This window comes from Artibeus jamaicensis, unplaced genomic scaffold, assembly GCF_021234435.1.
Source record: "Artibeus jamaicensis isolate MK-2021 breed Jamaican fruit bat unplaced genomic scaffold, CSHL_Jam_final contig_548, whole genome shotgun sequence".
Lineage (NCBI taxonomy): Eukaryota > Metazoa > Chordata > Mammalia > Chiroptera > Phyllostomidae > Artibeus > Artibeus jamaicensis.
The window spans coordinates 18,848,499-19,136,358 of record NW_026521883.1 but is presented as its reverse complement, the minus strand read 5'-3'; the positions used below and the strand labels follow the sequence as shown (position 1 = coordinate 19,136,358).

The 287,860-nt window shown below is 41.8% G+C and overlaps 2 protein-coding genes, 1 long non-coding RNA gene and 1 pseudogene across 7 annotated transcripts; 1 reads left to right on the top strand and 3 right to left on the bottom strand.

Moving 5' to 3' along the window:
* Positions 1-57,071: 57,071 nt before the first annotated feature.
* On the bottom strand, positions 57,072-100,194 carry ONECUT1 (one cut homeobox 1). Of its 5 annotated transcripts, XM_053670070.1 has the most exons (4): positions 98,824-100,194; positions 93,189-93,215; positions 78,732-78,848; positions 62,759-67,361 (listed from the first exon to the last, which is right to left on the bottom strand). In XM_053670070.1, the coding sequence occupies exons 1-4, from the start codon at positions 99,926-99,928 to the stop codon at positions 67,069-67,071; spliced, it is 1,542 nt and encodes a 513-aa protein (XP_053526045.1). In that variant the 5' UTR covers positions 99,929-100,194; the 3' UTR covers positions 62,759-67,068. The 5 variants fall into 5 exon arrangements, with proteins under 5 accessions (XP_053526047.1, XP_053526045.1, XP_037023501.1 ...); XM_037167606.2 differs by lacking the exon at positions 93,189-93,215; XM_053670072.1 differs by lacking the exons at positions 62,759-67,361; positions 78,732-78,848; positions 93,189-93,215 and adding an exon at positions 57,072-57,973.
* Positions 96,016-168,984, top strand: LOC128628137 (uncharacterized). The gene is made up of 3 exons (XR_008392462.1): positions 96,016-96,204; positions 147,123-147,256; positions 168,915-168,984. It is a non-coding gene; the product is annotated as an uncharacterized LOC128628137 (long non-coding RNA).
* On the bottom strand, positions 114,724-116,485 carry LOC128628136 (basic proline-rich protein-like). Its single transcript, XM_053670073.1, has 2 exons — positions 115,715-116,485; positions 114,724-115,043 (listed from the first exon to the last, which is right to left on the bottom strand). The coding sequence occupies exon 1, from the start codon at positions 116,327-116,329 to the stop codon at positions 115,850-115,852; it is 480 nt and encodes a 159-aa protein (XP_053526048.1). The 5' UTR covers positions 116,330-116,485; the 3' UTR covers positions 114,724-115,043; positions 115,715-115,849.
* Positions 168,985-241,356: 72,372 nt separating the features above from the next.
* On the bottom strand, positions 241,357-241,883 carry LOC119065528 (ferritin light chain-like; annotated as a pseudogene).
* Positions 241,884-287,860: the final 45,977 nt, after the last annotated feature.

Genomic DNA, 287,860 nt, shown 5'->3' with positions numbered 1-287,860 from the left:
GTCTAACGTGGTCAGGACAGGAGAGTGGGCAGCCATGCACATCAGGGATTAGGGAGTTTAAGAACAAACCCCCGCACCCTAGATTTTCCCCAATCACTAGGGATTTCAGTAGGATTCGGAACCCAAGCTCCCGAGGCACTCACTGCGCCTAAAATAACTTTTACAACATCTAAAACACTGACTCATGCCAGGAAGACACTTTTGACACCGTGTTATTGTTAGAGAGCTGTAATTTTCTTGTTGTGCTGTAACAATGTGACATTACATTTCGTGTTGTGTTGTTGTGTCATCACTCAAACACAAACAGATGACAAGGATCTGCTGTAATTTAAAAAAGCAATCCTCACAAGCACGGAAACTATTAGCTACTCAGTTAATAGACAAAGTACGTATATGGGTTGTGAGCTCAAAACAGGCAAGGAAGGTACAAAGTTTGCCAAGCTCTTGGTTTCGTTAGAAAAAAATTTTTTAAAGAAATAATGTGCATACAAGAATCACAACAGGAAAGGTGTACGGGTGATATACTTTTGTCTTTGTACTCACTGTTTTACAGTATTTTTACACTGGAAAAAAATTTGTAAAGTACAAATTGGATATTATAATTTTTTAGCTTCAGATCTATGAAATACATGAAATTTCTTCTATGAAAAATTAGTAATATGTTCTAGATGTGTTGCTAAGTACTGTAAAATTACATTCACAACTGCAATTAGCAGCCTTAACTCTAAGATTGTATGTAATCAAAACAGGGCAGAACCTACAGGAAGGCAACATTTTGTTTTCAAGGAAATGTTCTGATGAAGATGAACTTCTGACAAATGCAACAGTTCCTTAATATGTGTAATGACTACAAATACTAACTCCCAGTGGATTTGACTCTGATATTATTGATTATATAGTTTCTTTTATGAACCTAAGTTTCACTTGTTCTACAATCACTTCTCAATGAATCTTGGTAATGGGAGACAGAACAGTTACAGATAATCCAAAATCCTAAATTTAGCACAACAGCTGGGAACAGCTAACAGCTATTGTAAAAGGCTTACCGGATGATAAGGCAGTAAGATCTGTGATTGAGTTCCTTTTTCTCTGCTCAATTTTCAAAAGGTAGAAAGACCAGGGAGAAAATGGTGAGAGTAAAAGCTAAGAATATTGGATAATCTGGAACACAAACTAACAAATTTTCTTTTAAATAATTAAGTTAACAGCACATGAATAAATGATGCTGTCTAAACATTTGTTAGACTATCTTGAAACTTTGTTGGGAATCTCCAGTCAGTTTAAAAATTGGAGATCATTATGGCAGTACAAAACCAGTATTCAATAGAGTTGTATTTTTTTTTTTTGCTATTTAAAAAAATGTTTTATTTACTTATTTTTAGAAAGAGGGGAAGGGAGGAAGAAAGAAAGGGAGAGAAACATCAATGTGTGGTTGCCTCTCATGCATCCCCTACTGGGGACCTGGCCCACAAACTAGGCATGTGCCTTGTCTGGGAATTGAACCAGTGACCTTTTGCTTTGCAGTCCAGTGTGCAATCCACTGAGCCACACCAGCCAAGGCTAGAGTTGTATTTTTGACTAATTCATTCATTATTCAAATTATTATTTCATGCACTCAGCACACATTTACTGAGCACTCACTATTTGCTAGGCACATGCTAATCTCTGAGAATACAAAGGTCACCAAAAACAGGGTCTCCAAAAACTATTCTCACGGAGCTTCCACTACTGACTACTGAAGTGGTTACACAGCCTTGGTCAAGTCACATTCTTCAGCCTTCTTTCTTCTATAAAAATGAAGTATTTGGGCTCTAACAATAAACAATCTCTTTTCTTTCTAATTCTAAACCAATCTTGTAATTACATAAAACTTGCCCAATAGTGTTTGAAATAAGGACCTACCTACGATAGCAACTCTAAGTGTTGACATAAGTGTGTTTGCATCTTGGGGCACCCAAGCAAAACAAACATCTCTGGTTCATACCTGGTGAGGGGTATGGGTGGGTGGAGTAAGAAAGTCAAAACAACTGGCAGGACCATAATCTTTTACTATCCGGTTTGTTCTCCATTTTGCTTTCCCCTCAAGTTCCAAAGAATTACAAGTACTTAACTTCAAAAAAGTTAACTCATTTTCAGCCATGAGGTAATCCCCTCAAGTTTTACAGGTCTGTTGAAATTCGCAGTTTCTAACTGCGAGTTTAATCGAGTCTCTTTAAATTCTCTTATTAAGGTGATTAGGATAGCTAATTTTTGCACTTTGTTAATGTAAGACTGTCAACCATAATGACGGTCATGAAGGCAGTCCAGGCTCCAATAATGAGCTCCATCCAAGTAGGGACTGGAACCTTCTTTTTTTTTCCTTGCCTCTCTAGCACCAAGCAAAGGACCTGGCACAGAATAGGAACCCAACACATGTCAACCTTTATAATGACCAGTACAATTTTCTTGTACATGCCCACAAACTGTGCCCTTTATACCAACTAGCATTTCTCCCTACTGGGTTAAAACTCAAGAGCTGGGAAGTCAGCCCACTGACCAGGTAGCTCAGTTGGTTAGAGTGTCACCCAGATGTGCCCCATCAGGGCGCATACTAGAATCAACCAACGAATGCATAAAAATTGTAGAACAACAAATCAATGTTTCTCTCTCTCCCTGCCCCTCGCTTTTTTCTTTATAAAATCAATAAAACAATTATTTTTAAGAGTTGGGAAATCAGTGGGTGGCACAAACTTCATAGGAAGGATACATTTTCATTGCAGTTTTGGTGTTGTCTCTTAATAATAAGAGACAACTACTATTGTGTTGTGGGTTGACTTGTGCCCTCCAAAATATGTTGAAATCCCAACCCCTCTACCTGTGAATGTGACCTTATTTGGAAATAGGGCCTCTGCAGATATAATAAAGTTAAGATGAAGTCCCACTGGATTGGGATGGGTGCCAAATCCAATTACCATCATCCTTACAAAATGAAAGAGATATAAAGACAAAAGACACACTGGGAAGACAGTCATGTGACAAGACAACAGAGATTGGAATGCTACAGCCACAGGCTAAGAATGCAAAAGATTGCCCAGAGCCACCAGAATCTACTAAGAGGCAAAAAAAGACTTCTCCAGAGATGTAAGAGGGAGAATGGCCCTACGAATACATACCTTGATTTCTTCTTTTCTCCTTCAGAACTGTGAGAACAAATTTCTGTCATTTCCAGCCACTGAAGTTTGTTGTCTTTTGCCACTGTAGCCCTGGGAACTCTGGCAAAGAATATTGTCATAATTTTTTTCTTGGCCTGTATGTTGTGTTGCCAATATTGCAAATTTTCTAAATGTTCCAGGTTTGGAATGGTCACCAAACCATGGTGATCTTTACTTTTGTAAAAAGTAAAATTGAAGCTGTTGCAAATGTGAAGGAATCTCTCAAGTGTAACAAAGGAAGAACCTTATGACCTATAGCTAAGAAATAATCTTGAATAAGTGATTGAAAATCTTCATATGAAAATAAATTTTTCAATATGGGGATTGGTAGATCTGTTTATCATAAAGTGTTATAAGTAAAGGATTAATAGTAGCAGTAATTAAAATGTGTAGGTAAATGTAGTCTTGTTTAGTAAGTAAAAAAAAAAATCAAATTGTGTACTTTTAGTTCTTGAAGCAACAAAAGGAAAGACAAGCTATCCTTTCCATAGCTAAATTGTTTCCAGTGGTTCTCTTACATTCACTACAGCTTATTTTTCCTAAAGTGAAAAAAATATGGACCCATTGCTAAGGTACTGGTTCATGTAAACAACCCTCCACCTTCCCTTAAATTGGTTGGCTGGTTCAGCCTTGTTTAAGGCTCCTGTTTGTTTACCTTCTGTAACCACAAGTACAAGGAAGTGAAAAATGATTCTGGTTCCTACCTGCATAAGTGACTGTAGTATGGACTTAGAAATGTACAAAAGTCTGTTAACTTCAAGCCATGGAAAATTTTCTTCTGAAGATTTGCTGAGCTGCTGACAGCAAATCCCAGACTGTCTCAGTCTCTGAGACATCAAGGGTTAAGATCATTTCAAAAATTAATAATATCTCAGGACAGTGTTGTTCAATTGGTTGGGCATCATCCTGCATACCAAAAGGTTGATTTGATTCTCCATTGGGGTGCATGCCTGGACCAGTGGGGGCTCATGCAAGAAGCTACTGATTGATGTTCCTCTCTTGCATTCAGTGTTTCTCTCTCTCTCTTTCTCCTTCCCTTCCCCTCACTCTAGAATCAAAAAAAGAAAGAAAAATTTAAGATTTTATTTATTTTATTTTTAGAGAAGGGGAGGGGAAAGAGAAAGAGAGGGAGAGAAACATCAGTGTGGGTTTGCCCCTTGCACGGCCCCTTCTGGGGACCTGGCCTGCAACCCAGGCATGTGCCCTGACTGGGAATTGAACCAGTCACCATTTGCTTTGCAGGCCCCCGCTCAATCCACTGAGCCATACCAGCCAGGGTGAAAAAAAAATTTCATTCAATTAATTATCGCTCATTTTTGTGACAATAAATGTCACATGTACACTGTGGCATTTCTCCTGTGCACTTGATCATAATATCACTCTATCATCTTGTGGATTAGGAAATGGAGACTCAGAGAAGAGAGTAACTTTCCCAAGGCTACAGTTAACAATGGCAGGAGCCCTGGCTGAGTAGCTCAGTTGGTTAGAAAGTCATTCCACTACACCAAGGTTGTGGGTTTCATCCTGGTCAGGGCACATACAAAAATCAACAGATGGATACATAAATAAGTGGAAGAGCAAACTGATGTTTCTCTCTCTCTCTTTCTCTAAAACCAGTAATTTTTTTTAAAAGCAGTGGAATGACACTGCTTCCTAAATGGAGTCATTTTCTTTTCCATTACAACATTACAAAGGTTAACTTATTCCAAAATTTTCAAATTGGGACACTAAGGCTCAGAAACAGTGAGAACAGTTGCACATTTAGAATGTAGCTTGATTTATTAAACCTAGGCTCAATGCTTTGAGATACAAGTTCTAAATAGAATGGCTCTGCCCTAACTGGCATGGCTCAGTGAGTTGAATATTGTCCCACAAACTGAAAGGTTGCCAGTTCAATTCCTGGTCAGACACGTGCTTGCACTGTGGGCAGGTCCCCAGCTGAGGTTGCATGAGAGGCAACCAATTGATGTTTCTCTCCCTGTCTTTCTCCCTCCCTTCCCCTTTATCTAAAAATAAATACAATCTTTTTTTAATGGCTCTGCTTTAGTATATGTAAACTCCAAACAGCAAATAGTCACATTTAGTGAATAACAGAAGCTCACGTTTCTGCAGCACTTAAGCAGTAAGCCCTATGCTGAGCCCTTCATAGGTATTAGTTCATTTAATCCTCACAACATCCCTAAGAAGTATTTTTATCCCTATTTGATAGCTGAAGAAACAGGAAAATGGAAGTAACTAACATGCCCAAAGTCAAGCAATTAGGAAGTGGCAGAGCTGGATTCATATCCCAAGAGCATTACTGTGGAGCATACATTCTTAACCACTGCCTGGTACTGGTCCCATTTCGTTTGTATCCTCTGCCCTACCCCCACCCCACCTTGAAACCCTGCACCCTCCTGCCGCTGGGCTTTTGCCATTTCCCTCATGTGATATCCCTCCCCAATTCCTGTATAAACCGTACTGGACTCTCAGGCCCCGAAGCCTTACCTCACAGTGCCTTCTAGGATCTACACTCACACCCACCCACCTGTTTTTTTTTTCTCTGAACACATATTTTATTTGTGATCTTAAAACCACATATTCATTTTGTCTTTTAAGGTCAGAGATGAACTGTAGCTTCAAGTTCCCTTCTATTTCTTTTGTTGAGTGGCACCAGCCTGGGCACAAAGACCCAGGTAATTACTAAGGACCCGAGGCCAGTACTATTCTCTCCAACTGCAATAGCCATGATAGTAGCTACTAGTCACTGGTGGCTGTTGAGCATGTAAAATGTGACCGGTGAAATGGAAAAACGGAATGTTTAATTTTAATTAATTTTAATATAAATTTAATGGCTGGTCCTTGATTACATTATTAGAAAAATAGGTATGTTTGAATATATGAATCTGCTTTTTCCAACAGCAAATTTTAGGAAATCAAAATATTAATGAATAATTTGAAATACAAATCTCTTATGCCACTTGAAATGTGCTATAAGTGTAAAATGTACACCAGGTTTCAAAGACTTAGTGTGAAAAAAGAATGTAAAATATCTGTTACCATTTTTGAAATTTGATTACCTGTGAAATTATCGTATTTTAGATATGTTTAGGTTTAAAAAATTCTTTTAATGTAGCAACGATAATGGAAAGTTATACACGTGGCTCACTTAGCATTTCTATTAGATAGTCCTGCTCTAGGACTTAGTGGCTTAGCAGCAACAACACAAAAGACATTTGATTTTTTTTTAAAGACATTTGAAAATCAGCTATGCTCCTCAACCAAGTGATGCCTTCTAGCAGTGCAAATTTTGGGCTAAGAGAACTGACTGTTTTCCTAATTCTATTAAGAGTGCCATATATTCTAATGAGACTTGAATACACCACAGCCATGAAGAACGCTTCAAAACATATACATTAAATCCAGTAGAGTTTTCATAAAAATTATTTTTGTCTTCATGCCTGTTAGAGAATAACACACAGAACTACCTACTTTACCCCACACACTGAACTATTTTCAGATGCAGTGATGGATGGATTTCATGAAACAGTTAAACTCTCCATGACCTGATAGATAGATACATTAAGTCTAATATAAATCAAGTTACTGATCCTTTAAATCTTTTCATCAGAATGTATCAGTTCATTGCATCCTAATGAGAATTCTATGATAGTGCTTTACATGGTAAAAAAAAAAAATCCATATCATTTGACTTGAAAAGTAGGTACAAACAACAGTAGTGATTTCTGTTTCAAAATGTACATGATATACTAAATGATCAGGTATTTCAGTAAAAACGTTTGTAAGAAGAATCTTTTCTTAGGTTATTACATTGCTATTATCTTACATTTTTAAGGAAGAAATCAAAGGTTGGTGAGATTGCACAAAGATAATGCAAAATATCTCCAACTCCTTTTCACAGAGGGAAATGCTCATAATTGACACTAAATTCTTCGCATGTACTCAGTAGAGCAATATAAAGTAATCTAGAATATTTTAAAATAAATCAAGTTTCTGCTGCTTCTGCTTTTGGGTAATCAGAACCCAAAAGCTCAGTGCAGCCTAAAGAGAATTCTAGAAGTAGTTCCTTTATTTGTTTGTTATGTGTATCTCAATAATCTCATAATGTCATGCTTTAGAGAGAACAGAACATTAGCTACCTTCATATCCCAAATTGCACAGGCAATATCCGGTATTTGCAACTCAATGTAATCGGTTTTTATTTCTTTTTTTTTTAAAGATTTTATTTATTTACCTTGTGAGAGAGGGGAAGGGAAGGAGAGAAACATCAACGTGCAAGAGATGCATTGATCAGCTGCCTCTCACATGCCCCCAGATGGGGACCTCACCCACAACCCAGGCATATGCTGTGATTGGGAATTGAACCAGTGACCTTTCTGTGAACAGGTTGTCACTCAATCCACTGAACTACACCAAAAATGGGCTCCAAAAATGTCATTTCTGTCTAACGTAAGTTTAATTCAATTTAACACTCATTAACTTTGTATGCCAACTACTTTGCTGGGCTCTAGAGAGACAGACACAAGAAAAATAGTACCAACCCTCAAAAATTTCATTAATCTAAAAGGATGAGCTAGAGCCAAGATGGCAGCAGGGCAGGTAGAAGCTACACTCTCGACCTCCCAGGATGAAACTGGGATTATAGCTAAATTCTGGAATAATCATCCTGAATAACCAACTGAAGACCACCTGAGGAGAAGTCTTATAACCAATGATTTACAGAACAAGTGACATGAAGACTGGTAGGAAAGGGTGGAGACGTGAAAAAGGTTAGCCTTACTCCTATGGGCAGCAGCTGATGTCCTGGAGGGATATCTCAGCTGCAGGGGGTTCCCCCTGAAAAATTTAAGGTCTAAACCCCAACCGGGGCTCCCCAGTCAGGAGTACCAAAGACAGGAAGAGGTACCCGCCTAACATCGGGCTCTGTAGAGCTGTGAGGTTTCTGTCCTCCAGGGAGAGGAAGGAGTCAATTCTCTAGTGGACCCTTATAAAGGGTCAAAGCACAACTTTTTTTCTTGCACCAACTCACTCTGAACTCGCAAGGAGGGAGGGTGGAGCAGACTAAAGTTGCATGAGGCAAATTGGGTTTGTGGCTTTGGGGAGGCAGTTGGAGGGTCAGCCATCAGGATCCCAGTGCTGAGTCGTTTCCCATGCTACAGACACTGTCTTGCTTGGTTGGAGGACTCCTCTCCATGCCATATCAGCCTGGAGAAAAGCAACCACCTCACCCTCTGCACTTCTTCTCACCCCACCCAGTGGAGCTTATGCCCTATCGAGGAGTGCAGACAAAGGCTCTTTCAGTGACTGACTAACAGGCACTAATGATGAGAGAAAGTCAAGTTAAAATCACAATGAGATATCATGTCACACCTGTCAGAATGGCTATCATCAATAAGTTAACAAACAAGCGCTGGCAAAGATGAGGAAAAAAGGGAACCTTATGTACTGTTGGTGGGAATGCAGACTGGTGCAGCTGCTGTGAAAAGCAGTATAGAGTTACCTCAAAAAATTAAAAATGGAACTGCCTTATGACCCAGCAATTCCACTTCTGGGAATTCATCCAAAGAAATATGAAACACTAATCTGAAGATTTTATGTAACCTTATGTTCATTGCAGTGTTATTTACAATAGCCAAGATATGGATGTGGACCAAGTGCACATCAGTAGATGAGTGGACAAAAATGCTGTGGTACACTTACACAGTGGAATGGTACATGCAGATGCCATAAAAGAGAAGAAAATCTTACCCTTTGTGATGTTTCTTGTTCCTTGAGGTAGGCCTGTAATGCTGTGAATTTCCCTCATAGGACTGCTTTGGCTATGTCCCATAGATTTTGGTTTGCTATGTTCTTATATTCATTTGTTTCATGGTATCCTTTGATTTCTTCCTTGATTTCATTGTTAACCCATTCATTTTTTAGTACCATGTTATTTAGCCTCCAGGTTTTTGTGTCTTTCTCAGGTTTTTTTCTTGTGGTTAATTTCTACTTTCATACAATTATGGTCAGAGAAAATGCTTGATATAATTTCAATCTTCTTAAATTTATTGAGACTTGTTTTGTGTCCTAACAGAGGACTAGGGTAGGGGTGGAGTACAGAATATGGAGTATAAGATATTTAGTTTTACACCTTAAGTTTGAAAAACCTGTAAGTATCTAGACAGACATTCTGAAAGCAGAGAAAGATTCTACACTGTAGCTTAGAGATGAGGCCCATCTAGATATATATAGATATTACTGAGAAACCATCAGCATGCAAGTGTTGGTCATTCTGTGGGGGTACACAAAGATGCCATAGGACACAAGAAGAAAATGTCCTCAGAAATGTTGGCTGTTGTGGAGAAGTCAAATGACTTAAGGACTGAGAAAGTCTTCTATTTTGGCAACCATGTCACTAATAAGAGAAAACAATTTTGAAACCTTTTTACAAATGCATAGCAGTAGCCTGGGCCCAATTGAATTCACTGTGTATTCAGAAAATAATCCACAATTGGGAAATTCACAGTACCATTGCTTTGAATTAGATCATTACTTCACATGAGGTCAGTATGGCAGAATCTTGAGAATAGTCAATAGATTTTCCCTGAGCACGTATTTTGGGAATTCAACGCCATTTGTGGTATAGCCCAGAAAGACCATTACCATGACTTCATGAAGTAGTCTGGCTAAATCTAACATGCAGAGATTTCACGGAAATTGTTTTTCTGAGATTAATGTACTTCAAAAATGTTTTCCGATTGATAGGAATGTCACATATGGAAAAAACCCTCTCCAGCGCTTATTCGTGATTGCCCATGTATTAAATTTCTCTTCAGTATGCTACAATACATAAAATTTTCCTCTCAATAAATCATGGCTCATTCATGGCTCTCCATCAGGACATGCTGTGATGATTCTAGGAAATATGACTGGATGTCGATGGCTTGTCTAGCAGATGAAATATACACAGCAAACCTTATGGCAACATGAATATGAAAGAAAACAGTATAGCTGTTTTGAATTATTAGGTATTGACACAGGACACACCCTGGTTATAGTTTTTAATATTCAGTAAGGTCGTACTGAGCCATGCAAGGTGCCTCAGAGCACCTGCCTCATTAGTAGCCTCCATTTTGCCATGTGACCCTACTCCCCTGGTTGAAAGTGACTGAACCAAGGCTGCATCTTTTACCTAAAGGCCACCCCCTAGAGGCTGGCATTCTCTTAAACCAAGAGCTGCAATTAGGCCGCTGGAGGTGCTGCCAGTTCTAAATGGTAGGAATGATGGTCCATTTTTCTGCAAAGCCTGGCTCTACATCTGTTGAGATGTTTTTGTCTTCCCTTTGTGGCTCCATAAATCCTTCCAATAAGCTCCTAGAACAAAGGCAACCTTAACAGTTCTGATACTTGAAACTTGAAAATATCTAACACAATTTTACATTGCTTTCAAATCATGAGTGAAAATATTAAGATACGGTATAGAATTAGATTCTTTACATAAGTCAATTAATTATTCTGTCAACAATGTGTATTGATTATCTACAATGGGCCAGACATGTACTAGCATTGGGAATTCAGTAGTGAACAAAACTGATCTGACTCCTGCCTGTAAGGTGCTGTGGTCTATCCTGCAATACTTAGATCACTTGGGTCTTATCATGCACTAAACTTAGTATGTCTCAGAGGCGTGTGACCTACATTGGTTTTCTTTTGTATCAAATATTAATGGTTTTCCAAATGTATTGCACTGATATGGTTTAGCATTAAAACCCATGTATTAGTACTTTACTCTAATGATACCTACACTTAGGCCAGAATAAAGTTTAGTTCAGAGTTTTCTAAGATTTACCACATGTGAAACAAAGCAAACAATGGGATTAACAAAACTATAAACTATTAACTAGAACGTGTTCCTGAGAAGAGCCAGGAGCAAAGTAACAAGATGAGGCTTGCACAAATCAATGGTAGAAGAAAATAAATAGATGACATTTATATGCCAGTGTTTTTGCAACAGTGGTAATATGCCACCTCTGAGTGAAAGTGAGTCCTGAAGTAGGAAGGCTGAACATTTTTCTTCACCCTAAGCAAAAGATAAACTGAAAATTAATGGTGTGGTTTGCCCAAGATAACAAGGTCGAAAATAAAGATATAGGTGATTCATTAAACCAGATTGAAGAAAAATAGAGAAGATGGAATCTGGTGCTTGGTGAAATTGAAATGTCAAGAAATTGACATTGATGCATCCTGCTAGTAACTCAATAGTCAAGCAAAAAAATTTTAATGCTATATTTCTTAGACTGACTGAAATTAAGAGTGAGTGTCTTTCTTGGTGGAGATAAGATGGTTCTGTGAAAGTAGAGAGTTGGGAGAACACTGTTAAGCTTTTCAGAATATCTCAGACTCCCTAGCTGTTTTATCTGAGCATCAAGGGACTGAAATGCTCTTACTTATATTCTACCACTCAGTTTTTTTCCCTTCCCCAATACCCAAATCCCTAAACACCCAAATTTCTAATTGCTGGGTTAAACTTAGTCTGGTTGCTATAGTACTGCTATAGAAATTATCTCTCGTTGTCTTCAAATCAATAGGTTGCAGTTTAAATGTCTGCAGCTCTCTAAGCAGAAAACATGGACAACATTGGAAATTAGAGAGAGAATGTAACTATGGCTACAGAAGGTAATTTTAATTACAAAAATGTTAGATAATTTTATACAAATATGAGAATTAATACGAAGTGGGTAATTTCATTGAAAATATAAACCATAGAATGGAACCAAGAATAGACAGAAAATTTGCCTAGATCAATAATCACCTAAGAAATAGAAAAGTTAGTCAAAGGTCTACTCCTCAAAGATACCAGGCCCAGAAAAGTTTATGAGGGAATTCTAACAAACCACAAAAGAACAGATCATTCTTTTCTTATATAAACTGTTCAGAGCAAAGAAAAAGGATAAAAGCTTCCTGTTTCATTCTGAGACCAACATAATCCTAATAGCAAAACATAATGGAAGTACTTGTCCTCCCAAAACTATGAGAAACAAATTTCATTTCTGATCATAGAAGTAAAAATCCTCCATAGAGCATTAGCAGGGAACCTGGCAGTTTATTAAAGAAATATTACATTGTGCCAAGAAATTTTATTCTAGGAATACAGGACTCTTCCAGATTATGAAGTCTGATAATACAAATTGCCATACTACCTGGTTAAAGGAAATAGAAACCAAGTGATCATCTTATGCTGAAAAACACTTACGCTTGACAAAATGTAATATGGTTCCTATTCAAATGCCTTAGAGAGCTAAGAAGGGAGGAAACCTTCCTCAGAGACAATTACCACAACCTTCTAGCAGCATCATTACCTAATAGAGAAACATTTGAAGCAAGCATTCCCTTGAAAGTCAAGACTATGAGAATAGCTACTTCCACCACTATCATTTGCTATGATATCTGAGGTTTTACTTGACTCACTGAACCAGGAAAAGAGCCAGAAGACACAAGTAAATGGAGGCTGAGACAAAACCACTCCAGCAGTTAGAGTTAAACTAGTAAGACTAGTAAGGAAATTCAGTACCCTAGTCGAATGATCAACATTGGACAAATGTATAGCTTCTCATACTTCAACAATAACCAGGATGAAAATGTTAGGGAAAGGGATCCATTCACAATAGTGACAAAGCCATTACTTCAGCTAGAAATAAAACTAATGAAAAGTGTTTGAGACTTTCAGAAAAAAAAAATAAATAAATATCTGGAATAAGCTTTAAATAACTAGAAAAACAGATGATGTTCCTGAATAGAAAGACTCAATGTTTTAAAGATAAGCTTTCTCCATCTATAAGTTTAATGCAACCTCCGTCAAACTCTCCAAAGAAATTTTTTATTGAATTTATTGGGGTGACATTGGTTAATAAAGTTATAAAGGTTCCAGGTGTACAATTCTAGAATGCATCAACTGTATATTGTATTGTGCATTCACCATTCTTTAAAAACGATTTTAGTGAAATTGATAAGCTGATTACAAAAGTATATATGAAACACTAGAATTATACTTAGCACAGTGGAATACTTACAATACCAGCACGTAAAAACTAATACCAATTAATGGAATTATCTCTTTACTCCTTGCTTCTCAGTTCACAAAGAATCAGGTATTAAGCTGAGGTAAATGGCAGATATGAGTGCCTGCACTATTTAAACTGTTCTTTCCTCTCTACCCCTAAATCTTTTTTCTTTTGTTCAACCAATACAGGTGAATTCTCTGAATTAAGTGCACTATCCGATGTGACTGCTTTGCTCTTTGATACATTCCTCTCAAATATACAACCTGGAATTTTGCAAGTTTTCAAATCAGTCTTTTTGTACTTCACACTTAAACTCCTGAGTACATTTTAATATATAATTACTTGGAATTGAAGCAGATAATTACCATTTCTCCTTTGAGTCTCAAAAAGCCATAGATAGAAATCTAACCTGGTGCCTTTGTGTTAAGTCAGTTAGACAATACCAACAATGCTGAAACAAAACATTTGTAACACAGAAAAAACCCACTGTTTTATAAGAGCACTGTTGCCAAAATGAGAAGAACTAAGCATCTGCTTTATGCCAATCACTATTTTTAAAAAAAGATTTTATTTGTTTACTTTTAAAGAGGGGGAGAGGGAGGGAGAAAGAGAGGGAGAGAAACGTTGATGTGAGAAACACTGACTGGTTGCCTCTCATAAACACCTGACTGCAGGGACTGAACCTGCAACCCAGGTATGTGCCCTGACCAGAAATCAAACTGGTGACCTTTTGCTTTGTGGGTCAACACCCAACACTGATTAGGGCCAAATTAATGTCCTTGATGTTTGGAACTACAGTGACCAAAACAAAGATCCCTGTCCTCATGGGCTTCCATTCTGGAGGGAGGAGATAGGCAATAAAATGAATAAGTGATATGGTATATACCATACAAGAGAGGGAAAAATCGAGTAGAGTAAGTGGGACTTGAGGAGAGGTTATTTTAAACAGGGCTGTCAGGGTACGCCTCATTTTTGTGATTTGAAGGGTTAAGGGAACAAAGACTTGAAGAGGTTTGAGTAAAAGACTTGACAGAGTTAAAAAAGTTAGCACCGTGGCTATCCCTGCTCCAGACTGAGGGAGGAGTCAGTGCAAAGGCCCAAGGCAGGAGCATTATCTTGTATGTTTGACAAGAGCAACCTTGTCTGGCGTACAGTGAATGGGGGATCAAGAGGATGGGCAGGGATGGAGATAACGGGAAATGAGATCAGAGAAAAGACGGAGGTCCAGATCTCTTGGGGCGTTAAGGACTATTGTAAGGTCTTTGGCCCCTGAGGGGCCAAAATGCAGGGCCTTGAGCAGAGACATTATGTAATCTTGTTTATGTTTTTAAAGTCCACTCTGACTGCTCCATTGAAATTGGACTATAGTGGGGCAAGAGCAGACACTACTAGCCAGCTATTAGGCTACTACTGCAATCCAGGTAAGAGCTTGGACTGCCATCCTCTCCCTTACCCAACTCGTGACCTCAGTGAACTCCACTCATTCTTCTCCCCCTGGTCCCCGGCCATTCTCCTGCCTACTCCCAACACACGCACACACGCACGCGCGCGCACACACACACACACACACACACACACACTCTCCTTGATTCTAGTTTTAAATCCCAGGCACTGCCGTCCAACTCAGACCACCACCTCCATTCAGGTTTAGCTGGCCCACTGCCCTGGCCTCTTGCCTCATTTATCCCTTGTATCTACCCTATTATCGGGGGTGGGACTGTGACCTTAGTGAGAAGAGTACACTTTTATCTTCACTAACATCTCATAGAAATTTAGTATTTCTTTTAGTTATGAATGTAAGCAACAAACCATAGAATTAGCAGAACCCATGACTGTCATCAACATAAATTATAGATATTTTTGTATCACAGTGTAGTTAAACATATCTCAAGACATCATTTACAGTCATTATTACTTTGGAAGTATATTGTTATTAAATCTACCGCTACATATTTTTTTAAATGTGCTAATAATGGAGGAGATATCATAATTAAGAAATATCTTGTATTTTCCACAGTATTGGATTCCTTTTAATTCCTATGTATCTTAATTTATACACTTAAAATGATTATTCTCAGGAATTCACAGTCTTTACCAGACTTCCAAAGGGGTTCAAGGCCAGAAAAAATTAAAACTCCTGTTTTAGTCATGTCTAATCTGTTTAGACCTAACCTTGTCACCTGCATACCTTCGAAATCCTCAGGTGGCTTGGCAGCACGCAGGATAAAGTTCCAAATATTAACAGTGCTGACAAGGTTCCCCACATCTTTGCTGGGGTGACTTTTCTGCTTTATTTCAATCACTCCTCATCTCCCTCACTCTGCATTCTGCCACCCTTGCCCCGAGCTGCTCCTTGGCTCTTTCATTCTTCTAGGCATTTGTTGTTTACATTCCCTTTTCCTGCAAAGCCTATTCAACCACGGAAAACTCCTGTTCCATTTTCAAGACCCACCCTTTTCCAGTACTGACTCCTCTCAGGCCAAATTAATTTCTCCTTCATTCATACTCCTGCTGCACATCATACTGCCTTTTCATCTGATGGTGGTCTTGGTGGATTTGTTTGCCTTTTGTTCAGCAGTAATACCTCATGGGAAGAGAGTATCTTACACCCCTTGGAATCCCTAAAAGTCATTAATAGATGATTAATAAATGACTAGTTGAACTCAACTACCTAAGTATCTTTTTAGAAAATTGATCTGATAGTATGATTTACTTCTTTAATTCATAAGAATGTGATAAAATATGTCTCAGAGTTTTTTCCTTCAGTCTTCTTATAATCTTTAATGTTAGAACATAAAATTCTATTAGCTTAAAAAATAAATTTGCTACCAAGTCACAGACTAGGAGGGGACATTTGCAATACATACATCGGACAAAAGATTCAGAATCATTATTTAAAAAGATTCATACAAATCCATAAGAAAAAGACAACCAATCTAATAACAAATTGGCCAAAAGACTTGAAAAAGAACTTGGAAAAAGAGGACATTCAAATAGTCAATAAACATATGAAGCAAAGCTTGGTAGGGCTTCATATGACTCATCAGGGAAATACAAATTGAAACCACAATGAGAGACCACAATTTCCATTCCAGAAAGTCTAAGATTTAGAAGACTGACCATATCAAGTGTTTTCAAGGTTGTAGAGCTCATGTATTGTTGGTGGGGTTGGGGTGCGAAATGATAGTCTCTTTGGAAAACCATTGCTAGTTTTTACTAAAGTTAAATATGTATTTGCTTCATTATATAACAATTTCATTTTTTATCTCCAAGAGAAATGAGTATACATTTTCTCTCTTTGTACATTATATTCTTAACAACTTTATTCATAATATGCAAAAGATGAAACAATCCAATTGTTCATCAACAAACAGATAAATTTGTGATGTACTTATATAATGGAACACTACCCATCAATTAAAAAAAGAAATAATTGACAATAAATACTAAATTAAAAACAGAAATAATTGGTTCTAGCAAGAAAATGGAGAAATCTCACAGACACTACGTTAGCTTAAGAACAAGCAAAACTGAAAGATGTTTCTAGAAGTCAGAAAAAAGATGAACCTTTCAGGGAACAGAATGAAAAGTACACAAGAGAATCTTATAGGACACAAAATATTTTAGTTTTATCTTAATGGCAGGTATCCAGATGTATACATATGTAAAAATAGAAACTATATGATTAAGATTAGTGCACTTTATGCATTTCATTATATGTGTGTTATTATTCACTATGTAAGATAAAGTTGGTCAAGTCTGCAGAAGTGGTAGTGTTTTGGAAACTCAAACCATGGCAAAACCATTTAGTCCAAAACAAACCACCAAGGGACCTAGTGGAAAGAATAAGAAAGTTATTCTTGGATGAGTAAAAAGGAGAATGAAAATAGAAGTATTTTGAAAGCAAAAGCACAAGACACAAATGTACCATGTTCGCCCAAGCATGCTTTAGCCCATAACAACCTGGCTTTAGCCAATGGCTCAGAAATCATTGAACACAGTGACAATGTTGGCTTCCTAACCATCAATACATGTCTTGTTTTTTAAAGTTTATTTTTATTGAGATAAAACCAACATCTAACACCGTGTAAGTTTAAGGTGTAAAGCGAGAGGCTATGATACTTTCAATACAGCTCAATCTGATTACCGTGGTGTCAGCTAACCTCTCTATCATGCCTACTTCCTATTTCCTCTCTTTCTCGTCTGTGTCTTCACACTGGTAGCACTTTGGACTGAAGAACATTTTATGCTTTTTGCAGTCAGGCATGAGATGGGAAAATGACTTTTAGCGAGATCGTTTGGCTAGGGAGAAAGGGATACACGGTGCGATCTCCAAGGCTGACACTCCCACATCCTTGTCAGTGTACCCCGTCATCCTGGAGAGGTTCTTCTAATGCAACCCCGGACCTCTTCAGTCTTGCCTTGTCCCTTCCACTGCATTTGATACAGTCTCCTAAGTAGTTTCCTTGCCTCAGATGTCCTCTCCACCCCCAATTCCACTCTCCAGCAGCCAGAGTGATTCACCCAAAAAGTAGGCAGGTCTGATCTTATCTTTCCACTTAAATGGGTTCCCATTGTCTCAGCAAAAAAAATCCAAAGTGTACAGTGGTAAATAGGCCATGTAGGATCTGTGGGTGCATATCTCCCTCTCCAGCCTTATCTCCTCAGCAGGCGATCTGTGCATGTCCGTAGAACATGCTACCGATGTCCCCATGTTGGCCTTCAGAGGATCACTATGACCCAGAGTTCTAGTGGTGTCTCATTCTTGCTGCCTACTATGGCGTATGGATTTAGTATTTGTGAGAATCTGAAGAAGATTAGTGACATCAGCAGCAATTCTGTCATTTGCTTTCTTGCTTTTGTCTCCTAGAATTGTCATTTCTCGAGTAAGATTTCCAGAGCAAAAGTAGATTAAACACTAGATATGGGGCTTTCTGGAGCATACATTCTCTTCCTTAATGCTCAGAATATGTATGGCAATGGCATCAAGTACTTTATTCTCAATGTATAAATCCTTTAGACTCTAATGTCTAAATTCTTAGTACGGAACTAGATTAACAGTGTGATCTTGGTGGGACTTTACATGCCAAATTAAAATTTAATCAGAACCAAATTATATTGAATTACATATCTCTCAGAAGCAATATGAAGGCATAAACAATATGTATTAATGTCAGTGGGTAAAGTGAGCAAATCTGGATCTTGCCTATGCATCTGCAGTGCAGGGGTTCAAAACTAGCATTTGGAGAATTAGCTTTAGGGAGTCCCTGTTCCCTCCTCCCATATGAAAGATATCGTGAGCACATGTATTTTAGGAGCGAGGGAGCCTGTAGGTTTCAGATTCTCAAAGGGATCTAAGATGCTTTAAAAAAGACAAAATGAAACAAAAAATCTCTATAGTGATTTGGCTTATTCTTTCCCAGAAACAACTACCCTTCATGCTTACCCAAAACACACTGAGAGAAGTGATATCTAGCAGACTTGAATGCTACACACCAAACTGCTTACAATTCCTGAACACAATTAGAGATAAGCAGTATGTTAGCATTGTTGTAAAATTGCTGCTTTCCTTTAGTGGAAAGAAAGCAAGACAGACTTGTTTTTTACCTGTCTCGTGAAAGTTATCACTGGTTCAGTTTTTAAATATTCTTACCTCAAACATATCTTTGCTTTACAAAATAGAACTTTAACAGAAAGACAAACCTTGCTTGTGATTAGAACATTTAATCATCGAGTCATTCATTTTCCCTAAGTTAACTTACAAATTTAATATGATCCCAATAAGTTTTTTTCTGGGCTAGACACGTTGACACTCTATGATTCAAACAATGTGGTGGCAGCACATAAATCAGAGTGACCAAAGGAATGGGATGGAAAATCTAGAATAGTGCCAAGTACATATGGAAAGAGAGGATACGATAAAGGTAATTTTTTAAAATCACTGAGGCTAAAAAAAATATAGACACCGATATCTCAATACAACTGAATAGCTATATAGAAAAAATAAATTAGTTGTTTTCTCCATGCCACAAGCAAGAATAAACTTTAAATGGATAAGGGATGTAAAAAAAATGAAACCATGGTAAATACTATATAAAAAACATAAATTACTTTCTTTATAACACAGGTACAGGGAAAGAATTCTAACTGTGATTCAAAATCCAGATGCAATAATGGAAAAACACTATATTTGACTATATAAAAATGTTAAATTTTGCATAAAAATTTCCTAGAAAAATTAATATACAAATGACAAGTTGAAAGAGAATATTTACAACATGTAAAAAAGGTCTAATATTTCTAACATAATATTTAAAGAATTTAAAGATAGATAAAAAAATCTTACAAAAAATGGGCAAAAACATAAGTGGACAATTAACAAAAAATAGAAAAATTTCATTTAAAAGATACTTAACTTTACCCATAGCTCTTTTTTTCCCAGATGTTTACCCAAGGCTAGTAGAAAATGTATGTCCATACAAATACTTATACAAAAATATTCATAATAACATTAATTGTGGTAGTTCCAATATAGAAAAAATTGGTTATTGTCATATGAATAAACAGGTTTTCTTTTTGTTACTTATTTCTAACTTCATTCCACTTATAGGCAGAGAAGACACTTTATATGATACCTAAATTTTTAAATATATTGAGATAGGTTATGGCCAAACATGTAGTCAGTCCTTGAAAATGTCCCATGTGCACTTGAGAAGAATGTGTATGCTGTTGCCTTTGGGCAGAGTGCTCTGTTTACGTCTGCTAGATCTAGTCGATTTACTGTGCTATTTAAGCCTTTTGTTTCCTTAAGGAAGAGAGGGAAGAGTACTGAATGAAGAGCTAGAAATGGAAGAGAGATGGAAGGAATGTGACTGGAGGAAAAGGTAGATGGAGGGGGCGTGACTGGGGGCAGATGGAGGGGGATGGAGGGGGCAGATTTAGAGAAAAGGGAGTAATCTATGGCTTGTTGTGATTAATTTTTTACTTGGGGTTGTTACTACTAATCACAATTATTAATAATCATAATGCATTTAGCAAAAGTTTGGTCCATAGTAAAAACCTGACAAATATTGTTAGCCTTTTCTTTTAAATTGGTGTGATGACTTCTCTACACAGTGAACGAGCTCGTTCACTGGTTCCTCCATTTTCACAAGGTGCTCAGTGATGCTGAGGAAACAGTGGGGACAGAGACAGCCCAGGCTGCTCCCTTACGGGCTTCACCCTCCAGCTGGGAGACAGACCTGTCCCGGAACAGTGATGACGCAAAATACACAGGGCTGGGAAGGGGGAGCCCAGAAGGGTGAAACAGAAAATCAAAACAAAACACAAAAATAGAGAGCACAATGGATACTCATTTTCCTGTTGGCCAGATTCAGAACTTGCAAGATTTTGCCTCCCTTGCTTCATCCAATGGGGAAGTACTTAATTTCCTAGTATATCTAACATATACAAAAATTAATGCAAAATAGATCAAGGACCTAAATGTAAGACCTAAAACAATAAAACTTTTAAGAGAAAACCATAGAATAAAAGCTTTCCAATATTGGATTTGGCAATAACTTCTTGGATATGACACAAAAAACACGGTAAAAAAAGGAAAAACTAGACAAATCTGACTTCATGAAAATTTTAAAAATTTGTGCATCAAAAAACATTATTGTTGCTCTGGTTGGTGTGGCTCAATGGATTGAGTGCTGGCCTGTGAACCAGGACGTTGCCAGTTCAGTTCCCAGGCAGGGCACATGCCTGAGTTGCAGACCAGGTCCCCAGTTGGAGGCGTGTGAGAGGCCCCTGATTGATGTGTTTCTCACACATCCATGTTTCTCTCCCTCTTAAAAAAAATACCCCACTATCCTTATGAAAACACACTTCACCTTCCTAATTGGTTATATAGAGCACATTTTTAAAACAATATGGTGCTTTTCTCTACTAGACTGATAAAATTTTTAAAAATACACTATCCAGATAAGGACTTAGGTGTGCATATACACTGTCAGTGGTACTGTATTTCAGTAGAGCCACTTGGGAGAAAATTTATATTTATCCAGATTCATATTGTATATTCCCAGCACTGAACCAGCATTTTCGAAACTAGGAATCATTTTATAGATACACTCATAAAAGAAAACACTATCCACATAGTAAAAAGGTAACTCACAGAAAGGGAGAAAATATTTGCAAATCATATATAGGATAAGAGATTAGTACCTAAATATAGAAAACTCCTAAATCTCAACAAGAAAAAGACCAAAAAACCCAATTCAAAAATGGGCGAGCCCTGACCTGTGTGGCTCATTTGGTTGGGTGTCACCCTGCAAAGCAAAAGGTCACCGTTTCCATTCCTAGTCAGGGCACATGCCTGGGTTGTGAGTCTGGTCTAGTCCCCAGTTGGGTGCATGTGAGAGGCAACCAATCAATGTCTCTTTCTGTCTCTTTCTCCTTCCCTTCCTCTCTCTCTAAAGTAAATCAACCAATCAATAAATTAATTAATTAAATCTTTTTAAAAAATGGGCAAAGGACCCGAATGGACATTTTTCCAAACAAGATATACAAATAGGCCATAATCACATGAAAATATGCTAAACATCACTAATCATTAGGGAAATACAAATCAAAGAGAATGAGATATTACTTCTTACCCATTAGAATGGCTAATTCCCCAAAACAGAAAAAAACTGCAAGTGTTGGTGAGGATATAAAGAAATTGGAATCCTTGAGCACTACTGGTGAGAAAGTAAAATAGCTTAGCAGCTATGGAAAACAGTATGGCATTTCCTCAAAAAGTTTAAAATAGAATTACTATGTGATTACAGCAGCATTATTCACAGTAGCTAAAACTTGGCAGCAACCCAAGTGTTCATCAATGGGTAAATGTATAAGCAAAATGTGGTATATACATACAAAGGAATATTTCAGCCTTAAAAAGAATAGAAATTCTGGAATATGCTACAACATCGATGAACCTTGAGGATATTATACTGAGTGAAATAAGCTGGTCTCAAAAAGACAAATACTTTGATTCCACTGAGAGTAGTCAAAGATGAAGGGGATAGTGGTGGTTGCCAGCAGCTGGAGAACGGGGAGAAGGGGGCGTTATTGTTTAACAAGTACAGAGCTTCAGTTTTACAAAGTGAAAGCGTTATGGGGAGGGACAATGGTAATGGTTGCACAACGTCAATGTATTTAGTACCACTGAACCATGTCGTTAAAAGTGGTTAAGACGCTGAATTTTATATTGTATATTTTGTTATAATAAAGAGAGAAAAACCACCGAATTGTACACTTGGAAAGAATGAATTAATTACATGGTATGTGAATTGTGTCACTGTGTTACTGGAAAGGGGACCAGGCCCTGAGCACGTCCACCTAGAGCCACCAGCTCATGGGTTCTTTGTGCAGGAAAGATTTCACAACGCGAGTCCAGGTGATTTTTACAGGACATTTATCAAAGTTGGGGCCAGCAACACGAGGAAGGGCCTAGGACAGAAGAAGCAACAGTAGGGAGCCTATGCAGGGTTGCTTTGCTTCTCTAACACTGTCATAGGAAAGAAATGAGCCTACGCGAGGCTGCGTTGGCTCACTGCTCACTGGGAAGTCAGAGAAAGAGGGCCTTGGAGACAGGTTCAGGGGGTAAGCCTGGCCACGATGATCTGCTGCTGCCCATTGCTCCCTGGTTCGCAAGTCACGTGGGTTTCTTTAGGGTTTAGAAGATGCACGCTTTTGCGGGAAGGAAAGCAGGGAGGGGCAGAGCACTCGCTGGATTCTGTTTTGAAGGTTTTTAAAGGCTGGGAGTTTAGGGGAGGTCTTAGAGGAGGATCTCAATAGACTATTCATCACTTTTATGTTGATGTGTCAAAATGAGATTTATTTCCTTGATTTCATCTGTCCTTGGGTGCGGTTGGCACAGATGGCACTAATTGGATTTCTATTACTGTATTTTGCCATGTATAATGTGTACTTTTTGCCTACATTTTTAAAGGAAAATAAGGATGCGCATGATACAAAGATAGTACCTGAAATACCTTGTATCTGTTCTTGTGTTTTGTAATTATTTGTTACATAAATGTTTTTGTACCATAATATGTTCAAAAATAAATGGTAAAATTGCTTTATAGTAGAAAAACGAGTACTTAAATATAAATAAATAAATATTTGTACTGAAAAATTAAAATGAAAGATTTTCTTCCTGAAAGTTGGGGCCGAAATGTGGGTGCACATTACACACAAACATGAGGTATTTGTGTACAGGGCAAACTATGGGGTATCTGTCTTCTCCCTCAGTAGGGTGATTTAACCTATTTACCTTCTGGTCGGGGAGAGGAAGCATAAACCCTTTACTACATGCCTTAAACTGCTTGGTGGTGGTTAACCGCCTCAGTTTCCCTATCACAGTTGCCAAGGAATTTTCTAGCTCCTTACTATCCTGCCTCAACTGAAGCAGTAAACAAACAAAAAACACCTCAAAAAGGAAGCCTCCTTACAACAAACGTCATTTGTTAAATATGGTGGCAATGATGGTATAATAGGAAAACTGATTTTGCAACTATCCTGGAAAAGATTGACTTGAACAAGAATGAATGCTAAATCAAGAAGGAAAACTTGAATGAGGAGCAGGGTATTTGCATAGCCTTGTTTCCTTTCCAATGATTGTTTCTTGGTTGTAAGTGTTCAGTAATACATAAACAGTAAAGAAAAAAACAACAAAGGGTGGTTAAAACTAACATCACCCAAGAGATGTGTTAGGTAAAATAGATAGCAAACCAAAGCAGGGAGGAGGAGGGATATATGTCCCACCTACTGACTCAGCAGTCTGGAATTCTATGTATCTTTTCCACTATTTGGGAAAGAAAGCCTTTGAAATTGTGCTTTCATCCCAAGGCCTGAAAGGCCGGAACGGGCCCACAGTACCTAAAAGAAGAGACATATCGACACCTTTGGGTATTCACACCCCAGAGGAGAAAGCTAGCACCACCTTTACCTGTTGATTTGTAACTTCTTCACCCTCCCCCATCCTGCCAACTATGTAAGTCCTCAGAAAAAGGATCTCTCTCACTCTCGCCGCCTCTGCCCATGCCACCTTTGCTCTCGCCTTTCTCCCCATCTCGGCAAGGCCCATACTCTCCCATGAGAATGTGTCACCAGTAAACCCTGCTTGCAAGATAATAGACTCGCCGATCTGTAATTCTTTACTGGGCGAGAAGAACTGAGTTTCTGGGAGTTTTTCCCATAACAGATCCATGAGGATATCATGTGTCTCCAGATGTGATAATCTGGGAGAGCACAAAATCACTATGGAATAATCCAGCCAGAGATGTAGAATCTGAAACTAATTATGAGAAAACACCATATAAACCAATTGAAGAAAATGTAAAATAATTGTTCTACATTCTTCAAAAATGTCAAGGTCGTGAAATACTAAGAAAGACACAGGAACTATATCAAATTACAAGAGACCAAAGACACATGATATAATCATATAGCAGGCTGAAAATGTTCATTTGGACAATTGATAATATGGTATCGACATTAAATTTTGGGGATTTGTTAATATATTATGGTTATATAAACAAATATTCTTGTTTTCAGGAAATGCATACACTGAAGGAGCACCTACCTATTCTCAAATGGATCAGAAAAAAAATAGGGAAATGCCTGTTCAGCAGAGGTTGGGGGAGGAGGCCTTGGCCCGTCCTCTCATTTGGTTAGACTGCAGGAAGGTCAAACTCATTTTCACCGTGGCCCCATCAGCCTTGCCTTTGCCCTCACAAGGCTAATTTTGGGACTGTATAAATGTAACTACTCCTTAACTAGGGGTAAGGAGCTTGGTGTTGCTGCTGGGTAGAACAAGGTAGAGGGCCAGCCCGTGGGCCCTGTGTTTGCCACCTGTTGGGTCAGAGCACTGTCCTGACACACTAAGGATGTGAGTTCCATCCTCGGTACGAGAGTATACAATAGTCAACTAATGGATGCATAAATAAGTGGAACAGGAAATCGATGTTTCTCTACCTCTCCCTTTTCTCTCTAAAATCAGTAAATAAAAAAAAAATTTTTTTGAGCTTTAAAAAAATGGCATGGGGCAAGGGAAAGATGGAGAGAGAATGACAAAGCAAATGTGGCAAATGAAAAACTGGCGAATCTGGGTACACTGTACACAGAAGCTCTCTGTACTCTTCTTACAACATTACAATTAAAGAAAATTTAATAGAAGTATGTTTGTAAGAAATGTCCGTTAAGGTCACAAAATGATATTGTTAAACTCATTTGCCTTTCACGCATGAGCCCTTGAGGGCAGTTTTGTTTAATCCAGCTATGATAAACCAGAACAATCCTAGGCCCAAAGACACACTGCCTCTGTTCCCAGGACCCTGTCACCAGACAGTGGAGCCCCAGGAGGCCTAGGGGCTGTTTTCTGGGACTTTGAGGAAAGGGTGGAGTTAACCAGGGAAAAGCACAGTGAATACTACATAAGAATAGTAGAATATAGAGCTGTTGAAGGAGAAAAACTCAACTGAGTCGATTTAAAGATTTAATTGGCTTTATTGAACATTCATGTATTAAGCAGCACCCCATTCTATAAAACAGAAAGGTGCTCTGAGGAACTGTGTGAAAGGGAAGGATTTTATAGCCAGAGACGGCTGGACAAAAAAGTTAAAAGAACAAGGACACCTTCCCTTCGACGAAGGCAGAGGATCTTATCGGGCAGATGACCTCACTAGAATAGACCGGGAAATTCCAGACTAATTGGTTTAAAATTCCATTCCTGGGAGTGGTTGAAACTGCAATTAGGTTAGCTATTAAGTCTTAGTGGGGCTTACCACAAGTGACTCCATTTTGGGCCTGCGGCTTCCTTTTAAGAGGACTCAGTGAAAAATGAACAAAATGAAAGGAAGGTCAACCCCTCTGACTGAAGCTGGGGTCAATCCCGCTTCCGGCAGTCTGGGGGACTACAATTCCACAACCATAACAGCTGATCCCCTCCGGAACTTTCTTCTCCTCTCTCTCATGTGCTCCAACTCCCCTCTTCCTCTACAGAAAAGGAAGGGAAGGGTGAAAGAGGACTTCCCTTCAAGTTCCAAAAGGTGAATCAGGTATATTTTCTAGCCTTCCTGATTCCCACTCCCCACCTAAAATTAACTCTTCACTTGAGTCTTAATCCTTTAACAGAGAGCAGTGTTAGACTGTTCCCTGTGTCATACTGTCTGGAAATGTAAATAACAGTCCCCAGTATCCCACATGGAAATGCATTTAGGCTAAGGTGCAATCAGCTAACCACTGCATTTTGGACCATAAGACGCACCTAGGTTTTAGAGGAGGAAAATAGAAAAAAGAATGTTGAAGCAAAAAATGTGGTAAAATATTTAATAACATAATATTTCACCAGTGTAAGCCCTGGCTGGTGTAGCTCAGTGGATTGAGTGCTGGCCTGTGAACCAAAGGATTGTGGTTCGATTCCCAGTCAGGGCACATGCCTGGGTTGTAGGCCAGTTCCCAGCAAGGGACATATGAGAGGCAACCATATATTGATGTTTCTCTCACTTTCTCCTTCCCTTTCCTTCTCCTCCAAAGACAAATAAAATCTTAAAAAAACAAATTTCACCAATGTAAATGTAAACAGAACTCAACAGCAGCATTAACAACCATTATTCCTCCCAAATTTTGGGTGGTGGTGGGGAGTGTGTCTTATAGTCTGAAAAATACTAATCAGTAAAACCCGCAATTGTAAAGGACTAAGAAAAAACTAGAAATAGATTTCCTCATTTTGGAAAAGAGAGGCATTGAGAAAAGGAAAAAGAAAAATTCCTGACATGCAGAGAGAGAAGAAAGAAAGAGGAATGGGAAAAACTAAAACTAAAACTAATAATAAAATAATAATAACAATAATAACAGAATAATGATAATATTATTTAAAATAATAATAACAACAAAATTTTCAAGAAGAGAAAAAATGAAGAGGAAAGTAGAGGTCCCTCCTACCTTTATAATTTGCTAGACAGCTAATCCTAGGATTCCTGGCGAGCCACTTAATGAGATCATTGCTGCAAAATTGTAGAACACAAACTCTCCTGCTCCCATGGTTTATGAACGGTGTTTACCAGGCTAACTTAATAACAGAGCTTGGGTTTTGGAGGATTTTTTTAAATGGAGGAATAGACGTCAAATTAAGTCACTTTCTTTGTCTCCGTTTCTTCACTCACCCCAATATTACCAAATTATTTACAGATAGCTCATTGTTTCATTAACAATTTCCTTACAGGAATCTTCCCCTTCCTCCCTGGTAAAATGAGGTTTCTTAGTTGACCAGGGGTCACAACCTCATTTCCTCCAGGGAGTAACAAGATAACACAATTCTGTGTAGCTGGCTGATGTGAGGTGAGCATTAGGGAGTGGTGAGGACTGGGCCAGTGGAGATGACGTTTACACCCTGCCTGAAAGCCTTCACATACAAAACCTATCCAGGTAAGTGGATCAGTTTTGCACTCTCTACATTGGAGGATGTCTAAATTCCCTTTTCTCTCCCCAATCCTGTGATTGATTATTTTGAAACTTCACATTTGGCATGTTAGCTATCCTATAGCCTTTTCTCCAGTATTTATTAACCTGCCTGGCTCTTGCTGGTCACATATCATTGCAAAATCTCTGGCCTTTACTTGGTAGAGTGGTTACTATTGAAGGAGGAGTTCACATGAAATGTTGCGTGTCCAGTTAACCCTTGAACGATGTGGAGGGTTAGGGGTACCAACCCCCAGCACTGTTGAAAATCCACATATAATTTTGACTCCCCCAAAACTTTACTAATAACCTACTGTTCACTGGAAGCCTTACTGATAACAGAGTCAATGAACACATATATTGTACATTATATGTATTATATACTGCATTCTTATAATAAAATAAGCTAGAGAAAAGAAAAATGTTAAGAAAATCACAAAGAAGAGAAAATACATTTACAGTACTGTATTTATTTACTGAGAAAAATCTGCCTATAAGTGGACTCACACCGTTCAAACTCCTGTTGTTCAAGGGCCAACTGCATTTGCAGAACTTTGCCCCAAAGCTCGAATTCTGTTTTTCCTAAAGGACCAAGCTACTGGTTACAAAACAACAAGTTACAGATTATTTTTCACATTGACCTTTACAGGTTCCTTTCACCCCTGCCAAGAGGCACCCAATTTTCATCTACCCACCCTGAACGCTCCAAGTAACAATCCTACCTCATCTGATCACAAAGCTCTCTGAGCCCCTGATCTCGCCTAGTCCCTTGAACATCATCACCTCTACCGTGTACCTCCCCCCACACACCCCTTTCCCACTTTTTAGCTCCTTACCCCCAACCTCCCTTTCAACTTCCCCATCCAGACACCTACTAGGTCTTGTCTGCAGGAGCTGGAAGCATCCCCTGCCGCAGAAGATAAGACAACAGACTAAGTTGCTGTTTCAGCTGTACTGGGTAAAATCTGTGGGACGAGAAGCACCAAAGACGTTCTTGAGAGAGAGAGAGAGAGGCAAAGAGCCCCATTTGCTGGAGGGATTCCCTGGGCCGTCACAGCCTGGCTAACCCAAGTAGGGAATGGTTGGTTGTTAAGGCCAGGTTCCCAATACTGCAGTCCGATCCTGCAGTCTGACTGTGAAGCAGCTCGGGGTGTTTTTAGGGTCACAGCGGTAACAATGTTGAACCAGGTTCACATCTGCCCCACAAGAGCTCAGAATTGCTAGGGCTAATGGGTTGTTGACCAGATCCTAGTGTGTGCTGTATGGCTGGCAGCTGATCCAAAAAAAAGGGAGCATGAGGCCAGGTGCCCTGAAGTTCAGAGGCCTGGTGCGAGAGTGAGCACCTGAAAGGCTGCAGCTGTAACTAGTAGTTTCTGTTCCTCTTGTCTGTGTATTTATATGTTATTTTCCATCTATGAGAGACAGGCCTGGGCCTACCAGCTCCTTTGCTCTTGTTACAACTTACTGCTTCGCTCCCCCTAGAATCGGTCTCTATCATGATTCTGCCCCTTGCTGCTCTGCCCTACCAACAGCTCAACTTTATCTCCTACCATGTGACCCTCTTCTACTCTGCTCCAACTACACTGTGTTCTCAATGTCCCATGCCCCTTAAATTAGTTGAACAAGTTCTGCCTCAGGGCCTTTGTACTGGCTATTTCTGCAATTGGAACATTCATAATGCTCCCCCCTTTACATAAACATCTGGCTCCCCAACATTCGTTAGCCACTTCATCGAGTAACGGTCTTTCTAAGGGTTTCCCTCAAAGATTGTTCATAGGTTGGAAGGGTATAGTAACAAAAGGTACAGGAAGTGTTTGTTTTCTATATTGCTATTAACACAACCTGAGATTATTATTTTTTTCTTTTTCCTTTTGTGATCAATTTTTTTGTCATTGTTATTGTTGTTTCTTTCTTTTTTCTTTTTGTTTGTTTCCTTTATTGGTACTGCCTAAAATTATTGAGTTTACTTACTTCCTTGGGTATTTGTCCAGTCCCTTCCCCTAATTAGATTGTGAGTGCCATGAAAGCAGATTTGGGCCTATATTGCTCATAACATTATCCCTACCTCTGATATCGATACCTGACACATAGGTGGTGTCTAATGTATGTGCATGGACTGAATGAATGGGACACCGTTCACTCATTGACTAAATACTGCTGGATGTTGGTGTGTACCAGGCTCTGTGCTGAGTGCAGGAGATACAACCGTAAACAAGATATGCAGAGGATCCCCCAAGGAGGCTTTCTGTGTAAAACGGAAGGCAACCATTAAATAGTAATCAATTAATTAAAATGCTGTCTTACAAAAACATGAAACAACTAAGAAACTGCTTGCTTGTTCACAGATTGCTATGACTACACATCGGCAGACGGTTGGAGGGGTGGGAAAACTGTTGGTCATAGAGCTCAGAATTCTCAACCCTCCGAACCACATTTATGAACTGATAAAAGCATTTTATTCCTGAAAACTTTACGGGATCCGATGGGGCAAATGACTGTGTTTCTAGTTCTTAGACTAATGTTCTGCTGAGGAGTCTAACCAAGAGTGTCCTACGGCACCAGCATATTTATTCAGCAGGCTCAGTGAGTATGAGAATAGCTTTTGAATTCATGTTTCAACATGCAAAGGATTCCTATCTGGGGGATGTCTCAGGGCTCTGAGTTCCTTCGGAGCATGTAAAAGAGGCTGGCATGAGGCGGAGATTGCAGTAGGTCAACAGGGCTTCCTAAAAGTTTCAGAAGGGAAGGTGGGACAGGTCACCTTTACCTAGGAGGAGTCACACACCAGTGCTGTGGGCGGAACCTTCTAATTTTCCCCCAAGCCCCTGAATCTCTACTTGGTTAATTTCTTCTACCTGTCAGCCCCCTGAAAGCATTTGATTCTGTGAGTCTCTAAACTTTTAGACATTGGGCTGGACATGTGGAGAGTTTGGTAGGTTTCTGAAATCCTTAGAAAATTTTTGTTAAACAAATAAACTATGATTTGGGGAAACTCAAATGCTAAAATGGTAGTGATTTGGGTGCCAAATCCAAAATAATCTTCAATACAAAAAGATCCAAGAGGTTAGAGTTATAAATCTCAAATCTTAAAGATTCCTAAAATAAAACTTTTTTTTTGGCACATTAAAAAATATTTCCTCGGCAGAAACAAACTTTATCTTTTGGTGGTTGTTTAGTTACCTACTGCCTAACAAACCACCCTGAAACTTAGGGACATAAAAATAACAATTTTATTATGCTCATGACTTCTGTGGGCTGGGAGTTCTGGCAGAGCAGAGAGGGTGGTCTCTGCTCTGTCTCTGGGCCCTCATCTGGGAAGAAGGCTGGGGGACCCCACGGCTGAAAGTTGGAGGCAGAGGGAGACCCCATCACTCGTGTGTCCAGCAGGGGTGTGCGCCATTGTTGAGGCACATCTGCATATGTTCTCTCACTGTGGTCCCCGCACGGGCCTGTTTGGACCTCACCACAGCATGGTAGCTGCATTCGGAGGATGAGTGTCCCACACGAGAAAGGCAGAGGTGCGTGACACTTTTATGGTGGGCTTGAGGTCTCATTGTAAGAAGAGCGTGGGGGATGAGATTCTTGCAGCCATCTTTGGAAAATGCAGTGTGACAAAGCGGTAGATTTGACTTTCAAAAATAGCTCAAGATCATTAGGAGTTAAGTTGGATGAAAAAATATAGAGGAGTAGAGCTGTTTTGGGATTCACAAAATGAAGAGTGTAACTGTTAAATATTAAGACCATTTCCTTCTGTGGATTATACACAGTCCAGAATTTATTTTCAAAAGCCACTTCCGGCACTCCCATAACAACCAACATTGAAAATACCTCGGAGGAAAAAAGAAAACAATCTGCCTCATTCCACCAGTTCCCATGGCGGACTTCAATGGGCATTGCATTACAGGCGTATATCATTTTCCAGCGGAGAGTGTGAAGAACTGCCACACAGACGGACAGGTTCCTTCTGGCACTTGGGTTTGTTGGAAAACAAACAAATAGCCTCATCATCTTATGTCCTAACTTGTATCACATTGCTTTACCTCACAGCCGTCACCAAAAGCTACACTAGTTCCTGGAGATGAGAAATCTTCCTCCTGGAGATCAATAATTAAAATCCATATAAGCATGAAAAGCGCTCCACACACAAAAATACCTGTTTGACTTTGCTTAACCCAATGACCAAAAAACTCCCTTTCCAAGGAGATCCTATTAATATATCTTGGAACTGGTTTACTGTGGAAAATATTGCCCTGTGGTCTTGTCCCTGAAAATATCTGGAAATAGCAACAAAAAAAGTACTGTTGGTTTGCCATTTTGTCCCCAATATTTATTTTTAACTTCTGATTAAGCTGGTGCCAGTTGATCTGATTAACCGGAGGGGATGGAGGGCATCTGGGGCTGTTTGCTAAAGACCCATTAATACGACACGGCCATGTTCCCGGGTTTCAGGGCCACTTTCACAAACGTGAAAAGCAATCTGGGGTATAGACTGTAAGAGAGCCACAGAGCTGGAAGAAACCCTAGCGATTATCTACTTCAGCTCCTTTATCTTGAAGATGGAAACTGAGGCCTGCCTCTGTTGGACAACGCCCCCAAGAAGCATTAGTCCGTGCCAAGTCAGAACTGGAAGCCAAATATATCTTCCTAGGGTAGTTCTTCCAATATAAAAAATGCATCTGTATGTCTTAGAGTAAGTCTGGATTCTGTACCCCTTAGAAGCAAGAAGTTGAAATCAGGCCTTAGGAGACTCTGCCATTTATTAGCTGTGTAACTTCTGGCAATTCACTCCTTCCAATCCTCCCAACCTGTTTTCTCACCGATGCGTGGGACAGAGGCGGCACCCTCGCCGCCTGGCGGGGGCGCTTGTCAGGGTGAAACGAGGTGAGGGACTACCGTGTGGGGGCTTCGGTCTAGGCAGGCGGCTGGTTGCTTGGCTCGCTCTCTGCCAGTGTGCGTGTAGCTCTCTCAGGTCACAGAAATGCGACTCTGGACTCCTTGATGATTCCACTGGCGGGAGATGCTGATGGGCTCCCCGAAGCAGCTAGTCGTTTTAACAGCTGCTTTTTAAAAATCTCTCTGTAAATGACACAAAATGAATAATTGAGGACAAAACCTTATAAGCACATTTCCAAAGATTCTTGGAGCTAAAACCTAACACACCACTGGTTTCTCCTCATTGTGCTTAGGAGCTGGAGGAGCTACTGTTCATCTTGAAGACTTCTGGGTGTAGAGAGGCCAGGTAGGCAGGCCTTCCGCTAACGCTAGTAGGGCTCAGGCAACAGTACAAACAGAAGCCCACACGCCCTGTGTCTAAATATTTAAAAGTTGTAAATAAAGCCGACCAATTGCTAAATAAAATATGTTTTATCCTCCTACCTTCAAAACAACCTGGAGAGCCAGGCTGGAATTTTAAATTCTCAGAAACTCGTATCAAATGCTGCATCACAGAGTGAGCCGAACCTGGCTGCCAGCCCCCATCCCAGAGTCCGCCCCCTTCTCTTCCCCGGCCACCATCCAGCTCTGTGCAGGCGTCTCCCACGTGCGAACTGCGCGTCCATACTCCCTTCAAACAGCTGCGCCTGGGCCACCCATGAGACGCGGGGATCTAACACTCGCTGCTGGGAGGACAGACTCCAGAAAGAGCCTGCAGTTGCGGGAGGCAGGCTCAGGACTATTTTGGACAAGAGATTCCAGGATCCGAATGAACTAAACAGTATTCTGGTAGTGGTGGAAAAGTGACATGTCCCTCAGCTCTGCAGTGCCCTTTTGTGGAGAAGCCTCAGCCAGAGCAGGACCAGGGCTCGCTTGGGGCCTGGAGCAGCACTGCGTGTGGTTACAAGGCTCTTGCAAAAGTCCTAGGGAAGGGTGACAAGGCTGCAATCACAGAGTGACAAAGAGTTAGCAGTCTGGAAGGTCATACAGGGAAGATTTCGTGTGACAGAGATGTGGGGAACAAAAAAGAACAGAGGCCACAGACAATGCCAAATTTTCAGTCCTGGGTTATTGATAGGGTTGGGGGGTGGGGGGTAGCATCTCACGTAGGAAATCTCAGGTTTCCGTTCGTATGTTATGATTTTCTGTGACTGAGAAACAGCGTTTCTGAAATATTTTCAAACAATTGTCCCCCATTCATGTATATTCAGGATAATGCAGGTACATAAGTATTTGTCCCAAGCATCAGATATAAGAACACCTCCACTTAGAAATGTGTATTAACAGTAATATCTAACAGCAACATACTTTAGGAAAAAGTGTGATTTCTATTTAAATATTATGTTACCTGAGCCATGCACATAAACTTCATTTTGCAGCCTTTATGGCTAAGAATTTGATAGGCTGAAAAATGGAGCTATTGAAATTGCTTTATCACTAATTTTGAAAGCCCACTTCCAGGGTGGAGTGGGGAGAGATTTTACTAAACCCGAGTCTTCAAATGTCTGATACATGACTTTTCCTATTAGAGGTCAATCCAGCTGAATTGTAGGTGAAAAATATATAGACAGAATATAATTATCCCAGTTGGAATAGGGCCATGACAGCCAGCCAAGCCAACATTCCAGACATAAAAACAATGTTCAATTTTGTATTTCATTGCTTTTTATGAGGCATTGCAATAATGGTTTGTGCCAGATAGCTCTGACAATGTAGTACTGTAACTGAACTCTAGAGTTATTGTTTAAACCCCTTTGTAACATGAGAAACAAAAATGTAGCTTTCTTTACAAGTAATACATCAAATGTTTGCTTGAAAGATAAAAATATTTAGTCAATAAAATATCCAATTGAGAAACATAGATTACAGTATTCCCACAGTGGTTTTTCATAAATAGTAATTCATGATTTCAAAAATATTCTACTCTTTCTCTTAATACTGATAACTGTGCAGGAAAACCACATACACTTAAGCGTACCCTGGGCTGAGCGTCCTTAGAAGATTCCAAACACCCTGCTGCCGCATAGTGCGCCCCAAACCAGACCCTGCAGGACACTGAAATGGTGTGAATCAGGATATAATTTGTGGGTGCCTGGGTCCTTGTCTTCAATTTTGGTGGTTCTCTCACCCACAGAATACACTTGACAAATTCCAGGTCTCAGATGCGGCTGGGAAAGGTGAGTGCTAGAGGTGGAGGTGAGGTTAGGGGCAAGATCTCTAAGAAACAGATCAGAATTGATTCTTGCTCTTCAGAAGGCACTGAGAAGCAAGGCAGCAGAAATCTCCGCTAAGCAACCTTCCCCAGGTCATTGTTGACCTCTTAGGGGTGCCGGTCAATCATCTTCCTCCCTTCTGGTTCTGCATTAGGGAAAGCGCATACAAAGCTGATGAGAGTAAAACCGCATCTTCGTTCATGATGAAGCTGGACTAGAGGACACAGCTTGCACCTGCGGCCTAGGTGGGATCTTCGGTTCTACCTGTGGAAGGTGAGAGCTGTTCTGCAGAGCACGCTTGACCTGCTTCTGCAGCAAAGGCAGCTTCTGCCCTCACTCCCCACAGGATTCAGAGAGGACGCCTACACCCGAGAGCAGGCCTTCAGCCCCGGCCCAGCTCTGCTTGCCTCATGGGCGACCGCATATAGGTCTTAGCCAGAGAGAGTGAGCAGGTGGTGTGACCTTGATCACCATGCGCCCAGTCACGTCAGGTCATGTCAGTCACTCCTCCAAACAGGGCAGAGCAGGGAGCAGCTTTCTTGCTACACTGACAGGACAAATGTCAGCAGAGATGACTATTTTAGGGTCAGTGATGGAACATGAGGATAAGGAGGGAAGTGTTCCCTAGTTGTCTCCCTCTCAGAACATTCCAGAACTGGTCCTAGAAGTTGTATTTTTAAGTGAGCTCGTGTTTTAATCAGGGCAGAGCTGGGTAACATTCACTCCCTCTTGCTCATGGTGGGCGACCAGGGGCATGTGGAAGTGAAACTCTGAGATGAGTCCAGAAAAGAGGCCAGGACTCCCTCCTGAGAACCCCACAGGACTTGTCTGAAGGGAAGAGAGTAATTTGTATTTACTTTTACTTGAAGCTGTCCTGAGAATGAAAGGTGTCTGTCAGGGGAAGACAAGCCCAGAGTGGGGGCGAGAAGCTTGAAGGGGAAACCTAGATATATGTACACAGGGGCAAGGCTGGGTTTTGAAAGTGTTTGAAAATGAGGTTCCTCTGTGGTGTCCTCATTCTGCTCTTCATTTCACCAAAGCCCACATTTCCCTCATCTTGTAGCTGACCTTTCCTCCGTGTAAACTTGTCAAAACAAGCATTTCTTCATTCCTTCAAGTGGTGACAGTTCATAGGTAGATAGTAGCAGGAAAGTAAATGAATTAAAATAATTAACAACAGCTCCTGCCGGTGTGGCTCAGTTGGTTGGAGCATTGTCCTGTGCACTGAAAGGTTGCAGGTTTGATTCCTGGTCAGGGCAGTAGGCTGTGGGTTAGACCCCTGGACCGGCTGCACGTGGAAGGCAACAAATCAATGTTTCTCTCTTGTGCTGATATTCCTCTCTCGCTAAAAGCAATGGAAAAAAACATCCTTGGGTGAGGATAAGAAATCATCATTATAATGTTTAAGAACAAATTGCAAAACTTAGCCCTCTTTAGCCACCTTGGAGGCATTTGTATTTTAAAAGCAAACATGGGTTTACAGGTATGAATATCTCTGTGGTTTTAAATTTCAGGCTGGATTCTGAAGCTGTTTGCCTGGGAATCGGGGATAGAATTGTTCCCAGCACAGAGCAGACAATACAGCCTTCTGTGAAAAGGTGGAACGAGTGGGCCAGGCAGAGTCAGCAGAGGTCAAGAAGGATGAAGACAAAGAAATGACCAGCGATCAGCATAGAATGAAGTCATTGGTAATTAACTTAAAGGAACTGGGAGCAACAGTAGCAGCGATAAGGAAAGAGGAAAGATAATACGGGTGGTATGGATTCAGTTCAGCCGGCAGCTTCAGGGCACTTCTCAGCTGAGCCCTGTGCTGGATACAACAAAAGTCATAGGAAAAGAATACACTCACTGGGGAGAATGGGGCAGTACTTGGGGAGTGTAGTACAAGCAAACATTTTACAGTTGGCCCTTGAACAATGTGGGGGTCCGGGTGGGGGCTTGGCACCCGCCCACCTCCAGCCCCTCCAGCCCCCATGCAGCTCAAAATTTGCATATAACTTTTGACTCCACCATTGGCTGGCGCTTCCTATTCTCAGATTTAACCAGCCACAGATCAAAAATGGTATTTTCCATGTGTGGTTGGGAATCCACAATCGGGAATGTGAAAATACTGTTTTCCATCTGTGGTTGGTTGAATCCATGGATGCAAAACCCATAGATATGATGCCCCAACTGTATTTTTTTGGAAAAAAAAAATCTGGTAAATAAGCCCTTGCTGTTCAAACTTGTGTTGTTCAAGGATCAACTGTAATTCTCTGGATATGTGAACTAGTAAGTACAGTTGTGTTTTTCTAAGCAAGCCCTAGTCTTGAACGAAGGAAATGCCAGTGGCCTTCTGCAGAACTGACAAGACGGCAGAAGGGGGAGCAGAAGGAGTGGACCCTCTGCAAGTTCTCCCCTCTCTGCTCTCCTCCCCCCTGTCTCCCTTAAGCCTGGGCTGTTCCTGCCCCTCTGAATCCCACACATCTTTCAAAACTGGCTCAGATTTTGAGATACTTCCTTCTCTGGACATACTTCCCTGAGTACCAGGATCCCCGATACAATATAATTATATTAATAATCACCATGGCAACGATCATAGCAAAAATAATAATGTTTTACATTTGAATAGTGCTAACGATTTTTCAAAGTGCTCACGTGTATTTTGTTACATTTGTGCATCACAGGATTATTCAAAAGATAGTCAATGACTAATATTATTCTTACCTAAAAACAAAACCAAAAATCAGCAAGAAAAGTGAATTCCAGAAAGAGTAAATGCTTCTCCCAAGGCTGCATACCCCAGGATACAAAATGGCATTGTATCTGCCATTTTGGCCATTCTGATGTAAGTTTCCCGATGAAATGTTATCCTGCACTGTTTTCATATTATTTCCTGTTGCTATTCTTGGCTCTCTCATAAGATTATACATACTTTTCTTTGGGGCAGGAAAAACCTTATATGTGTTTTGGTGTCAGCACTTCAAGTTACGCTGAGTTGTACAATTTTGGCGCAGAAAATCCCGCACTGATGAAGCGGAGGCTCACGCATCTCTCTTCCTGCACATCGTGTGAGTTTGGACATTTGAGTTGTTGGAAGGCATCCCAGCCTATGAGTCCATTTGCCCTTATTGTGAGTGTCGGAGGTCCTGGGTGCACAGAGGCTGAGGAGTAGCTTTCTGAGATGGTGGCTAACATCACTAATCTACACCAATAAAAGGACTTCAGTAAAGGACTTATGTAAAGATGGGAAGGAATAAAACAGCTCTACTTAATGGGTCACCTCCATAGCCCTATAATACTAAGGTTAATTTGAAAACAGGCACCCTGCCCTTTTGAACCATCTGATTTGAAATTCCCTGCCTCCCTCTCTGCCATCGATAGTGGCACGTGACCTGTCCCAGGTTCAGTGGGGGAGAAGCAAAGCCTTGACCCTGTGATTGATAGACACAGTTATTGTTCTGGCCAAGAGAGCCAGCTGGGAGGGGTAGCAGTTGTACTGGCAGCTTGGCCGTGTGAGAGGCAGGCGGGGACACACACGCCGGCTTTCTCTCTCCTGGGCTTTGGGAGGAAGGGTGACCAGTGGGTTACTGCTCTGGCTCAGTAGTTGACCCCTGAGGGAGTGGAGAGAGAGGAGATCTGCACAGGCTCCAAACCAGATTCCTCGAAGGTGAAGCTACTGAAGGTCATTGTGGTGGTGGGAGAAGGATGGTTTGGGGTTCAGTTCTGGGAGAGGATGACCCCGTATCCTAGGAGTGATGGATCCACTGGTTGATATATGGACTGGCTTGTTGCCATGTGGATTTATGGTCCACAGTTAGGATGTGCCATCTCAAATATGACATCTTTGAAGATTTGCTTTAAGTTACATCTGTAAATATAGTGGAACATTACAGTTTCAATGCTAGGAGCAAATCCTACGGACAATTGACCATTTACAGAAGGTTAATTTAAACCAGCTTTCAAATTCAAGTGTGTAAGCAGGCCAGCAAGATTATTGAGGCAAAAAATATCAGCGTCTCCTGGTTTCTGAATCACTCTCGTGGATCACTTTTAATAAACATGCAACACCTACTTCATCTCTAAATAATGACATCAAATGTTCCAGGGAAATTGATCTTCTCCAGAGGGAAATCAATCAAACTATGACAAAATAACATCCTGGAACCAACATAAGAGCGGGGGAAATAAAAAGATATTTATTTGGATAAGAATTATTTCCAAGAAGTGGCTGTGAAATAAAAACAAAGAAAGCCATTTTAAAATTCTAAGTCTGAAAATATTTATTTTATACAGAGTAAAGTATAAATCTTATTTAAAAGCCAAAAGTAGCAAGAGAAAATAATTTGAAATACTTAATCAGAAACCAAGCTTAGATCCGAGAGACTAAAGTGGCAGATATAATGCATGAATGCTGATATACGGTTGGAGTTTAACTCATGATTGAAAATAAAGTAGCAAATAGTCATGTAGTACTCCTTATATGCCAGGCACTGTTCACAGGGATTTAAATATACTGATCATATTAACTGATTTAATTCTCATAACAACCCAATGAGATAGGTTTTATTGCACTCATTTTACAGACGAGGACACTGTGGCACAGAGCAGTTAAGTAATTTGCACAAGATCACACAGCCACTAAATGAGATATGACCACAGGCAGTGTAGTTCCAGAGTCTGCAATCTTAACTACTTGGCATCTTATAAATCTTCTGTTAGTAGTAGTAATAACAACTTTTTGTTATTTCCTATGTCAGTACCCAAAGTAAAGATTCAGGTAGTCAGTGAAATATATGCATGCATGTCACTGGCCTTTGTTGTAAAATAAGCCACATCCAGAATATCCCACCTTCCTACCTCCCAGATGATAATGGACAGACTATATTAGGCAACCTGCTCATTCCCCTGCTCACTTATTCAGAGCTTCAAAGTGTTTGCAAGCTCCCAGCCCATTCTGAGGAGTTCCTTGTACATAGGTGGTTGTAATGTGGGCCACAGAGACATGACCCGCCACCCCAGGCACACACATGTGCTCCAAAGGCAGCCATCTAAAGTCTGGCCAGTGAATGGCTTGGGCTCGCCCGAAACCCTTGGCCAACATTGTGTGGTCTGGGGATCGGTTAGCCCCTCTGCCTTTGAGACTTCCCATGTGACGCAGAGAGGAGATGCTGAATGAGTGGAGTGGGGTTGAACTGGAGGGAAACACAGAGAAAGCCACAAAGAGGAGTCAGAAGGCAGTGGAAACCGTGAGAAAAACAGAAGAGCAGGATCTGCAGAACTGAGTCACAGACCCAGCCGTGGATGGGGATAGCGGTGGAGCCCGGAGTTGAGACTGGATAACCAGAGCCACGTGCTGTCTTGAAATGGCATTAGTGGCATTTTCATGAAGCCAGCAATGCAGTTACAAAGATAGTTCTTTGTCTCCTTTAGGTCTGCATGGGTCCTTAAGATACCCTCCCATTCATGGAGGTATTTTGAACATAGTTTTGCATCTTGCAACTTGAAAAACCTGACTAACCCAGGGACTTACTTGGTCCTCACCTTCTCCTTCCACGTGCCATCACCAAATTTGTCCAAAGTCACCCCCTACCCTCCTTTCCGCCTGCCTCGTGACTGGAGGCCCCAACCCTCCTGTCCACATAGCTGCAGCGGCCTCCTTGCAGGGCCTGCTGAAAAAACACACGATCACAAGTTTAAAATTTGTTTAAAAAGTATTCTGATGAGGAATTTCAATGAGGCTTGGACTCATCTGTTTAAAAATATGTCAATTAGCCCCTTCTGATTAGTGCGCTATTACCACTGATTGAAATCAGAGAACATGGAAAGTTCCTAGAGGAATTTCAACAAAAATGCTTGCATAATAGGTATGTGGGACTAAAAAAAATAATAAGTTTCATGATTCATAAGGACACTTCTTCCTTTGGGTCTCCTTTACTTTGGTGAGATATCTTTTATCGGCCATGACAGCCACTAACACCCGATGTCAAAATATACCCATCTTTTGTAAGTCAAGATTTCCAAAATAATAAATGAATGATAGCCAAGCTTAATGCTCACACCTAAATTAATATTGCATTTAAGAAGAACAAATATTAAAAAGCATATGATAAGTAATTGATCTCATTTTAAAAATTCCTTTTGAGTATATGTTTTATAATGTATGTATTACATTACAAATACAGTACAACTGTTATGTATAAAGGTACAAGCTCCAAACATATTAATGGGCCCTGGCTGGGTGGCTGAGTTCGTTAGAGGTTGCGCGTTCTGGTCAGGCAGGGCACATACAAGAAGCAACCAATGAGTGCCGGGATAAGTGGAGCAACAAATCAATGTTTCCCTCTCTCTATTTCCTTTCCTCTGTCTAGTCAAGCTCGTCATTTCCAGAAGCCTGTGCTACTGCACAGTCCCCTCCAAACTTCCCTTCTATCAGGTAACCTCAAGGACACATCCTATCCTCCTTCCACCAATCTGAATGGTCAAATTTTATTCTTAAAAAAAGAAGTCCTTAATAGTGATGCAGACTCTAATTTAAAATATGCTAGTTTCCAATATTTTAGTGGTGCTCTGTTTTGATTTGTGTTGGATTACAAATTGGATACTAACATTATACTTTTATGCTAACAGCGTTTGTTTAGATGTACCTACAGAGTCGCCAATGTATCGACTCCTTGCTCACAGCACACCAGGCCTTCCCTTTCCACGATCCTTTTGCAGATTTCCTGCAGTACGAGGGTGGTAGGCTTTGCCGGCGGCCTTCCACACCCCATCGGCACTTAGACCATTTGCAAGTTCAGCTGGCCACCCTCCAACTCTCAGCACCTGCAACTGCACCTGAGTTTTCTGATGGCTGCCGCAGCCCCTTGCTCCCGCCAGCTGCAGGCAAAAAATGTCACAGGAGGAACACTTCCTGGGAGGAATGCTCAGGAGGAGCGTCCTCAACCAGGGGATGAAGGGACTCTGTGGACACCCAGCCGTCTTGCCCCGGGCGGGAAAACTCTGAGGCATTCTCTACACTGGCCCAGGTGGGCTTCTCAGTGGGATGAAGCTCCGCTTGCCCATGGTGGTGACTTGCTTGATAACAGGCCTTTTCTGGCCTCCTCTCCTCTCCACTGCCCACTGGGAACTTCTGGCCTCTGCCAGGGCCCTTGGCTTAACCTGGAGACTGAGATTCAGCTTCCTCACTTTGCTGCTGACCCGAGGCTTAGTTAGGCTCTGCTATGCGCTGAGTTGTGTCCACCCCCAGTTCATTTGTCCAGGTCCCTCAGAGTGTAGCCTGTTAGACGGTAAGGCCTTTAAAGATGATGTTAAAACGAGGCTGTTAGGGTGGGCCTTGATCCACTTCGACGAGTGTCCTTATAGAAGGAAGCCGCCAGGGAGGCTTGACCCCAGGGTGACCCTGTGCGGAGGTGGTAAGAGGGAGACAACCTTCGGGTTGAGGAGAGGGACCTCAGAGGAACCCAGCCCTGTTGGCATCTTCATCCCGGACTTGTAGCCCCCAGAAATGCGAGGAAATAAATTTCTGTGTGAGCTCACTTGTCTGTGCCATTTTGCTACTGCAGCCCCAGGGGACTAATGTAGGCTCTCGGCTGTCCCTCGGGACTTGCCCTCAGGGTGGCTGCAGCTTCCACCCCCTCCCCACTCTGTACTTTTTATTCACCATTGTGCCTTACCCTCATATTTTGTTCTGCCTCTGGGAGATTTCCCTTCCTATGAGCTCACTGATGCCAAGGAAAGCAAGTTGCAGATCCAGTTGTTTTGTTGGGGTATCTCTTCCAAACATCTGGTCTGCTGTGCTGCCAAAGGGCCTCCAATTCTACTGCCGACTTAAGTGCTCATTTCACTCTTGTTCTCCCTTCTTGGGTCTTCCTGAGTCATCTTCCCTGCTAACCTTTCTTCTCCTAAACTCTTAGCATTTACACATCAATTATTGATTGCCATTTAGGCTACCTCTGGGCTTGCATTTCCTTGAAAACAGAGGCCAAATCATACACCTCCCTCTCTCACAGCTCAGAAGGCCGTCCTCAACACAGCAGGTGGATTTCACACCTACGGAGTGAATGAACATCAAATGAAGAACAAAGGGCCGTAAGTCTGTTAGCTACCAATACTGCACTGAACACAGTGCGTGGCTGTGGGGCGGACGTGCTCCAGATATGAGTTAACAACGTGAAGATCGTGGCTGAGGCCTGACTCACAGGGAGCCCTTGAGGTGTTAACGCAAAGGCCTTCCACGGCTGGCCAGAAATACCCCTGAAGGAAATACAAACTGCTGTGAATCAGAGCAGTAATCCTAGCTTATTTTGCAAGTCCTGCTCTTTCTGAAAAGCAACAAAAATAATGGAACTAAATTTGTCTCGCACGGCCGCACACCAGAAAGGAAGACGCAGTCACCTGTTGTGACTCATGCAGTTCATTTGGCAACAATCTCCAGATTCTTCTTCTGATTGCTTAGTTAAGTCTGTGTGGCAATAGATATTGGACCAAAGCTACACAAAGTCACTTACAGTATGGAGACTCAGTCTGAAATGAATTCTGATTTTGAAAATCTCTGAGACTTCAGGGTTTTTCCACCATGTCTAAAGAAATAGAAAGGGATTAAGTAAAAAATAAAGATTGAATAGTTAGTTTTAGAGTCCATGGTCAGAATCATTTTATTATTTTAGAGTTTAAAGAAGAGGGATGAATATCTGGGTGAGAGGAATGGAGGTGTGAGATGCCATAGAGAAGGAACTTTGGTACCAAGCCTCCCTGTGTGAGGTGAGTCAGGCATCTGGAAGCAGCCCTCCTCCTTCTAGCCCCGAGGGGCGCCTTGAGGTTCCACACAAGCACTGGGAATCTGGAACGAGACAGACAGCTGTGAACTACATATTGCCCCATCCATCCTGCCTGGTGCCCAGAAGCAGTCTACGTCAGTGGTGCAAGGGGAGCCAGTTCTTCATTTACCCTGACGAGACACTGCTAGGAGTGAGCTCACGCTTATACTGGTGTGCGCCCTGAAGATTTGGGCTGAGTTTGATTTATAGCTTCCAGCGGGCTTTATTTTATGAAGGGCCATGGGATCCAAGGATAGCACAGCCTCATCATCAGATCTTTTGATGTCTCTACAGACTTATCTCCCTATTGTGTTTCTCTTTTGAAACAAACTCACTACCTGATTATCTTTTCACTCTTATCTCTTAAGGGAAGGGACAGTTCTCCCCCAATGGGCCGCGACTTGTTACTTTGTAGCCCAGCTCTTTTGTCCCTGGTGTTTTGCAGGCTTTATATATTTACTTAAATGAAATGTTTGTATCCTTCTTTTGTTAACGAATCTGCAAGTCAGCATTCCTTCATTCTCTCCTTTAGTGAGAAGAGAAAAACCCATGCTCTCCGCACCCCCCTAGGAATCTGTGTAGCACACACTCTTCAGTTTGTGTCCTCTCCCAGACGACGGGATCTGTTTCCTGTTGACTGGATTTGTCTCCTGCACGTGCCAGTGGGTCTTATGACTAATGCATGCCACCTTGTGAAGAGGACCTATGTAACCTACCTGTCATTCTGGTTCTTTTGTAATAGACCCACATCTGGTTTCTCTTCCTGGTCTAGTGAGGCAGGTGATATGGGCATCATTCTTCTATCCCAGCGATTTCCAACCCGTGTGCTACACTTTAAGTCTTAAAGCCTGCAATACCTGACTAGTCAGGGGAACTGACCTCTTTCCCCTTAGATTGTCAAATTAAAAAATGACGAAACCCAACACAACAACAGCCATTTGGTATGAATGAATCAAAATTATACCTATTTTTTGTAAGGTTGGCAAAATACATATATTTTTGGTGTGCCATGGGATTTTAGTACTTAGTCGATATGTGCCATGAGATGAAAAAAGTTAAAAATCGCTGTTCTATTCTCTTTTCTATGGAGGGAGGGGTGTGGGCTTAGCTGCCCCTCCCTGCAATGCACTTCTGTGACAGAAACAAAAGAAAGATGATATCCAAAGGGTTTCTAGGGAAGTATAATAAATAGCTTTCACTTATTACAGCTTTTATAGTCCAATTCTCCAAGGTGCATAAAACCAGCACACTGAGGTAGGGCAAATGAGTCTGAGCATCAGATCTCGGCTTTCCTGTCTCATAGTACACCCCAGAGAATACCTGAACCTCCGTGTGAGCCAACACCACGGTTAAAAATATCTCTCTGTGTTCTGGCTGGGGAGACAGGGCCCCACCATGGAGAGGGGCGTTAAGGCCACAGCCACGCCTGCCTGTCCAGAGCGCCCTGTTGCTGCCCGAGTATGAGCTCAGCCCACCACACACTTCCCCAGAAGCATGATGGGGACAGTCTTGAGCTGTCATCATAATTTCAGAAGACCAGGGAAAAGCTTTCTCTTGGGTAAAATTCCTTCTCTCTCCTGACAACCAGGCACCTGTAATTTCCTCACTGACAGATGCCTTTATTTTAAATTTATTGCCTTTAGAGAGAGAGGAAGGGAGAGAGAGAGATTTGTCATTCCACTTATTTATGCATTCATTGGTTGATGCTTGTATGTGTCCTGACTGGGGATTGAACCTATAACTTTGGTTTACTGGGACAATGCTCTAGCCAACTGAGCTATCAGGCCAGGGCCTGACGGATGCCTTGAACTGAAGATATGTGAAAGGGCAGATCTTTTCCGGAAGGGTAACATTACAGATCAGTGTATTAAACAACAACAAAAACTTGTGGTTGTTGAAAAAGTCATACATGCACATGGTAAAAAAAGTTCACAGTAGTATGAAAAGTTATACATTAGCCCTGACTGGGTGGCTCAGTGGGTCGAGTGCTAGCTTGCAAACCAAAATCACTCTAGGCCCTGACTGGTGTAGCTCAATGGATTGAGCATGGGCTGCAAAACAAAGGGTTGCCGGTTCGATTCCCAGTCAGGGCACATCCCTGGGTTGCGGGCCAGGTTCCCAGTTGGGGATGCGTAAGAGGCAACCACACATTGATGTTTTTCTCCTTCTCTTTCTCCCTCCCTCTCCCTCTTTCTAAAAATGAAATAAATGAAATCTTAAAAAAAGAGTAATAGAAAAAAGATTATATGTTAATATTAATTTTCCTCCCACCCCAGACCTTTGGTGCCCGCCAGAGGTTATACTCATCAGACTCTTGCATATCCTTCCACAAATACCTCGTACACGTACGCAGGTGTATGAAAGGTCGCTGTCCCTTTATGGCCTCCTTCTTTCTGTTTTTACCTGCATGTAAAAAAACAGTTATGGCTCCTTGTTCCCCGACTCCCACTCCAGCCTCGTTTTTTTGCAGACCGACTTACCCTGAGGGTAACTTAGCACTTGGAGATGGAGCTCATCCTCTGGGCCCCTGCCCAGTGTGCCCTGGTCACCCTCCCAGAGTGTGGAGCCGACCTGTGCAAGGATGGGCCCCAGGTTCCACATTTCTTCAACAGAAAAAGTGGCCGAAATTACTTAGGGTGGCTTCTCTGAGTAAGACCCAAACTCAAATAGGAAGGACACAGGGACGAGAACTAAGGGGGGTGGAAATGGGAGGGAGGTGGGGAGCAAGGGGCAGGGGAGGCTGGGATGGGAAAAATAGACAAAAAACTGTACTTGAAAAATAACTAAATAAAATTATTAAAAAAAAAAAAGACCCAAACTCATAGAACCAATTATAGGGCCCTGAATCCAAAAATGGGAACAGATCTGTTTTCCAAGAGGAAAGAGGAGTGTTGCATGTAGAAGGTTTAAGTGTTATGATTTCTTTTGTGTCATTTTGTTCCAAGCCCTCGCAGACCACGTTTGTGACTTATGAGATTCTAAAGGGAGGATGACAAGGAGACTCCTGTCCGTGTGATCAGGATAGGAGCAGGCTTTGCGTTTCACAACATCAAGGTAAATGTGGTCGGATTGAGCAATACCAATGGATACATATGTGATACTTTCTGTAGTGTATGTCATTGTCGTTTAAGTCATCCAGCTTTTCTGTGGGATGCTGTCTCCTTTCTGTAAAATACGCTTGGGAATCTGGCATGTTAAAACATTTAGCCTGCATCTCACGTCTGGGTTACAGGACACTCAAGGAACAGAGAAACAAGCTCTGCCACACCTGGAAGTGGCCATCAGACACACCCAGGCACTCGACAAGCCAACTGGCCCGTGACACCAAGGAGCCAGCAGCACGAGAAAAGGTCACTGTTGTAGCTCAGGAGATGAAGGGACATGGAAATTGGGTGCAGTATACCATTCTGTTACTGAATGCTAGTTTAGACAAACCAACTATAAAGGACTTTTTTAAAGGAAACTTGGTAAATTTTCTAAAATTTTATTTTGTTCATTATACTACTACAGTTGTCCTGATTTTTCTCCCTTTGTCCCCCTTCCCCCAGGAACACCCTGTCCCTCAGGCAATCCCCCATCATTGTTCATGTCCATGGGTCATGCATATAAGTTCTTTGGCTACTCTGTTTCCTGTAGTGTACTTTACATCCCCCTGGCTATTCTGTAACTATCTATTTGTACTTCTTAATCCCCTCACCTCTTCACCCATTCCACTCCCCCACCCCCACCCATCTGGTAACCATCAAAACACTCTATTGACAGTGTTTTGTCTCTGTTCTTGTTTGCTTAGTTTGTTTTTCAGATTCAATTGTTGAAAGATATGTATTTTTGCCATTTTATTGTTCATAGTTTTGATCTACTTTTTCTTAAATAAGCCCCTTTAAAATTTCATATAGTAATGGTTTGGTGATGATGAACTCTTAGTTTTATTTTTTGTCTGGAAAGCTCTTTACCTGTCCTTTGACTCTAAATGATAGCTTTGCTTGGTTGAGCAGTCTTGGCTCCAGGTTTCTGCTTTTCATGACTTCGAATATTTCTTGCCAGTCACATTTAAGTCTGCAAAGTTTCTTTTGAGAAATCAGCTGACAGTCTTATGAGACTCCATTGTAGGTAACTAACTTCTTTTCTCTGGCTGCTTTTAAGATTCTCCCTTTGTCTTTAAACTTTGGCATTTTAATTATACTGTGTCTTGGAGTGGATCTCTTTGCATTCACGTTGTTTGAGACTCTTTGTGCTTCCTGAACTTGCATGTCTATTTTTTTCACCAAATTAGGGAAGTTTTCTTTCATTATTTTTTAAAATCCTCCTTCTGGCACCCCTATTATGTGAATGTTGGACACCTTGATGTTGTCTCAGAGGCTGCTTCCACTATCCTAATTTTTTTGGATTCTTTTTTTTCTTATTGTTGTTTTGTGTGGTTGTTTTTTGGTTCCTGATGTTCCAAATCATTGATATGATTCTTGGCTTCATCCACTCTATTGTTGTTTCCTTATGAATTGTTCTTTATTTCCCTTAGAGTATCCTTATTTCTGACTGGATCTCTTTTATGCTGTTGAGGTTCTCACTAAGTATCTGGAACATCCTTATAACTAGTGTTTTGAACTCTGCATCTGATGGATTGCTTATCTCCATTTTGTTTAGTTCTTTCTCTAGAGTTTTGTTTTGTTCTTTCTTTGGGCCATGTTTTTTTGTCTCCTCATTTTGTCAGCCTCCCTGTGTTTGTTTCTATGTACTAGGTAGAGCTGTTTTGACTCCATGTCTTGGTAGTGTGGCCTCATGTAGTAGGTGTCCTGTGGGGTCCTGTGGCACAGCCTCCCCTATCACCTAAGCTGGGTACTCAAGGTGCGCCCTTCATGTGGGCTGAGCACACCCTCCTCTTGTAGTTGAGCCTTGATTGCTGTTGGCAGGTCAATGGGAGAGATTTACCCAGGGCCAGTCAGTAGCAAGGACTGGCTGTGACCACTGACCACCACCCTCTGTCCTCTGATCAGTTGTGCGGGTGCAGGGTGGTGGTGCTCCATTATGGTCTGTAGCTATCCACTGGGTATGTTGGCCCCAGGGTTTCCTGGGTGGTGCAAGCCCAGGTAAGCCCCCAGCTGTGTTTTGTCTGGGGCCATCCTGCCTGAACTATAAAGCAATCTGAAATGGCTGCTACTTGTTCTGGGCTTGGAGATTCCCAGGTGAAGCCAAACTGTGAATCTGTGCTGGCTGCTGCTAGTGCTGGGCCTGCGGCTCCCTGAGTTAAGCTGTTGTTTGTTTGAGGGAATTTAGGAAGTTGTGAAGCATGAGCCAAGGCCAGCCGTCCATGTGGAAAAGGCACTTGGATGGGCACGAGTCTCTGGAGATCTCCAAGGTGGGTCAAGCAGTGTTAGGCAGGTTGATGGAGTCTCAGATATGGCATCAGCTTGCCAGCTCTGTGGGGGGAGGGTTTAGAAAAGGGACAATGGCCTTACCTTTCCTTGATGCTAGACACTTTGATTTCTCCCTCTATGTCCCTGGTGCCTTTCAAGCTGCTACCCCAGTGCTGGAGCTCAGAGGGAGTGAATGTGAGTAGGTCAGTCCATTGTAGGTTCTTTAAGAGAAGATGCTTAGGGCTTCAGAAGTTCCTTCCACCAACTCAATCCCTGCTGGTTTTTGCAGCCAGAAGTTGTGCAGACTTATCTTCCTGGCCCTGGAATCCTCAGATGGGGGTGGGGGGTGGGGCTGGCGTGGGGCTGGGACTCCTCGCTCCTGATATATCCCTCCTGAGTTCTTATTCACTGCACCAGGGTGTGAGAACAGCCTGTTCCACCTCTGGGCCCCTCCTACCAGTCTGGATGGATGTGGTTTCTTTAATTCCGCAGTTGTCACACTTCCATCCAACTCGATTCCTGACATTTCTGAGTGATGGTCGTCCTACGTTTTAGTTGTAATTTTGATGTGGTTGTGTGAAGAGCCAAGCCATGTCTGCCTACATCACTGTCTTGATCCCAACCATGGTAAATATGAATTTAACTGGGAATTATTTATATCAAGGAATATAATTATATAGTTTAATTCAGTTAAGTGTGAAACGTTATTTTGGCTATTAAAAGAAACTCCCAAAATTCTGAATTTAAAAAGAGGTACATTGAAGCTAAATAACAAACAGCACCCCCACCCCCTCCCCACCAGGGGAACTTTGAGTCCTTAAAATGAAAGTTTACCAGATCAAGGTGGGGTAACAGGGCTGTGCTACACTTTTTTTTTTATTCTGGTTAAAAACAAGTGTCATCACTGGCAACTGGGTGTGGGGCGTGTGGGGAGGAAATGACAGCAACTCCGAATGTTTGCAGTCACGCATGGCTGTCTTTCCTGAGCTGCCTCTTTGTGGGTATTGAGTTCTTGTGCCGAGTTCTGCACTGTCAGCAGAGCGGGCCACGTGTTATCTAAAGCCATGGATTCTTGCGTCACAGTATTCAAGGCCTCTTACCACATCCTGTCACATTCAGCTGCAGATGTGGCAAGAAGCTCCAAAGCAGTACAAATGGCCCGTTCCCAAGACTGCAGCCCGTGCTCCGGGCCTCTGCGTATCTGTCGTGGGTCAAAGGGAACTGCAGGCACTCGGGTGGGGAGGGAGGGCCGATGGGCGTCACGTGGGGCTTCAGTGCCCCCCCTTAAGCAAACAGACTTCAGAATCACGTCTGTGCCTCTACATTCTAAGGCGTAGCCATTGAGAAGAACCACCTATGATCTGGGCCGCCTGCCTCCCTGGTTTGGACCAGACCCCAAGACTCCCACAGCGATACCTTCCCTCAGTGGCCCCAGCCTGGACCTGGACCAGAAACTGAAGAACAACTCCTGCAGAAACTGATTCCTGCAGCTCATCCCTGTCAGTCCTAATATCTCTCAAGCCTAGGCCCCAGGGATCCCCGCTGCTTCTGCCTGGCCCTGCAGGCCCTGTGCTTCCACACAGCCTTCCAACCCACTGCCTGGCAGAATGAGCCGTGAGGGGGTGGGGGGAGTTTCAGGATGCCAGGCAGTGAGCGTTAATTGAGTATTTTAATACTGGTGGGGAGCTCTCTGCGCTGGCACCGCAGTGCCCATCTGCCCATTAGCAGAAGGCTATGGATTAGGACTGGTAGAAAGGATATCTTTAAATAGCGTTCTTTTTTTGTTTGTTTGGTTTCAGGCCTAGTGATTGAGGTCATGCTGGGAGAAGCTTCAGGAGCAGCAGGAAGCTGGATCAGAAGCTTGGGTTTTATGTTTCATGACCATTATCCTCCCACTTCAGTGGGAAAGAAAAGGTTAGAAAGAAAAGGTGGGGTTGTGGAGTGAGGAACAAAAGTTTTCAGTCCAGGAAAATCGGAGAATAAAACATTAAAATACATATATATATATATATATATATATATATATATATATAATCTTATTTATTTATCTTTAGAGGGGAAGGGAAGGAGAGAGGGAGAGAAATATCAGTGTATGATTGCCTCTCTTGTTCTCCCTGCTGGGAACTGGCCTGCAACGCAGGCATGTGCCCTGACTGGGAATCAAACCGTGATCCTTTGGTTCACAGGCCCGCACTCAATCCACTGAGCTACACCAGCCAGGGCTAAAATACATATTTGATATGTCTTAACCATTGCAGAAGGGTTCAGCTTAGCGCAACGCAACTTCATCAGGGAGTCTTTGGTGCCCACTGTGGGAAAACAATCCAGGTTCCTGGGCCCTGGAGCCTAGTCCTTCGCAGATACGAGTGGAGACTGCAAAAAATGAAACTTATTTATTAAAAAATTGTGTATGTATTCTTACATGTTTAAAGTCCAGTCATCTTCAAAGCACTCTCCATTTGATGCAATACACTTATCAAGACATTTTTCCACTGCTCAAAACAGTTTTTGAACTTGTTTATTTTGATGCCTTATAGTGCTTCTCCTGTTTTTTGTTTCACCTCTTCGACACTGGCAAAATGTTTCCCTCTGAGGCCTTTTTTCATTGGGGGAAACAAACAAAAAAACTCACTTGGGGTAAGACTGGGTGAATAGGGAGGTGGGGCATGGGAATTGTGCAGTTTTGGTAAAAAACTGCTGAACACTCAGCACAGTGCAGGCAGGTGAGCTCATCTGTCAGCCATCATGAAATGAGAAATGTGTTGCAAGAGTCTTTTTAAAAAATTCACTGAAGGACAGCCTCTCACAACAACGCCAGCTGGTACACTGATACAGAGGGCTCCTAGAACACTCACCTATTGGGGGAAGCCTGTACTACGAGGGGCTGGCCCTCTAGAAGCTAATTCCATTGTGTTTTTTGGGGGTGGGGGGATTCTCCCTTGTAGGAGACAGGAGTTTAGAATGGATTTAAGCTATGTGGAAGGCATTGAGGGAGGATTGGACTCACCCAAAGTCTGACTTTAAGTCCTAGTTCCGGCACTTCCTGGTTGTGGTGTTTTAAACAAAGCCTCTTGACTGGCCTGGGGCTCAGCTGTGACTAAAGATAGCTGAGATAACTCCAGTATTAGACTTTGATGGGAGCAGTTCCGGGTTTGAGGAGGAAGACCAAGAGAAGAGACAGAGAATTGAGGGAGGTTCCTTTCAGGCTACAATTCTAAGAAAAAACAACTAAAAAATTGGTAATAGTTTTATTTTTTAAATTTTATTTGAGTTTATTGATTATGTCACTACAGTTGTTCTATTCCCCCCCTTTATTCCCCTCCACCCTGCACCCCCCCACCCCCAACTTCCCCCCTTTAGTTTATGACCACATGTCTCAAGTTCTTTAGATTCTATATTTCCCCTACTATTCTTGCCCTCCCTGCTATCTATTTTCTATCTACCATCTATGCTACTTATTTTCTGTACCTTCTCCCCCCTTCTCCTTCTCCCACTGCCCTGTTGCGAACCCTCCATGAGATCTTCATTTCTATGTTTCCACTCCTGATCTAGCTGTCCTCTTAGTTTGCTTTTGTTTTAGGTGTGGTTTTAATAACTGTGAGTTTGCTGTCCTTTCACTGTCCATCTTTTTTATCTTCTTTTTCTTAGCTAAGTCCCTTTAACATTTCTTATAATAAGGGCTTGGTGATGATGAACTCCTTGAATTTGATCTTATCTGAGAAGCACTTTATCTGTCCTTCCATTCTAAACGAAAGCTTTGCTGGATAGAGCAATCTTGGTTGTAGGTCTTTGGATTTCATGACTCGGAATACTTCTTTCTAGTCCCTTCTTGCCTGGAAGGTGTCTTTTGAGAAATCCACTGACAGTCTGATGGGAACTCCTTTGTAGGTGACTGTCCCCTTAGCTCTTGCTGCTTCTAGGATTCTCTCCTTCATTTTAATCTTGGCTAATGTAATGATGATGTGCCTTGTGTGTTCCTTCTTGGGTCCAACTTCTTTGGGACTCTCTGAGCTTCCTGGATTTCCTGGAAGTCTATTGCCTTTGCCAGCTTGGGGAAATTCTCCTTTATTATTTGTGCAAGTAAGTTTTCCACTGGTGGCTGTTCCTCTTCCCCTTCTGATACCCCTATAATTTGGATGTTGGAGCGTTTAAAGATGTCCTGGAGGTTCCTAAGTCTCTCCTCATTTTTTTGAATTCTTGTTTCTTCATCCTTTTCTGTTTGGTCATTTTTCTCTTCCTTCTGGTCCACTCCCTTGATTTGAGTCCCAGTTTCCTTTCCATCACTATTGGTTTCCTGTGCAATTCCCTTCATTTCAATTAGTTTAGCCTTTATATGTTCCTCTAATTTGTGACTAAAAGCAACCAGTTCTGTGAGCATCCTGATCACCAGTGTTTTGAACTGTGCATCTGAAAGTTTTGCTATTTCTTGTTTGCTTAGAGTTATGGGCTCTGGGGCTTTGAGATCTTCTTGAGCCATTTTTGGTCTGTTTGCACCCGTTAATTATGAGGAGCGGAGCCTTAGGTGTTCATCAGGGCGGGGCGGCCCAGGTCACTGGGTTTGTGATGCTGTATGTGGGGGTGGGGTCAGAGTGGGGCAATAGTGGCCCCCTCTGCTGCTTCCTGCCACTGGGGCCTGCTTGGTCTGTCTCACTTCTCACTCCTTCATATATCTGTGCTGGAATGTGTGACCGTGTTCAGCCTGCTGCCCTGCGCCCTCACTGGGTCCGCCCATTGCAACCCATGCCTGCGATCCGCGCACCTGAGTCCATCTGACCGAGTTTTCCTGTGCAACCCTGCTCCTCCAGCTGCTGGCTTCACCCCTCTTACTGGTCAGGCTGAAGAATTCATTGTTATCAGACTTCCGAAAAGTTCAATTTTCTGTCTTTTGGCTGTGCTTTCTGTTGCTAAAACTTTGTTGTCTCTAAACTTGGTTGTGTGAAAAGGTACAGTATCTCCACCTATGCCCCCATCTTGGCAGAAGTCTGGTAATAGTCTTATTTAAAAATTATTAAAGTTCTATGTACTATTAATGATTTATTATTTCTTTGTAATTCATTCTCTGAAAGTTTTTAGTAATTTGCAAGTCACCTTTTTTTATTCTTTAACAGTGTGGCATTAGCCCGTCAGCGTAGGTGTTGCCTTGGGCTCTTCCTGAGGCCCCAGGCTGGGGTGGAGGCAGCGTGGGGAGGATAATTTTGCCTCCAAGCTTGACATCATTGTTTACAAGTTCTTTCCTCCATGCCTCATCACTTAAGTGCCCATAAAAATGGATGTCCCTGTAGTGATTGTACATTGTCACCTTCAGCTCGCTTGTCCAGGGTGTCTCATTGTTTTACCTCCCACTGTTAAACCTCAGCTCCTTTTCTCCACCCAGGGTTTTTCCGATGAGAAACTGGTTGAATGCTGCCACCTACTGGTCACAATATATACAACTAAGGAGCTGTGGCACGGAAAATGTTGAACAGGTTTCCAAGACAACATGCTGTGTTGCTTCTTTTCACATTATTGTGTTAGCAACCTATAAAACAAAGAAGGGGTCCTCAGCTGTACTTTTAGAGAAAAATGCATCTGAACACAGTTGTTTAAATCAAAGGCTTTAAATATTTGTATGTTGAAATAATGGTAGACACAGAGAAGTTGTACAAATAATATAGAGTTCCATTTACCTTTTCCCCAGTCCCCTAATATTGATGTCTTACATAACCATAGTGCAACTATTGAAACCAGAAAATGGACATTGATATAATGCAAACAATACAAAGCATCTGATCAGAGCTCCTCCTGCTCTACAGGCTAGACTTGGATGTTGACTGCTTCCCCACTGATGGCTTTTCCTTGTCCAGGATCCAGTCCTGAAGCTCACATTGCCATCTTTTTAGTCTCTCCAAAAGGTGGCAGTTTCCTAGGCTGTCTTGACCTTTACACTTTTGAAGAGCGCTGGTCAGTTACTGTGTGTGATGCCCCGCAGTGTGTTTGATACTTTCCCGTGATTACATTGAAAACATATATTTTTGGCAGTGCATCATATTCAAAAGTACACTCTTGGAGTGAAGAGGGCTTCTTTCACTTATCATAATCCTTTAAGGTTCATTCATGTTGTAATGTGTCAGTTCTTTTTATAGCTGAGTAATAGTCCAGTATGTGGACATACCACATTTTGTTTATCCATTAACTAGTTAATGAACACTTGACTCATTCCCATTTTTTGGCATTATGACTAATGATGCTATGAACATTGGTGTACAGGTTTTTGTGTGAGCGTATGTTTTTAGTTATTTTGGTTATATACCTACAGGTTGAATTGCTGGATCAAATTGTAACTCTATGACCAACTTTTTGAGGAACTGCCAGGTGGTTTTCTAAAGCAGCTGGACTTTTTTATACCTCCACCAGCAATGTTTGAGGATTCCAATTTCTCTACATCCTTGTCAACACTTGTTATTGCCCTTTAAAAATTATTATAGCTCTCCTAGTGGGTATGAAGTAGCAGTTCCTTGTGGTCTAGATGTGCATTTTCCTAATGATGAGAGATGCTGAGCATTATTTCACATGCTTATATGCTGTTTGCATATCTTGATTTCCTTAGATTGTTTTAAATTTCTTGCCGTGATGGGTAACAGTTTTCAATGTACAAGTCTTGCATTTCTCTTGTTAAATTTACTCCCATTTTATTCTTTTTGATGTTAATGTGAATAGATTTTTTTAAAGATTTTATTTATTTTTAGACAGAGGGGCAGGGAGGGAGAAAGACAGGAAGAGAAACATCAATGTGTGGCTGCCTCTTGTACTGCCCACACCGGGGAACCTGGCCTGCAACCCAGGCATATGCCCTGACTGGGAATCAAACCAGCAACCCTCTGCTTTGTATTCTGGTGCTCAATCCACTGAGCCACACCAGCCAGGGCTGGATTTTTTCCTTAATTTTATTTCCAGATCGTTCATTGCCAGTGTGTGGGAATATAATTACTTTTGTATAATGATCTTTTGGCCTCCCACCTGGCTGAATGTATTAGTGTTTTTGTAGACCCCTTAGAATTTTCTGTATACAAGATATAGTTCTACTTCTTACTGTCTAGTCTGGATGAGTCTTTAGTTCTTTTTCTTGCCTAATGGCCCCAGCTAGAACTTGCAGTGCAGTTTTGGATAGAAGTAGTGATACTGGACTTGTGTCCAGTCTTAGGAGGAAAACATTCAGTCTTTGGCCATTAGGTATGATGTTAGCTGTGAATTTTCTTACCTAAAGGAACCCATGGTGGGGGAGAGCCCAGATCCTGTTACTGAAACGAGCCCCTCCCCCGGGGTCTCTCCGCACTAGGTTCCTCTTCTCAGCCACCAGGTGTTAGGAATTGTGGCTGTCCGTGCCAGAGTTTGGTGAAAAGGAAAGGAACTATTTATTCAAAAGTTAAACAGCTTTAGAGTAATGGCAGAAAGTCGCCATTAAAATCCCAAAGTCCCTTTAAAACACACACACACACAGAGTCCTGCCTAACCCCCTCTGTCCAACCAAGCCAGTCATGGTTGGACATACGGTTGGACCGTATCTCAGGAAAAGGAAGTAGAAGCCCATAGCTCGGCTAGACTCCGGGTTCCTCCCAGTAATCTGTGTTGGGCTGGGCAGGTCTCCTGCAGCTCCCAGCACCATCAACTGCATCACCGCCACGATCTCCGATCTCCGGTTCTTAATCCAAAACCACATGGCACCCCCTCCTGTCCCACCAGCGAGAGTCCTTTCACTCCCTTCCTTCCCTCACGGCCTCGCATTGTCCTCATCCACAGTCCTTCATCCTCTCTCATCGTTGTCTCCCGGCCCCACAAGCGCAGCAGCCTCTAGTTTACATCCCAGCCTGGAACCTGCTCCTTAACCAACCCCATTTCTGACTCCTCCCACAATGGGCTACACCTGCCAGCACTCCTGCACTCTCTGCCTTCCTGGGCTGCCATTGTCAGTCTGAGCAGGTGTAGCCCTGTGAGATGGAGCAAACCGTCTCCAAGATCTCACACAGGTACTGCAACCAGGGGAGCTGCCTCCCAGCTACATCCTGGGTCAAAGTTACGCACACCTTCTGGCTCCATTCAGGCTGGAAGCTGGCCTGCTGTTATTGATATCCAAAGTAACTCTCAGTGTCCCTGCTCTATGTCTCCCTTCCCCAGCCAGGCCTATTGGGGAATATCCTATATTCCTGAACACCCCGAGTTCTAGACCCCATTACAAGTGCCCCCTGTGGGGGGTCCTGGGGCCTCCCAGCCTACATCCCATTACAAACTTTTCATAGATGTGTTTTTATCAAGTTGAGGAACTTCCCTTCTATTTCTAGTCTGTTGAGAGTTTTAATGATGAATAAACACTGAATTTTGTCAAATGCTTTTCCTCCATCTCTTCAGATGATGATGTGGATTCTGCCCCTTATTGTATTAATACAGTATATTACATTAACTGATATTCAGATGTTTAACCAACCTTGCATTCTTAGGATGAGTGTATTATTTCAGGCAAGGACACCTTCCCCAAGGGGTAGGCAGTGGGGATCTTACCAGGCACATCACCTTGCTAGTGCAGACCAGGGAATTTCTAGACTGATTGGTTTAAAATTCCACCCCTGGGAGAGGCTGAAATTTCATGTAGGGTATGGATTAAATCTTGGTAGGATTTAGGAAAAGTGATTCCATTTCCTGTCTGTTGTTTTCTTTCAACAGCATATGCCCTGTGAGATGGTTCCTCACACACTACCTCACCATCACCCTGCTTTCCTGTTGCTTAGGTTTTGTTTGCAAGTATGCATTTCACAGGGCCTGCCCTAAAGACAGAGTTGACATGTCTAGTGGCTTTGTCAGGAGCCCCAGATAACAGACCATGGAGCTCTCGGTGTGTGAACTCGGGAGAGGGCATGTGAAGAAGTCCTCCTCTCTGATCAGGATTCCCCGGTCCCATCCAGGCCCTCAGGGCCTTCGTAGTTTACCCTGTGGAGAAACAAACTTGGCATGACAAAAAGAAGAAGCACAGAGAAGTTACAAAGGCTGAAAAAAAATCTAGGTGTTCTGACGACTGTTACCAGTGCCTTGCAGTTGCCAGCTGCCTTGCTGAGGGGCCTGGCCGTCAGCCCTGCACTTTCCCCCGCAGGGCAGGGGGTGGCGGAGCAAGGACCTTCAGGAGGCCAGTTTCTCCACAAAACCAGCGACAACACTGGCAAATTATCAAAATCATCTTTTTAAGAACTCTGGAAAGAACCAAAGGCTTGTGACATTGTGAGCAATATTTATTTAAGAAAAACAGCTGAATCTCAGTAAACACAGCTAGTCTTGTGTTGTTTTAGTCTGTGCTGTAACAGCCCTGAACTCAGGGTGAAAACCAACAGCTTAGCAGCCACCGCACGGGCCGGATGGGGCTGGAGCCCTCCCAACACACCACTCTCAGAGGGCCATCACTGTCCATCCACCTGGAAGTTCCCTGGAAACCTCCATTCGCAGGACTTATTTTTTATTTATTGACTCCTTAACGTTGACCCGAGTTGGAGCTTGCTCAATTCTGAAAACCTTGCCACTGGGGCATTTGACAAAAGCAATTGGGGACAACTGCTTAGCCTGTCACTGCCTGAGACAGTGGCAACAGTGGGGGGCAAACAAGACACTTACCGAAAATCTTAAAAGGAAAAGCTGGGGAATGAGATACCCATTAAGGACTTAGATAAGCTCTGACATATGTCTGGGAATCGAGACATCTTTATGCACCTGTGTGGGATAGGCTCCTCTCCTTGCAGTCAACTAACTATGCACAATAATAGCACCCACGTAATGCCGCCACCACAGCACCTAGATTAGTGTTTGATTGAATGACTGGGGACTCAGCACTGGCCAAGCTGACACATAAAACTGACCATCACAGGAGGAGAGAGCAGAACTACAGTGGAGCAAGGTTTTTCTATCCTATTGGAATAAAGTCAGTATTAATGGTCCGCAGGGCCGAGCTCAGGCATAGCTGCCACCCTCTTGCGGCGGCCCAAGGTCAGTCACACAGCACGCACTCAGCACAACAGGAGTTCTAACCCTGGTTTCCCTCTTCCCTAAACCAGGCCTCTTGATCAACCACTGCCCTCTATCAAATAGAAGAGGATCTAACTTCCCAGATGCTCCCCTCAGCGTCCGAGACAGACAGACTGACAGGTAGATAGACACCCCCTCTCCGTATACATTACTTAGCTGGAGAGGACTTTTAAAGGACATCTTCTCATAATAACTGTATGTCTTCTGAGAGTTAATCAGCTTAATCTAAATGGTTAACATCCACAAACAGAATGCCCACTTGCACTTAAAAACAGCCTCCTGCTCCACTCGAGAACACCTGCTCTCCGCCCCCCTCAGTTAATCTCTCTTTAAAACAGGCCCGGCTTGGCCAGCTCTCCCTGCGGGGAGCACCCCCCCACCTGCCCCCTCCTTCCCCCCAGGGGTGTGACCTTCGCCCTCCCCTCCTAAGCTCCAAGAGTCCTTCTTTTGCTTCTGTGACTTGTTTCCCGAGCCTCTGTAGCCCGGCTGGCTCACTTCTACTAACTCTGAAACTTTCTAAATAAACTTTCCCTTGTATTTTAAAAAAAATCAGAAAACAAAGCAAAAAACCGAGGCCCTGGCTTTGGCCTGTTGTCCTCTCAGCTTCACCGAAAGAAAATCCACGAGCTACTCGCTGAGGTTTGCAAAGAGAATAAAAACAAAAGAAGCGAGAATTGTCTAAATTTAAAGTGCTGGAAAATCCAACATTTTATTTACTACATTTTGGTGACTACATAAATGCTGAAACATTTTAACACTGAAAAGCATGATGGCATCATCACTTGCTTTTTTTTCTTTTTTTCTTTTTTGCTCAGCAAACACAGCAGATGATATTGCACGGCATAAAGTGAGAACAGGAGCGAAGCTTAAAAAAGAGAGAAAGAAACCTGAACGCAGTACAGGAAACACGCATAAACAAACCGGAATAATGCCTAATGCATTACACTCTTTGTTGCTACACACGAAAATACAGAAGAAGCATTGGACAGAGAAAGAGACAAAATATTAGCAAACCACCATAACTGGGTACAATAATCATTTTGTCTGAAATGTAGATGCAACGTAGAAGCTACCACTGCTTTCTAATTGACAAAGAAAATGACAGCAACATTTTTCGTTTATCAAAAATCTTCTAAGCCCCTCATGGTTAGGTTTTTAAATTAATTCATTATTTAATTATGTATTTACCTTTTATTTTTTCCCCCCTATTGCTAAGGAAGAACTCCCTCTGCTCTTGGAAGATTTTCTACTCTACTGATCTTTTTTTTTTTCATTTTATTTTATTTTTTTTTGTTTTTACCTGATGATTGTCTTAGGCACCCTCCTTACATAATAAACCATCAAGCTAACTTGAACAGGGAAACTGCGTCATACTCAAACAACAGCGCAGAAGGGGCAGTCTAACCCACAGACAGGTGGGCAGACTTCAAAAGGGACAAGAAACACAGGGAGGATGAAGACGACCACCAAAGCAAGTGGAAGACAATGTTTTAAAGTTTATTTTGTTAAAAAATACTTGTCACTTGGTTCAGACGGCATATCTAAAATGAGCCCATAAAGATTATGCAATAAATGCAGAACATACCATGAAAAATCCAGACTAACAGAGAAACAGGAACTGTGACCTCACGAACACAACTCTGTTCAGCGGTCCCCGGCTGACGGACCGTCTTCTCCCTCCACCATCCTCCGGGGCTTTCTGTGACTCACCGCACAGTGACCGTATTAAAAACGAATCCGCCCATGCTCACCAGCAGAGCACGGAATGGTCCTGCAACTCAGAGCAGACTTATTGCCCGACTAAAACACATAATGAGTATAAAAATCCTTCTAAGAAAATGTAACCTTTGACCCAAAGTCTAAGCCCTCCCTTTCCTTCCCCGCCCCAAAACACCCCTGCCAAAGAAAATCATAAAAATTTCTTGTATTGAGAGGAAAAGTATTTACATTTATGGATTGATGCCATGTAGTTGAAGCAACTTATTTCAGGAAAATAAAACAAAGTCATGGGCACCGGGTCTTCTGAGGCGCCACGAATGGGTGGAGAATTCTGGGTGTGCAGATTCAAAGTAAAGCAGGGCCAAGTACCCACCCGCACAGCCTCGGTGGCCAAGGGGGCCTGAGGCAGGGACCATCTGCGCTGTGTGTGTAAAGAGAACTAGTGGTAAGATGCGTGAGAGGAGACAAACTCAAACCGGCCTGGGATACATTCACCAGGGGACTCGGACACCGGAGGAGAGTCCTTCCAGATGGGCAGGCGCATGAGACGGGGGTGGGAACTGTGAGTAGCACATTCCCAGAGACAGATGTGGGGGCGGAGCGTGTCGCCCTGAAACACTGCCCTTAACCCTGACTGATCGCTGGGGCTGAGCAATCATGGTTTGCGTTTTCCATGGGCTGACCAGAGGGGCAGGGGCCCGGGCAGCTGCCCCTCGGCCTCGGCTTCCTCTGGAAGGGCACGAAGCCATTCTACACTCCTCTTGGCTCTGCTGAAGGAACTGTGTCCCCAGGACCTGCCCCCTGCCTTGAAGCAATTCAGAGGCTTGGTGAAACTTAGGAGGATTTCCAAATTCAAGTTAGCTTGTCTTTTTGAGTTTTCACACTCTTTACTTCTCATACCCGTGTGAATGGCTTAAAAAAAAAAGTAGCAAAGTCTCTCACAGATGCCGGTGCTTTGGAACATTAAACAAGTCTTAAATTCTTTGGAATTTCAGGTCTAACCTGCAAAGGAATCTTTTCTTTAAAAAATTAATAAGTTAAAGGAAGAACATGAATAATGCCTTTCTTCTTTCTAAGTGACAAAAAGGACTACCTTCAAACACTCACTTTGGCATGTACAGGTTTCTGGGGAGGGGGGGCTGGCAGTGTTCACAACACGTGTGGAAGTGCCTGCTAAGAAAAAGCTAAAGATACACCCTGCAGTTAAGAGAAGCTCTTGCCTTCAGCTCATCTTAGCATCGAGAACAAAAAGATTGTGTAACATAAAGCTTTGGCCATTTGGATTCTACTATATACATTTTAAAAACTACACAGTCATAAATTAAAGCAGTGATTAAATAAGCTCATATAAAATGTAATTAAATTAAAAAATCACAGCACATTATAGAGAAAATAGGAAACAGTTTCACAAAAAAGAGATTATATATATATATATATATATACTTTTTTTTTTTACCCTGTGGAAACAAATTTACTACGAAACACAAAAACTTCATAAGTAACCATCAAAGTGAAAAGCATTTCTTATTCCATTCTTGCATTTTTACACAACTCTTAACCCACGTGGGGAATGTCTCCAGAAATTAAGTCTTCCTTGAGCAACAGAGCAGTTCTGCCAAGAAAATAAACCCCAAACCGAAGCAGGGAGGGGGCGGACATCCCAAACGTACAAGCTACAAAATAAATAAGAATTATAAAGTTTCTTTTAAAAGTAACCTTAACAATCATCAAACTAGTAAGTTCTGCCGCATCACATAAACTCTCTATACAACGTAACCCTAAAACGTCATCACTATGAGGTATTTGGAGGAATTGGTAAAAGTGGTGCACGGCCTGCCTGGGGAAGGGACTCCGTGAGGTGGGGGCCTCAGAGGGGACTAGGAGGAGGAGCTTTGGTTTATCAGCAAGAAACTGGGGGGAAAAAGTCATCCTTTGGTATCAAAGAAAGTTTCATTGCATGGTTGCACGGAAAAAGCACCACGGTGAATAATTATTCCTTCTTTTTTTTTTTTTTTCATTAGTGGCCTTTCTAAGAGGCTGAGGTATTCAAAGAGTATAAGGTGAGAGAGGTCAACAGCGGTTTAACACTTTGGTTCAAGCAAGGCACTCGTCCTAGGAGTTTACAAAGTTTGCAACATGTTTGCCTAGAGATTTACAAGTAGAACTAGCAGTAGTAAGAGTAGTATTTCCTAATGTTGTTGTTGTCGTCGTATCATTATCATTAAGAATGAAGACAAGTTTACACACTGAGTGAAGAGTGAGGAGGGGCAAGGAGGTGGGAGAAGGGACGGGGCGGAGTTCCCTCTGCAGACTGAGGCCGTGCATGAAAATATCTTTGGTATCATATCAATGTGATTAAAATCACCAATGGAAATCGAGTGAGGTAGCGTCTTTGGTTCACACTATAAATAGTAGATCTTTACACTTTTTTTTTTTACACGTGGAAGTAGCTATTTCTTACCTTCTGCTTCTTTGTCCTTCGTACTTAGGAAATAGTTACCAAATGCACTGTAAAGCTAACCACACCACAAGCATAATCCAGAAGGGCCAGTGGCATCTCAGAATGGCCTCTGGTGTTTGAATGCACCCTAAACAACTAGATCGGAAAGGGAGAAGTGCTTTCTCTTTGTTTGCTAAATGCATAGTTTTCATGCTTTATGTACAAAGAAGGGAGAACCTTTTTTAGGGAAAACGTCTTTATAGCTCATGAGAAAATGTCCTAGGACTCTTTGGTATAGCAAAGTTTGCATTTAATCTGCAAAGATGGGTCATTCATCAGGGGGTAGCAATGGGAAGGGGATGAGTCCAAATGTAGTGTAGTGCTTTTACTTTTTCTCCTGGAAACTTAATATTATGCTTTTTGGGGGCAGGAGGGAGAGTGAGTGACATGTTCAGTTAGAACTTCTGAATTTCCCCACACATTTTCTCTGGTTTGGGGGGTTTATTCCCGCTACAGCCAGGACTGGAACACTCAGCTCCTGACGTTCAGAATTGTTTTACCTGAACATTTACTGAGCTTTTGGGATGTCCAGACTTCCTCCTCTTTCTCTTGGCTCCCTTTCAGGGAAGCTTCTAGTTGTGACAGTCCATAAACGATCTATGGCCCCAAACGGTCTAACTTCCATTAAAAAAAAACAACAAAAGAAAACACAACAACAAAACAAAACCCAAAATGTATAATTTGAAGTGCAGTTTTGGAATAAACAAACATATGAATAAAAGAATGAGATATCTTTTTAGGTGAATTCTGTTCAAGGACCGAGAAATGATGGGTGACTAAATGGCACGTGACCTGCTTGGTTGTGGAGGGTTTAGAATCTGAACCATAAATCAATGCTATATGAAGTGGGAATGGAAGCATTTTCTATGTGACAAGTCAGATGCAAAACAGAATCAGTCATATATGATGGAATAAGCGTATTGCTTGAGAGAAGCTGAGTTTGTCCATTATGATTTCTAAGAAGCAGAGGTTGGGAGGATGCTTAAATAGTCAAGTAAAAAAATTGCTTTTCAGGCTCGGATTTGTGCATCTGTTTATGAGAAAATATATCTCTATGCCCTGAAATTACATAATGGGTGCACATTCAATGCTGGTATGAAAATTATCTTTGGTGTTAGCAAATAGAATCACTGGTTATTTTTCAAAAAATCATTATGGTGAGAATATTTAAAATGTAATAATATTCTTTGAGATTGTGTCTACATAGTACTAAAATAACTGGTTGAAAAATTAAAAGGCAATCAGATTAATTTGAGAGGGTTACGTGTACAAACAAAGCAAAAAAAAAAACATGGTTGTCTGAATTCAACTTTTGTTTTTCCTGGGGTATTGAATTTGGTAAGATTAGGTGTAGACACAGCTTGAATTTCCCTGCATTTAAAATTCTCATGTTTTAAATAAATAAGGCTTTCCTCCCTCCTAAATAGAAATACACTATGTAGCTGTACTCCTGGCCCCCTCTATTCCTGGAGAGAGAAAAAAAAGTAAATCAGTTTTTTCCTTTTAGTTTATGTCATTGACAAGATTAAATTTTCAGCAAATCTGGAGGGTGACCATTTAAATTGTCTCTTTTAATAGCTCAATTGTAATTGTGCCATATTTAGAAGGAAAAATTTTAAGCTGGAATGTAGGGCAAGATAAAGAAAGTAGAATGTGTCAAGGTAAAGGCTCTGTTTCATTGAAGGGGAAGTATGTGCCGATTTCCTGTCCTCCTGCTGCAGCAGACACACAGATGGCTCGTTGGTTTTGCCGCATCTCTCCAGGTCCTGCCTCTTCTAGACCTAGACAAGGTGCTGGGATTTGATCCTAAGGAGTTAGATTTCATTTCAAGATGGTTCAATTTTTCTTGTTAGCAGGTTAATGAATCTCAGTAAACAACTTATGGTTGAGATAATATTTAGTTTTATATTTCTAGTTAGATATGCTAACTAACCAAGAATACCCAGTTCTTCACCTAATAGTACAAAAGACTTCCACTTATATGAGTGACCATTCAATGGAATTCAGATAGAATTTGGGGTCACAATCAAGTGATTCATTCAGGTACTACTAGTACCATAGTATTAGCTTATCTTTTGGTGGTTTTTGTTTCTTGCTTTGATTTCTTTGGCCCTGGTTAAGTGATTTGGGAAAACAGAAATTTAAATTTTTATATTTGGAGGTTGAAGTCTAGTTTTTATCTGTCCCTGTTAGAAAGTAGAATCTATGTTATAAAATTTCCAGCTTAATGCAGTACCAAGAATGAGTGTAGTATGCTTTGGGGGCTATGCTACATTAAACCTACATTTGGAGGCTAAAATAAACAGCTAAGACCCCTGGAACCCAAAGTTTTGTCTCCCACTGGGACTCTGGTTTGTCTACCTTCCACCACTTCTTGGTCGTACCTGCTATTTTTATGGATGCCCAAGTCTTTTTAAAATGTCTGGTATTAGCAATAAAAATGGTTTGATTATATTTTTAGAATGATCACAGATACTGAATCGTTCATTTTAATAATAATGTTGTTCTGCTCATGTTGAGTGTCTGTAAAGTATTTTAAAAGGTATTTGGTGTCAAATGCGTAAAGCACATTTGTCAAATATCTAAGTAGGCAGTCCTGTATTTCATGGTCTTTTTACTAAAAAAAAGCATTTCTTTGAACAAGTTTTCTAATTTATTAACCTACTGTGTGAAACTTCGTTCTCTAGTTTACAAGTGGGGTCCTACTTTGGAAGAACCCCCAGGTTTTCTCAGCTATAAACAGATTCTGGAATCATGTTATATGTCTACTGAAGTGACACTTACGGCTCCTGAAAGGGAGTCTGCCATCTGGGTGCACATGTTATGCTGCATCAACCTCTTTGTTACGGTATTAATTGCTTCCCTGAAGCTACATTCTTTCTTGCCAGTTCTGAAAACGAATATTTCAAATGCTTCAAGAGTCATAAATAATAGTCATGATTCTATGTGGCATGTGTATTACAGCTAGATCAGTTCATACGTATAACTTTACATAGTATCTTGTGTAAAAATAGCTTTGGTTATTAAAATCATTGCAATAAAATACCTGCACTTTAATATTCAGTGTGTTCTTTGGTACCTAGGTGATTTTTTTTTAATGGATGGACTCTTGTTTCATTTCTTAAAAAACATTTGAACATTCCTTAACAAACAAAGAGAATGCACTAGTTTAGGTGTCATTCAAATTTCTTTGCTGGGTTTGAATCTGCATTTAGGTTGCGGGCCTGGCAGGTTCAAACAACAGGCTAGACGAGCAAAATCCCACTCCAAACCCAATGAACTCAGACAACCCCACACTGCTGGTTGCACTCCTACAGTACAACCCTTCCTCAAGACCAGCCCTGCCTAAGTCCCTAACCACTGGTGGTGTGTACGGGTGCACACGCACGCACCCATACACACAAGTACTGAGACACCAGACACCTTCGTGGCATGGCGGAACCGATGAGAAGGTCCGATCCTGGAAGATGTCCACTCGATGGCTCAATACCGCTGTGCTCCAAACCACAGAACAGCCAAGCACAGCGAGAATGACCATGGATTGAAGGTGTAAGATCCAGTGGTGTTTTCCTGCTCATAATTCTTGTTGCCAAGTCGTCGCCCCGCTGAAGTGTGTGTCTCTGAACAAAGTTAGAACGCAGGTGAGCTAAGTCTTTGGTTTCTTTGGACTATAAATAACAATTTTTTTCTTCTTCAAATATTTCTAAGTATAAACCTGCTATGTTGAGGTCCTGGTCTTTTAAAAATTTTTTTCTTTAAAGCTTTTCCACCGAGGTTTTAGTTTGTGGTTATTCCTTCATGCTTTGGTACAAGTGCTTGATGAAGAGGATGAGTTGCCGGAGTTGGAGCTGCCCTCGTCCTGCCACTTGTCCAGGCTCCGCCTCCGGGCGTTCATGAAGAAGTTGCTGACGGTGCTCAGCTCCAGCCCCAGCTGCTGGGAAATGGTGATTTGCAATTCTTTGGATGGACGCTTGTTTTCCTTGAATATTGCATGTAGAGTTCGACGCTGAACATCTGTGAAGACCAATCTGGGCTTTTTGGGTGTGTTGCCTCTATCCTTCCCATGTTCTTGCTCTTTCCTTTTGCATGCTGTAAAGAAACACAGGAGTTGTTAGAACCAACTGCCTGGGAGAATCAAAAGTGGAAAGGCAGAGCCAATAAAATGTGTTAGCCATTCCTCATGTCCACTCTCTGTCTGCTGGTCTCTGATTTTAGCATTATGGTGGGCTGGGGGGAATGTAAAAAGAGGATGCAGAATCGGGAGAAGGTGGAGTTCTGCGAGTCCTGCCTTTGAGGCTTTAACAGTATCTGCATTTTGTCTGTGGTGGATCAGTGAACCTCCTGGGTCTCAGACTCCTCTTCTGCAGGACACGGGGTTTGGGCTAGACACTCATTATCTGAATTTTTTTAAATTACCAACTGCCAAATGGAGATAAGAATACCTGCCTCTCTGGGTTGTAGTAAGGATATAGGGAATAGTATATGAAAAGTTAATGTTAACTGAAGTGATTTACGAATGCAAAGTCTGATCAGCTGAAGTGGTCACAGCCCTTGCAGGGTGCACAGTCTGCTGCTGGTAGTGCACTAAGAGCCTAATCAAGAGTCTGAAAATAAAAAGAAATTGCACTGGGTTCTGACCTTTGCTTTCCAGGAAACACTGTACGTAAGAAAACTGCACATAATGTCCTCCCATGCCTAGCCAACAGCCACTGGCTGTCGGTCCATGAAGAGTCCACCAACTCCTTATGGAACTTGCAAAGGAGGCTGCTTCTTTGCCATCCAGATGAAACTTGTCAGGTTCGTTAAGCATATTTACGTTTGGGGTGTCTCTGTGCCTCCTTTTTGCCCTTTGTGAAGATTTCCTCTCGGAATGCCTCTCTGCTCTTAACCCATCTCCCACTGAGAAAAGGTCTGTAACAGGTGTGGAACAAGGTCCAGAATTTGGGGTGTTTGGACTAGGGGTCTCCCTGAACCAGAGAACCCTCTGCTCCCAAATATAGAAAAAGAAAAAAAATCCCAAAGCTTCCACAACCTGGCTGGGGGAAGGGGAAGTAAAGTAGAGTCCTTGAGAGTTACTTTGCATATTTAAAGGACGTGGCCAGTGTTTTAGTGGTGTTACGTAGCTGTGCCAGCCACACTGGAGGCCAGGGACATGGGCGTGACTCTGACCTGGGATGCAGCTGGGAGGTGGTCCCCCAGTTGCTGCACCTGAAAAAGAGGCTTGGAGGTGGTTCCACCAAGCCTGCCTGGACTAACAGTGGTAGCTGAAAAGGCCAGGCTACTGGCCCATGTAACCCAGTGTGGGAGGAGTCAGAAATGGGGTTATGGAGGAAGATCCACACCCGGTTTTAAACCCAGGTGTGGCAGCCATGGGAGGGCTTAACCATACAGCTCTGAAAGGAGCAGAAAAGCAGGATGTAGGAGCTGTGAGGGGTCTTGGCCGCACAGTTTGAAAGGATGCAGAAGGACTCCCGCTGGCCCAACATGAGGATTTGGTTTTGGATTAAGAGCAGGAACCCAGCCAAGCACAGACGACTGGAAGAAGCTGGAATACGGCCGGGAATCTGCCCAGCTAAGCTAGAGATGTCTATTTCTTTTCCTGAGAGATGATGGTACCTCTCTCTGACTGGCCTGGTTTGGCAAGAGAGGCAGGACTCTGTGTTTGTGGGTGGTTTTTTTTTGTTTGTTTGTTTCTAAAGGGTATGAAATTTAACGGTAGAATTTCACCATCATTCCAAACCAGTGTAACTTTTCAATGAATAGTTCCTTTTCTCTTCATAAGACTCCGGCATTGGGAGCCACAGTTCTTACTGATAGCAGGCAATAGAACCCAGAATAATAGAACACAGTGGTCTGTTACAGGTCCCCTCCCTGATCATGTAACAGGGTGCAGCCGAGGCGGGGGGTGGGGCAAATAGGAATTTGTAATGGGGTCTGGAACTCCAGGTGTCCAGGAAATATTAGAAAAATATATAGGATGTCCTCCCTGTCCCTGCTCCCCCCCCCCCAGGTTTGAGTTGGGGGAAAGGACACATGGAGCAGGACCATGGAACAGGATGGTGCTGGGAGCACAAATCATGGACTTCTACTTCTTTTCCTGAGATATGGTACCCAGATTAGGGCAGAGGGAGAAGGAAAAACTGTGTGTGTGTGTGTCTGTGGGTATCCTAAAGGACTTTAATATTTTAATGAAGACATTAAGTCCCTACTCTAAGTCTGTATAGTTTTACATAAATATTTCCCTTTCACAAATCTCTGGCGTTAAGAGATGTCTTTCCTTTGGCGGCGGGCATAGCGAACTTGGTGGGGTGTCCTTTTGGTAACAGTATATCGTATACCCACCTTGGGTCTGTTCTGCAATAATCATGCCTCTTGGTCCTATATCATCAACTGCTTCCTGGCTGCTAGAGCTAATCCAGAGCATCATCTCCATGTGTCCCTTGGCCCCAGGTTTGGTGCTGGAGCAGGGTCCCTCCTCCTCTCTTGATGCCACACTCTTCTTTCTAGCTTAATGTGGCTCACTGGCTGCCGTCTGCCTAAAGGGCACTATAGGTTGCAATGCTAACAACACCCTCCCCTCTACTCCTCATTTCGACCATCAATCAATGTTGCAACCTCAAATAACCGTACAACCCAGATGAAAACAGTGCTCTGATTATGCTAATGCAACTTTAAGACCAGGCTGCTGTGCCCTGACTCCAATCAGATTGCTGTCTCTCAGCCCCCCTCCCTACGCCTTCTGGAGCATTTTGGAGCATGCCTGCCGAAGCCACCACTATCTCTGTATCTGGTGGCTACACTCTGACATGAGTTCCAATCACAGTGAGAGGCAGGTGGGGCATCTGCCTGTGCAGCAGGTGGACTATTGCCCTGTCATATCCCCTCAGACCTCCTGTTGGCTCCCTGGCCCATTGCTGCCGTCTGCTCCGCCTCCTGGCTCTTTGTATTCCAGGTTCTCAATTCCTTAGGAGATGGTTCACCAGCTCTGGCAGGCTGCAGCCTCTGTGATCATTCTAAAAATATCAAGTATACTTCAGTGTATACTTTGTAATACTATTTATTTATAAATTATATACTTGTGTTATTGTGCTACTTACTATATTATGCACATGGTAAAGCATACACAAAATACAGAAATTTTTAAACAGGTAAAATAAAGAGATGTAGAAATTCTCTTCTATAGGTGGATCAGCTAGCCTAGGCCTTAGAGTGCATTCACCCCACTGAAGGAACCACTGATCCAGTCACAGAAAATACAGGGTAAGAGTTTCAGAATGAACATGAGGGGAGAGCTCAGTCACAAAAAATAGATCTGGGGGCAAGTCAGATCACATGGCACCTTTGAGACCACATACCATAGATCAGGGGTCCTCAACCTCTGGGCCGCGGACTGGTACCAGTCCAGGCCTATTAGGCACTGAGCCACAGAGCAGGGAGTGAGCTTGAATGTAATGCACTTGAATCATCTGAAGCCATCCCTGCCCCGCAATCCCTGGGTTGGTGGAAAAACTCTTCCACAAAACCAGTCCCTGGTGCCAAAAGGTCAGGGACCACTGCCTTAGGGCACTGGCTACATCATTTTCCCAATATGAGGGAGCAGCATCAACATAATAGGAAGAATTGATGAAGCCACAGAGCACTGAGCTGTGTATACCAAACCAGCTGAATTTCCCCAAGTAGAATCCCTCCCCACAGGGACCTACAGCCCTCATTGGACAACTTGATGAAATCCCTGAAGAAAAACAGCTGATTAGACCAAAAACTCTAGTTAGTTTGAGTCAGTCTATTTAGACACAGCTTTATACAGTACTGATGCACATGGCTGATCTATTCATTCACATTCAAAAATGAATATAACACAGACTTTGCTCTTAAAGAGGTTGTTCTTGTGGTCATGTAAACAAATAACTGCAAGAGTGGAAAAAGAGTATATAGGATACCTCTGCTTGAGGATATTAAGGAAGGTTTCACAGAGGAGGAGGTGCTTATGCTGGGCTATGAAGGATGAATGAGAGTTTGCTGGTGAGTGAGGTGGGACAGAGTCATACTCAGCAGGAGGAGCAACATGCATGAAAGACTGATAAGTATCGGTAGGTGGGGATTAGTGGGGCAAGAGTGCATGCGGGAGGAAAGTCATGGGCAACAAGCCTTTACAGGTAGACAAACCAGAATTGAATGATCTTGTAGATAATGAGGAGCTATTGAAAGGTTACGAGTAAGGATGTAGTGTGATTAAACCTGGGGCTAGAAAAACTCCTCTGGTGGTGTCCTGGGAGACATATTGGAAAGCGACATGATTAGGGACAAGGAGGCTGTGGTATGCCACCCTGATCTGCCTCAGGACTAGGGTGCCCCTTCTCCCACCTGCTGGAGGAGTTGGTGGCTGGTGGCTCTCAGCTGAGGTCCATTCTGGGAATTGCCCTTGGACAAAGGTTATACCACCCTGGGGTGAGGGGGGCTGCCCATATCCAGGGCGGGCTGGGGGAAGGGAGGTTGCTATGGATAGTAGAGGCTGAAAAGAGTGGGAATGTGCTGGTTTAAGGTCTCCCAACTCCAGTCCCTTGCATCAAGTCCAGACAGCTCCGAAGGGTCATCTAGTTCCAGAGCTCCTATAGGACTGATTGAGGCTATTATTGCAACTCCATCAAAGTTTAACATCTCTCTCTGCCCAGTCTTACCTCCTCCATCCCCACCCCCTACAGGTGTTCTTCCCCATAGTTTTCTCTGGTAATCTTCTGCATGCAGGTTGCAGAAATCCAGAGTCTTTTCCCCAGAAAACCTAACCTAAGATAGAAGTCATTAGTAAACCACTGTAGTGAGACCCCAAATTAGACAATGGCCGTTGAGGATGAAATATATGGAGCAAATTCCAGAGCTTTTTGGAAGGTAGAAAGAACCAAGAGGACTTACTGCCAATTTGGCTGGGAGGATGGTATTCAGAAGGTCTTCCAGGTTTCTGGTTGGATGGTAGTAATGGGGCCATTAGGACATTCGGATGGAGAAATGAACTTTACCAGGGCAGTAATCACTTCTATGTGGGGCAAACTGCATTTGATGTGCTCGTTGGACATTTTGTTAAAGAGCTCCGATAGGTGATTGTTCAGCAGATGGCAGGATGTACGTGGTTTGTAGCTCAGGGGAGAGGTCTGGGCTAGGATACAGACTGGGGAGTCATCAGGGCTCTAGGTGGTAAATAACACAGAACATATGCTCGTGGAAAAGCAAATAACCGAGCTTTGGGTGCAGACTCAACCTATTTATCATTCAAAAGGCAGAGAGAAGGGATATCACAAAGATATCCATTTCCTACCTAAGGATGCATATTTGAGTAACTTCCATCTGGTCCTCAGCGTTTGGCAGGACTGAGGGGGCCGAAGCTACCCCAAGCCAGCATTTCCCAAATACTATCAGAGGAATACTGTCTTAAACATGGTTCCTTGAAAAGATGTTTTGCAGGTCAAGTACATTTACAAAAATCTACTATATATAGCCTTCCCCTGAAAACTCATAATATGCGTTAGCACATGTAATTCTATTTCCCAAATTTTCTTAACCCCTTTTTGGTGGGGTCTGTCTATTCATGTCTCATATAATACCGATGTTGGACGTTCCTGCCCCAAGCTCTCAAGCACTGTAGACACCACAGTGTCCAAATCTGGGAAGTAAGATTCTCCCAGAGCAGAGAGCTTGGCTGACTGGTGCTGTATCTCAACACCTCTTAGCATAGTGCCTGGCTCTACGGCAGGGGTGTCAAACTCATTTTCACTGGGGGCCACATCAGCTTCATTGTTGCCTTTAAAGGGCCGAATGTAATTTTAGGAATGTATAAACGTAACTACTCCTTAACTAGGGGCAAGGAGCTCGGTGCTGCTGTTGGGTAGAAACAAGGTTTCTGCCATATTAAACAAGGTGGGGGGCGGGATTCAGCCTGTGGGCCTTGTGTTTGCCACCTGTGCTTGAAGGGGAACTCAGTCCCCACGGGCTATTGAAATAAACCAAATAAAAAACAAGCAGAACAGAGACAGAATCATAGATACAGAGAACATTTTGATGGTTGCCAGATGGTTTGAAGGATGTCAGGGAAAGGGCAAAAAAGGTGAGGGGAGTAAGAAGCACAAACAGGTAGTACAGAACAGTCATGGGGATGTGAAGTACACATAGGAAATGCAGTAGCCATAGAACACACACGCACTGACCCACAGAACAGTCATGGGGATGTGAAGTACACATAGGAAATGCAGTAGCCATAGAACACACACGCACTGACCCACGGAACAGTCATGGGGATGTGAAGTACACATAGGAAATGCAGTAGCCATAGAACACACACGCGCTGACCCACGGAAATGGACAACAATGCGGAAATTGCCTGAGGGAAAGGGGACTGGGTGCAGAAGGGCAAAGGGGAAAAATTCAGGACAAACATCATAGCATAAACAATAAAAAAGAGAGAATGTGAATGACAGCAGTGATCTAGAATTTCTGTGGAATTTGTTTCCGGGTCCAGATGACCTGAGGGAAGGTGCGAAACCTCCAGCTGGGAGTCCCAGGAGTCCACAGTGTGCAAGGCAGAGAGAGTAAGAAAGTACAGGAGGAGCGTGATAAGAAGCACTGCTGCTCGGGGAACAGCAGTGTGTGTGTTTTTGGTGAAAGTTGCACTTTTTCTGTGGGTATACAGTTTCCGTGAAAAATGGACAAGCATTTATCACAGCACTGGGTTGATGGGAAGAGGGTCCCTCCGGTTTGTGAAAGGTAATGCTGAAGAGGAAGATGGCCTGTCATGAGCCATGTCAGTGAAGGTGGGCAAGCAAAAACATTTTCAAGATGCAGTGGCCAAGCGTAGTGGGGCTGTTGCAGACAGGAGACTGTGACCCTCTTTATAGGTGACATTACCCACAGCGAGTCCCATTAGGGAGGCAGAAGTGGGCATGGAGGTTGGTAAAAGGCAAAGCATGACTTTGTGCACTACAAAACAAAAGATTATAAAGACTTTTTAAAAAAGACAGAACTTGAAGACATGAACAAAGGACAGAAACTTTCATTTCAGGCCTACCTGGGGCCTGTGCTTTACCCATAATTGGCAAGACAGAGCCAAGGCTATTTCAGGAAATATGAATTCTGCAGGATCTTGAAAGGTATTTCATGAACAATGAGTTTTTGAGGTTAGTCAGTTTGGGAAAGGCTGAGTTAACTGATGATTAAACAAGCTATTTTTTTAAAAGATTTTATTTATTATGAGCGAGGGGGAGGGAGAGAGAAAGAGACGGAGAGAAACATCAATGTGTAAGAGATATATTGATCAGTTGCCTCTCGCATGCCCACAACTGGGAACATGGCCTACAACCCAGGCACATGCCCTGACCGCAAATTGAACTGGTGACCTCTTGGTTCACGGGCCAGCACTCCATCCACTGAGCCACGGGCAACAAGCTTCTTCAGTGTAGGACTCAGAGCTTCAATATGCTAGCGTGCACTGATACTTTCCAGCTTGTGGAGTCTCCTAAATTTATTTGATTAAGGAACTCTTTATTGAGAGAATTTTTCTCGGGAACGGCATTGCTTAGAACAGTGTTTTTATCAACATGTTGGCACACCCATGCTGGTCTGTGAACTGTTACTGACCTGAAGCAAGATCAGCACAGAAAACTGGGAATTAGCAATTAGAAATTTCTGTGGCAGTTTGACATTACTGCAACATTCAAGCATGGGATTGTTGCTCTAGTAATAGATTTTTTAATGTGTTATCAGAATTTGGTCCAGGACAGATGGCAATTAGAAATAAACTACTAGTCCTTCATGACCTAGACTATAAGACAGCTTTGTCTTAGAACACGTGTTATAACACAAGGCAGACAGTACCACCCTAGAATCTGCTATCCGCCTAGCGTTCATGTGACCAACTTATATCCATTTACCTGATTTAATGACACAAAAGACATTATAACATCTAAAGTGCTGATCGAGCTATACAAAAGTCTGCCAAGAACTTGTCTGGGAATATGTGGGCACAGACGTATTGGCCTGGAAGATGTTTAGAAAGCCCAGTAGATTGATAACACAACTTCTCAGGTGAACCTGGACTCGGACGACGCAAACTTGAGCCCCAGCTCCGTGGGCACTGGCAGGTGTGTGGTATCAGGCAAGTCCTTCATCGTCTTTGAGCCGCAGTTTACTCAGCTGCAAAATAGAGGACAATGGCCTTCTTTCCTCACAGGATTGTAATAAGCATTAAGTAAAATAATACATGATGAAGTCATTGTTAAAAGTATAAATCCTTAGGACTATTCTAGATGTTTATAAATGAACTTTCTGATGCTTTTTTTTCTTTAGTCGAGGTGTGGTATAAATATTGAATTGACACAGCAGGCTGGCATCTTTGCTTTGTCTCCAGCCCGTGGAATGAACTTGGACCATCACTTGTTCTCTTTCTCTGCACCCTTTAAATGAGCAGGGTGTGTTCTGAGGTCCCTGTGGGTGTGAAAGCCTGCGAGTCAATGAATGCATGGCTGCAGTGTATGCTGGTTCCCAAAGCCTATTAAAAGACTTCCAACGTAGGCGTAGTTTTCCGTTGCATCTTCTCCATCCTTCTGGCTTCTCAAAAAGAGCAGGGACTGGCTCTGCAGGGCCTCAGCTAGTCCTCAGATAATCCAGATCCACATTCATCTGAATGAATGTGATAAAACATAAACTCACAGTCCTCACAGCTGCTTGCACTTTTGGAATTTATGAGCTTTCTGGATGAAAACAGTTACAACCCCTACTCCCACAGGCTCTGAGAACAGTTAAGCATTTGCTTTCCTAGGACTCTGAGCCATTAAATAATAGGTAATTTGTGTGTTTCTACTTTTTAATTAAAATTGTAGGATAATTTGCCCTGGTTGGTACGGCTCAGTGGTTTGAGTGACAGCAGTGAACCAAAGGGTTGCTGGTTCGATTCCCAGTCTAGAGCACATGCCTGAGTTGCAGGTCAGTTCCCCACTAGGGGGCTCACGAGAGGCAACCACGCACTGATGTTTCTCTTCCTTTCTCCCTCCCCCTCTCTAAAAATAAACAAATAAGTAAATAAATAAATAAAATCTTAAAAATAATTGTAAGACTATTTAATTTGCTTCCTGACGTTAGTCTGTTTGTCCCAGAGTTGGCTGTTTTTCACAGAATCATGCCTTAGAGTAAGGCTGACCACTGGGGTACAGAATCAGCGTGTACTTACTAAAGTACATGGAACGTCCAGGTACAGTCAGGGCGATCTCCATACTCATAGTCTATGAGTGAGGAAGCGTCTGTGGAAACCATTGCACTAGTGGTTTGAAAGTTTAGGTTCTGGCCCTGGCTGGGTAGCTCAGTTGGTTAGGGCATTGTCTCCATGCACCAAGGTTGTGGGTTCAGTTCCCCGTCAGGGCACATAAAAGAACCAATGAATACATAAATAAATGAAACAACAAGGACATATTTCTCTCTCTCTCCCTTCTTCTCTCTCTAGAATCACTTTTTAAAAGTGAAGTATTTCCTTTAAATAAAGACAGAGAGAATGTTTGGGTTCTGGTTTTGGCCCTGTCATTAATTAGCTGAATGACCACATTAAATCCATGAATCAAACTGAGTCCCAGTTCCTTAACTGCGTAATGAAGGGATGGGACCAAACAACTCAGAGTCCCTTCTGGGTTCAGCTCTGTGACTAGATGTGTGTAAATGCTTTCTGGTCCAGGAGAAAGAGCAGGCAGTGCAGACCCTGCCCAGGACTATGGGTTTCTAAATTGTAAATGGGCACCCAGAAAAGTATGATGGTTAAACTGCTCATTCTAGGGATGGCTGGGCCACCCTTCCAGTCCATGGCCCCTCTTCTGTCAGACTGTCCATGTACCACTGCCTCGACCTCACGCCTGGCAGGAGCGATGGGGGTGGACTGGGGAATGAGGGCGTTTGGGGCAGAACACCTGCAAATGAGGCAGGAAGGGGAATAAGACCTCTGTGCTTAGTAAACAGTATTATCAGAAAACTGGGCTTCATAAATTGAGTTATTCTTAGACAGAATTTGTAAATATCCTTTAGAAAACTCAAGCTTATGTTGGTTACACGACAGAGGAATAGACGTGTATGTTTTTTTGGAAGGGGGTAGATACACACAGACAAGTGATCTTTAGTGGTCGGCACACTTCTAGGAAGCTGTGGTGTCTGACAGAATAAGATGGAAACGGAGCCAAATGAGCAGCGTGTCTATTGAGCCTCCAAAGACCCTCTCTTGACAGCTGGAGCTGCTTTTCAAAGTAAACTCTACAGGGCAATATAAATGAAAGAGCAACCATGCAAATAAGACAAGACAGATTTCAGTAAGACAGATAGGGGTCTGGCCCTGGGCCTGTTTTACAGAGCAGTCCCCACAATGGGGAGAGCAAAGAGCCAGTGGGTAGGCTGCGACATGTTCAGGATTAGAGCTCAGACTCTCAGAGTCCAGGGTCACAATGTTATCTGATCTGCCTTCAGTTATGTGGCTGTACTATGCATAATTTTATAAGATGGAGCTCTTAATAGGTTTTGGAATCAGGCAGCTGTTAAGTAGCAAATTTAGAGGGCACAGCACCATGTGTAATTTGAAAAGCAACTCCAGTGAGTTCTAAATGACATGGCCAAGGGCAGCCTTTGCACAGAAAATGAACTCCTGCACGGATTGTCTGGAGCCATGCTGCCTGGCAGAGGGAGGTGAAGCCGATGGATGGAGCACCTGTGGAAACTCCTCTGGGCGTGCACATGGAAGGCCTTACTAAACCCAACAAGAGCAGACATTCCCAGTCAAGAATGATCATAAAGACCTAGCCCTGCGTCTTGCTGTCCAGTGCTTAAAACACCTCTGTCTGCCCTGGCCTGGGGGCTTGGTTGGTTGAAGCGTTGCCCCATACACCAAAGGTTGCAAGTTTGATCCCCGACTGGGGGCAACCAATCGATGTTTCTCTGTTACATCAATGTTTCTTTCTCTCTCTCCCCCTTCTCTCTCTCAAATCAAAAAATATATCTTTGGGCGAGGATTTTAAAAATTTAAAACACCTCTGTTAACTCTTTCTCTTGGAGCCCCAGTAAACTCAGTTGAGGAAGACATGGGTATTACTTCTTTTAATGCAGATGAAGAAACACTACCAGAGAGGACAGACAGCTTGCCTATGGGCACACAGCAGGTTAGTGGGGGACCTCCAAACCATGCCCTGGAGGCGGATGTCAGCAGAGTGGACACATGAAAACTTTGCCCAGGATGGAGAAGTGGGTATGAGCACGGGTGACGGGAGCCTGGGGAGCCCACAGCCATGCAGAGCAGGTGGGCACAGCTGGCTCACTGGGCTGCAGGCTGCTTGTTGGCCAGACCTGCCTTGCTGTGGCGGAAAGAACTGCAGTTGGCCCATCCAGGAAAGCGTGCTGCATGGAAGGAAGCCGAGATGGGTGTTCAGGCAGTGCAGGGGACAGCACACTCACTTTCGCCTGGGAGAGGGGCGGGAGTGAATCCGGTTTCCAGTAGCAGAGCAGAAGAGCATGAGATAGGTGCTCCATACAGGTATCGGCTTTGAGAGGAAGCTGATGGGAACTGCTGACCTAATGGAAAAGGAAAGATGGGGAGCAGTGGGCTAAAGCCAGGACACGTCTGCTCCATCCAATTCAGGTTGGAAAAGTCATCCAAGCCTCTCAGCACTCCACCTATTTGCTTTTTTAACAGAGCTGTCTGGGACAGAGACCTGCCTTCCCACACACCTGCTGCCTGGAGTCCTTCTGGAATCAGCATATAAAGTAACTCTGTCAACCTCTCCTCTCTAGGTAAAACTCCGTGGCTGTAGTCCAGGAAAAGAGAATCCAGTGAACCTTGAGATCAAAGACTGGCGGAGGCTGCAAGGGCCTGGGAAGGGTGGAACAGGATCAGCGGAAACTTGTGGCTGCTTTTCCTGTGCTAAGCCCACATGTGTTGTCTTATTACCTTACAGAGCCTCTTATTACCTCCCAGAGCAACTACAGGAGGTCTGGACTATTCTTATCTCTAGTTTACAAATGAGTGGCTTGTGACTTAGAGGTCAAGGGACTGGTCCAAAGTTACCTGAGAGTAAATGGTGGGGCTGGGCAATGTGGGGCTCAGCAATAGTACTGGAGACCAGGTATGACCCAGGTAGTCCTTAGGCACAGGTGGGTGGAAAAATCAGAGAATCATACAGTAAGTTCTAACTTAACTTCATCCATAGCTTCTGTGACTTTAAGTGAAATGACTTACAACAAAACCAATTTTACCGTGGTCTAATTGATAGAAATAGGAATTAAGTTCCTAAACATCTCATCAACATTATAATGAAACTACGTATTAGAGGACTTGCTGTACCAGCTTTCACTTGGCATGGCCCCCTTAAATAGCCCTTTTTGTATGATTCTAGACTACCCCAGTTCTTCTCACAAATTCTGTGTTCATTCTTTTGCTCTGTGTTCTCTCTGGGACAGGCTGACCCTGAGACAGAAAGATGAGCTGGGACTCCTCAATGAATGAATGCATTTTCATACTCCTGTGATACATGCATTGTTGTCTTGCTGACCATTCACGCTCACAGCCACACATCTTCCTAAGCACAGGGTCAAGCTTTCTGATACTCACAGGAAAAGATGCTCACTGCCTTGCCCTTCCACCCACCAAGTTTCTTCCCTGCATTGCAGCTTCAAAGGAACCAGTGGGAAGAGAAGCTGCCACCTGGCACCTGCTTGTCTGGTCAGTAACGAGAGGTCGTACAACTGTTTTCTGAAAGTTTGGCTCAGAAATTCTGATTTTTAAATTCCTAAACTTCTGTTAGTGCCTGATCCATCGGAATTTTATTACAACAGTATCCCTCATCTTGCAGAGCCCCTCAGTAGTTTGGATCCCAATAACTGGAAATATGTCTTATTGATGCCCTAGTTATAATGTTGATTCTATAAGACAAATGGCACACTGATAAATTACATGCTTATTATGCATTAATATCTCAGATAAGCCTATTGTAAATTGTAAGTCTCAGTTTCACGATCCCATTTCTTTAATTAAAAGCTGTATGTAATACCTTATAATATTCACAGCAATTGAAAGTTATAATATGGAATTCCTTAACAAATAACCTATAATTTTGACTTTGCACTAAGTCATCAGACATTTCCCACAAGTAATTTCAAATTAGTGGTTTGCATTTCTGGAAACTCGTCTGTAAAGACCAATTCTAAACGCTATTCTCCCAATGACATGTATTACACAATTAGTTTTACATGGGTCTCCCAAAAGCTTGAGAAGAAAGCCCTAGGTGGGTGGTCCACCATGATAGTCAAGAATCTTGACACTGACCCCAACTACCTTTTCCATCTCATTCCTCACTACTGCCCACCAACCACCCACAGTGAGGCACACTGCTCAGAAGTCAGTCCTTAATACGCAGGAAATTTCATGCCCCATTCCTTTGCCCAAGCTGTTCCTTCCACCAAGATGTCCTTCCTTCTCTTTCTTTTCCATATGAAAAGTTTGCTATGTAATCAAGACCCAGCTTGAGCTTCTCATTTTCTGCTGACCCTTCTCTAACCCGTCTCCTATCCAGGGAGAACTGCTGTCTCCTGAGCTCACAGAGCCCCCTGGATAATTAGTTGTTTACCTACCTGTCTCTCTCCTAGATCACAAGATCCATAAGAGTATACCATGGCCCTGGCTGGGGTGGCTCAGTGGATCGAGTGCCAGCTTGCAAACCAAAAATTTGCTAGTTTGGTTCCCAGTCAGGGCACATGCCTCGAGGGGTTACAGGCCAGGTCCACAGTTGGGGGCGTGCAAAAGAAACCAATAACTGTATCCCTCACACATTGATGTCTTTCTCCCTGTCTCCCTCCCTTTCCCCCCTCTCTAAAAATAAATGAATAAATCTTAAAAAAAAAAAGAGTACACCATGGATTATTTCTTTGGCATACTCAGCATCTTTGCTGTGTAAATAGGCTGGATGTGGCCCCATAGGTAAATGGAGACACCCAAGATACAAATCTATATCTTTTGAAAATGTGTACATAGAATGCAGTTCTATGAGATCACCTTAATCCTTTACAGGATAATTATTTTGAAGCTCTTTGATGGCACTATGGGGGATATTTCTGAATTGTCATTGACAAGTTAGTGAAAGGGGGCTGACCCCTGGTGAGGGAAGCAGGTTTGGTCAGAAGGTGTTCAGGCTAGGGAGGGAGGAGGCTGGAGTAACAGAGCTGGAAGAGCAGGAGGTTTGGAGGGGCTGAATTTGGGCTGCGGCATTTAAGTGAGCTGGGAATAGGGCAACTTGCCGTCCCACATGAGGTGCCCAGCTCAGGGTCACTGGCTCCCAGAAGACAGAGGGATGCTGTCTATATCTGTTCCTGATAACTCTAGGTGATGACTGGTCCATATATACCTTAGTCAAATATAGAGTTGGTAAGGATCCGATTTGTGGATAAAGTCAGCAAACAGCCACACAGAGTCTGTGTGGTGGAAACCGTAGAATAAATTAATGGACGACCCTAGTGGAATAGTCTTAGAGAAATTAAAAGTTAAGGGTTGAAGCATGTAGATAAAAATGCTTATAAATAAGGTGAAATGACATACCGTTTTGTCTCTTTTTCTTTTAGCACCTGCCGGGTCATTGGAATTTTTGAGTTGGTGCCCTGGGTCCAGGGGTGAGGGTGCCATGCTCCCCGCACCCCCCCCCGGAATTCCTGGCTGGCCTGAACCCTGCAGTTGGAGAGCGGGAAGGACGCTCACAGTTCTGAGCCTTGGCTGTAAACTGGAATCGCCTGAGATTTTTGAAAGCTCCGCAAGTGATTCTAAGCCATATCCCAGTCTGAGAACCACTGTTCTGAATCAGTGCTTCTCAAACTTGAATGTGCAAACTTGAACCACGTGGACATCTTGTTAAGATGCAGATTCCTCCCCAGCTGGTGTAGCTCAGTGGATTGAGCGTGGGCCTGCGAACCAGACATTCGTGGTTCAATTCCCAGTCAGGGTACATGCCTAGGTTGCAGGCTGGTTCCCTGTAGGCCAGTTCCCAGCAGGGGATGAATGAGAGGCAACCATACATTGATGTTTCTCTCCCTCTCTCCTTCCCTTCCCCTCTAAAGACAAATAAATAAAATCTTAAAAAAAAAGATGCAGATTCTGATCCAGCAGGTTTGGGCAGGGCCTGAGATTCTGAACATCTAACAAGCTCCCAGGTGACGCCCAGAGGCTGGTCCAGCATCACTCTCTGAGTAACCCGGGTGCAGAGTGTTCAAAATGCACATACCGTATTTTCGGACTATAAGATGAACCCCCTTTCCTCCCCAAATTTTTTTTGGGACGTGCATCTTATAGTAAAAAAATACAGTAACTCCCTCCTATCCCTACCGAATTAGACTCTCTGAGGGGGGGATTCACAAACATACATTTTAAACCAGCTTCCCACCCAGGTAATTTGATGGAGCCACTTGCTCTTAGGCTAACATTTCAAAACTTGCCAAGATCCAAAGAATCATGTCCCACACTTGTCGGAAATACAGAAGGACTGAATCAGAATTCTAGAAGTGGCCAGACAATCTGCACACTAAGCAGGGAACCAGGTAATCCCTCTGATTTCAGGTCTAGAAAGGCTGCCTGGTGGGATCTTTTGGTGGAGTTGGGGAAGGCCCAGGGACCTTTCCTCCCTCTCTCCACAGGGAAGCTGTCATTGTACAATGCAGTGCCAGCAACTGTCACAGACAGTCTGCAGAGAAAAAGTGGGTGTGTGGGGTGCAGGCAGGCGAGGCCCGAAGGTGGGGAGTGTGCAGTGTTTTCAGTGCAGGAGGCAGAGGGTTTTGTCTGGTGATTCTGAAGAGAGGAAGCTGGGTGGGAACAGGGGGGAAGTTTCAGATTAGTGCTGTGAGCTTTTCAACACAAGCAGACCTTGCTCCATCTTGAGTTTACTGTGCATTTACAGGGAGGTGGGGGAGCTGGGGACTGGGAGAGCACCCCTGACACCAGTGTGGTCCCTGCCACGACCACCCATCCCTCTTCTTCCTGGCTGGTACCAGGAAGATGAATAAAGAACGAGGAATGGAGGGTTTGTTTACTTTTATATCCCCACTTCCACACTCATGCTGTGACAATAAGACCCCTGTTAGTCGGCACTGGACTTGTTGTATAGCTGTTTGCACTTGTTGAATATGTTGAAAGTATTGTTTTACATAATAACATGCAGGCGCATGGGCACACACATATACCCACGTCATAAGCCCATGTTGTGTATTTCAGGCCGTTCTTCTCAAACTCGGTCATGCTTTAGAATCACTTCAAGGGCTTGCTGAAACACAGATGCCTGGGTTTTGTCTCAAAGTTTCCAAATTGGTAGGATTTCTAACAAGGTCTCAAGTGACACCTGGATGGATACGTGTGGCAAGAACTGCAGATAAATCCCACCTAAAAATATTTTAGTGGGCTTGTATATTTTATGGATTTGAGCAAAGCAGTTTTGGAAATAGTTTAGATTCTCTTACTGGAATGAGTAAATAATGCGTGTTATAAGGTAGACAGCGATGTCATTAGGTGCCAGGTTCTAGTGTAGAGGAAGGCAAGAAAAAATCCAGTGGGGACATATTACAATAGACTGTAGAGGTATTGGTCTGAACTCATGATTTTTAAAATATATACGGAAGCACATTTTTGTGTATGTGTGTATTATCTATGCACGATGTGTACATTTGTGTGTGCGTGTGTGTAAATATGCATGCTCACTTTTCCTGGACTGGTCTGAGAAGGCCCTGCACAAAGTTACACTGGCCGCCATGAGCACACCTAGCTGCCCGGGTTTTCCTGGTCTCCAATACCGTTCCCCACCAACATAAACCAGGGCTCATCAGGGAAGGGGCAGAGTCTGGGGCTGGAGCAACAGATGAGCTTGAGATCTTTTATGATGATGCCAGAGAATTTTTTTAAAGTTGGAAAAGCACAGGATCTGTGGTTGAGAGGACTGCCATTGGTCAAATCTGGGACAACTCGAGCACTGAAATAGTGATGTATAGTAATGTACTATAAATTCTTCATAAAGAAAGCAATGTGGTGATTGCTGGGGGTTGTAAGAGGACTAAATAATAATGGAAAAAATACAATAAAGAGTAAATTAAAAAGAAATGCATGAGTCTACACATACAGTAAATGGTTAAGTGAATGAGAGGGAAGGGGCTCTCACTCACAGTAGAAAGAGAGCTGCCTGTTAAATATGGCAGGAGTACTGGAGATGGAAAATCATTAAAAAAAGATTTTATGTATTTATTTTTTTAGAGAGGGGAAGGGAGGGGAAAAGAGAGGGAGATAAACATCAATGTGTGGTTGACTCTTGTGCACCCCCTATTGGGGGCCTGGCCCAAAACCCAGGCTTGTGCTCCGACTGGGAATCCAACCTGTGACCCTTTGGTTTGCAGGTTGGTGCTCAATCCACTGAGCTACACCAGCCAAGGTTGGAAAATCATTTAGAAACCATTGTGATAAAGGCTAGATCAGGCAAAAATCAATAGCTGCTAAATCAATGGGGAATTCTGATGGTGAGAAGGATATTTGCACGGCTTTAAAATGAATCCCCACAGACTGCTTATTAGTTGTAAGGGAGGTAAAAAAGGCCCCCAGTGGTAATACAGTGGAGAAATTAGATAACACGGTGACTGGGTGATCAGGATGAACTTTCCCGATAAGCGAGGGACAGACAGACTTCCTGGGTCTCCAAATGAGATCCCCTGGGAAGGACACACCACACCACGCAGCTTTGTGGGCGAGAAAGCATCGCCTCGACCTAACCATCAGGAACAGCAGCTAAATGCAAAATTTACAAGAGAAGTATCTTCTTTAAAAAGTGGGGCCCGTATTCTTTAAACATGTCAATGTTATAAAATAGAAATGGAAATGTTTCAGATTAAAGAAAAAAGATACATGACAAGCTAGAGTGACTGATGGAGGATAACAATGCCACTGACGACAGGGACCTGAGGTGTACAAGGGTAAATTAAAAAGAAGTGCATGAGTCTACACGTGTAATAAGGGAATGTCTCCACTCTTGGAAACACAGTCAAGTATTTAGGGATAAGGGCCATGATGCTTGTAATTTATCCCCCCTCAGTGCACGAAAAGATTCCGGGAGAGGGGGCGCGTGTGAACAGGCAAATGATAAAACAAGTATGGCAAGTGCTAACATCTGGTCAGTGGGTCGTACTGACAGTTGGATAGAGTATATAGATGTTCTTTCAACTATTTTATTTTTGTACCATTAAAAACTTCGAAATAATTTCCAAATAAAAATTACTTAAAAATCATGCTTTTGAATAATGTAAATTCGCTATGAGCTCAATTTTGTGAAAAATAAGAGTTGACAATGTGTCTTACTTACATACTTTTAAAAAGCTGGAAGGAAAAAAATCAACATGTGAAAAGGTGTGACCTCTATTGTATTGTTTGTTGTCCTGTTAATAATGTTTCCTATCTCCCAAAGTTCTACATTGAGCAGGCATTACCCTAATAATTAGAGAAAAATTACTTCTGAAAGAGGAAAACAACATTTCAGTGAAGTTTTACATATAATGTTGCTGACTGCAGTCATTCATTAGTAAGAGAAAAAAACAAATCAAACAGAAACCCTGAAATCCCCGTGATGTCCAAGTTGTTGGGGAGGCTGCATAAATCACGGCACTTCTGAAATACTGTACAGTCATGAATATTTATGTCTACCCAGTCGCTTTGTGGGCCACCTTAAGCATTCAAAAACAGGGGACTGATTCAACTACAGCATTTCTACAGAACATAAAGTCTGAGGGTTTCCTGACGCGGAGGGCTCCGGAGCAGAGGGGCGGCTTTGACCTATTCTCTGCTGCCTTGCCGGTTGTGAGACCCCATCTCTGCGTGTCTGTCCAACGAAGGGATGCTACGATGAGGTGTCTGGGAGGGGCGGAGATGGTGGAATTACCAGGGGTTTTTATTGTCTCCATGATTCCTTTAGGTATTTTAAAATATAATGACACGGGATTCTCGATTGTTTTTTAATAATGTGGAATCGTAAGCAGTTACAAAACTGTGCATGTGTCATTGGAAGGATATTTGCAACAAAAAGGGGGTTATCTTTGTGTGAGGGGGTCATGATGCTTGTCTCCTTTTTTCTTGACTGGCATATTGCACTTTTAAAAAAAGAAGATTTATTTGTTTATTTTTAGAGGGGGGGAGGGAGGGAGAGAGAAAGGGAGAGAAACATCAATGTGTGGTTGCCTCTCATGCCCCCTACTGGGGACCTGGCCTGCAATTCAGGCATGTGCTCCAACTGGGAATAGAACTGGAGACTCTTTGGTTTGCAGGCCAGCACTCAATCCACTGAGCCACACCAGCCAGGGTAGTAATAATTTTTTAGATGGAGGAGAGTATGGAAGCAATTATTCCTATAGGAATCTTGAATATTTGAGTAAACTTTTGATAAAAGGAATAAAAAGAGGTCCTAGCTGGGTAGCTCAGTTGGTTAGAGTGCTGTCCTGATATGCCAAGGTTGCAGGCTCAATTCCTGTCAGGGCTCATACAAAAATTAACCAGTGAATGAATAAATAAGTGGAACAAGTTAGTGTTTCCTCTTTTTCCTTTCTTCTCTCTCCTTTCCTCTCTCTCTCTCTAAAAGCAATAAATATGCCCTGGCTTGTGTGGCTCAGTGAATTGAACACCAGCCTGCAAACCAAAGGGTCACTGGTCCGATTCCCAGTCAGGGCACACACCTGGGTTGTGGGCCAGGTCCCCAGCTGGGGACATGTGAGAGGCAACCACACATCGATGTTTCTCTCCCTCTCTCCCTTCCTTCCTCTCTTTCTAAAAATAATAAATAAAATATTTAAAATCAATAAATAAAACCAAAAATTAAAGAAAAAAGTGAAATATTATATAATGATATATAACATATATTATGTAATAATATTACACAGAGTGAGCCACAGCTTATTCTTGTATTATGTATTAACTGTTGTATTATTTTCCATATGAACAAACATAAACCTACTTTTGTCAACCCCTACATTTAAGCTATGGAACTATAGGTTATTTTAGAAAAAGGGTAAAATAAAAAAGGGGCAGAAAATAAAAGTCATTTGTTCTTAAATTCCCAGTGTCAATATTCTAATTCTCAACTTGGAGTTATATTAGAATCACGTGGTAGGCTTTTTACCCAATGGACTGGTCCTGGCACAAATAATGTCCCTCTTTATTAGTGAAAGATTTTATAAATATCTTTCATTACAGAATCATAAGCATGTAATTCTGTAACATAACAATATCACACTCAAGCACAGCATGTGACATTTTAGGTGAAATGTTCAAAATGCTATCCATCTCCTGTAAGACACGTTCCCTACCAACCACATTCAATGGCATTACTTCTGCCAGACCCTGTGTATTCTCCCCACTTCTCCTCCACCGATCTGATTTGCTCCCCTAGAGGGGTGGGCAGTTCTTTGCCCACTCCTCCCCACCACCAAAAACCGCAGCCTTGGAGAAGGCTTCTGTTGTCAGTGCGAAGGTATTGTGTCGCTCAGCTGTGCCAGGGAAGAGTCAGGCCTCCAGATCCGTGATAATCCAGACACAAGACTCGGCAAAGGGGTTTCAGCCCCCACACGTGCGATTGGTCCCTCTGCCCGAGGAAGGCCTCTTCCCCCGTTTCTGACCGAACTCACCCTCCAGGTCTTCAAAAATGTCACTTCATCACATTGTACCTGAACCTCTTCTTGGCACAGAAAAAACAACCAAGAAAAAGGATATTAACTATTATTTGTCTTTCTTCCCCACTGGACCGTGCGTTGCAAGGGACTAGCACAGTCCATCCCCAGGACCGAGTGCAGCACGGCGGTAGCCGCTACTCAGATGACATTTCCTCTTTCGCTTTGGTCTGAAATTGGCTGCACATAACTCCTAAGAGGCTGATAATTAGTACAGCGCTAGAAACTGCGTAAATGACAATACAAATGTCGTGGGGACTGTTTGGTAAAAATTGTTTGGATTGGGGAACCAGATAAAAACAATCTTTCTTCTTCCAATGTTAAAATTACATAACATTTACTGCCTACAAAACAATATGTATCATGTGTTTAAGATAGGAAGCACAGTAACAAAAAAATATCTGCGAAGGCAGCATCCAAAAAAAGAAGAACTAGAACATCAGCTGCCTTGTGAGCTTAAAACGTGTTTTCTCCTCCGATCACCTGGGTTTCCCCCACCAGATGTAACCACTCTCCTGAATTTGTAATTATTATTCATTTGTTTTTTAAAACAATACTTATGCATCTCCCAGCAATAAGTTATTTAGCATTGCTTTTTTTTTTTGAGCTTTGTGAAAGTGGTATTGTTTTGGTATGATCTTCTACAGCTTGTCCTTTTTTTTGTAAAACAAAAAAGCAAAAAAAAAAAGCAATGTTATACCTAAGACTCAGCTAAGCCGTGTGTATAGCTGTGGCCCATTCATTTTCATCACAGCATAATACTGCATTGTATGAATACATAACAATTTATTTATGCATTCCTTCTCAGTTTCTGGTTTTTTCCCCCCTCTGCTGCTACAAATAGGTTTTCACACATCTCCAGGAACCTCTGTAAATGTATCTTGAGTATATACCTAAGAGTTAGAGCTGCTGGTAGGCATAGGTTCAGGTTTATAAGATAATGCCAAATTATCCTTTGAAGTGACAGTGCCAGTTACATTCCCTGCACTGTATGTATGACTTACTGATGATCCATAGCCTTGCAAAAGTTGGTACTGTTAGGATACAGGCCTTGTGATCAAACTGCAGCACATTTGTGCCAGGCAGCAGCATTCTGACCGGATTGACTGTTTCTTCCTGGCCATATGACCAGGGAGCCTGGCCCTGAGACTGTCCAAGAGATGGTCCCCTGGGCCTTACCTTGTTGAATCCTGACTTTGGGACAGAGCACTGAGTTGAGATGACAGACTCTGCTGTGGATAGACAGTCACCATACCATAGATGGCAATCAATTGTAGTATGTGGCACCTGGGAGGACCCTAAGGCCAGATCCTTCACTGTACATTCAAGGAGGCTGAGGCCCAGAGAGGTTCCATGACTTGACAAGTTCTCAGAGCCAATCAGTGCAAGAACCTGTCTCTGGGGCTCTTGATTCTCACTCCAGGGCTTGAAAATTTTTGTTTTGTATGTTTTAGTCATTTAAGGTGGCATAACATGATCTGTTAAATTAATGAGTCTGTAAATATTTAAATAACTGCCAATTTATTTTTAAAAGGTGATTGTTTGACTTAAGCAACTGATAAATTTGATAACTTTAGCTTCTTCGCTTATGCACTAAATAGGGGTAATAATGAATTTAAATGAGATAAGTAGGGGAAAGATGCAATCTCCGCAATTATGGTTTTTGGTACGCAAAGTTACCAGTATTAAAAGACATTCATCCTGGGGAAAATGATCCCCAAGTTTCTGACTGACCACGTTTGTCTCTGGATCGCTCCCCTCCCCCCTCCCTCCTCCCCCAGGCAAATGCTAGGCACTGCCTTAAGAAGCCATTTTGTTAGGAAGGCAAACCTCAGGGAGTTTCAATTCATTCTACTCTTTGAGCACTCGTAATCAGCCACTGCAAGCAGCTGGGAACTATATGCACGTTATGGCAAAACAGCTTCTGTAACCTGATGGCATATAATCTCACATGGCTTTACATGTGAATGTAGAAAAACACTGAAAAGAGACCAGCTGGCAGCTGAGGTACTTAACCCTCTTCAGAGTGTACCCAGCAATGAAACGGGGCGTGATCCTGTGCACGGAATCTGTCTCCACGCATCAAAGGCAGTAAAAGCAGAGCTAGGGATGGGGAGGGCCGCCTAATAGCGGGGGTGGTCGTGGGAGGAATGTGTTTCCCGAGGCCCGGAACCTCCCCCCAACACACACAGCACCTCCCCATCACTACCCCAAGAATTTACTTACCGTTAAAAAATATCTTTTGGTTTAACAATGTCTGTAGGCTGGTAATAAAAGATTTCCGTGAGCTCACGCCTATTTTAACATCAGGGTAGAACTCAGGAGCATTAATTACTGTGGAGTGGGAAAGAACACCAAGTGATTGCGCTAGGAATGCTGAGCAAACGATACTGAGGTACTCCTGGTTCAGGTTTTCCTCCGAGCAGTCATTTTAATCAGCACTTCCCCTATTTAATGAGCTTGTAATGCCATTACATAATCACCCAGCTCATTGGATTAATGATGAAAAGAGGAACTGATTTCTCCAGTTGCATCATTTGAAGTAAATGTTAACTTTCTTTCTGAGTCCTTAGTTAACCACATTAGTGTGACAAATATGTCTTTGTCTAGCATAAGTAATTAGAATTTAATCACTTTAACTGCATCTTAATTATCCCAAATGAATTGAAAGGACATTTAATAGCAAAGATTAAATTGCCTTAATGAACGATTTTTGTGACTCCATCAATATTCGAAGCGCGTTAGCCACTCCTCTCACGCACTTCACCTACAGTGATCACGGGTGTCACTAGGTGGCGCACTTCGCTAGGTTACTTATTCAATTTTCGCCATTGATCTGTTTTGGAAGACAACAGGAAAGGAAGAGAAAAGGCACATAGTACTGTGTTCCTTTGATAACCTCTCTTTGGGACTATGAGATCATCTCCAGATTCGAAAACGAAAGCAGTGATTTCAGAAAGTGTTGATTCCGAGTGCCCTATGGCATATGCAAAGCAGGATGAGAAACACACAGATAACTGGAAACATATGGTGTTTGATGGAAATTGTAAGTTGCCCTTTGGATGATCGCCAACACATATACTGAGTTTTAGTCAATTTGTTATTTTTTAGTGCAGAGTCCTAAAATATGAATAATAGGCAAGCTTCGGAATAGCAAGTCAGGAGCTGATGTGAAGCCAAGAAATGTAATTGCTGTGCAAGTGCAGATCAGAAGGCCAGTCTCTGAAAGCACGGCAGGTCTGGGCCTTTGGGCCTCCTCCAGGCCTGGGTCCCAGTGGACTAGTCGTACCCACAGAACACGTCTAACGAGATGGGTCTTGCCCATCAATAACTGTTTAAGTGAACAAATGGATGGGGAGACTTTGGTTCCACATCCAGCGCTTTTACTGCCTTACACTCTCCCTGGCTGCTTCTTTAAAAGAGAATGATAAAAAGTCTCTGTTATAAGTCTTGAGTAAAAAGGAAGTAAGTTTCCATAGGTAACTCTCTTTGAGAGTCCCAGAGGGAAGACGCACCTCCCTAATGTCAAGACCTTTACTACGCAGAGATGTTCTAGATTGGGTGTCCCTGACAAAGAATCAGACATTTCCACATTTGGGGCTCACTGACCTGGCAGACCTGTTCTAGTGACAGAGGGACAGGGAGGAAGGTCAGAGGGTTCTGGGCTGTGACCTGAAGAACCCGAGTCCCAGGCATCAGTGATTTCCAGCTGTGCTATCATGGTTAAGTTATTTAGCCTCGTTGTACAGAGAAACAGGGGAAATAAGGATAATTACCATATAAACTAGAGGTTCCCAAATTTTCCTGAACATTAAAATCACCTCAAGCTCTTAAAAATCCCAATGCCCAGGACATATTCTATATCAGTTATAGTGGAATATCTAGGGGTATAGCCAGGAATCATTTTTACAGTTGATCTTAGCCAAAAGGCAGAGAGGAGAGGGAAGGAATCATTTTTTTAAAAAAGATCCCCAAGTGATTCTACTATGTATCAAAATTTGGGAGCCACTGGTATAGACAGTGCATATTAAATGAGAACATCTATGTGCCTAGCATGTACCTGACTAATAGAAAGTGCACAGCAGACATAAAGTCCTTCCCATATCAATTGCTATAAAAATCTGATGGGTGGTACTCTAGGGTCTGGTTCTGTTCAGCTGTTGTCTTTTTAAAGATTTTATTCATTTATTTTTAGAGAGAAGGGAATGGAGGGAGAAAGAGAGGAAGAGAAACAGCAATGTTTGGTTGCCTCTCATGTGCCCCCTACTGGGGATTTGGCTTGCAACCCAGGCATGTGCCCTGACTGGGAATCAAACCTGTGACCCTTTGGTTTGCAGGCCCTTGCTCAATCCACAGAGCTACATCAGCTGGGACCAGCTGTTGTCTTATCAAATTGTCTCACCAAGATAAGAAAAAAACCTCTAGAAGCTAATTTGATCCAACTTTATGATAATATATTTTAAAGAACATAATGTGATGACTTCAGAGCAAGACCATATGATAAAACATAAAACCATATGTGTGTATTAAAATAATCAGATTGTCTTCTGATTGGCCTGGTCATTAAACCCAATCCTATCATTTCAGGAGGACATAAAGCTTCATTAGTATCAACACACTTGTGTTAAAATAAAAACCTGTACAAATCTATAGACAGAAAACAGGAACTTATGGTTGTGCCCTAAATTCATTCACATTATAAATACATTTTTTTCTTTTTACTGAACTCTCTGAGGCTGATGCTTTCCATGTGGAAATAACAGTTTTTCCCTCCCAAATGTGCTTATTCATCTTTTTTAGACACATAATGAAAAAAGTATTTAATGAATATTTGTTGAATGCTTTTATCCAAAGTTGTAAGATATCTACCCTCCAACTACCATGACTTCAGCAAGACCCCCCCCCCTTCTGTTGCTACCCGAGGGGACCATTCGATTTTACCGAGAGTGTGGGAATCCTGCTGTTTTCAGAGACTGAAATAAAACTATTTCAGTCTGGAATAACTCATCAGTTGGATGAGTTATTTCTCATCCAACCTGACAAGGTTCCTTGGTTAATTTAAATATTAAGTCGGTGTTTATTCCAATATGTGGAGTTTACAAAGAACATTGAGCACTGTTACTTAAAGGACAAGGCTTTTAACTGTGAATTCTCTGGAGTAAAACACCAAGAACCTCCTTGTAAATTACTCACCCTCATTAGATTTCAGGATTTTCTTTCCTACAAGAAAATCAACAACAAAATTTACCGATACATTCTGTGAGAACTATTTCCTTTGAGAACTTTGGGTAGCAGCGTCTGTTTGATTAGCTGAATTCGCCATGAATGTGGAAATGATGACATCAAAACAGCCCGTGTAACAAGCTCCTTAAAGACCTCGTAGATTAGAGATGACTATAGATTTTCCCCAGCACGGATCAAAGGGACTGAATCGAACGTTTTAGCTTAATGATCCAACCCCTGTCACACCCACAGGGACTCGAATTCCGATTTTATAAGCAGGTGTGCACATGCACTCAGATGCGCACGGAAAGCTGCCAGAGAGGGTGGAAAAGATCAGCCACCTAACTGACGAGAATAGGTTTGATCTTTTTGATTACTTGGCTGTGGCGATGTATATTCCTGGCGGGCTCTTACCATTTCTCACAAATTTCTGAATATTAGACGTGAGTTTTCATTTTCTCACTACGACTCTTCAGAGACATCCCAGCCACCTTCCAGGGGCGAAGAGAAACTGGAACAGGCCGCAAGCTGCCGGGGCCCTGTCCAGGGTCCTGACGCTGCCCGAGGGCTCCAAGCCGGTGGGCCCCTGAATGCCCTTTCGCCCACTTCACAAGGAAGGAAACAAAGACCTCCAAGCTCAAGGCCTCAGAGCAGCCTCCTAACTCTAGTCAATAGCTGGAAGGGGAAACAACAAAACAAAGGAACCACTAATCCGTCCTCCCAGTCCTACTTCAGGCAGCCAGAGTCACCGTTTCTACTCTGATCCTGCTTTTCTCAAATAAAAGCATGCCAGCAAAAGTATAATTCAGATAGAAAATCCCAACGCGCATTTTGTTTGGATAGGTTAGTTTGGGGTGTACTTTGAGGGGATGGCAATTTTGTCTTATCACTGGGATAACACTAAGGCATTGTTGGGGACCAAGACAGATCCAGTAAGTATTCTTGTCTCCCTCCTCCACGGACTCTTCCTATCAAAATAGTTATCGTTTTGAAATTCCTGGGACAATTCTGCAGAAAGTTGAAAACCACAGAGGCTTGCGGGGGGGGGGGGGGGGGGGGGGGGCAGGCCCGCAGGCCGGCAGGGGGCGCGCGCACAGCTATCGCAGCACAGAAGCGCTCACAGGGAGAGGGTGAGCCCAAATGCGGGGCAGGAGTCTGGCTCCCCACCGAGCGCTAACAGCTCGAAGCTTGAAGATAAGAAAGCGTGCCTTGGGCTTTTAGTCACTCTGCTGCTACAACACTTCTTGCTATTGAACGGCGCAGTGCATCCCAGTTGTCAGTTGCAAAACAGCAAGGGCAGGGCTGGGTCTCCAGTGACCACAGGCAGCCCTGGGCCAGGACGGTCTCCTTCCGGGCACTTCCAAGGGGCTTGGGTCTGCCGGCAGGACAGCCTGTGGCCCTTTGCAGAGGCCAGTGCGTAAAGATCTCCAGCAGCTGTCCTCCTCCATATGCTTACACCAGAGTCGCCACACAATAGCCAACAAGCCTCCTCAAGCCCCAGATGTGGGTCTTCTCCACCCTGGTCTAACCACGTGCACACATCCTCCTACCCCCAACGCACTCCTTTCTCTCCTGACGAGGGTTTATGCTCCCTAGTGGGGATGGCAAGAGGAAACTTCTGTGTCATAACCTTGATGAGTCAGACATGGACCGTAAGAAAGTCTTATGCAGAACCTTCTGATTAATTTTCCCCAGAAGTGAGGCCTTTTGGTTTCCTGCTGAGCTGGTGTGTGTGGGGTCCCCAGCCAACTCCCGAGGTATATGGCCACCATTTGGCCTGGGTGTGTGTGTGAGGAGAATCTGGGAGCCTTAGGTCTTTGCCCGACAACTGGCCTGTTCCTCAAGCACGCTAGAAAGAGGCCATCCCAGGCCTTTGGAGGAAGCCCTCCTTACCGGATTGGAGACCTGAGCAGTTGGCCGCGCCCTGCCTGCCCTTTGTTTGAGCAACCGGCTGGGAGCAGCTGCACTGCGAGAGACCTGCCTGGTGCCTTCTCCTCCTCTCTAGGGCCCAGGCACTTTTCCAGTTCTCATGTCCCACACACCTAGTCCTGGCTTTTCTCCCAGCCCAGCACAGGAGTCTTCGAGGATTAGAGAAGTGGGGTTCCCAGGGCCAGCACTGCACTCCTGCTCGGCTCCCGTGGCCCCAAAAAGCAAGGAGACAGTTGGAATGTCGCTGGCTGGGATAAATATTAACAAAAAGCAAATGAACTTGCGAGGGGGCCTGTTATCAATCAACCCAGCCACAAGGCCACTTAGGGCAAACACAGTCCAGGTTGGCCGGGGTGAGACTTTCTCATGGTCACCTCCTGGCCTGATATTCCCCCCACTCCCACCCCCACCTTTCTAAAAGTTGTTCTGGAGCAAATCCTGGTCAGAAAAACAGCGCGGTCTGGGTACAGGAGATCTGGTTGGCTCCTTGGCACCCCTTTGAAAGTTTCCTTGCCTCCAGGTATCAGAGTCCCAGTGGCCCAGCATGCAACCCTACCTGAACCCAGGGCTCTTGGGCCTCATCTCCTCCTAGGTCCCTGTTGCTTGGTGCTTCTCCAGCTGGTGGGTGAGGGTTGCAGCCTCTTCCTAAGCTGGCAGCTCCCCTAGCGTGTTGGACATCTTCTGGAATCTTTAATTGGAAACTAATCTCCTCGAGTCTTAATAGGCGCCCGTGACAGAGAGGGGGGCACCCACCCACCCTCATAGCCCAGCCCACCCATGCCACCTGGGACGAGATGGGGCAGCACCAAGTATTGCACTCAGGGAACAGATTGATTTTTAAAGGTAGCTAATTTAGTGAGAATTTCCTCCCATCTCCTGTCTTCCACCAGCGGAGGTAATTTCGTAAGAAGGCGCCTCCCCAAACCTGCTGCCACACGTGGAGGGCTTGACTCTCCACAGCAAAGCTGCGAGAAACCAGAGGTACAGGAAGGAGCATAAAGAAGCCACTCTCCCGCCACCGATGGGACTGACCATGGTGGACCCGGACTGGCATGGGGTAGGCACTAGGTTGACAGGTTGTGACTGCAACACCAAGCAGAGCTGTAAGGAGCCTCTCGGTGCATGGGAGGTGGCGGTCAGCGGGGAGGAGGTGGTGTTTCACAGCTGCAGCCAACGTGCCCTGCAATCTGTTTTACGTCTCCAGAAAAGCCCAGTAGAGATCATTGAGAGGGTTCAGGAAATGGCTTCGTTCTTACTTATTTTTCTAAATGACAATGTTAACAGAATGGGTCGTTGTTCTTCGGTGGCTTAAAATAGGTCCTGGCTTTTGCAGCTAAATGGTATTGCTCCCGGTTTGCTCGGCCAGTGCCCACATTCCAGCCCTCGCCACCCCTTTGATTAACCTAAAGAAAGGAAAATGAAAGGGGTGACGCTCCATCCGGGTTTTGGCATTCGGAGTCCGTTTGGGATTAGGGGCCGAACATGTGTCCCACAAGAGTCTCTGACTTCCCCCACCTCTGGAAAAGGCCACAGGCCTTGGGCCGTGATGACACACACGGGCTGCTGGGTACCAGGCAGGTGCCCATTCACAGCCTCCTGGGCCCCGCTCTGTCTCTTTTGTGCGGGAGGCAGTACTCGGGCTCCCGCTCAGCAGCACTGCTGCACCCACGCGTGGGGGTCAGAGGGCTCTCCCACATGGCAGGGCTCTAGGCTGGGTTTCCAGGGCCCGGGGTAGTCTCTGAACAGAACCTGTCAGTCTGTTTGTCCAGTGGAGGGGGGTGGGGGAGGAGGTAGTGAGGGAGGACGAGTCACTTCAGTCAGGAGCAAGCGCCTTCAAGGGGGGCAGGTGGGGAACGGGCTTCCCTGGGGGCACCCCTCCATTTCCACTACACACCCCTCTCCAATCCCCGCGGGCCTGTGCAGGCGCTGCCCTCGTCAAAGGTCCTGAGGCCGGGCTCCAGTCTGGTGTAGGAGTGTGAAACGGCACTGCTCGCCTTGGGCACCGGCAGAAACGGAGCAGTCAGGGAGAGGAGTGGCCGTTTCTCCCACCCCGAAGGAGTTTCGGCTGCCCTCAGGTCTCGGTCGGCCGGGCCCGCGGGGGAGGGAGGGCTGCGACCCAGCGACAAGGCTAGAGAGTGGAATCTCGGAAGCCCCGAGGACACCAGGTCAACCCTCTCCCTTCCGGTGCCCCTGCCCCCGGCTTCCCTGTGTGGGGCAAATGAGCGCGGCGCTGGGGCCAGGAGGCCCCGGGCGCCCAGACCCGAAGACAGGGTTGGGTCGCGCCCGCTCGAGTCGCAGGCTCGGGGCGCGCAGCACCTGCCTCCCTCCAGCTTCCCATTGGCCCGCACCGGGTGGGGGAGGGGGCTCCGGCCTCCGGCTTTGATTTTAGTCTGTGAAACTGCTCAGAGCCCCCGGCTCTGAGAGGATTGACTGTCTCTGGTTCTCCAGGGACGAATTAATGGAGAACGATCAGTTAATTAACAAACCCGCATACCGGCTTTTACCTTTCTCTTCGCCAGGACTCAGGCTGGGGCGCGGGGCTGAGGGGGTAGGGGGAGGGAATGGACCCCGGAGTCAATCGGCTCAGCCCCAGTCTCATCAAAACCGAGTCCGCCCTCCGCTACCCCTGGCTCTGTCCCCTCTCGTGGCTTCTGAGAGGAGGTCACGGAATCTAAACGGAATCCATCTGTGCCATTCAGGCTGGGCTCAGCTGTTCGTTCCCTCGGCTATTCGGCGGCCGGAGCCTCGTGCGCACCTCGGCCTAGAGAGGCGGGGGAGCTAGGCGCTGTTTCCGTGCAGCGCCGCCTAGACCTTCCTGCTAAACTTCGAAACTCCTGGGCTTCGGGGTTTCGGTCCCGGGAGACCTCTGCTCGAACTCTTGGGGGCTATTTCCACGCTCCCACTCTCCACGCATTGGAATTCAAATGAAAAAAAAAACATGCAAAGAAATAAAATGAAAATGTGAAGTCCTAAGCGAGTGGGCAGCGAAGACTATCCCTGCGCTGGAAGTTCCCCTGTGGTTCCGTCGCCCTCACTCGGACCTCCGCACGGTCTGTCTCCCTCTCCTTTCCGCAGCCGGCTGCGAGCGCAGAGTGTGTGCTGACCCTCGCACGGACACACGCCCACACGCACACAGCTCCTAGGCTTCCGAAGCTTTTGCGTGAACTCTGACTGCACTCCCCATCCCCGTCCCACCCCGAGCCGACAGTTAGGCGGGAGGGGGTCACCACAGCGAATTGTGCCCGACACTGGCAGGCAGCTCCAGCCTAGCCCCGGGCATATGCCAGGCGCGTAGTTTCACGGACGCTTTGCCTCCCTCTCCCCAAACCTGAGTGCCCAACCGAGAAGCGACGCACGGACGGTGTCTGGCCAGGTGCGGGGTCTTTTCTCCGCCTCCGGCAGTGCGAGCTTCCTGCGCTGTCTTCCAGAATGTGTGCGCCCGGGCGGTCGCAGAGACCGCACCACTCAGCTCCGGGAGCTTTGCGCAGACCGACACACTAAGTCCTGGAGGAGGCTGTCTGCTGCCTGGAGCCGCGTGCTGGCTATTCCATGCACAAGGACCCCCTTTCAGGAAAAGAAGGACGGGGTGAAGCGGTTCCAGCCCTCTCTCCTTTCCTCTCTTTTTCGGTCCCTAGTCTTTCCCATTCATTCGCGCCCAACTCCTCGAACCGCTCACCTGCTAAGCGGAGCGCAGACATGCGCTGGAATTCCGGCTCCTGCAGCCACTTCCACATTCTCCGGAAGGTCTCCCGGCCGGACTTGAGTTTGCTCCAAGGTTTGGGGTTGCGCAGCAGGTCCGAGAGGGTCCCTTGGGAGCGGCAGAGCACCCTCTGCGCGAAGATGGCCTGTGGGATGCTGTAGCGCTTGAGCTCGGTGGTGATACGCTGCGCCACCTCTTTGGTATTGATCTCTTCCATCTGCCCTGAATTACTTCCATTGCTGACCTGCGTACCCGTCACGGAAGGGTTGGGCTCCCGGGCCGTGCCCAGGAGCTGCCCGTGGCTCTGGGCGTTCAGGTGGGCGTGGGGGTGGTGCGGAGGAAGGCCGTTGATGGGTACCATGCCGGCCGAGGTGGGCGTGAGGTGCTGCTCCCCGTGACGGCCGAGCATGGCCGGGTGGTGGGCTTCAAAGCCGTTGGGGGTGAGCATCTTGTCAGTGGGCATGGCTGCACCCGGGTGAGCATAGTGGGGGAGCCCTTGCTGAGAGTTGTGGATACCGCCCAGACCGGAACCGGAGAGGGGCGAGAGGCTCTGGCCCATGCCAGCCACGTCCTTGTGGTACGGGGTATAGAGGTTATTCATGGAGGCCAGCCCGCGCTCGTCCCGCATGAGCGTGAAGCTACCGCTCACATTGCCCGCCAGGCGCTGGTGGTGGTGCGGGTGGTGGTGGTGATGGTGGTGGTGGTGATGGTGGGGGAACTTGTCCGACACGGTGGAGATGGGCGGCAGCGGCTGCAGGGGGGTTAAAGTGGTGTAGGTCGTGGGCATGCTCATACCTGGGGGAGTCTCGCAGGCCATGGTCATCGTAGGGTGCAGGGGGCCGGCTAGGCTGTGTTCGGGGGCCCGGTGGTGGTGGTGGTAATCGCCGCTGCCGCCGCCGCCGTCCAGCAGCGACGCCATGCCCATGGAGCGCGGGTGCGCGGGGGGCAGGTGGCTGCCGCGGTGCGCCACGGAGCTTCGCGCGTGGGGGCTGCTGCCCAGCAGGTCGGCAGGAGCGGGCACCGGCTCATGGCTCACCCCGTGCAGCTCGCCGATCGCCTCCATAGTCAGCTGTGCATTCATCGTGATCCGTGCGAGCGGGCGGCGGACACAACATCGATGAGGCCGGACAGAGGCGGCAAAGGGCGCGCGGAGTCCGGTCTTTACATCGGCTGCCGGCGACTGTTGCCTTCTTTCCTTCCGCTCACTGTGGGGCTCTGTCTCCCTCTCTGAGTGTCTCGCCTTCCCTCTTGCCCCCACCTTCCCCTCTGCGTCCTCGGCTCCTTTTTTTTTTTTTTTTAATATTAATTTCCAAAAAGGATCAGCGCAGTTAGGTGAGCGCCGTGTCCCCAGCCCCCTGGCCCCCAGCCCCCTCTCGCCCCTCTCCTCCTTAGAATCGTGAGGTCCCCGGCGCCCCTGACGCAGCCGGCGCGCCTGCCGCGGCTGCTGCCTGCCCGCGCCGCTGGCCAGCTCGAGCCATGGCCCGGTTAGTGTTGCAGACTCCGCGGCCGCGGTGCCGCTGCCGCCGCCGCCGCCGCCGCCGCCGCCGCGGCCCGCCCTCCCGCCCGCTGGGCGCTGCGCGCAGGCGCGGGCTCGGCCCCGCCCCCCGGCCCCCGCGCGCGGCCCGGGGCGTCCGCGTACAAACGCGGGAGGGGGGCCCGCGCCTCACCAGCAGCGGGGGCGGCGGGGTTGGCGGCGCGCACGTGGGAAGGCCCAGCCTGCCGGGCGACCTGGGGCCGCCGCCGCAGCCCCGGGAGACCGGGGCCTGTCTCCGCTCGGGTCCGGACGGGCTCTGCTCCCAGGCCTGGCTGCGCCTGCCGGGCTTTCCGGCCGGGCGGTGCGCGGAGCCCGCGGAGCCCTCGGCCCTCCCTCCAGCTGCCGCCCCTCGGCGCAGGTTGCCCGGGAGGCTGATCCGGAGTCACGGCTCCTTCCACCCCAGCCTACCAAGCTTCATTTCCCGGAGGGCTTCTAGGAGTCCGCATTCTCCCCATCCTCACGGAACAAATATCTTAAAGGCCTCGGTCAGTTTGGTGGCTCTTGACCCAGAAATCTCTGACCTCCCTGATAATCCTCTGCCCACCTCTCGCTCCCCTTCCTTGGTCTGGGGACAGGAGCAATCGGTGCCAAGAGTCGGGGCCGTACCTCGCCGTCTCCTGCTGCCTGGGTCCTTCTCTGGCTCAGGTGACAATTAAGGCGGCGCTCTGCTTTGCTAATGACTGTGTGTGTGTGTGTGTGTGTGTGTGTGTGTGTGTGTGTGTGTGTGTGTTGCTCTGGTGGGCTCCCATGCTAACTTCTGGGTGCTACTGGGGCCACCGAGTCTCCGGCCGTTCCCGCAGTTTCTCCATGGCCCCCCTGGCCAAGCACCCAGAAGCCACTGCTGGCGGGAAGGACTGCCACCGGCATGGTGGACCAGGCGCGCCTGTCTCCGTTTGGCCCGTAGGGACGCCCTCTTCCCGGCGTCCCCGCGAGAAGCCTCCAGATTTGAAAATCAATTCAGCTTCTGGCGTAATTGTCCGCTTCTCACAATCACGCTTCAGTCCGGAATCGAACCTGGTCCTTGGGCCTGGTGGGGACGCGTAGGGAGGCCCCCAGTGTGGGACGTACTCCGGCCGCCACATGCCACGACTTTTATTTCATTTACAAAAGAAAGAAAAAAAAATCTGTAACAAAAGGCAGACCCGTGTCCGCTTAGGTGCTTTCATCCCTCAGAGAAAGGACAGATGTGTCTATTGTCAGGCCCTTGGCAGTTACGACCGGGTCAGCGCCAAGCCTCGGCCTCAGGCGAACGGTGCTCACAATGGGGCGTCTCTGAGCCTGGGTATCGGGGACCGGATATGGAACAAAGTGTTTGTGGCCTGTACTGCTCCAAACCCAAACTGAACGTTCCGTTGCTGGGACACCCGGTCCGAGCCCACCAGTGGTGTCTCTGCTGAAAATGCTCCCAGACCCGAGGAGAGACCAGTAGTAGTCGTGGTGGCTGAGTCACCTAGGCAAAAGCTTGGGCAGGCCCATTCTTGGGGGAAACTTCCCACCAGCTAAGGCATGAGCAGGCCCATCTCTTTGCCCAGGTTCCTGCCACCACCAGGGCAACACCGTGATCCAGGTGGGTACAGTCAACCTGACATCCTGGAAAGTGGTCCTGTCCCGGGAGTGGTTAATCTTGCTGGTTTTATCATCAGAGACATTCCTATCTTGTTCAAACAAAGCCTGGAAAGGCCCTGGAAATGGGAATCTATCGGAGGGGATTAGCATCTACTTGCACAGTGAACATTTAGGAATTTAAGGCCCCCAGAGAGGAAAGATCTTTGGGAAAAAAACACTGACATTAAAAAAAAAACAAAACCCTCAGGAAACAAAATTATTTAACTCGTTAGAAAAATAACATGTATTTTCTACCTAGTAGATTATAGTGTGTTGCTGGGAAGTTGAATTCTTATTTCCTTATTGCTTCTGTTTTGTTTTCTTTTGTTGTTGCTGTTGCCACACACTGAGTGTGTGGCTCTCATATGAGACCCACAATGGGTTAAAGTAGTGGACAGCCTTTAAGCTAAACTGTTGTCTCTCCACACACCCATATTTTAATCCCTCGGAAATGATTGATTTGCCCTTACGACAACTCTCTTCCCAAAAGGCAGTTTGTTAAAAGAAAAAAGTAAATACCACCAAGTGCACAAATTGTTCATGGTTTTCTCTTTGTGTAGCTAATTAGGGACTTGATCCTGGTAACCCTCCTTCATGTGAGGCTTCTGGCTGAGCCCCTGGAGGGGGCTGGAATCAGGTGAGCTCAAGTCCCCTACTCCCCTCATTAAAAGGTGTCAGTGTTGGTCCCAAAAGGAGAAGTCAAAGAAAAGATCTGCGTGGACATTATATATGTTGTACTCATACATGTGTAGCACTTGCTTTGGTTTGCAAATCTCCCTAATCTTTCTTGTCTATTCATGCTGTTACAATTAACCATTATTTTTCTGTAGTTGACTGAATAGCAGAGATTTCTCAGAAACATTTTATCCTGACTGGACTTCTTGGAAAATTTTACTATAGTAAAAAAAGGGAAGAATTATTTTAGGCTTAGTTAAAGTGAATGCGTGTGTGTGTGTGTGTGTGTGTGTGTGTGTGAATAGACAGATTGCCAACTGCTATCTGGGTTGAAGTGGCTTTTTGTCATGTTGTCCTTCTCCTCCTTTCACCCTCCCCCCCCATCCAGTGCCCAGCACAATGTCTGGCACCCATCAGGTGCACTGTGGGGGAATTAAACAATGAAAGCCCAAGGAGGAGTTCCTTGAAACTACTTGTTTGATCAAGTGTATGACAGGATGCTGCACAATTCTTTATAACAGCCAAGAAGTTTAAGAGGGGTGCTTAATAACAGCTAGTTAGATTTTGAGTAGCTACAGGGAACTTAAAAAATAGTATCAATCATCACCATAAAATCACATACATGTATATATATTTAAGAAAAAGGGAAATAAGACTATTGACTGGATGCTGTTCCTGGTCATATTCTTCGTGTGGAATCAAGGATTTCAGACTGCTTATTTTGTAAGTATTGGGGTGGCAGTCATGCAGGTACAATCTTTCCTGTGCTGAGTGGGCTAGAGCTTTCCAGGTGACCCCACTAAGCTTAGAAAGGAGAACAAGTCCATCCCTCCAAACGCTGGACACACAAGCTTTTCTGAGACTCTTCGTGGGGTTTCAGAGTTATTGCTTTAGTTTTCTTTGTGATAATAGAGAAGTAACATAGAGCCTAGCCCCAGTTTTCAGGGCTATTCCAGAGGAATATTTCTGGCCCCTTTGAGACATGAAATATTTACTTCACATTTGTTGACCACACAAACAGCAAGCCTGGGTATCAGGGCAGATTCCCTCAGCCAGGGTCCAGTGGGAGGCTGACTCCTTTGCCGCAGCCTCGGAAGGTAGCTCACCAATGTTTCTGATGCTTACAGCAATTCTAGAATTAAACTCCTGGTGAGGAACCGTTTCTTTGGCATCTGGAAACAGTGTACTGGTCACAACTTGATAAACTGTGGGGTGATGGATTCGGTGGTGTTTCCTGCCAGCCTCTCCTGTCTTCCTTCCACCTCTGGAGACATTTAATTCAGAAAATTGCTGTTGGCTTGCAATGGAACACCAAGAAATTCAGAAAGGGGTGGTCTGACAACTCACTATTGAAGCCATTTAAAAAATTTAATCAATGACTTTCTCCACATGCCTCAAGGAAAGGATAACCAATTATTTTAGCCCGCTTTGTCAATCTTTGATCTTCTAGTTAGCATATAATTTTTAATCCACCTGTTCAATCGTTTTTTCTTTTTTAACCTAAATTATGGTTCTTGCCCATGACAGTGTGTATGTACTTTTTACTTTTTAAAGAAGATTTTATTATTTTAGAGAGAGGGAAGGAAGGGAGAAAGAGAGGAAGGAAAACATCACCACACGAGAGGAACATTCATCAGCCGGCCCCCCTTTGTGTGTTGACCAGGGACAGAACTGCAACCCAGGGGTGTGTCCCAACCAGGAATCCTTCACTTCCCCAAAAGACACCCCCCCCCAATCAACTGAGCCACACCAGTTAGGGCTGCTTAATTACTTTTCAATAAGTTTAAGTCCTTGAGGGGTACAGCATTACACAGATTTTGTGTCCAGTGGCCTTAGCAGGAAGGTTGCTTTGGAGTTTAGCATGGACCCTGCCACTGTTCCCACTACCATGAGTGACCTTCCCCCAGGTGACTCTGGTTTTGTTCAGTTTGCCACCAGGAGTCACTGTGTTGATCTTTGCTTTGTACACAGAGCACGTCTCTTGCCTAAACAGAAGTCAGTTTCATCCCCAACATAAAAACCTTCAATTTTAAGAGGAACTCCATCTGGTTCTGGAGACCCTGCTTATACCCTGCAAAGATGGCTGGGGACCACAGCCTTCCAGACGTATTTGTCCGTATTTGTCCTTACAGAAGTCCTGTTCCAGGCAGGCCTGCACAGGCTCCAAGGTTGGGGGGGGGCGGGGGGCGGGGAAGGCCCGTGGCAACACGTATATTTTTTTACTCTGTAGTTTTGCACTCTCCTTTGTCCAGTCGCCTACCCACTTCCTCCAAACGCACAGAGAAGATGCTCTGGTGAAGGGCTCTGCACAGCTAATGCCAACTCCAGCAGACTCCAGATTCAAGGAGAGGCGGAGAGTGGCCAGGACTGAGGTGCCTGGACGTCGGACACCCCTCCGTGAGCACCTCCGGCCACCTCCTCTTCTGGGCCATCCGATAAACTAGAAGTGGCTCTCTTGGGTTTAAGTCTGTTTCTGCGGCCCCCAGTTTTCAACGAGCACTTTTCAAGGCCTCAGGCCCAGCGCGCCAAAGGGAGAAGGGGTGTAATATTGTGGCGCTGCTGCGGGTTCTGAGGCTCCCTTCTGGCGCTTTAGCTCCAGAACCTCGCGCGGGGTCCTTAGCCAGTTCGATTGTGGGGGAGGTGGTCTTCTCTCATCCAGCTTTCAGTGGATTTTGTTTTTGGTCCTACCTTTATATCGTTGAAGTTTATTACAAATGAATCCAGTCTGGACCGTGGCGGGAGACACATTTTCCAGATTCGGGGTGGTAGTTAAGGTTCCTCTTCCTGTGCCTAGAATCTGGAGCTCTGCTCCGGATTAGGGGGCGCCAGAGCAGAGCGCCAGGGCTTGGAGCATAGGGCGAGGCATGAGGGACCCTCAGGCTGGTGCAGTTCGACGCGACTCGAGGTGGGGAAAACTCAAATAAGGCGGGTGCAGGTCGAAGTCGGCTCAAGAAGGTCTCTAGGTGCACAGTTTTCCGGCCCAGGGGGACAGGAAGGGAGGAAGTCGCTGGTCGCAAGCAGTCCAGACCCGAGCCACGGGCTGGCGGGGGCGGACTGGTTACACTGCCTCCACCCCCACCCTGGGGGATTGCCGGCTGTGCAGCACCGCGCGAGGCCCACTTGGCGAGCTCCCCTGCAGCCTCGCAGGATAACACCCACCGGGGCCAAGAGCAGCTGCACTTGAGAAGGAAAACTCTTTAAACAAATCATTTTGGTGTCTAATCAATTAGTGTTTGCGCAGTCAAGTACCATAGATTGAATAGAGTAATCGTTATCGCCCTTGTCTTTATTTGACACTCAGACACCTAGAAGATTTAAAAATGAAACGCCGGTGTTCTGAGCTCCCCAGTCCCTGCCTGCGCTTTCCTTCCGGCCTGCTGGGCCCCGCCAGCCCTTCGTTTCCTCCAGTCGGAGCCCCCTCTTTCCTTCCTTCCACCTTTCCTTTCCTCTATATACTCTGCACTCGTTGACTTCTTTTCTTGCCCATCCGGCCCTGTTTACCTTGCATGCCTCGACCTCTTCATCCCTTCAACTCAGTGGCTGGTAGCCCCCGGGCGTCGGACCCTTTGGGCTCTGGGGGAGTGCGCCCGCCCGCTCGCCCTTTGGCCCCAGTGCCACCCCCCGCGCAGTATTATGCAGTGGTCTAGCGCCCAGAAGCCTTTGCTCGTGACTCTCGCCCTCTAACCCTGAAGCACACCCTCTCGCATCCCCCTGAACCATCCAAAACCTAAGGGGTCCGTGTGCGCTCATTAGCTTCGGTGGAACTCGGAAAAGACCTTTACCTGAGCGTTAGGGTGACGGACCTTGCCCCATTAATGCGGTGACTCAGAGGGTCTTGTGCTATTAATGCGGTGACCCAGGGCACAGGACTAGGGCTGAGAAAAGAAGCTGAGAGTGCCGGCCTTGGTGCCCAATCTCCAAACGCTGGGTGGAGAGGCCGCGCCTTTGGGACCCATGGTTGGGGGATGTGTGTTGCCTCTGAGGTACATTTCTCTGGATTGGGCTAGCGCTCAAGGTCCAGGGGTCGGGGTCGGGATCGGGAGGGTCCCCAGGCGCTTGTAAATAGATGCTCCTGTGTTTCCTTCCCCACCTACTGCTCTTCTTCAGGGGTAGGCGCACGCTTATGGGTGCGCGCAAGTATTTGTGCAGAAGCACCGGCTGCGCGCCCCGCCAGGCCTCAGGCCGCCAGGGCTTGAATGTAGTAGCCCCAAGAGGGCTGTAGTGATGGTCACTAGGCCCGAGAGACCTGGAGACCGGGCTAGGAGGCTGCGGGGATGATGGGTGGGCACAGTGAGGAATTTGGGGGAACCTGCTTGGCTAAGAACACCTCCACTTATCAATTTCTCTAATCATCATTTATCCTGGCGGAGGGGTCGAGCCCGACCCACCTGGGTAGGGGGTTGGTTAAACACAGGCTGTAATTCTAAAAGTAGGAAGGAAGATTGAGCTGCAAGTGGAGCCCTCTCCTGTCTCCACGCTGCCAGCCCCCCCCGGGTGGGGGGGCTCGGGCTGTCTTGACCTGAACCTGGAACTGCCCCACAGTCCCAAGACTCAGGCACTCACCTGAGAAACTTCTCTCTCAACAATAGATGATTATGATGTATTTGACTAATGCCTGTATTTTTCTGTTTAACATACATTCATCCAAAGTAACAAAAAAATCAATGTTGCTAACAATATTGCAAACAAATCCTAGTCTCTCTCATACAAAAACCTTGTCAAATTTTCAGCCACTTCTACCCACTTGAATTTTGTTATTTCTCCTAGCCCACTGGGAGCTCCTGGATAGTCTGGAATACAGTCCTGGCTTTAAATAGCTTTTCTCTAAAAATCCTCCTTTATTTATTTATTTTGTCATCGAAGGGAACTTGGGACCTTCCAAATCCCAGCCCCCTCTGTCTGCTCAAGGCCCTTCGAGGACCCCAGGGGTTCACCTCAAACTCTGTCCCTTTCTGCACTATCGAATGCCCCCAAATCTCTGCTTAGTGCCTTTGGATTTTGTTTTCTCTCTCTAAGAAAACCCCCTAGATGACAGCCCCCACCCGCTCCCAGAGCTGGAGACCCCATACTCGCTCTCCTGGCCAATACTCCTCACCCTTGCAGCCTGGAGCTTATTGCATATGGGGGTTCTTGTTGGGAGTTTATTATGATTCTTATAATAATAATACTTTTTTAAAAAAAATTGTAGTTTTCCACCTGGAAAGAACAAACCAGAGGGGCTAGCTAATGAAGGAACTTAGGTTTGCAAAACAGTGTAAATAATTTAGTATTGTATTTCAAGGAAAAAAAATAGCTTTCTTAAATCATCCCCACAATATAAATTGCAGACTTACAGTATGGTCCTGGTAAGTCTAAATTTTTAAAGGAGCAATATTCAAAGAGACATAGATGTCTGTATTAATTATTTATTCGCTGGTGCCTTCCTTCGTTTCTAACTTATTATTAATTAGGCGCCTCTAGTCTTTCGCAGAGCGCTCCACCGAGCCGGTTGCAGCTTTAAATATGAATTAAAAGCAAATCCAAGCTACTGTAATGCGAAAATTATTCCGTGTCTTGCATGGCAGAGATGAATAGCTGCGTGGATCAATACCGTGAAACTCGGCTCCGAACGACAGGGTTATTGATAGCTTATATTAATGATGTTAATGATGGAAAAAGGAAAACAACGGCCCACCCGACTTAGAAAGTTTTTGCCGCTGAAACCCCGCAATAAAAACGGGAAGGGGGCAGGACTCGGGCTTAAGTGTAATAAGAAAATTATTTATGAAACCGGATAAATGACTTCAGAGCCTTGATGCATTTGAACCTAACGCTCTCGGCTCCTGGCGGCCCCGGCTCCAGCTGGGGAGACCGCGAAAACCCCAAGCCGCTGGGAGGTGGGGGGCAGGGAGGGGGCGCTTCCCCCTCAACCTTGTGAGCCTCCAGTTTACTACCGCATTCCCTAATCCCCTGCGGGGGAGCCCTCTGGGGCGACGGTTGCAGGGCTTTTGGGAGTTAGTGGGATGGGGCCGGCGCGAGGCTAGTCCTTGCTGTCCTGGCCGGGACAGTGAGGCTGCCGGCGGGGCTTGGCAGCCTGGACTTTGGCCCGATTTCTTCGCTGGTTCTCTTGGCACCTACTCCCGGAGAGGAGCCAAATGCTTCGGGCTTGAGAGAGGCACAGGTCTGTCTCTACACTCTCGTCTCCCGCCCGTTTGGCCCAGCCTCTCTCGATCCCCCAAATGCAAACGGGTAGCTGGTTTTGGGAGGTGGGAGAGCTTTGGATGAAGAGAAACTGCTCTAAACTGGGCAGAGAAACTGGGAAAGATGCCAACTTTTCTCCTCTGTTTCTCAGCAGGGTCTTTACCAGGGTCGAAATGGGCCTTGCGGTCCAGCGCCCGGCAAGGGCTCTATCCTGGAGACTCGGCTTCCGCCGCCTGTGGAGGGAAAGGTGCGCGCTGGTTTGTGCAGCATCGGTGCCCAATTCTGCCTAGGCGCCGCCCCTCCCCTATTTGTTCCAAATATCGACCCACTCCTCTTTTCTCACTAGCCGAGGGCCACTGAGTGGCGGTGGTGGGGGTGGGGGGTAGGGGGGAGCTAAAGGTTAAATACCGACCCTAGAGGACGGCGGGAAAGGTCAGAGCCCCAGGGTTACTCGCAGGCCCAAGGTTACAACCTCCTCTGGCAGGCGCAGACTGCCGACCCCCTCCCCCAGCCAGGGTCCTCGGCCCTTGGAGGCGAGGAGTTGGGGGAAGGTGGTGCTAGGGTAGCGGGTGGGATCCCCGCCAGACATCGAGGTCAGGTGACCTGAGTCTAGTCTCTGGAATTGGAGTAGGAAGTTGGGGGGCTTTTAATTTATGTTTGGGACTGTCTTTTGTTCTGCGTTTTGGGAGGGAGAATAAGCTGCCCGGGGCTGTAGTAAAAGGTGCAGGTAGTCTATCGGGGCAATCACAGTTTTCCTCCAGAGGATGAGTTTTGAATATTTTTTAAATAAAATCTGCTTGTCCTCCTTCTTTTCCCACCTCTTCTTCATCATTCTGTTCACTTCTCTTTTTCTTTTTTTCCTCCTTTCTTCCATTTGTTCTTTCCGCCACTCCCTTCTTAATATTTCTTTCCTCTCTTCCTCCCTTTTTTCCTCCACCTCCTTTGTTTCCAGCATGTCCCCCCCCCCATTCCCTTCCTCCCCTCTCCCTCCTTCTCTTCCTTCTGTAGGTAGATGGAGGCCTGGCCCATGTCTCAGCTCCTCGAGACTATCAAATAAAAAGTGCCAACTCCATTTGGCACGGGCATCAAATAATCTTGTTTTAAAAAAGGAAAGAGGAAGTGAGCGCCAGACGAGGAGGGAGCACTGGAGCCTCTGGGCCCGTGGCTGTAACCGACGTCTTCTAACTCGACTCTGTTGGGCCTTTTCTCGTCCCAGGGCTCAGAGTTGGCCCCTTTCTGGGCCTTGGGGCTTGGTGAACCCAGAGAGTATGCTCCTCCTGCTAAGGGTCTCCATGGTGCTATCTGGTACCTCATATTACCAAGATTTTTGTTATTTTATTTTTGACTTATTTGGTTTTATTTTGAAAAAAACAATTTAAACAAAGTGAATCTCTGAGGCCAAAAATCCTAAAAATGCCAGCCGAGCCTTACATCTATTCCAGGGCACCAGAGGCAGCCCAGTTGAAACCGTTATCTAGATAGACAAAAACCAAATTCCCTGCCATCCAGCAAGAGGCCTCTGTCTGCTCTCCAGCCTCAAAGTCTACAATCCAGCACAGTACACATTTGAGATAAGCGCTGCTGTAGACACGGCCTTGGAGCTGGCTACACCATGTACCAGCTAAGGCCCTTCCTCCAGAAGGAAACACAACAGACACTGTGCAAAATCACTTGATTCTGGACAAAAATCAATATCGAAATTAGGTTTATTGTCTGCTTATATGATTAAAAATGACAAAGTGTTGTCTTTTATTTTCATAAAAAGACAGAAGGCTGAACAAAATAATTTACTATTGAGTTCTGCTCGTTTCATTTGCCTGGCAAACCTGGAGGGGGCCAAAAGGGCGGTTGGAAAGCGTAGTGGCCAGTCAGGAGCCTCCCTTCCCCCAAACTGCCCCCAGTGCAGGGGTGAGCTTGCCCTGCGGAGGAGACGTGTGCTGCTGTGCGTCAGAACACGTTTCCTCACCCCCGGTCTGCAGCCAAGCCGGGCCAGCTGGGTAGTTCTCAGTTTACCACTTCCAAAGAAATGCTTGCGATCTGTCCCTAGCCCCTTCTTTAACTTACACCCAGGTCACAGGTCTTGTTCCCCCCAATAATTCTGAGGATGAAGCTGCTTTAGTGGTTTCACAACTCTGGCTGGGCCAGAGCCCTCCTGGCTCGCTCAGGCGTGGGCTCCCAGACCCCCACCCAGCCACCCTGGATCTTCCACCCCAGGAAGCGCTGCCTCCATTCGTGTGTCGCGGTGCTTGACGGGGGTCAAAGGGTTCTGAAACCTCCGTGGGCTGGATTCTTGCGATGGTCGGTGAGCCACGTTCAGGGGATAAGTGTGCATTTTGGGGTATGCAGTTGGTTACAGCAGCGTGGGTGTGGGGGGGATTATTCTGTCTATGTTAAAGATAAAAAAGAGAACAACAACAACAAAAAACATCCACCATGTGAATCTCTTCATAAACTCCCCTTCCCTACCCCACAAAGGTGAGTTAGAATCTATCTTCATCTTTCCACTGCTGCTCCTCCGTGAGATCTTAGTGCGCGCAGATAACTGTTCACTGCCTTGTTCTAGAACAAAGTGGTTTCCAAATGCTCGCGGGTTCGCGGAGCTTGGCTCCAGAGAGGGTGCGGAAAAACTTCACTCACCCTTAAAAGCCCCTTAAAGGAAAATAGCTAACAAGCTATGTCCTTTGGAGCCCCTACATGCGCTCCCGCCTTTGGAACCGGCTTAGATTTGCCCATGCACACGCCACGGACTCATTGCACAAGTCGTTAATGGGTCCCCTTTCCATTCTGGACGACTCTCCTGGTGGTTGCGAAATGAATCCAAACGAACCATCTCTCCACGGAGTTCCTGGGGCATGGCTCGTCCTGGCCTTCTCCCGGGGGGCTCGTCCTGGCCTTCTCTCGGGGCGGAGGGCTTAGGAGAAGCAGACGTGGGTGCCTTATTACTTGAGAGTCTGACAGGCCGCGACGCCAGGCTCACAGTGGTCCAGCGCCACCAGCTCAGCCGTCCACTGTCGGCTCGACGTCTCTCTCTTCGCCTTTGTCGTGCGGGCTAGCGCACTATCGGTGCAACTTTCCCGGAGGCCGAAGGGAGGCGGCGAGGGCTCGTGGTTCCTGAGGAGCAGGCATGAGGAGGTCTTCTTGAGAGAAGGAAGGCGGGCAGTGGGCTGGGGCCTTAGGTGGCCCCTCTTCTCGGGGAGGGGGCAGCTGGGGCTGCTTTCTGCTCCAAGGCAGATTCAGCCAGCAGTTTCTGGGGGAACAAACCCGGCCTCTCCTTTCCTTTCTGGTCCCTCGCTGCAGCCTCTATTCCCCTCCTCCCGCCTTTACCAACTTTCGCCCCAAGGAGCCAGCCCCAGGGTAAAAGGTGAGATGTTCCCTAGTCCCAGGCTTCCCGCCCCGTCCCTCCATGGGCGCCGGAGTCGCCCAGCCTCTTATTTCGCGATAGACGCCCACGGCCAACCAAAGAGAACACAACTGCTCCTCTCAGAGTTCCCTCCTTCTCTACGCAGACCTTCCCGAAGACACGGGGTCTTGCGGGCCGGAAGGTGGGGGGGCAGGTTAATTTAGGAAACTGTGTTGAGACTAAAACTCACTGGTGCTTATTTGAGGGTTTTTTTTTGGGGGGGGGCGTTTAATGATTCCTATAAGTATCCAAATTGGTATGGTTATCATTTCTGTTGAGGAAACCCTGGCCAGAGCTGGAAAGAAGTTGCCAGGAAGGATCTAGAAGAGACAAATAAAGCCCAACCCTCCAAGTAGGCCGATCTCTTCCAAAGGGGCCGACCTTCCTCGTGAGTGGGGGCAAGGCAGTCAGAGTAAAAAGCAGATTTCTATGCATGTCCACGTGGCCCAATGTAATGAACACATCTCCATCAATTCCTGGAGGCAGAGGGCTCCATTTATTTTGGCTTTAGCTGGGAACATCCTCAGCCTCAGCTCTGACTACAGAACAGCCGAATAGTTAGAATTCTCTCTCCAGCGAATGTGATGGTCAATAGAATTCTTGGTATCAAATGAGCGATAATTTGCTGTGGCTACATGCTGGATAATGAAAGATGTTAGTGGGATCAATAAAAAATGAAAACACTTTTACTTACATCTGAGTTACAGTTTTAAGAACGAGAGGGATGCAACGGACCCAAAGCTGGACCCGGAGCCTCTCCATGCTCTCCTCGGACCCAGAAAGCTCTGCACCTGCAGGCCAGCTTCTCGCTGCCAGGGCCTCTACCCTTCTTCCTCCCTGCTCTAAGGGGAGTAGGTTATTTCATCAAAATTAACCCCTTAGAAACCAGAGATAATTTAACTAAGAGGATTTAAAATTTGTTTCTTTTCTTTCCCTACAGCCAGAAATATATTTGAAATATTTTTTCATTAGAACTAAAGGTCACCTAACTGGTCATTGTCTACCAAAAAAGGAGGAAAGCATCCCAAAGCTGAATTTGAAATGCCTCTAAATATGTACTGGACCAAGACACTCAGAAAGGCCTGTGTTTGCAGATTGTGTGTGCACAGTCAAAGGAATAGATTTAATTCATTTTGATGTGTCATATTTGGTTATTACATTAAAAATTCAGGCCTTAAACTTGCTCTTTCCGGATTAATTAAATCCATCTTCTTTCATAATCACTTCATCTGTTGGATTTGTTTTCAATTTTCATTGGGTTTATTTGTACCTTCCTGTCGGCTTTTGTCATCATTCAATTCCAAACCCTCCCCATTCTGATCTGGTCCCTAAAAAACCTACTGTAAAACGACTGAAGAATCATTTTATAGGTAAATTATAGGATACCAAGACTTAAAGAAACGAGAAGCTATCCCCAGTTCTCTGCATAGAACCGTGGCAGTGTTTTATGAAATAAAACGCTAACGGCCAGAGCTGTTAACGGCCAGACAGCTTCCAGCACCCGAACCAAATAAGCAAAGGACACTGGGAAATGTGTTTGGCTGCTTGTGCAGGTTTAAGAAGCCTACATTTTCTCACCACTTAACAAAACAAAAACACTACAAAACAAAAAGACACGAATTTAGCCGCCGCTTTATGTCATCTGACCAGTCCTGCCACCAAGATAACGGTCAGTGCTGCAAGGACAGCGGACTGTGATCGTCTTTGGCATGTTTGGGCTGGGTTCGGAGAGACAGCCCAGCAACCTGGGAGGTTTAGAAAGCCGGAACCAGCCTGGGAAAACGTAGACGAGTCCCAGTTGAGAGATTTCCCCGGGCGAATGAATCTGTCTGGCTCCATTTTTACAATGCGCTGGAACACAGGTGCTGGTCCACCGCGAACGAAACCTGTCCACGCGCTCTGGCATCCGCCGGCCGGCGTGGCGCACGCGGATATGTACACCCTGTTCGGGAGGCCTTTCCCCCTGCCCTCATTTGCTACTTTAAACTCGTCACGAGGACCTGTTAGTGGCCTTGGCCGGGAGGGCAGGCTGGGAGGGGGCGCCCCCACTTGGCTCTGCTGTGACGCGGCCGCTGCCCTTTGCCCTCCGTTTCCCACCCCGTGTGCGTGGCCGCCAGCTCAGCAGCGGACCAGCGTGGCCGGGCCCGCGGAGCCCCTTCCCTGGCTAACGACCCCCGCGCTGCGCCCCACCCCGCCCCCGCCTGCGCCTGTGAGGCTGGCTTACCCTAGTGGGCGAGTCGCAGCGCATTAGCGGATTTCATGGCAAGTTGCTTCCGTGACAAGCGGACGGGTTCCCGTTTGAGGATTTGCCCCTAGGAGGGAGGGAAAGGAGAGTCAATCTGCATAATTTCAAATGAGACAGAAACCATACACGGGGACCCTAATTTCAAGCCCCCTAACACCCCCTTCCCCTAACGTGTAGCGCCCCCCCCCCCACGCGCAAGGCACAGTAAAAGTAATCCGCACACGTCGCAGGTGATACCTTTTATTGCGCTCATTTTAAAGACAGACAGGATGGCCCCCTCCACGAAGCCTTTCTCGGTAGCTCGGCCCGGGGCAGGTGGGTCAGCCAGGCCGCTCCTGAGCCCGCGGATTCCTGCAGGGTCGCGAGGTGAGGGTTGCGTGGAAGAAAGATCTCGGGCTCTTTGCCAAGCGGCCCCCTTCGGCGCCCAGGGTCTGAGCTAGACGCACACACCCACGTTCCCTCTAGCGCCTTCGGCTCCATCTTTAAGTCCAAGCAAAGATCAATTCTCCCTCTCTCTTGCTCAAACACATTTGCAGCCATAAATAAACAGCTCCCAGCTAAATCAGGAACGAGAGAAGAAAAAGAGAGAAGAAAGGAGGAAAGAGAAGGATGAGAACCGGAGCACGGGTCTCGCTTCTCCCGGGAGCCGAATGGCTCTTTTTGGTTAGGCCAGCCTTGCATTTGGGGTTGCAACTTGCATTTGAATAGCTGCCTGGGCTTGTTATGGACCCGGGAAAGCTCTGAAAGGGAATCACTATGCAAATTGTCCCAGTTACAATCGAAAGGTTCGATCTCTGGGAGCTGCCTGACGGAAGTTGATGTCAGCTATCTGTGCATTAGGGTTGCATTACCGTCCTCGCCGCCCTCCTCGCCGCCCCCCGCTCGCTCGCGCCTGCCGGGGAGGCTTTTTTCCCCCTTTTTTTCTTTCTTTTGCTTATGTGTATATTTTCCCTCAGTAATTAAAAAAGTGGGGGGGAAAAAGGCTGAAGGTGGCGGCGTAGCTGACTCGGGCCTGGAAGGCCGAGGGGAGGAGGGGGGAGGTACAGCCCTTCGGCCGGGGGTGGGGGCGTCATTCTTTGCAGCAGGTGTTCATGGTGTGTCTGAAATCAGACATTTAGAAACGGTTTTTTAGCGTTTTTGCAGGACAAGGCGGCGGCGAAGGGTGGGGGCGGCGATGTCAGCCCCCGCCCGCCTGCTTGATCCTACAATGCCCGCTGCGGATCAATACCCGCTCGCTGTCATCCCAGTAATTGTAGGGCTCGCGGCTTTTATTTTAAAGAATGGGACGCGGTGCGCGGGCGGGCGGCCGAGGCAGCGAAGCCGGGCCGCGACGTCTCCGAGCGCGGTTTGGGGCGCCTGCCTTTCACCCCCGAGCCCTGACAGCGGCCCCAGCGGGGTGGCTGTGCGATCCCAGGGCGCGGGCCTCAGCCGCGGGGGGCCCGACCCGGGGCCCCGCGCGGCTGCTGGGGACTCCGCCGGGGACGGAGCTCCGGCCTCTCGGCGGCCCCGGGCAGGCGGCGTGCGGCGGGCGCGCCACGCCCGGGGCCGGGCACTCGGCCTCGGACGGCGGCCTGCCGGCCGTGGGCCTCGCGGGCTTCAGCTGTCGACGCTCGGGGCCGCCCAGGCTCGGGGTTCCTCTGGCAGCGCCGGGCTGCGCGTTTGGCCGAGGCCCGCGGAGCCCGCCACGCCCGCGGGCCGGGCGCGTCCCGGCGGCCGCCCGCTGCCTCTGCCGCCCGCCCCTCGCTGGCAGAGTCGGGCCGGGACCGCTGGGGCCTGGGGCCGCGGCCCCCGCGCGGCGGGCGGCCTGCAGCTTCTGGCGCCCCTGAAGATGACCATCTGTCATTCAATTAAGGTTTCAGGGCGGCTGAAGGGGGAGCCAGGGTCAGCGACCCCAGGACAAAACGGCCTGCTGCCTCGGATAGGAGAAGTTCAAATGTTAAATGCAGAACATCGAGCCCTCTCCCAGGCCCGGCCCCCACCCGGCCGCAGGTCTGGCCGGTGGACAGCCGTGGGGTGAAGGGCAGCGGTCATTAGCACTTAGATTTCAGCTCTGGGCCGGGCTCCTTCTGTTGGGTCATTTTGACCGGAGAACCTTTAACCCTTTCAAGCCAGCCTTCCCCTTAGGGAAGACCAGCTTTTCCGAAGGTGGAAAGATAGAGGAAGATCAGATGTACCCATGTAAAGAGGGATCAAACTGTATTTCCGGGCCCTTCTCCATAGAAGAAAACTTACAAGAGAGGAGAGAACCGCTCATTACAGCCCAAACAAACTAAAAGGTCTTTTAAAAGTTTTATTTTTTAAAAATTTTTAGTTTTGGGGAAGAACTATATTACTAAATATGATCATGAAACTGACTAATGAACCAATGTAGTAGAAGTGAGTTTGTAAAAAAGTCCAGATTTTCCTCCCACAATTAAGTGTGTTTGCCCAAATGCGCCCCAGTGGTGATGAGCATCCAGCTGTAGACACCTCCATTTAAAGTGCTGGTGAGGAAAAGGCTCCCTTGCAGCCAGAAACATGTGCACTTGAACATGGGTTGGACAGTTGGTCTTCCCCTTCTGGGATTTTTCCATAGTAAAATGGGGTAAAAATAACTTTAACCAATGGAATTCATAAAATACATTTATTGAGTATCTACAGGTTGTGGACGTTTAGATGGTAACATCCTTGGCTTTCCTACACTAGACAGAGGGAGAAGCAGCCACAGTCCTAACAGTTTTTGGTAGAAGATCCTACTATTCCTGTGAATCGTAACCATGAAGCTTGGAAACAACTCTAGTAGTAAAGATATATTTCATGTCTTAGAGAACTGGGTCCTTCAACAGGCTAGTTAGTAAGAGAAGAAGGACCCACGGCTTCTGGCTTCCAGCCCCAATTCTCAACATTAAACCTAGTCCCTATTTTTTGGAAGTAACTATCAAATCAATGAATCAATCCGACATTCCGCATTGAAGCACCTTAGCAAATTCTTCACTGGATAACAATGAATAATGCATGGCCCTCCAGTATATTGACTGTGGTAAATGATCTTTAAAGTAAGGTGCTGCAACAAGTACCTTTAAATAAAATCAAAATAAAAGTTTACCACAATCATAATAAATTGTTCAGTCATCTTCCTATTGACTCACATAGCATCTTTCAGAGGCATTTGGAGTTATTTTTCCCCCTTACAAACAGACCAGAACAAATTGATGAATTGAGCTTTCACTATGCTAATTTAGACATTATAAATATTTAATTAACATCCCTAATAGCCAGTCATAGAAAGCCCCTCTCTACTTTACACTGTTCTTAATCTAAAGTAAATGCTTTTCCCATTAATAGCCTGATGCCATATTAGCAGCTTCCTCCATAAAAGGGCCCCATTTAGTTCAAAAGGAGGGGGTACTGAGTAGTCTGCATTTGATAGGATCCTGGGAACAGCATGGAGCCTCTACAAATTCTCCCTTTTCCAGTTCTTGCTCAAGTGAGGCTATTCTAAGAATAGGGGCAACCTCTTAGTTTCATTTTTCTAGACAGGGTAATTTTGGGGGGTTGTACTAGAATACATGTATTTATTTTAGTAAAGACTGCATTAAAAAGTGATCCATAGATAAGGGGTTACAAATTTCCAGCCATGAATTATACTAGTCTTTTCAAAAGAGTGGTGTAGCGAAAAGAACTCCGAACCAGGAGTCAAAGGACCTCAGTTCAGAATCTGTGGCACTCACTAGCAGTGGGATTCTCCAGCAAGGGATTTAGCCCGCTCTGAGCCTCTTTTTTTCCTCTTTTGATGTGGAGATAATTAATGTCTATGCTACAGGTTACTTTAAAGATTAAATGCAATCTGTGAAGTTGCTTGGTATATTCAATTAATATTGGTTCAGACCCAAAATGATAGCCAAATATTTGTAAATTCTTTTCCCCCTATGTGTATTTTTGTCCTCTCTAAAATTATCTTGTTATAGTCTAACATTATATTTGCAAACGTTGTCTCATCAATTCTTGGAAGTGGGGAGAAACTCGAGAGCTTAAATCCTGACCAGGAGGCAATGTAAGAACATATGCTGAAATTTAGACTTTCAAAAGCTCTGAGTCATAAACTCTGATCACTGAAATGTCCTTACACAAGAGTCCTTGTGTGGGTTAGAAAGATTCCAGGAGCAGCATTATATTTCCTAGGAGGCAGGAATCAGTCCAGAATTGAGAGTTTAAGAAATTAGAAACTCTCCAGGCTGATCTAACTCTAAGACTAGAATCTGCAGATGCTAAACATCAAAGGAAACAGCCAAAGAAAGGAAAAGAAGCTTCAGACACCTTACATTAAAGTGTAAGATGGAAATAAACCATCTTATTCTGAGAATATTTTCAAAGAATTTGAGGAAAAAACGAAATTGACTTGTTGGATATTGCTGGCTACAGAGACAATAGAAACTCTGAATTATTATTCTTACTTGCAAGAAAAAAGCAAATACTACTTAATGTAATATAGGCATTGATATTGACAAGACAGATGTTTATCTAGATACAGTAAATATTTTAGTAAAATCACATCATTTTGATTTTGGGGTTTAACAAAATTTTCCTTTTTATTTTTGGTTGGTAGGGGAAAGACCCAGATGGAAAGATCAATGGGAAAGGGCAAAGGATTGGCTGGGATGGTTTCCAAGTAGCAGTGGATAGTAGCGGGCAGACAGTGGGTATGGGCAGACAGCAGCAGAATCTGGCATTGGGTAGCTCACTCTCTCTTTCTTGCTTTGCTCTTCCTCTCTTATTCCCTCTCTCTAATCTGTGATGATCCATTAAATAGAAAGATAAACATTTTTGCACTCCTTGCCCTCAACATTTTGTTTTGAGGCACCCGTGGGGAATACTTTTGACAAGTGGCTCCTAGGGATGTGTCCTGGAGTGTTACCTCCTAAGGATACCAGTTTGTTCTATGAGCATGCATAGGGTGGACTGATAGAACTTTTATTTTCCATTTCTTGGTCCTCCTGAGTGAGGGCAATGGGCCTCCTTAGAGTTAAACTGTGGGGGGTTGCCCCGAAGCTCTTAGAATCACAGTGGAAAGCAATTTGCAGCATGGAGAACTTCATGTTTGCTTAGCTATCTACTGTTCACTGTGTGTCAGGCGCCTTGCTGGGCATGGGCTTAAGAGGAAATAGAATGGCCCCAGTTCCTCACCTGAGGGCAGTGACAGGTATTTAGACGCTATTTCAGAGACTGGAAGAAAGCTGTGAGAGTAGACAGTGTGGGTAGCCGTCCTGGGCTGGGAGTTTGTCACTGAAGGCTTTACTCAAGGAGACAACCCCTCAAACTCAGGGTAGATGGGACTGGGCAGGTGAAGATGAGGATGGGGAAAGAACATAGAGGCAAAGAGAATGAATAATATGTGCAAAGGTGTTACAGTCTAAATGTTCAACCCAGCGGGTGTGAGGGTGTACAGCTCAGAAGAAAGTCAGCTGGGGCTTGTGAAGGGCCCTGTTGCAAGCTGGGTTTGGATTTTACCATTTACTCAACAGGGAACCAAAGAAGTTTTTAAACAGGCAAGTGAGATGACTAGATTCTCTGCTGAGGAAAGCAACTGTTGGTAGAATGAGGACACTGGAGACAGGAAGGCCAGTATAAAATTGAGAAAAATAGCAAGCCAAAATAAAACTGGTGTCCACACGAGTCTACCCAAAGCCCTAATTCATGAAATAGTTTTTCAAATCTCCATTTTTCAAGTTTAATCACAGATAAATCATGGTATGAAATTTATGTGAGAAGAATAAGGGTGATTTTTTTTCCTGTTCATTATTACTTCCGGTTAATTTCCCCTTCCATTAAAATAAGTACATCATTAGTTTTGCCTTTCAATCAGTTCTTATTCTCTGTAACTTAATTTGCATATTTTGGGTGGACAACCATTGTCTCTGGACTTGTCTTCACTGGCAGTATGAGTTGATCATACTTAAATAAAACACAAAGCAACTCAAAAAGCCTTAAGAATAAAGTGGAATGTCAGTCTCTTCTTGAAAGAGTCCTAACACCTGCAATTTCTTATAAAGCAATGTACATATTAAACTCTCTAATGTTCACCCTTTGTCATCTCTTTATCCCCTGTCAAGTTCCCCTCTTATTCCATACTAATGAATTTTCTATATTGTTGGTTTAGCCCAGATATACAACTGTATCTCCCAATCTCTTTTGCAGAAAAGTTTACTGGTCCAAGAGAAATAAGCAGGTGTGTTGTGGTGAGACTTTCAGAAAAGTATTTTATTATTTTTTTAAAGATTTTATTTATTTATTTTTAGAGAGAAGGGAAGGGAGGGAGAAGAGAGGGACAGAAACATCAGTGTGTGGTTGCCCCTCCCACACCCCATCCAGGGGACCTGGCCCGTAACCCAGGCATGTTCCCTGACTAAGAATTGAATTGGTGGCCTTTTGGTTCACAGGCTTGTGCTCAGTCCACTGAACTACACCAGCTGGGGCCAGAAAAGTACTTTAAAGGAGGATGAATTAGCCAGGGTGTGTGACCTTTGGTCCTTTCCTGCTTATTTTTTCTGATGTCTGGATCGTAGACTTGATGGTTGGAGCTGCAGTGATCATCTTGCAACTATGAGGGAATTTCAACGATAAAGATAGTTTTAAAGATGGTGCAGCAAAGCCCGGACTGTTGTGGCTCATTTGGTTAGGTGCTATCCTGCAAAACAAAGGGTGGCTGTTTTGATTCCAGGTCAGAGTGCATGCCTGGGTTGCTGGTTTGGCCCTGGCCCGGGCACATGCCAGAGGCTACCAGTGGTTTCTTACATTGATGCTTCTTTCCCTCCCTTTCTCCCTTCCTTCCCCTCTTTCTAAAAAACAAATAAATAAAATCTTTAAAAAATATAAAGAAAAAAATAAAGATGGTGCAGCAGAAAGATAACAGGAGCCTGATCCCTAAAGATGATGGAGTTATGATTTCAGCACTTAATTGTGTTCCTTTGGATTTCTTTAAACGAGAAATAGGTCTTTATCATATTAAATATCATATTTAAGTCAAGGTTACTTCAGATGTGATACTAGACACTGAATGTATTTCTAAGTGATACCACCTCCACAGACTTTGAAACGAGATTCTAAAATCTGGCAATCCTGGCAGGGTGTAGTGACATTATTAATCAATCCAAAAATATATCAATTTCCTAATTTTCTTCACTTTTACAGTTTGTAACTTGTCATGGCATGTTGGTTATTTCCGTTTTTGTCTTATTGCACACAGGTACATTTTGATTTCCTGTGATGCATCCTAACACGAGTTTATCTTAGCACTATTTACCTCTGACTCTCACATGCAATGGCTTTGGATTAACTTGTATTTCTTAAACCAAACTTATTCATTATTAATAGTTGTAAGCATTCAGTTACTTTTTTAGATCTTCAATGAACTCATGTCTGAGTATTTACATTTCAAAATATTTATTTTTAAGTGATATATTGCTTAATTCTTATTTGTTCTTTACATCACTATTAGAACCTTGTTAAATATGTGCATTAGTAGGTTATATTATTAATTTTGCTGTAGAATAGTAAAAGAGATACAACAAAATATTTGTTAATAAAGGGGAAATTGGTTCTGATTGGCTTGACTGCTACATAAAATACCTACCTACCCAGGTTGATGTGGGCTGGTCTTTGAGGCGGGCCTGCATCCAGGTAGGGCTTACAGTGATGAACACTATTATGCATCTACTGCAAAAAATGAAATATTGGTTAGTGAGAAGCTGTCCTAAATGACCTTGTCCATAAGACATGCAATTAAGGGCTTCTCTTGTGCTTGAGTTTGATTTATCTATTCCTGTCTTCTTTGAAACTTATAGCATTATTTTTTTCTGTTGTGATATACACTCTTCCATTCAGATTTATTGCTACAAGTGGCAAAATCCCCAAATCTATAGCAATCTGCGTTCATATGCCTTTTTATGTTATTGTTTTTATTTCAGCACCAGAGCATTTAGCTTCAAACTACTGACTTTTATTGTTATTACTGAGCATGGTACCCAGGTACACATTACAATGGCTAGTGTCTTATGTCTCACTTGATCTAAAGTTCCTAAAACACAATACTGAAACTTGAAAATGCCGAATCTGTTTCCTGAAATATATTTTCCTTTCACTTTGCATTTTAGAAATTTAAAACTCATAGTCACTGTAAATGTTTTGTCTGGAAACAGAATAAAAACAGAGTCAATCCTTTAAGGAGAAAGTAATAGGCATTGAAATAGAGATAGAAATAGCAGTATTTTAAGTCAAAAGCAAAATGTTTCTTAAATTTGTGTGATAAGATCTATCATTTTCATTAGGACCGAAAGTAAATTTCCAGCACCATTTGTGGATTATAAGGCAGTAATCTTATAAATGGTAGGTTCTTCATAAGGACACTGGGATGAAGGTATGGCTGTGCAGGTTTTTATCTTCACTCAAACCAGAGTAATTCCATTTTATAAAATATTTTGGGTGAGAATTAGTTTGAATAAAGTATTTATCTCCAAATGCAATGGGGTAACATTGTTTAATACTCATTTTGTTGACCTGAAATAGCATAAATAATCAGCATTTTCAGTAATTTTGGGTAATTGACTTCTCCTCATTCTTAGAAAAATCTGTGATTACCAACAAATGAGAAAATACAATAAAATTCTCTTTTTAAAATGAATTTTAGGATTTAAATAAAAATAAAACTTGACCAATACTGATAACAATATTCCACTTGTTTTTTTAGCTTTGTTTTGAAACATCAAAGATTCTCAACTGCATTACAGATATTGGAAAATTAATTATAAGTTCCTTATTAATATGGGTAGTTTTATGTATTTGAAGATTTTATTTTACCATAATGACCATATAAATGCATTTTGCTCAACAGAGATAATCTGAATTGGAATGATATCACAATTTTCAGAGACAGACAACAATGCAGATATTTAAAACATAATTCTTTAAAAATGAATGTAAGAGACGCAGAAAAGACTTTTTTTTGGTAATATAGGCCATATGTTTGTTGCCGGCAATATTACTCTGAAGGATAAATTATAGTCAGAAGTTCCAATAACATTTAATTTATGTTTAAGTTGAACTAGATGTGGCTAGTTCATGCATGTTTCAGTTTTCAATTGTCAAAGAGAAAGAAGGGTATCTGCCTACTTGTTTTAAATTTTATGTTAGGGGAACAAACAATGGAGATGTTAGATTTTTTTTAAGACAGAGATGGAAGTATTAGGATGATCACTTATTTTGTATGGTGACATAGATGGTATGTCATCTTCCTTCTGCTAACTCCAAGTAAGTTGAAATACATTTGCTCAAATCAATAAATGTACCTGTTAAGAAGGACTAATTTGATGGTTTAAGAGCAGTAGTTGGATTAGAGGGGCACGAGGCAAGATTGGAGACTTGGGCCAGGAGGGGACCTCATTGGGCCTCTTGGGCCATGATAAAGATGTCTGCATTGTACTCCAATTGCAATGGGAAGTTACTGGAGAACTTTAAAGGGAGTGATGTCATATAATTTGTGTTTTAAAAGATTCTTCTGGCTGCTGTATGGGGAATGAATGATAAGTAAGTAGGGTTGAGAGTGAACGTGGTAACCTGAAACTAATACAAAATAATATTGAATGTAAACTGTAATTAAAGAAAAAAAGTGGAAGTGGTGATCATTTTAGGTAAGAGATGATGTTTTGGACTAACGTGGACTGTGTATAGGGAAAAAGATAGAACTTTTGAATGCCAATTCTTCTCAAACTCTTCCAAAACATAGTATTGGAAACCTTAGCCAAATGTATTAGTCAAGAAAAAGAACTAAAAGGCATCAAAATTGGAATGGAAGAGGTAAAATTGTTCCTGTTTGCATATAATATCATTTTATATTTAGAAAACCCTAAAGGTTCCACCAAATAATTTTTGTGAGAATTAGTAAATGTATTCAGTAAAGTTTCAGGATTTTAAATCAATATACACAATCAGTTGTATTTCTATACACTGACAGCTAATGTAAAAGGATTGGAATTAATAAAGCAATCCCATTTACAATAGCATCAAAAAATATAATACTTAGGAATGAACTTAACTAAGGAAATAAAGCACTTGTATACCAAAAACTACAAAACATTGATGATATGGAAAGACATCCCATGTTCATGGATGGGAAGACTTAATATTCTTAAAATGTCCATATTATCTAAAGCAATATATAGTTTTAATGAAATTCCTATTAAAATCCCAGTGGCATTTTTTTTGAAAATAGAAAATTTTTTTGAAAATAGAAAAAACATTTCTAAAATTTATATGAAACCATAAAAGACCCTGAATAGCCAAATCAATCCTGAAAAAGATCAAAGCTAGAAGCATCACACTTTTTTATTTTAATATATTTGACAAGGCTACAGTAATTAAAACAGTATGGTATTGACATAAAGACAAATATATAGACTAATGGAACAGGATAGAGAGCCCCAAAATAAATCCACATGTATATGGTTAACTAATCCCTGACAGGGGTGTGAAGAATACCCAATGAGTAAATAAAAGTCTCATCAACAAATTGTGCTGGGGAAACAGGATATCCACATGAAAAATAATGAAATTTGATCCTTACCTTACCTTTTACAAAAATCAACTCAAAATGGATTAAAGACTTAAACATAATACCTGAGATTGTGAAAACTCTAGAATAAAATGTAGTGTAAAACTTCATGACGTTGGTCTTGGCAGTGATTTAATGGATATAACACCAAATACACAGGCAACAAAAGCAAAAATAGACAAGTGGGACTGCATCAAATCAAAAAGCTCCTGCACAGAAAAAAAGACAGTAGAGTGAAAAGACCACCTATGAAATGGAAGAAAATATTCGCAAACCATGTATCTGGTAAGGTGTTAATATCTAAAATATATAAGGAATGCTGCAAAGAGTGAAATAACTAATAACCTCATTAAAAATGGGTGAGAGACTTGAATTTCTCCAGAGAAGACATACACATGGCCAACCAGTATGTGAAAAGATGCCCAATATCAGTAGTCACTAGGGAAACACAAATCAAAACCTATGAGGTATTACCTTATGCCTGCTGGGTTGGCTATTATAGAAAAAACAAAGATAACAAGTATTGCTGGGGTGGGCTGACTATTATAATGGAGACAAAGATAAGTGATACCAGGGTTTTGAGAAATGGGAAACCTTGTACACTGCTGGTGGGAATGTAAAATACTGCAGCACAGTGAAGACAGCAGGGCAGTTCCTCAAAAAATTAACATACAACTATTAACTACTATATGACCCAGAAATTCCACTTCTGGCTATTTATCCCAAAGAATTGAAATCAGGATCTTCAAGAGATATTTGTACTCGCAGGTTCATTGCAGCATTATTCATAATAGCCAAGAAATGGGAAAAAAGTGCAGTGTCTATCCACAAAATAAAGAAAATGGGGCATATACACACAGTGAATAATTATTCAGCCATAGAAAAAAGAAGGAAACCCTATCTTATGCAGCACTGTGAATATACCCAGAGAACATTACAGTAAGTGAAAATAAGCCAGTCACATAAGGACACGTGCATGATGCCACTTCAATGAGGTATCTAAATAGTTTAATTCATAGAACAAAATAATAGAATCCTGGCTGCCAAGGGCTTGGGGAGGGTGCAGGAAACAGGGAGTTGCTAATCAACAGGTATAAATTTTCAGTTATGCAAGATGAAAAAACTCCAGAATTTGCTGTAAAACATTGTACCTATAGATAATGAAACTCTATTGTACACTTAAAAATGTGATTAGAGGTTATATCTCATGATATTCTTACCATAATAAAATTACAAAAAATTACAAAATGGAGAGAACTAAAATAAAAGAAAAAAATGAAGGCTTTTGGAATATGATTTAGAGGCAGAGCTGATAGAAACTGCAGGTTGATTAGAAGCAAAAAGGTGGTAGAGAGGGAAAAGAGTTTAAAAAATAGCTAATAGGTATTTGGCTTAAGCAATCAGATAGTTGGCTTTACCATTTATGGAGGTGAGGAGCCTGGCGGAAGAGCAGGAATTTCTTGGAGAGGGTGGAGGGCGGAGGAAATAGAGAGTTCCCATTTTACAGTTGAGGAAGCTTATACATCCTCCTTCTTCCTATGAAAGTTGTTAAAATACAGTGAAGCCATCAGGGGTCTGTTTAAGGGTCTGGAACTGGTGAAATTAGTACACCGAGTTATGAAATTATTATACAGTGTGCTGTGTCTAATCTGTTTTCCTGATGACCCTACAGTTAAAATAATTTAATGATTTTAGAGATTTTGTTGAAGTGCTGAAATGTGCCAACTTGTTCAGACTAGTTCAAGGGGGAGAGTGGCCTGCACTTTGAAAACAGTAGGAGGATACTCATGAGGAGAAATTGCTGCTGGAACATAACCAAAGGTTTACTCTTCTCTTTAGGACTCTAAAGGAGGCAGTAATGATTCGCAGTGGTAATGAAATGGTTGCCCAAAATCTCTGGTTATATGTTAAAGGTCTCGTTTTAGTTAGAGTAAATTATATGCTATAAAAAAATTAACCTAAAAATTTCAGTGGCTTACCCCAATAAATGTTTACTTCTGGTTTAAGAAAAGTCTAGCCATATATGTTCCTGGTTGATGGGCAGCCTTTCCTATGGTCAGTGAGGGATGCAGGCCCCTTCCAGCATGGTGTCCTCTGATGGAGCCTCTGCATTGGGAGGTAGGGAAGAGAATCAAGGCCACCCATTGGAGCTCTTAGGGGCCAGGTCCAGTAGTGCCTATCACTTCCACCTATGTTCCATTGGTCAGCCACATTAAATTGCAAGGGATGATGCAGAATGAAGTTTAGTTTTGTGCCCAGGAGGAAAGCATTGCATATGTGTTTCTTTGTTATGATAGGTCCTATTCTTGAGTTTACAATTCATCCTTTGCCCTTTGGTGAAGCCATTTTTGATTTAAGGGAAAAGAGGTATGGAATGCTCCCTGTCACATTGGACAAAGTATCTCTCTGAGCCTGCCTTTTGAAAAATTGGAAATTGATAGCTCAATTCTTTTGTTTAATAAAAATCAGGTCTTCACTCCCAAATAAGCTCTTCTGCCTGTTTGCCATATCTTGCTTTTATAGAATTACTACTTGCTGAGTCTCTCATTTGAAACACTTTAAACTGGTGAAGTTCAATAATTTTGACTTACAAAAATGGCAATTTCATATTACTAAACCTAATCGAAGGTACAGATAGATCTTAAATACCTTCCCTTGCTTTTCTTCTAACATTAATTGGTCTCCAATTGTTAGTTATTCTACTTCTGAAATAAATGAGCAAGGGACTTGAATAGACATTTCTCCAAAGAAGATATGCAGATGACCAATAAGCACTTGAAAAAGGTGCTTAACATTATTAGTTATTAAGGTAATGTAAATTCAAACCACAGTGAGATACCACTTCACCCACTAAGATGGCCACAATAAAAAGTTGGACAATAATAAGTGTTTGAGAGAATATGGAGACATTTGAACCCTCATACACTGCCGGTGGGGGTTTTACATTGCACTAATTGTAAAATGATGCAACTGCTTTGGAAAACAGTTTAACATTTCCATGAAGTTAAACATAGAGTTACCATATGACCCAACAATTCCAGTTCTAGGTATATCTCCAAGAGAACTGAAAACACATACCCACACAGAAATCTGTACATGAGTGTTTGCAGTAGAGTTATTCATAATAGCAAAAAACCTCAATAAATAAAATATTCATATAATGGTTTAGTATACAGGGGTAAAAATAAAGTATGAATACATATTACAACATGAATTTTGAAAATATTAAGTGAAAGAAGCCAGACACAAAAGGCCACATATTATATGATTTCATTTATATGAAATGTTCAGAATAGAGAAATCCATAGAGACAGAATATAGGTTATTGGTTGCCATAGGCTGGGGTATGAGGGAATAGGAAGTGACTGCGATATGGGTATGGAATTTCCTTTGGGGGTGATAAAAATGTTGTGGAATTAGATAGTGGTGATGGTACATAAGTTCTGAACACAGTTAAAATCACTGACTTGTACACTTGGCAAGTATGAAATTTATGGTACATGAATTATGTTTCAACAAAACATTAAAAAATGCATGATATATTTTTAGAGCTAAATATGTCAAATTTAGAATCAGTTGGGCATATTTTGTTTGAGTCTGTTCATTATTTCATTTTTTTGATCTATGTGTCTATTCCTCAGCTAATACAATATTATTTTGATTACTATAGCCATATGGTGAGTCTTAACATTGGGTAGAATAATTTTGCCTATATTATTCTTTTGTGTTAAAACTGTTTTAGCTACTTTAGGGCCTGTATTTTTTCCATATAAATTTTAGAATAAGCTTGTCTTTACTACAAGATCTTGCTGGGATTTTGATAGAAAGTGAGTTAAACCTATATATCAACTTGGGAAGAATAGAATTCTTTGTTGAATCTTTCAATTCATGAATATGGCACTTCTTTTTTTCAGTTTTATTGAGGTATAATTGACAAAATTATATGTAACGTACACATGGTGATGACTTGATATATGTATACTTTGTGAAAGGATTCCTCCCATTTAATTGACACATCCATCACCACACACACATTTATTCATATGTTTTAATGAGGACATTTAAATTGTACTATTTTAGCAAATTTCACTTATACAACACCAGTATTATTAGCTATAGTCACCTAAGTTGATAAGGTTACTAAATTGGTAGATCCTAAGACCTTATTCACCTTGTAGCTGAAAATTTGTACACTTTTACCAACTTCTCCCCATTTCCCCCACCATCAGCCCCTGGAAACCACTTTTCTACTCTCTGTTTCTATGAGTTTGATTTTTTCAGGATTCCATATGTAAGTAATATTATACAGTATTTGTCTTTCATTGTCTGGCTTATTTAACTTACCATAATGCCTTCAACGTCTGTCCATATTTTCACAGACAGCAGGATCCCCTTCTTCTCATGACTGAATAATATTTCATTGTATACACAGGGTGGCACAAAAGTAGGTTTACAGTTGTCTGTATGGGAAATAATATAATAATTAATAAATAATAAGACAAGAATAAACTCTGTTTTGTGTACTCACAACTGTAAATCTACTTTTGTCCATATATATGTTTCACTTCTTTTTATCTATTCATCTATTGATGGACACATAGGTTATTTTCATATGTTGGCTATTATGAGTAATGCTACAATGAAAATGGAAATGCAGATATTTCTTTGAAATCCTATTTTAATTTTCTTAAAAAAATTTTTTTAATTGATTATGCTGTTACAGTTGTTCTATTCCCCCCTTCATTCCTCTCCACCCTACCCCCCATCCCCACCATTACCCCCCCCTTTAGTTTATGTCCATGTGTCTCAAGTTCTTTAGATTCTATATTTCCCATGCTATTCTTGCCCCCCATCTATTTTCTATCTACTGTCTATGCTACTTATTTTCTGTACCTTCTCCCCCTTCTCCTCCTCCCACTCCCCTGTTGCTAACCCTCCTTGAGATCTTCATTTCTATGTTTCCACTCCTGATCTAGCTGTTCTTTTAGTTTGCTTTCATTTTAGGTGTGGTTGTTAATAACTGTGAGTTTGTTGTCCTTTCACTGTTCATGTTTCTTTAACTTCTTTTTCTTAGATAAGTCCCTTTAACATTTCATATAATAAGGGCTTGGTGATGATGAACTCCTTGAATTTGATCTTATCTGAGAAGCACCTTATTTGTCCTTCCATTCTAAATGAAAGTTTTGCTGGATAGAGCAATCTTGGTTGTAGGTCTTTGGATTTCATGACTTGGAATACCTCTTTCCAGCCCCTTCTTGCCTGTAAGGTCTCTTTTGAGAAATCTGTTGACAGTCTGATGGGAACTCCTTCGTAGGTGACTGTCCCCTTAGCTCTTGCTGCTTCTAGGATTCTCTCCTTCATTTTAATTTTGGCTAATGTAATTATGATGTGCCTTGGTGTGTTCCTTCTTGGGTCCAACTTCTTTGGGACTCTCTGAGCTTCCTGGATTTCCTGGAAGTCTATTTCCTTTGCCAGATTGGGGAAATTCTCCTTTATTATTTGTGCAAATAAGTTTTCCACTGGTGGCTGTGCCTTCCCCCTTCTGGTACCCCCATAATCTGGATGTTGGAGCGTTTAAAGATGTCCTGGAGGTTCCTAAGACTCTCCTCATTTCTTTGAATTCTTGCTTCTTGACTCTTTTCTGTTTGGCCATTATTTGCTTTCTTCTGGTCCACTCCATTGATTTGAGTCCCAGTTTCCTTTTCATTGCTGTTGGTTTCCTGTGCAATTCCATTCATTTCAATTAGTTTTGCCTTCATATATTTGTCTAATTTGTGGCTATAATCGACCAGTTCTGTGAGGATCCCGATGACCAGTGTTTTAAACTGTGCGTCTGAGAGTTTTGCTATTTCTTCATCGCTTAGATTTATAGGCTCTGGGGCTTTGAGATCTTCTTGAGCCATTTTTGGTCTGTTCGCACCCTTTAAGTGTGAGGAGCAGAGCCTTGGACTCCCAGGTCGCTGGGTTGTGATGCTGTATGTGGGGGCGTGGTCAGAGCGGGGAAATGGCGGCCCCCTCTGCTGTTTCCTGCCACTGGGTGAGGAGCAGAGGCTTAGGTGGTTCACCTGGGCTGGGCCACTCAGAGTTGCTGGGTTATGACGCTGTACGTGGAGGTGGGGTCAGAGCAGGGAAATGGCGGCGCTTGCCGCTTGCCTCAGGGACCGGCTGGGTCCCGGTCCAATCGCCCACTCCCTCGCTTGTCTATCCGAACACCAATGTGCGACCACAGTCAACCCGCAGCCCTGCTCCCTCGCTGTTTCCCTGCGGTTGCTCACTTGGTTGCTCGCTTGGTTGCTCGCTCGGTCGCTCACTAGGTCCAACCCTGCGCCTGGATTCCGTGCGCCTGAGTCCGTCTGACTGAGTTTTCCTGTGTAACCCGCTCCATCAGCTGCTGGTTTCGCCCCTTACCGGTCAGGCTGAAGAATTTGTTGTTAACAGACTTCCGAAAAGTTCAATTTTCTGTGTTCTGGCTGTGTTTTCTGTTGCTAATATTTAGTTGTCTGTAAACTTGGTTGTGTGAGAAGGCACGGCTTATCCACCTATGCCTCCATCTTGGCAGAAGTCCTATTTTCATTTTCTTTTGGTATATACCCAGAAGTGGAATTGCTGGTAGTTCTATTTAAATTTTTTTTTGAAAACCACCATTCTGTTTTCCATACTGGCTGTACCAACAGTGCATGAACATCTCTACACCTCTGTTAATACTCATTATCTCTTGTCCTTTTAATGATAGTCATTTTAACAGGTGTGTTGTGGTTTTGATTTGCATTTCCCTGATGATTAGTGATTTTGACCATCTTTTCATGTACTTGTGGCCATTTTTGTCTTTGGAAAAATGTCTAGTTAGATTTTCTGCCCATTTAAAATTGGATTGTTTATTACTATTATTATTTTTGATACTGAGTTGTGTGAGTTCTTAATGTATTTTGGATACTAACCCCTTGTAAAATAGATTATTTGCAAATATTTTCTTTGAAATTTGCCTTTTTACTTTGTTTATGGTTTCCAAAGTCGATATTTATTCCAATTTATTTAGGTTTTCTTTGATTTCTGTTATTAGCATTTTGTAATTTTTAGTATATAGATCTTGGATCCTGTACATGTTTAAGTTTATACTTTTTGCATTTCCTTCAGGATGATTATAAATGGTATAGTGTTTTAAATTTTGATTGTCACGTATTCATTGTGAGTAAATAGGTATGTGATTGATTTTTGTGTTGATCTAGAATCTTGTGACCTTGCTGAACTCACTTATTAGTTGTAGGAGGTTTTCTTTTTTTTAAAAAAAATATATATTCCCTGAGATTTTCTACTTAGTCATGTCAGGTGCACATAGAGATAGATTTATTCCTCCTTTTATTATATATACACACATACATATGTATATATGTGTACATATATATATATAGTGTGGATATATATATATAATTAATTTATTTATTTATGTATTTCTCTTTCTTACCTTAATGTATGACCAGTACTGTGTTGAAATAAGAGCCATGAGAGTAGATATCCATGTGTTGTTTTGGTCTTAGATAAAAAGTATTTAGTACTTCACCATTACTATATTAGCTGTTGGTTTATTGTGGATGCTCTTTACAAAGTTGAAGTTAAAAGTTTTGTTAAGTATTATAAAATATTTAATTTGAGATATTGCCAATTTTCACTGAAAAGAGGTTGCTTCAGTTTATATTTCTACCTAGAGTGGCTGCATATTGTCAACCAATGGCTCTTGGTGCCAATTCAACCCCAGTAGGAACCCCCAGTTCAGAGTGTGGTGAAGAAAACTTTATTTCGTGCGAACAGTTCAATAGTGCCACGTACAGTGCAGCTGTATAAACAGCTGGGCTGTGAGGCGGCCCTGGTGCCAGGCCCCACCTCAACTAGGGAGCTCTGCTCCACTGAGCATTGGTCTTCGCCTCTGCTCCAGTGCCTGCTCTGCTCTGCCAGGACATCTGTGTTTCAGCTCAGCTAGGGAGACACAGTCCTCTGGCTTTGATGGAAACAATAAATGCTCTTCCTGCGCCAGAGGGGACCTGGATGATTTGGTCAGAAGTCCTTGTTTCTAGTCCCTGATTGGTGTGTCCTGTGAAGGGTCACAGTTTGATTGGCTCAAAAGGCACTGTTCTGGTTGGTTAGAATAGAGACACTGTAATTGGTCAGAACTGCTCAACTTTGGACGTGTAAAGCCTCAATTCTATTGTTTGAAATAGGATTTTAGGAAAACTTTATAAGGGCGGGGTCAGGCAGTTGAGTGCAGGCTTCTTTGTAAAGTGCAATTCATGTTAGAGGCCCATGTGCAGAAATGGCCTGTAAGCTCTGCTTTTTTATTTGAGCCTACTTAGCCAGCAGGAGCTCTTCTTAGTAGGTCTCTCTTTCTCTCTTTTTCAGGGTTCACAGTATGTTGCCATATATTCTTTCCAACCTATATTTGTTTGAACTTAATGGTGTTTATTAGTCTGATATGTAAAATATAGTATTTCACAATTAATTGCTTTTACATTTTTATGTAATAAAATGTATCTGTCTGTTTTCTTATGCCTTTTACAATTTATAGCATTTCCAAAGTGCTTTTCTTATTCCAGCTTCATAATATTTTTCATGTTATCAGATCCTCTTAAGATTTAATATCTTTTTAGACCTCTGTCAATACTTCATCAGTTGGTCTTCCTAGACAGTTAAAATATTTTTAACAAAATGCACTTTCATTTGATATGTCCATCTTTTCTCTGTCAGGTTAAAAACAATTGGAGTCTGTTTTAATTTCCATCATAAAGAAATTACCCTTATAATAAAAATAGTTAAAGCGAATGTAGATAATAATTTAGAAAAGTATATTGCAAATGTCGCTAGAGCTGCAGTGTGTTATGGTGAGACATAGATTTTGAGTCAGGAGTACTTTGGGTGCAAGTACTGGTATTGTGTGGCTTTAGAAAAGGAGATTAATTCCCTTGGATCTGAATTTTTCCTTTGTAAAATGAAGGATTTGTACCAAATAATCTCTTAAGTTTCTATTTTCTCCTGCACCTCTTTGAATCTGTGCAAGTGTTGTTAAATCCTTATGCTTACAGTTATAAATGGTGTAGAAAATTGGAACATATTTGCCTTTATTCAATGCAGTATTTAATTTGCTGATGTGAAAACATGTAAACAGTTTGTTTTAACACTGTGGCACATATTTTCTTGTTCTAAGTACCATTATGTTGCTAATGTTTTTGTTGTCTATTGTTTTGGATAAATTTGACAATTCAATACAAAACCAGTAAAGCCCACAGTTTACATTTTAACTAAGACAGATCATGTTATTTTCATTCTCTTCACGCCCTTGAATTGAGTAGAAATCATTTATTTGAATGTCTGTGTACCTGTGGCTTGGTACTTAAATGGGTGAGTGAATGGGTGAGTGAGTAACTGGGTGAGTGAATCTCTCCAAACACATGTGTCCACTGTGGTCTGAAGAGCATTTGAGCTTCAATCATCTGATAGAATGTCTTTTATGTAAACCAGCAATAAAATTCAAACAAGTAATTCTTGCTTTGTTTGAGCACATTGTTTACAATATGGAAATAATTTGGCAGAGGATAATTGTGGGACACATGGAGGTGGGTGCTTAAGTGGGGACAAGGACTTTAGATGGGAAAAATTTCCCTCCGGCTGATAAATGTCCAAAGCTCAGTTTCTCTACATCCATGGAGAATCACAGTGTATTTGTTTCTAATGTAAGCCTTACAGAGCAAACACATATGTGGCTCATTCTTAGAGTGTGACAAATAAACACAGTTCAGGAACCAAAAACCATTTTAGAACAGCTCAAGTCCTTTACTTGTGTTTCTCAAAATTGTGGAAGATTCACATACATAGTCTGCTGAAACATTTCTTAAAATGTTTTCCTTCCCACCCACTTCTTTCACATTTGCTCTCTGCTGTCTGCTATAGGGCACTTTGTTCCACAGCTCACTTCAAATCTTCTCCTAACCGCAGTTCGATGTCACTCTTCTCTCCCACCTTACTTCCCAAGTCTTCACTCTGTAGATCAGTCTTTCCTCTTCTTGAATGGGGAAGAGGAGAAATTGGGCTGGAAAATATAGTATTTTATTGAGTTAGAGAAAAGGCTGGGAACACTCCTACATTGACAATTTTGGTTGCTTTATATTAACAATGTACGAACTAAATGCTCAGTAAGTATTTGTTGAATAGGTGAATGATCTCTGATAACTCTCATATCCCAGAAACTGCCTTGCTTATTTAATAGGGTAGAATTAAACAGTTATATCCTGTTGTCACCTTGGATGGAAATAGATCTTAAATTAACTCAACTGTAATCACCTTGACTGGCATCTTATGGAGTTTGCTTCCAGGTGCAGAGTATGCAGAATTTCACTAACCATGTCATTTTGCTTCAAGGAATAGAACAGAATATGGACGTGGCCTAAATAGTGGCTGAGTTGAACTTATACTGCTTTTCTTAAAAGTAAGCAGAGCCCTCCCTCACAAATGAAATACTTAGATATAAATGTAACAAGATATGAATAAGGCTGAAAGGAGGAAAACTACTCTGATGAATGAAAAAAACCCTAAATAAATAGACAGATATTCCATGTTCATGGGTAGAAAGATTCAATATTGTCAAGATGTCTGTTCTTTCCAACTTGATCTATGGCTTCAATGCAATTCCCAATCAAATCCCAGGTTATTTTGTGGGCAATGGCAAACTGATTCTAAAATTTGTGTGGAGAGGCAAAAGAATCAGAATAGGGAACATAATATTGAAGGAGAACAATGTTGGAGGATTTACACTACCTGACTTCAAGACCTACTATAAAGATAGTGAGGTATTGGTGAAAAAAAAAATAACAAATAGGTCAATGGAACAGAATAGAGAGTCTAGAAATAGACTCCATAAGTACAGTCAATGATGTTTGACAAAGAAGCAAAAACACTCAGTGGAGCAAAGATAGTCTTTTCAACCACTGGATGTCCAGAGGCAAAATAAATGAATCTAGACACAGATCTTATACCCTTCACAACAACTAATTCAAAATGGATCACAGACCTAAAGGTGAAGCATGAAACTAAAACACCTAGAAGATGCCATAAGAAAAAACCTAGATGATGCTTTTTTAGGTACAACACCAAAGGCACAATCCATGACAGAAATAATTGATAAGCTGAACTTCATTAAAATTAAAAAATGTTGTTCTGTAAAAAGTAATGTAAATAAAATGAGAAGATAAGACAAAGACTGGGAGAAAATATTTGCAAAAGGCACATCTGATAAAGGGCCATTATCCAAAAAAAAAAGTAGAGAATCTTAAAACTCAACAACAAGAAAACAAACAACTTTACTAAAAAATGTCAAATAACTTGAGTAAAGGCCTTAACAGACACTTCACCAAACAAGACATACAGATAGAAAATTAGCATATAAAAATACATTCAAAATCATATGTCATCAGGGAAATGCAAATTTAAGCAACGATAGCATTTTTGTGTTATTTTTAATAACACAAAATAACACTTATTAAAAATGATCAAAATCTAGAATACTGATAAAACCAAATGCTGGTGAGGGTATGGAAGAATAGGAGGAACTCTTATTCACTGCTGGTGGAAATGTAAAATGTTACCACCACTTTGGAAGACAGTTTGGCTGTTTCTTACAAAATTAAATATACTCCTACCACATGATCCAGCAATTTTGCTCTTTGGTATTTATTTACCCAAAGGACTTGAAAAGTTACATCTGCACAAAAACCTGCATGTAGATGTTTATAACAGCTTTATTCAAAATGGCCAAAACTTGGAAGCAACCAAGATGTGTTTCAGTAACTGACTGGATAAATGAAATGTGGTACATCCAGACAATGGATTATTATTCATCACTAAAAAGAAACACACTATTAAACCATGAAAACACATGGAGAAAACTTAAATGCACATTACCAATTGAAAGAAGATAATCTAAAAAGGCTACCACACTGTATGACTAAAACTATGTGACATTCTGGAAAAGGCAAAACTATGGAGACAGTAAAAAGACCAGGGGTTAAGGGCAGGGGTAGGTGAAAAGGCAAAGCAAAAAGGGTTTTTAGGGTAGTGTAACTACTACGTATGATACTACAGTGATAGATACACATCATTGTACATTTGTCCAAGCCCATGGAATGTACACCACTAAGAGTGATCCCTATTATAAATTATGAATTTCAGATGATATGATGCACCAATGTAGTTCTTCAATTGTAGCAAACAATACTACTCTGGTTGGGAATATTGATAATGATAGACTGTGCTCATGCGGGGGCAGGGAGTATATGGGAAATCTCCATACCTTCATCTCAATTTTGCTGTGAACTTAAAACTGCACAAAAAAAATAAAGTCTTAAAAACTAGTAGGAGCCACGGCAATAACCTTAATTTTTTGTAGTATTACACAACATGTTCAGAGACCTGTATGAAAGGGTATCTATTGGGTTGGCCAAAAAGTAAATTTAATTTTTCCATAAAATAAGAGACACATTTTTTAATTTTCACCAATAACTTTATTGACTTGGATATTTTGACTATGTTGGCTGTCTCCAGTGAGGTGTAAGTCTTGGTTTGATTACTATCAACTTCAACTGGTCTCCTCCACCATGGAGCATTGTCCAGTAAGAACTCTCTAGCACAAAACTTCACAAACCACATTTGACATGTCTAGTTAGTCACAGCACCTTCTCTATATACTGCATAAATCTTTTTTTTGTGTTTCAGTTGCATTTTAACCTTTCTTGAAATAGGAAAGCATAATATGCTAAAAATGTTGATTATTTTCTTCTATCTTTAATATTAAAATGGCTACAGAAAAAGTCACTAATTTTTATTTAAATTTAAAAATATTTAAAGTATATTTTATTGATTATACTATTACAATTGTCCCATTTTCCTCTCCCTATTTTAAAAAGATTTTATTTATTTTTAGAGAGAGGGGAAGGGAGGGAGAGAAACAGTGACATGTGTAGTTGCCTTTCAAGAGCCCCCTACTAGGGACCTGGACTGAAACCCAGTCATGTGCCTTGATTGAGAATTGAACCAGGGACCCTGATTCTCAGGCCAGCACTAAATCCACTGAACCACCTGCCCAGGCTCATTTTCTTTTCTCCTTTATTCCCCTCTGCCCTGCACCCTGCCTCCCACCAACATTCCCTCCTTCAGTTCATGTCCATGGGTCTTACATATAAAGTTGTTTACTTCTCCATCTCCTATACTATTCTTAACCTCCCCCTATTTTGTACCTATCATTTATGCTTCTTATTCTCCGTACCTTTTCCCCCATTTTTCTCCCCTCCCCATCCCCTCTGGTAACCCTCCATGTGATCTCCATTTCTGTGATTCTGTTCCTGTTCTAGTTATTTGCTTAGTTCATATCTTTTCTTTCTTTCTTCTTCTTCTTTTTTTTTTGGTTCAGTCTCTGATAGTTGTGAATTTGTTGTGATTTTACTGTTCATAGTCTTGCTCTTCTTTTTCTTAGATAGGTCCCTTTAATAATTCATATAGTAAGGGCTTGGTAATGATGAACTTCTTTAACTTGACATTATCTGGGAAGCACTTTCTCTGCCCTTCCATTTTAAATGATAGCTTTGCTGGGTAGAGCAATCCTGGAGGTAGGTCCTTGCCTTTCATGACTTGGAATACTTCTTTCCAGCCCCTTCTTGCCAAGGTTTCTTTTGAGAAATGAGCTGAGTCTTATGAGAACTCCTGTGTAGGTAGCTGTCTCCTTCTCTCTTGATGCTTTTAAAAGTCTCTCCTTATCTTTAATCTTGGTAATATAATTATGATATGCCTTGGTGTATGCTTCCTTGGGTCCAACTTCTTTGGGACTCTCCGAGCTTCCTGGAAACCTATTTTGTTTGCCATATTAGGAAAGTTCTCTTTCATTATTTTTTAAAATAAGTTTTCAATTTCTTGCTCTTCCTCTTCTTTCTCTGGCACCCCTATGTTTAGGATGTTGGAACATTTAAAGTTTTCCTGGAGGTTCCTAAGCCTGTCCTCATTTTTTTGAATTCTCGTTTCTTCGTTCTATTCTGGTGGAATGTTTATTTCTTCCTTGTATTCCAAATGGTTGATTTGAATCCTGGTTTCCTCCCTTTCACTGTTGGTTCCCTTTATTTCACCTTTCATTGCCTTCACTTTTTCCTCTATTTTGCAACTGTACTCAACCATTTCTGTGAGTAACCTGATTACCAGTATTTTGAACTGTGCATGTGATGGGTTGGCTAGCTCTTCATCTCTTAGTTGTATTTTTTTCTGGAGCTTTGGTTCATTTTTTCATTTGGGCCATATTTTTTTTTGTCTCCGCATGCCTGTTACTTAGTAAGGGGTAGAGCCTTAGGTATTTCCCAGGGTGGGGCAATGCAGGTTGCTGCATTGTGGTGCTGTCTGTGGGGGAGGGGTTCAAGAGGGAACAATGCTGCTTGCTGGGCTCTCGGCTTTCAGTCACTTCCTCTTCTGGTGCTGATTTCCAGGTGAGTGGTTTTGTGTATGTTCTAGGACCCTGTGGGTCTCTCTAATGAACACTCCTGTGAAATTGAGAGTTTCTTTCACTACTGCAACCCCACAGGTTTTTACCATTAGAGGTTTTGAGACTTTATTTTCCCACACTGGAATCCTAGGTTGTGTGGTCTGTTTCACTCGCCAGTTGTTCGTCCTGGTTCATCCACTTGTAAATGTGAGACCACCAGCCGCTGGCTCACCCAATCAGTTTTCTAGCCCCTGCCTTGCCACTCGGCCTCTGCCCCGCCTTCCAGTGTCTGCCCCTCCTACCTGTCTGGATGAATGTTTCTTCTTTAACTCCTTGGTTGTCCGAATTCCATACAGTTCAATTTTCTGGCAGTTGTGGTTGTTTTTTGTTTTAAAATTTGTTGTTGTCCTTATTTTAATTGTCTGAGGAGGCAAAGTATATCTACCTATGTCTCCATCTTGTTCAGAATTTGCTATTTATTCAATTTTGATTTTTAAAAAAATACACACTGATATGACAGCTGTCACAATACAATCTAACAAAGTTGCTCCAAATGCATTTAAAGAGAACTAAGGGCTACTAGAGCCATCTTATGGAAAAAAACAAAGTTTTTGGCCAACCCAATATATTCATTATCTATCTATCTATGTATCTATCATCTATATTTTTATTTTTTAATCCTCACCTGAGGATACATTTATTGATTCTAGAGAGAGAGGCAGAGAGAGAGAGAGAGATGAGATGAGAGAGAAACATCAACAGGTTTTCTCCTGTACACCCCCAACCAGGGACAGAACCAGCAACCTAGGTTATGTGCCCTGACTGAGAATCAAACCTGTGACATTTTGGCATACAGGATGAAGCTCCAAGTAACTGAGCCATACTGGCCAGGGCTGGTCTATCTTTTATATTTGTCCATCTCTGTGTTAGGGTAACCAATTTGTCTCTAGTTTGCCTGGGCTATCCTGATTTTAGCATGAAAAGTTCTGCATGCCAGAAACTCCATTAATCCCAGGCAAAATGGAACAATTGATCACTCCATTCTGTGTATGTTTGTGCATAAGTATATTATCCCTATTCTAATAGATCTTTAGAAATGCAGTAGACAGACATTTGTTTTTGACCACTTTTATCCAAGATTGGCCTTACCGATCTATGCAGGGTGTAGTTATATTTTTATGTTTAATTTTGCCTCACATATTTTGAGCATTTTTTATAATCAAATAACTGCTATTCTTTTCAAGAACCTGGAAATCTCTTGGTGTTTCTTACAGCTTTATAATTTTACCTTTCAAATCTAGTCTATTTAAACTCTGCCATATCTTAATGTTCTTCCTGCCAAGGTTTAGTTACAAAGAAATAACCCTTCCCTTGTCATCACATTTACTTTTCATAAATCTTCTCAACAGACACAGAGGATGTTTTCTTGTCTAGCTTTTTCTTTTCAGTTTTCCAGCTTCTTGCCTAAATATTCTCTCTTCATCCTATGACTGCCCGCCTGCTTAGTCATCAATTGTTGTTTTGAATACTCATATTCTTCAAGAACCCTCCATAATAATACATGTCTTGTGGGGTCACAAAGGAAACATTCTAAGATGCGATTAATTTGGACTATTTTCTATAAGTTTGTAATAGTTGGATTTGGCTTTATATTATCCACTAGGAACATTTTGTTATTTTAATTAAAAGCACAAACAAAAATGTATGTAGGTAGAAAGAAAAGAAGTAGGAAAAATAGTTAAGAAATAGAATTATATTTTCAAGTTTTTAAAGCCAGTATCATTTAATAGCCACAATAATGCAGTTCAATATTATATGTTTCTATTAATAAAGATCCAGTGTGTCTGGGTTTAAATTTATATGTATAAATAATATGTAAAAAGCCCCAGCTGGTGTAGCTTAGTGGATTGAGCATGGGCCTGGGAACCAAACAATCGCAGTTTGATTCCCAGCCAGGGCACATGCCTGGGTTGCAGGTCAGTTCCCAGCAGGGGACACATGAGAGGCAACCATACATTGATATTTCTCTCCTTCTCTCCTCCCCTTATCCTCTAAAGATAAATAAAGTCTTAAAAAAAATAATATGTAAGAAGATGCAATATATGATACATAAAATTATAATGTATAATAAAATATAAATAATATAAAATATGTTATATGTAACAAAATATATAATATATACACGTGCACACACATATACATAAATATATACACATCATATATATGTGGATATACATATAAATACATATCTATACATGTATTTGAAAAATTTGATTATAGCTAGTTTCTAAACAAATCAGAGAAATATATTTAAAATAAGAGTATAGCTAAAGCTAATATAGATATACTTTAAAAATTAAAAACAGGGTATAAAATAGAAAATAAAACTCTTCATATATTTCTCATGACTAGGAATCACTGTCAACAGTTTTTGATGTAGTCTTTTGTATTACATCACTAGATAGAATCAAGTACATCTTGATTCACTAGGTTGTATCTCAGGACTGGGCCAGCTTGATTAGTTTTGAAAGACACCTGATCAAACTGGTAGTGACCAGAATTGGGCCTGTAGTCTAGGGTGGACAGGGAGTGGGAAGAGACCAGACAAGCCTCTACTGTGCTAAGTACATTGTAGGCCTTCTATAGTGTAGTTTTGCCCACCCGAATTAGCTGACAGGAGCTGTGAGCCATGGTGTTCTAGACCCAGTAAGTTTGAGCTGAGGACAGAAATTAATTAGAGGAAAGACTCAACAGTTGGGACCGAGAAAGAATGACCTCTCATTATCACTTTGGTCATACTCCCTTAGATACCCATTTTCTCTATAGTTCCTGGCTCTGACTGGCATCTACTTAATTGTATCTTATTTGTACCAGGTTATACAGGCTTAGCAAATAGTGAAAAGTGAAAAGAAAAAGAATATCATCTCTATCTCACCATAGGGAGGTAGCCATTGTATTCTTTGGATAATAGTTAATGCCCTTCTCTTTTGTGTCATGTATTTAACATATATATATATTTAATTAAAAAAACTCTCACCTGAGGATGTACTTATTGATTTTATAGAGAGAGGAAAGTGGAAATAGAGAAACATCAATGTGAGAGAGAAATATCAATTGGCCTTCCTTTACATGCCCTGACTGGGGATTGAACCCAGAATCTTCTGATGTACAGGATGATGCTCCAACCAACTGAGCCACCTGGCCAGAGCTATCATATGTTTTTCAATTATTATCCAATATTTAAGATATACAAAAAGGTATAAGAAATAATACAGTTAACATCCAGGTACTCAACATCCTGCTTAAGAAATAAAACTTTCATTTGTACTATTAAAGTTCTCATTGAGCCTTTTTCCTGCCATGTCTTTTTTCCTGTCCTTAAGAGATGACCATTATACTGAATCTCTTTATATTCTTTTAAAAATATTTTATTTATTTATTTTTAGAGAGAGGGGAAGGGAAGGAGAAAGAGAGAGAGAGAAACATCAATGTGTGGTTGTCTCTTGTGCATGCGCCACTGGGGACCTGGCCTGCAATGCAGGCATGTGCCCTGACTGGGAATTGATCCAGTAACACTTTGGTTCACAGGCATGTGTTCAATCCACTGAGCTACACTAGCCAGGGCTGAATTTCTTTATATTCTTACATCATAAGTGACAAAAAATAAGTGAGTAGAATTGATGAAGTCTAAATATACATGGAAATGGAGATGAACAACTGGTGCACCCATCATTAAGTAAAGTAAAAATATTGCTTTACATGTTTTTAAAATTTACATAATTATTTTTATACATAGCATTTCGTGCTTAATATTATGTTTGTGAGAATTAACCATGCTGATATAGCTCTAACTTCTCCCCCCTTTTCATTGATGTATATATATTTCTTTGTATGACTTGACTACCATGTATTCATCCATTCTTTTATGAATAGAAATTAATAATTAACTATAAGTTGTTTCATAGTTCATTTTTACAGATAGTAAACTTTAAAAAAATTGGTTCTAGAGAGAGGGGAAGGGAGGGAGAAAGTGAAGGAGAGAAACATCTATCGGCCTCCTCTTGCACATACCCAAACTGGGGACTGAACTCGCAACCCAGGCATGTGCCCTGACCAAGAATCAACTGGGGACCTTTCACTTTGCAGAATGATGCCCAACCAGCTGAGCCATGATGGCCAGGGCATAGACAGTAAATTTCTTTTATGGTTGTTTTTTCATGTACATGTAGAAAGTTTCTGTTGGGTATACACTGAAGAGGAAATTGTTCGATTTTACTAGATATTGACAATTTAGGGTACTATTTTCCATTATTCCACAGCTTCACCAACACTTGGTGTTTATTATTATTATTTTTTTCACCTTTTTATTTTTAAGTTATATTTTATTGATTATGCTATTACACTTGTCTTAATTTTTCCCCCTTACCCTCCTCTACCCACTTCCTCAGGCAATCCCTATGCCATTGTTTATATCCATGGGTCATGCCTTTAAGTTCTTTGGCTACTCTGTTTTCTATATTGTACTTTACATCCCCATGGCTATTCTGTGACTACCTATTTGTACTTCTTAATCCCCTCACCTCTTCACCCATTCCCCCACAACCCCCTCCCATCTGGTAATTATCAAAATGCTCTGTGTATCCATTATTCTGCCATTCTTCTCATTTGCTTCATTTTCTTTTTAGATTCAATTGTTGAAAGATATGTATTTATTGCCATTTTATATTTTGTAGTTTTGATCTTTTTTTTTAAGTCAGACTCTTTAACATTTTATATAATAATAGTTTGGTGATGGTGAACTCCTTTAGTTTTTTCTTTCAGGAAGCTCTTTATCTGTCCTTGGATTTTAAATGATGGCTTAGCTAGGTAGAGCAATCTTGGTTGTAGGTCCCTGCATTTGATGACTTTGAATATTTCTTGCAATCCCTTCTAGCCTGCAAAGTTTCTTTAGGGAAATCAGCTGATAGTCTTATGGGAACTTCTCTGAAGGTAACTAACTTCTTTTTTCTTGCTGCCTTTAAGATTCTCTTTATCTTTAACCTTTGGCATTTTAATTATGATGTGTCTTGGAGTGGGCCTTTCTGCATGCATCTTGTTTGGGACTCTGTGCTTCCTGGGCTAGCATTTCTATCTCCTTCACAAAATTAGGGAAGTTTTATTTTCATTGTTTTTTTCAAAAATAAACTTCCCATTCTTGCTATTTCTCTTCTCCTTATGATACCCCTATTATGGCAGTGTTGGAACACTTGATGTCCCAGAAACTGTGTGTACTATCCTTGTTTTTTGGATTCTTTTTTCTTCTTGTTCTGATTGCTTGTTTTTTTTTTTGCTTCCTTGTGTTCCAAATCATTAATGTGATTCTTTGCTTCATCTGCTCTACTGTTTTTTTTCCCTGTAAACTATTCTTCATGTCTTACTGGATCTTTTTTATGCTGTTGAGGTCATCACTAAGTTTCTTGAGCATCCTTTTAACCAGTGTTTTGAACACTGCATCTGATAGACTGCTTATCTCCATTTTATTTAGTTCTTTTCCTGGAGTTTTGATGGTTCTTTTATTTGGGCTGTGTTTCTTTGTCTCCTCATTTTGGCAGCCTCCTTGTGTTTTTTCTATGTTGTTAGGTAGAGCCGTTACATCTCCCAGGCTTGACAGAGTGGCCTAATGTAGTAGGTGTCTGGTAGGGTCCAGTGGCACAGCCTCCCCTATCACCCAAGCTGGGTTTTTGATGTGTACCCTTTTTGTGGGCTGAGAACACCCCCTCTTGTAGTTGAACCTTGGTTGCCATTGAAAAGTCAATGGAAGCCCTGGCTGGCATAGCTCAGTGGATTGAGCGTGGGCCTGCAAACCAGAGTATTGTGGTTCGATTCCCACTCAGGGCACATGCCTGGGTTGCAGGCCAGTTCCCAGCAGGGGACGCATGAGAGGCAACCATACATTGATAATTCTCTCCCACTCTTTCTCCTTCCCGTCCCCTCTCTTGAAAAATAAATAAATAAAATATTTAAAAAAAAAAAGAAAAGTCAATGGGAAGGATTTACTCAGGCCATGCAGCTGCAATGACTGGCTGTGACCGCTGAACACCAGCCTCTGCTCTTGTGGAGGATCAGCTGTGCATGGGCAGGGTGGTGATGCTCCAACATAGTCTGTAGCTGTCCACTGGGTGCACAGGTTTGGGGTTTTCCAGGTGGTGCAGTCTAAGGTCGGCCCCTGCCTGTGTTTTGCTTGGGGCCACCCTGACTGGGCTATAAAGCAATCTGAGATGGCTGCTACTTGTGCTGGGCTTGAGATTCCCACATGAAGCCAAGCTATAAATTTAAATTGGCTGCTGATATTGCCAGACCTGGGGCCACTTAGCAAGAGGTATGTGGTTTGGAGGTTCACTGAGACCATTTGTTTGAAAAGAGTTAGGAAGTTGTGAGGCCTGAGCCACGACCCATTCATATGAAAAAGCCACTGTTAACAGTTGTAAGTTGGATGGGATAGAGCCTCAGGGGATCTCTGGAGCAGGGTAAACAGTATTATCCAGGTTGATGGAGTCTTAGATATGGTGTCAGCTTGCCAGCTCTGTGGCTCTGTGGGGGGGTTGTGCAGAAAAGGGACAATGGCCTCCACCCACCTTTCTGTTGAGAGAAAGCTGTTCTCTAACTCTCACCTTAATGTCAGACACTTCAGTTCTTCCCTATGTGCCTCTGGTGCCTTTCAGAATGGTGTGTTGGTCCTGGAGCTCAGAGGGAATAAGTGTGCATAAGTCTGTGCATGGGTTCTTTATGGGGAACTGCTTGGTACTCCAGAAGTTTCTTCCACTGACTCAGTCCCTGCTGGTTTTTGCAGACAGAAATTATGGGACTTAACTTCCTGGCACTGGAACCATGGGCCTGGTGTGGGGCTGAGACTTCTCACTTCTGAGATATCCTCCCCAAATTTTTATCCACTACTTGTGGATGTGGGACCAGCCTGTTTTATGTCTTCATCCCTCCTACCAGTCTGGAAGGATGTGGTTTCTGTAATTCTGTAGTTGTCAGACTTCCTCTTAATTTGATTTCTGATGGTTCTAAGTGATGGTTGCTCTATAATTTTGTTGTAATTTGATATGGTTGTATGAGGAGGCGAGCCATGTGTACTATCTTGACTGGAAGTCCAAATACTTGGTATTATTAGACTTTAAATTCTGCTAATCTACCCTGACCTGTGTGGCTAACTTGGTTGGGCATGGTCTCACAGAACAAAAGACTGACCAGGAATCTGGTTTGATTCCTGGTCAAGGTACATGCCTGGGTTGCAGGTTTGGTCCCTGGTCAAGGAGCGTGCAAGCAGCAGCCATTTAGCCATTGGATGTTTCTTTTTCACATTGATGAGGGAGAGAGGGGATTTCTCTCCCTCTTTTCCTCTCTTTCTAAAAATAAATAAATAAAACCTAAAATTTTTTTTTTTGCTAATCCGATGGGGTGAAATGGCATTTCATTGTAATTTTTATTTGTAATCCCCTTAGTGAAATTGAGCCATTTATTTATTTGTTTATTTGTCATGACCTGAAGACATTTTCTCATTGTTTTTAGAGAGAAAGTGGGAGAGAGAAAGGGAGAGAGAGAGAAACATGAATGTGAGAGATAAACATCGATTGGTTGCCTCCCATACATTCCAAGACTGCGGATTGTAGATGCCTGAACTGGGGATCAAACCTGCAACCTAGGTATGCACCCTGACCAGGAATCCAGCCTGCAACCTCTCAGTTGTGGGATGACACTCCAGCCAACTGAGCCACACCAGCTAGGGTGAGCCCCTTAATTTTATACATAGACTTATATAATTAAGATCATCCTGTACGTAATATTTTTGAATATTGTTCTACTTGTAATTGAAATATAATCATTTCCCCTTGTTACATGCTCTTCATAAATAATTTTTAATGGCCACACAATGTTCCAGCATGTGAGTGGAATAAAACATTTTGCTATTATTTAAAATTCAGATTGCATCCATATTTTTCTGTGATGGATGAGGCTGTGAATGAATATGACTAGAAAGAATTTTATGTATTTTGGATGATTTCCTTAGGTTGGCTTTCTAGAGGTGAATTTTGGGTCAAATGATATGCATGATTCTAGAGCTCTTGCTGTGTAAATTGCCAAATTGCTCTTCAAAAAGCTTGTACTAATATTCTTGCCAACTAGCAGTATACAATTGAACCTGAAATTTGGAGGGTATTGCTAATGTCTTTTCCTGATTCTGGGAAGAGTGGTTCCAAATACTTTCTATATGCAATTCAGTCTGTCCTGAGCCAGAGGACACAGATATGGGCACTACAGAGAAGGGCCAAAGGCTTGAATATTACAGTTTCTTTTCCAAAGGAAAAGACTGCTTCTCATGCTTTTCCTGGGAGGACTGCCTACGTGAAGGAGCAGGGGAGTCACTACTAACCTTGCACAGCTCCCTGCTCAGAAGGCTCCCTTCTTCTCCTAGTATCTTTCTTCTGGTGTGGCTCATCTCTGCAGATAAACATAGAGGAGTAAGAAATCAGTTTTCAAGAAATCAAGTCTTTTAAACTCTCAGATGCACAGTTTAAAACACTGGTCATCAGGATCCTCACAGAACTGGTTGATTATAGCCACAAATTAGAGAAACATATGAAGGCGAAACTAATTGAAATGAATGGAATTGCACAGGAAACCAATAGCGATGAAAAGGAAACTGGGACTCAAATCAATGGAGTGGACCAGAAGAAACCAAATAATGGCCAAACAGAAAAGAATCAAGAAGCAAGAATTCAAAGAAATGAGGAGAGTCTTAGGAACCTCCAGGACATCTTTAAACGCTCCAATATCCGAATTATAGGGGTACCAGAAAGGGGAAAGGCACAGCCACCAGTGGAAAACTTATTTGCACAAATAATAAAGGAAAATTTCCCCAATCTGGCAAAGGAAATAGACTTCCAGGAAATCCAGGAAGCTCAGAGAGTCCCAAAGAAGTTGGACCCAAGAAGGAACACACCAAGGCATATCATAATTACATTAGCCAAAATTAAAATGAAGGAGAGTATCCTAGAAGCAGCAAGAGCTAAGGGGACAGTCACCTACAAAGGAGTCCCCATCAGACTGTCAACAGATTTCTCAAAAGAGACCTTACAGGCAAGAAGGGGCTGGAAAGAGGTATTCCAAGTCATGAAATCCAAAGACCTACAACCAAGATTGCTCTATCCAGCAAAACTTTCATTTAGAATGGAAGGACAGATAAGGTGCTTCTCAGATAAGATCAAATTCAAGGAGTTCATCATCACCAAGCCCTTATTATAGGAAATGTTAAAGGGACTTATCTAAGAAAAAGAAGTTAAAGAAACATGAACAGTGAAAGGACAACAAACTCACAGTTATTAACAACCACACCTAAAACAAAAGCAAACTAAAAGGACAGCTAGATCAGGAGTGGAGACATAGAAATGAAGATCTCAAGGAGGGTTAGCAACAGGGTAGTGGGAGGAGGAGATGGGGGGAGAAGGTGCAGAAAATAAGTAGCATAGACAGTAGATAGAAAATAGATGGGGGGGCAAGAGTAGCGTGGGAAATGTAGAATCTAAAGGACTTGAGACACATGGTCATGAACTGAAGGGGGGTAATGGTGGGGATGGGGGGGTAGGGTGGAGGGGAATGAAGGGGGGAATAGAACAACTGTAACAGCATAATCAATTAAAAAATAAATAATAAAAAAAGAAATCAAGTCTTTTTTTTTCTGGAAATAAAATAGTATATTATCTATCACATTTTATGTAATGCTCAGTTAGAGTCAACAAATATTAGGCACCTGCCATTTGCCAGGGTAGTTCCTGGGAATACAATGGTGAACAAAATATATTATGATAGTTTATTGTTGTAAGCACAAATACTATGGTAGTATATTTAGTATATACACTGTAATAACCACGCTGATTGTAGAGAGTAATAACAGCTATTCTATAATTTGCGATAATACTTAAGATTACTATAGTGACTAGCAATTCCTGAGAATTTGTTTTTATGAAAGAGTAGTTTTTCAGGCACTGCAGAAAATAAGGTGTTAAGAGTATAGGTGGATATTTTTTCCTGATTTCTAGATCTTTATTAGATGAGCAGGTTGGTTGCCAGATTGGTTACTTATTAAAACTGGCACAGTGCCCTGCAGGGCTAATGTGTGAATAATAAGTAGTGCTTCTCTGGGCACTGGCCCTGCCCTCATTAGCATCCCCCAGGATCTGCTCCTGCCATGTGGATCTCCATGGTGCCCCCAACTTTCCACTAAGAGCCTTCAGGGGTGGGGTCTCAGTGCTGCTCATACGTCATAGGTGACTCTTTAAAAAGGGATCTTAGAGATGGCAGGGTAATTTAATGGCCATGTGTAACATTTGTAGCTCCATAGGCTAAGCTAATGGTGAAAGCAATGAAACCCTGGGGTCCAGAGCAGGGTATTTTCACAGGTAGGGTGAAGGAGGCACTGGCAGTCCATGCTTGCTGTGGAAGGGTTTCTTTTAATAAAAAAAATACTTTCAAATGTTCATGTATTTGCTAATAGGTCATGAGGGAAGGAAGGATGTAGAAATAGCTAAAGAGGGAACCACAATATTCTGAGTTGTCTGATTGAGGGAATTATCTGTGTGCAGGAAACTAGAAGAGGAATAACCTTCTCCACAGACCTGTGCAAATCTTGCCACACAGTCCAGTCTGGGAATCTGTTAGCTACAAATATCATGTTCCAACTCTTCATGGAGTGGGCTTTCTCAAGCTATATCTTGATGAAGCTATGTCTTGAACTCTAAGGACAGTTTTTATTCTTTCTATGCACACATTTCCAGCAAAAATTTACCAATATAATTTATGTAATTGTAAGATGTAATGATGTATTTATTGCAGTGTTTTCAGCTTTTGCTATTTGGCAACACTTTCCAATAGCAATGTTGCAAAACAAACCAAAAAAACCCCTGACTTTTAAGAGCTCACACTGTTAGTGAGCTGATTATCCAAGCCAATAGAATTTAAACACTCTTGGGTAAAATTTCTCTGTATAAAAAATTGTGTCTCATCTATTAATTTTATAAGCATATTCATTATTATTACTATTATTAAAACTAATGAATTCAACTTGGCCTTGAATCGCCATATAATTAGAGAAATAAAATTTTCTCTCTGAATGCTGTACTCATTGGGAATGGGTAATTTCACTGCTCCAGCCAGTTCTATTATTAATTTCAGGGTTGTTCGGTTTAGCTTCAATTAAAATCAAACATTTATTTTATTACTTTCAATTTAGTTGAATTATCTTTGAAGAGGTAATGTGGGTAATACATGCATGAGGTAGTATATGCAATGGTAGTAAAATCTGAGCAGTTTGAAGGGGTGGGCAGAGAAGGTAAGGCTCTGTCCCACCACTGACTCCTGTATCTGAGCCTCTGCAGTGGCCACCACTGTTGTTAGAGGTTTGTTTGTGTGTGTCCTGTGAAAGATATATCATCAGGGATCAGTCAATGTATATTTTCATATATCTCTATGCACATGTAATTTTAAAAAAGACTTTATTTATTTATTTTTAGAGAGAGGGGAAGGGAGGGAGAAATAGAGGGTGAGATGCATCAACGTGGGGTTGGACCCAACTGGTGAACTTTTGGTTCACAGGCCGACATTCAATCCACTGAGACACGCCAGCCAGGGCTGTGATTTTATTTTTAATAAATGGCAGCATGATATAAATACTTTGGTGTAAATAGTTTTTATGTAATGTCGGGAACTGCCCTGCCTGGTTTCAGGAGCTGTAACCTCCCCATAGCTGAGGATTCGCAGGAATCTTCAGAGAAATTTTTTAACAAATAAAAGAAACTTTTCTGAAATTCCTCCTGCCACAAGCTAGGCGATTACCAATCTAGTTTCAGCTTTGTTTTCACTCCGTCCGCACCTTTAAATCCTACTTCTCGCTAGTGAAAGGAATGTAGTGGGTCAGAAATAGGCTGTTGGTGTAAGACAGTCAGGGAGAGGGTGGACTTTCCTCCTATCCCAACTCCGCTTAAGGATTTCGGGTTGTCCCCCAAGCATTTAAGACTGCGAGGCAGGGCTCGAAGCACTGGACAGCCAACCTTCATGCTGCGATTCCCCGGAGGAGCCAGAAGTTAGACCTGGTGGTATTGGAGGTCCCTATAAGGCCCCTGCGTGTCTCGGGAATTGATCTCAGACACCCTCGGGAGGTTTCAACTCGTGGGAACACTAGAATTCTTTAGCCGAGGGGAGGAAGTGCCTTTCGTTTTCCGAGCTCGGCAAATGCTTAAGGCTCTCATACAAAACCTAGGACTAACGCTAAATTCTTCTGGAAAGTGATCTTTGGAGTCCGGTTGAAATCGAAACACTCATTCACTATCCGCTTTTCCTTATGCAGGCGGATGGAGAGAAGAGGCAAAATCGAAAAGGCCACAAGAGGTGGCTTGAAAGAAAAAATTTGCTGAGATGATTGTAAATTGTCCTGTAATTATTTGATGTTTTTAAAGCCAATTAAAGGGAAAATCATTGCTCTTTCTCCCAAGCCTAGTTCTAGTTGGGGGTTGTGCAGCGGGGATGGGCTCGTGAGTGTTTTTACAGCCTGCCTCTCTTTGCGTAGACTTTTACTTGCAGCCTCCAGAAACCTAGTGTTCTAATCTGATCCACGTACCAGCTAATCCTGTCATGGGTAGATTCCAGCAGGGAGTGCCCTTGAGGCTTTTAAATGCTCGACCCAGGCCTGTGAGGTTGTGGCAAATACTTGGGAGAGAGTGCAAGGCTCTTATTTATTAAAGAAAGTACAGTTGCAAAGCGGTTGCAAGAAAGGGTAACCTAGGAAGGAAGCCCTTTTCCTCTGAAATTGAACACACCCTACAGCATTCCCCAAAAGAGCTTGGGGCCATCGGCCCTTACCTGGGCTGGCACACACATTCCAACCAAGTTGGTGTGTTGTCCACAACAATGGCTGGTAGCTTCTGGGTTGAAGCAGGTCCTGAATCCTCAGGTCCCTGTTCTGGGCACCAGCTGACATGGACACTGGCCTGTAGTGCCCATGGTGTCATGGATGAGATATGAGACAAATTCACATGAACTACCAAGTCCTGTGAAGGAAAAGGGACGGCCTGGCAAAAACCCAGGCTTTTATTGGGTTTAATTTGCACAGGAATCAGGTACAGATCATTAATCATTGTCAGGCAGTAAGGATCAAACAGTAGATAGCATACAAAGAACTGTTAGGGTTTCTTCCAAGTCAGGGTCTATCAGCTAAAAGGCTATAAACCTTTGGGAAACAAACCCATTTCCTACTTGGGCCATTATCATTTAACTAAGAACATTCTTAGGAAAGTAGGCTCCACAGAATTTTTCATATCCTTTCTCAGGCCTAATCACCCAGGGAGCCCACCCTTTCCAGCACAGGGTTACACCACTCTGTCATTGTTTCAGGCTTAAGTCAGACAGAGGAGGCAAGATAGCCAAGGAATTAGGAGAAATGAGGACTCAGGCTTCATCAAAGCTGAGGGGTGAGGGTTCATCACCCCCTTTCTCCATAGCCCACCAAGCCCTTCCCTGGGGCTTCCACATGATCATGCCTGTCTTAGGTCGTTCCCCCCTTGGGGAATCTTATTGGCTAACTGATCAAGCATTGTGGCCAGTTATGAAAAAAGGAGCAGAAGTGGTGCCCCTGCCTGGGAGATAAGCTTTGTCTCTTTGGTGGCTTATGGTCCGGAGGTTGCTCACTCAGGCTTAGCCATTGGTGGTGGTGGGGTTATAGCCCCTGAAACCAGGCAGGGTGGTTCCCAACAATGTAATGCTATGTCTTGTCCATAGCTTCACATCTGTTTTGAATGGCTACCTAGCATTTCACTGTAACCCTAAAATGTATGGAGTAGGAGTGTTGCCTGGAAAGCAAAGATGAACACAAAAGACCTCTGTCTCCCAGGCTTATGTTCTGGTAGAGAAGAAGCTGTGTATCTGGGTTATTACAAAGAAAGATAACCTCTTGGTGTGCTGTAAGAGGTGTAAGCAGAGTTCAAAGAATGAACCTAGGAGGAATAAATTAATTCTATTTGGAAGACATGAGAAGTTTTCCTAGAATTGGAGGATTTGAACAGGTATTAAATAATTGATAGATTTCTGACAGGTACAGATGTGGAGTAAAGACATCCAGATGTGGGGAGGGCCTGATGATCGTGGGATGTGGCTGGGACATCAATTTGGCAATGGTAGTTGGGAGTATTGGTGGAGGGATAGGAGTAGGGACAGATAAACTGGAAAGGTAGTTTGGTGCTCTGAATGTCAGAGTGAAGAGTACAGCTGTGTGTGTGTGTGTGAGTGTGTGTGTGTGTGTGTGTGTGTGTGTGTGTGTGTGTAGGGCTGGAGAAGTGGGTGGAGATGGAAGAGGAAAGGCTTTGTTTCGCCAGATGCTGGGGGTGCCTGCATTAGAGCAAGTGTTGTGGGAGAGGAAAGGAAGAGCTGAATTTCTGAGACATCACAAAGCTAATTTTTCTTATGAATAAAGGTTGGCAGCTCTGTAACATCATTAGCCATTCTAAACCTGTCCCCCAATGAACTTGGAGGTTTGAATTCCTAATGAGGACAATCTGATTGACAACCTATTTAGGATAATACACCTTAATAGGAAAGTCAAACACACTTATTTTAACAGAGACATGCAACACCATTAATTTGCAGAAGAAAAATAATTGTGGGGTGGCAGCCTTGCCATGCAGCTACCATGGACATGGCTGATTGAAAAAACCACTGAATAACAGTGTGCATGAAATTCTGAATTGAAACAGGGAGCAGAATTCCAGTTCAATTGTGCCAGTAGTTGCAAAGGTGACTTTTGTTCAAGCAGAAGTGCTAGAAAACCTTTAAAGTGCAAAAAATGAAATAAAATGAAATGCTCCAGATGGTCTTAAGAGCAAGTATAAATGCTACTTTGCAAGCCTGTCCCCAGCGTGAACACCATAGTGACAAATGGACATTACTTGGTTTTCTTTATTATTTGGGATTTCTCACAATTCCAAGTGGTTCTGCAAGTGGAAATGGGGAAGCTAGACAATAAACATGATTTTGTCAAATTCAAATTGAGTAGATTCTTAAAACAGCATACTTAAAAAATATAGATTCCTTTTAGCCCACAAAAACATTTTTTTTCTTAAAAACAAAAATAAACAACAAAAAACAACAGCAAAAAACCAAACCTAGACCTTTCCTTGCCCTCCTGGGACAAATGCATATAACACAGTAAGTGAAATTAATATCATTTTCTATGTGGCCCTAATTAATAGTTTCATGCCTGGACCGACTGGCTATTTGCAAAACTTGCCAAATATTTTAAATTGATGGCTAGAGAGATGCTCAGGTGAATGATCCACTGCCTTTGTTTGGCACAAGCCACTTTAAAAGTTTAAAGTAGATGGTAAATCACATGAAAGATTCCCTGAGTATTCAGGGCTGGGGATTAGAGATTCTGTAACACAGGAGTAGTGATTATGTGGCATGAGGAAAAGTGGTTGGAAGTTGGCAACCTTCATGCTCCTTAGAGACCAGGGTAACCAAGAGTAGTGAGGGGAACTGCATTGGAGTACATAAGCTGTTGGCTGGATGGTCATTGCCCAGCCTCTAAAACGATGCAGAAAGTCCCTCTGCAGCTTCCGTTATACATGCCCTTCCCTTGAATGCTCCCAGAGTCAGATATGTCCAACTGTTAGAAGGTTATGGAATTCTGAGTTGATTTCTGCTTCCTTATGGTACATTTATTTGCCCTTGCACTACCCGGAAAGAAGAACTTTAGGATGCATAAACATTACCTATGTTTCTTTCCTTTCTCTTAAATATTTTATCATGGAAATTTTTAAACATAATACAACAGTAGAAAAAATTCCATACAAGAGCTATTTCCTTAACACTTACTTTCAACAGTTATCAATGTTTTGAAAATATTATTCCATCTATCTCTCCTATTCTTTTTAATGGAGCGATTTAAAGCAAATAGTAATCATCACATAATTTCATCTGCATATACTTCAATATGCATCTCTGTCAGATGCCTTTTTTCTATGCATTCACAATATCATTATTAGACATAACAAAGTTAACAATAATTCCATAACATTAGCTAGTACCCAGTCTATACTCATATTATCCTGATTGTCTCCAAAATGTCCTTTAATGGTGGTTTCTATACACTGTATTTTGCACTGGATCTTATATTTCTCAAGTGTATTTTAGTCTATGACAGTCTCTCATCAATGCAAAAAATACCATTTATTTGTTGAAGGACAAAAAAATCATTCATTCTATAGAATGTAGCACATTCCAGATTAGGCTGATTCTATCCTTATAGTGAATTTTAATTAGTTTGCTACTATTTTTCATTAGTGGGTAGCCACTTTAACCTGAGACTTGCTTAGATTCAGTTCTATTTTTGGGACAAGAATACAGGAGGAGACCCACTTTTAGTGGTGCTGAGATTGATCTGTAGGTTTAGATATTATGGTCCTGAAAGTTGTGATTCATGCATGGGTCCAATACAGACATCTGAATAAGAATCTTTAGGAGAACAGCTCAGGTGATTCTGAAACAGGTGACCCATGGACCACCAGCCTCTGAGAAACACTGTTGTAGAGAGGCATTCTGATGTGGGAGAAGTTTCGAAAAATACTATGTGTGTGATGGTTAATTTTATGTGTCATCTTGACTGGGACATGGGGTGCCCAGATGTTTGGTCAAATATTTCTGAATGTGTCTGTGAGAGTGTTTCTGGATGAGATTAACATTAGAATTGGTAGACTTGAGTAGCATATTGCCTTTCTTAATTTCACCTACTATGTGAAAAATGATAAAGAAGCCACAATAGTCATATAGACAAACAGTAAAAATACGAAGCATTACATGCTATTGTAAATATATATGAAAAGTAATTTAGTTGGGTAACTGTAAGAGAAACTGACTTTGACCCAGGGTTAGAAGAAAGGTTTCATAAAAAATGTGAAATTTAGTGTGGGTCTTGAAGGAGTTCATTAAGTGTGTAGTGGGGGGAACAGGAATCTGTGTGTGGTGGAGCCAGCGTGTCTGGTGAACAGATGAAAGTCTGGAATGACAGAGAGCACCAGCTTTGTGGAGGAGTGACTAAGGTAGGAAAGATGGGTCAATCCCAGGTTCTAAAGAGTTTTGTAAGTGGTGCAAAGGTGTTTAGAATTTTCTCCTAGCCAAAAGCTTTCAATGACATTGTAAGCTTTCTAAACAGGAAATAAACATGATGATCTCTGAATTTTATTTAAAAGTTCAAAATTACATTACCAAAAGAGACAATAATTATAGTAGAAAAGGATGACATTTACTTGCATTTACTGTGCAAAGACCCTATGTAAGCCACTTTATATTCATTTTTGTATTTGATTCTTACCATCACATCACAGGGGAGTGCTGTGGGCTACTTTGTGTCCTGCACCCCCTCCCCCAATTTATTTGTTGAAGTCCTAATCCCTAGTGGCTCAGAATGTAATCATATTTGGGGAGATAAGGTCTTTAGAGAGGAGGTTAAGTTAAAATGAGTCTGTTGCTGTGGATCCTAATCCAATCTGACTGGTGCCCTCCTAAGAAAAGGAAATTTGGACACAAATAAACACCAGGGATGTGCAAGCACACACAAAATAACATGTGAAGACCTGGGGAGTGGCCAACTGCCAGCCAAGGAGAGAGGTGTCAGAATGAAATCAGCCTTGCTGACACCTTGATCTTGAACTGAGAGCCTCCAGAACTGTGAGAAAAAAATATTGTTGTTTAAGCCACCTAGTCTGAGGTATTTTGTTATGGTGGCCCTAGCTAACCAATACAGGAAGGATGTTGTCCCCATTTTAGTCATGGAGATCAAAGCACAACAGCCATTTTTCCATGATGGCATGGCAAACCCTTGACGGAGATAAGGTGGGCCCCAAATCACTACACCTCAAAGCCTTTCAGAGTTCTGGAGGGGCTGGGAGAGTGAGTAGAAGGTATTAGTCCACTGGGGCTTTTAAAGGTGATATAAATGGGTGTAGGAGGATGAACTCAAAGAACCCATGCTTAAGGATGTGTTTCCCAGACATTTCTTTCATTGAAAACATGATGCCTAACTAGTTTCTTTTGCCCATTTTATTTTAGTACATCACAAAGAAATTGTATAGTTTTTCTCTAGATCAAGGGTGAGAATCTGGAGGTATATTTTAATAGTTTATTTATTTGGGGGGTATATTATAAAACTTAGAAAATAGTTTATATTAAGATGATCCAGAGAGATCTATCAGATTGCCTTCCTTGCTGTAAATTGTGTACTTCATGTTAAAAATGATGGCTGCCTTCATCCACATGGCAGTTTGGGGAACGGCCCTCCGCATCTGCAGCCCATTGCATTGTCAGCTGTTAGGCTGGTTTTGCAGAGTACACAGTTTTGGTTTTCTCAGATTTAATTCAGTGTTGGAAGAGTTTATATGCTGCTTAACCCCTTGCAGCATATAGATAGGAAAAACACTCTCAATACAGTAATTATAATTTTGTGCTACTAGATTGGAGAGAAAAGCTTGGTAGGATTGGGGCTGGTGCTAAGGATAATAACGTCAAGAATCTGGCCTCCCACTTCCATACTCAGCCCACCCAGATCCAGCAGGGAGGGCTAGGGGCCTGTACATAGCAGGGGGAACCTAGCATTCAGAATCTGGATACCTAAACTTCCAGCCAAGACGGAGGCATAGGTAGACACGCTGTGCCTTCTCACACAACCAAAATAAGGACAACAATTTGAAACAAAATAACAACCAGAACTAAAAGAAAATTGAACTGTGTGGAAGTCCAACAACCAAGGAGTTAAAATAGACATATTCATCCAGACCAGGCAGAGAGGGGTTGTGGCAAAAAAAGTAGTGACACTGGGTACACGAGGCAGCAACTGACAAACCCTGGGCATACAAGATGGCAGCAGGCAGACCCTGGGCAAGCAGGCGGTGGCTGGTAGACCCGGAGTGTGGGGTGGCAACAGGCAGACCCAGTGAGGCAGCGAGTGGGCAGCAGGGCATAGTGCTCAAGGTCACTGGCTAACTGGGTGGTCCCACATTCACGCACAGATAAACCAGGGGAAACTGGGGATCAAGACAGACCACACAACCCAGGGTCCCAGCACTGGGAAATAAAGACTCAAAACACTGATTGAAAACACCTGTGGGGGTTGAGGCACAGGAAGAGACTCCCAGCCTCACAGGAGAGTTTGCTGGAGAGACCCACAGGGTTCTAGAACGTACACAAACCCACCCACATGGGAACCAGCACCAGAAAGGCCCAGTTTGCATGGGGGAAGGGCCTGAAATCCGACAGAGAGTGGAGTAAGTGCCATTGATCCCTCTCACACCCTGCCCTCACAGATAGCATCACAACCCAATGACTGGGTTGCCCTGCCCTGGTGAACACCTGTAACAGGCGCAACAAGACAAAAAAATGGCCCAAATGAAAGAACAGATCAAAGCTCCACAGCAAATATGACTAAGCAATAAAGAGATAGCCAACCTATCAGATGCACAGTTCAAAGCACTGGTGATCAGGATGCTCACAGAATTGGTTGAATCTGGTTGCAAATTAGATAAAAAATGGAGGCTACACTAAGTGAAATGAAGGAAAATGCACAGGGAAACAATAATGATGGGAAGAAAACTGGGACTCAGATCAATGGGGTGGACCAGAAGGAAGAAAGAAACAACCAAATAGAAATGAATGAAGAAACAAGAATTTAAAAAAATGAGGAGAGGCTTAGGAACCTCCAGGACATCTTTAAATGTTCCAACATCCGAATTATAGGGTACCAGAAAGGGAAGAGGAAGAGCAACAAGAGGAAAACTTATTTGAATAAATAATCAAGGAGAACTTCCCCAATCTGGCAAAGGAAATAGATTTCCAAGAAGTCCAGGAAGCTCAGAGAGTCCCAAAGAAGTTGGACCCAAGGAGGAACACACCAAGACACATCATAATTACATTAGCTAAGATTAAAATGAAGGAGAGAATCCTAGAAGCAGCAAGAGATAAGGAGACAGTTACCTACAGAGGAGTTCCCATCAGACTGTCAACTGATTTCTCAAAAGAGACCTTACAGGCAAGAAGGGGCTGCAAAGAAGTATTCCAAGTCATGAATGGCAAGGACCTATATCCAAGGTTGCTCTACCCAGCAAAGCTTTCATTTAGAATGGAAGGGCAGATAAAGTGCTTCTCAGATAAGATCAAGTTAAAGGAGTTCATCATCACCAAGCCCTTATTATATGAAATGTTAAAGGGACTTATCTAAGAAAAAGAAGTTAAAGAAACATGTAGAGTGAAAGGACAGCAAACTCAATTATTAACAGCCACACCTAGAACAAAAACAAAAATGAACTAAGCAAACAACTAGAAAAGGAACAGAACCACGAAAATGGAGATCACATGGAGGGTTAGCAACAGGAGAGTGGGAGGAGGAGAAGGGGGGAGAAGGTACAGGCAATAAGTAGCATAGATGGTGGGGAGGAAATAGACAGGGGGAGGGCAAGAATAGTATGGGAAATGTAAAAGCTAAAGAACTTATGACACATGGACATGAACTAAAGGGGAGAATGTGGGTGTGAGAGGGTGTGCAGGGTGGAGGGGAATGAAGAGGGAAATGGGACAACTGTAATAGCATAATCAATAAAATATATAAAAATATATAAAAAGAATCTGGATACCTAGTCATTTGTGAATTTCATGTCTTTCTGACCCTTTCATGAAAACAAAATAATTTATGAAAGCCTTTTATCGCTTATGTTGAGTGATCATTGGAAATATGACAAAGATTTATGAACAAATATTTCTTTTTATTTTCACTTTTTTCTGCCTCTTCATCCTACTTTCTCATCCTTTCATTTTATTCCCATTCATTTTATGCAAATAAATGATGAAAACATGGAAGGAGAAGTTTATACTAGTAAAAAATATGCATGTGGAATGAGAAGACCTAGGTTTTAGTTTTGAAGTTGCCAGTAACTGGCTCTGTGAACTTGGGGAAGTCTATTTTTACCTCTTTAAGCCTCCATTTCTGACTCTATGAAATTAAGGGCTAGATCATGTAACTCTGATATTTGATGATCCCACATTCTCTTAGGCTTGTGAAAGAAGGTTGAGATGAAAATGTAGGAGAATATCAACGCACATGCATTGTTGGCATTGGTATCAGGCCTGAGAGAGTCCTTCATTTTGACTGTCTTTTTCCTCCCACTCTATTTCTCCATTTATTCCATTATATTTTATTTATTTAAACAAATATTTATTTATTTATATTTAGAGAGATGGGAAAGGAGGGAGAGAGAGAAGGGGAAACATCAACTGGTTCCCTTTTGCATGCGCCCTGACCAGGGACCAAACCTGCAACCAAGGCATATGCCCTGACAGGGAATCAAACCAGTGATCTTATGCTCTGTGGAATGACACCCAACCAACTAAGCCACACCAGTTAGGGCTCAATTTATTTAATTTTCTCTCGTTCCCATTGGTGGTAAGAACCTTACACGTGGGTGTCCCCTGGGCCATGCTTCAGGCATTTCCCAAACCATAACCTTGACTATCAAAACTTGCCTGTTCTGGGTTCTACTCCCCCAGAGCACCTCCATGTGAAAGAAACAAAATGGATAAATGATTTCATAATTAGGCATAAATAATTTATTTTCCTCAGGCATCATTTTTTAGATGCCTATGGCCTCTTAAATTCAATGATCACTTATTGATCACCCACTATGTTCAAGCACTATGTTATTGACAACAGAGATTCAGATAAATAAGATGTGGTCCCTTCCCTCAGAGCTCACAACTTTAGGGAGGGATGCAAACCACTAACTATGATGTAAACTGGTCTTTGAGGAGAGGTGGAAAGCCACTGTATTGAGCTGGGTTTTGCTGATTGACAGGCTGGATTTTAATAAGAAGAAGCAGTGGGTGGAGGGGAGGAAAGGCCATTACAGGAAAACTTTAGTGAAAAGGCCCATGACAGAGAGCATTCAAAATGTATCTAGTGAAAGGCAAGTAGTCTGGGGAATGGGCAATGAGTTGGGTGTGAGGATAGGTTTGGGAGAAGATGAGCTACCATAGAAGCAGAGTAACATGGGGCTCTGAATACTGTGCTAAAGAATCTGGGCTGTGTCGTGTAGGTGGTTGTGAGCCATTGAAAGTGGGCTGGATCCTGGTGTGAGCTGAAACTGTGTTCTCTCTAGAATGGGAAATGTTTGGAGGGCCAGGGTGGGAAGTGTAGACCCAGCTGTGGTCTATTTGGTTGAGGGATCCAGAGTCCTAGGCTTCAGGAGGCACATACATGCTGCTTTTGGTGTCAGCTCTGATGGGAGACACCTCGTATAACCCTGCCAGTGTGATAGGGATAGGGGACATTGGTAGCCCAGAAGTTTGGTTTCAGAGCACCTAGGAAAACCTCTGGGAATTCTTGGATGACTTGGGAGGAACTGGAGGGGTCTTCAGATCCTGCAGAGTAGGTGGAAGTAGAGTTAGAGAATTGCTTTTGTGTGAATGTCTCCATTTCACTGAAAAGCTATGGTTAAGAAAAGAGGATGGGGGTTCAGAGGGTAGTGAACTAGGAAAAGAAGGGGGTTGATGACCAGTACTTTATGGGAGCACAGTGATGGAGATGTAGCCCTTTGACATATCCCCTTGTGGGGGTGATTATACTTCTTTGGTTTTAGCACAAGACCACTGCGAACCAGACACTTCTTTCTGTGCCTCCAAAGGTGGTGGTGGGGAGACATGGGGCAAATACAGTGAATTCTTTGCCTCTTCTGACTTGAGCAGCAATATTATATGTAGGAGACACCTTTGGTGTGGTAGCTTAAAAATTTTTTTATTCCTTTGAATATTTTAATGCCTAGGGACTAGCCAATGAGCTTTCTAATGTCACAGAAAAGACTAAGAAAAGCAAGAGGAGCTGGCCTCTCCACTTTCCTCTGGGGTCTGCTAGGCAAACAGATCCTGGTAGCTGGCTTACCCACTTTTGCCCCTGGATCCTGAGGAGTCAGCACAGAGTAAGTGGGAAGACGCTTTACTTCCAGATGATAACCAGAGAGAGCTGTGGAGAATGGGTATCAAAAGGCTGAGGGCTTATTTCCTTTGCGGTGGAGTTGCCTGTCACATTTCAGCGCCCCCTGATCTTGCATTCTCATAGCAGCACCCACTCAGATATGTCCAACACGTCCACTTAAGTAATGCGATTATTCTCGGAGGCGCTTTTACATAATGCGCCTCCCATCAGGTGTGCATTATGTGCTCAATCATTCAGCACAGGACCCAGCGTCTTTCCTCTAATATAACTTTACACACAGCTAATGAACACAGGTTCCCAACAAATGACTGTACCAGTCAATAAAGAACAGAGCAATCCCACTCGCCCGAGCTGCCACAGCTGCCTCTGGAGCCAATTAGCCAGCTCCTTCCCAGGTGCTGCGGGAATACATTTCCCAAAGTGGTTCTCCTTCTCACCCTGGGGTTATCTTTCTCTCGTTCTGCTTCTTCACGGAGGCCATGCAAAGCAGGGTAGGCTGTGATGTTCCATTGGCAGATGAGACAGCTTAGTGATGAGAACTGGGGACTTGATTTAAATTCACCATCCAACTTGATTGCTTTATTCTAAACAAAGGGTTGCCGGGTAATTTGGGGTGGAAGGGAGATATGATGAGCCCCATCATTCCTGATGTTCTGAAAAGCCAGGAAGCTGCTGAGAGAACAGACTGGTATGCATCTCAGCCCCTTCATGGTTTAAAGGTTACCTGACAGGTACGGATCCAGGAAGAAATGAAAGTATGTGTCTGGTTGGCATTTGTCCTCTCTCCTGCTCACCTCAGTGGTGAAAGCCCAGTGAGGTGTAAAGGAGCGGTCCCTGTGCTGGGAGTCAGGATGCATGGACAGTTACTGCTTGGGTGACTTCAGGAGGGAAGCTCACCAAGATCTTAGTGTGCTCTCCTGTGGAATTTCTGCTCTGCCTCTCTCCCTGGGCTGCTGAGAGGACCAAATGATAAAATGTCTGTGAAAATACTTTGTAAAGCAAAGCTCTGCACAGATATATAGTGTTGAGTGGATAATGTGGTGAAGTGGAAACATCAATGGCTAGAAGTCAGCAGATTAGAGCCTTGAATTATTTTCTGCTCAGCTCTGCCACTTACTAGCTCAAGGACCTCGGACACCTCACCTCGACTACAGTGGACTTAGTTTTCCCATTGAGAAATTGGGGAAGATAAAGCCTATTTCATAACATTGTTTGAAAATTAAAAGAAGTAACAGCTGTGAATATTGAGAAAATTGTGGAGTATTATACAAATCAAAGAAATTATTTATTATTGCTTATGTTGACTTAACTGTGGCCTTAATCCAGCTCTCCTGGCCCCTGGTTATTTCATTTGCATTTTGTTATTTTGCCCCTAGTTTTTGTGCTGTTTTTTCTTTAGGTTGAAAAATGCCTCTCTTTTGTTTTAAATCTTCTGAATGAGACAATAAACCTCTGCAGGGGTCAGGTCTGCAGTGGGTTGTTCAGTCACAGCTCAAGGATTTGTGTAGAGTCAGTGCTTCCTGAATGCTGCAGATCCCCTGAGGTCACTTCAGCCCTCAGGTCCACCTTGAGTGTTACCTCATTTCCGAGAAAGATGCTAGTGGTCCTCTTCAAAGAAAAAAGAAAAAAGTAAACCCAGTGAGTTATTCTTTGACCATCTCTTCTTTTCTTGATGTCATTTTCTTTTTCTTTTCTTTTTTTTAATTCAGTGAATGAGTCTGGTTCCCTAAACCAATCGTGTGAGCCAGTTACTCATTACAAGTTCCCTCACAGTGAGAAAATGAGTCTTTAGTGAACGTGCCTTGTTGTAACTAATGGAATGAGAGTATAGGATATATTGCTCTCTTTCTTTTAACAAAAAATTTTCACTTCTTTTGTGTATATGTACCACAATTTTTTGATCCATTCATTTACTGATGGGTACCTAGGTTGCTTCCAACTCTTGGCTATTGTAAATTGTGCTGCTATGAACATTGTGGTGCATAGGTTCTTTGATATTGATGTTTTAGGATTCTTAGGATATAATCCCAGCAGTGGAATTGCTGGGTCAAAAGGCAGGTTGATTTTTATTTTTCTGAGAAAATTCCATACTGTTTTCCATAATGGTTGTACCAGTCTGCAATCCCACCAACAGTGAACTAAGGACCCCTTTTCCCCACAACCTCTCCAACATTTGTTATTTGTTGCTTTGTTTATGATAGCCATCCTGACCGGTGTAAAGTGGTATCTCATTGTGGTTTTAATTTGCATCTCTCTGATAGCTAACGATATTGAGCATCTCTTCATGTGTCTCTGGATTCTATGCAGCAGAGAGAAAGAAGGAGCTCCTACCCTTTGCAACAACATGGATGGAACTGGAAAGCATTATGCTGAGTGAAATAGGCCAGGTGTTGAAAGACAAATGCTATACGATCTCACCTTTAACAGGAAGCTAAACAACAAAACAAACAAGCAAGCAGAATAAAAACAAAGACACTGAAATAGAGAACAAGGGGACAGTGACCAGAGGGGAGAGGGAAGGGAATTTAAGGGGAAAAAAGGGGAGGGATTTGGAGGAACAAATAGGAAGGGCACAGGGACAAGAACTAAGGGGGGTGGAAATGGGAGGGAGGTGGGGAGCATAAGGTGGGGGGAGGGCTGGGATGGGAGAAATAGACAAAAAACTGTACTTGAAAAATTACTCAATAAAATTAATTATAAAATTTTCACTTCTTTTTTAAAAAATATTTTATTTATTTATTTTTAAAGAGAGGGGAAAGGAGGTAGAAGGAGGGGGAGTGAAACATCGTGTGGCTGCCTCTAGCACATCCCCTACTGGGGACATGGCCCACAACCCAGGCATGTGGCCTGACTGGGAATTGAACTGGTAATACTTTACTTGCAGGCTCACACTCAATCCACTGAGCTGCACCAGCCAGGGCCTATAGGAGATATCTCTTGAGTAAAAGTTATAATCTCTGTTCCAGTCTAATATACTATCTTAAACTGGAAAATGCAATGGTATTAAAATACCTTTATTTCTTAAGATTAGAAATGTCAATGCTTTTGGAACTTTAAAGCTACAAATCAATTGCATTTATATATAGCTTTATAAAGGATGGATTTCCATAAATACTAGCAATGGTGAATCTTGTGAAATTTGTGCCTGGTGGGAGAGCACTGAAAGAAACTCTCCATGTCTATGTCTATGACTTATTGAGTTTCTATGAGGTGCAAAGCACTGTGCTGACCTTCGTGAAAGGCAGAAAGAAGGGGAAGATATGGTCCCTGCTGGCAGTGTGTTACTTTGCAATTACAAATGAGTGCTTTCTTTCAGTATATGGAGGCCTAGAATCAAACCCCATGACTTCAGGCCTCCATGCTTTTTTCCAGGTGCCCAAACTTTGGTGCAGAGAGTCATGCTTCTCTTCCTGTTTCCTCCACAATAACATTGGCCACAATAATATTTGTCAAGGTTCTGACTTGTTAAAGGGACATCTATGAAGGATGGAAGCCTAAGGGATGTTGAGAAATTATGGACTAGAGAGAGAACAGTAGTAAAAGGATGTAGGGATGGTTAGGACCAGGAAAGAAGTGAATGTGGCAGAATCAAGGTAGATTTTGTAGGGGTAGAAAGTAATTTATGTAGTCTTCATTATTTAAAAAAGCTTCCCAGGGCTGTGTTGGTGGATTCCCACCCCCCTCTGCAATCTTCTATCTCTAATCTATTTCATCAAGTCACTGGGCAGAGGCCTGTGAATGCCCTCAGACTCACTGTTACAAGCTATTAGATCGAGACTCCAATGGTAAGTGGATTCAATAGTCCAAAGTTATTTCAAATGTTCCCACAAAGACACAATTTCTTTAATTATGAAAGCCCAGCTTACTCAAGTCCTTTGAGAAAATTAACAGGGAAGGAGCTGCAGCTTGAAGCCAAAACACACTCCGAATGCATATTTCAGGCAAGTTTCCATTTGGATCCAATGGTAGGTCTCCCTTCTTGTGATTAATAGGCAAACAAACTGGGTTCCTGCACAGTTAAGGGTGCATGGTGTGTGTGTGTGTGTGTGTGTGTGTGTGTGTGTGCATGTAGGTGTGTGTGTAGAGGAAGACACCAAGGGAGAGTGAGAATTGGTGACATGAATAAAACTACTGATGAGCCCTAACACTGCATCTGATTAAATAGGGTATTGTGCATAGGAAGAATGTAAGGGCTTTTTAAATTTTAATTTCTAAAATTTTAACAAAGAATTAGAGTCTGGAAAACACACCATGGTTCTATTTCACTGGAACGTTTCCAGTTTGCTATTAAATGACATATAGATAAATATATAGAAAGCACAGTGTGGTTCCTGCCTGGCACCTTCAGTGAGGAGATTTGGGGGGTAGTGGTGAGTGAAGGACCAGAGGCAGTGATCTGGCCAAGGCTACTTCTTCCTCTTCCAGAGTTGCTTCATGAAAGGTAGGAAAAAGGTTGTACTTTCAGCCTGTTCAACCTTAAGTGTGGATTAGTATTTTCTCTTTTAAAAATGAACATTTCCTATTGGGCTTGCCAAAAAGTCCATGTTTTTTTCAGTAAATTAAGACATTTTTCATTTTTACCAATAACTTTATTGATTTGAATATTTTGAGTAAGTTGGCTATCTCTCACTATTGGCTTCTAGTGGGTAGAGGCCAGGGGTTCTGCTAACCATCTTTCAATGCATAAGACAGCCCCAAAACAGAGAATTATTTGCCAAAATGTCAATAGTACCAAGGAACGTCACAAACCACTTTTGACACATTTGATTAGCCACAGCACCTTCTCCATTCATTGCACAATCTTTTTATGTGTGTGTTTCAGTTGCATTTTTACCTTTCTTGAAATGATAAAGCACAATACATAGAAAACATTATGTATCTTCTTCCATCTTTGATATTAAAATGACTGCACACAAACTCACCAAATTTGATTTTTTAAAAATGCATGCTGATATGACAGCTGTCACAATACAATCTAACAAAATTGTTTTGAATGAAGTTAAAGACAACAAAGTACAGTATGAAAAAACTAAATGGACTTTTTGGCCAACCCGATGATCCAGGGATGTCTAGCCTGTGTGGCCCATGGGCTGCATGCATCCCAGGACGGCTATGAATGCAGTCTAACACAAAATCATATGTTTACTTAAAACATTATGGGATTTTTTGTGACTATGTGTCACAGGATATTTAATCTGTGGCCCAAGACAACTCTTCTTCCAGGGTGGTCCAGAGATGCTAAAAAGGTGGATATCCTTTGTTTACAGTCTATAAACAAAGGTAAGAGAGTACTTTAATAAGCCCTGATGTATCCATTACCTGGTTTCAACAGTTAGCAATATTTGCCAATCTTATTTCATTCATGAGTACTTCCCACCCCGCCCCCAATTTTTCTGGGTATTTTTAAAGGAAATTCATAGACATGTTTTGTAACTGTCAACATTTCAATATGCATTTAAACTGGTAATTTAAAAAAGTTACATATACCTGATGCCATTATCACATCCGATAAAATGACAATAAATAATGTTACCTAATACCTAGTCAATATTTAGTTTGGATGGTTGTCTCCAAAATGTCTTTTTACATGTTTTTTTCCAGTGAGAATTCAAACAAGTTCCAACTAAGGCATTTAGTTGATTCTCTTAAATTTCTTTTAATCTATTTATTTTCCATGTCATTGATTTGTTGGAGAAACTGGTATTTGTATCCCCAGTGGCTAAGATTGGTCTTTGGTGGAAGGAAGGCCACTAGATAGAGGACAAGGTGACCCCTGCTCAAGGCCCAGCTCTGATAGTAATTATCAGTCTAACCCTGGGATACTGAGTTGGCCTTCCTCAGTCTCAGTTTCCTTACCTAAAACATAAAGGCCTTCAATCAAGTTGCCTGTGAGACCCCTTTTTAAACAGAGGGAACAGGACAGAAATGTCTGCTGCCCTCTATCTACCAGACCCTCATGCTCTCAACCATTACTACAAGGTAGGCAATGTTTCTCTATCTGAGAAAAGCAATCAACAAGCCAAACCCAGTCGGATTTGGAAGAAGGTCCACTGCTGGTCAGGACCAGCAGTGTCTCCTGACTTGAAGACTGTCTGAAACTAAAGGGAGAAAGCCTGAAGGCCTGGAAAGGCATGATTAGTGACCTATGGGGTTATTTTTCTTATCTCAAACTTTCCTACTTCCTTGACTGCAACAGTTCAGTACTCGCATGGACGGGGTATGGAATGCCTGAGCTTCCTTTATTCTTCTATAATGCATTAAGGTTTAAACTAATTTTCATATTCCAGGACCATTGAATATGAGAATGGGAAGGGACCTGAGCAGTAATTTACTCCAACTCTGTGTACGATGAACAGATCACCGAAGCACTTAGCCTCTTTGTGGAGGGAGCTCGTGGCTTCCTGAGGCAGCCCCTTCTCACCCAGGTGAGCCACTCGAGAGGTTTTCCCTACTCCAGATTTTGCCTTCTGAAACTCCCACAGTTTGGGCCTTGCTCTGATTTTCTTATTTATTTTTTTTTAATTTATATATTTTTAATTGATTATGCTGTTACAGTTGTTCAATTCCCCCCTTCATTCCCCTCCACCCTACCCCCCATCCCCACCATTACCCCCCTTTAGTTTATGACCACGTGTCTCTAGTCCTTTAGATTCTATATTTCCCATGCTATTCTTGCCCCCCCCACCTATTTTCTTTCTACTGTCTATGCTACTTATTTTCTGTACCTTCTCCCCCCATCTCCTCCTCCCACTCCCCTGTTGCTAACCCTCCTTGAGATCTTCATTTCTATGTCTCCACTCCTGATCTAGCTGTCCTTTTAGTTTGCTTTCGTTTTAGGTGTGGTTGTTAATAACTGCGAGTTTGCTGTCCTTTCACTGTTCATGTTTCTTTAACTTCTTTTTCTTCGATAAGTCCCTTTAACATTTCATATAATAAGGGCTTGGTGATGATGAACTCCTTGAATTTGATCTTATCTGAGAAGCACCTTATCTGCCCTTCCATTCTAAATGAAAGTTTTGCTGGATAGAGCAATCTTGGTTGTAGGTCTTTGGATTTCATGACTTGGAATACCTCTTTCCAGCCCCTTCTTGCCTGTAAGGTCTCTTTTGAGAAATCTGTTGACAGTCTGATGGGAACTCCTTTGTAGGTGACTGTCCCCTTAGCTCTTGTTGCTTCTAGGATTCTCTCCTTCATTTTAATTTTGGCTAATGTAATTATGATGTGCCTTGGTGTGTTCCTTCTTGGGTCCAACTTCTTTGGTACTCTCTGAGCTTCCTGGATTTCCTGGAAGTCTATTTCCTTTGCCAGATTGGGGAAATTCTCCTTTATTATTTGTGCAAATAAGTTTTCCACTGGTGGCTGTGCCTTTCCCCTTTCTGGTACCCCTATAATTCGGATATTGGAGCGTTTAAAGATGTCCTGGAGGTTCCTAAGACTCTCTTCATTTCTTTGAATTCTTGCTTCTTGACTCTTTTCTGTTTGGCCATTATTTGCTTTCTTCTGGTCCACTCCATTGATCTGAGTCCCAGTTTCCTTTTCATCGCTATTGGTGTCCTGTGCAATTCCATTCATTTCAATTAGTTTCGCCTTCATATATTTGTCTAATTTGTGGCTATAATCAACCAGTTCTGTGAGGATCCTGATGACCAGTGTTTTAAACTGTGCGTCTGAGAGTTTTGCTATTTCTTCATCGCTTAGGTCTATGGCCTCAGGGACTGTGAGAATTTGTGACATTTTTGGTCTGTTCTGGCCCTTTAAGTGTGAGAAGTGGCGCCTTGGACTCCCGGGTCGCTGGGTTGTGACGCTGTATGTGGGGGCGTGGTCAGAGCGGGGAAATGGCGGCGCCCTCTACTGCCGCTTGCCGCGGGGACACGGCCCCGGTCCAACCGCCCACTCCCTCGCCTGTCCGCTCTCGCACAAATAGGCGACCCCAGTCAACACGCAGCACCGCTTCCCCGCTGTCTCCTCCGCGGTCGCTCGCCTGGTCACTCGCTCGGTCGCTCACTAGGTCCAACCCTGCGCCTGGATTCCGTGTGTCTGGATTCCGCGCGTCTGGATTCCGCGCCTGAGCCCGTCTGACGGAGTCCTCCTGTGCAATCCTGCTCCACCACCCACTGGTTTCGCCCCTTACCGGTCAGGCTGCAGAATTTGTTGTTAACGGACTTCCGAAAAGTTCAATTTTCCGTGTTCTGGCTGTGTTTTGTGTTGCTAATATTTAGTTGTCCCTAAACTTGGTTGTGTGAGAAGGCACGGCACGTCCACCTATACCTCCATCTTGGCGGAAGTCCCTGATTTTCTTATTTTTTATTGGAAGTGGTTTGTTTTTCCATCAACCTTATTTCTCTTTTCTGTTTAAGAGTCTGTGGACTCACTAAAGAGCACTCAAGTTGTTCCTACCTGTTTGGTGGCTGGAGTGGAGGGATTTGAGGATGAGTCATCAGTGACAGGCTGAGGGCTCCAGTCTTCAGTAGAGAATAGCTGACTAGCCACAGATGACACCTGAGCCTTCAGAACAGCCTATGACCTTAGGTTGAGTAGCAAGGGGCTGCAGCAGTCACTCACTCTAAAATTCCTCCTTGGTCATAGCCTTTTCAGCATGGTCTGCTCTTTCTTCTCAGTCTCTCTGGGATCTCTGTAGATGTAGATATCAGGCAGGACCTCCCAGTGGTGACCATGTGAGAAACTGCTGCATACATGCAAAACAAGCTGGGCCAGCATCTACCACCCAAGACCTGCCAAGCGAGCTCCCTTACTGTTGTTGCTTGGGTGGCAGTGTCCATATGGCACAGAGCAGACTCTGTGTTATGCAACAGTGGCAGACAGGATAACATCAGACATCTCTGTATGGGGCTGGTCACTGGCCCTGAGAGCAGTCTCCACAAAAGGCCGCAGCTTCCAGAAAGCTGCTTGGATCTGCTTCTTGAAGCTTGCAAGAGTCACGGCCTGCAATAGACATAGTTCCAGAGGTGGCAGCAGCTTCAGCAGACCTTGTTGGCTGGTATTCCTGGAAGATATGACACTAGCGTCAGAGGTAACAATGGCACGAGCTGCATGCAGAAGCTTCTTTAGATTTATGATGTAGATGCCATCACTTTTCATTTTATAGATGAACTGTTCTATTTGAAAATCACGGTTGGTGCTTCCTAAGTAGGTTTTTGGTGCAAGGAATTTTAGGACATTCTTCCTCAATGTGCAGGACATCAATGGCTCTGAACATTGTGAAAATCTCTTATTAAGTTAAAATGGGAACCTGAAACAGCACTGTAAGGATGCCTCTATGGGTAGTGCAGCAAGGTGTTGCTGTCTGTGTTATAAACAATTCCTAGCTTTCACATGACAACTGTAAAGCTGATTGAAGACTATTTATCTTTGTCTTCTTTGACTATTTACCTTCAACCACACATAGCAGTACTGTCAACTCCTCGTGGTTGCAGATGCTTTCCTGTGGCTCCCACAGTTGGACACAATATTCTAGGTGGGTGATCAGCATAGAGCAAGAACTCTCACTAACCTTATTCTATACCTTAGATCTAAGCATATAGCTTGATATTCCTTAGATGATCTTCCTGAAACTTTAATAAAGGTATTTATGGAATGGAGATTGTTTCAGAAAGCAGGAATCTGGGACAAAGGACTTTAGAATATTAATGCTAGAAGCCTTTAACTGGAGAAATTGTCACAGGAAAAACTCCCCACAAGAATGCTATAATTGTGAATTTGTATTTCCAAAGACTTTTAGGTTAGAATATTATCCTGAAGATGCTCTTTTAAATTGCTTAGTTATCCCAGACATTCCTTGTCTATACAGAGTTCTTTGGACTAATCTATAGATTTTCCTCTTAGAAATTTACCCAACTTTTCTAGCATAGAAAGCCTGGGTTATGCTATTGTGATGGTTTTTGGATTGGACAGCCCCACTGCATTAGGTGAAATTTTCCTGAAATATGTAGCCTTCTTCTGTAAAGGAGAAGAATGTGGGTGGAAGTTGGAGTATTGGAAGAGCTTAGAACTGGAGTGTAGGGTTGCCTTCTAGAAACCATGTAATGAATGAGGCTCAGATAAGATAATGGTAGTAATATCCACAGACAAGTGTGGAATTTCATGAAAATATAAGCAGCACAGTACTGTGAGCAGGCTCTTGTTCAGTGTGGCCGTGTGGGTGGTAAGAAGCATTGCAATCTGTTCCTGTTCTTATAATAACAGATTTCCTGCAGTGCTTCCTCTTTGCCCTACTCTAATCCTAATTAGACAAATTAGACAAGTCGTTTAAACATTTTTTTCTTGTTGCTATAGAGATTATTTTAATACTAATGACTAACTTTCTCTCTATGTTTCTTCCAACTCCTTCACAACTTTCATAGACAGTTCTGGAAGGGTGTATCTTAGGAGCTGGTAATATTTATCACCTTCCTATGGCCTTTGGTTGTGATGACTGGGACATCTATCTAGCCTTTGACCAAATTCCCTTGACTCAATGTCAGGCTTCCCTTAGCCAGGCTTCCCTTAGGCAGGGCCTCCCTGGCCTGCACCGCATGCCTTCACATCCTGACAGCAGTGGCATGGGGTTGGGAGGCATATAGGGTACAGACCCTTTCTCTTTTCTCTGAAGAAAGGGTAACCAAGGAAAGGTAAAGTGTCTTTGAAGGCATTGGCAAAAGCTGCTTCTCCTCTAAGTATGGGGCCAGGGGAAGGGAGCTGGACTTTTTGGGTGGTACCCAGAGGTCAGACCAACCCACCAAATCCTCCTTCCTGAGCAAATGTGATGGTTTCACTGGGACCAATGTAGGGAGAATAGTTTTGTGATGATGGTACACCCAGTAGCTTCTACTTCAGTCAGGCCAAACCTTCAACATAAATCATCCTTTGCCCCAGACATTTGCTTTTTACACAGATGAGGTCGTCAGATTCTTACCTAAAATTACGCAAAGGAAGTTTTAGAGGAGCTTTGTGAAACAAGTTCATTATCTCCCTGTTTCTTCCGCCTGCACTTCTGCAGTCCTCATTGTTCAGCAAGGAATTACTGAGCAAACCAGGCAACCTCTCTTTCACTCAACAAAGAAATTTAGCAATCTCTGAGGCTGTGTCACCTTGCCAGCAGAAACACTGAATGGCAATAGCACTGAGAGTCAACACTAATAGCCGACACCAAATTAAACTGCCAGACTTGGTGTGATGTAGTTCTGTCACCTCTTGACACTTCTGATGTGAGTACAGGGGCTTCTGCAGGAAATTCATCAGCTGTAGTTCATGACGCATCATCTTTACATATCTGTCCATCTACATTTGTCAGCAACAGGCCAGCTTCAAATGACTTCAGTGATTGGTATATAGATTGCACTACCTCCAGACATAGTAAACAGGGTTTTAACTCTTGGGGCTCCTTTAGTTCTGCCTTCCTCTCTGACAAGGCCTGGTTACTGATGTTGTCATTCTCCTTGTGTTTCAGGTGCTGACCGACAAGAGCTGATTAAGAAAGCCTCCTTTTTTTTTTTCTTACTAATATGCACTATCTCAAATGCATCCCTTCTTTCCAAGTTAGCTATTTGGTTAATGCACATTCTCTTTGGTGTGTATTTCTGAGGGTTATCTAAAATGTGTATTTGCTCATTCATGGCTTGATTTGCCATTGCTCTGATGGGGAAGATTAGAATTACAGTACAGGTTCATCTTGCTAATCAAACTTGTTTGCTTCAGTGTGGAGAATGTCTTTGATTTTTTTGTGCTTTCCAGGCAGATCATTTTAGTATAGTAAAAGCTGCTAATGTGTCAAGATCAGGGGCTTGCTGATTTTAAAAATATTTCCAGAGCCTTAGACTTTTCACCGGTTGTTACCACCTGATGTGTTTATTTCATACATTTGTCGACACCCTCAAGCTCATAACATGTTGTGGGAGTAAGTTAAGTAGCTTTCCAGGGGGTACAGCTATATATATATATTTTTCCTTATATCTCTTTCTAGTAGTGGGGACATGGGAGTCTGGTTTTGGTACGATATTACAGCTTTATTTTGATTTTTTGGGGGGGTTTATTGCAATGACACCAGTTTTTGGTATTCTATTACAAGATGGTTTTAAAAAAATTTTGGAGGGTTTATTGCTGATACAAGACTCTATATGCATTTGTAGAATGAAGGCTATACTTGTTCACAAACCGCATGTATGTATTCACTGTTGTTTTTAAGGAAACTAGCTTTTCTTATTTATTTATTTAAGTATATTGTATTGATTATGCTATTACAGTTGTCCCAATTTTTTCCCCTTTGTTCTAACCACCAGGTACCCCCCCCTTCCCTTTAGCAATCACTTTAGTTCATGTCCATGGATCATGTGTACAAGTTTTTGGCTTCTCCATTTTCTATACTATTCTTTTTAAAAATATATTTTATTAATTATGTTATTACAGTTGTCCCATTTTTTTTTCTCCCATTTATTCCCCTCTGCCCTATACCCTGCCTTTTACCATCATTCCCCCACCTTAATTCATGTCAATGGGTCAAACATATAAGTCTTTGGCTTCTCCATTTCCTATAATATTCTTTCTTTTAAATTTTATTTTTTTTGGTAAAAATAATAATAATAATAAAATAATAAAAATAAAATAATACTTTGTATTTTATTTGATTTAGTTGAGATTTTTAACATTTCCCATACTATTCTTAACCTCCCCCTGCCTATTTTGTACCTACCATTTATGCTTCTATTCCCTGTACCTTTCTCCATTCTCTCCCCTCTGCCCTCCCCACTGATAAACCTCCATGTGACTTCCATTTCTGTGATTTTTTTCCTGTTCCAGTTGTTTTCTTAGTTTATTTTTGTTTTCCTTATTTTTGTTTCCTTAGCCTCTCCTCATTTTTTTTGAATTCTTGTTTCTTCATTCTGTTCTGATTGAATGTTTATTTCTTCCTTCTGCTCCAAACCATTGATTTGAGTCCTGGTTTCCTTCCTTTCACTGTTGGTTCCCTGTTTATTTCCTTTATTTCACTTTTCATAGCCTTCAGTTTTTCCTCTATTTTTTTTGATTACACTAAACTATTTCTGTGAGCATCCTGATTACCAGTGTTTTGTACTGTGCATCTGATAGGTTGGCTCTCTCTTCAACACTTAGTTGTATTTTTGGAGGGGAGCTTTGATTTGTTCTTTCATTTGGGACATATTTTTAGTCTCAGTGGGCCTGTTACCGTGTAAGGGGTGGAGCCTTCAGTAGTTGCTGGGGCAGGGCAACCCATGTCGCTGGGTTGTGGCACTATCTGTGGAGTCTGAAAGGGAACAAGGCTGCTTGCTCAGCTCTTGGCTGGCTTTCAGTGACTTCCTCTGCTATCCACAAGCAAATTGGGTGCTTCTGGTGCTGATTCCTGGGTGTGTGGGTTTGTGTACATTCTAGAACCCTGTGGTTCTCTCCAATGAACTGCTGTGAGGCTTAGAGTTTCTCCTGCACCTCAACCCCCATAGGGTTTTTTCAGGCAGAGGTTTTTATGCTTTATTTCCCCATACTAGAACCCTGGGCTGTGTGGTCTGTTTCACTCCCAGTTGTTCCTTTTGGTTTACTTGCATGCAAATGTGGGACCGCCCAGTCTACCAGCCAATGCCTCATTCACCCCCATCCTCCAGCCGCCACCTTGCCGTGAGTCCTCTCTGCCCCATTTTGCATCTCTGCTTCTCCTATTGGTCTGGATAAACGTTTCCTCTTTAACTCCTTGGTTGTTGAACTACCATACAATTCAGTTTTCTGGCAGTTCTGGTTATTTTTTGTTTTTAAATTTGCCATTGTCCTTCTTTCGGTTGTGCTAAGAGGCAAAGTGTATCTACTGATGCCTCCATCTTGGCTGGAAGTCTCCTATACTATTCTTTTTTTTTTTAAATTTATTTTTTAAAATTGATTATGCTGTTACAGTTGTTCTATTCCCCCCTTCATTCCCCTCCACCCTGCCCCCCCATCCCCACCATTACCCCCCTTTAGTTTATGTCCATGTGTCTCAAGTCCTTTAGGTTCTATATTTCCCATGCTATTCTTGCCCCCCCCATCTATTTTCTATCTACTGTCTATGCTACTTATTTTCTGTACCTTCTCCCCCCATCTCCTCCTCCCACTCCCCTGTTGCTAACCCTCCTTGAGATCTTCATTTCTATGTTTCCACTCCTGATCTAGCTGTTCTTTTAGTTTGCTTTCGTTTTAGGTGTGGTTGTTAATAACTGTGAGCTTGTTGTTCTTTCACTGTTCATGTTTCTTTAACTTCTTTTTCTTCGATAAGTCCCTTTAACATTTCCTATAATAAGGGCTTGGTGATGATGAACTCCTTGAATTTGATCTTATCTGAGAAGCACCTTATCTGTCCTTCCATTCTAAATGAAAGTTTTGCTGGATAGAGCAATCTTGGTTGTAGGTCTTTAGATTTCATGACTTGGAATATTTCTTTCCAGCCCCTTCTTGCCTGTAAGGTCTCTTTTGAGAAATCTGCTGACAGTCTGATGGGGACTCCTTTGTAGGTGATTGTCCCCTTAGCTCTTGCTGCTTCTAGGATTCTCTCCTTCATTTTAATTTTGGCTAATGTAATTATGATATGCCTTGGTGTGTTCCTTCTTGAGTCCAACTTTTTTGGTACTCTCTGAGCTTCTTGGATTTCTTGGAAGTCTATTTCCTTTGCCAGATTGGGGAAATTTTCTTTTATTATTTGTTCAAATAATTTTTCCACTGGTGGTTGTGTCTTTCCCCCCTTCTGGTACCCCTATAATTCGGATATTGGAGCATTTAAAGATGTCCTGGAGGTTCCTAAGACTCTCCTCATTTCTTTGAATTCTTGCTCCTTGACTCTTTTCTGTTTGGCCATTATTTGCTTTCTTCTGGGCCACTTCATTGATTTGAGTCCCAGTTTCCTTTTCATCTCTATGGGTTTTCTGTGGAATTCCATTCATTTCCCTTAGTTTAGCCTTCATATGTTTCTCTAATTTGTGCCTATAATCAACCAGATCTGTTAGGGACCTGATGACCAGTGTTTTAAACTGTGCATCTGAGAGTTTTGCTATTTCTTCGTCGCTTAGATTTATCTCTGGGGCTTTGAGGTCTTCCTGCGACATTTTTGGTCTGTTCTGGCCCTTTAAGTGTGAGAAGCGGCGCCTTGGACTCCCGGGTCGCTGGGTTGTGACGCTGTATGTGGGGGCGTGGTCAGAGCGGGGATATGGCGGCGCCCTCTACTGCCGCAAGCCACGGGGACCGCCGGGCCTGGTCCAAGCGCCCACTCCCTCGCCTGTCCGCTCGCCCACAGATAGGCAACCGCAGTCAACACGCAGCACCGCCTCCCCACTGTCTCCTCAGCAGTCGCTCACCCGGTGGGTTGCTTGGTCGCTCACTAGGTCCAATCCTGGGTTTGGAACCGTGTGTCTGGATTCGCGCGTCTGGATTCCGCGCCTGGGTCCGTCCGACCGGAGTCCTGTGCAACCCCTCACGAGACGCTGGTTTCGCCCCTTACCGGTCGGGCTGAAGAATTTGTTGTTACCGGACTTCTGAAAAGTTCAATTTTCCGTGTTCTGGTTGTGTTTTCTGATGCTCATATTTAGTTGTCCCTAAACTTGGTTGTGTGAGAAGGCACGGCACATCCACCTATATCTCCATCTTGGCGGAAGTCCTCCCTTTTTTTTTTTTAATATTAAATTTTATTTAGTTACTTTTCAAGTACATTTTTTTAAATCTATTTCTCCCATCCCACCCCCCACCCCCCCGCTCGGTCTCCCCCCTCCGTCCCATCCCCCCCCCCCCAGTCCTCATCTCTGTGTCTTTCATACTTGTTCCTCAAAATCCCTCCCCCCTTTTTCCCCTTAAGTTCCCTTCCCTCTCCCCTCTGGTCGCTGCCCACTTGTTCTCTATTTCAGTGCCTTTGTTTTTATTCTGTTTGCTTGTTTGTTTTATTCTTTAGCTTCCTGTCAAAGGTGAGATCATATGGTATTGTCCTTCAATGCCTGGCCTATTTCACTCGGAAGTCTCCTATACTATTCTTAACATCTCCCTGTCTATTTTGTACCTACCAATTATGCTTCTTATTCCCCATAACTTTCCCCTATTTTCCCTACTTTCCTCTGATATCCCTCCATATTATCACTTGATTATCAATGATAACCCTCCATTTCTGTGATTCTCTTTCTGTTCTAATTGTTTTCTTTGTTTATTTTTGTTTTAGTTTTTTAGACTCAGTTGTTGATAGTTGTGAGTTTATTGTCATTTTAATGTTCATAGTTTTGATCTTCTTCTTTTTCTTAAATAAGTCCCTTTAACATTTCATATAATAAGGGCTTTGTGATGATGAACTCCTTTAGCTTTACCTTTTCTGGGAAACACTTTATCTGCCCTTCCATTCTAAATGAAAGCTTCACTGGATAGATCAATCTTGGATGTAGGCCCTTGCCTTTCATGACTTTGAAAACTTCTTTCCAGCCCCTTCTTTCCTGCAAGGTTTTTTTTTTTTTTTTTTGAGAAAACAGCTGATTGTCTTATGAGCACTCCTTTGTAGGTAACTCTCTCCTTTCCTCTTGCTGCCTTTGAGATTCTCTCCTTATTTTTAATCTTGGGTAACTTAATTATGATGTGTCTTTGTGTGTTTCTTCTTGGATTCAATTTGTTTGGGATACTCTGAGCTTCCTAGACTTCCTGGAAGTCTGTTTCTTTTGCCAGATTGGGAAAGTTTCCCTTCATTATTTTTTCAAATAAGTTTTCAATTTCTTGCTCTTCCTCTTCTTCTCTGGCTTCCTTATAATTCAGATGTTGGCATGTTTGGAGATGTCCCAATGTCTTCTTATTCTCTCCTCATCTTTTTTGAATTCTTGTTCTTCATTTTGTTCTGTCTGGTTGACTGTTTATTTCTTTATGTTCCAAACTATTAATTTGAACCCTGGTTTCCTTCTCTTCACTTTTGGTTTCCTGTGGATTTTTCTTTTTTCACTTAGTGTAGCCTTCCTTATTTTCCCCTTTGTGTTTGCCATACTCCGTGAGATTTCTAAGCATCTTGACCATTGGTGTCTTGAACTCTGTATCTGATAGGTTGGTTATCTCCATTTCACTTAGTTCTTTCTCTGGTGTTTTGATCTGTTCCTCCATCTGGGCAATATTTCTTTCTCCTCAACTTGGCAACCTTCCTGTATTTGCTTCCATGTACTAAACAGAGCTTGGCTGACTCCCTGTACTAGCGCACCTGTTCTGTCATAAGGGGTGGAGCCTTAGGTATTTGCCATGGTAGGGCAACCTGCTTCACCATTCTGTAGTGCTGTATGTGGGGAGCAAGTGGTGGGAGATGGAACAATGTTGCTTTCTTGGCTCTCACCCTGGAAAACAGCTTTTCTATAGCAAGGATGATGCTTTCTTGTTTTCAATTCTTTGATAATAGAGTGCTTGATGTTGTTACCTTAGTGACTTGGAAATGCTCTACTATGCTGGCTCATGGAGGCCAATCTCAGGCCATGGGCAGTGCTGCCCCTCAGGTTGTAAGCTTCATCTGGCAATAGTTCTTATGGTACCCAGTGACTTCCTTCAGTTCTGGGCCACTGATAGGTTTCATGGTGATTTGAAGATATACCTGTGAGGACATCTCTGGGGGCTGTGGTCAGATGAAGCTTGTTGAGCGTGGTAGGGGTATGAGAGTACAGCAGGGGAGGCTGAATACACTAACTGGAGATGGCGCTCCATCCCAGAATGGGCTTTCTGAGGCAGGTAAAAGGCTTGTTTAAATTTCTTGATATAGTCTGATTTTAGCTTTAAAATAGTCTAGGGGTGAAAGGGTAGAGGTGGTGATGGTGAATAGAGGTAAAATAAGATTTTCCAGGAGTTGATAGTTGATAGTGATGAAGCTGGATATACAAAGTCTGTCTGGAAATAGTCCAGTCATGGTTAATATAATGAGAAAAGTTTGCATGACATTGATGTAACCTGGTAGCCAAGGAGAGTGGACAGGAATGCACATGCATGATCAATGACAGCATCACTGCACTAGTCAGTGGGGTGGCAGACACCGTTGAGTAAGCATGTGTACTGTGTAGCCATTGCATTCAAAATGACTGAGTAGAGCAATGAATCTGCATCAAATTTTGCATTAAGCTTGAACATACCTCCATGGAAACTATTTTGATTATTCAGAAAGCTGCAGCAATGTGCAATTGATCATTGGCAGCTTCATCACAATAACATGCCCGTTCATGCATTATGTCTTGTGCAGTGTTTACCGGTGAAACATTAAACCACCCAGTGAAAAAAGGGGACCTTAATTCACTGTTGGTGGGATTGCAGACTGGCATAACCATTATGGAAAACAGTATGGAATTTTCTGAGAAAGATAAAAATCGACCTGCCTTTTGATCCAGCAATTCCACTGCTAGGATTATATCCTAAGAACCCCAAAACATCAATTTCAAAGAACCTATGCACCACAGTGTTCATATCAGCACAATTTACAATAGCCAAGAGCTGGAAGCAACCGAGGTGCCCGTCAGTAAATGAATTGATCAAAAAATGTGGTACATATACACAATGGAATTCTATGCAGCAGAGAGAAAGAAGGAGCTACTACCCTTTGCAATGACATTGATGGAACTGGAAAGCATTATGCTGAGTGAAATAAGCCAGGGGTTGAAAGTCAAATACCATATGATCTCACCTTTAACAGGAAGCTAAACAACAAAACAGACAAGCAAGCAAAATAAAAACAAATACACTGAAATAGAGAACAGGGGGACAGTGACCAGAGGGGAGAGGGGAGGGAATTTAAGGGGAAAAATGGAAGGGATTTAGAGGAACAAGTATAAAGGACACAGGGACAATAACTAAGGGGGGGTGGTGGAAATAGGAGGGAGGTGGGGTGCATGGGGGAGGGGTGGGCTGGAATGGGAGAAATAAACAGAAAACTGCACTTGAAAAATAGCTAAATAAATATTAAAAAATAAAGATCATAAAGGAATTGGAATTCTAAAAAAAAGAACAACTGTAATGGCATAATTAATAAAATATATTAAAAAAAAACCCACCCAGTGACTCAGCTTCCCTATAGCCCAGATTTGGTGACTTCTGGCTTTTCCCAAAACTAAAAGCACCTTTGAAAGGTAAGATATTTCAGACCATTGATGACAAGGCATGACAAGGCAGCTGGTGGCAATTGGGAGAACTGTGTGAGGTCCTGAGGTGCCTACTTTGACAGGGACTGAGGCAGCATTGTCCTTTGTACAATATTCCTTGTATCTTGTATCTTCTTCAATGTATTTCTCTATTTTTCATATTACATGGCTGGATGCCTTCTGTACAGACCTAATATATGAGGTTTATTAAACTATTCTATCTTCTTTTGTATGTATTTGTATCTCCATAATACAAAGTTAAAATTACATTTAAAGTTTTTGAAATGTTGGAATTGAAGTGACATTGGATTTGACTATTACTAATAGATAAATTCACTTCAAGTATCTTAATGTTAATTTTACTTGGATTTCAAAAAGGATTCAATGTAGCCTCTATTAGTTAGTACCTTTTGGACTTCTCTTGTTTTAGGAAACCGCTGGTTTTGTTGACAGATTTAAGCTCAGGTCAGCTCCACAATGCCTAAGGGAAAGCCTGACATTTGATATAATTACCTAGGTATTGTTTTGGCATTTTAAGAAAATAAGGCTTCCCCCACCCCACCCTTTTGCCCTAGAATTCTCTTGATGGTTGTGGCTGTGAAGAAGGGGCTGGCAGAGAAGGGAGGCAATGCTTGTAAGGCTGCATCCGCACGAATCATGTTTTTACACACATATCATCCCATTTGAGTTTTATTCTTGTTCTTCAGAATGCTCTTTCAATTCGGTTCAAAATGCAGGAAACCCATTACTTTTAACGAGGCTGGTCTATATGACAAGGCAGATCATGTCCTATGAAGGTTTATCATATAACAGTAAAATTCAATATCTACTACAGTCCAAATTCCACATGGGTTTCATGAATTAACAAATATTAAGAAGAGCATGCTAAGGATGAAGTCACAGAACACAATCCTTGACTGACATTCGCGGAGGACTGCAATCCAATATGGCCAAAAGCAGGAACAAATTCCTGCCTCCACAGAGCCATTGTGCTGGGTCAAGACCCAGTGTTTGGAGCCAGCATGCGAGAAAACAGGAAACAAAAGGGTGGAAGAAAATGCTCTGAATCTATCTTATAATTCATATCTTGAAAATACTTGGAAAGAGAGTGCTTAGAAGAATTTTTGTAAGATGGTAGATATCTCAGCTATTAGACAGCTGTGAGAATCCCCCTTAATATGGGATGGCTCAGCTTGAATATGGATTTGAGATGCATATGAAACATGGAGATGGTTGGAATAAGTCACAGGGTAAAAACAAAATAAGACCGGCCACTCAAGGCTATTTTCAGAGGCTGGGACTTGAAGTGGCTGAGATAAACACTTAGCCCACTCAGCTGGGGATTATAATGGGAGCGCTGACAACCCTTACTAATTAGGATGCTCTCAGGCAGCTCTGTAATAGCTGCGGGGAGCTGCTGTCAGTAAACAGTGTTACATTTGGGGGTCATTGCATCAGGCGTCTCTCTGCACCATAGAGACTATGCTTGTCTTGCTCCTAGCAGGCATCTTGCTTCCAGCAGTCATCTTGCTTCCAGCTCTTCCTCTAACACCCAAAAGATCTCAGTGCCCTTCTCCAAGAGACACAAAGGATTCTGAGCTTACCCGCAGTCTCCTCCTCTGGCAGAGGGTGAAAAATGACACCTGGAAACACACGAACTAATTATAACTCTATTTAGTTCCTGTGGGTGAATCTCTCCATCCATCCCCTTTGCCCTTTCCCACATTTAATTCCTATTTGGTGAAGAGGGAAGGATTATTTCTGGAAACAAGCCTTTCCCCTCCAGCTCTCTCCCAGCCACCAACCACCGAATACAGGCGAGTCATCCTGTGGTAATTAACAATCTCATTTTGAAGAGCGCATTTTATGGTACTCTTGGTCAGGTAAATTCTAAATTAGCTCAGTTAAAACGGGTCATAAGACACAATGTTGCCATCCTTATTAGTTCCTGGACCTCTGCCAATGCACCATACTATTTTGGGAGCTGGGCTTCTGGAAAAAGGAATCATTACCCAGAGATTATGTAAAGGATGAGTGGTGTGGAGGACACGCAGTAATGGTGGCCTTCTCTCCTCTGGCTTCACTCTCAAGTTCTGGGGTGATAAATGAAGGGTTAGCAAGGATTGATCGTGGGGAGGGCAGAATATGGGATGCTGAGGTACTGCTCAGTGACCTGTCACTGAGGTCACTGTCTCTGCTGTCACCTAGGAATGCTGGGGAAAGACTGATGCCAGGTTTACTATTTGGATTCCCAATGTCCCAGACGAGTATGGAAGGGCTTTCCAGACACCACCAAGAGTGGTTTGACCACTGCAGGCTGTTATGTAGAGTGGAATTAAGTGGAGAGGAGCTGGGGGCTCAAGTTCCTTCTCAGGCTGATGACTGTCAGCAAATCACTGCCTCTGCCGCTCCTCTCACCAGGAACAAAAGATGTCCCCCTCATCCTGTCTCATACATTGCATACTTCCAAAACACAGTGCCATCTTTGTAAGTCTGACTGGCAAAGTCTAAACCTCAGGCCTAAGTACTAGCTGCAGGGGAGGCTGGGCATTTGTGTTAGATTCTGGGGATTTTGAACTCACAATGTGGGGACTTCCCCAGACAGGAAGTCAGTTCACAAGATCATGAGCCCTGTGTATAGCAGAAGTTATGACTCTGTCCCAGGCAATTTCATTTTTCAAAGTATATGCAAGAGTGACATATGGGCAGGGAAAGACAAAAGGAAACTGTTATTGAGAGGCTCTATATTAGATGTCATTGGGGTACCAGCCATATCCATTGGAACTCACCATGTCAGGGTGCTCCATCCCTTCCAGCTGCCAGCATTTACATCTTTGCCCAGGGATGAGTGCCGAATGAATTAATACCACCCCAGTGGCTGTCAATTACTGAGCTCAGCTCCCTGTCCCTTGTGTGGAATAACCCAGAAGCTCTTGTTTTTCAGTGTCCCAGAGTTTTTCCCTGGGACTAAGGTCCACTCATGCACAGTAATAGCTGGCTTGATGTCTGACCCTGTATTACTTCCTTCTTTTCCTAGCTGCACTTCCTCACTTGCTTAGTGCTGTTTCTCATGCCTCTCAAATATACAACTGTTTTGGGTCTTCCTCACACTAAGGTGACCTATTTGCCCTAGGTGGTCTCACATTTATTATGAGTTCATTTTTCAAGTACCATCATGTGATCATGGTTAATGAGGAAGGTGGGCTGTTACCACTACGGCTTCAATGGAAGGCTTCTTGGTCACTCACTCTGAAGTGAGTGGGCTGGATGCTCTCTGGGAGGGCTATGCCTCCAGGTCTACAGGCCTGGCCACCAAAACCCTCACGGCTTCTCTTCACTGCCCTAAAGGATATTTCAGGCCACAGAAAATTGCTTCTAGGAATGTCTTCATGCACAAATTGCTGCTCAAATACTTTTTAAAGGGTTCAACGCCTCTCAGAGCTCCTCTCTGCTCCTTTTAAGGTGGCAGAAGACAAAAGATAGGAGGGGTGAAACAACATTTCTGAGCCCTTACAATGACAAAAAATGTAGGCTCTCTGCCTTTTAAGGCTAGAGGGAGGTAATTTCCACTTGGCTTTATAAGAAGAAATAAAGCCGTCGCTGCTCTGTCAGTTTTGTAGCTTGGAGTTCTTCCAGGTGATTGTATATCCAGCCATGCTGCTGTTGATAGAGTCTTGGCCGGATTGAGCTACCTGCAAATCTTTCCAAAACACTTCCATAGGAGGGAACTCGTTCTGAGAGAACCTGCATACAAAGATCAGTAAATTTTGTACATAGTTCTTAACATGGAATGGAACAGAGTTTTAGAACCCCTTCAAAGCATTCTCTTATAAGAGTGGCTTGAACACAAGGAAGAAAGAAGTCCCTTTCAAAAGATGCTTTCTTTCCACAGGCTGCACTCTCCACTGGCTCCTGCTGCTGGCAACCCCTCCACCCCTCCCTGTGTATGTGGACTTCCCATACTCCTGCCCTCTTGCTTTTTCCAGCTATAAAAGTCAAACACTCCTACGGCAGTACCTTTTCTCTGAAAACACTTGACCCATGAGTTCTACAAACACTCTGTTTTCAAGTTGTGGAAAATGAAGGCACAGAAGAGAGAAGTGATGTCTTTAGAGTTACTCATGGTTGAAGGGAAGGAGGGCTGCCTCAGAAAACACTTGCTTAAGAATTAGACAAAAAGGCTTTTTCATGGCACTTAGTACTTGAAAAGAACCACTAGAAGGGGCCAGTGTGGAGGGCGCTTGAGGACGGATTCATCAAATACTGCAGAATATAGGTTTTGTTTTATTTTTTCTTTTCTCTAAATTATCTTTTGGAAAATAAGGAGCTAGTCAATATCAGATTTTTGTTGAGTGCCTACTATGTGCTAGGCAATGCCACAGACTAGCGCTCAGCAAACTCTTTCTGCAAAAGTTCGAATAGTAAATATTTTAGGTTTTCCAAGCCATGCAATCTGTGTTATAACTGTTCAGCCATTACAGAGCAAAAGTAGCCATAAATAGTATGCAAGTAAATAAGCAGAGGTGTGCCAATAAAACTTTGTTTATAAAAGCTTTATTCACAAATTTGGCTCCCAGGCTATATTTGTGGATCCCTGTTATAGGCACAAGGGATAGGAGGTTAACAAAACAACATCCCTGCCTTCAAGGAACCCATGTTATGATGAAAGTGCTACTTTAAAATCTAATTCTTACCAATGGGTACTTGTGGCTTGGGACAAACATTCAGCTACAGCATTATACATGAATTCAAAACAGGCCTAGATGAAAGTGAAGATGGTACACCCCAGAAATTTGTGTGGAGTGGCCCCAAAGTGGCTCTAAAAAGATACTGATGTCAAATCGGCTTGTGGTGAGTTTGAGTAAAATTACTTTATGTAATGTGAGATTGAAAAGGAAGAAATATTCATGAATTGATATTTCTAGTTTGATTTTGTAGATGTAATTTAAACATATATGTGAGTAAAATTAAAACAATAATGTTTTAAGTAGCTATTTGGCTATTTCATTCTGGAAATTCTGGAAATTGTGAGTTCAAGTTGGCCAAGATACATTTTGGGAAATTTCTCTCTGGGGAAAGGGTAGATCATGCTCTATTTTATCCCCCATGACATCATCATGTTCTCACTCCTTGATTGAGCTTTCTCCCTGCTTCTACTCTTGCTCTCCAACTCCTCTGGATCACTCTCTGCAAACCTGTCAGAGAGATTCTTTTAAAATAAACATCAAATCATGGGGCTCACCTGCTTTGGACCCTCCAGTGGCCTTCCCCACATTTGGTATACTCTCCAAAGTCCTTTCTATGGTCCACAAAGATGACCGTGGCCTGGCTGTTACATCTCTCTCCAGCCCCATTTTGCACCCCTTCTTTCCTCTCTCACTTTGATCCGGTCTCTCTTGTTGCCTGGCTGGCCCTTAACTTAGAACCTTGCCTTTTGCCCTTTCTGCATGAAGCCCTCTCAGATATCCATGTGGCTGTCTCCCTTACTTTATCCAGGTCTCTGCTTGAATGCCACCTCTTTAGAGACACCACCCTGACTGCCTCATCTAAAGAAACCCTTAGTTGCTCATCATCTCCTTATTCTGTTTCCTTTTCTTCATAGCACTTATTAGTTTCTGCTTCTGTTTTAAATATATATTTGCACATTTGTCACTTTCCTCCCACTGGAAAGTAAGCTCCATGAGGACTTTGTCTTTTCTTGTTAATGATAAATTTTTAGTGTTTAGAACAGTGTCTTACACAGAATAGACAGTAAATATTGAATAAGTGAATAAATAACTGACTGTATGCTATCTATTTATGTTTAATTGTGGACCAGACATCACTTTTGCTTCTTCCATGTATGTTATATATGTAACTTTTTTTACATATGGTAGTCCATGTGTGATATACAACAAGGTGCAAATGTTATTTGAGAATATAAAATCAGTTGAAAGAAAAAATAAATTTTCATCTGCCTTGTGAGTCTCTATATACCTGTGGTGTGGCCTTTATTTCATCTTTGGTTAAATCTAGCCTTTTTCAGTATCCCGGAATGAATCCTCCTCCCTTTCTCTTCCCTGGAGGTAATAAGAAAATGTATGAGTTCTCCCTTTGCTTTCTGTCTTCCATTTTCAGAACTCTTTTCCAGCCTTCTCTATAGAATTGGAATTTCCTTAATATGGTTTTTAGGAATTTTCCATTGGTTTGGATGCTCAGGATAGGGCAATTCCATAGTGACCAAGCCCAAACCCTGGTGCGACCATTTTTCTGTCTTAGAAAACTCGTTAGATTGCTAACATGTGTTTCTAAGCTAATGTTTCCCTGAATAGTTTTTTTTTTTTTTTTTTGGTTTAAGACCCAGACATATGGTCTGAAGCCATTGATTTATTTTATTTCAATTTTTTTCGGTTATCTATATTGAAATGTGCTGATCCAAGGTTCCAGGTGAAAGCTAAGACCTTAGCTAAGAATATCACAGTTACAGAGCTCAAAATTGGCAGATAATTTCTTCTTTACCTTTAAGAATGTTGGCTGGGTGGTTGAGTCCCTTCATGGTATGGTGATCTCTTCATTTGGTATTCTTTTTCCTTTGCTCCTATGCTCCTTTAATCCTTCATCCAGCTTGTCCCACTGCCAGCTCTTCCCATCTCCACTGACCTTCGCCTGCTCCACGTGTTCACATTGAATGATCACAGGGCCCTTCCACTGTCTTCTTTTTTATTTTTGTATACTTTATTGATTATACTATTTCAGTTGTCCCAATTTTCTCTCTTTTGCCCCTTCTGCCTGTTATCCCCCTTCCCTCCGGCAATCCCCCCACTTAGTTCATGTGTATGGGTCATGCATATACATTATTAAGCTTTTCCATTTCCTATACTATTCTTAAAATCTCCATATTTTGTACCTACCAATTATGCATCTTAACCCCTGTACCTTTCCCCCAATTCTCTTCCTTCCCTCTCTCTTCTGATAACCATCCATGTGATCTCCATTTCTGTGATTCTGGTCCTATCCTGGTTGTTTGCTTAGTTTCTGTTTTAGTTTTTCAGATTCAGTTGTTGATAGTTAGTTTGTTGTCACTTCACTGTTCATAGTTTTGATCATCTTCTTTTTCTTAAGTAAGTTCCTTTAACATTTCATATAAGGTTTGGTGATGATAATAAACTCCATTAGCTTTAACTTGTCTGGGAAGAATTTTATCTGCCCTTCCATTCTAAATGATAGCTTTTCTGAATAGAGTAATCTTGATTGTAGGTCCTTATATTCATGACTTTGAATACTTCTTGCCAGGTGCTTCTTGTCTGCAAAGTTTCTTTTGAGAAATCAGCTGACAGTCTTATGGGAACTCCTTGGTGGGTTACTGTCTGCCTTTCTCTTGTCATTTTTAAGAATTTCTCTTTATCTTTAATCTTTGTCATTTTAATTGTGATGTGTCTTGGTGTTGACCTCTTTGGATCTAACTTGTTTGGGACTCTCTGTGCTTCCTGGACTTATGTCTATTTCTTTTGCAAATTACGAAAGTTTTCTTTCATTATTTTTTCAAATTAGTTTTCAATTTCTTGTTCTTTCTCTGTTTCTTCTGGCATCCCTATGATTCAGATGTTGGCATGTTTGAAGATGTCCCAGAGTGTTCTTATACTATCCTCATTTTTTTGAATTCTTGTTCCTTCTTTTTTTTTTTTTTTTTTTACAGCAAGGGAGATTTACTCAATAAACTCTATGCAAATATATTTGTACTGGACTAAATTTACATATTAATCAAGTTATTTTTTTAATGAAGAAAAAAAATAAATATATTTTTTGATTATGCTATTACAGTTGTCCCATTTCCCCCCTTCATTCCCTTCCACCCTGCACACCCTCTCCCACCCATATTCCCCCCTTTAGTTCATGTCCATGTGTCTTAAGTACTTTAGCTTGTACATTTCCCACACTATTCTTGCCCTCCCCCTGTGTATTTTCTCACCACCATCTATGCTACTTATTCTCTGTACCTTCTCTCCCTCTCTTCTCCTTCCACTCTCCTATTGCTAACCTTCTATGTGATCTCCATTTCTATGGTTCTGCTCCTGATCTAGCTGTCTGCTTAGTTTGCTTTTGTTTTAGGTATGGTTGTTAATAACTGTGAGTTTGCTGTCATTTAACTATAAATGTTTTTTATCTTCTTTTTCTTAGATAAGTTCCTTTAACATTTCATAAAATAAGGGCTTGGTGATGATGAACTCCTTGAACTTGACCTTATCTGAGAAGTACTTTATCTGCCCTTCCATTCTAAATGAAAGCTTTGCTGGATAGAGCAATCTTGGATGTAGGTCTTTGGATTTCATGACTTGGAATACCTCTTTCCAGCCCCTTCTTGCCTGTAGGGTCTCTTTTGAGAAATCATCTGACAGTCTGATAGGAACTCCTTTATAGGTGACTGTCCCCTTATCTCTTGCTGCTTCTAGGAGTCTCTCCTTCATTTTAATCTTAGCTAATGTAATTATGATGTGCCTTGGTGTGTTCCTCCTTGGGTCCACCTTCTTTGGGACTCTGAGCTTCCTGGATTTCCTGGAAGTCTATTTCCTTTGCCAGATTGGGGAAGTTCTCCTTTAGTATTTGTTCAAATAAGTCTTTCACTTGTTGCTCTTCCTCTTTTCTTTCTGGTATCCCTGTAATTCAGATGTTGGAACATTTAAAGATGTCCTGGAGGTTTCTAAGCATCTCCTCATTTTTTTTGAATTCCTGTTTCTTCCTTCTTTTCTGTTTGGTCATTTCTTTCTTCCTTCTGGTCCACTCCCTTGATTTGAGTCCCAGTTTTCTTCCCATTACTATTGTTTCCCTGTGCACTTTCTTTTATTTCACTTAGGATAGCCTTCATTTTTTCATCTAATTTGCGACCCGGTTCAACCAATTCTGTGAGCATCCTGATCACCAGTGCTTTGAACTGTGCATGTAATAGGTTGACTATCTCTTCATCACTTAGTCATATTTGCTGTGGGGCTTTGATCTGTTCTTCCATTTGGGCCATTTTTTTTGTCTTGTGGTGCCTATTACATATGAGTGGCGGAGCCTTACGTGTTCACCAGGGCAGGATAACCCAGTCACTGGGTTGTGACACTATCTGTGGGGGCAGGGTCCAAGAGGGAATAATGGCACTTGTTCTGTTCTCTGTCTGATTTCAGTTCCTTTCGCCACTTCCCCCAAGCAAACTGGGCCTTTCTGGTGCTGGTTCCCATGTGTGTGGGCTTGTGTGTGTTCTAGGATCCTGTGGGTCTCTCCAGCGAACTCTGCTGTGAGGCTGGAAGTCTCTCCCTGCACCTCAACTCCTATAGGTGTTTTTAATCAGTGTTTTGAGGCTTTACTTCCCAGCACTGGGGCCCTGAGTTGTTCAGTCTGTCTTGCTCCCCAGTTTCTCCTGGTTTGTCTGTGTGTGAATGTGGGACCACCTGGTCAGCCAGCTGCCTTGCAGTGCCTTGCTTCACAATTGTCACCTCGCTGTGTCTGTCAGACACAGACACAGACACAGCGAGACAGCCATGGACCCTGTCTGTGTTCCCTGGGGTCCATCCGCTGCCGTCTTGCATGCCCGGGGTGCCTTGTGTGCCCAGTGCCACTGCTTTTTGTGCCATGACCCCTCTCTGCCTGGCCACCTAATTCTGCCCCATCTACTGGTCTGGATGAATGTGTCTATTTTATCTCCATGGTTGTCCGGCTTTTATACAGTTCAATTTTCTGTCAGTTCTGGTTGTTATTTTGTTTCTAAATTGTTTTTTTCCTTATTTTGGTTGTGTGAGGAGGCACAGTGTGTCTACGTATGCCTCCATCTTGTCCAGAAGTCTGAATTCTTGTTTCTTCTTTCTGTTCTGGTTGAATGCTTATTTTTTTCTTATGTTCCAAATTGTTGATTTGAACCCCGGCTTCCTTCCCTTCACTATTGGTTCCCTGTGGATTTTTCTTTATTTCATTTAGTGTAGGTTTCATGTCTTCCCTTATGCATTTGTTGTACTCAGTGAGATCTCTAAGCATTCTTATCACCAGTGTTTTAAACTCTGCATCTGAAAGGTTGGCTATCTCCATTTTGCTTAGTTGTTTTACTGGGGTTTTGTTCTGTTTTTTCACTTAAGCCATATTTCTTTTTTTCCTCAACTTGGCAGCCTAGTGTGTTTGTTTCCATGTGTTAGATAGACCTGCTTTGACTCCCTGCCTTGATGTACCTGTTACACGATACAGGGCAGAGCCTTAGGTAATCAGCAGAGTAGGGCAGCTCACTTCAGTGCTTTGTGGCTTGGTAAGTGGGGGAGGGGTCAGAGGAGGGGGCAATGCTGCTGCCTGATTGCTGGATGCTTCCTCAGCACTCATCCCGCTTCCAGTTACCTCACTGTACCCTGCTTTAAACATACTCTATTGAGAGAACCACAGTTCCTTCTGCTGCCCCAAACTCCTATCAGTTTTTACTGCCAGGAGTTATAAGACTTTATGTTTTCAGTGCTGGAATTTTGGGTTGCATGGTCTGGCCTGAGGCTCACTTCCCATGTATCCCTAACATGAGATTTCCCCTTCTACCAGCCAGCCACTGCTGTTGGCTTGCCACCAACTTACCACTGCCACACCATGCCCTCTTCACCCTGGCTCCCCTTCTCCACCCCTCCTATTTGTCTTCATAAATAGATCTTTTTCAAGTCCTTGGTTGGCAGACTTCCATGCAGTTTGATTTCCTGGCAGTTCTGGGTGGTTTTTGTTTGAAGTTAGTTGTACTCCTTATGGTTGTGCAAGGATGTGAAACATGTCTGCCTACACCTCCATCTTGACTGGCCCATTGTCTTTTTGTTTCCAGGCATTGTTTTGCCACCTTTTAGGCTCATTCAGGCATTTCACATTGATGCTTCCATCTTCCAAATGATGATGCTCCATGCTCTCAGTGTGAGCTGGCATTAAACTCAATGATGATTCCTAAGTCCATGAAGGATTTCTTTCACCTCATGGGCCAGGCCACATTCTAACTCTATAGCTTTCTTTCAGAGAAACACATTGTTTAAAACTCTCTCATTTCTCCTTTATTGTGAGCTTCAGTTGTTTTGTTGCTCCAATTCAATTTCTTTTCTAGGTACTCTCAGTAACTAGCCTGCAGATAAGGTTGTGTGTTCTTTTCACACAGATACCACTTCTTTCTTGATTTAGCTCCTTGAAGATGTGTTTCTGGGATGAAGTAAAACCCTCGATGCCAATCTGCTTGTCTCTGGCCCTTGTTAAGGTTTTCTAAAGAAATATTTATGCCTCTGTACTCTCATCAAGATAAGGTTGCTTGGGCATAGCCCAAAGAGATACAACTCTTTGGATTTTAATGCTGACTTGGTCATTGCCATTCTCTGCAGAGAGGCAATGCATTTGGGGCTGAGTTAGTTTCTTCATAAATGTGCCATCAAAGAGGGCTAAGTTTGCTCAGTGAAGATTCTTTCCTTTTAATTTAACTTTTATTACCCAGCATCTTTCTTAGTGTTTGTTTTAAGAATTATGAGTATTGTAATAATACTTTTCTTTAGATTTATCATAAGGTGGTAAATGCTTCTTGCAAGAAAGCTGGGACATGTAGAAATGTGTAAAGATGCAGCAACAGCAATAAGAACTCATCCATAATTTCACTATCAAGAAGCATTCTTAAGGTTTTGGCATTTTTCTCAACTATTTTTCTAATCTGATGACAGGTTCAGTGCAACCATTTCTTCCAAAAGTTAGCAACCCACAAAGTGATATAAGACCATGGCAAAATCCTTGTAAGACTTGGCAACACCTATCATTTTAAATATACATTTTAATTCAAATCACTTCCATTATAAAAAAAGTAGGTATCAGCATTGGAAGGGATCGTACTCATCTTCTCATCTGACTACTTCTAAATGATTTATGAATCTCCCACAGTTTTCCTAGAAAGTACCATAAAGTTTCCTTTTGCTGGTCTCTGACTTTTGCTTTGTGGTTCTTTCCTGAAATGAATTCTCTCCTCTGTAGGTATATTTTTATTATTATTAATCCTCACCCAAGTACATCTTTATTAATTTTAAAGGGAGAGAGAGTGGGAGTGAGAAAGAGAAGGAGGGAGGGAGGAAAGGAGGGAGGGAGAGAGAGAAACATTGATGTGAGAAACATTTATTGGTTGCCTCCCATATAAGGGAACCCACAACCTAGGTATGTGCCCTGACTAAAATTGAACCTGCAGCCCTTTGGTGCACAGGACAATGCTCCAACTAACTGAGCCACCCAGCCAGGGCACTACTTCTATAGGTGTAAATGATCTTGGCAGGGGTGTTCTGGAGCATGAACTATACTTCAGAGATTGTCTTGCTACACCCCACCTCTCAAAGGGAGAATGGCATCCTAGGCATCTCCATGTAAGGTGGGCTCCATTGGCTGTGGATAGTTTTCTAGAAAAGGGTATAGGCATGATGTTAGCAGCCAAATTCTGCTTCCTCCGGAGGACGAATGCATCAGTGGGGAAAGGGGACTTGGGTGGGGCTCCAACAACATCAGCTGTAGAGGATGAATCAGAGGATCATCCCCCTGGAAGTGGAGAAACAATTAGAATTTGTCAGGAGAAGTGTTATATGTAGCCAGGGAGAGAGAGAAAGAAGTGGATAGAAGAAATATCTGTGAGGCAGAATTGGTAGATTTGGTGACTAATTGAATATCATGGTGGTTGAGGAGGAGAGAGAATTTCGGGTGTCTTCAGTTTGGAGCTTGGGTGACTGGGTACCTATTGTCTGGGTGTTAATCTCTAATTTAGAGGTCCAGGTTATGGGTAGAATTGTGGGTACTGATGCTGAGTTTGGACTTGCTATTACCCAGTTAGGATTTCTTGATGAGCAACCAGAGAGCAATGATCAGTGGATAGGTGAAAAATGGCATTTTCTAGCTCTATTGAAATTCATTGCTGTAGCTCAGTGGAGGCATATATTCTTAGATGCTCATTCTTGGTCCCAGATCCAGTTTCCCATCAGATTTAACTCAAAGAATTAATGGACTGAAATAACAATGATTGTACTTCTAGAAATTGTGACTTGGAGGTTTGTTGAGTAAGACATATCAGGAGACTGTTGGTTTTCTCTTTCTACTCCCAGCCTGAGGTATCAACCAGGAGTCTCAGTGTCAAACCTCTGAACTGAGACCTTGTCCATCTCTTCCTCTCAGGACTGGTTCTATGGGATCCCAAAAGGGGCATGCAGGTGTCTTCATGGACCTCCTCTTTCCAGACACTTCTGAGTGGGTTTGAGATGGGGGTACCCAAACAGATCTTTAAAAAGAGTGGAGCAATACTTTTATTCACACAGCTCTGGACATTTTACCCTTAAGCATAACAGGGCATGAGAAAATTTCTTCTACTATTGCCAGCCTTTGTAGTCTTCAGCTTGATAGATCCCTAGAGGATTTTTGGGGTGCTACCAGGCATGTCTCTTGGTAAGTCAAATGAGTAAGGCAAAAACATTTGGAACTCACATTTCTGATTTGCCAAGTAAAGATGGAAATGGACTTAGGGTAAGGCCCTGGTAATACCACATGTTTGGGTTATGAAACAGCAGAGTTTCATGTTGACTCAAAACCATTGCCTTCTTTTTCTATGTACCAGACTTCCCTACTGATTGTCCACTTGAAGGGTGCTATTGACTTTAACTTCTAATGGGTTAACTAATGCTCCTGGAGGATGTGATGGAGAAATACACACTCTGGGCATGATCAGGGTTACACAGCTCTTCCTCAGGCAGCTGAAAGGTGGTGATTTATAGCATGAATATTGGCATATTCTGATAAAATGCCTTGTTACTGAGACATTTTGGCAGACTTAATATTTCCATCTCTGTATAACAGAAACATTTTTACTGACATTCTTAAGTTATGCTGTTCTATTGTGAAAGACGGTATTTTCCAGCTTAATTGAAGTCTAATTTACATAGAATAAAATTTGGTAACTCTATATGCATAATTTGATGACTCTTTACCACATCAAGTCACAGAACAGCTCCAATATCCTAAAAAGTTTCCTCCTGCCTCTTTGTAGTTGGCCCGTTCCCCTGATCCCCAGTCCTAGGCAAACAATGATATGCTCCTATCACCATGTCTCACCTTTTCTAGAATTTAAAAATGGCAATATATGAGAGGAAAATTTTTCTCCTGTTAAGTGCTGGTGCTAGGCAATTTGAATGGTGTTTCGGATGCAAGTTTTCAGGTGGTGCTCACTCTTAGGGACATGCAACTACAGGGTTGGCACTTGTGTGACCCAGAGAGTGAATTCTTCCTTAAATTTTGCACGCTAGATGATTGGCTCACTTGTTTACTCTAGTTTCAGCCTTGGCGGGATTTGTAAATCACAGAAATGACCCTTAGAAAAGGCACACATCTCATTAGAATGGGGAGGGAGCCCACAGTACTTTTTTGCTTTGATAAAGTGGCCCTGTTTCTGTTGTCAGTGGCATAGAAAATAAAATGTAATCATCTGTCTCAAGTCTGATTTGAACACATCACTTTTCCTGAGGGACGTGTCAGTAGGTACAATCCACATGCCAGGGACTGGGAAGATAGCAGCAACGATGCTAATTTGAAAATACTTCTGTGGCACTTAGCAGGGTGTGATTTTAATTCATTTTTTGTCCCTTGATAATCATAAAGTGCTTTCAGCCTGTGAATATCCATTTTTGAGCAGCATGCTCATACTTCATCTGGGGACCACATTTAATGGCCATGGTGATGATGGGGTTCACAGGGGAATTGTGTAAGGTACATATATTTGCTTTGTGGAGAGAAACATGCCACTGATACTAATTCACAGGGCTGCTCTGTACAAGGAACTGTAGATTTGAATACTTGCCTGTATACAACTATTGTTTGTACACACATGTACACACAGAGCTACTATTTGCATAATGCCTGGGTTTCTGAAGTTTTATTAGCACTGTTTAATTTATTTCTTGAAATAATTCCATGAAATTTACAGAAGCTGCTTAGTGCAGTGGAAAGAGCATAATCTGTTCTGGATTGTTCAAATTCCATCTTTGCTATTTAACTAGCTTTGTGACCTTGGACAAGTTCCTTAATTTCTGCATCTGTTTCCTCAGTTGTAAAATGGAGATAATCATGCCTATCTCACAGGGCTGTTGGGTGGATTAAGTAGGAAATATGAGTACATGCACAATGCCTCACATACTACCTGGTACGCAGCAGGAACCCAATAGATGTTGCTTCTTTCTACCCTGTGCCCCAGAGTGGGGCCAGTGCTCTTGTCACTAGAGCCCAGCTTTCTGTATCTTGAAAATAACTCTGAGTTTTGAGAGTCTGATTATATAAATTCTTATCTCACAAACCCAAGTATTACAGGGTGACTCTGCTCAGCTGGAAATTTGCTTGGTTCCAAGTAACCCAGGGTAAAGGGTATTATCTGAGATCTTTATTTTTATTTATTTATTTATTTTTATTAATTTTATTTAGTTATTTTTCAAGTACAGTTTTTTTGTCTATTTATCCAATCCCAACCTCCCCCGCCCCTTGCTCCCCACCTCCCTCCCATTTTCACCCCCCTTAGTTCTTGTCCCTGTGTCCTTCCTATTTGTTCCTCCAAATCCCTCCCCCTTTTTCCCCTTAACTTCCCTTCCCTCTCCCCTCTGGTCACTGTCCCCTTGTTCTCTATTTCAATGTCTTTGGTTGTTTTTTTTTTCTGCTTGCTTGTTTGTTTTGTTGTTTAGCTTCCTGTTAAATGTGAGATCATATGGTATTTGTCTTTCAGCACCTGGCCTATTTCACTCAGGATAATGCTTTCCAGTTCCATCCATGTTGTTGCAAAAGGTAGTAGCTCCTTCTTTCTCTCTGCTGCATAGAATTCCATTGTGTATATGTACCACAATTTTTTGATCCATTCCTTTACCGATGGGCACCTAGGTTGCTTCCAACTCTTGGCTATTGTAAATTGTGCTGCTATGAACATTGTGGTGCATAGGTTCTTTGATATTGATGTTTTAGGATTCTTAGGATATAATCCTAGCACTGGAATTGCTGGGTCAAAAGGCAGGTCGATTTTTATTTTTCTGAGAAAATTCCATACTGTTTTCCATAATGGTTGTACCAGTCTGCAATCCCACCAACAGTGAACTAAGGACCCTTTTTCCCCACAACCTCTCCAACATTTGTTGTTTGTTGCTTTGTTTATGATAGCCATCCTGACCAGTGTAAAGTGGTATCTCATTGTGGTTTTAATTTGCATCTCTCTGATAGCTAATGATATTGAGCATCTCTTCATGTGAGTCTGGATGTTCTGTATGTCCTCCTTGGAGAAGTGTCTGTTCAAGTTCTTTTCCCATTTTTTAATTGGGTTGGGTGTCTTCTTAGAGTGGAGTCATGTAAGTTCTTTGTATATTTTGGAGATTAAACCTTTGTCTGAGGTATCATTGGCAAATATGTTTTCCCATACAGTTGGTTGTCTTGCTAATTTAATACTGTTTTCTTTAGCCACACAGAAGCTTTTTATTTTGATGAGATCCCATTTGTTTATTCTTTCCTTTACGTTCCTTGCTCTAGGGGACATATCAGTAAAAAAGTTGCTGCGTGAAGTATCTGAGATTTTCTTGCCGATGTTCTCCTCTAGAACTTTAATGGTGTCATGACTTATATTTAAGTCTTTTATCCATCTTGAATTTATTTTGGTATATGGTGTAAGTTGGTGCTCAAGTTTCATTTTTTTGCATGTAGCTGTCCAGTTCTCCTAGCACCATTTGTTGAAGAGGCTATCTTTACACCATTCTATGTTACTGCCCCCTTTGTCAAATATTAATTGACTGTAGAGAGTTGGGTTGATTTCTGGGCTCTCTGTTCTGTTCCATTGGTCTATGTGCCTGTTTTTATGCCAGTACCAGGCTGTTTTGATTGCGGTGGCCTTGTAATACAGTTTGATATCAGGTATTGTGATCCCTCCTACTTTGGTCTTCTTTCTCAAAAGTGCAGCTGCTATTCTGGGTGGTTTATGGTTCCATATAAATTTTTGAAGTGTTTGTTCTATGTCTGTGAAATATGCCATTGGTACCTTAATAGGTATTGCATTGAATGTGTATATTGCTTTGGGTAGTATGGACATTTTGATGATGTTAATTCTTCCAATCCATGAACACGGTATATGTTTCCATTTGTTTGTGTCTTCCTTGATTTCTTTCTTCAGGGCTGTGTAGTTTTCTACATACAGGTTTTTAACCTCCTTAGTTGGGTTTATTCCCAGATATTTTATTTTTTTTTTTTGCTATACCAAATGGGATTTTTTCCTTGATTTCTGCTTCTGCTGATTCATTGTTGGTATACAAAAATGCCTTTGATTTCTGGATATTGACTTTGTAACCGGCTGTTTTGCCAAATTCATTAATTAGTTCGAGCAGTTTTTGGGTAGAGTCTATAGGATTTTCCATGTACACTATCATGTCATCTGCAAACAGTGACAATTTTGCTTCCTCCTTTCCTATTTGGATGCCTTTTATTTCCTTTTCTTGCCTGATCTCTGTGGCTAAAACTTCCAATACTATATTGAATAGAAGTGGTGAAAGTGGATGTCCTTGTCTTGTTCCTGATCTTAGTGGAAAAGCTTTTAGTTTTTTTCCCATTGAGTATGATATTGGCTGTAGGTCTCTCATATATGGCCTTTATTATTTTGAGAAATGCTCCCTGTATTCCCACTTTGCTGAGTGTTTTTTACCATAAATGGGTGTTGTACCTTATCGAAAGCCTTTTCTGCTTCTATTGATATGATCATGTGATTTTTTGTCTTTGCTTTTGTTTATGTGATGAATTACACTTACTGATTTGCAAATATTGAACCATCCTTGCATTCCTGGGATGAATCCCACTTGGTCATGGTGTATGATCTTTTTGATATATTGTTGGATGCGATTTGCCAATATTTTGTTGAGGATTTTAGCATCTATGTTCATCAGCGATATTGGCCTGAAGTTTTCTTTCTTTGTTGTGTCTCTATCTGGTTTTGGAATTAAGATGATGCTGGCTTCATAAAAAGAATTTGGGAGGTTTCCATCCTTCTGGATTTTTCGGAATAGTCTGTGGAGAATAGGGGTTAGCTCTTCCTTAAATGCTTTGTAGAATTCTCCTGTGAAACCATCTGGTCCAGGGCTTTTGGGTGGTGGGAGTTTTTTGATTACTGCTTCAATTTCTTTAGCTGTTATTGGTGTATTTAGATTTTCTGCTTCTTTTTCACTGAGTTTTGGAAGATTGTATTTTTCTAAAAATGTGTCCATTTCCCCTAGGTTTTCAAATTTCTTGGCATACAGTTCTTCATAGTAATTTCTTACAATCCCTTCTATTTCTGTGGTATCAGTTGTAATCTCTCATCTTTCATTTCTGATTGTGTTTATTTGAGTCCTCTCTCTTCTTTTCCTGATGAGCCTACTTAAAGTCTTGTCTATTTTGTTTATCTTCTCAAAGAACCAACTCCTGGATTCATTGATCCTTAGAATTGTGCTTTTAGTTTCTATGTCATGTAATTCTGCTCTAATCTTGGTTATTTCCTTCCTTCTGCTTGCTCTGGGCTGTCTTTGTTGTTGTCCCTCGAGTTCTTGCAGGCGTAGGGTTAGCTTGTTTGTTTGAAATGTTTCTGTTTTCTTTAGGTAGGCCTGTATTGCTATAAACTTCCCTCTCAGGACTGCCTTCGCTGTGTCCCATAAGTTTTGGGTTGTTGTGAGATCATTTTCATTTGTTTCCGGAAACGTTTTGATTTCTTCCCTAATTTCATTCTTGACCCATTCATTGTTTAATAGCATACCATTCAGTCTCCATGATTTTGGGTGCTTTGGGTTTTTTCTTTGGGGTTGGTTTCCAATTTCAGTCCCTTGTGGTCAGAGAAGATGCTTGGTATGATTTCAATTTTCTTGAATTTTTTGAGGCTCATTTTGTGTCCTATCATGTGGTCTATCTTTGAAAATGTTCCATGTGCATTTGAAAAGAATGTGTATTTAGCTTCTTTGGGATGAAGGGCTCTATATATATCAGTTAAGTCCATTTCATCTAAGGTGTTGTTTAATGCCACAATATCTTTGTTGATAATTTGTTTGGAAGATCTGTCCATTTTTGATAGTGGGGTGTTAAAATCCCCTACTATAATTGTGTTGCTGTCAATATCTTTCTTGAAGTCCTCTAAGATTTTCTTGATATATTTGGGTGCCCCTATGTTTGGTGCATATATGTTTACAATGTTAATGTCTTCTTGGTGGATTCTTCCCTTGAGTATAATGAAGTGACCTTCTGGGTCTCTCTTTATGGCCTTTTTTTTGAAGTCTATTTTGTCCAATATGAGAATTGCTACCCCAGCTTTTTTTTTTCTTGTCCGTTTGCTTGGAAAACTTGTTTCCAGCCTTTCACTTTTAGTCTGTGATGGTCTTTTGTCCTGAGATGGGTCTCTTGTAGGCAGCATATGTGTGGGCCATGCTTTCTTATCCATTGAGCTATTCTGTGTCCTTTGATTGGAGCATTTAATCCATTTACATTTAAGAATATTATTGATAGGTACTTATTCATTGCCATTTTTGTACCTGTGTTCCTCTCTGTCTCCCTCTTATCCTTCCTTCCCTTAAAGCAGTCCTTTTAGTAGTTCTTATAGAGCTGGTTTGGTGGAGGCATATTCTTTTAGACTTCTTTTGTCTTGGAAGCTCTTTATTTGGCCATCTATCTTGATTGAGAGCCTTGCTGGGTAAAATAGCCTTGGTTGTAGGCCTCTGGTTCTCATTACTTGGAATATTTCTTGCCATTCTCTTCTTGCTTGGAGTGTTTCCATTGAGAAGTCAGTAGCTAACCTTATTGGGGCTCCCTTGTATGTTATTTCTTTTTTTATCCCTTGCTGCCTTTAAGATTCTCTCTTTATCTTGGAATTTTGACATTTTGATGTTGATGTGTCTTGAAGTGGGCCTCCTTGGGTTCCTCTTGATTGGGACTCTCTGTGATTCCTGGATTTGTGTGACTTTTTCTCTCATCAAATTAGGGAAATTTTCTCTCATTACTCGTTCAAATACATTTTCTATCCCTTGTTCTTCTTCTCCTTCTGGTATTCCTATTATTCGGATATTATTACGTTTCATATTGTCTTGCATTTCTCTTAATCCTTCTTCATTCTTTCCGAGCCTCTTTTCATTTTCTTGCTCTTTCTGTGAGATGCTTTCTACCTTGTCCTCCAACTCACTAATCCTATCCTCCGCTTCATCTATCCTACTTTTGAAACTTTCTACTGTTTTCTTCAATTCGGAAATTGTATTCTTCATTTCCTCTCGTCCCTTGCTGATAGTTTCTATTTCCTTTTTCATGTTGATGTAGTTTGCAGAGAGATCATTGTAGTTCCCCTGTAGTTTCTGATAGTTCACTGTGAGCTCTTTGAACTTCGTAATAACCAGTGCTTTGAATTCACTATCTGATAGTTGATTAGCCTCTATTTCATCTAACATTCTTTCTGAAGTTTCTGCTTTTTCTTTCATTTGGGGATTGTTTCTTTGTCTTCCCATTGTTTGAGACTCTTCTTGTTAGTCTCTGCTTCTAAAATTGATCTGTTTTGAAACCCTGGTTTTATGGTGTGAACTTCTTTGGTATGATCCTTGTGAGGTTCAGTGGTGCAGACTCCTTGAAGTTTCTTGATGTTCTCCTACCTACTCTCATGCTGGTCCTTGCGCTGGTCCCTGCATTGGTCGCCTACCACTGCTGAATGTCCCGGCTCTAGTAGCTGCCTCCTCAAGTGCCCAGGCCTGTTACTACGGCAGTGGCACAGGGGCTGGGAATGTCCCGGCTTCCTTAGCTGGCTCCTCTGCTTCCCAGGGCCATCACAGGGGTTTGGAGTGTCCCGGGTTTCGTACCTGACTCCCTGGCATCCAGTCCTGTCTCTATGGCAGTGGCATAGAGGCTTAGAATGTCCCAGCTCAGGTACCTGACTCCCCAGCATCCAGACCTGTCGCTATGGGAGTGGCACAGGGGCTGAGAATGCCTCGGCTGCGTAGCTGACTCCTCTTCCTCCCAGGACCGTCACAGGGGTTTGGATCCTCCCGGCTTCCGTACCTGACTCCCTGGCGTCCAGTCCCGTCACTCTGGCAGCGGCACAGGGGCCGAGCACGTCTCAGCTCCCGTAGCTGGCTCCCTGGCGCCCAGGCCCGTATCTATGGCGGCGTCACAGGGGCCTCCGGTGTCCCTGCTCTTGCAACTGACTCTTCTGTTGCCCAGGCTGGTAGCTATGGCATCGGCACAGGGGCCGAGAATGTCCCAGCTCCGGTTCCTGACTCCTCTGTTGCCCAGGACCGTCACAGGGGCTTGGAGTGTCTGGCTCCAGTACCTGACTCCCCGGCTCCCGGGCCTGTTGCTATGGCGGCGGCACAGGGCCCATGTGTGTCCCAGCTTCAGTAGCTGACTCTGCCGCTGTCTGGTGTTTCAGCATCAGTCGCAATCTCTGGTCTTTTAATTTCATAAATGCTGGGTAACCGATGGTTTATTGTGCTCTTTCTCTGTAGATCTGCCAGGATTTTCACCCATGAGTACAGGAGCTAGCATCAGCTCCGTCCTACTCCAGCGCCATCTTCCCAGCATCCCGAAATCTCTAGATTGAGGCTCAGGAGGCTTGGGAGGGGATATGGGCAAGCCCCCATGTTGTGCCCCTGGGCAGTCTCTCTCCCGCTCTCCAGCCAGTGCCTGCATCCCACTTACCTGGAGGAGAGGCCACTTTACAATTGCTAGTGGCTCTTTTTGGTGAGTAGACAGTCTCTCTTTTTCTTTCATTGTTTTCTTCTACTTTTTTAACTTCAACATTCATGCTCTTTATCTGGTACCAGGGACCTTACAACTGCTCTCCGAGAGTCTTGACTTCTCCTGGCAGTCCTATTCTCACCAGGACTTGTGGGTACAGGAGCTGGTTCTGCGTTTCTCTTGTCTCATATACTCAGGACCAGAAGACACCATCTGGTTGCTGTGTCCAGAGAAGACACTAGTAATCCTATTCTTTAACCCAAAGGGCGTCAAACAGTGGGAATTCCCAGCATCACCTCAGGTCAATGAGGAATTTATTGTTTAGATTGAAAGAGCTTCCACACCCCTCAAGCAGACCATTCCTGGCTTTGGGGCAGCTGGACTTGGAGTTAGGGGACCAGGGTGTCTGTCCTGGCTCTGCTATTCACTAGTTTAGAGCAGATGTTTAGTCTGCCAGAGTCTCAGTTTTCCTCATAAGTTAAATGGGAGGGATAATAACAACTGACAGAATTTTTATTCTGTATGGGTAAAGAAAGTAGGAAGATGAAAGGGAAGACATTAATATTATGGGCCATTAGCAAGCTCCTTTGGTTATCTTCATGCCTAGAGGGTGAATTTTGGTCAGACTGCTTCTGGCCCACACTCTCTTGGATGCTGACCTTCCTTCTTTTCTCCAGGAGTTTCATAGGATCACCTGTATGCAGTGGGAATGTGAACATCTGACCACAGGCACATGTACAGGCACATGTGTGCTGCTTACCTCTGCTGCGTGCTGTCTGAGCTGAGGCTCATGCAGGGGGCTAGCCATGGGAGCTTGCCCTGGGGATTCAACCATTCTCTTGGGCTTGCAGGGACTCTGAAGTGGAGGCAGCAGGGTGTGGGGCTGGAAGTGCAAGGAGAGACTACTTGCAGTATGAGAATGAGGTTACAGAGACATTAAGGGCAATGACAACATCACTGTGAGTTGGGATTTAGTCTCTCTTATTCTAGAAGCCCACCAGGCATCACCAGGGAATTATCAGGCAGGCTCTTATTAATGAATTTGCCCAGTGATTGAGCTGCAGGTCACACTATTTAAAGTGTATTGTTCCAATAGGTAAAATGCCTACCTGTTACAAAGAATTCAACAAGATTTCTTCTTTGTTTCATGGCATCACCTCACAGGTTCCTTCCTGTCCTTTCCACTCAGGCCGTCTTCCTCCCAAAGTCCTTTCACTCTCTGGAATGATCACAGCTGCTCCTGACAACACCTCTGGGGAGGTCATAGGAAGTAGCCTCCTCTGCTGCCAAACCCAACCTTTGGGTCATTTATTACTTTAGAAGATACCTTGCTATTAAAGCACCAAGGCTCATGTTTCTCCGTTTCCTCAAGGAACAAATTCTATCATAGTCAAGGCCACACAATTTGGTGTACAGGAGCAGAGCAAACACCTGATAAGATAGACCCTCATTTAGTGGGAGTTCTGACAGATGCCAGTGACTGCTTCTTGAAGCAGCAGCCAGTGCAGTGTTGCGTTCGTCTCTCCCTCCCTTCCTCCCTTTCTTTCTCCCTCCGTCTGTCTCCTTCCTTCCTTCCTTCCTTCCTTCCTTCCTTCCTTCCTTCCTTCCTTCCTTCCTTCCTTCCTTCCTTCCTTCCTTCCTTCCTTCCTTCCTTCCTTCCTTTTCTCCCCTCTCTTTTCCCTCCTGTCAGCAGACATTTTTTCTAAGAATTGGAACAGAAATTTTCTGAAAAAATGTTAAGAGCAAGAGAAAATATTCTTTTGCCCTTGTAAGCATAAAATGACTTAAATAAGGGTTACTTTGAAAGATGAAATGATAAGAGAAATCGAGATCATTCATTATATTAGATTCTAGGAAACACTTAAAACTGCTGGAATATTTGGGGGCAATCACACTGTTCCTTCATAGTACTTAGTACATCTTCAGAACAGAGCAGCTATTAGTCATACTTTTTCATTTATTCTTCATGATTATTAGAATTATTTTTTATCATTGGACACAGAGTTCACTAGCATGGCCAAAGTAGCAAAGAAATTGCTGGCATACTCTCCCAGGAGGCTGTTTCCAGACCCCACCTTGACCTCTGTGAGATTTCCATGGCTGCTCTGTGCCCTTAATGACTGGTCATCAGGGATAGGTCATTCAAGGCGCATGCTGTTGTGGGGTAAAAGGACCAGCTGGGAAACCATTTGTATCATTTTACAGAGAAAGGGTTAAAGATAGCAAAGCAAAGGGCTTCTTAAAGACAGCTAGGGGGAGCATATAGCTGATAGGTACTGACCTGGCCTATATCTTGAGACCTTACTAGATACCACCCGTCCTCTTATGACAAAGCCTTGTTCTGCTAAATACCCTTTTTAAAGTAATTATCATGGGCCTTGTATTTTTCATCTGCCCTTGCTCTTTCTGTCACCCGATTCTGCATTTATGCAGTTTTTTAGCTTTCTTCTGCATTTCTACGATCAGTCAATGGATGGGACTTCCCTGGTTTTGACCTTTGACACTGCTAGTACTGGCTTGTTTCTCTGGGTTGGCCTGAGGCTGATGGTTCTGATCACAAGTGGGCCCAAGACTCTCTTACTATTAAGGAAAGTCCAGCTTATCCTGGGCCTCCCTGATGGGCAGGACAAAGAGTGGTGCTTTTAGTGTTAACTGTTGCATTTGCTTTTTCTCTAGTGACTGGAGACCTGCTCTTAGTAACATCCACAAGGGATTTCAGTGATGAGCAATATTTAGCTGGGTGACTGCTCTTATATTTTCCAGGTTGCTTTCTACTCTTGCTGTGTTTATGTTATATGAGCTCATGAAATTTAGGGTTTGTAATTTGTAGCTCTCCCAGAATTATTTTGCTGGCAAATAGCTACTAGGTAGGTCAGATCTAACTACTAAGACCTCAAACTCAACCCAAATCATAATCTTCCCAATTTTTTACCTTTCTCCTATAGTTTTTGCAAGGGACTTTTTTTTTTTTTTTTTGCAAGGGACTTTTAATAAGCAAGGTGTTTAGAAAACTGATTTCTCTCATTGCACATGTGACAAGCCATTATTCCTAATAAAGGAGTTACCTTTCCCCACTTGTCTCAGCTTGGAATGAAGGGGCTCTGCTGTGAGTTATTACCTTGCTGCAAAACCTTTGGTAAATGGCCACCAAATGGCTCCTTATCACTCAAAACTCATCTAATTCCTTAAACTAAAGTCCTCCTCAAACCTTACACAAGTCACTCGTATTTGGGTGAAATGAATCAGGGACCTTTCTCGCTAAACTATTTGGGCAAAAAAATCATAAATGAGAGAGGAGAAAATCTTGTTTGCTAAAGGGCTGCTGGGTGAGCTGCCTCTTGGCCTTTTGATAGCATCTTTGAGATGGAAATGGCCAGCTGCCTGACCTTCTGTTCAGTGACCCTTTTTGTACAAAGTCAAATTGCAGCCGCCTCACAGCAACAATTCACCTATGGACACAAACAGGATTTCCATTTTTTTCTAACCTTTTTTTTTCCTGGTGCATTTGTTACCATGAAACATTTTTTTTTTACTATCCACATAAAAGACATCATGGTTAAAAAAAGAAACCCTTTGCATCAAAAGGATTGTAACTCATAATGATTTCAAAATACTAGAGAAATGTCTATCTTTAATTCAGCTCTCTATCTGAGCCTTTAAATGTATTATAATGCAAAAAGGCAGGTGAAAAGACTATATTCTGGAACAGTTTGGGGTTGTTAATGTTCCTGCCCTTTTCTTGCATTTGAAGGAAAAAAAATAGTTGTGGTCATATTAAAAAGGAAAATTATTCCCACCTCATGGTGAACAAAAGGAGAAAGAAAAGACCAGTTCTACTTCTGCAATGATGGAAGATCTAAACAAATAAATACCTTCATGTTATTTATTTTCTGTGGAGCAATGTTGAACTGGAATTAGGAGTTGATTTTAAAAAGGGACCAGAACCTGGCAGTCTCCCTTGGGACCATTGAAAGCCTGTGGCTAAAGAGGTACTGAAGGAGAGGAAGATGCCCTTGGACATCTTCCTCCTCCACCCTCAGTGCTCCCTCTTCCTTTTCCTCCCTGAGTCCTATTTCTGCTCTAACTGGGCAGTGCAGAATTTCTTACCCAAGGCCATGTATCATCACCTTCTTGGCCTTAGAGAATGCTCAGGACCTGCATCCTAGGGAAGCTGGGGGTGTCCGGTGCTGCCCTGACTCAGAATCCTCCATTAACAGGATCCCTTGGGACTGCAGAGAGGCCTGCCTCCCACCCTCTGGAGGCCTGGTGGTGCCTGTCCTCCACAGGATGGGGAGGCAGAAGCTCACTCAGTGGCAAAAGGGAAGACTCTTTTCCCTGGATTGGTCAAGGGAGCTAAAGAAACTAGCTCATGGTGTTCTGATGATTATAGTGAAGTTTTGATTCAACAGATATTTACCAGTCCTCACTGTGAGGTTGATCGATTAGTTAATTCAGTCCCTGGGAGACTATATGCAGAGAGAAAGGAGCAGATTCTGGGGACAGACAATTCTCGGTTTGGACCCTGGCTTGGTTACTTACTAGCTGTCTGACTGTGAATACATTAATTGACGCCTTGAGGCCTCATTCTCATGGGCTGATATGAAGATTAGATGAAATGTTGTATGAAAAATTGCCAAGCTCAGAGTTTGGTACATAGTATGCACTCAGAAAACATTCCTTCTTTCTTCTTCTTCCCACTTAACAGGCAAGGATTTGAAAGAAATGGCCAGATGAACATTTGAATCCCAAATTTATAAAAACTCCACAGATTCTCCTTGTGTACATGAACCCAAGGATGTTAGCTACTCCCTGTGAAATATTCACCAAGATTTGAATTTAAAATAAGTATGGTCTGCTTTTTACTGGCTAAAATTGTATGGGTAATGATGACAATCACACAGACAGAGGGGAAAAATGTAAGGATTACATTCTTTCACCTGCTTCCAGTGGGGACTATTTCACTTTACCACATCAAGTTCATACCCTGTCAAAAAATATTAAAAAAAACCCCTCAAACAAACCACAGTAGAGAAAACTGAATCTCTTGCTAATCCTTAATTCTTTCATCTTAATATTTGATTGTTTACTAACAGCAACATGGCATTTATATATCTAGTCTTACTGAATGCAAACCTGTTTTCACAAGTCACAATCGAAGCATATGTGGTAGTTTGCATTTTTATTAATGTCATATCATAACTTGAACAGCAATAAAAAATAAAAAATAAAGTTTCAAGTGATCATGCAATAAAAAATATCATATAGTAAGCATTTTCAGGTTGCTGTATGGTCCTCATAATTTTAATTTTTATGATTGCAAAATGTCCCATTCCTTTCAAATATATCCATTTTGGTTCCAAATTTGTACAGATTATTCATGTATGGCAAGGTTAAAAATACTTGCAAATTGTGACATTTAGTCACAGCTTAAATGATGATAATGTAAGTAATTCTTCATAGTGGGTAAAAGGACCCAGGAGCCTGAAGTTTGTATAAAACCCAACCTATGATGGCAAGTTTAAGGTTTTGAAAGCCCCAGTTAGTCTTTTTCTTTGCTTTTCTCTCTTATTCAGCTTTTAAAAGTGGACTCCAGGCAGAATTGCAATAAAGACTCCTTACCTACATAAGCAGTATGTAGTGCCAGAAGTCCTATTTTTATACCGATAACCAGATATCAAAAGGGCTCAAATTTGTCTGGTTGTTCCTGATAGAGATCTGCACTTTCAGAGGCCTCACTGAACTGAGTCTGTGACCCTCATGAGACAGGACTATTGTTACTTGTGGAACACAGTTTTTCTGATCCCACGCAAGGAAGCACATTCTTTGCAGAGAGCAGGTAGGCATCATACCTTTTGTGTGCTCTTGTCCTGTGTAAAGATCAAATCCCCGTGGCTATGTGAGCTTTTATACTTGGACTTCACGATGAAAGTGAATTCTTGTGTGGAGCTTTGGACTACCTTTGGAAAGCTAGAAAATGTTTTTAAATTTCCACAAATATGATTCAAATTTCAAAACTTTGTATTTTACCCATACCATCAGGCCCTTTAACAAGTCCTTGGATTAACTAAGATCTGAATTTATACCAACCTTTCTCTTTGGCCCTGAGTCTGACCTTAGTATGACACCCAGTGTATGTAGAATCAATGAGTGAAACTACAAGTCTGGGCAGGGGTTAAATTTATGGATTTGCTAATACCTCTTCCACATATTCACTCTCATAGCTGTGGATTTAAACACTTTTGAAAAGTTGAAAATGCTGAAAAGTTTTGCAAGTATGTGAATTTGTTTCCCTGCCTTGCAAAGAACTCCTTTTATAACCTAGAAAAGTCATTTCAATTGGATGGGCCTCAGTTTTCAAATCTGTAAAGTGTGGTCAACAGAGTGTTAATGGGTAAGGAACTATCCAGGTATCATTTCTCTGGGGCCAGCACCCTCTCTATCTAACTGGCTCATCCCAACACATCTCCACATGGCCAGGAAGTGGCAATGGATGATCTTCATGTCTTCTTCTGGAGCTAATCTTTTATGACTCCAGGATCCAGTTTCTCAGCATCAGACTCTGGGTAGAAGCAGCAAGGACAAGTATATTTAGTGTTGGTAGGCATTTGGGTAGATGGCATCGCTGTGGGTATTGTATGTTTAGGCTGGCCTGGGAGAATCAGCTGTTTCTTTCTTCAATCAATAATGCGGAGGGTGCTTATGGGACTATGTGAGAGTTCATGCATTGATTGAATATGCCAGTGAGACTGATTTATTTATCTATCTGCCTATTTAATATTTTTACTTGAATTGGCAAATGTTTTCCCACAAAAATACAAAACAAAATTCCAGAATGCTCATTCTTTTTTGATGTTCACTGTCTTAGTTAATGCTACCACTATCCACCTAGAAGGCTAAGACAAAACTTCTGGCGTTAACCTTGATCACTCCCTAAATTCATCAGTAAGTCCTCTTCAGTTTAACATTTCATAGAACTCTAAGTTTTCTCCACTCCTCCCAGTCTTCAAAGCTGCCTCTCTAGTCTGAGTTACCACAACTTTCCTCTGAGTACTACAGTCACCTCCTAACTGGTCTCATCTCAACCCTTCTCTCCCTCTGACACATTTTCACCACAGGAGAGACAGTGGAGGTGTCCTCCAGATTGGAAATGACCATATGGTTACCTTCCTTTATCTTTTGTATGGTCAACCATGGCATTTTGGATAACTACCAAAATTCTTAATATATACATAAAAGCCTTATGTAGTCTGGCCTTTGCCTGATGATCAGTTGTTTCTTTTTTTTAAAAAAAATATTGTTTATTTTTAGAGAGAGGGTAAAGGAGGGAGAGAGAGAGAGGGAGAGAAACATTGAAACTCAGGTATATGCCCTGGCTGTGAATTGAACCAGTGAACTTTGGTTTGTTGGATGACGCCCAACCTATCGAGACACACCAGTCAGGGCTGGTTGTTTGATTTTTGTCCTCTGTCCTCATGGACCTGCTCTCATGCAGCATGTTTTCCCCTGAAGTGAGAGTACTCCCATCCTCCCCCCATATCTCGGCTCAAGTGCTCCCTCTTTTAAAAAGAAATAAAAAAAAATCCTCACCTGAGGATATATTTAATAATTTTAGAGAGAGAGAGAGGGGAATGGAGAGAGAGAAAAAGAGAGACTGAGAAACATCAATGTGAGCAAGAAACAGATTGGTTGCCTCCTATATACACCCTGACTGGGGATCAAACCCACAGCCTATGAATGTGCCCTGACCAGGGGAAGACCATACAGCCTTTCGGTGTATGGGTGGATGCTCCAATCAACTGAGCCACTTGGCCAGGGCTCAAGTGCATCTTCTTCAAGGAAGCCTTGCTGATTCCTCTCAATCCAAGCTTAGGTCCTCTCTCCCTAAGCTTTTAAAGGAACAAAAGCTTTTCCTCTGAAGAACAGAGGCTTAGATAGATTTAGTTAATACATCCACAGTTAAACAGCTAATAAGCAGTGAAACTGCTGATAGAACCTGATAGAACCAGGATTCAGAACTGTGTACAATTCTAAATGCTTTGCTGATTGACTGCTATACCAGAGATGGGAAACAGGTTTCCCCTCACATGGTTATTTTGGTTAATAGTGCTTCCTGCAATACTTTGAGGAAAAGGATTCTGAGGTCGTATCCTGATGCAGGAGAGGAGTATATCATGATTGATTAGTGATGCCTGCCATAGGTGAAGGATTGGAGAGTGAAGGTACACAAAATAGGTATTTGCTCCATGCAAATGCAATAATGTATAATGTAATACTACTCATTTTATTTTTTAAAACAATATCAGCCACAGAACATTCTTTAGGTCCAAAAATTGAGGAGTAGAACCCAAGACCTCTTAAAAGGGGGTAGAGAGCCTCAAAACACCAGGCTCCTAAGGGTACCAATTAAGCAGCAGTGAAAAATCATCCTTATTTCTTACTGGAATGATCTCTTTACAAACTTCTTGTATCTTCTCTGCTTTCAAGACAACTTTGATTGGCATGCTACTGTAAGTTTTTGTAACAGTCGGCCAGGACTGTTAGAAACAGCTGAGAGAGATCGAGCTTGCTTCAGGACTTTTTCAGGCATACACCTCCAAGATGCCTTTTAGCATAGTACAGTGGCATAGCACACGATGCCTTTTAGCATAGCACAACCAACTTACTTTCCATAGCTCAATTCCAGAAAGGTGAGGGTGGAGGTGAGGTGGGGTGACACAAATTTAGCCATTTTCTCTTCAAGCCCACTTGACTGGCATCTCTCTGAAGATCTGGGATTTGTCTTACGTGTCTAAGTAGCTGCCCTAAAGTACCCAATACAGTGTCTGACACACAGCATTTTATGATGATCTGACCCATTTTACTTGTGGAAGGTCCCAACTTTCCCAAGCCAAAGGCATTACCTTATTCTCTAGCTAAAGAGTTTTTCCCCCTGCCATGTCTGGTAACCATGGTCTGGTACTGGGTATTTGTTATGAACGTTTAGGCAACTTTCTTGCTGTTGTTCTTAAGAGCTTTCTTTCATCTTGGGCAGGAAGCTGCACCAAGAGCACGTAAGTACAATAAGCTTCACTCAGCTCTAGGAAGGCACAGGCATGTGGATCTGTGCCCCATCCTGACACTAACATGAAAGGAACAAAGGCTGTAGCATGTCGGTATTCTGGTTCAAGATTATGTGTTCCTGGTTTAGGATTCTGGCTTCTGAGGATCTGAGTTCTTGTTTGTCTCTTTAAATCCTTTCAGCTTCCATGTTGGCATGCTATTTCTTGTCAATATTTTATTACTGGATTCTAAATGTTGGTGTGCTCCTGGGGACAGCATTCAGTTCATAGCTCTTCACTTTACTATCTAATCTCACTGGTCATCTTATCTAGCTCCATGGCTTTCGATGCCATTATAAGCTGGTGATTCCCAATTTTATATCTCTAGCCCCAGGAGTGCCCTGAATCTTAGATATTTACATTCCACTGCTGCTAAATATTTCTATCCAGGTATCTGACACAGCATTTCAGACTTAAAATGTTCAGAGAAGAGACTTTTATTTCACTTCAAATCTTCAGTCTTCTGTTCTCAGCATCATTAGGTCAAAGATCTGTTTTTCCTTCACATTTTACATCTAGTCCATCAACAAGCTTGTCAGTTCTCTCTTCAAAATATGCTTCAGTTCTAACCCTGTTTCATTACCTCCTTACCACCATCTGAGTATTGGCTGCTTTTGTTTCTTATCTAGATTAGCAGTAGCCACCTCACTGATTTCTACCATCATTAGTCTCTATTTTATTTTTGATATTAATGTTGCTAGAATAAGATTTTTTAAAAAAACAGTCTTTGTTTTTTAAAGATCAATTTCAAGTTCACAGCAAAATTGAGAGAAAGGTAGAGATTTTCCATGCACCCCCTGCCCTCATACATGTACAGTCTTCCCCATTATGAACATCCTGCACCAGAGTGGTACATTTGTTAGAACTAACAAACCTGCATTGATACATCATTATCACCCGAAGTCCATAGCTTACATTAGGGTTTATTCTTGGTGTTGTATATTCTGTGGATTTGGACATATGAATAATGACATGTATCTACCATTAAGTGTCAGATAGAGTAGTTTTACTATCCTAAAAAATCTTCCATGCTCTGCTTATTCATCCCTCTTTCCCCCAACCTCTGACAAGCACTGATATTTTTACTCTCTCCTTAATTTTGCCTTTTCCAGAATGCCATATAATTGAAGTCATACAATATGCATCCTCTTTAAATTGGCTTCCTTCACTTGTAATGTGCATTTAGATTTCCTCCCTGTATTTTCATGGTTTGATAGCTCATTTCTTTTCAGTGTTGAATAATATTCCATTGTCTGGATGTACCAGTTTATTTGTCTTACTGAAGGGCATCTTGGTTTCTTCCAAGTTTTGGTAATTATGAGTAAAGCTATTACAAACATGTATGTTCAGATTTTTGTGTGGACATATGTTTTCAATACCTTTGGGTAAATACAAGGAGCACAATCACTGTATCATGTGAGTAGTTTCCTTCCTTCCTTCCTTCCTTCCTTCCTTCCTTCCTTCCTTCCTTCCTTCCTTCCTTCCTCTGTCTCTGTCTCATAGTTTTATAAGAAACTGCCAAACTGGAATAAAAGGGATGGAGGGGAAGATGGAGGCAGAGTAGGTGGAAGCTGAGCTTATTTGCTCGTGCCCTCAGCATGGATTTTCAGCCAATCTTCCAACAAGTGACCTGAACAATCAATGGAATCTCAGTTAATATGAATGTTGGAAGCCAAGGAGTACAGAGGATGCTTTGCATCATCTGCACCTGTACAACAGCATATGGTGGGTGGTGTGACTCTCGGTCAGCTAACTTGAGGGAAGAACTCAACAAAAACCCAATGTAGGTGGGTTCTTACAACAACAGAGTCCACATACATGGCATAAATGGCATCAAAAGAGCCCTGTTCTCAACATTATTAGGTCAAAGAGCCAGGATATCAAGGAGACTGCACCACTGAGTCCCACAAGTCTCCTACCACAGAAGGCCACCCCACGAAGAGAAGGAGTCGAAAAAGATCAATCTAATGTGCAGAAACAAACAAAAAAGAGTCACCTAAAATGGGGAGACAAAGAAACAACCCCCAATTGAAAGGAATAGAGGACTCCTCAGAAAGAATGCTAAATGAAGTTGAGGCAAGCAATCTATCAGATACAAAGTTCAAACTAATGGTTATAAGGATGCTCAAGGAGGTCAGTGAGAACTATAAGGAACTCTACGGGAGATACAAGGAACTTAATGAGAACTACACCAGCATGAAAAATGACACAGAAAATGTGAATAAGAGTCAGGAAGAAATGAAGAATACAATATCTGAAATGAAGAATAAATACACTAGAAGGAATTGAAAGCAGGCTAGATGAAGCTGAGGATCCAATCAGTGAGTTGAAAGATAAGGTAGAAGAACACACTCAGACAGAGTTACAAAACAAAAAGAACTAAAAAAGAATGAAGATAGTTTAAGGAAGCTGCCAGAAAACATGAAATGTAATAATATTCACATCATAGGGACACTAGAAGGAGAACAAAAGGAGCAAGGAATAGAAAACCTGTTTGAAAAAGTAATGACAGAAAACTTCCCAAACTTGGTGAGGGGAAAAGCAATGCAAGTTCAGAAAGCATAGAGGGTCCTAATCAAGATAAACCCAAAGAGATCCACTCCAAGACACATCATAGTTAAAATGGCAGAATTTAAAGACAAAGAGAGAATCTTGAAGGCAGCAAGGGAGGACAGCTAGTAACACAAGGGAGCTCCAATTAGGCTAGCAGCTGATTTCTCAATAGAACTACTACAAGCCAGAAGGGAATGGCATGAATTATTCCAAGTAGTGAAAAGCAAAGTCTTCAACAAAGATTAATCTATCCAGAAAGGCTATTAATTAAAATGAAAGGCAAAATAAGGTACTTCCCAGGCCAAAAAAAAGGGCTGAAAGAATATATCTCCACCAAGTGATCATTGCAAGATATGTTAAAGGAACTGCTTTAAGAAGATGAAGAAAAAGAGAGAGACAGGAACACAGGTACAAAGGGGGAAGATGGCAATGAAGAAGTATCTATCAATAATAACCTTAAATGTAAATGGATTAAATGCTGCAATCAAAGACATAGGGTAGCTGAATGGGTAATAAAACATGACCTGCATGTATGCTGTCTACAAGAGACCCACCTCAGAAGAAAAAAATATACATAGGTTGAAAGTGAGGGGATGGGAAAAATATTCTAAGCAAACAGACATGACAAAAGAGCTGGGGTAGCAATACTTATAGCAGGCAAAATAGACTTGAAGGCAAAGGCCATAACAAGAGACAAAGAGGGTCATTACATAATACTTAAAGGAGTAGTCCAACAAGAGGATGTAACCCTTATATGTAAACATATATGTACTCAACATAAGAGCACCTAAATATATAAAGAAAATATTGAGAGGAATTTAAGAAAGAGATTGACAGCAACATAATTATCATAGGGGATTTTAACATCCCGCTGACAACAATGGATAGATCTTCCAAACAAAGAATCAACAAAGATACTGTGGCATTGAAGGACACTCTAGATAAAGTGGACTTGATACATACAGAACATTTCACCCCAAAGAAGCAAAATATACATTCTTTCCAAATGCACTTGGAATATTTTCAAAGATAGACCACATGGTAGGACATAAAACAAGCCTCAAAAAATTCAAGAAAATTAAAATTGTGTGAAGTATCTTCTCAGACTAGAATGACTTGTAACTAAAAACAAACCTCAGGGAAAAAACTCAAAAACATTCAAATACACGGAGATTGAATAACATGTTATTAAATAATGAATGGGTTAAAAATGAGATCAAAGGAGAAATCAAAAAGTATCCATAAACAAATGAATTGAACACACAACAACCCAAAACCTATAAGACAAAGCAAAGGCAGTCCTGAGAGGGAAGTTCAAAGCAATATAGGCCTACCTAAAGAAAATAAGAAAAATCTCAAATAAACAACTTAATCTTACAGCTATAGAAACTAGAGGAACAAGAACAACCAAAACCCAGAGCTAGTAGAAGGAAGGAAACAACAAAGATTACAGTAGAATTAAAAATAAAAATAAGAATTAGAGTAGAATTAAAACAACAACAACAACAACAACAACAAAACAGTTCAAAGAACCCATGAATCCAGGAGCTGGTTCTTTGAAAAGATAAACAAAATCAACAAACCTTTAACCAGACTCATGAAGAAAAAAAGAGAGGACCCAAATAAATAAAATCAGAAATGAAAGAGAAGTTACAACTGAGACCACAGAAATACAAAGGATTGTAAGAAATTACTATGAACAACTATATGCCAAGAAATTGGACTACCTGGGCAAAATGGATACATTTCTAGTAACACACAAATCTTTCAAACTGAATTAAGAAGAAGCAAAAAGCCTTAGACTGATAACAACTGGTCAAATTGAAACCGTAAAACAAACAAACAAACAAAAAAACCCAAAAAACCCCACAAAACTCCGAGCACACAAAAGCCCTGGACTGGATGGCTTTACAGGTAAATATTACCAAACATTTAAGGAAGAAGTAACTCCTATCCTTCTCAAACTGTTCCAGAAAATTCAAGAAGAGGGAACACTCCCAAACTCTTTTTACAATGCCAGTATTATCCTAATCCCAAAACAAGGTAGATGTACAACAAAGAAGGAAAACTACAGGCCAATATCTCTGATAAACATGATGCTAAAATCCTCAACAAAATATTGGCAACCAAGATTAAGCAATAAATTCTAAAGATCATACACCATCATCAAGTGGGATTTATCCCAGGGATGAACGGATGGTACAATATTCAAAATTAATAAATGTAATGTACCACATAAACACAATAAATAACAAAAATCACATGATTATATCAATAGATGTTGGAACATCATTTGATAAAATCCAGAACCTATTTATGTTAAAAACACTCAGTAAAGTGGGAATAAATTGAACATACCTCAACATATTAAAGGTCATATATGAGAAGCCTATTGCCAACATCATACTCAATAGGCAAAAATGAAAATCTTTCCCCTTAAGATAAGGAAGAAGACATGCGTGTCCACTTTTACCACTCTTATTCAACATAGTACTGGAAGTTCTAGCCACAGTAATCAAATAAGAAAAAGAAACAAGAGGCATCCACATTGAAAAGAAAGAAGTAAAACTGCTATTATTCATAAACGACATGATAGTGTACACAGAAAACCCTACTGTATCCACCAAAAAACTATTCTACCTAATAAGTGAATTTAGCAAAACAATGAGATACAAAGTCAATATTCAGGAATTGAAGGCATTTTTGTACACTGACAATGAACTATCAGAAAGAGTAACTAAGAAAAATTCCCATTTACTTTAGCAATGACAACAAAAAATAAAGTACCTGGGAGTAAATTCAACCACATAGGTAAAAGACCTGTACTCAGAAAACTATAGAACACTGAAGAAAGAAATTGAGGAAGATACAAATAAATGGAAGCATATACTGTGTTCATGAATTGGAATACTAAACATTTTTAAAATGTCCATACTACCCAAAGCAATCTATAGATTCAACACAATTCCTATTAAAATACCAATGACATATTTCACAGATCTAGAACAAATACTTCAAAAATTTGTATGGAACCAAAAAAGACCCCAAATATCCTTAGTAATCTTGAGAAAGAAGAACAAAGTAGAAGGGATCACAATACCTGATATAAAACTATAGTACAATTCCACTGTAATCAAAACAGTCTGGTACTGCATAAGAAGAGACATATAGATCAATGGAACAGAATAGAGAACCCTATGGTCAATTAATATTTGACAAAGGGTGCATGAGCATACAATGGAGTAAAAATAGCCTGTTCAATAAATGGTGTTGGGAGAACTGGACTGGTACATGCAAAAATATGAAACTAGACCACCAACTCACACCATACACCTGAATAAACTCAAAATGGATAAGACTTAAATATAAGTTGTAACAGGCAGGAAATTTCAGATATCTAATGTACCAATATTTTTGCTGATATATTGCTACAGAAATAAAGAAAAAATAAACTAATGGGACTACATCAAATTAAAAAGCTTCTGCATGGCTAAAGAAGCCATCATCAAAATGAAAAGGAAACTGACTGTATAGGAGAGTGTTTTCGGTGATACATCAGATAAGGGTTAAATCCAAAATATATAAAGAACTAATACAACTCAATGCAAGGAAGACAAACAATCCAATTAAAAAATGGGCAAAAAACTGGAATAGGTGCTTCTCCAAGAAGGACATACAGATGGCCCATAGATTATGAAAAGATGTTCAACATCACTAGCCATCAGAGAGATGCAGATTAAAACCACAATAAGATATCATCTTATACCTGTCAGAGTGGCCATCATTAATAAATCAGCAAACAACAAGTATTGGTGAGGATGTAGAGAAAAGGGAACCCCAGTGCACTGTTGGTAATACAGACTGCTGCAGCTACTGAGAGAAAAAGTATGGAATTTCCTGAAAAAATTAAAAGTGGAACTGCCTTTTAACCCAGTTATTCCTCTGCTGGAAATATACCCTAAATGTCTGAATCACCAATTCAAAACAACTTATGCACTCCTATGTTCATAGCAGTGCTATTTTCAATAGCCAAGTGCTGGAAACAGCCTGAGTGCCCATCAGTAAATGAGTACCAGAAAAACTGTGGTACATTTACACAATTGAATACAATGCAGCAGAAAGAAAGAAGGCACCTCTACCTTTTGTGACATCCTGGATGGAACTGGAGATTATTTTAAGTGAAATAAGCCAGTTGGTGAAAGACAAATACCACGTGATCTTACCTATAAGAGAAATCTAATGAACACAATAAACTAACAAGCAAAATAGAACCATAGGCATGGTAATATGGAACAGACTGAGCAACCAGAGGGAAGTGGAGAGAGGGATAATGGTGGAAAGAAGAGGAAGGTGCTAATCAATGAACATGTATCAATGACCCAATGGCCATGGACAATGGTGTGGGCATTGGCTGTGGGAGTGGGGGTTGGGCTGAGTGGAGGATGGCAAAGGGGGAAAAATTGGAACAATTGTAATAGAATAACAGTAAAAATTAAAAAAAAAGAAACTGCCAAACTGTCTTCTAAAGAAGCTGTACCATTTTGCATCCCCACACTGCAATGAATGAGTTCCTATTGCTCCACAGTGAATGATCTTTTGAAAATGTAGTAAAATCATGTCACTCCTGTACTTAAGATTCTGTAAATGGCTTCTTATCACACTTAGACTGAACCCCAATCATAGCTTACCTGGCCCTAAAAATATGGCTCTTTTCTACTTCTTTAAACTCTCTTACTCCTTATTCACCATCTCCAATGACATTAGTCTTTCAGTCTCTTATGCTCACTAACTTCATTCTTATCTCAGGACCTTTGCACTTGTTGCTCCCTTTTTCTGACATACTATCTAAACTAACATGCCAACTCCACCATGTATTTACTCCTTTGTTTCTTCATGACACCTCTACTTAAAACTATAGCATATATTTATTTGTTTACTTGCTCATTGATCTTTCTTTCCCATTACAATGTAAATTCTATGAGGGTAAAAACTTTGTTCATTTCCCCATAGCCTAGAATAGTGCTGTTGTGCAACAAATGTTCAACACATATTTATAAAATAAATAAGTGAATAGTTTTGCAATCCACAGATTATTTTTTCTCTTTGGGTGGCAATTTGCTCATCTAGAGAATGAGGGTTGCAGTATATGATTTCTGAGGACATGTTCAGTTCTAAACACACCAGGAGCATATGAGAAATATCAATTTAGTAAGTAAACAGAGCCTAACTTCTTTATGAGAATAGGAATAAAATTTTAATTTTATAATAATTAAATTTTAATAATAATTTCCCCTTCCTCTGTTTGTATTTTATTATTTTGACCAAAATGTCTTTAAGGTCCAATTGTGTGCCTAACATACGGTTGAAAAAACTCTGAGACCTAAGACAGATTTTAAGTATTACTGCTGAAGTCATCCAGAGTTAAGGATAGACAGCTATGAACTGAGGAGTTTTATAAAGGAAGGAAGGTCATGCTTGGGCTAGAAGGTAGATTGGTTTTATGTTTGATCTAAGAATAGGTAGGCAGCCTTTAACTATTCTTAAGAAGAAAGTGGCACACTAAAAATGTACTACCTGGGAAATTATCTGAAAACTTTCTACCAGAATTGAGCCTTCTGAGAAGATTTTGAGCTACTTTGGGAGAAAGGTATGTTTTTTCAACTTAGTTCTGAAGCACGGTTTCTAGCATATGCTGGATGGTAAAAGATTATTCATTGGATGAAACTGGGATGGGCATTGAGCCTGAAGGGTTAAGAGGTGGAAGCCCAGTGAGTATTGCATGTTGTACTGGCTTCCACACTGGTGAGGTGGGCAACTTCAGTATCCTCACTGCCTGGGGAGGAAATAGAAGGTGAGATGGGTTCACAGCTCAAATACTATAGTTGAAACTTGGACTTGAATCCAGAGCTTCCTGAATTCCATGAGGTCTTGATGTGAGATTACCTGGACTCATAGCCAGCATATACTCTCAGTACACAGACATGCTTATATGCCAGCCCCGTTCCTGAGTTCATAATTACAACATAATTCAATATGAAATTTTCTCCCATATGGAATTAGTATTCTATTTAGTAGCCACCCAGATTCCAAACTGTGAAGGCTCAACATCAAGAACTTGATTGAATGACCCACCTGGAATTGTTTATACTTCATTAACACTTTTCATAAATCATGAGTTTGACAGGTTACTGGCATGGACTTTCCAAATCTCATAATTGTATTTTGTTTTTCTCTTGCTTCATCAGTTTCCTTTCACCGGCTGACAGCTTAGCAAATGTTACTTGAACTACCAGCTATTGCAGTGAGCACTTCTAGTGTGAGTAACTACTATATGCCTAGCACTGCTGAGGGATCTGAAGACTTGACTTGTATGCAGTCTTGGTTCTGCCATATATTAGCTGGATGACCTTGGCAGATCACTGCTGTTGTTTCTGTGAAAAAAAAATACATGTCATGGTAATTTTTTCATAAGGCCATTATGAGAATGACATGAGATAACGTGAGAAAAGAATTTGGTGCAGAGTCTGACATACAGTGTGTACTGAATAAAAATGCTCATGATTGCAGTTCTGCTACTAGTAAGTCCCAAGAAGACTTGAGCATTCAAAGGCTGGAAGGATCTCAAGTGATCATCCACTAATTATAGAGTAATAGCTATCGCCCTTATGTCTACCCATAATAGGTGAGCTGTGGGAAAAACAAAGATCTTGAGTTGACATAGGTCATTATTTGAATTTTTTACCTGGGTTGGTGGAGAAGCCAAGTCAAGACTGTGGACTGTAATGAAGGTGTGCAGAGGACTGGTGCTTCCTACCACTATTATAACCTCTGTCAAGGCTCGTTTTTGTAATCTCAGAGTCTACCACAGTAGCACTTAACAGGTCAACAGGCTTTTTATAACTCTCTGTTGAATGGAAAGAAAAATGAGGCAAAATAGGAGATAATTCCATTGATTACATCTGTATATCCATATACCTATATCTATATATATTTGCTGATTAGAAAAGTCTTACTACATCCTGTAAAAAAATCAAATAATACCAAAATATATAAAGAAAAATAGTCTCTTGAAATTTTACCCTCAGAGATTACTATTGTTAAAAATTTGGTTTCTATTTTCCCTGATTTTAAAAATGCATCTATTAATATATGTCTCATATAAAAGTAGGTTCATACTATTTGATCTGATATACAATTCATTTTTAAATTTAGGTATATCTTAGGAAATTTTTTGAAGCAATTTTATATAGGTGTACATTTACTTTTAAGGGTTGCACTATTTTTTTTTATCATGTTTGCATCATGTCTATATTTATCTACTCCTCTCTTGATGGAAATTTAGCTGGATGACCTTGGAAGATCACTGCTGTTGTTTCTGTGAAAAAAAATACATGTCATGGTAATTGTTTCATAAGGCTGTTATGAGGATGACATGAGATAACATGAGAAAAGAATTTAGTGCAGAGTCTGACATACGGTGTATACTGAATAAAAATGGTCATGATTGCAGTTCATTTTTCAATATACTATACAATACTTCAATAAATACTCACATTCATATCTTTGCCTTCTTGGGAAAAGCGTTTTATTGGGAAAAAACCCTAATAGTGGAATTGCTAGGTGGGAGGATATGCATGTTAGAAATTTTGATGTCATGCAATGTACTTTTATAACTTCCTTTGAATTGGGAAATGTGGCCAAATTCCAGCCTTGCTTTGTCCCTACCTGGAACAACAGGATGACCTGCTTATTCTAGTGCTCTTCCACCTACACAGTAATAAAGGATGCTGAAGGTGGGTACATAGGGTGTTTGTATGTTGTAGCTGAAAAAGATGTTTTTTTTATTTGGGCAGTTCATTCTCTCTGACCAAGTAGCTTTAAGGAGCAGATGCATATGGAGGGATGAAGAAAGAAAGAGGTATCCACTAAAGAGCCAAAATAAATTAAAAAGATGATGAACCAAATAGCAAATATTTGCTATAAGGTAATTCAGCCTGGTGTGGTGACATGTTTCCATAATGTGTCAATATCAGAGTTGGGAAACAGAAAAAGTATTTCACATTTGAGGGACAAAATAGTTATGGACTGAGCCACCTCCCCACCTCGACTTCTGCCCCCAGCATTTTATCCTATCTGCCCCTGACTCCAGTCCAGATTGTGAAGTTTTATGTCTGGAAGGATGAATGCTTCTTCAAAATCATTACAAAACTTACTCTCCTAAGACTTCCGGCCAAGATGGACATGTAGATAGATAGATTTTGCCTCCTTGCACAACCAAAAGAAGGACAACAAAAAATTTAAAAACAAAAAAAACAGCAAAGCTGAAAGAAAATTGAACTGTATGGAAATCCAACAACCGAGGAGTTAAAGAAGAAATATACATCCACACCTGTAGGAGGGGTGAAGACAGGCAGCTGGGTAGAGAGGACTCGAGCCAAGGTGGTTGCTTGAGGACAGGGCCAGGCAAGGTGGTGGCTGGAGGACTGGGTGAAGTGGCAGCTGGTGGATCAGGTGAGGCAGCCACTGGCGGTGCAGGTGGTCCCACATTTGCTTGCAGATAAACCAGGAGGAACAATAGGGAAGCAAGACAGACTGGGCAACCCAGGGTTCCAGTGCAGGGAAAGAAAGCCTCAAAACCTCTGACTGAAAAAACCTGTGAGGGTTGAGGCAGCTGGAGAAACTCCCAGCATCACAGGAGAGTTTGTTGGAGAGATCCACAGGGTCCTAGAATGTACACAAAGCCATCCAGCTGGGAATCAGCACCAGAAGGGCCCAATATGCTTGAGGGTAGCAGAAAAAGTGACTGAAAGCCTTCAGAGAGCTGAACAACAGACATTGCTCCCTCTTGGACCCCATCCCCACATACAGCACCACAACACAGCACATGGGTTGCCCTGCCATGGTGAACACCTAAGACTCCACCCCTTATTATGTTACAGGTGTGCTGAGACCCAAAAAATGGCCCAAATGAAAGAACAGATCAAAGCTCCAGAAAAAAAATACAACTAAGTGACAAAAAGATAGCCAGCCTATCAAATACACAGTACAAAATACTGTTAATCAGGATGCTCACAGAATTGGTTGGGTATGTTTGCAAAATAGAAGAAAAGGTGAAGGCTATAAAAGGTGAAATAAAGGAAAATGTACAGGGAACCAATAGTGATGGGAGGGAAACCAGGACCCAAATCAATGGTTTGGAGCAGAAGGAAGAAATAATCATTCAACCAGAACAGAATGAAGAAAACAAGAATTCAAAAAAATGAGGAGAGGCTTAGGAACCTCCAGGAGAACTTGAAATGTTCCAACATTCAAATCCTAGGGGTTCCAGAAGGAGAAGAGGAAGAGCAAGAAATTGAAAACTTATTTGAACAAATAATGGAAAACTTCCCCAATCTGGTGAAGGAAATAGACTTCCAGGAAGCTCAGAGAGTCCCAAAGAAGTTGGACCCAAGGAACTACACACTGAGGCACATCATAATTACAATACCCAAGGTTAAAGATAAGGAGAGAATCTTGGAAGCAGCAAGAGAAAAGGAGAGAGTTACCCACAAAGGAGTTCCCATAAGACTATCAGCTCATTTCCCAAAAGAAACCTTACAGGCAAGAAGGGGCTGGAAAGAAGTATTCCAAGTCACAAAAGGCAAGGACCTACATCCAAGATTACTCTATCCAGCAAGGCTATCATTTAGAATGGAAGGTAGATAAAGTGCTTCCCAGATAAGGTCAAGTTAAAGAAGTTCATCATCACCAAGCCCTTATTATATGAAATGTTAAAGGGACTTATCTAAGAAAAAGAAGATAAAACCTATGAACAGTAAAATGACAACAAACTCACAACTATCAACAATTGAACCTAAAAACAAAATTAAAAGCAAAAGCAAAACCAAAACCAAAAATGAACTAAGCAAACAACTAGAACAGGAACAGAATTACAGAAATGGAGATAACATGGAGGCTTATCAGTGGGGGAGGGGGAGGGAGAGAAAGGGGAAAAAGGTACAGGGAATAAGTAACATAAATGGTAGAAAATAGTCAGGGGAAGGTTAAGAATGGTATAGGAAATGTAGAAGCCAAAAAACTTGTATTTATGACCCATGGACATGAACTAAGGGTGGGGAGATGCGGGTGGGAGGGCGTGTTCAGGGTGGAGGGGAATTAAGGGGGGAAAATGGGACAACTGTGATAGCATAATCAATAAAATATATTAAAAATGAAAAAAATCATTACAAAACTGGAGACTTCCTTATTGTGGTGAAGATGAAGGGGGAGAGGAGGAAGGGCTGGAATCGGGATGGCTTTGTAGCACTGGCAGGGATTTTCAGAGTGATTTACTGTGGATTGATTTGCAGTTTATTCTGCAGCCATTGTTTGTAATGTGCTTTGCCAGCTCATGTACCCTGAACTTTAATTGTTCTAAATTAAACTATGGGGACCAGACAGCACACATTTCAATCAGAACGACAAAATATTGCACCAAATCCCATAGAGATATATCAGTCCCTGCTACAATGGGCTTGAACAAAAGGGAAGAGCAGAAGGAGCTCTCAGGGAGACATTTGATTAGAGTCGAATAGTTTCTGTTCTATATCTGTATAAGGTAAAACCCAAGTGTGCCACCTCAACTTGAACATTCAGGCCATTTACCTAAATATTAAGGGAATGAGTCCCTGAACTACATTGCCTTATATTTTTTCTATTAGTGTTGATTTTTAAAAATGAGTTGAAGTGGTAGCTGGGTTAGCCTGGAAAAGCTTCAAGGAATTGTCAGGGTTTATTCAAATGCACAGAAGCTGGGATTCTTCTGGAAAGAGGCTGCTCCCTTTCCTCTTATTATTCCTTGTAGGGATGGGTTGTGTTAAGTTATTGTGAAGCCTAGAAAAAAAGACCCGGAATCTACGTAAGCAGCTTAAGCTGCAGCCTCCCTTGTTGGTTATATATTTTTTCACCCCATCTTTTCCTCAAAATGTAAAAGCAATTATAATTGTTAAGGTATACAAACATCACAATCCATTCCAGAAAATTTATTTATTTTTTGACATTTACAAATATAAAAAAATGAAGGTAATATAGCACACACATAAATTCAAGCTATACCAAAAGGCATAAATGAATAGTGAAAACTAATGTTATTCTATACACTCCAAACCCCAAAGATAACTACTGTTGATTTTCTACCGTCTTTTCAGCATGTACACATTTTGCAGAAATGGAGTTATACTTGTTCATACTGTCTTATTCTTTTTTTATTAAAGAGCATATTTTCCCAATTTAACACATTGAGTAAGCTCTTTTCCAGAAGTAACTCTTATTCTTTCAAATGGCCACATAATATTCAATTCAACAGATACTTGATAATTTCTATAGTCCTCTACCAAAGAGCATTTAGCTTGCTTGCAGCTTTTACCACTGGAATTGTTTTATGATTTTATAAATATATGTATTCACAAGACAAATTGTAGCAGTGGTATTGATGGGTGGAAAACATGCTCACAATTATGATTGTGCTAGGTATTATCAAATCAGTTTCCACTAATTCTTATGTCTTAAGAAGATCTGAGAGTGTGTGTTTATCCTCAAAGCCACACAACTGAAAAATAGGCACATTTAGGGCAAAATTAAAACTTATACATCTTTGATATCTTTCTTAGCCTTAACTATTGTTAGCCCTGGTTCTTCTTCCCTTTATAATCTATGACTTCAGGCCTTCGGTTTTGCTTTACACTAATGTCTTCATTATTTTTAGGGCTGTTTTCTTATTTGACTAATAATGGGGTCCTCCAACATGTTGGGCTTAGCTAATTTTTTTTTGTGTGAGTGACTCAGAAGTGGCCAAAATTCATTTTCTTGTTCTCCCTGGATTTTACACAGTATCTTTCTCCTAATTTGTTGACTTGGGCCCACTCCTGGGCTTATGCAGAGCTCCCTGGATTGAATCTATAATATCTCCTAGAGTTTACATGGCCACTTTTACAATTTCTGACACAGCCAAGGGGGCTTTTTGTCAGCTAACTTCAATTTTTATTCAGCAAGCACTGATTGATAACCTACCGGGTGCTAGATACAGGATATCTGTCTTCTGGAGACCATGGCTCATCTGGGGAGACAGATATGCAAACAGATGGTTACACCCCTGTGGTGACTGCAGGACATCGGAGGTGTTTGCAGTCTTTTGGGACTAGAAGAGAGAAAGCACTTAACTCTGCTCACTCAGGCCAGGGACCCCTCTTGAAAGAGGTGGTTACTAAACTGAGACTTAAAAGATCAACATTTGCTTAAATTCAATAATTCCATTTCAGTTATATTACATAGAAAGTCTTAAACATGCACACAGTAGGACAAGTACAAGATGTTCATTATAGCATTATTTGTGAGAGTGAAAAATTAGAAACAAACTGAATGCATAAACAATGGAAAAATAAATATGGTATAGTTAGGTAATGAAGTACTATTTAGCCCTTAAAATAAATAAACCAAACATGTATAAATGTATAGATTTTAACATATATTTGTATTTATATAAATATATTTGTATGTAATTATATATTGATATAAATACAATCATATTTATAAGCATATATTTGTATATTAAATATATAAATTTATATGAATATATGTTATATATGTTTTAAATATATTTTGATATAATGATATGTATATCATTATAGATAGATCTTAAAAACATCATGTTGAATGAAAAAAAGCAAGCACAGAAAGGTGAATACAGTATATGTCATGGTAAAAACAGAAAATAATACCATGGGTTTAGGGACATATATGTGCAGAGAGAGGTTGTTGATAGCAAGAATAAACACCAGCCTCAGGATAGTGGTTATCTGGTTTGGGAGAAGCAGGAGGAAAATGAGATTGGGGAGGAGAAGAAGGGGCTTCTTATGTAATGTTTCATTTCTTCAAAAATGGTGTAATAAAAAATGGCAAAATGTTCACATCCATTAGACAAAAGTGGCAGGTATATTGGTGTTTACTTTATTATTCTTTGTATGTTCAAAGAATTTAATTAAAGAAGAATAAATAGGATTTTGTTGTTGGGTAAGCTGAGGCCTTGTGGGTTTGTCTGGGGAGGCAGTGTTGTAAGGATGTTTGCCATACTGGGTTAACTTGAGCAGCACTCATAGAAATGTTTTACAAAAGGGAGAGAGGAAACATCTCATTGGGGTGACTTCTAATGGTTTTAAACTGTGCTTTAGGGACCCCTTGTGACACCACAGAGTCCCTCCAAGGCCCACTGCTAGAGGAGGAGGAAGGTACCAGGTGGGCCTCCCACATTTTTCCTCAGACATAGCAGACTCATTTACATTTACTATATTTATTTGCACAATCATGTAAAATAGTCTTTGAATAAAGGTTCTGAGCTGCAAAAAAAGAGTTTGGAAACACCCGCCTTGGCAGTCCTTTGCCTGGGTGGTTACTGTCTTTCATCTTTCCAGTTTGCAAAAATGGACTCCAGAGTTTTCCATGGGTAAGCTTGCACTGAAGGGAATGGTCATCTCTCTATCCTCCCTTCTGGTCTTTTTCTGGCTCTGCCCTCTCTGCATGTTCTTTGGTCTTTAAGGTCTCTTCTCACAAGTGTCCCAGTGATTTTCACTATTGTGGGCTTCCTTTGGTTTGTACCCTGGATTCGTCTAGATTTCCTTTATAGCAAAACATGAAGATTTCCTGCAATTGGTCTTTATTTTTTAAGTGCAATACTTTATTTTTAATGTATAAGTAGTTATTTTTAAAGCTTTATCCAGTTATAATTGGTATACACAAAATTGCACACATGTAATGTGTATATTTTGGTGAGTTAGATATATGCATATACCTGTGGTACTATCAGTACAACCAAAGTACTAAACACTTGAGTCACCTCTAAAAAGTTCCTTGTGTTTGTATGTATGTATGAGTTGGTAAGAACACTTAACATGAGCTATATCCTTTTAACATGTTTTAATGTGCACAATACCCTATTGTTAACTATAGATACTATGTTGTACAGCAGATCCCTGTGCCTCCACACCTTGCCATCCTCTGCTCCATCTGCTCTTTCTCTAGAGCTCTTCCTCCATCTATCCTGTCTGATCTGCAGGCTGATCTCCTTGCCTCTGGCCCTTACCCTTTGTTATCTGTCAAATACACTCTTGCAAAGTAATTTTCCTCTGGCACCATCTTAATCACATGATGGTGATCAAGTCTATTGACTTGATCCAAAAACTATTAACAATTTCTCATCTTCAAAATAAAATGTCTTTTAGGTAATTACCTTTACTAGATAGGCTTGTCTACATAATTTCTCCTTCTACTCTTTATCCCTCAATTTATTCCCCTCTCAGCTCCCTTGCTGCCTCCTTTATCTAATACCCGATAACCTGGTCCACCCAACAGGCAGATTCTTGCATAGTGTTGACAAAACCTTCTGAATCTATTGAGGCTGCTCAACTGTACTCCAGTATGTGTTACATAATACCCCTACATACAGAAGATATTGAATTAGTAATTTAATTAAATTATCATTTGTAGTTGTCCATTGTACCACTGTGCACTGTTTGTCCATGTAAATGCAGTCTATTGAGATCGTAATCTCTTTAGTGCAGGAATAGTGGCTGACTTGTTTCACAGTGCCATTTGCTTGTCAGGTTTTTAATAAATAGTCTCAAGTCATGGACATAAGTGCTGTGTGTGAAATTTGTAGACCAGCAAAGCTTTATGGCTCTCAGTAAATTCTGATAACAGCAAACAGGGGAAATTATGAATATAAAATCTCCTTGGCATAAGAACTATTTGTCCTCCAATTGATGAAACAAGTAAATGTGACTTGGGCTACTTCTGAAATTTACTATGTTTTAAGGATTTCCCGCTTATAATAACCTAACTTAGGTTACAAAGAATGTATTATATATGTTTTTATATATTGATCCTAATATGATACCTTCCCTGCCTAGAATAGATTCCTCATTGACATGACTATTTTGATTAGTAAATTTAAGGAATACCAAAACTAACATGGATTTTAATAAATATGATGTTGAGAAAATTTAAGGCTAATATGAATTTTGTGGATGCTTTAAATGGCCAAAAAGTTTCTCTACAGGCATATTATGTCAGTCATACATCTATGAAACCCTCCCTTTCACCCTCATTCTCTAGAAAGACAAATAATCCAATTAAAAAATGGGCTAATGACCTGAATCGACACTTCTCCAAAGAAGACATACAGATGGCCAACAGACATATGAAAAAATGCTCAGTGTCACTAATCATAAGAGAAATGCAAATTAAAATCACAAAGAGATATCAACTCACACCTGTCAGAATGGCTACCATCAATAAATCAAAAAACAAGTGATGGTGAGGATGTGGAGAAAAGGGGACCCTAGTGCTTGTTGGTGGGAATGCAGACTGGTGAAGCCACTGTAGAAAACAGGATGGAGTTTCCTCAATGGAACTGCTTTTTCACACAGTGATCTCACTTCTGAGAATATATCTTAAGAATCCCAAAACAACAGTTTGAAAGAACATGTGTACCCTATGTTCATAGCAGTGAACATTTACAATAGCCATGATCTGGAAGTAGCCCAAGTACCCATCAGTAGATGAATGGAGACGAAAGCTGTGGTACATTTACCCAGTGGACTACTACACAGATGTATAAAAGGAAATGTACTCCTTTTTAAATTGGGTTGTTTGTTTTCTTAATCTTATCTTACATTTTGAGAACTTAAAACATTTTCTGTATACAAGTTCTATATCAAATATGAGCCTTGCAAGTACTTTTTCCCAGTCTGTGGCTTATGTTTCATTCTTGTCACCATGTCTTTAGAAGAGCCAAAATTACTTAATTTTAAGATGCTGAATTTATCAATCTTTTTTTTTTTTTTTTTTTTTTTAGGAATCATGCTTTTGCTGTTGTATCTAAAAAATCTTTGTCTAACACAGTTTTACAAAGATTTTCTCCTTTACTTTCTTCTGGAAGTTTTATAGTCTTAGGTTTCACATTTATGTCTGGTTCATTTTGAGTTAATTTTTATTCATGGTGTAAGTAGAAAGTGAAATGTATTTTTGCTTATGGGAATCCAAAATGGTCCAGCACCATTTGTCAAAAATATTCCATTGAATTACCTTTACACCTTTGTTCATAATCAATTGATCATATATAAAAAGTGGGGTAAAAGTAGCATTTACAATTGTGAGTAGGCAAAGCAGAGTGTTTATTCTTATATTATTTATTAATTACAGTACTATTTTCCATACGAACACTGTAAACCTGCTTCTGCCTATCCTATATGTATAATAGATTCTCTATTCTATCCCATCCATGCACATGTTTATCCTTCTACCAGAACCACACTCTCTGGATTACTGTGACTTGATAATCTATCACGTAGTATGCATTTCCAACAGGATTTAAAAAATTTTATTTAGTCCATTCTAGTTCCTTTGCCCTTCTACTTAAATTTTAGAATCAGCTTGTCAATTCTTATACAACATCCTGATGGAGATTTTACTGGACTTCTGTTAAATCTTCAGATCAGTTTGAAGAGAATTAACATCTTAACAATATCGAGATTTTCAATCCACATAGTATGGCTCCCCATTTATTTGGTTTCTTTTTGTTTCTTTCATCAATGTTCAGTAGTTTTCAGTGTACAGATATGGTAAAAGTTTTGCTAGATTTATGATAGAATATTTTATGTTTTGTGTGTTATTTTAAATATTATGTTTCAAATTTCAATTTCTGGTGGCTTATTGCTATTATATAGAAATACAGTTGATTCTTTTCTAATTTCTCAACATTTTAATTTTGGTTTTTAAAAATATATTGTATTGATTATGCTATTACAATTGTCCCAGTTTTTTCCTCTCTCACCACCCTCCACTCTGTACCCCCTATTCTCTTTGGCAACCTGCTCCCCACCCCTTAGTTCATGTCCAAGGGTCATGCATATAAGTTCTTTGGCTATTCTATTTCCTATACTGTTCTTAACATCCCCCTGTTTATTCTATACCTAACAATTTGTACTTCTTAATCCCTGCACCTTTTACCTCATTCTCCACTGCCTCCCTCCCAACTGATAACCTTCCAAATGATCTCCATGTTTATGATTCTGTTTCTGTTCTTCTTGTTTGCTTAGTTTGTTCTATAGATTCAATTGTCGATAGTTGTGAATTTGGTGTGATTTTAATGTTCATGGTTTTGATCTTCTTAAATAAGTCTCTTTAACATTTTGTATAATAATGACTTGGTGATAATGAACTTCTTTAGTTTTACCTTGTCTGGGAAGCACTTTATCTGCCCTTCATTCTAAATTATAGCTTTGCTGGATAAAGTAATCTAGGTTGTAGGTCCTTGCTTTTCATCACTTTGAATACTTCTTGCCAGTCTCTTCTAGCCTGCAAAGTTCTTTTGAGAAATCAGTTGACAGTTTTATAGATACTCCTTTGTAGGTACCTCTGATTTTCTCTTGTTGCTTTTAAGATTTTCTCTTTAACCTTTGGCATTTGAATTATGATGTATCTTGGTGTGGTTATGTTTAGGTCCCATCTTGTTTGAGACTTTCTTTGCTTCTTGGATTTGTATGTCTATTTCTTTAACCAAATTAAGGAGGTTATTTTTTGTTATCTTTTCTAATAAATGTTCAATTTGTTGCCTTTTCTCTTCTCCTCTGGTACTCCTATTATTCAAATGTTGTTTGAAGTTGTCCCAGAGGCTCCTTATCCTATTCTTATTTTTTTCTTTTTGCTGTTCTGATTAAATGTTTTTTTTCTTCCTTATGTTCCAATCATTGATTTGATTCATGGCTTCATCCATTTCACTGTTGATTCCCCATAAATTTTTCTTTATTTTACTTAGTGTAAACTTCATTTCTTCCTGGGTCTTTTTTCTGCTGTCGAAGTACCTAACGAGTTCCTTGAGCATCCTAATAATGAGTGTTTTGAACTCTGCATCTGATAGATTGCTTATCTCCATTTTGTTTAGATCTTTTTATGTATGGCTTTTGTTTTTTTCTTTCATTTGGGCCATGTTTTTTTTTGTTTCCTAATTTTGGCAGACTCCCTATGTTTGTTTGTATGTATTAGGTAGGGTGCTTCGACTCCCTGTTTTATTAGCATGGATGACTGTAGAAAAGTGCACCAGTAAGTTGGATGGGGCAGAGCCTTAGGTAGTTGCCAGGGTGGGGCAACCCATGTGAACTAGGTTGATGGAATCAGATATAGTTTCACTGCTGTGTGGCTCTGTGTTGGGGAGGGCTCAGAAAGGGGATTATGGCTGCTGGCTGCTCTGGTATTTTGTCTGGGAGGAAGCTATCCCCCAGCACTTGCCACTTGGTTCCCTTCCAACTGCTACCCTGGTGCTAAAACCCAGAGGGAGTGAATTTAAGTCCTAAGTTTGTCACAGACCTTTTAAGAGGGAAGGCCTGAGAATCCCACAGTTGCTTCTGCTGCCCCAGTGATTGGCTTTCACAGCCATAAGTTATGTGGACTTATCTTCCTGGCACTGGAACACTGACTGGGTGGTCTTGCATAGGGCTGGGATCCCTTGTTCCTGAGATATCCCTCTCAATTTTTATTTACCACACATGGGAGTGGGGCCACTGGTTTCATGTCTCTGTGTCTCCATCCCTCCTATCCATCTGGATTAATGTGATTTCTTTAATTCCTTGGTTGTCAGACTTCTATACAATTCAATTTTCTGATGGTTCTGGGTGACAGTAGTTTTTTAGTTTAATTGTAATTTTTGCTGTGTTTGTGTGAGGAAGCAAGCTGTGTTTACCTACACCTCCATCTTGACTGGAAGTCTCTGATTTTTGTATATTGATCTTGCCCAACTGAATTACTAGTGCTAGTTGCTTTTTTTAAAAAAAAAAATAAACTTTTATGACCTAACATAGTGACTCAGTTGGTTGGAGTGTTGTTCCACAAAGGTTCCACCAAAAGGTTGTGGATTCAATTCATGGTCAGGACACACACCTAGGTTGTGGGTTTGATCCCCATTCAGGGCATCAAGGGCCCTGGGCAATGTATGGCGGGCTAACGATTGATGTTTCTCTCTTCTTTCCTCTCTCTCTAAAATCAATAAACATACTGTAAGGTTAGGATTAAAAAATAGGCTGCATTTTTAGAGAAGTTTTAGGTCCACAATAAAATTAAGAAGTATGTGCAGAGATATTTTATATAGCCCCTGCCTCCACATGCATAGCCACCCCCACTACCAACATCCCTCACCAGAGAAACATTTTTTGAATTGAAGAAACTACTTTGACACATCATTATCACCCAAAGTCCATAGTTTACATTATGGTTTACTCTTGGTGTTGCATATTCTATGGGTTTGGACAAATGTATAACAATATACATCCATTATTAGAGTGTCATACAGAATGGTTCCACTGTCTTAAGTATGTTCTGTGCTCTGACTATTCACCCCTTTCTCTCCATAACCCCTGATATTTTGTTACTGTTTCCATAGTTATATTTTTTCCAGGATGTTCTGTAGTTGGAGTCACATAGTATAAGACTTTTCAGGTTGGCTTCTTTCACTCGGTAATATCCATTTAGGTCTCCTCCATGTCTTTTCATGGTGTGATAGCTCATTTGTCTTTAGTATAAAATAATACTCCATTGTCTGGATGTACCACATACTATTTATCAATTCACCTACTGAAGGACATCTTGTTTTCTTCCAAGTTTTGGTCATTATGAGTAGAACTGTTATAAATATCCATGTGAAAGTTTTGTGTGGATACAAGTTTTCAACTCCTTTAAGTAAAAGCTAGGAACATGGTTGCTGGATTGTATGGTAAGTTGATGTTTAATTACGTCAGAAACTTCTAAATTGTCTTCCAAAGTGGCTGTACCATTTTGCACCTCCACAAGAAATGAATGAAAGTTGCTGTTGTTCTATATGTCCATGAGCATCTGGTATTGTCTGTCTTCCAGATTTTCGCCATTGTAATGGATGCGTAGTAAAGTTGTGGCAGCTTTTTTTTTGCAGATTCTTTGATATTTTTCTAAATAGATAATTACATTATGTATGACAATCATATCACTTATGAGAAAAGTTTTATTTCTTTATACAATATGTATATTTTAATTAAGTTTTACTATTTTACTATAGTGGCTAGAACCTCCAGTATGATGGTGAATATGAATGTAAAGAATTGAGAACTTTATTCTCAGTCTTAAGGAAAAATACTTAGTCATTCATCGTTAAATATAATGTTAGCTATAGGGTTTTTTGTAGGTGCTTTTTTTTTTTCAGGTTGTGGATATTCTCTTGTGTTCCTAGTTTTCTGAGTGTTTTTCTCTTTTTTTAAATTGGAAATATTGCATTTTTGTCAATGGGCTTTTTGGCATAGGGTCATTGAGATGATTCTATATTTTTCTTTAATCTGTTGAGATGGTAAACCACATAGACTGCATTAAGTTTCAAATGCTAAGTTAACTTCACATTTGTTGAGATAAATCCCACTTGGTCATGATGTATATTTCTGTATATATATTACTGGATTCAGTGTCATAGAATGTTGTTGAGGATTTTTATATCTATATTCAATGATGAATATTGGTCAGTGGTTCTATTTGTGCTCAGTTCCCTATCTGTTCATACATTCTTTCCAACATTTACAGTTGAGCCTTTAACATATTAATCAGAATTATTTTGAATTCTATGTCTGATAGTCCCAACATCTTGGCTGTATCTGAATCTGGTACTTTTGGTTGTTTTTTTCCTCTGGACAATGTGTTGTTTTTCCCTTGCTTTTTTATGTGTCTCATAACTTTTGTTTGAAATCTGAATATTTTGTGTAGGACATTAGAGGCTGAAGTAAATATACATATGACCAAAATAGGCATACCTTTTCTTTTTCTAGGCCTTGTGTGTGTGTCTGTGTGTGAATCTAGTAAAAGCAAAATTTACAATAGCTAAGTGCTGGAAGCAATCTAAGTGCTCATCAGTAAATGAGTGGGTCAAAAAATTTGGTACAATTACACAATAGAATTCTATGCAGCAGAAAGAAAGAATGAGCTCCTACCCTTTGTGACAGTATGGATGGGTCTTGAGAGTATTATGCTTAGTGAAATAAGCCAGGTGGTGAAAGACAAATACCATATGATCTCACCTATAAGTGGAACCTAATAAACAAAACAAACAAGCAAGCAAAATATAACCAGAGACATTGTAATAAAGAATAAACTGACAGTACCCAGAGGGGAGGGGAGAAGGGAAAACGGGGGAAAGAAGGGGAAGAGTCATTAAGGAACATGTATAAAGGACCCATGGACAAAGCCAAAAGGTGGGTAGAATTGAGGGTGGGAGGTGGGGCTGGGTGGAGTGTGGGAGAGTGATAGGGGGAAACTGGAGACAATTGTGCCTTTCCTGTGATGGCAACTACTCCTTATTTTCAGGCCTGTGTCATTGATGGTAGTTGTTGTTGGTTTCTTACTCTACCTCCAGTCTTTTTTTGTGAGCACTCAGTGAGGTCTGTGAATGGATGTGGATTTCTCTGTGTCTGTGGCTTCCAGACGTTTTATTATATCATGCCAGTCCACTCTTAGACTTTAGAAATTTATTAAAAGTGTTAGCTAAATTTTCCTTACTTGCTTGTATGGTGGCCATTGTCAGTTCCACATAAACCAGTGTTTGTATCCTGTTCTTTTGGGAGATACTTGTCTTTCCTTAGATTTCAGGCTACTTATTTTCTCTGCATCCTTGGCCTTTGTGTGGGTTCAAACATTTATGGTTTTGAATATTATCTGGTTTTCCCCTCATTGTATACATGGGGATTATGTTATTCCAAGCTTTCTATATCTTAAGTGGAAGCTGGAATTTAGCATGTATTTTTGATAAAGTCCAAACCTTCTCCTATATGGCCCATATCTAATGCTGGTTACTTACATTTATTATAATATTGTTTTTAAAAACTTTGTGGCTACCTCTCAAGAAGGCCAAAAATTCAACCAATATGGATTATGAGAAAAATCTATGTCCATTATGGTATTAGATAATAGATTTTAACCCAGGAGCCATTTCCATTGCACTGGTAGTAATTGCCTGAAATGTCATGTTGAAAGAATTGTGAGCCAAATTTTAATTTTGTCTCTAAATGGTGATGTCTCCCATAAGCACAGAATGACCAAAAGGGAGCTCTGATGGTATACATCTACTTTCCTTGATTACAACCTAAGGAAATGGGAAGAGTGGGGATGATGAGTACGAGAAGTTTCTCTAGAGAAACAATAGATGTAGTTCTTAGCTAACAGAACTTTCAGTTTAGTTGGAGAGGAATGATGTGAGCTGGTGAAACAATTGCGGACAGTACACTAAATATTTAAACTGTGTGGGTTATAGAAGGTGAAAGGTTTTGGAAAAGGGAGTGGTCCTTGTGGGCTTCAGTATTTAGGAAGGCGTGTTCATCCAGGAAGAGGACCACGGCCAAGAGAGTGAGGTCAATTATGAGACTGTTGAGCCCTAGGTGATGTAGCATCTTATAAGTAGAAATGTTCTGTGCAGAGGGAGAGACCAGAGAGAAAGGTTGAGATGATATCATCATTGTTGTCGTTGTCATCATCATTATCAAATTGATAATTAGAAGCAATGAGAAGAGGTGAGCTGACAGAGAGGGCAAGTATATATGGAGAAGAATGAAGAAATGAGGACAGACTTGGGGTTGGGACAGAGTGGAGATAGCTGTCCTTAGCAGGAGGAAAGGAATTGCTGATGAAGAAGACAGCACTGTGATGGCTGCACAACAGGTGATATTTCAGACTGTTTTTCATAATTCAAGGTCCAGGACAATCCCTCCTGTGTGGCTTTTCTCAACTTCTTTGGGCAGACTTAGTTGTTCTCCCCTTGGTTCTCTAAGCCCTTGGTTCATGCTCTTGGGGTAGCACCTATTACATTATATTATAGTTAGTGTTGTGTATGTGTGTTTGTATGTATGTATGGGAACTATCCTTTTATTTTGTACATAACTTAAAGCCTTGGGCTGTATCTTATTTACTGCCTTTTACCATAGTCTCACATAGACTTTTGTACACTGTCTATGCTTGAGTAACGCTTGTAGAGTTAAATTTAAAAGTGATATATCTGGCAAGAGACCAAGAGAAAAAGACTTGGGTTTGACAGAAATAAGTGAATAGTGACTTTCAAGGGAGCAGTTTCAGGACAGTGATAGTGACTATTCTGAAGTTCTGGTTCACAGGTTTTAGAAATCACAGAGTTGTGGTTACTGCTTTAAATCATCTCACTGAGATCTTTCTACTTAAGCATAAAAATATTTATGTCTGTTTTGGAAATGCAGCAATTAAAAATACTAATAGGTTTCAAATTTCTCTTAAAATCTTAGAAATAGAGAACATAAAGTTTTTGATATGTTATGAGAAATTAAGTAAAGATATTTGCAAATGAACATTAATGAATAATTGTGGAAGAAGGGAACATGAAAGGGAACATGCTGGTTAGAATAAAGTGAGATATGGGTACAAAGATCTGTCATCTACAGGTAAGTTAAACCCAAGAATTTTCTCTACTTTTTGGTGGTTTACCCTGAGATAATACTGTGGTCAGAGGGAACAGGGACCAGCTTTTTGGAACTCTTTTAGTTTCTCCATGCACACAACAGTCACCAGAGAAAGTAGTTCTCCTTCTACGAAAACTAATTCCTCCACAGATTCCTGGGCTCTACCCACTGCACCTGCTCAGGATGCACTATCGTGATGATCCTCTTCTGCACCAACAATTTCTCCACTTCCTTTGGCTGTTTTCTTGCAAATTCATACATGTTCAAATTTCTTCCACCTCTAAAATAAAAGCCCTATCATCTTGGAACTTTTGTTGTTTCCCATGTCCTCTTCTCTCCTCAGCTCCCTTTCCAGTCAGTGGAAGCAGTACTCTACACTGAATGTCTTCCCTTCTAGAGTAATTACTTGTCACTGAGAAGCAGTGAGATCTCATACAAGGTCTGTTTGAAAAAAGTCCAGCCATTGTTAATATGAGAGTGGTTTGCAGACATCAATGTAACCCGGTAGCCAAGGAGAGTGGGCGGGAATGCACATGCATGAACAATGACAACTTCACTGTAATAGTCAGTGGGGGTGGTAGACACTGTTGAGTGAACATGTGTAGTGTGTGACCATTGCATTAAAAATTGCTGAACAGGTAGAGGAATGAATCTGCATCAAATATTGCATTAAGCTTGAACATTTCTCAGCGGAATCTGTTTGATTGATTCAGGAGGTCCCAGCTATGGGCAACTGGTGATTGGCAGCTTCATTGGGAAAATGTGCCTGCTCATGATCATATCTGGTACAGAGTTTTTGGTGAAACAGCAAATTATTCAGGTGATAGCCCTGCTATAGCCCAGATTTGATGCCCCGAGACTTCTGGCTTTTCCCCTAACTAATATCACCTTTAAAAGTGAAGAGATTTCAGACCCTCAATGAGAATCAGGAAAATACAACAGTGCAGCTAAGGGCAATTTCAACAAAGGATTTTGCAGAGTGTTTTGAACAATGGAAGAGATACTGGGAGAACTGTGTAAGGTTCCAAGGTGCTTACTTTGAAGGGGAATGAGGCATCATTGTCCTATGTACAATGTTTCTTGCATTTTATATCTTCTTTAATAAGTGTCTCTATCATACTGGGTGGATACTTTCTGGACAGACCTCTTGCATTTGTGATATTTATTTGAGTGCAGTTAAGTTACTGGATTAAAAAATGTCAGGGATGTTCAGACCTCATCCTTAAGTAATGCTAATATGCTTAGGAAGTTCAATGAGATGTTTGGATATAAAATGACTTTAAAGAACAAATCCCAATTTAGGTAGCAACAAATGATAATCATATCTAAAATATGGGATTTCTAAAAAATCAAAACCTGTTAGTCTAATTTTATAGTTAGAATACGGTGACCAAATTAGACATTCAGAAATGATGCAACTGGAAATATTTATGCTTTAGGCATAATGTGGTTTAATAAAAGTATTGCTTGTTTAAAAAGACAATTGCAATTATAAAATTAAAGAACTTGAAAAGTGAAAACTCTTATAAGTTAAGTAGTGTGATGGTAGAATATACAAGGAAGTAAACAGGATTTACATTTAGCTAAGTGATAGAGTGAAGCTAAATGGAAAAGTGAAAGCTATTTGCTGGGAGAGTTTTCCAACAACAGGGTATGCTCTTTGGGCTTTGAAGAAGCATCACTGTGTATTTTTCAGAATCAGAAGTGCTGCTGCCAGGACTGAGATCTCAGGAGAGGCTCCCCAGCCAGGATATTAGAACCATGAGTAGATCTTGGAGCTCAAAATAGTAGGGCTCCAAATTTGTGGTTTTCATTATATCGCATCTTTGAGATTTGCTGAGATTTTCTGCAGGAAGCAAGATTTACCTTCCACTTTTCCATATCTGTTAGGAATTTTACCCACAATAACTTCTTTTCTTCTTCCTGCCAAAGTGGTTCAGGAAAAAGCAACCTGTTGACTTGTTTTGCTAAAATGGTTCCTGAACTGTAAGAAACTATTGTGTACAGCTGCGCAGGTTGCACATTAAACATCTCCAAGAAGGCTGAGCAACTTCATGGTCTAACTGCATAGACCATGACAGTTATGGTAGTCCTGCAGTTATGCAGCATTGTGTCCTTGCAAAAAAATAAGAGGGAGATTCAAGTGGTGGATAAGCTTCTTAGGAATAGGCTGCTGAATGTAACCTGCAAAACAAGATTCAGCTTGTAAGCTTTTAATTTATGTGTGGAGACGTTTCAAGGACCCACAAGCAGCTTGATGTAGGTGTTCCTTATTAACTCAAATAAGGAGAACCTTATAGGCAATTATCCTCATAGACTGACCTTAAATGGTTGTCAGGTGTCATGGTCTTGATCACTTATTTAGTGGTCATGTGCTATGCACCAAACGCTGTGTTAGGAACTCAGATTTCTCACTGAGGGGATGATACTGTACCAAACCTGTAACAAGTTTGATTACTTCATGGATTTGAAATATTGTAATAGAATGACCAGAAAAATATAATATTGTATTGAAATTTAAGAACTGAATGTGAAAAAGCTTAATCTCTCTCTCTATATCTATCTCTGTCTCTCTATATATCATATAAAGATATATATGATAACTAGTTTTTTTGCTGCATAAAACTTTGTTTCCATTTGTTCCAGTGCATGGGAGAAGGCTCCCAGGTAGTTAAAAAGATGCCTAGTGGTTTTAGTGAGAGGCTTATGCAAAAGCCAGGCACCAGGGGAATGCAGAGGGGCCACTCAAAAGATTCTGGGTTCCAAAGGCTCCTAGTCATGCTTGAGAGTGAGCCTTTTGAAAAGATACCCAGTCCAGCATGGGGGCCAGCAAGCCTGTGGAGGTTAGTCAGGTGGTCACCATCTGCTTGATGAGTTTCACCTCCTTATATAGAAAGCGGTTCTCCAGGAAGTCACAGAGCTGAGGGTCTGTGTGAGCAGAACCCAGGGCATGCAGACGCCAAGGGCCTGGTTCAGGTTCTCCAGGACCATGGCAGCTTCCATGGCATCCTGAGTGTTACCCCCACTCATCCTGGGAAGGATTCATTATGTCCTGGAAGAGTACCTGGTGACCATGCTGGTTTTGCAGCTTTAAGAGACAACTGATGCCTTCTCACTTCTTTTGGGCTAACTCGCAGAAGAAATGGCCCACGTCGTCCAGAGCCACATTGTCCTGGGCAAAATAGATGCTCAGAGAGAGGTAGGTGTAGGAGGCCCATCCATGGTTGATGCAGGTTGACCAGGTGGTTGATGGCAGCCTTTACTGCAGTGGAATAATTCTCATGCATTTGGGAACTCATGGTTGTTTGTCAATAAGGAGTTAAAGTAAAAAAAAATGGTGTTGGCTGTTCTTAGAAGCTGTGGATGACTGAGGAGGTTCTGAAGGTGGTGACTAGAAAAGAGAGTGGAGGGTGGTCGGAGGGTGGAAGAAGGGGCATTCCTGGGTCTTTTCTGTCCAAACACAGCTGAAGTAAGAGATAGATTTGGGGGACTGCTGAGGGCACTGAGGATAATTAGTTTCTTAAGGAGCACAATTTCTATTTATCTTTTCAACAAGTGCTAACGCAGATATTTAGTTGCAGTGTAATGCTTTCTGTTTTCAAAAGATGCCAAGTTGCTAAGTGAAGTAAAGTGGGTTTCTGTCCCTCTGGATACAGAGGGATGGCTTTGTGACCTCTGGAAGTCACTTTGGTTAAGCTCCATGGTTTAATGATTCTTTGGCTCAGGACCAAACTCACATAATGTTCAGACCATAAGCCTCCAGCATCAGTTTTAAATTTAGCCCAGACTTTTGGAGTAATTGTCTTCTCTTCCTCGAATCCTTAGAGTGTGCACCATCTTTCTACCTGAGCTATAAGCCATAAGCCTATAAAGCCAATAGGGACATGATATAGCATCAAAAAAATTAAGACCACCAAATTATTGTGATGTGCTAAATGGTTTGTGCATTGGGCAGTTACCTTTAGTTGTGAGGAAGCGCACTTCTAAACAACTTAATTTTTGAAGTATTTTTTCCCTTTGAGAGTTCTTCAGTCTAGACTTTGAACCTTGAGAAAAATGAGCTTTCTTCCTGACTCCACTAGCTACATGATAACTGATAATAATTATGATAATAGGTAACGTTTTTAGAGAGCTTACTGTGTGTCAGGCACTGGGTGGGTGTTTCACATATTATTTGATTTATTCCTCACAACAACTTTATGAGGTGGGTAGATTCCCATTTTATAGATGAGAAAAAGAAGGCTGAGAGCTTACACACACTTCCTATGCTACACTGACCCCTGGTTAGAATACCCGTGCCTCAGTACTCTTGGGTAAGAAACAGCCTAAAGCTGAATGGCAGAACTGAGTTAAGAACTCAGAATTTGGAGCCAGATTGCCTGGAATGAAATCTTGTCTTAGTCACTGACTAGCTGGGAAAGTCACTTAAACTTTTTGTGCCTCAATTTCCTTATCTGTAAAATGGGGGTGATAGGAATAGTAAATTTACATCTTCAGGTAATAAAGGTATTTGACTGAGAGGACAGTTGTGAAGTGTCAAGAACCTAGGATATAGGACATGTCCAATAAATGACAGCTACTGTTAAAGTTGCATACCATAATGCTGAAGAAGACAGCTTCTGGGATTGGTTACTAGAAATTCCAGTTGAACCTGGAAATTTATTTGTACTAAACCATGATTGATTGATGGGGAATTAGTTCTTGAGTTGCTGTGAACTGAGAGTGTGCTGCAGATCTGAAGAAGGGATGACAGAGGGGGTAAATATCTCGCCTGCTTTTTTGTGTTGCTGTCCCTGCTGTCCAGGACACCATTTGCCAGTAATCTGCACCTGAGGCTGGTTCCATAGACCCCTTGCTCTTAGAGGCTGAGGCTTACAGAAGGTGACCAGGAAAAGGTGTGAGGAGGGCACTGGCATAGCTGAGCCTGAACAACTGCTTTCCAGAGTAGTGTGTGAGGCTCATGAGGGTAGAGGGCCCAGGTGGGGGGTCACTCTCTGTATGTTCACTAATGGATTCACATTTCTGGTTTGATAAAGATAGGGCTTAAATGATAGTGCCTCTTACTGTTTATGACTGGACTTTTTTTTTTTTTGCCAAAGTTTGGAAGGAAACCAGAATGTATGGTATCCAGGCCAGTTAAAGTCTGTCTGCTTCATGGAGCACATTTCCCTTTCTAGAGAAACTCTGGGCTGTCTCTCTTTATTGTCAGCATCCTTTTCTGAGATTTTCCTCTCCCCCTCATCAGGCATTAGAAGACCCTCTGCTTAGTTCACTGGCTACTTTCTTGGAAATGAAAGGGACTGATATGTGTCACCTTTCATGTCCCTGGAGGTGGGGCAGAGGGCAAGGAGAACAGAATCTGACGGTAAACAAGACACTATTCACAGGTTTCAGGATATTTAAGGATGGCTTAGAGCCTCCTTTTTGTGCATTGGTGGGAAGTCTTATGGTCCTTTAGAGGTGGCTGATCTAGTGTAGGGTTTGAAGCAGGGCTTCTCAACCTCGGCACTCTTGCCGTTTGGGGAAGAATGATGCTTCACTGCTGGGGAGGGGGGATCTCTTATATATGTGGGAGATTTAGCAGCACCTCTGGCCCCTACCTACTAGAGGCCAGTGATACCTTTCACAGTTGTGACAACTAAAAATGTCTTCGGATGTTACCAAACGGTATAGAGGGAGCAAGAGTCCTTGATAACACCTCTGAGGTTACAATAGTAACCTCACTGAAACGGGCTACCTGCTTCTGTCTGACTCTGAGAACTCACTCCACAATTCATTCATTCAATAACATTTATACATATATCCTGCTTTCTGCACATAGAAGTTGGTCTCAGTCTAAGCATTTGTATATGCAAGCATTTGTGTGTGTGTGTGTAAAATTCATGGCAATTTCTGGGGAGTATCTCACATTCTAAGGAGTAACATGGGAGCCTAACTAGAGCTGTCCTACCCACCTAGTAGAGCTTTGGATAAAATGTGGAAACATTTCTGATGGAAACTTGTAATCAAAAGAACAACCCACACATAGGTGTTATCCACTCAAATCAGGGGTTGCATCATGACTGCATTCTCTTCAGTACTGGGCATCGTGTGGACAGGGCTGCTGCTAAGTGCAAACACTTCCACTGAACGCTGATTATGGCATCTTTGCAAAGAAAACAGGATCCTGGTCTTTCTGTAAGGTACAAGTTTCCCTATGTTTGCTCCCAAGGCATCCAGAAATAGCTAGTTTTTAAACAGCCAGAGAGCCTGCCTTCCCATCCTTGGAGTAAAAACTGGGGTGTAGTGGTTCTCTCTGACTGGCCGACGTTTGCAGTGGTCCAGGGTGAGTGCCGTGGCCAGGGAGTGGGGTAGCCAGTTAGGTTTGAGTTTGTCAGGATAAGCTGGAGGTTTGCTGTGGCATGTACTCCCTGTTGTGGAGGATCAGACATGACCTGAGAAACATCAGTCAAAGGGGCTGCTGTCCAAATTGGATCTAGGGGGAATGTAGTTCCAGGGAGGGGGTGGCACCTAGATGTAGAGGGAGTTGGAAGATAAGTACAGAACTGCTCAGGGTAAGCCTGGAGTTGCAAGATCAAACAGTGCATTCTATCTTGGGCCTGGTGCTGGAGCCAGGAAAACCGAGCTTGGGGAAGAGACAGGAAAGATGGAGGAGCAGGAAACTCCCGAATGGTTTTAGTTATTTGGGACAGAAGCCCAAACAAGATGCCTTCTTTTTGGGTGCTAGGTGTGATGGCTGGTCTACTGGCCCAGAGATGGGACAGGGAGGCTGCAACAGAAACAGAAGGTAGAAGAGACTTTGTGCTATGACGTTTTGATGGTGATATTTATATTCATCAATCATTCATTCAACAACCATTGGGTGTCTACTGTATGTGAAGCACAGAGCCAGGAGCCTACATGGAAGTAAAGGCCTAGGCTCAGCAGCTGGAAGTCTGGAGTGGAAGGTGTGGCACACACACAAATCATGACCATAGGAAAAGAAAGTGTTAGAAGAAGGGAAAAAAGATCGAAAGAAGCATGCAAGTGACTCACAATAGGATTAGTGATTATTTAAAATACTACTGCCCATGAAAAGCCCAGGAAGATGGACACAGTGGGGTGAAGGTAGCGTGGTAGGCTTACTGAAGCTCAGATCTCATTCTTATTTCATTTCTTATACTAGATGGAGGTTCATGGTTCTTCCTGATTTCTCGTGGCTTTGGTTGTTGGTTGGGACTCTCCAGAAGGCATTGGCTGTCAATAGTTACTGATGTTTGTGCTCCTTTCTTAAAGATTACGTTCTTCTCAGTGGATGTTTTTACCATCTGTATGCCATTCAGGGAAGCCCCTAAAATATAGAACTTGTGGGCAGGCTGGGGTTTTACACAAAGCCTGACTTGAATGTGTTTAAAGATTCTGTCCTGGCCCGCCCAGTGACACATGCTTTCTTCACAAACTGCCAAAGAATTGGATTAAACCCTTTCTCTTGGCCCTCATTCTTAAGAGCATTTGTCTAGACTTCTCCTTCAATCTCACCACAAAATAACAAAAATATTGACAAAAATAATGGAAAAGATGGCAATTACCCTGCCTCTAACCCCTCCCCACCTTAGGTTGTCACCACAGCAGATAAAACCTATTTTATGGGAGACCAACCTGCTACCTTAATTCCTAAAGTAAAGTGTACTTGCACAGAAAAATAAAGGCAACTTTCTATTTGTCACCCCGCTGAAAAGAAATATGAGTCCTGTCCTTTTGCTTCATATCGGCCTTCCTCCCCTCCCCCCCCCGCCCCCCCCAGCACATTTTCATCCTGTGGTGCCTGATCATTTTACAGGAAGGAGGATTTCTGCTTTTGACCTTACCTCTTGCTGCTGTAACACTCCAATTTTCAAATGGTCAGTTACTCTTTGCCATATTTTCAGGGGAGGGGGCCTGTTCCAAAGCTTAGGCGTACAGGACTGGCCTGGTTTTTTGAAGACCTTGCTCGGTTTCCCCTGTGACAGTGGCTCCTCGGGAAAGCCATTCTTTCATGCAGCAGCCGCGCCGGCATTGATCAGGGGGAAAGTTCAAGGCTGCAACTCATCAAGCACGGCTTCAACACCAGATTCCAGACAAGGTCTGCAATAAATAAGTGCAGTGACAAAGAATCATATTTCCTTCTCACACAGAAAACCAGCACTGACATCGTTCTAAATTTCAGGGTTCAGGCATGGGGTCTTCTACATGCGTCCTGAAAGCAGGATGGCTTTCCTCTCTGAGGAAACGCATCAGTGTGCCCTGCATTGTAGCTTTCCGTTCCTTAATGCAATTTTCAATGTCGCGGGTTGATTGGGATTTTTCACCTTGTACACTGATTATTGTTTGGGTTGCTCAAATAGGACTGGCATTGTTTAAAAAAATGTGTTTAGATTTTCTCACATTTGTTTTAATGGACTCATTTCCCTTTTCCTTCTAACCCCTCTATCCCTAATAATAATGTCGTGATTTCTATGTAAACACACAAAAAGAAGATTCCTTTGCTCTAAGTAGATAGGAAAAAATTTTTTTCTTTAAATGGCAGTGTGATAAAAAAATATATACCCTATGAGTCCCTCACGGATTATTGCTATTGATTTCTTTCCCTGAAACGTGGAAATGTTACCAGATGGGGTGTTAGGAATAGGTGTGTGGGTGCAAATGCAGTTTATTGCTTGTTGACTAAAAATCAGTGAGAACCCTCACCATTTGTGTGCTTACATTGCATGTAAAGGTGAATTTTAATCCCCATCTAGTCCTTAGAGAGAGCTTCGTGTGATGCAATAGCAGTATTTTTAAGGTAAATTTATGGTTGAAGGAAATAAGCTTATAGCAGACTCAAGACACACAAAGATTTCAAGCATTTGTTCTCCCTGGCTTCTTAAAACACTATTGCTGTTTTAGGTGAGTGCAATCAACGAAATTTACTTATCACAATTAGATTTCTGTTGTGTCTTTTCCTCTCCACACCCTCCACAGCCTGTTCCTTTGAGCTTCCTCTGAGTCTCCTGTTCAGAAAGTGTGAATCGAATAGCTGCCGGTTTCTGGAAGCTGGTGCTTGTGTGGAGGACGTGGCCACTGAGCCCAGCCCTCAGGGACGTACCCATTAGGGAAAAAAAAGGGCTGACCTTCTGTCACTTTCCTTCTCCTCCCTTTTAATGATTCCTTCTCTATCCTTTTGAGAAGATCTTTCCAGCCCTTTGACCCCTGTTAGAAGAGGAAGGCTTAAACAGCTAAAAGTATCCTCAATCTCAAGGCTTGCCAAGGAAAGCTCAAGAGGCCTTTTAGGAAATGCCAAAAGACAAGCACCTCTGTTTTCAGTGCATTTAGAAGGCAGATCCCACCCCAGCACCATTTCCATCCTCATTTATTTTAGAGAAGTAATCAGTTCATGTGGGAGGAGGCCCCTGCCTCCCATCCTCACTTGTCAGTGCCACCAGAATCGACACATTCGGAGAGCAGCTGACTTTTAATGATAGCCCCTGGACTGTGTGAGATCTATTGTGTAATTTGAAAAAAGAGCAAGGAAAATGTGTGTCTGAGCTGGGTCTCTAAGTTGCCACGTTATGGGCTCCAGGCCCGGCTTTAATTTTCATGGAAAAACAACCACTGCTGGGTAGGTTGCAGCCTCATCCAAAAAGGTGAGATACAGTGATTTCTAAAATGAAATGTTAGGGCAGTTGACAATTGTGGGTCCCCGGTGCTTGCTTGTGCTTTCTGATGTGACTGATTCATGCAATTAAAAAGGCAGCTGGCACTGATAGAAGGGTGTTCTCAAGTAGTAGGCATTGTTACATATAATATGATATATGTATATTAAAAAATTTAATTCACACTACAACTCTGAAGTTAGAAACTAGGAAACTGAGGGAAAGGAAGATAAGTTCAGTCTTACTCTGATAAGAAATTTTATATTAGAATTCACCTCTGCCACTTAGTACCTCTTTGACTTGTGGAAATCACTTAACCTTTCTGAGTTTAAATGTTCTCCTCTGTAAAAAGGGCACTGTTAATTCTATCCCCAGTGTTATTGTGAGAATTAAATGGGATGCAATAGAGCACAGGTGGAAAACACAAGGCCCTTGGGCTGAATCTGGACATCCACCTTGTTTCTACCTGGCAGCAAGCTGAGCTCCTTGCCCCTAGCTAAGGAGTAGTTACGTTTATACAGTCCCAAAATTACATTCAGCCCTTTGAAGGCAACCACGGGGCTGATGTGGCCCCAGGTAAAAATGAGTTTGACACCCCTGCAATAGAGCTTGGGAACCAAGATCTCCACCTCCTTTCCACTCTCTCTTGTCTTACCCCTGACTCTTCTCCAGGTGCCCACCTTTCAAAAGTACTGATGGAGAGAAGGGATGGCTTACTTTCCTCCTTCTAGGAGAAGCTATAGATAATCTTTTATCTGTGTCACAGAAATGAATCCAAACCCAGTTGCATCAGTCAATTACAGGTGAGTGGGGAGTGGCTAAAAGGATTAAATATTTGACCCCATATTATAAGGTACTTGCTGCCATCTCTATTGTAGAAAAGGGGGGAAGAAAAGTAGAATTTAAAGGTTCATGTTTTTACTTAGATTAACCAACTGACCCTTCTCCTCTTCTCCTTATCTTCAATAAGCACATACGTGCCAGTGTCATGTATCTCTACACAGGATACACCCATATGTTTTCTGCAGTCATACTGTATTTAGAAGTGATAGCATCTAAAGAGCTTAAAAATATTTTTTCCTGATTATAAATGTAATGCATGTTTGTTATATAGATTGAAAATATAGAGAAATATAAAGAAGATACTAATTTCCTCACCCAGCACACAGACATAACCATTGAATGCAGCATATTTTGGTGACTCAAAAGTTTCATCTGTGTATATACACACACACATTTAACCTACAGTCTACTTTGTCACTTAGTACTGTACTTGAGCATTTCTGTTTGTTATTAATGTATTAGTTACTTATTGATGCATAAGAAACTACCCCAGGACCTAATGGCATAAAACACCAGAATACTTCTGTTTATAGTTGTGGGAGTTGACTAGGGTTGATCAAGTCATTCTTGTTCAGGGTCTCTTATGCAGCTGTCCTCTGACAGCGGTGGGTTAGGCTAATTATCTATCTGAGCTTTGCTTACTCACGTGTCTGGTGTGTGGCCTGGGAAGATTCAAACAGCTGGAGGCTGGAACAGCTGGGATTCTTGGATATTTCTTTGTATCTAGTGTGGTCTCTCTGGCATGGTGGCTTCAGTGTAGCCAGCTCCTTACATGGCAACTCAAGACTCACATGTGTGTCCATGGAGAAAGGCTAAGCTGCAGCCAACTCGCCTTTGTGATCTGGTCTTAGAAGTCACACAGCCTTCCTTCTGCCACATGCTAGTCACCAAGGCATCACCAGAGCCCATCCAGAGCCCACAATAGCTCTTCTCCTGACACACAAATCTGTTGAATGATTTGTGTTTCCTATTACTTATGTTATAAATTCAAAACAACACACACTTATTTTCTTCACAGTTTTGGAGGTCAGAAGTCTGAGATGGGTTTCACTGGGCCAAAATCGAGGGCTCAGCAGGGCTGTGCTCCTAAGAAAGCTCTTGGGGAGAGTCCATTTTCTTGCCTTTTCCATCTTTAGGAGGCTGCTTTCATTCCTTGGTGTATAGCCTCTTCCTTCATCTTTAAGGACAACAGCCTAGCTTCTTTAAATCTCTCTGACTGTGACAGTCTGCTCTCATCTTTACGTTTTCTACTTCTGACTCTGATCCTTCTGCCTCCCTCTTATAAGGACCTTTGTGATTATACTGAGCTCAGCTCTATAACCCAGAACAATCTCCCCATCTCAAGATCCCAGCCTAATCACATCTGCAAAGTTCCTTTACCATGGAAGGTAACATATTCACAAGTACCAGGGATTAGGACATGAACACCTTTGGGGACCGTTATTCAGCCCACCATGGCAAGGCTCTAGAGAGCACATGGGACCAGAAATAACATTGCAGTTATTTCTGGGAAATGCAGTCTGCCACAATTAAATGATTTTTCTGTATGACTGTCAGCATTTGCTTAGCCTTTCTTTATTGTTAAGCATTTGGGGTATTTCCAATATAGAAAACCCTATAGAGAACAAACATCACTCTAAATAAATATTTGTGTAAATCTCTAGTTATTTCCTTAGGATAAATGACTAAGGATGAAATTATTATATATATAAAATAAGAATGTGTATAATAAGTTGCCAAATTGCCCTCCAGAGAGGTGACACCAGTTTCCCAGCTGTATTTTATAAATGTTTATTTTTCTGCATCTTCATACACAGTGGGTATAATTATTTTTTTAAAAATTAAAAAATTTAATAGGCAGAAAAATGATCTTTCTTTTACATGTACTTCCTTGATTATTGGTATGGCTCAGCTTTTTGCATATGTTTATTCATGATCTTTTATTTTCTTTTTTGGTTATTGGCTGTTCATAATTTCACTTATTTTTTTCTACAAGGTGCTCCTATTTTTCTTATTGTTTTGTAAAAACTCTTTATATATAAGAAATGTTAAACCTTTTTTATTATTGATGCAAATAATAGTTATAGTTATATAGTTTATAAAATAAAATATCATTTCCTTTGTCCTTCTTTCCTTCCTTCTTTCTTTCCTCCCACTTTCCTTCCTTCCTTTTTGATTAAATATTCTTTCTTTTATATAGATTAGATAAGTATCTGTACTTATTCATGTTTTTTCTTATTGCTTTATTATTTAATTTTATGCTTCTGGCTGTTTAAGTGGTATATTTACATATCTATGTAAGTTGTATTTTATCTTAACAGTTTAAAGGAATGCATGAGGAAAGAGAGGAGTATAAGCAATTGATTTTATTTTATTAAAAATTAAATGCCAGCCTATTTACTGACCATCTGATCCAGTCAATTCCTAATTATCTATGGTAAAAAGGAGCTCAGAAGGACAAAGATAAAATACACATCCATTGATAATCCCCCAACCACATTTCAGGACATGTCTATGCTCAGAAATATTCTAATGGCATTACATTTTGAGGGTAGAGCCCTTTAGATGTCTCTCCATGGTCGCATCACAGAGATCATTGATCCTACTATTTATTTGGGTGACCTTGTTTCCATGACCGAGAAACATCTTCTCCTATGTCATGTAAATGAGCTGCTTTTCACTGGAGGAACTATGACCAATGCTGTCTCAGGTGTATATCTTGGTTTAAAGGTGCTAATCTCTAACCGTGAGAGAATTATTCCTATGGGAAATGTCCTTGTCTCCAGGGGAAGTCCCTTAAGTATAACCCCATCTCGTTGAACTATGAGGAATCTTGGCAACAGTAGACTTACTGTATCAAAAGTTAACCAAAGGATTACCTCTTCCTGAGATGGTGAGACAGAACATGTTCAGATAACTGAGGTGAATGTGGGAGCTTGGATTATTTATAGGATGGCTCAGAGGAGGGGTTTGGCAGATGACTGCATGGGTGAGAGGATCTTGGGGGCTTAGTTGGACCAAGGACAATGCTGCAGTGACAGAGTGGAAAAAAAAAGATATTACCTGATGAGTATTCACAGTCTCCCCACCCTTTATTTCCCTCACTACTCCAATTGTGCCAATTTTATTTTAGTTCTTTAGTATACAAACTAAGAATGATGGGTGAATATATATTTTTGAAGGTCCACTATATATGACAGTGTTTCCTTATATTTTCCTTTCTGTTACCTGGAGGGTAACAGATGAGTGAAAAGAATGTGAATGTAGGAAAAATATAGGTTTTGGATTTACATTCTAGCCTTGCATTTGGGGTCAATGACCTCAGTTTCTTAACTGTAAATCATGAATAACATTCTTGTGGTTAATTAGATTATAGTTAAGCAAATATTCACCTCCTCACAGCCCCAGGAGTATACTTTCCAGCCCCGTTGATGCCCAGCTAGGCCATATCACTTGTTTTGACCTCATGGTGGGTGGAATGTACTTCCCTGCACTTTGATTTTGGGCCTGGTTATATGATTTGCTTTGACCAAGGCTTCTAGAAAAGGCTTAAGATGTCCTTGGGGAGTTGTACTTGCCTTCTTGTGCTTCTGACTTTTGCTATGAGAATGGTATGTCTGAGAGGTCCGAGGAGAATGAGGGACAGGCAAACAGATGTGAACCCACCCTGCAGTAGGGTCAGCCAAACTGCATCTGACCCACTGATTCATGAGTGAAGTGTAAACATTTATTGTTGACTGTCATTGGGCTTTAAGGTGGTCTGTCACAGGGCATTAGTGGATATTACTGACGGATACAATGCCTTTTTCTTTCAGACTACTTAGTGTCAGAAATCCTGTATGATGGCTACTTAATCCTAAGCAAAGTATTTTGTCTGCTTCCAAGTTAACTTAAGGGAACTATAGACACTAGTTTAGAACTATAGATAGACTTGGAAGTTTGGATCCTTTTCCTCTAACGCACTTACAACTGAAGATAGAAAACAGTTATATTTGGTACCTGTATGGGCAGTAAGAATTTAGACTTTCATGAAATTTGGTTTACCAAATCCAAAGAGCCTTATCAAAATTTCTACTTTGCTTTAAAGTTTCCTTCCTTTCTACTCAATTCCTTATTGGAAAATAATGACTTCTCTGTGTCTTTAGCCAAGGAGGTTTCTCCCACTAATTTAATGGCTGTCAGGTCTTTCTGATATAAAACATTCCAAAATTCTTTCAGGAAGGGCCTGTATCCCAGTGAAGATAACTTAAGAACAAAGTTTTAGAATAGACATCTACAACTGTGGTCATTTACTTACAATGATGCATTAGTGCCTTTACAAGTTAGACTTCCTGTATGGAGAGTCCCCATGATGAATTTTTTTCCCAAGTCATTGTCATTTTCTCTCCCCAGATGCCAGAGCTAGAAGCACTAGTTGTGCAGTTACTACCTCTGCAGTACCCCTTAACACTACCTCTTATACAGCCCATTACACTTCTTATGCACTTGCATAAGATTTCTGTTTTTACATCTGTGCTAGTCAGCTATGTTGTGTCAGCTTGTCCTAACACAACAGCACACACCGGGTGGCTTACTCAATAAGATCTGTTTTCTCACAGTTCTGGAGGCTTGAAGTTCAAGACCAAGAGGCCCTTCTGCCTGGCTTGCAGATGGCTGCCTTTCCGGTTTCCTCACATGGCCTTTCCTCTGTGGATGCTCAGAAAGGGAGAGGGAAAGGGAGAGGGAGATGTAGGGAGTGGGGAGGGGGAGTGGGGAAGAGAGAGAGAGAGAGAGAGAGAGAGAGAGAAAGAAAGAAAGAAAGAAAGAAAGAAAGAAAGAAAGAAAGAAAGAAAGAAAGAAAGAAAGAAAGAAAGAAAGAAAAAGAAAGCACTCTCTGCTGTCTCTTTCTCTTGTAAGGATACCAGTCCTATTGAATTCAGGCCCCACCCTTATGATGTCATTTAATCTTAATGAAATCCCTAAAGACTGTGCCTCTAAATAAAGTCACATTAGGGGTTAGGGTTTTACTATATGAATTTTGGAAGGACACAGTTCGGTCCATAGCAATATCCAAGAACAGAAAAATAGTAAAAGACAAAGGAGAAAGAGGACCCAGAAAGAAGGGAATGTGGAGTTTTGTGTGGCTTAGGGTACATAGGGGTGTCTAGCTCAGTGTGAGAAGTTGTACAAAGAGAGAAGAAAGAGAAAGAGGGAGGATCAGTATAGCAACAGCCAGGCTAAATACAATTTAAAGTATGAGTTGGCAGAAAGTCATCAGGCATATCAGTTGGGTTATCTCTGTCCGGTCAAAGTTACACAGGTCTCCAAATTGTCAATGTGTTAGATTAGGTAAATGCTGAGTTAAGGTTCTGCTAGTAACCTTTATGGTAGCCAAGGCATTTGGCTAACACATCAAGGGAAACCAAATAGGAAGTAGTCTAAAGAATGGAGGCAAGAATGGAAAATTCCCTTGGTTTCCTGAGGTCTTGCCTTCTGATTCCTACTAACTGATGCTTCAAATATCAGTTTGAATGTTAGACATCCTTAAGATGTCTTCCTTCACTCCTTGGGATTCATCAAATCCTCCCCAAACACTCCCTCCTCACAACTGGTCTTTACTTATATCAATGGTTGTGACATTAGTGGTTTAACAGTGATCTCATCTGCACAAATGGGAACTCCATGAGGGGAGATCCATGTGTATCTCATTCACCATTGTACCCTCAGTGTTTGGCATAATGTTGGCCTAGAGGGTGTGCTCACTGTGTATGTTGCATGAATGAACAAATGAATGAATGAAGGAAGGAAGCCTTCTGGATCTGTTGCATGAAGAGGGATGAAGGAAAGCCTTTCCCTCCTTTAATATGTAGTTATAATTTATTGGGCAGAGTAGTTTGTTAAACCTCACACTCTGGAATTCCTTCCTGTACACTGTCCCATAGCATTCCAATTCCTTCAATTGTTATGAGGTCCTGATTTTTGCCTGGCCTGCCCCTCAGAGGGAAGGCTGATGTTTCCCTGAATATTGATGTATTGCTTTTAGAAATCACTTGTCCAAAATACTCTAAAGGCCTGGGTAGAGTAAAAAGACCATGAGCAGTTGAACCAGAAGACCTTTGTTTGGATCTTATGTTTGCCACTTGGTGTCTCTATGAACTTGGACAAGTCAAGTAATCTGTTTCCTTAAATACAGTAGTATAATGGATAGTGCCTTGTGAGTTGTAAAGTCTTTAGAAATGTTCATTATCTTAAGTGGAAGAGGTAATGAGTGCCTCTTCTGATCGACTAGAGTAGTCTTGGGAAGCTCTCATACCAACACCATTATATGCTCTTTTACATAGTTTTATTGTGTCAGCTAAAGGGCTGCTGATCCACAAATCTGATGAAACTACCTAATTTGGCCCCATTTTCAACGACAATACTGAAATCTACTGAATAATGTGGAAAGGACATCAATGAGAAATCACACAGATGCACTGAAGCTATTAACGCAATTAAGATGTGACTGCTCTGAGAATGTGGTACCAATAACAGTCCAAATAGATGTATTAATGGCAAGATAAAGAGTTTCTGCAGTGAAAATCTACTCATATCTCTCCGTTCTCTGAATATAGGATGATTTTTATTTGGGGCTGGCTGGAATATCTGATTCTTCTGTAGCGCAGTAGCTGCTTGAAAGTTTTGTGCAATGGAATATTTGTGGGTTTTGGAGTTAGAACTGCTAAGTCTGAGTAGGGTTTGGGGTCAGAACTATTAAATCTGAGTGACTCATTAGCTATGTAGCCTCATTGAGCATCAGTTTCCTCTTCTGTTAAAGCAGAGAATGATTCTAATTTGAGGGGGGCTGTGTGAAGATATGATGAGATGATACCTATGTCCCAGCACAGAGCTCAGTGAATGATAACTACTCCTTTCCTTCCTCCTTCATGAAGTGCTAAATGAGTTGTAAAATATTTCTTGAGATCTCCCTAGTGTATTTTAGATTTAGTGTATTTAGGACTGAAGTGTGAATCTGTTCTAGCTCTACTCGTTTGTTACTCTCTGCTGTCAATAAATTTTAAAAAATAGGCTTTCTAAAGAATGCTGGTTTTAGTTCTGGGCTTAGACAATGAAATATTTCCACTTTCTCAGGGAAGAGGGGAGCCAGAAGGCTAATATATGGAAATAAGTGCCCCATGAATGATTCGTATCATTTAAACCAATTAGTGTTCTATGATTATTGTGAAACAGGCAGAACACAGCACTCAAAAAAATCACTAGACGGATTAGAGAAGCACAGGCATGAATAGGACAGAAAGGGGTTAGTGAGAGTTCAGGAATGAATAGCAAGTAGATATATTTAATACATTTACATGCCCGAATTCAACAGTAGAAATATATGCTACAAGAATTCTTTCTAAAAGTAAAACCTTTAGTCAAAAGGGGGAAATGGCCCTTGTACCTCTTACGAGTTTTGATTCCTGCAGAGCTTACTTTCATTTTTGGCAAATCTGAGGTCGTAGACATCTACAGTTGCCATTTAGTTCCATCTGCTGATGGAGCTGAATTAGGATTCTGAGGGAGCCAATGAAAATTACATGCAAACGTTATGGCCATTTGTTATCATTATAAAACACGATAATGTCATTGCTGACTTACCAAGATGATGACCTGAAAGGCCATGACATTATGACATTACATTTTATCAATAATGAAAAATTGCTGCGTTTGCATGGTGGTTGGTGAGCTCAGGCGACCATAGAAGGGGGCTGTAGGCCTTTTTGTTTATGCCAGACTGAAAACAGAAACAAATCACTGTTAGAGATTCATTAGGTAGCTGGGGGAAAAATGGCATCTTTTCTCACTCTATCTGCCAGGGAAGCAAGAGGACCCCATTGACCCAAGAGATTTAATATTCATTAGTGAGAGGTTTGCTTCCAAGCTGCTTAAATGGTACTGTAGGTGCCTTAATAACAAGTTTTAAGGCATGGGGGGAAAATGTGCTACCCAGGGAACCTATGATGTGTGGGCATCAATGCAGCTTTTTTGGAGAGGAAGGCTGGGGACTAGATGTGCTTGCATTCCATTATTTGGAAACAAATGATGTTAAGACATCAATTAGCTTATTAGCTTGTTCTTAGATAGGAACTAGGAAATAGTTTTATGGCCGTTAAAACAGTTTGTGCAAATTTATTCAACCTCTAGAGGACATAATGGGGGAAAAGAGTGATCCCAGATCACCTAAAAGTTCACATAACATAGCTATGTTTTTCTGACCAGAAGGGGTGATAAATCTGGTACCTGTAGATGAGCTAAGAAAACCTTGAGCCCATATGCCATGGCTGAATGGTCTACAAAAGCTTTGGCTTCTAAAGCCATCCTAGTAAATCATGCAGAGTTTGAGGCTTTTGTGAGTCTTAGAAAGGATAATTTTCACAAAATATGAGGAAGGGGCAATGTGGTAGCTCATCTGGCCTGTTTTTTCCCCTTGCATTTTATTCTATCACAGAGCTATAAAGAGTGAGCTACCCATATAAAATAACAAGTTCAGGCCCTGATATGAGAACTTGAAGGGAATGTAAAATCTTTAGATTTGAGGTATAAAATAGATTTTCCTCCCTTTTCTCTTTTATGCAGGTGTTTCATGGCAGACACATAAAATAGCTATTTATTTGTAGCATTTTTCCCCTTTCACTCCATGCTTCTGCTTAGGTTTCAGGGACATCATATCAATATCAATTTCTTTGGAGGGAAATAAAATGACCACTTTTGGTCTTGGCTCACCACCCAAAGGGACCATTTCCATCTACCTCCTCTGTTTTGTGCAGATTCTGAGGAGTGTGCATTTGTGCATGTGTGCATGCACGAGCCTGCACTACTTCCTCTACCCAGCCTTAAGCATGCCAATGGAGGCCATGTTTCTCAGCTGCAGAGTTCTTTGTCTCAATGCTGATCTGAGTGTTCACGTCCCTGGGGGCTTTCAGCTCAGCCTCCCTGGTGAGGCTTGCCCAGGCCGACTCTGCAGTGTCCATCAGTCACCCTTTCCTGGTAGGGAGCTCTTCCCAAGGCCACTTTGCTAACTGAGTCCCATCCATCCTGCAGATCTCAGCTCAGCCTCACCTGCTCTCCTCCCTGAGCATGATGCACTGATGTCTGTCTCCTTTAGTATGTTTTCCTTGGTCTCTAGCATAGTGTTTGGCACATTATAAGAACTCAATACATATTTGAAGCCAAGAGCTACTCTGGGAATCACTGCTAGAGATAAATCTCTATTAGTTTCTTTTATCCCAAAATACCTAGGGAAACCTAACACATTCTTTCTCTGCCCTGGCAAGAAGCACCGTCTCTCGAGTGTGGTGCCTGGAACAGCAGCATCAGCATTATTTTGGAATTTGTTAGACATTCAGAATCAGACACTGTGATTGGGGGCCCAGAAATCTGTGTTTTAATAATCCTGGTTATTTGGATTCGGGCTTGAGTTTGGAAGAAATATTTCAAGTTTTTTCTAGTCAGTACAGCATTAATGGGGCAGTTCCCAAGTATCATCTGTGCATGAAAATTATTATATTTAATTTTCTAACTGTTCAATTATGGTTTTTAATGTCCTTCCCTCCACACCCCTCAAAAAACCTGGAAGCAGACATAGAGCACTGTTGAGCCTAGTCCGCCTGCTTTGTGTTACTTCAGCCAGGTACGGCCTTGTACATAGACGGAGAAATAGTTATTTGTTGTAGAATAATTTGAAAGGGAACAAGAATCTCTCTCCCCACTTTTTGCATGAAGATGATGCCTCATGTTCAATATTTGGCTATTAATTCCTCTGATATGAGATATTATTAGATGACCAACATCCCTAGGAGTGATAGCATGTTAACTTGTTAATGAGGTATATTCTATTAAAGATGGTTTGGTGCAGAATCCTGGTGTTCCAGGATTTACCATTTAAAGCTTCAATGATTTGCAAATGATCTCAAAGATTCAAGACACTAAATGACTGTATATTTTGCAGTGGGAGCCAATTATATCCCTAGGCTCTGGTGGGTGAACCTAGCAGACTACCCAGAACCTTTATCCTAAAGCAGATTTAAAAAAAAAAACCTGGTCATTTTGTTGTTTTCTATAAAAGAAGGGAGAGAGGATAAGATGACATAAGTCTAAGGGGCTTGTTATGAAAGTTGAATGAGTTAATATACGTGATTCATTTAGAATAAGGCCAGATAAATACTTAATACATGTGAGATATTATGAAAATTCTTTTTCCCTTTAGTATTAACTCTTCTTAGATTTCATTACTGTTCTATTTGAAGAAATCACTGCTATAGATTTTGCAGATTTGCTACAGGATTTAGACATTTGAAGAGTCCACATTTTGAGGCAGACTAAGGTCTTCTCAATATTAGCAGTGTGGATTCTGATCTGACTTGTTTGAATGGGCCAGGGGAAGGCAGAGCAGTCTGGGTACATGGTGGTGAGAGTGGAGAATGGGATGTTACCTGAAACAAGAGGTGGGCACTGAAATGGGCAGTGAAATGGAAATGAGTGTTTGTGCTGAAGATAAATTTTGCTTGCGTGAGACAGTATTCCTGGATTTTCAGAAAGAGTTCAAGTGGAGATTTTCTATGTTATCAGCAAATATAATTTTAGTGGAAAGAAGTGTCAGATGAAATGCATTTAGAAAACCAAGCACAAAGTCAAAGATTTTAGGTTAACTATTTAGTTAAATACCCGGTATAGTTAAATACCAAGGTTGCATGGATGTCTTTTATATGCCTAGAATTCTTTCATGAGCTTAGGATGGCTTGCTTCCTAGTGGGAGAAGAATCCCAGTGTGTCTGCCAAGATATATTACTTAATGTTCTCTGTTTCTTAAAGGTTTAGTAAGCAAAAGGAGTTATTCTGAGCAAGCTGCTGGGACAATGACAGGAACAAACACCTTGATGTATAAATTTGAGACCTTTCACCTCTCGGCTGTCAAATTTCAATATTTCTGGTCACAATGTTAAATGCATTCTAGTATCCACTTTAGAGAGCTCTGATGAAAAAAATCAAAGTTTGCTTTTTTATTTACACACTGTTAGTAAGTTGTTAAAAGAAGAATAAAGCAAGGTGACTGCTAGCCATGTTTTGTATTCGTGGCTTTACAGCTTCAGCATAATAAAGCAGAACTGGTTTTCTCTATAACTTATAATGCATGCTTCAAATGACTCAGTGTTATTGCCAGCTCCATATCACCTACCTTTTAAGAATAATAAACACAGCATGCTAGAGGTAAAGTTGAAAACCAGGACTATGAAGGGTACAGGGAAATATGGGCTAAAACATGACTTTAAGACCTTTTCATTTAAAATCAAATGTGTGGACACATGTGAAGGACACAGCACCTGCATGCGCAGTTTATTTCTCATTCCTTCTTACAGTTGTGTGTGTGTAATAACCTGAGGCATCCTACTGGGGAGGTGAACAGGGCCCTCATACTCTGTGATGTGGATGCACAATTGCCTTTTGGTAGGTGTTTTTGGTCCTGTGCAATTCTGTAGACACATCTTCCATCATAATGAGCTTTCTGACAGCAGATGGGTGGGCAGAAACGGTTTGAGAGAACCACTTTCCTCTCCTGCAGTAAGTAATAATTATTTAAAGTGTGTGACTCTGATGGAGTGGGCAGACAAGGACCCATGCTGGAGATATCCTTCGACTCTCTCATTTTATTCTTTGTCAATACACTCGTGCAAATAAAAGGTTAAAGGTTACCCTTTTATTTTTAAAATCTTCTTAAAATTGTTATTCTGTTACAGTTGTCTTAGTTTTTCCCCTTTGCCCTCCTCTGCCCATCCCATTCCCCACTCCCACAGTCATGGACATGCAAAACAGTGTGGGCAATATTGTCTTTTTAGAAATTTGTAAAGCTTAGGAAGTATTCAGTTCTACAGATGTTTTCAAGTGTCTTTCTGGGACTCACTAAGCTGGGCTGATCGAGGCCCAGGCAGGCTCCTTGTATATCCGTTACATGTATCTATGTCCCATTGGCCACTGCAGCCATAGCACCATGGAAAGGGCCACCATGGGCCACTGCAGAGATAATGGACAGTGACAAAGGCAGCTGTACTTCCTGTCAGGACATGCAGCACAGGATCTGGAGAATATGAGCAATGACCGTGTGCCTCTTGGGCCCAAGGAATGGCACACTTTCCATTCATACATCTTGGAACCCTCGCCTATTGACAGAAAAGTTCAGTTTGTTCATGTTAGTCCATTTCAAATATTGGTAAACTAAACTCTTAGAGCAAAAAAAGTCAGTGTAGAAAGTGTGTCCAGGTTTGTGGCAGTAGAAATTATCCATGTGCATCATGTCATTTGTAGAGAGATCACAACAGTGGGGACAGTTACTGACGAAGTATGCTGCTTTTTCAGTGCTGTTATTTTCTTCTACATGTGAACAGTAGGACAAGGGTGCTATGAGATCAAAGCATATCTTCTCTTTTCTAATGTTTTAAATACTTTTTAGTCAATTCTGCCATCTGCTTCATGGGCAATTTCTACCACATAAGCAACTTGCCATTCACCTTAGTACATAATGTTTTTTTATTTTAATGTTTCATGTGGACACATGATTTCCTTGGTAAGACTGTAAGCTTCTTGATGGCACAGCCTACTTATGGAATAGTGTCCTGTGTTCCTGTGGCGATCCCAAGTCATTTCTGCCCCTTTTTGCTTCAAATTCCTGCCTCTGCTTGCCTCTGCTTGCCTCTGCTTGCCTCTGTCCCCACCAAGGGTTTTGCATCCTGAAGCTTCTGTTTCCTATCAAGCCCATGTTACTCTAACCGAGGAGTGGAAGCCCTGTGCCCAAAGTACCACCAACAAAAGATATTACAGATAAGGTTTTGAAGGATCTGAGGAGACAAGTAAATACATTAGATTACTTGTCAGCATAAGTGAACTGAAGTTTTCTAATCTTCTTCATTGCTGAAACCTCTCTTTGGTTATCTTTTTTTCCATTCCCTGCCTGCTGCTCAATAACTTTTTAAAATTAAATTAATTGGGGTGACACTGGTTTGCAAAATGATGCAGGTTGCAAGTGTACAACCCAGTAAAAACATCGTCTGCACACTGCATTATGAGCCCATCGCCTGAAGCAAAGTTTCTTTCTGTCGACATTTTCTCCTTTTTTCCACTGCCACCTAGCCCACACCCCCTTTCCCTCTGGCTATCCCCACACTGTTGTCTGTGTCTATGTGTTATGTATGTATGTTTTTCATTCCAGGCCACTTATCTCCTCTTATCCCAGGTCCAGGGCCTTCAGTCCTCCTGTTTCTTAGGATGCTCTAGAAAAGTAGAAAAGAAAAACTTGGTTACTTTATTATGAAGAGAACATTAGCCCTTTGTCTTATTCCAAGCTTTAATCAATAAATGTGGATGCAACTGATTTTAATACTTGTGGAGGTGATATTTTGAGGTGGAGGAAATTGTGATATTTTGAGGTGGTTGTCCCATTCCACTGAGTTGAAAGCTGGCCCTGCTGCTTCTCCTTCAATAAGCTATTCTCATTGCATTTCTTTCTTACCTCGCTATTTTATCTAGCCAAATATTTAGGAGTTATAGCAAGGACACACTGGAATATGACCTTTTCCTATGTATGCATGAATTTTAGCCAAGAAGGGAATCAGAAAGCATTCTTTCTGAGTCAAAGGAATAAGGGTGGATCACTCAAATAGAAGTTTTTACTTTGATTTCTTTTTTTTTAAATTTTAAATCTTTTTTTTTAACAGAGTAGGATTTTTTTAAATATTAAATTTTATTTAGTTACTTTTCAAGTACATTTTTTTTATCTATTTCTCCCATCCCCCCCCCCCGCCACCCGGTCTCCCCCCTCCCTCCCATTCCCCAGCCCCCCCCGCCCCAGTCCTCATCTGTGTCTTTCATACTTGTTCCTCAAAATCCCTCCCCCTTTTTCCCCTTAAGTTCCCTTCCCTCTCCCCTCTGGTCACTGCCCACTTGTTCTCTATTTCAGTGTTTTTGTTTTTATTCTGTTTGCTTGTTTGTTTTATTCTTTAGCTTCCTGTCAAAGGTGAGATCATATGGTATTTGTCCTTCAATGCCTGGCCTATTTTACTCAGCATAATGCTTTCCAGTTCCATCCATGTTGTTGCAAAAGGTAGTAGCTCCTTCTTTCTCTCTGCTGCATAGAATTCCATTGTGTATATGTACCACAATTTTTTGATCCATTCATTTACTGATGGGCACCTAGGTTGCTTCCAACTCTTGGCTATTGTAAATTGTGCTGCTATGAACATTGTGGTGCATAGGTTCTTTGAAATTGATGTTTTAGGATTCTTGGGGTATAATCCTAGCAGTGGAATTGCTGGGTCAAAAGGCAGGTCAATTTTTATTTTTCTGAGAAAGTTCTATACTGTTTTCCATAATGGTTGTACCAGTCTGCAATCCCACCAACAGTGAACTAAGGTCCCCTTTTCCCCACACCCTCTCCAACATTTGTTGTTTGTTGCTTTGCCTATTATAGCCATCCTGACTGGTGTAAAGTGGTATCTCATTGTGGTTTTAATTTGCATCTCTCTGATAGCTAACGATATTGAGCATCTCTTCATGTGTCTCTGGATACTCTGTATGTCCTCTTTAGAGAAGTGTCTGTTCAAGTCCTTTTCCCATTTTTTAATTGGGTTCGATGTCTTCCTAGAGTGGAGTCGTGTAAGTTCTTTGTATATTTTGGAGATTAAACCTTTGTCTGAGGTATCATTGGCAAATATGTTTTCCCATACAGTTGGTTGTCTTTTTAATTTAATACTGTTTTCTTTAGCCACGCAGAAGCTTTTTATTTTGATGAGATCCCATTTGTTTATTCTTTCCTTTATATTCCTTGCTCTAGGGGACATATCAGTAAAAATGTTGCTGCGTGGAATATCTGAGATTTTCTTGCCAATGTTCTCCTCTAGGATTTTAATGGTGTCACAGCTTATATTTAAGTCTTTTATCCACCTTGCATTTATTTTGGTGTATGGTGTAAGTCGGTGCTCAAGTTTCATTTTTTTGCATGTAGCTGTCCGGTTCTCCCAACACCATTTGCTGAAGAGGCTATCTTTACTCTATTCTATGTTACTGCCCCCTTTCTCGAATATTAATTGACTGTAGAGGGTTGGGTTGATTTCTGGGCTCTCTGTTCTGTTCCATTGGTCTATGTGCCTGTTTTTATGCCAGTACCAGGCTGTTTTGATTACTGTGGCTTTGTAATACAGTTTGATATCAGGTATTATGATCTCTCCTACTTTGTTCTTCTTTCTCAAAAGAGCAGCTGCTATTCGGGTTCATTTATGATTCCATATAAATTTTTGAAGTGTTTGTTCTATGTCTGTGAAATACGCCATTGGTACTTTAATAGGTATTGCATTGAATGTGTATATTGCTTTGGGTAGTATGGACATTTTGATGATGTTAATTCTTCCAATCCATGAACACGGTATATGTTTCCATTTGTTTGTGTCTTCCTTGATTTCTTTCTTCAGTGCTGTGTAGTTTTCTGCATACAGGTCTTTTACCTCTTTGGTTAGGTTTATTCCCAGATATTTTATTTTTCTTTTTGCTATATCGAATGGGATTTTTTCCTTGATTTCTGCTTCTGCTGATTCATTGTCGGTATACAAAAATGCCTTTGATTTCTGGATATTGACTTTGTAACCGGCTGTTTTGCCAAATTCATTAATTAGTTTGATCAGTTTTTGGGTAGAGTCTATAGGATTTTCCATGTACACTATCATGTCATCTGCAAACAGTGACAGTTTTGTTTCCTCCTTTCCTATTTTGGATGCCTTTTATTTCCTTTTCCTGCCTGATCGCTGTGGCCAAAACTTCTAATACTATATTGAATAGAAGTGGTGAAAGTGGACATCCTTGTCTTGTTCCTGATGTTAGTGGAAAAGCTTTTAGTTTTTTCCCATTGAGTATGATATTGGCTGTAGGTCTCTCATAAATGGCCTTTATTATATTGAGGAATGTTCCCTCTATTTCCATTTTGCTGAGTGTTTTTATCATAAATGGGTGTTGTACCTTATCGAAAGCTTTTTCTGCGTCTATTGATATGATCATGTGGTTTTTGTCTTTGCTTTTGTTTATGTGATGAATTACATTTACTGTTTTGCGAATGTTGAACCATCCTTGCATCCCTGGGATGAATCCCACTTGGTCATGGTGTATAATCTTTTGGATATATTGTTGGATGCGATTTGCCAATATTTTGTTGAGGATTTTAGTGTCTATGTTCATCAGCGATATTGGCCTGAAGTTTTCTTTCTTTGTTGTGTCTCTATCTGGTTTTGGAATTAAGATGATGCTGGCTTCATAAAAGGAGTTTGGGAGTTTTCCATCCTTTTGGATTTTTTGGAATAGTCTGTGGAAAATAGGGGTTAGCTCTTCCTTAAATGCTTTGTAGAATTCTCCTGTGAATCCATCTGGTCCGGGGCTTTTGTGTGATGGGAGTTTTTTGATTACTGCTTCAATTTCTTTTGCTGTTATTGGTCTATTCAGGTGTTCTACTTCTTTTTCATTGAGTTTTGGGAGATTATATTTTTCTAGAAATGTGTCCATTTCCCCTAGGTTTTCAAATTTCTTGGCATACAGTTCTTCATAGTAATTTCTTACAATCCTTTCTATTTCTGTGGTATCAGTTGTAATCTCTCCTCTTTCATTTCTGATTGTGTTTATTTGTGTCCGTTCCCTTCTTTTCTTGATGAGCCTACTTAAAGGCTTGTCTATTTTGTTTATTTTTTCAAAGAACCAACTCCCGGATTTATTGATCTTTAGAATTGTACTTTTAGACTCTATGTCATTTAGTTCTGCTCTGATCTTAGTTATTTCCTTCCTTCTACTTGCTTTGGGCTGTTTTTGTTGTTGTTCCTCGAGTTCTTGCAGGCGTAGAGTAAGGTCATTTGTTTGAAATGTTTCTGTTTTTTTTAGGTAGGCCTGTATTGCTATAAACTTCCCTCTCAGGACTGCCTTGGCTGTATCCCATAAGTTTTGGGTTGTTGTGAGATCATTTTCATTTGTTTCCAGAAACTTTTTGATTTCTTCCCTAATTTCATTCTTGACCCATTCATTGTTTAATAGCATACCATTCAGTCTCCATGATTTTGGGTGTTTTGGGTTTTTTCCTTTGGGGTTGGTTTCCAGTTTCAGTCCCTTATGGTCAGAGAAAATGCTTGGTATGATTTCGATATTCTTGAATTTGTTGAGGCTTGTTTTGTGCCCTATCATGTGGTCTATCTTTGAGAATGTTCCATGTGCATTTGAAAAGAATGTGTATTTAGCTTCTTTGGGGTGAAGAGCTCTGTATATATCAGTTAGGTCCATTTCATCAAGGGTGTTGTTTAATGCCGCAATGTCTTTGTTGATATTTTGTTTGGAAGATCTGTCCATTTTTGATACTGGGGTGTTAAAATCCCCCACTATAATTGTGTTGCTGTCTATATCTTTCTTGAATTCCTCTAAGATTTTCCTTATATATTTTGGTGCTCCTATGTTGGGTGCATATATATTTATGATGTTAATGTCTTCTTGGTGGATTCTTCCCTTGAGTATTATGAAGTGACCTTCTGGGTCACTCTTTATGGCTCTTTTTTTGAAGTCTATTTTGTCTGATATGAGAATTGCTACCCCAGCTTTTTTTTCTTGTCCATTTGCTTGGAAAACTTGTTTCCAGCCTTTCACTTTTAGTCTGTGATGGTCTTTTGTCCTGAGATGGGTCTCTTGTAGGCAGCATATGTGTGGGTCATACTTTCTTATCCATGATGCTATTCTGTGTCTTTTGATGGGAGCATTTAATCCATTTACATTTAAGGTTATTATTGATAGGTACTTATTCATTGCCATTTTTGTACCTGTGTTCCTCTCTGTCTGTCTCTTTTCCTTCCTTTCCTTAAAGCAGACCTTTTAGTATTTCTTGTAGAGCTGGCTTGGTGACAGCAAATTCTTTTAGACTTCTTTTGTCTTGGAAGCTCTTTATTTGGCCATTTATCTTGATTGAGAGCCTTGCTGGGTAAAGTAGCCTTGGTTGTAGGCCTTTGTTTCTCATTACTTGGAATATTTCTTGCCAATCTCTTCTTGCTTGGAGTGTTTCCATTGAGAAGTCAGTGGCTAACCTTACTGGGACACCCTTGTATGTTATTTCTTTTTTCTCCCTTGCTGCCTTTAAGATTCTCTCTTTGTCTTGGAATTTTGCCATTTTAATGATGATGTGTCTTGAAGTGGGCCTCTTTGGGTTCCTCTTGAATGGGACTCTCTGTGATTCCTGGATTTGTGTGACTTTTTCTTTTGTCAAATTAGGGAAATTTTCTCTCATTACTCTTTCAAATATGTTTTCCATCCCTTGTTCTTCTTCTTCTCCTTCTGGTATTCCTATTATTCGGATATTATTACGTTTCATATTGTCTTGCATTTCTCTTAATCTCTCTTCATTCTTTCTGAGCCTCTTTTCCCTTTCCTGTTCTTTCTGTGAGATGCTTTCTACTTTGTCCTCCAATTCACTAATCCGATCTTTTGTTTCATCCACCCTATTTTTAATGCTTTCCACTGTGTTTTTTAATTCAGAAATTGTATTCTTCATTTCCTCTTGGCCCTTGCTAATAATTTCCATTTCCTTTTTCATGTTGATATAGTTCACAGTGAGATCATTGTAGCTTCCCTGTAGTTTCTGGTAGCTGATTGTGAGCTCTTTGAACTTCCTGATCACCAGTGCTTTGAATTCAGTATCTGATAGTTGACTTGCCTCTATTTCATCTAACATTCTTTCTGAGGATTCCTCCTTTCCTTTCATTTGGGGATTGTTTCTTTGTCTTCCCATTGTTTGTGAGACTCTTCTTGTTAGCCTCAGCTTCTTAGATTAATCTGTTTTGACACCCTGGGTTTATGGTATGAACTTTTGTGGTGGAATGCCTGTGAATTTCAATGGTGCAGCCTCTTTTGGTTATCCTGTTGTTTTCTGTTTCCACCTACTCAAATATGCAGCAACTTGTGGCTTCTCTCCTACAACAATGTGCAATTTGTCTCTCTGACTCTACTATTGGGAGGCCTCTTCTATGGGTCCAGCTCTGGTCTTTTCATATTTTCAAGTTGATTGTGACTCTTGTGGGCAGAAGAAAGAAATGATAAGGGAAGAAATAAAAGGAAGAAAGAAAAAAATGGTAGGGGAATGGAAGAAAGAGCAATAAGTTTAGAAAGAAAAGAAAAAGAAATAAAACAGAAAATCCGGGAAAAGAGGACAAAAGTATGGAAAGATGAAATAGTAATAAAGTTTAAAAGAAATAACAGATTACTTTAAAAAAGCAAAAAAGATAAAGAAAAGGAATGGAGAAGGAAGAAAGGTAAAAAAAAAGAAAGAATAAAAATAAAATAAAGTAAAAAAACAAAAAACGCACAAACAAAAATAATCTCTCAAAAACAACCTCAGAAAAGGAAATGTCACTTGTTGGCTTCAAACTAGCCGAACCGGTTTTTCTGGTTGCAGTTGGCTGAGGGTCGATTGTTGTGATTTTTTTCAGCCAGCCCCTCTCAGGATCCAGACACTTGGCGCCTCTCCCCCAGCTCCCTACAATGGGGAACTAGGACTTTCTCGCAGTGCTCCCCACCCAGGGGTTACTGCCATAGTCTGGTTTGCTGTGTTTGCAGGCACCTGCACCGGCCTAGTTGCCTGGTTCCCTCGGGATTGAGCACAGGCCTGCCCCCGTTCAGTTGGGAAGCCCCAGACCCTCTGCCCAATCCTGGGTTTGCTGCCAAGCTGGGTGTGAAGCAGACCAGGCTGCCATGTCTACTGGATTCAGAGCCCCAGGCTGCACCTCTGAGTTCTCCTGGGCTGGTAACCACAGAGTCTTTGGTTTGGGCCCTTTGTCCTCCGCACTCTCTCTGTAAACTCTATCAAACAAGTCTCTCCTGGCCCCCCACCTTGCTTGGCCAGAAAGGGAGGGTGTTGAGGGTCTCAGCTCTTTTCCCAGGACTCCTCAGCGCCCCGGGCTTCCAGATAGTCTGAGCGGGGTAGACTGGAAGCTGGGAGCCGATCTGAGGACTGGGCGCCAACCTAGAAACTCTGTGTGCTCTTCATGGCACGCTGCGTGGTGTGTATCCCTTCTGCTCCTGTGTTTGTCTGGGTCCCCTGGCCAACCTCTGGCAAAAAAAAAAAACCTAGGGATGTAGCAGCACCACGCTGGGTGCTGGACCCAGAACTGTGTGCAGGCTGAAATCTCTGCTTCCCTCTGGTTGGGTCTCTTGGCCGGTCCGGGCCCAAAAATCCTAGGGAGGGAGCTTTCCGGGGGCTGAACGTTGGCCTAGGCGCCCTTAGGCACCCGCCCAGACACACTGCGTGTGGAACGACTAGTTCCCCAAATTGCGCGCAGGCTGAAATTTCTTCCACACCTCTTTGCCTGAGCCACTCGGCCTGCCCGGCAGAAGAATCCCAGGGAGGGAGCCCTCCGGGCGCTGAAGGCTGTCCCAGGAGCCGTTGGGCTCTCGCCACAGGGCGCTGGTTCCCCTACCCTGCACCGGCTGTTTCTCCCTGCTCCGTCCCAGAGACTACTGTACCGCTGCTGTCTCCCTACCGTCTGGTTCCTCCGTGACCGATGAGGTTTCTGGTCTCTTATTTTCATATATGCTTGGCAACTGCTGGCTTGCTGGCCTCACCTCCTCCGATCGGATAGGTTTCTGTCTCTTTTGTACTAGGAACTGGTATCTGCTCCGTCCTAGTCTACCGCCATCTTCTACTTTGATTTCTAATATATGTTTACATGCAAACACATATATCTGAGAATCTCTCCTATCTAACCTTCATTTAACTGGGTTCCCTAACTCCTCTGGAGAATGTGCTGGATGAGCCCAAGGCATGCTGTGCTCCAGCAGCTAGCAGACTGGCACTCAGAACATTCCCACCAGGGGAGTTGATGCTTACCAATTGTGTATGTTCCCCTCCTGTTCACGCCACTTCTACTTATTACTGTAATTACGTAACTTAATTAAATATTATATACATCTTACATAATCAATGAAGTGTGAATATAAAAATAAAAGAATTGTTTCTACTAAAACTAATCTATGTGCTTTGGAAAGGCTTGATAAAATCAAGTCTCTAAAACTTTTGTTATTGTTTAGGTGTGAATGAGATATAATAATGGGAATAATTTGCTAAAATATACACACTTGATGCTTGGTACATGCCTTTATGTTATCATTATATTTGAAAGAAATGGAAACTTGAGGCTGTAGATGAGGCATTAAGAATGTAATGCACCTAAACAAAACTTTATAGAACCCCAATCAGAGGACTTATACTCAAGCCCTGGCTCCCTCCTTCAAAAGATTAATCAATAAATATATACATATATTTTAAGATTAAAAAACGAAGTTTGAGGTATGAATTCATCACTATTTTTATTTTCTTCCTAACCTATTCTTTCAATTGGCTATTCAGCTGTGGGTTTATTTTAATGGTGAGAAGCTTCTGCTCCAGGAGCACATCCATGGAACACTAAGTACCAAATACAGATGGGCCCTCTGTGTGTTTGGGTGTGTCTACACCATCTCACCAGGGTATTGGGGGGGTTTTAGACAGGAGCATCCAGGAGCATCTGACTGTGTTTTCTGTTGCTAATATTTTGTTGTCTCTAAACTTGGTTGTGTGAGAAAGCACAGCGTCTCCACCTATGCCTCAATTTTGGTGGAAGTCTCCTGCTCAATAACTTTTTAAAATTAAATTTATTGGGGTGACACTGGTTTTGTTGTCTCTAAACTTGGTTGTGTGAGAAAGCATGGCTAGTTTTAGGCTAGTTTTTGTTCTTATGTTCATGTATCTTAGTGGCTCAGGCTGACTCTGGCCTTGTCCTGATCCAGATGGCCTTAGTCACACCCTGGTTCTTATTGGACTGGTCCCTTCTTGTATCAGAAATAACATAACAACACGGAGAACACTCAATGTCCACATTGGTAATTACTCCAGTTTAGTCTCTAGGGGGCAGACTTTGGGCTTATGCTTTACAGCCCTGTAAATTGCATTCTTTAACTCTAAGAGACTTATGTGCTTAATTATTAACTATAAATGTAATTGTAATGTATGTAATATATAATATGCTAAATATAAAGGTGAGAGATGGACTTTCCTTCAATGTGAACAACAGTTGTTGGTGAATCTCTTCAAGGACCAAAGAAGTGGGGTTTTATAGATTTTCTTGATTTTAAGAGGAAAAAAAGTATTACATGGCATAGTTTGTCAAAGTTGAGGAATTTCTTGCTGGTGGATTCCATTTAACCTTTGCATGCCTATACTTAAGTGGGTTATATAAGCTCCATAGCCAAGTTCCATTAAGATTTATTTATTAATTATTTTACAGCACTCATCACTCTCTAATATTATATTATTCCCTGTCTATCAGTCTTCTTTTAGTAAATATGGAGCTCAGTGAAGCAGGGACTGGTAGTTAAGCATTTTTTAAAAAAGTATCATAATTTAGAATAGTGCTTGGAACATAATTGACATTCAATACACATTTATTAAAAGAATAAGGTTATGCTAAATGACTTCAGATACTTGAGTCTAAGTGTACCTAGTTCTTAGTTAATCTTAATCCTTGAGAATTTCCACATATTCCTCTCTGTTGTAGTTTTCATATAACATTGGTCTTGGTGACATCTGCTTGCTCTTCTGGAATTTCTTTATTTGCATATTTCTTTATGGAACAAAAGGAGAACATTTTATTAATCAGCATTCTTCTGAGGGAAGGTGACATATTTATTTAAAGAAATGCCTTTTTTATTTTTTTAAATATATTTTATTGATTATACCATTATAGTTGTCTCATTTCCCCCCTTCATTCCCCTCCACCCTACACACCCCTCCCTCACCATTACCCCCTTTTGTTTATGTCCATGTGTCACAAGTTCTTTAGATTCTATACTTCCCATACTATTCTTGCCCTCCCCCCTATCTATTTTCTACCTACCGTCTATGCTACTTATTCTCTGTATCTTCTCCCCACTTCTCCTCCCACTTCCCTGTTGCTAACTCTCCATGTGATCTTCATTTCTATGGTTCTGCTTCTGATCTAGCTGTCCTCTACCTGTCCTTTTGTTTTAGGTGTGGTTGTTAATAACTGTGAGTTTGCTGTCCTTTCACCATTCATCTTTTTTATCTTTATTTTCTTAGATAAGTCCCTTTAACATTTCATATAATAAGGGCTTGGTGATGATGAACTCTTTGAATTTGATCTTATCTGAGAAGCACTTTATGTGCCTTTCCATTCTAAATGAAAGTTTTGCTGGATAGAGCAATCTTGGTTGTAGGTCTTTGGATTTCATGACTTGGAATACTTCTTTCTAGCCCCTTCTTGCCTGTAAGGTCTCTTTTGAGAGATCAGCTGACAGTTTGATGGGAAGTCCTTTGTAGGTGACTGTCCCCTTATCTCTTGCTGCTTCTAGGATTCTCTCCTTCATTTTAATCTTGGCTAATGTAATGATGATGTGCCTTGGTGTGTTCCTTCTTGGGTCCAACTTCTTTGGGACTCTCTGAGCTTCCTGGATTTCCTGAAAGTCTATTTTCTTTGCCAGATTGGGGAAGTTCTCCTTTATTATTTGTTCAAATAAGTTTTCCACTTGCTCTTGCTCTTGCTCTTCCCCTTCTCGTACCCCTATAATTCATATGTTGGAGTGTTTAAAGATGTCCTGGAGGTTCCTAAGCCTCTCCTCATTTGTTTTGAATTCCTGTTTCTTCATTCTTTTCTGTTTGGTCATTTTTTTCTTCCTTCTGGTCCACTCTCTTGATCTGAGTCCCAGTTTCCTGTGCATCACTATTGTTTTGCTGTGCATTTCCCTTCATTTCAATTAGTTTAGCCTTCATTTGTTCCTCTAATTTGTGACTAAAATCGACCAGTTCTGTAAGCATCCTGATGTTTTGAACTGTGCATCTCAAAGGTTGGCTATTTCTTGGTCTCATAGAATTATAGGCTCTGGGGCTTTGAGCTGTTCTTGAGCCATAATGTTTTGGTCTGTTCGCGCCTGTTACTTATGAGGGGTGGAGCCTTAGGTGTTCACTGGGGCGGGGCAACCCAGTTATTGGGTTGTGATACTGTATGTGGGGGCAGCGTCAGGGAGGGGCAATAGTGTTTGTTCTTCTCTCTCTCATATTTCAGTCCCCTCTGCTGCTTCCCGCAAGCAAACCACCCCCCCTCCTCCGGTGCTGCTCCTGGGTGTGTGGGCCTGTGCACCCTCCCGGACACTGTGGGTCTCTCCAATGAACTCTCTGTGAGCCTGGGAGCTTCTCTTGGCACCTTGACCCCAAAAGTCTTTCCAATTGGTGCTTTCAGGCTCTAATTCCCTTTGCTGGGGCCCCAGCCTGAGTGGTTCATCTCACTGCTCGCTCCTTCACTTGGTCTATCTACGCGCAAATGTGTGACCGTGGTCAGCCAGCTGCCTTGCGTCCTCACTGGGTTTGCCCATTGCCACCCCACACCTGGGATCTGCCAACTGCACCTGCACTCCTGGGTTGGTCCTGCGGATCTCTTCTGCCTGACCCAGCTCTGCCACTGACTCCACCCCTTTACTGGGGTGGCTGAATGGTTCATTGTTGTCAGACTTCCATACAGTTCAATTTTCTGTGTTTTGTCTGTGTTATTGTTACTAAAACTTTGTTTTCTCTAAACTTGGTTGTGTGAGGAGGCATAGTGTTTCCACCTACGCCTCCATCTTGGCTGGAAGTTAAAGAAAATGCTTTGATGGGTACTAAAAAGACCTTTCAATGGGGCCATGAAAGTGGGTGTGTCTATTCTGCATGAGAAGAGAGGACTGTCCTGTCTGAAAATAATGCAGGAAGAGAAAGAGGGAAAAGCAGGGTGGAGGCTGTAAGAGACTGGCTAGAAGGTATAAATTCTCTGATGTCAACTCTTCCTCTGACTCTACTCCAGAATCTCTCCTAAGATTAATTCACCAAAATGCTTGCATCTGAGTTAATATTTTTTGTGTGTGTATAAATTTGCTTTGTGAAAATTTGCCTGTGGGCTGAGAGTTGCACTAAAATAAACTCAAAGTGGGAACTGAGGCAGCACGTATTGATGCTGGTGCACAGCGACAGAGTGTTGCTTGGGCAGAAAGTCCTGGTTGCTCCCTGAAGCCACAGGGAGGCCTTAGAATGACAGGAGTTCAGGGATGGAGGTTGGGTTAAAGTTTAGCTTTCTGAGGATGGGGATTTTTACACATCTCGTGTAGAGATGAGTACACACTGACTGCAATAAACATTCTTTGAGAATGAGTATTTGGGTGAATGAAGAAAGCTTTCTGGGTCAGAATCCCTCTGTGCTTCACCTTGGGACTGTCATCAGGCAGGGAGCTAGTGAATGAAGTTTTCAAGATGTGATTCAAGGGATTGTTGACAGAGGGAGCAGTCACTGCTCCATACCCAAAAGGTGCTGTCCTCTCCTCACGGTACTTAGGCTAAGGTCCACATGCCTGCAGGGCAGCCACCTTGAGGCACTTCACCAACTTTCAGATAAATTTTTTGATGTCTATTTTAAAATTGGATGTGTGCTAGTTTTTTCTAAATTTAGTAGAAAGGTCTAATTTTCTTGGTGATTACTTCCTATTGGCTGCTAAGATTAAAGTGAGCTTGTTATTTAAGAACTGATTTCAGTGAGCCAAAGGTGGTATATGACTATCTAGGGGTGGGCTCTCCTAAAGCCATTGAGTGGCAGACTCTCCAGAGTATATTCAGAGGTCATAGAGCACTAGAGCCATAAAGATACTTAGGCATGGCTTCCTCTTTTGCACTTTCCAGAGCTTTTGTTCTTATCTCTACTACTATAATGATCATATTATACCATATGAAATTATCAGAGCATCTCTCTCAATTTATTGCAAGCTCCTCAAGAGCAGGGACCAAATCTTAATATTTATCTTTTTTCAGCACTTTGGACAGGGGTCTAGACTATGAAACATGATCATTAAATGTGGGTGGGATGAATGGGCCTGATCTCCTTATTTTCACACTAGGACCCTAAGACTTTCCCAAAGACGCAGAGTGAGCTGGTGGCAGAGTTAGGACCAGAAATAACTTTTTCTCTTTTTCATTGTTGACAGTATTGCAGATGCCTCCATTCTTCTGAATCCCCCTCCTTTGCCCTTGTCCTCCTGGCCCCACTCCCACTTCCCTCTGACTGTCATCCCACTGTCAGAAATAACTTTTCTGACTTCAGGGTTCTTTCTTATATTCCCCTTTTAAAAATTTCCTTGGAATGGGTCCATGCCTTCCACATGCACAGAGTAGCACCTAGTGTCCTTTAGGCTATATCCGAAGAGGTGGGTCTACTTTTAGCCTATGTAACTGAAGAAAGATAGGAAGGTAGTGGTAATTGTATGTTGGCAGCACTGCCATAACCTAAGGATTTGAATTGTGGGTTTTCTCACTCATCACTGAAAAATAACTTTAAGGGAACAGTTGTTAAGAGAACAAATGCTTCTCTGAAGCTGCATAGTAAATATTTTAGAACTATTTTACTTTTTATTTAAAAAATTTTATTTTTACTTATTTATTTTCAGAGAAAGGAGGGAAAAAGAGAGGGAGTGAAACATCAATGTGTGGTTGCCTCTCGCATGCATCCAACTGGGGACCTGGCCTTCAACCCAGGCATGTTCCCTGACTGGGAATCAAACTAGCGGCCCTTTGGCTTGCAGGCTGGTGCTGAATCCACTGAGCCACATCAGCAACAGCTAAAGCTGTTTTATTGAATAAGGGAGCAAGGTTTTTGGGGTGAGAGCCAAGGGAAGCAAGGGGCATTCTGGCTCCTGTCTGCTCTACTGGGTGACTGGAAAATTACAGTTGAGGTTGCTTGTCCCCCTTATATTGCTGGTTTCTACACAGCATCCAGAAGGATCTTTCTAAAACACAAGTCCAGTGTTGCTACATCTCTGCTCAAAACCCTGCAATGGCTTCCTCAGAATTAAAGCTGGGGTTCGACAATAGTCTGCAACATCCTATGTGATGTAGGGGCAACCCTGCTGCACATCTTACGACTCCAACTTTTTCTCTGATACCACTGCCCTTGCTTGCTGTGTTTCAGTGCAATGGTCTTTGGCTATTTATTGCACATCCCAAGGATACCACTTACTGCCTGTGTACTGCCTGTCCTCTTTCTGTTGTGCTGTGTGTGCTCCAGGTATCTGCGTGGCTGTCTTCCTCACTTTGTTTAGGGCTTCGCTCAAATATTTCCTTCTTGGAGTTTCCCTTGATCATCTTACTTAAAATATTAGCTCCTAGTTCCCATTATCCTGTTACTCTATTTTAATTTTCTTCATTTAATTGGTTCCTTCCCTCCCTTCTTTTCTTTCTCCCTTATTGTGTAGCATACCCTGCTAGAGTAAAGTTTTATAAGAACAGAGCTTTGTTTTTCTGGTGAAATGCTATATTCTAAGTATCTAGAACAATGCCTGACACGCAGCAGTACTTAAGTATTTGTTGAATTAATTGAATGACGTTGTATGGATTCAGGGAATTCAAGATAATTCAATAGAGCCCAAGTTGAATATCAATAGAAGGAAACATCTGTTTCATAGGGCTTGGCATTAGAAAGCTTGAATTCAAATGCTGCTGGCATGTACTCTGCCTGGCTTTTGGCATAGGTTTGTCTCTGCATATGGATGAGTGGCACTGAACTGACTATTGCAAAATTATTGTTGGGTTAAGCCCTCTGCACAGTTAATTTTAGGGGTGGAGGTCACTGAAAGCAAAGTTAAGTGTCAGATTAGTCTTAGTCTTCATATACCAGCAGCATCTGCAGAAGATGAATGATTTACCTTCTTTTTTATTGTAAATTTTTTTTTTGTACCTTAAAAAAATCATTCTGGTAGAAAATGTCAAGTATCAAATACCACTACTGACAATTTTCCGTATGCACTGCACACCAAGCTGCATGGTTGATGGAGAGGAATTGAAGCCCCAGGGAAAGCTTGGAAGGGATGGAAACAAATAAAAGCAGGGTGGAAAATAGGTTTGTAAAGAAAGTTGTTTCATCTCTGTGTCATTCATGCCTGACAGAGCTACAAAGGAGAAGAAATTGCCCAAATTCTGTCTTCCTTTTTCATCCTCTGCTTGGTTTTAGTAGAGAACCACCCAGTTCTTTCCATAGCTCTCAGGCCAACATGGATGACAAGTGGCTCTAGCTGTTGAGGAAGCCTTGGGTTGAGATGGCGAGCTACAGCGTACCCATCCTTTCCAGCCCATGCAGACAGACTGAGCTAGGATTTGGGGCCACAGACATGATGAGGCTCCCCAGACTCATTAGGGTTGGTGGCAGGTGTGTGCTGGTATTCTTATTCTCACTTCTATCTACATCATAAAACCTGACAAGGGTCTGTTCTTAAGATTCACACAAATCTAGTTTCTAGTGCCTTTTTTTGGGCTCATTCTGTCACTTATCAGTTAAATTTGTTTTTCACGTATGATAATAGGAAGGTAGGAGAACAGGATTATTCAAGGATAGCTTAATCAATAGCATTTATTATATATATATATTCCAAATCTGTCATCCAAATTTATTTTAATTAACTGAGTCTTTTAAGATCACAAAATTTGTGTGATATATCCCAATTGCTGAGATAATTAAATTATTTCCCAAGTTTTTGTGTTATTTACCTATACTATGTGTGTTTATATTCCTATTATATTTGAATAACCCTATTTGACAAAGGGGCTCAAAGGCCTCCTGCAACTTGGTGTATTCACCTCTGTATTCCTCAGTGGCATTGGGTTAACCTATGTCCTGTTTGTATACCCAGGAGAATATATGTACCTATTTTTGTACCTTTATTCTACCATCTCTTTTTGCCTGAAATGTTCTCTTCCCCCTCTTTTTCTTTGGCCCCCAGTAGAAATATACAAATAGACATTAAGATTGTATTTCTTTATCTTTTTTAAAAAAGAGATAGCTCAAAATCCACTTCTGGCAAGCTTTCCCTGGCATTCCAAATTAGTAATTTGGTGAGATGCTAAGACCTCCCCTTCCCCCAAGGACTGCAGGCAATTTGATAATGTCACAAGGTTGCCCAGTTGGTCAGAATCCCCAACACTGTCTTGGGCAATGCCCAAGACAGGTGTTACCTACTAGGTCTAAATAGTTTGGTCTCAAACATGAGGTCAGTAGGTCTCAAGATAGACTAAGGGAAGGGGAGGACCAGCAAGTGCCTCAGTTAGATTAGTGAGAATACAGCCCCTCTTGAGAGCCCTCCCTATCTTGCTACATAGAACCACAATCCTTGGGGTAAGATAGCAGTTTGTGCCTCAACCATAAGGCATTCCAGCTTCAATTTAATCTTTTTCCCAGTGGTTGTAAACTTTTTGAGAAAAGGGATAGATTCTTTTTTTAGCCATAATACTTTCTTTTTAAAAAAGACTTTATTTATTTTTGGAGAGAGGGAAAGAGAGGGAGAGAAACATAAATGAAAGATACATTGATTGGTTGCCTCTTGCATATCCCCAACTAAGAACCTGGTCTGCAACCCAAGCATGTACCCTGGATGGGAATTGGATCAGCAACTTTTGGGTTTGCAGGCTTGTGCTCAATCCACAGAGCCACAACAGCCAGGGTGAAAAGGGATGGATTCTGAATGTTTTTCAGAGTGTTTTATATATAGTGGGCACTCAGTATTTGTCAGAATGTAAATGGAGAGAGTCAGGATCCAAGGTTCTGCTGAGATCTATTCGGTGCTTCCATTGGAGGGCTGAGCACATCTGTCCTGGCTGGGTGTTAATAAGTAAGCTTGTTATTGGAAGCCCTAGAGCTGTTGCAGCACTGATCCTGGTTGTAGTGGTGAGTGTAGTGGCTTATAAGGAATGGTTTTGTCTTCCATTTTTAGAAGCTCAGCTTCTGAGGTTGTATCTTTGAGTTTGAGATGGGGTTCTGAACAGGAACTGGGGCTCTGTCAAGAGTGAAAAAATCAATAATCTAATCAAGCCTTAGAATAGACTCAGAACCATGAAATGAAGACTAGTTCCAAATATAACCTCCAGGCACTTTTAATGAAGTAGTCCTAATCTCTTGGACATATTTAAAGAGACCTTCCATAATAGATAGGACATAATGCCCCATTTCTTTGATGACCCTGGACACCCTGTCACTGAAGCTCAAATCTTCCCAGGCTCTTGCTGTTCTCCAGTCAGAATTAGTTACTACCCCTTCTGCTTTTCCTTACCCTTTGTAGCTCTGTTACAAACCTGCTGCTAATTCTATATGTCCTTTCCTCCACTTCAACATGGAGTGTATATAGCTCCTATAATGTTCCTACTCTATGAAGGCCTGGCAGAGACCTCAGTCCAACTAATTGGTTTTCTGGTAGGAGATGGCTTGCTTAAGATTGCAAAGCACCTGTGATCAGAACACAGACCTCCTTAATCCCGGTTCTAGTTCTCTTTTTATTTTTTTCTGTTATAGACTGATTTTTTGTGTCTCCCCCAAAACACCCATTGAAAACAATTCCCAATGTGGTGGTGTTCTGAGGTTGGACATTTAGGAGGTGATTAGGTCATGAAGGTAGAACCCTCATGAAGGAGTGTAGTGTTCTTGTAAAAGAGACACCAGAGAGCTCCCTCATCTCTTTCACCATTTAAAGGCACAGCAGAAAAACAACTGTCTATGAACTGGGAAGCAGGCTCTCACCAGACACTTAATAAGCTGGCATCTTAGCCTTGACTTTCCATCCAGCAGAGCTGTGAGAAATAAATTTCTAGTGTTTATAAGACACCTGGCCTATCGTATTTTGTTATATATTTTTTTCATTTGTTAGCCCAAATGCACTAAGAAATCTGCTGATATGGAGTTTGATGCTCTGGTTGACTATAGGTGCTGTTTTGAAGGATCTCAGGGTTTTAAGTGTATAAATTCTGTGTATAATTCTTTGTGGCTTTGAATAAATTCTGGAGTCCTATATTGGAAGAGAAAGTGTAGAGAGAAACAATGCTTTCTTACTTGACAGTCTCAGAAGCCTAAAAGAGGAAAATTACTGCAAAGTAAAAATCTAACTTTGTAAAAATCTTTAATTAAAAGTCAGCTACTGAATATTTTACAAATAATTTACTTAATTTGCCCTGGCTACTGTGGCTCAGGTGATTGGAACATTCCAGTACACCAAAAAGGCTGAGGGTTCAATTCCCGGTGAGGGCACATTGGTTCAACCTCTGGTTAGAGTGCAAATGAGAAGCAATCAATTGATGTTTCTCTTTCACGTCAATCTCTCTCTCTCTCTCTTGCTCTCTCAAATCAATAGACACATTGTAAGAAGTATTCACTTAATTAAAAGAACGTGTTGATTTTTCAATGCAGTGTAAGTGCTATAATATTACCTTGTTATTTTTATTTGTATAGTGAATAAAATATTTCTTCATGCTTGGATAGGTTCTACCCAGATTTTTAGAAAGCCAGCTTCTCTGAAAATGAACTGTATTTTGCAAGGGATTTTTGCCATATAGATGGATATCTTCTGCTATGTATTTGTGAACATTTGGTTTTTGAAGATAACCCTTGGATAGAGTTGCTTCCTGAGCATATGCATTTAGTTGAAAAGATAAATGTGTGGTCAGAAGCCCTTACCCACCTCTGGTTAAGAATTTTTGTTAATGGTGTTCTAGGTAAGGGTCTCGTCTGCTTCAATAGCTCTTATGGCTATTTAAAAATAAACAGCAATTGGGTTTTGTCCATATGGAAAATGCAGGCTTTTTGTGATGAATATATTTGGGACAAAGATGCATTGTTATCACCTTCTTTCTTTCCCCTTCCTCCTTTAATGGCTCATTGAGGTATATTAAACCAGCTATACAAGACCACCAATAAAGTTATTCTGGACTGTTCTCCCACCATGGGCTCCTTTGAACCTTTCTGTGCTTTTCTGTGGGCTCCTATAATTGGATCAGGCATGTTGCTAAGGTCTTATGTCTTTTCCCCCTCTAAAATGTGAAGTATCCTAACACTCAGACACATATCTACATGTGTGTATTGATTAATTGTGAAGTATCCTAACACTCAGACACATATCTACATGTGTGTATTGATTAATAGGCAGACTGGGAGTACAAAGGACAGACTCCAAGGAACAAAGCTTGCTCCATGAGCCAATTTGGAACCACCAGGTCAGAGAACCCCAGGTAGAATATGTGGGCTCTGGTGTGTTCTAAATATTCAGAATATCTTCTTATCCTTCCTGACTCTCTCTTCAGAGTTGAAATTATACCCAGAGGGGAGATTATAACAAGAAAGCCTTTGGAGGAAAGCCCTAAAAACCATAATTCAGAAGTTTAAACTATAAGTAAGTTGTTCTGAATTCTAATTATTATTATAGAAAAACACTTATGAAGTGCCTACTTGCCCATATCAATATGCTAAATGTTGTATATCTTCTAGAAATATTGCCCTGATCCTTGGAATTTATGACAACACATTATGTTCCTTTCTCCTCCCAGAGAATATTTTTGCCCCTATCACAGGGTTGTAATACCATCTTTATTTATTCTCATGGGTATTTAAACTCTTTATTGAGCCTGTTTAGTGGTTTGTATGTTTTGGATAGCTGTCTGATCTGGATTATAAATTGCTCCAAAGTAAGTTTATTCCAGGACCTTGGCTCTCTACTTTAGCAAGAGAATAAACTCAGCTTCCTTGGTCTGATGCTCTCTGATGCTTTGGAGCACATGCAAATTTGGTGGCAGATTACTGAGTGTTGGAAAGGAGGGTTATTTGGATCTGCCTTATCATAACTTCGTCCCACTGATATTTGTCCTAATTCTCTATACACACATTGAACTGGACGCCTGTGTTTAATAGCGTGTTTCAGATACATTATGGATTGTAACATATGGATTGGAATATTATGGATTGTAACAATGGGTTGTTAAGTGTCACAAACAGAAGTAGAACTGAAGCACATCCTCAGTTGTGTGAACAAGGCCTGAGGAATAAGACCCTATCTTCTTGGATATTGTATAGTAAATAATTATTATGGGAAAAACAAAATTTAATATGATATTTAAAATATATATTTTATTGATTTTGCTATTACAATTGTCCCATTTCTCCCATTTTATTCCCTTCTGCCCTGCACCCTTCCTCCCAACTGCATTCCCCCCCCCCCCCCCCCCCCCCCCCCCCCATAGTTCATGTCTGTGGGTCATACATCTAAGTTCTTTGGCTTCTCTATTTCCTATACCTTTCTTAACCTCCCCCTATTTTGTATCTACCATTTATGCTTCTTATTCCCTGTACCTTTTTTCCTATTATTCATCTTCCCCTCCCCACTGATAACTCTCCATGTCATCTCCATTTCTGTGATTCTGTTCTTTTTCTAGTTGTTTGCTTAGTTTGTTTTTGTTTCTGGCTTTTTTAGGTGTAGTTGTTGATAGTTGTGAGTTTGTTGTCATTTTACTGTTCATATTTTTGATCTTTTTCTTAGTTAAATCCCTTTAACATTTCATATAGTAAGAGCTTGATGATGATGAACTCCTTTAACTCAACCTTATCTGGGAAACACTTTATCTGCCCTACCATCGTAAATGATAGCTTTGCTGGATAGAGTAATTTTGGATGTAGGTCCTTGCCTTTTAGGATTTTGAATACTTCTTTTCAGCCCTTTCTTCCCTACAAGATTTTTTTTGAGAATGAACTAATAGTCTTACGGGAACTTCTTTGTAGGTAACTCTCCTTTTCTCGTGCTGCTTTTAAGATTCTCTCCTTATCTTTCATTTTGGCTAATGTAATTATGATATGTCTTGGTGTGTGCTTCATTGGGTCCAATTTTTTTGGGACTTGTGGTGGCGACCACTTTTGCAAGGTCCCCCCAGTGCCACGAACACACGTGAGTGAATAAATATGGCCGAAACATGCTGGATCTGTTTGGGGATGGAGGCTTGGGCTGTGGCCAGTTTCTCCGGGGAGAAAGAGGCCTCGAGCACCTTTCTCCATTGCCTTTTATTGGGTTGTAATAAGCAGGAATGCAGGGCGGTAAGGATCAAACAGTAGATAACATTACAAAGAGGTCTGAGGGTTTCAGTCTGAGTGAGTGTCTGTCAGGAAGAGAGTTGCAGAAACTTTGGGAGACATACTCATTTCCTCTCAGACCCTTATCATATGAATGAAAGCACTCTTAGCAGAGCAGATTTCACAGGTTTATCAGCAAGTCTTTGTGGTGCCAGATTTTTCCCCAGAGCACGCTCTGGTAAGGCAAAGAGCTGCACTTCTCCCCATCAGGTATTCAGGCTTAAGGGGATTAGAGCCAGGAAGCGCTTCTCCCAGAGAACATGGGGACTCGGGCTATTTCAAAGCTGGGGGGCAAGAGTCTCTTGCTCTTTGTTGCAGCCCCCTGAGTCCTTCCATGAAGGCCTCCCAGGTGATCTAGTCTGGCTTAGGTTGCCCCCCGCTGTGAGGGGTCTTACCCGTCATTGACTTCTGACCAAGCTCTGGAGGCAGGGAGAGGAATTGAGGCAGCATTTGCTACCAGAGACAGGCTTTGTCTCCTGCGGCTGGCATTCCAAAGGTCGTCTCTCACCCTTAGCTGCAAGTGATAGAGATACAATTCCTAAAATCAGGCAGAGTGGTCTACTACAGGGACTCTCTGAGCTTCTTGGACTTCCTGGAAGTCTATTTTCTTTGACAGATTAGGGAAGTTCTCCTTCATTATGTTTTCAGTTTCTTGTTCTTCCTCTTCTCCTGGCATGCCTATGATTTGGATGTTGGAATATTTAAAGTTGTCCCATAGGTTCCTAAGCCACTCCTTTTTTTTTGAATTCTTGTTTTCTTCATTCAGTTCTGGTTGAATGTTTATTTCTTCCATGTATTCCAAACCATTGATTTGAGTCCTGGTTTCCAACATGGAACTGTTGGTTCCCTGTACATTTTCCTTTATTTCATTTTTATTGCCTTGACCTTTATTTTGTGACCATATTCAACCAGTTCTGTGAGCATCCTGATTACCAGTGTTTTGAACTCTGCATCTGATATGTTGACTATCTCTTCATCACTTAGTCTATTTTTTCTGGAGCTTTGATCTGTTTTTTCATTTGGGACTTATTTTTTTGTCTCTGTATAAGAGTTACATTTTAAGAGGTTAAGCCTTAGGTAATCACCAGGGTAGGGCAACCCATGTTGCTGGGTTGTGGCACTGTATGTGGAGGAGGGGTTCAAGAGGGAACAATACCAGTTACTTGGCTCTTAGATGGCTTTTAGTCACTTTCCCCACTACCCACAAGTAAATTGGGCCCTTCTGGTGGTGATTCCTGGGTGGGTGGGTTTGTGTATATTCTAGTACCCTGTGGGACTCTCCAATGAACTCTCCTGTGAGGTTGGGAGTTTCTCCTACCACTGCAACCCCCACAGGAGTTTATAGTCAGACATTTTGAGGCTTTATTTACCCACACTGGAACCCTGGATTGCATGGTCTGTCTTGCTCCCCAGCTTTTTCTCCCAGTTTATCTGAATGCAAATGTGGGAATGCCTGCTCCACCAACTGCCACCTTGCCTGCCCAGGTCCTCCAGCTGCCACTTTGCTGTGTGTCCTCTCTACTCTGCTGCCTGTCTCCACCCCTTCTACCAGTCTGGATGGATGTTTCTTTTACTCCTTGGTTGCTAGATTTCCATACGGTTCAATTTTCTGGCAGCTCTGGTTGTTTTTTGTTTTTAAATTTGTTGTCCTCCTATTGGTTGTGTGAGGAGGTACAGTATATCTGCCTATGCCTCCATCTTCATCAGAAGTCCTTAATATGCTATTTATTAAACACTGTGAGTAAAGCTCTACACTGTGTGCTTTCTTTTTTCATTTTCTTTAATTTTTTATTGTTGTTCAAATACAATTGTCTCCATCCCCCCTTCCCCTGCCCCACCCACTCCCATTTCCCATCCTCAATCCTACCTGCCTTTGGCTTTGTTCATGGGTCCTGTATACAAGTTTCTTGATCACCCTTTTTCTCCTTTCCCCCATTTTTCTCCATACTCCTCCCCTCTAGTTACTGTCAGCTTGTTCTCTATTTCAATGTCTCTGGTTATATTTTGCTTGCTTGTTTGTTTTGTTGAGTAGGTTCTACTTATGTGCTAATGTAATTTACTACTCACCATAGCTTAGGTACTATTATTAGCCCCCTTCAGGGGAAAGTAAATTTAGACTGTTGAAGGTCAGGTGCTTGCCCAAAGTCATCCAGTGATGGGGTTGGGATAGGAACCCTGAATGTCTGGCTCCAGAACCCTTGCTTTTAACCACTAATCAATATAATTCCAGTTTTACTGGCTGCTTTGAAATTATGCCATCTATTTTAGAGAAATAAAACCATATGTGCTCTCCTGGCAAGTTATAGATTGGACAGTGTGGTATGACTCATTAAGAGCTCAGGCCTGGGACTCAGGTCATGGTGGAATTCAGCTCTGTCTTTTAGCAGCTGGATGAACTGGGCTAATTATGTAAACTCTCTGAGCCTTCATCTGAAAAATGGGGAAAAAATAATAATGCCTGCCATACAGGGTGGTTCTGAGGTTTAATTGAGATCATGTGTACAAAGCATTTCACAGTGTCTGGCACAAGTTATCCTTAAATAGTGATGATTACTATCATTACTAAGAGTTCTTGTATTTGGCAAGTGAAGCTTTGACACCCAGGGACAGGATTCAGCTCCAAGTTCCCCATGTGGTCCCATTGGGTAGTCAGAAAGGAGCATTTGTTTTCCCCACTCCCAGCAAAGCTAAGTCCTTCTCAGAAAAAGGTCCAGGCTCAGCCCAGTGCAGAGTTTGCCACTGTGATGCTTGATGCTGGCTCCACATTAGAATTACCCGAAAGCTTTGAAAACTCTTGATGCCTGGGAGCACCTCAGATGATTAAATCAGAATCCCTAGGGCATCAGTATATGTTAAAGCTCCCCAGGTGAATCCAATGTGCAAGTCAAACATGAGAACCATTTTTCTGGTGACTGAAAGATGATCTCAGATGCTATCCTTCAGAATGATAGGCACTATACACCTTAGAAATTCAGGAGTCAGAGATGCCGATAAAGAAAAATCATGCTAGTTTCTAGGCATTGTGCATACAAGTTCCTAGCACATTTGGTGAATTAGTGTGAATCTTTTAGACAGATCTTGCAGTAGTGGCATCAGTTAGAAATACTATGTGCTGGATGAAGAATTTGAATAAAAATTCAAACCTAGATTTTAGTCCCGTTCTACATTTCTAAGCTTGAACATATCACATGTCATGTTGGAGCCTCAGTTTCTCCAGCGTGATGGGAATCTTGATGCCTGGGCAACCTAAAGAAGTCTTAGTCACGTTTCTTAAGTACCTGTCACTGGGGAGGGGTACTCCTGCCCTTCTGTTATTCACTTCCTAGATTCTGCCCCAGGGAGAAGGGGCTACTAAAGTAATTGATCTGAGTTTAGAGTTTTCCCTGGGAGAGGGGAATGCTATAAAGGCAGAAACCTGAATTTCACCTATTTTGTAGCACCTTCTGCTCTTATGTGGGGAGCTCTTAAGATAGTTTGCTTATGTCCAGCTGAGAGGGTGGAACTCACTTCAGTCCCAACATTCCTAATTGATGGGCAATAATTTAAGCAGGTTCTTAGCATAGTTTACTTCAACTTTGGAGTAATTTGTTTCCCAGTTAGCTACTGTTTTTGTGTTACAGTTTCTCCTAGAGGGAACAATGATGTAGGAGGGTAATGACAGGATTATTTTACTCCTATCTGGAATCAACATCACTGTACTAGGAGCAGTGTGTATGCAGATGTATATATTGGAGAGGGTGGTAGATATAAGGGAAACCTAGAATTTAACTGGGGAGAAAAGTCACGTACAAGGATATTCATGAAATTAGACCATATTCTTACATCATATGCAAGGATAAACTCAAAATGAATTAAAGACTTAAATGTAAAACTTTAAACCATAAAAACACCAGAAGAAAGCATAGGCAGTAATTTCTGACATTTTTTTATAGCATTATTTTTTTCTGATATGTCTCCTGGGGCAAGGGAAATAAGATAAAAGATAAACAAATGGAACTACATCAAACTAAAGAAGTTTTTTCACAGCAAAGGAAACCATCAATGAAATGAAAAGACAATACACTGAATGAGAGAACACATTCACCATGATACATCTGATAAGGAATTAATATCTAAAATTTATAAAGAACTTACATAACTCACCTCCCCAAAAAACTCCAATCCAATTAAAAAATGAGCAAAAAATATGAATAGATACTTTTCCAGAGAGGACATAGAGATGGCTGATATACATATGAAAAGATACTCAATGTCACTAATTAATTATCCAAAAAATGTAAATTAAAACCAAAATGAGCTATCATCTCACGCCTGTCAGAATGGCTATCATCAAAAAATTCACAAAGTAAGTGTTGGAGAGTACGTGGAAAAAAGGGAATGCTCGTGCATTGCTGATGGGAATGCAGACTGCTGCAGCCACCCACTACGGAAAACAGTAGGGAGTTTCCTCAAAAAATTAAAAATGGAACTGCCTTATGACCCAGTGATTCCACTTCTGGGAATATATCTGAAGAAACCCAAAACACTGACTTGGAAGAATATATGTACCCCAGTATTCAAAGTGGCATTATTTACAATAGCCAAGATATGGAAGCAGCCCAAGTGTCTACCAGTAGATGAGTGGGTAAAAAAGCTGTGGTACATTTACACAATGGAATTCTACTTACCTGTAAAAAGAAATTTTTACCCTTTCCAACAGCATGGATGGACCTGGAGAGTGTTATGCTAAGTGAAATAAGCCAAGCAGAGAAAGACAAAAACCATATGATGTCACTTACATGT

Bases quoted from the DNA above. Each gene is read 5' to 3' on its own strand.
- ONECUT1 (XM_053670070.1), bottom strand. From the start codon at position 99,928: ATGAATGCACAGCTGACTATGGAGGCGATCGGCGAGCTGCACGGGGTG. The intron at 78,849-93,188 runs GTGAGTAATTTA...CTTTTCCATTAG, and splicing joins AATCCTGAAATCTAATGAGG to GTCAGCAGTTCCCATCAGCT. The intron at 67,362-78,731 runs GTGAGTGTGCTG...GTTTCTTTACAG, and splicing joins CGCCCCTCTCCCAGGCGAAA to CATGCAAAAGGAAAGAGCAA.
- LOC128628136 (XM_053670073.1), bottom strand. From the start codon at position 116,329: ATGACAGATGGTCATCTTCAGGGGCGCCAGAAGCTGCAGGCCGCCCGC.